Below are 288358 nucleotides of genomic sequence, written 5' to 3'. Positions count from 1 at the left end.
TTGCAATGGAAACTGTACACTATGTTTGAACGGTGTCCCAGAACTGTGCTAAGGCTTTGGTCTTGGTCACCAAGCAGGAGTCAGGGACACAGGTAAAGTTCAGCCCCATCCACTGTAGGATTAAATTATGTTTTGAACATGCGAGTACTGCTGTGCTGGGGCTGGGTCACCCAACACAGCTATTCCTATAATGAAGATACCGCAATAAGGCAATACGTGGCTGAGCGCAGAACTGAGTAAATCCTGCACATATAATATTAATTCAATATTTTTAAATTAATTTACTTCACCTGTGCTGGCAATGTAACTATTTTAGGGAACAAGATTACTAGCAAGTAGGTTTTGTCAAAACAGTGCATTTTAAGTGAATACTGCAGAATATTCGTGGAAAGCTAATTTCAGGCTCAAACTCGTGACTGATCTCACTAGAAACCTGATTCAAAGGCCTTGTCCACACACAATTCCGAACCAGTCTAACTGACTAGATTTAAAAGCAGATGCTTATTTAACTAGTGCAAGTTTGTTTGCAGACAAGGCCTTAGAGTTGCACTCATCCAATCGGGGAACAGAAACATGTCATTCTGAACTGCAAACAACACATCTTTGCAGTTCAAAATGCCATTTTGAATTGCAAATATTGAATACTCATAGCACAGACTATTGACTATATTAAGCAACTCTCCCTGTGAACAGTAGGAGCAATCCATAGGCTTTATGTTGGCATAAAACACTTGAAGGATTTTGAACAAACAAGAACTTGTGGAAAATGTGATCTGTTCACGGACAATTCACAAACCGTAAAAACAGGCAACATTTTTTCACCTATGTTGCCAGAATTGCACTTGTAATGAAATTTAGTGCTCTTGGAAGGCTTGTGGGTATTGTGTATTTTTGGAGCACAGCAAAGAAGAAACAAACCAGAGACAATCGTCCTGTCTCCAGTTAAAGGTGAATAGCAGCACATACATTTTAAACGAGCAGTCTTTGAATAAGCAGGATCAAAACTAGTGAATGGTTCAAAGGTCAAACTCAGATACTCACTGACTGGGCTGCAAGCAGAACTGAAACTAAAACTCCACGCGCAGCAACACCTTCTCTTCTATAGCAGAGGACCCTGCACCCAGGCCTTCCTATTCTCTGGCTTTTGGCTGATAACTCAGGCCTCTGCCAAGTTCCTTCAGCCATACTCCTCCATATTTCTGCCTTTCAGCTACACCAAAGAAGCTTTACAAGTGAAGAACAAATAGAAAGAGATTGAGTTCATGCCTTTTTTACTCCTTTACAATACCTAAAAAGCAGCCTGAAGGGTGTTGCATCTCTCCCCCACCCCACAAAAAAGTGCTTAACAAAAGTTACAAATTCATGTCTTGTCTACCTAGGAAGGCTCTATGGCATTTGGAAAACTAGTAAAATTATGTCTTGTCAAGGGGCAAAGAATTTAAGTTCAGCAATTGGAAGGGGTAGGGAGTTCTAATCAGACTATTTAAAACTTTGGTCTTTTACTAACATTTATTGAACTCCAATGGCCAGTGAATACATGGGAGAAAGGATCTCTTTGTTAAAGTTTAAACATTGCCCACACACATGCCACCATCTCAATTAACAGTGTGTTTTCCTTAAATCTCCAGCTCCTGGAGCCATCTGATTACATAAAAATCTCAGCTTTTATGTTTAAAATATGTTTCTAGCCCTCCTAGTTATAGAGAAAAGCTTGAAAACATGAACCTTAATGGCTACAAATACCAGAAGACAAATTAAGGACCCCCAAAGTTATTGGTGGTTTTAAATGTGATGAGTTAAGCCAATCCCATGATTTTGAGGCCTAATTCATGATTTTTCAACACTTGGGTTTGACAATACCTCAACTCACAAGCTACATCTCCTAAAATCCTCAAGGACTCCTCCAGCAAGCCATGGAACACAAGATTTGACATTCCTGATTATTGATTTCCAAAGCAATTAATAAGTGGGGCGGTGGAGCGGGGGGGAATTTTGGTGCTTTCCTCCTTCCCACAAATCATCATCAAGAAGCAATAAAGGGCACAAACCTAATCTAATCATATCTTTTTCAGGACAAATTTTCAAAAAGTCTTGGACTCCCGACTGACACCGGGGATACTCAAAAGTGTAGCGGGCTCCTGACTCCTCTCCTCAGCCAGTAGCCCCAGGGCCATTTTTAGGCTTATGCAGCATACACAGCTGCGTAGGGCACCTGAAAATTTGAGGAACCATTCCCCTCGCTGGCCACAGCTGGAATCCTCTCTTCTCCAGCCCCTCCCCCGCGCTGGGCCAGCAGGCTTCTCCCCGCCCCCTCCCTCCTCAGCCGGCCAGCTGAGGGCTTCAGCCTCTGGCTCTGCCGCCCCAGGCCCGGGGAGCCCAGAGCGGTGCAGCTGGTCACTGGTGCCATGGCAGCCTGGCCCACCACCGCCTGGAGTGGAGTCACCCCCTGGACCCTGCCTGCCTGCACCGCTCAGGGCCGGGCCAGGGCCAGGACAGGAAGTGTGAAACTTCCAAGTGAGTCAGTGCGGGGGGGAAGCCAAGCCAAGTGGGGGCGGGACTTAAAGTGACAGTCTCTCACACTTCCCTAACACACACACACACACGCACACTATCACACAGTCCCCCAACACACAGTCACACACACATACACTGGCTCTCTCACACACACGTGCACACTCTGTCACGCACGCACACATGTATTATTGTTGTTGTTATTACTACTAGGTACTTCCTGTCAAAATGCTCGTGGTGAGCCAGGAGTGGCCAGGGGCTGCAGGAGGGCCATTGGCTCTGGAAAGATGCAGCCCCCATGTGACAGCACAAAGCCTGCCTTGCACCACTGCCACAGCATCTGCTGTGTACGAAGCTCGGTGTGTGTCAGCAATGGGAGGGGGGTTCTGGAGGTCCGGGGGCGGTGGCTGTGCCCCCTCAACACACTGGGGTCAGCAGCGCTGTCTGGGGACTGCCTTCAGTGGAGTATAGGGGCACCAGTTTAATAATACTGCGTAGGGCCCCATAAATCCTAAGGACGGCTCTGAGTAGCCCAATGTGCTAGGGCAAAATCTAGGGGCACTCACTTCTTTGTGTAATGCTCTTTTTGTAGACAATTAAAAATTTGCCTGAACAAGGACTGAAGAACTAGACACAATGTGATTAACCCATGATACTGGTGGATTGGCAGGCTAAACTCCCATTAAGTTCAATGGTGCCAAGATTCCACTCCCAATGTTTTTGAAGTGTGGGGATAAAGTTTTAAACTTTGTTCATTTTAGTCATAGGAGTAGTTCTTACTCATGTAAACACGATTGGCTCCAGTACCATTAGGAAATGTCTTTTTCCTCCTACATAATTTTATTAATTATGACAGTTAAATTGGAATATAAAATGGGTCTAAAGGTTCACAGTAGTTCTATACACACATCTAACCTATACTTAGAAAGTCAATAGCCTTTTGGAGTTTGGTTGAATAAAACACAGCTGTGCAATTACACTACAACAACTTGTTTATCAGAAGTAATCAGTCACCATATGGTTGAATACCCAATACACTTTGACCCATTCATTATAATCTAAATGGAAGAGTATTACAATGCCATTACCAGTATATATGTGGGTAGAATGGATTCTACACTAAGAGACCTGTTCTTAGGAGTAAGTCTTTTCAGATGAGAAAATTTGAAGACAGTGACATGTCTGGTGGCTACAGAAATTACTCTGCAGTTGACAAATATGGAGTATCATTTGGCTACCCAGATTGAGTGCAATCTGGTTCATCCAACTGCTTTAGAACGTTCCAATGGTCTAAAAATGCAAACTTGGAAACCACAAGCACAAAAATCCACGTTTAGGTAGGACCATACATGCACAAAACTCTTCATAGATTAGCTAATTAGTCATCCCCAATAGCTCTGGGAAGTAGATGGGTAATATTATTAGCACTTTTCACATGGGGAAAGTGAGGCAGAAGGACAAAGTGACTTTCCCAAGGCCACGCAGCAAATCATTAGCAGGGCCAGGATTCAAAAAGCTCATGACTCCCAATCTTGCACTTATTCTTCCAGACCACTCTGCCCACAAATGTCATAAAAACAAACAGAGCATTAATTCAGAAAAGACAGCAACGAGACTTTTCAAACTGGAGAACTTGTTCTTGTTCCAAGTTCTGAATCCATCTCCTCTTCTGGAGTTAGAAAAGCCTTCAAATTCCAAGGTTTAGTTGTCACTGGAAAGTGGTTATACAACAAATTATAAAGGTCATTCCTAATACAGTGGTCCACCAAAATGTTCATCTCAAAAACCACATGGAAGAGAAAGATCATCTCACTGGACCTCCTATGGGCCATGAAGACCTTCTTGGTGCTCACCATAAGTAAATATTTTGAGACCCTAGGAGTAGCAGGTTAGGGTAGGTTAGAGGGAGGCACTGTTGTCCACAGTTTGAGAATCACTATCCTAATATGATAGCTGTAAAACAGGCTATCTGACACATGAAAGGCACTGGTTACTTGTGTGAATGCCCCTTTCTGAATGTTCCCTATATTTCCTGCTGTAGCCCGTTAAACTCTACTGGGAGAAGGTTTAGCTCAACAATTTAAAGAATATTAATTCAGCCTCTGTCACAGGAACCATAGTTGGGGCCAAATTTTCAACAAGCCTCCTTAATTACACAGGTATGTGCAAAATAGGTAATTGTGCCCACAGGTAGCCCATTTACACATGCAGCTAAGGCAAATGCCCATAAAGTTAGTGAGTAATGCAAGGTTTTGCATGTGCACACAGTTAACAATGTCTGTTAATTAACTGTTAATTTAGCCTTTAATTTCCAGTTATATAAACACCATTTCACAATTGCCGTGGCTAACGTAGTTTCAGTTTCTGCTTGTACTTCCAGGCAAAAACAGGCACTTTATGGTCTTATCCTTAAGCTCTTCCACTGTCTGTTCATATATCTATTTTGGACCATGAAAAAGAAAGTTTACTCACCAGTAATCCAGTGTGTCATGTTCTTCCCTTCTCTCCTACACTCCAACAGCCTTGAATATCAGTGTTATGGTACCAATCAGGAAACAGGAATCAAAATTTGCCAATCAGCAGCAGCATTTAGACCCCCATCTTCCCTCTTTCCTTTCTCCAGAGAAAGAGAGTAGAATAAGTAAAAAGAACAGACAACATACTCCAAGCACAACCCACTATGGGATTTAGGTTGGAAGGAGAGCAAGCTGTGACAAACAGGATTACTGTGATTAATCATCCCCTGATGTACAGCTCTTTTCTACCTGGCAACAGCCTTGACTGTCAATGCAAACAGCAGAAACTCCAGGAGGAGGACTGACTTGTAATGGAGCTTAGAGAACTGCTCTTCCAAATTCAGAACCTGCTATAGATGTCAAGTCCAGCTGACACTGGCAGATGAATACAAGAGGAGCACCAGGTGGCTCCCTTACAAATAGAGGCAGACAGTGCATGCCCCCTCAGACTGACATCATGTAGGAAGAGTGACATTTAACACATTTTGGAAACAGCCAGTAGTAGCATTGTGTTATTGTGATATTTGGCATTTTTCTTAAAATCCCAGTTCCTGCTTATCACACACAAGGATCTCAGCTTCCATTTTCTTAGCTCACATTAATTAGCATCTGTTTTATGCCCAGAAGCATGAGGGTTTATATCCCTTTCAAAACTATTTGGTTTTTTAATCCTTACTAGTGCATCTCTGACTATTCTTGTTATCCCTATACAGGTCCAACCTTTTTGAGGGAGATATCTTGCCCCCTCCAGTAGGAGCTGATGTATCTTTATTTCTTTTTTATTTTGAGAGAGTAGACACTTGACAATTTCAATTTTCATGCGCATCATCAAACATAGTAGGAGCTGATGTTTTAAGCCTGCTCTGTATCAACATCATTATCATTTATTGAAAGGGTTTGGGATGTACTCGTCTCTTTAATACATATTAATTGAATGTTACTATGGCATTATGTTGTTTTCTACTTACTGTGAAATAGAAATCATGATAATGAGCATGGATTTCTCTGTCACACTCATGATAAATGACATCTTGCTATTAGTATGATTCTGCTACAAATAATAAACTGCTTTTGAGTAATATTCTATTGAACACGCATTGCAGGTGCTAAATTATCTTCTTGAAACTTGTCTTTTTTTTCATTTGATTGTAGAAGTTAAATTATTTCAGATCTTACAGTATCTGTCTGGTTGCTGTGGGATTGGTTTGTATTACTGTGTCTCTCTATGATGTGTATATTGATTGATGTGTCTGCACTATACACTTGTGGCAATATGTGTGAAAGGAATAACATAATCAGAAATGACTGTTTTTAGGTGGTGGTGGTGATGCTGCTAATTCACTCTCACACGATTAACTTTGAAACCGGAAGTAATTGCTGTGAACTGGGTGAGAACATTAAACACCAATGATTGGATATACCCTCTGTCATTCAAACCAACAGCATATTCAACCAGAAGAAAAACACAGCGACTTAAACTCTGTGGCACAGTAGGTTTCAGCTGAAACTTCAAATTTTAGGCCACGTTTTTTGTGGTTTTTGTTCCTTTCTAAGAATAAACATGTGTGATTTTATTGAGGCTGCATCTTTAAGTATTTTATGCTGTTATTCTTTTTCTAGTTTGGTTTTTTAACTTTTTGAAAAATTAGAGAACACCTTTTACTTTTGCATTTTGCTGCATGTCTGTAAATTGTTTCTTCTTAAGGTGTACGTCACATAATAACCCTCTTTGGAAGCGGCAGAAAACAGAATGCTATTTTTGAGTGTCTGTATGAACCACAGAGCTTAGGAGCAACAGTCCTTGAACTAAACGAGTAAAAGAGCTCATCTTTTTACCACACAATCTGCAATATGTCTTCTTATTGATTATAACTCCCTGTTGAAGCATCTAGTTTAAAAGGAGAAGATGGGCCCAACTGATATGGGGCCTGATGCTCATCTACATTAAGACCTTCCTTTACAGTGCTCCAACAGTCACGACCATGTGAAGGCCCCTTCGCACTGCCAGAGCAGTGAAAAGGGGCCTAAATGTAAATGAGAATCAAGCCCATGATGTACAATAATAGTTTAGTTAGTTGTTCTCTATATCTAGCAGATTTATTCGATTATTTTAATATTCACTCCTGCTACTGTTAAAATTACTTTGTAGCATCTATAAGTATTAAAAGACAATGTCTTTCCTTAATATTTTTTTCCATTGAACTAAGGTCTATGTGACAAGTTACTGTGTGACTTAATTCCCTAAAAAGAAGAAGGTGCTCTTTCTTCAATAGACAGTTCTGACATATATGTATCATAGTTATTTTTAAGGTGCCCATCACTTAAATAGCTGACACCATAAAAATCAAATGTTGAATGGGATACCAAGAGCATGAAAAAGAACAACATGCAATGAAGCAATGGAATTTATATAGAGGTTCTGTTAGATAAAGAACCAATTGAAAAATAATTCCCTAAAGGACCCAGTTTGCCCCTTTATTCACACTGAGTAGTATTTTATCCTGCAAGTTCTCCCACTCAAGTCAATGAGACTACTTGCAAAGTAAAATACTACTCTGTATTTTACTGAGAATTAGCAGAATTAGCCCTATCACATGGTAACTGGCAGAAATTGCTGGGACCATCTATTGGTAATAATGTAGAACTTAAAATGTTTCCTGATAATGTGGATGTTCCTTTATAAAGGGACAGGGAGAAAAAATAATTAAGTTATTATTCCACTGTTTTAGTTATTTCAAGTTAATAGGTGATTTCATGCTGTTTTGGACAAGCATAACCGTACAACATAACAGTCAAAGCACTGAACAAGATAATGGTAGCATTCAAATTCCATGAAAGAATGATCTTAGAAAGGTGTGCATGTCCAAGTGGCCCATGCACAGGTATCAGGGAGTTCTTAAGTTCAATATGTTCCTATATGGGTACACAGCTGAGGGCACAATCTAGCTTTTAAAGTTTATTTCCACTATATGTTTGTACAGCACCTAGCACAATGGGGCCCTAAGGATATAGCAGTAAATCTGTAATACAAATAAATATTTTTTTCTTTTTACTTACTTAAGGTAAAGGCTTAAAGTGTTAGTGAAAACTGGAAGAATGATGAAGCTCTGGGGTAGAGCAATATGTTGTTTTTGTAGGTTCAACAAGGACTTTTGATTTTTTTTTCTCCTCAAAACCTTTAATTCTAAAAGTGAAAAGGAACTGGGGTGAATGCCCAGGGCCATGGAAATTATAGGCCCAAATTGGTATTTTCTCTTTTTTAACATTTTACCACCCATCTGATCTCTTAACCTTCCCATCTGTCAGCATCCCTGCAACCCCACAACATGGTTAGTATGATGACATGATTAAATGTAGCTTTTCCACTGTCACATAAAAGTCTCATTTACTCCTTAGAGTGGAAAGTGAGGTTCACAGAGAGTAATGGACTCATTGAATTTTCTCAAATGACCATGAAAGGGAGAGGACAGACAAGACCAGCTTTAAGAGTGAGGGATCCAGCCACATGGTTTGGGGGCTAAGGCCCCCCAGTTACCTTTTGGTGTCCCACCCGGTAGAGGGATTGGGTTGCAAAACCACATTGAACAGCTGCCAGCAGGAGAGCTGTCCTTGGTGCTAGTGGCTCCCCCAAAGATCCCTGCCGCAGTTCCCACCGAGGAGTGCGTGCCTGGTTGCTAATCCATGTGATGAATGCTCTGGTAGCCAGAGCTAAATTCTAATCTCTTTCTCCCCCAACACTATCACTGTCACTTCCGCCGCCTCCTCTCTCTCCTCTTTCAGTATTTTTCTACAGAAATCAACATGCAAAGATATTTGCTTTCATGGTCGAGCTTTCCAATACCACACTATATATTTTTCTTTAATCTACTAACATTTATATTTTAAAAAATATACAGCAACATTCCCAGCTGCCACATACCAACCCATAATTTGTTTGTATCTCGCTGAACTTTTAAAAATAAAACTCTTGAAGAAAAGAAAATTTCTTTCTGCGACAAGTACTGTGGGATTCCAGAAAAGGGATCACAAGCCTTGTTCAACTTTTTCATGACAACACCCATCTACCTCACCATATTTCATTCTATTTATCTGAATTCACTTTATCTTTATCACCCTCAATTGATAAGCATGCTGGTTTTGCCAAGGTACTATATGTTTTATTGGCAGAGGCAAGGAAAACAAGAATTGTGCAAACATCTTGACACATGAAAGTGAAACCTGCATATTCTCCAACACCCACCTGTAATGTACAAAGTCTTTAAGTCTGGTTTTTAAAAATGGATGATTTGGAAGGGGAGGTGGAGACATTATTTCTATTAGTTGTACCTAGAGGTCCCTTTGCCTTAGGCACGTCATACAAACACATACTAAGAGACAAACTGCCTCAGAAAGCTTGCAAACTAGACAAGTGAGAGGTGAGTAAAGAAAAGAAAGAAACACATATGACTATTAAACAATCATAATACCTTGCTCTTATATAGCAATTTTTAAAATCAGTAAATCTCAGATTGCTTTACAAAGGAGATCAGCTTTATTAACCACATTTTACAGATGGGGAAACTGAGGCACAAAGCGGTGAAGTGACAATTTCTGAAAGAAGCAACAGAGGGTCCTGTGGCACCTTTGAGACTAACAGAAGTATTGGGAGCATAAGCTTTTGTGGGTAAGAACCTCACTTCTTCAGATGCAATTTCTGAAAGGTGACAAGGGGTAGTATAAAAACTTGAGTAGAATAAGCTTATTCTTATTCTACTCAATAAGGGAAGGGAAACTGAGGCACAGTTCGATGTAATGGCTTTCCCAAGGTAACACAACAGGTCGGTGGTAGAGTTGGGAAGAGAACCTAGATCTCCACAGTCCCAATCTAATGCCCTAGCCACGGGACCACCCAGATTATCCTGGCGCCAAGCAGGATTAATATTTTTTGCATATCTGTAGTACCTTTCATCTGAGGCTTTCAAAACACTTTGCAGCCATCAGTGGACTGAGTTTCACGTCCCCTGTGACGCTGCGGAATTACTGGCCCTACTTTATAGATGAGTCAACTGAGGCACAAACCGAGGAGGTGACTTGTTCAAGGTCACGCTGCCCGTCAGCAACAGCCTCGCTCTTCATTGGCTATTCCCCAAGGCTGACTGAAGCCTCTGGAGGAGCTGGGTTTTGTTGGGTTGTTTTTCCACCCCTCCCTCCTGCGCGTGGGGCTGTCAGGCGAGATTAGGCCGCAGCCCAGGAAAGGAGCTGCCTGTGCTGAAGGCGGACAAGATTACTACCGAGCAGGGCCGCCCTACCCCCCATCCCTCGCTCCATGGCACTGGAAGCACCATCCAGCAACGGCCCAAGCCGCAAATCCTCCGCTGACTCTGCAAGAGCGGGGAGAGTGTGCGTGGGGGGAGGAGACGTGAAGGTTCCTTCCCCAGAATCTTTGGCTGCGAACGTTCTATAGAACGCCAGTCGGAAGCCCGGAGCGCATGCGCCCCCGGGACGGGCTCTCACACACCGCGCTCCCCAGCTGTTCCATGGCTGGTCGCTGTTCGCCTGGGTGCGTGACATCAGCGGCTGGGCAAGTCAGAACACGTACCGGGCGGCTGGGCAGGGGAGGGGACAGGCGCGGGGCGGGGAGGTGCACCAGCTGTACGAAGAAAACAAGTCCTGGGCTTCTCCAGCGGAGCCGCAGAGGCGGTGTCCCTGCAGCCGGCACTCACCTCTCGCTCGGCGACGCGGCGGTGCTGAACCTGGGCCGGGGAAGAAAGAGGAGGGCGACGCGGGAGAAAGCCCGGGGAGCTGTTCAGACCCGCCTGCCCGGTGGTGGGCACCGCTGGAGCTGCAGCCACCCCAGGAAGCGCCGTTGCCCCTCGGGGTTCTCGGAGGAGAGGCGACGAGCGGAGCTGCCGGCGGCCGTGCCGCGCTCTGATGGCTTAGGAGACCGGTGCGAGCTGGAGCAGCCCCGGAGAGCCCCAGCCCCGAGACCTTGCCGAAAGGGGGAAGCGCAAGACGGGGGCCCCGGACACTGGTGCTAATTGATGTGAGATCCAGCAGCGAGGAAGAGGCATGGGCCAGTCCGGGGCCAACGACATGGCCAGCGCCGCTGCCTTAGGGAATTTGGAGAAGGTGAGGGAGCTGCTGGACCAGAGGGCGGACCCCAATGCAGTCAATTCCTACGACAGGACGCCGATCCAGGTACAGGGACCAGCGAGAGGGTTCACGGCAAGCCAGGCAGGAGCCTCAGGACCCGGTGGGAGGTGGTGGTACAAAGGGGGGGAACCAAAAAGACTCCAGGACTGCAGGTGCTGAGCACTTAGCACGCCCTGGTTTAAGTGAACGCAGCGCCTCGTAGACTCGGGCTCTCTAAAAGCCTCGCAGGCATTCTACGGCTATCATCACACACAGCAGCTCCAAAGTGCGAGGAGCGTCGGTTGTTACTTTCACCCCGGGCTGACTGCTCATAGCGTGGGGGTGGCAAAACGACACATCAATGTAGAGTCCTTCAGAAAGTCAGCCGATCCCCTTCCATGATTGTTCTTTTCGCTATTTATTCGCCATGCACTCAATCATTCTTGCAGGCGATTAAAAAAAATTAAACCTGTTTTTGTTAGCGTGTGTCGCATTTTGTGACTGCTTTTACGCAGGGAGTGTTGTTTCTCATACATGTGCCAAAAATCACCCCTTCCGCCGAGACCGTAAAGTTGACACTATAAATATCAATGATAGCCCATAAAATCCAAAGGCGAAGCGGAATGGGAAATTCTATCCAGTGCATACAAACGCTAGACATTTTTTCACAAGATTAACAAAATGCTGAAATGGCGATAACACCATCTCGGTGGCCGCAGAAATATCTATAAGAAACAAAGTCATAAAACACTAAATTTGTCTCCTCAGATAAACATCAGACATTATTAAAAGCAACAGAGTTTTCGTGGGAAAGAACCTCACTTCTTCAGATGCAAGTCATCTGAAGAAGTGAGGTTCTTACCCAGGAAAGCTTATGCTCCCAATACTTCTGTTAGTCTTAAAGGCGCCACAGGACACTCTGTTGCTTTTTACAGATTCAGATTAACACGGCTACCCCTCTGATATCAGACATTATTAACATTCTAAAAGGACATGCTTCGGTTGGCTAGTTATAGATAAAGAGATAAATATATGCCCGATTTAATATTTATCCTCTAGTATTTCTTGGTCATTTTCAGGGCCCGATCCTGCACCCCCTACTCAGACAAAGCCCCCATTTAGTTCTTTGGGGGTGCTCTACCTGAGGAAGGACAGTCCCAAGGAGTAGACACCAAAGCCATAGTTATGAAATGATCGACGAAAACTAGTTCATCTCACTTAACGAGAAAACCGAAAGTCTATTAAAAACACGACCTCCTTTGAAAGCAGTTTTAGTTTTAACAACCTATTGTTTTCATCTGTAACTGTAATTGTGACATGATGACTCAAACCCACCAAGTGCTTTAAATTCTCGAATTTCAATAATTGCTATATCTGTGCCTAAATATCATTTTCGGAAAGGTGCCCTTTCATTTTAAATCTACTACAGGAAGTAGTGATATAATATTTTCGTCCGAGACCGAATACATTAACTAAACTATATACGAGTAGAAACACTAGATCATGGAGGGGGGGAAAGGGTATGCATTAGAGTGAGTTATTTATGTAATATATAGCGAAGTACAGACATTAAAAACTTTAATCTCGTGCAGGAGTACTAGAAAGTAAAGTACATTCTAAATCTTGATTTCTACTTAGGTTCAGTTATTTATGTATTTAGCAAACGTTTATGTATATTCTCGCATAAAACAAAATTGGAATTATCTGAAAAGCTATTGTGTAAGACTGGCAATGACAATTTGTATTACAACATCAACATTTGACTGAAAAGGAGTAATTTATGCATTTGATAATATCCCTTCAGTAAAAATTGTGCTGCATCATTTAATTTGCTGCACTTTTGTGAAGTATCTTTCAGTATTTAGATTTCAACATAAAAAAACTAACTTTAAAAGCAGCGAGCTTTCTAGTATGGTTATAAGGTAAATAGAAATTTTAGTGTCTTCATGGCCATTTGACTAAGTTAAAACTGTATTTTAAATCCCTTCAAAAGAAACACAGAAACAGGCGAATCATTGTTTTCGTAAAGTCGTACCGGCAGAAAGCATAACAGCTGTGTAAGTGCTAGTGAATGATCTGCTATTTTAAGCGCAGGGGTGGGGTGGGGGAGTTGGAAGTGCCATAAACTAAAGCAAAGTTAATTATTTTTAAATTGAAATTCAATATTTTTATACAGAGGGAACGATTTAAATCTATATTATACCTGCCATTCAAAAAAGCAGCTTGGAGGTAGTTATTGCTTTTATTGTTGTTATTCTTGTGCGTGTGTTTGTAAATGAATTTCCAGTTTGAATTTTGTATTTTCATAATGAGCAGCTTCTTACTCAGGTAACATTTCTGTTCGCCTTAACGGGAATTCTGCCAGAGTAAGGATTGCGGGATCCCGCCCTTTGGGTCCACCTAAGAACCCTCCGTTTTAGTAAAATGTCAGACTTTCCTAAAACCGAGGTTCACGTTTGTGCAGATAAATGGTCGGTAGCATTTCTCTGTACATGTGCTCACAAGCTGAAAGCGTTTTCCCCAAATGCATTGTGCGTAAGAGGGGATTATTTACAGTATAGCACGAATGTGCGCGCCTGTATGCACACTGATGTTTTAATTCATACATGAAATAATATACACATTTACATACCTGGGGGGGACACCTAAGACTTGATTTTCTGACCATTTCAAACAGCTTACCGTTTCTCTTGGTCTTGCAGCCTTTGTGGTATTCGACGCCTTTGGAGCCTAGAGGCGATTGACTCTGATCAACATTTTATTAACCTATCTTCCAGATGCCCTGTTGTAGGTACAGGCCTGATCCGATTCCCATTGACTGTAATGGTAGTTGGATCAGGCTCAGACTGAAAATCACAATAGTTAACCCTTTGGCATTAGTTAGAGAGAATCCAATCCTGCAGTTCAGTCCCAACCCAGGCTTGGCCACCAGTGGGAGTCTTGCCCGTCTAAAGAGTTGGCCAAACACGGAGTCAGTGACTGACGGCTTCTGCCCCTCTCCTCTAGGTCATGATGATGGGAAACACCCAGGTGGCGGAGCTGCTGCTGCAGAGAGGAGCGGATCCCAACCGTCCGGACCCGCGCACCGGCTCCCTCCCAGTGCACGATGCGGCGCGAGCCGGTTTCCTGGACACCCTTGTGGCGTTGCACCGAGGCGGGGCTCGGTTGGATCTGCGGGACAAATCGGGCCGCCTCCCCATTGACCTAGCTGTAGAAAGCGGGCATCAGCAAGTGGTCAGCTACCTCCGAGCCCAGCCTGCAAGGAATGCCGCTCCGCCCCAGGCATAGGGCCGGGGCGGGTGGCCAGCTCCCTGCGCGGCTCTGCCCTGCTCAGCCACACAAAGCACTGAACTGCAGGCACCAGGTTCGTCTACAGCAGCCGGGTACCATCCCCCAGGACACCTAGGAGCCGCCTTGTTACCCTGACACAGTAGGCTGGAAATCAGAGGATGGCAGCAGGGGAGGCTGTGGCCTCCACTCATTAGGTTGCACCCAATTTTGTTAATCTTTAATCCAATGCTGTACCCTCCCCACGTCTACAGAAGAGTCCACATTAATTGATGTTATAATATTTCCTCCTAGAACATAACTTATTGTCCGGCTTTTTTTCTTAAATGTATGAAGTATAATAAAGAGGAATAATATATTGTAAATATGCCACTTGGAAATGTTCTCAAATACTCTAAAAGCAAACACGATCTTTGTTTTTGTTTTAGATTTTTACTTTGCACAAATATGTATATTAGCTTATACTTGAAAAAAAATAAAAATAAACGTTCAAACACTACCACTGTAAAGGAAACCATGAAGGTAAATACACCACTTAAATTAATAAACTATTACTAGTTTGACAGAAGGCAGATCTTTGTGTATTTCTTGGGTTGCAGTTTTCCTTCCCAGACCTGGAATACGAACAGATGCTTCCCAGTGCCTGGATTTTCCAAAAGATGCGGATAGGAAAGAAGCTAGACATCTTTTCAAACATAGAAACCTGAGAGGGTCTAAGAATTTTATAATCCTAGGGCCAGATCCAACTCCCATTGATGTTAATGGTTGATTTTGAGTTTAATAAAGGCTATCTGAGGCTCATAGTGCTAAAATGATCGTTTTATTTTATTTTATTTAACAGGGTTTTGGATAATTAGGGGTACTCCTATTCGCATTTTAGACTCATATTTTCACTTAACAACTGAAGGTGTAGACTATATCGTCAGGTGAAATTATGTAAGATGTTAAAAATCTCTATAGTAATAAAATATTTGCAATGTGTCCCACAAAGATTAAGAACATAAGAATGGCCACACTGGGTCAGACCAATGGTCCATCTAGCCCAGTATCCTGTTTTCTGACAGTGGCAGGTACCAGATGCTTTAGAGAGAATGAATAGAACAGGGCAACTATCAAGTGATCTATCCCTTCCAGTCCAAACTTCGGGCAATCAGAGGTTTAGGGACACCCAAAAACTGGGATTGCATCCTTGAACATGTTGGCTAATAGCCATTGATGGACCTATCTCCATGAACTTATCTAAGACTTTTTTGAACCCAGTTATACTTTTGACTTTAACATCTCCAGGCAATGAGTTCCACACTTGACTGTGCCTTGCCTGTAGAAGTACTTCCTTATATTTGTTTTAACACTGCTGCCAATTAATTTCATTGCAAGAACCAATAGTTACCCATTATGTGAAAGGGTAAATAATATTTCCCTATTCATTTTCTCCAACCATTCATGATTTTATAGACTTCTATAAGGTCCTCCCTTAGTTATCTCTCTAAACTGAACAGTCCCAGTCTTTTTAATCTCTCCTCATATGGAAGCTGTTCTATATCCCTAATAATTTTTGTTGCCCTGCTCTGTACTTTTTCCAATTCTAATAGATCTCTTTTTTTTTTAAAGATGAGATGGCCACAACTGCATGCAGTAATCAAGGTGTACCATGGATTATAGGATATTTACTGTTTTATTATCTATCCCTTTCCTAATGGTTCCTAACATTCTGTTAGCTTTTTTTGACAGCTGCTGCAAGTTGTTTTCAGAGAACAGATGTTTTCAGAGAACTATCCACAAAACTCCAAGATCTCTCTGAGTGGTAACACCTAATTTAGACCCCATCATTTTGTATGTATAACTGGGATTACGTTTTCCAATATACATTACTTTGCACTTATCAATACTGAATTTCATCTGCCATTTTATTGCCCAGTCGCCTAGTTTTGTGAGATCCCTTTGTAACCCTTCATGATCAGCTTTGGACTTAACTATGCTTTTTGTATGCTTTGCAAATTTTGCCATCTCGCCCCATCCTTTTTCCAGATTGCTTTACAAAGTGCAGTGCCACAAGAAGGAAACTGTGAATGATACAGGTTTTTAGAAATCCTGTGCTGCCTGACACTGAAAATACAAAATAGTTCTATACATTTCAATATCCTGATGTTCCCTGTCTCTTCATTTCTCTTTTAATTCCCTAAAAAACAACCATCACACAATATCCAAGAACAAAATATTCAGGACCAACTGTGTATGTGTGCATATACATTCAAAATCAATTTAGGAAAGTCTCACCCCAAAATGGAAGGAAGTCTCAAATACATATTAGGGAGAAATTACACTGAAAAAGTTGAGCTTCCAACAACAGGAGAGAGAAATGAATACATTAAAAAAGGACTATTCATCTAAGCAATTTCAAGCCGTTGATAATGTATCCAAAGGCATAATTTCTCAGCAAGAAAACAAAAAGCTGTAACCCAGAATTAAAAAAATAGAAAACAGAATCCAGTAAGTCAATACACACTCCAATTTTTTATATTTTTTATTTTGGATCTGCGTGGTCAAAATGTTCTTACTATTATGAGAGAGATACTCTTATCTTTATAGAGTTGAAATTTTGGTGGAAATAGAACAGAGCTGGTAATACACTAAGAGACAAAAACTCACGATAAAAGTAATTTCTTTTTGTTCTCTGACTTTGAATGACCTTGATCATATCAGACATCCTGTGTCAACTGCTCATTACAGAATGAAATTCACCCCATGAAGAGGGCTAGCAAGACTCCTGTGTCTAACGGTAACCCATGACGAATAAGTGTAAGTGAAGGCCTTATGCAGCTCCTCTGCAAGGGGTGAATGTTAAACTATTTTCCATACAGATTTGCTCTCCTCATTTTATTTATGTTTCTAACAAATCTGGAGGAAATCTTGTTCAGTTTACTCACATGCGTAACCCCACTGATCTCTGTGGAATTACCTGGGCAAATTAGAAGGCAGGATTTGGTCCCTTATTGGATTGTTGCTGTTCACATCCCTGCCATTTAAAAAAGAAATCTCTTGTAAACAGTAACCGGCTCTTCACCAACCAAAGGCCTAAAACAGATTATTCTCCTCCCTCTGGGGAAAGATTAATGGAGATTTTTAAAAGGCATTATTTACTTTCATTTGAACTCTGGGGGAAGAGAGGATCCCTCTCCCGACCTTCCTAAAACCGGTATTTGCTCTCTGGACTCTATTCTGGAAATTGTGCCATTGACTTCCATGGGAACAGCAGCAAGAAATGTGTGCAGTGATAATCGTGTCCACCAATTTTAACTTCCCTTAGTTGACATGAAAGTTAAACATCAATAGACCACAATTCAAGCTCTCCTCACTTTTCAGAGTAGGCAGGTGACGGGAGAATGTACTTGTACTTGAGCTCTGGCGACCCATACCTGGACTACTCCGATAGAGCACCGCACCCCCTCCGAGCATTCCCCAAATCAACTCAGGACCACTCAGAAGCGTGCTGGGGACTGTGGGAAAAGCATGATATTCACGCCAAAAAGCAGACACCACGTCTCCAGGTCTGAACCACGGCTCAGCGAGTAGAAGGGTTCATTGAGAGCCTGCAGTGTCAACTCTATAGATTGGGGGGTAATAGGAACTACACTTTGGCTACACATTTCTATAAAGTAAAATTGCCCGAGGTGCCCAGTATCTAAAAATCTTCACGGCTATTGTAACTTCATTGCGAATTCGCCATGTTCATGTTTAGCACCGCGGCGTGTTTATAGAAGTAGCAGAGACATTCGATTAACAGGAGTGTTTTTTTATTAGTGGTAACGAAGGTTATGCATAAGCATCAGTAGGAAAATCTCTCCCACAGACCGCGAGAAAGAGAAGAGCAAAGGTGAGCGGTTCTGGCCCCACAGAGCCCCTGGAGAAAAAAAATTGACCGGCAAAAATGTAAGCACAGGTGTATCATATAGGGCCACATTCTCCGCTGGTGTATGGCAGCATAGTTCCACTGGAGTCAGTCGAGAGTGGCAGATTTACAGGGAGGGTTTGACCCACAGTATCCCAACATTTATTTGACAATGGATTAAACCCTATTTGATAGACAGGTAGGCGTTGCCCATAAATATTATTTTCACACTAGTTATCCTTTGGGGGCCTAATTGTGCTCTCTAGTGCAAGGGGAAGCTTTACTATTAATCTTTTTGGAAAACTATGGGGCTGTTATGAGGCCACTAATGTATTGTACCTTTCTCTATTTCCCCTGCCCCTTCCCCCCCCCCCAGCATTCATGCAGTTTCCCTAACTTTGATCCAGACTCTGCTCACTTTATTCATGTGAGTAAAAGGACCAGACAGATGATTTCCCTCTTTAGCTAAATTAGAGCTGCTGCCCAAGCCTGCAACTGGTTCTCCCACAACCATAAACATACCGGAAGAACCTCCGAAACTGGGAGCTGATCCTGCTATTCTAACTCGTGTGAGTCATTCTTACTTATGCAAGCGGTTCTAAGCGGCCTATTCAGCGGTGACGTTCACCACTGTGCAGAGGGGAAACACAGAACCTATTGCAGCAACTGAGTTCCACTATTTTGAGGGCTGGAATGGCACTTAAGTCACTGCATAGGGCTTGTGCTGGCTCTCAGCGCAGGGGTGAATTTTATCGTGAGGAAGCATGCCCCAAGACATGACCCTTTAACATAAACTTTTGAACCCTCTGAATGTAGAGCCCATATTATCTCAAGGGCAGCATCATTGACTGACTGTTTGCAGCATTGGGCTTTCCAGATATTCTCTTTGCCTCGAATAGAATTATAGGGTTTGGACACTACTGCTTCTCTATTAACAAAATGTGTATAGTTTGTATTAAATAACACCATTGTAATTGATTTGTAATAACTTATCTAACACAATGGCATTATATACTTCCCCGGGACACTCCTACCAGCCTTTTTGAACTGCTATTCGCATTAACTATTGATAACGATCGAAAAGGGGTTTGTTTGTTTTGCTTCCACCTGCACTACAATGGGTCAATTTCTCCTTGCTTTACTCACATCAATAGTCCTAGTGAAATCCGTGGGACTACCAGCTTTGCTAAGGCAAGGCAGGATTTGGCCCATGTTGTTTAATTACTTAATCTACATTTTATTGCTGTAAGAATTTATTAGCAAAAAAAAAAAGCCACCTCTGTTATTAAATTCCTGTTTTCACTCATTCCTTTCCCAGAGGTGTTGGAGGAAGTTTTAAATGCTTGTTTTCAGGCTATTGAATTTTTTTTTGACAGCCCAGAAGAGGCGTCATCTGAAAATATGTAATATTCACTCTCTGTACACATGAGCCATCCCAGCTCCTCCATCCCACGTTTACAGTACTCAAAACCAAAACAAACCAACTCACCCAAGGGCCCTGGAGTCCTCCTCCTCCCTAATAAAAACAATTCAGAAATGTTCAAAAATCATCTTTCGAGACTTCCTGCCCTTGAAGTGTTCCCTGCATTCTTTGCCCACCCAAACGCTCACTACATTTCTCTTGGTGTCTGGCATGTGCAGAGGCTGCACAACACCCAGGGCCTTCTGAAAACCGAACTGTCTACACTAAGGGGGCTATCCTGGCAGAGCTCCATCGCCCTACAACGGCCGGCCTAAGCCAGCCCCCCCTCCCCCCCCCCCCCCCGCCAGGCTGCGGCTGCTACGTAGTGCCCAATTCGCGCACCTGAGCCAGGCCCTTGAACCCATTTTGTGTCTCTGCTGAAATGGCGCTGAGAGGAGAAGGAGTTCTCGTTTCTATCTGCTCAGCGGCATGGGAAGGACGGGAAGAAAGTATCTTCCCCCAAACATCACCGATCTCGCCAGGATTCATTTCGTGCGTGCTGCCCCCAGATCAGAACGTAGTAAACTAGGGCATGATGAGCCGTTTCTGAGCGAACAAACAAAAAGTCCAGGAACTCCCTTCGACATGCTCTTAATACCCACTGGGAAGGAGATGTAAACAAGCCCAGATCAAACATTGTTTTCTAAGGCATCTTCTTAATTTGCTTACCCAACCCGGGGATTAATACATTGACTCAAACCTAACTTCCTTGAGAATTGGAGCATGCAATTTCTTTTGAATAATATCCCCCCCGCGCGCCCCTCACAACTAGCTGCCCCTCACTTGCTAGGCTTGTGTTTGTTTGTTCGTTTGACACATATCTTGCTTTTCTCCAACATGACACATTGGGATCAAACCGAAAATAAAACAAGTCCGGGCATCCGCACAAACACTGGCGGGGCTGAGAGATCATCCTTAAACTCCCCGACCCACCGAAACGGCGTTTGCTTTTTTAACCCCCGCTTCTAAAAAAAGTCACCTATCGGGAGAAGGGGGGGTATGCCGCGCAGTTAGTTACCCCTGGCTGTAAGGAGGGAGTAAAAGCAGGGCCCGATCTGCGGAGCGGCACAGACAGCAACGGAGCCGCGTCTCATTCAAGGGGCCATGTGACAGCCGCGGACAATATTTGTCGTTTGCAAGCGACACGGGCCGCTATTCGGGCTTTTCTCCGCGATGGGCTCTTTCCTCTGCGCCGTTTCCTACCTTCTCCTGGGAGCCGGTTCTGCGGGCTTGCGGAACCTCCCCGCCGGCCCGAGGGGACGCTCCCCGCTCGGCCAGAGGCTGGGGGGAGGTGCTTCCTCCCCCAAAGGGTCCGATTAAAAAAAAATCAAACTAGAGAGGAGAACGAATAATGTCGTAAGAGGCTTTATTTAAAAAAGGGGCTGTGATTGGCTGGCTGGCTTTCCTGCGGCGTTTGTGCACTTGGTGGAGGAGCCGGCGATGCTCGCTGGAGCGATGCACAAGGCTCCCTGCCGCCCGCCAGCGAGGGGGCGGACACCCTCGCTGCCCCCAGCGGAACTGCCCCCCTGCTAGGATCCAGCACCGGGTAGGGGGAGAGGAAGAAGAGCAGAACTGTCTGCAAATGAATGGTGCGCACGGCTGCTCGTGCAATGGCCTGGACCTGCCTATAGGGGTATCTATAGCTAAAGCACTCCGGGGGGGCGGGGGTGGATTTCCCGCTCCTTGTGCCCTGCGTGGACAGTTACTAACCTGAGCCCCGCAGGGTGCTCGCCCCAAACCGCTGCGCGCTGGCAGGAGCGCCCCAGCCAGCATGGGCATTAGAATAAAATGCACCGTCCGATTTAAGCGCCCGAGAAACCTCCCACGCGTCAGGGCTGTTTTGCTCAAGATCATCCAAGGCTTCCTCAAGGCTTATCCAAGATCCAGGCCCCTTCGCCTTTCCCTCGTGGTGATTTTGAGGAAGCGCTGCAGCAGGCGGGCTGAGCCTGGTCACCCCGCTGAGAGCAGGTAGGAACCAACCTCAGAGAGGGGTGGGGATGGAAGGTGCCACTCTTGAGCCTGAAGGTGAAATTCCGGCCCCAGGGAGGTCAATAGCAAAACTGTCATCCACTTCAGTGGAGCCAGGCAAAACCGGACTGGCTTCACTATAGTAACCTGCTAGGTACTGTGTGTGGAGACAGCCAGTCATGCTGATACTCTTGCTGGGGTCATTTCTTATTATTCCGATTGATTTCAGGAACTTCTGCTTACAGACTGATGGCCCGAGGTGGTCCCATATTTAAGGGTGCACTATTTTGGCCCCCCTATAATTTTCTGTAGTGTACAGCAGCAGATGTTGTAAACATTATAATAAATTACAATCAATAAACGTCCACAAACTATTGCTTCATCATTATGGCACTCTGTTTGTTCCAAGTAGATAGAGCAGGAGATTTTTCTAGAGTAATGAAAGTGCATCTATAATCACCATCAAGGATTACAATTGGAGACAAACGTTCTCTTGAGTAGGCATCAAAAATATTATTTTGGAGGGAGAAAATGGCCGATGACACACACACACCACTATTTTGTGAATAGCCAGATAGGAAAGTCAGCATGTTTGCCTTTTCAATGTGATATTTTTAACAGTGAAATCTATTGGGCTGGTTTTATATATTTTTATTGTTATTGTATAAACGTCCAAAACTAAGGTAACTTTGCTTATCAGTTCATAAAGTTAATTATTAAAAGTCATAGCTAAAGGATCCTGAGGGGCTCACTCAGGCAAAATTCAAGCACTTCAAGTGGTAGTTTTGCTTGAATTGGGACTTCAAAACTGGCCCTTGCAGGGTCTGTTTGGCCTGTACAGTGCAGTTTAGGCCTTGTTTATTATGATTTATTGAATACACAATAAACAAAGTATTCTGTGGATTATCTGTGGATTATAAAATGTGCAGCGATGTTAAACTGAGAAAGAACAGGATTTCTGTAGTCTAATAGGAAATGCCAAGACCGGTATTACCGGGCATAAAAACCACACTTTTTAAAACATCCAAACAAGAGAGCCCCCGGTTCGGAGATTTAAAATATATATATCACAGTGTTTGGAGCAGTAAATAATTATATACTGCTGATGGAATACGAAGCACTGGTTAGGCCACTGTACAGGGAAGGTTTTGATCAAGAGCAATTATGGAGTGTACATCATTCTCTTTAAATATCCTTATTTAAACTAGATGAGGGGCCTCCTTGCTTCAACCGCAGTGATAATAAGTGCTAAAAAAATATATCCTCATCAACATCACGTCTGTGATTAACCTGAAAAGCATAAATACCAAAATATGGGACTGATTCTGAAAATAGTTACTGCCTTTAAGTTACTGAAGTCAGGGTCAGAAACCCTGCTCTGGCCAGCATGTTTTGCCCTATATTTCTGAGCCCCCAAAGAACTATTTTTATATAATTGAATTAAAAACAAAAATTAAAAAGCAAATTAGTACTAAAAAGTTCATTAAGGTATTCAAAACACGATTGTTTTTCTCTTGGAAGGCCAAGTTATGTTGTGACTGAGGCTATAAAACTTGGAATTCCCCCTCTGGCCCTATCATGGCTGTTCTATACAATATAATTATATTAAAATAAAGAATAATAAGCCTGGGAAAAGAGTAAAGTGAATCTCGAAAAAAAAAAAAAAAAAAAAGAGAAACAATTAAGGGCCCAGATTGTAGGCAGATGCATTCATAGCCCTTGCTGAGGGTACTGGGAGTTGTGTGTGTGGGGGGGGGGGGGGGGTGCGTGTGTCTGAGGGCAGAACTGGACACATTCATTTGAAAATATAGCAGCCGCTCTGAGCTTTGCCCTTTCCCCATCTGGATTAGAATGAATCTAAAAAGTGACAATATTTATGAGTATCTAATTTAGTTGTTTTATCAGAAAGTGAAAGATCCGGGAGGAAATAAAAAAAGATGAACCGACTGAAAAGAAATAACAGGGCCCAGCCCTTCAGCTCTAACTCCCTGGAGCAGTGCCATGGAACTGCTCCGAAGAGCAGTTACCGAACCAGATAGACCCCGAAGTTTACAAAATGGCTGATTATATTTTACAGCAAATCCTGCGTATATTAATGTAAATGAAAATTAGGCAGAAAGTTACTTATTTTGTATGCACTCGTGTGGGATTTGTGCTGAGACTTGGGACATTTGTTTTAATTTGGCACATAAGTAGTTTGTTGATTTAAAAGCAGTAAAAAATATTCTAAAATGCTATTAGGAAACCCTGCATTCTGATTAATCCGCAGCCAGCCTGAGATTCTTGAATATCGTAATGGGCCAGAACACATCTTTCCCATAACACTACTGTATTGTTACAGTAAACCTAGAAAATACATACCAGTACAGTAAATGAAACTATTAGTAAAACAGAGCATTTTCTGGCATTGGTTAAACCATAGGATCAGGAAACCAGGAGTTTTTTCCTGGTTATGTCACCTACCTTTTATGCGACCCTGGACAAGGCACAATCTCCCTTTGCCTCAGTTTCTCTGCTTCTACATTTACATTCGAGGTTTACCGAATGTGGTGAGGCTTAATTAATTATATGTTTGTAAAGCGCTCTGAGATAGTTACATAGCATCCCTCATCCAACAATTGCCATTCACCTGCTTATACTGTATTCTTATTGTAGCTCTACCAAAGTTCTCCTCTACCGTGGTTCTTTTTAGATGTATTAAAATTAGTCAAGCTATTTCCATACAGGCTAAATCCATCCTTTCAGTTACTTATTCGGAGACTGAGGAAGCCCTTACGTACCACGGTATCAGAAAACCATGACCCATCCATCCAACTGAACACTGACCTAATATATTGCTATATTAGAAAACAGCAGAGAGAAAATATTTCAATTCTCCATTGTTAGTGGGGGGGCCACATTTTTTCCTTATTTGCATGTTCACCTATCAATCACTTTGCTGGTAAGTATTTTAAATATTAAAATAGGTTGTTTTCTGTTTGGGGTATAACCAAAATAGTTTAACTTGGTATAATTGCAGCTTCCAATTAGGTCTGTTTTCATCATTATTCAAAATTATTTTTTTCAGTGCACTTTAGAGAGGCAGAAAAATAAAACCCTTAAACCAATTAATTGGGGTTGCTAAATTGTTTAATGGGAAATTTTCTGCAGAAAGTAAGCTTTCATACAAAAATATAATTCTCTTTTTATCCCTTCCGCTTCAACAAAATATTTTTCCAGCAGTAAACAGCTGCAGTAAGTAGGTTGATCAAATATAATTCTGTGCTCAGCACTTGTTCGGCAATATTGTGGTCATCTCAGATATTATTTTGTGGTACTTGCTGGTGTATGCGAGCTGCTTGACTGAAACAGCACAAGGTATGCTAGGATCTGGATTTCTGAGGGAAGCGTGGATGGATTTAAAGGGGTGCAGAAGGGAAAAAGGGATAGTTTGAGGCCATGGGTAGAAAAGGTTGAAAACTGACGATGTAGAAAAAAAAATATTAGCAGGGTTCTCGAAGCCTTTCTTCTGGTATCTTGTTTGATGCTGATCTGCAGTTTTGTGGCTTGTGTCAGTTCCCAGAAAATAACGCTTTTCTCTTCTGATTGGGCCAAATCTATGCAGGGCACCCGAGTGCCGTATCAATTTCTTGGTTTATAAAGGCTTTTGCGATTATTTACTTTATATTAGCGTGATAGGTCGATGCATTTTCCAGAACTTTAAAATAAACCACCATTTGTGCAGCCCATTCTCACCCCAGTACGGATGAAAAATCCGGACCTGTCACAAAGATGCCAGAAGGATCCAATGGAACTTGCCTTGCATTGGGAACGCGCCAGACTTGGAGCTCTTCCCTCCCTGAGTGAGAAGCTGGGCTCAGATAAGGAAACAGGACACGTTTGTGGACATCCATTTTCAAGATACACTTTTTGCCTGACAGTGACTGGGATCCTCTCTTAGCCGTGTGCGTACATATCAGGGCTGCTATCACAACTCCTACGCCAATTCCCTTTGTCTGAGATGAAATAGCACCGTGCTCTATATACACAAGAGCATCTTCTAAAGCCACCCCCTTGTAAATGTGTGTACTGCTAATTCGGGTAACGGGGTAGCTCTCAAGTTTCTAGGGCGTCCTGGCTTTGCTACCGCAGCAAGCAGACGTTTGTTTTTTGTTTTGTTTTGTTTTTTATTTGCTCGGCTGCTTTTTCTTAGTATTTCTGTAGCCATCGCACCATTTTCTACTATAAACAGAAAAGATTAAGGAACTAAACTTCAGAACTGTACTTCCTTAATCTAATGTCTGTATCTAAACAGGGTTTATCACCGTAGGATCTGGGCACTGATTCCGACCAGCTATAGTTTCATTTTTATTAGTCTCATTTTTTCCTTTATACAAATCAATTGTATAGTTGCCCACTATACTCAGGAAGCTGTAAAATCAGAGATGAGCATCAGATTGTGCACATCCACTGGAATTAGGGCTTGACTAATTTCATTCCCACTAGAGAAAATCCAAGGTAACTTCGTTGCCTTTAGCGGAGTTTTTCACACCGGTAAAAAATTCACAGTAGCTCCACGAGAGTTACTAGCGAAAATTCAAGGTAGGAATGTGATCAGATTTCTGTCCATTGTCCTTGCAGAGTTAGCAGGAGTACAAACTAAGGCCACAACCCTGCAATTTACTTTTTCACCTGAATAATGTGATGCTCGTGTATAGTACCATTCATTCAATGTGGCTACTAGCATTTTTGCAGGCTCCAAGCCTTATTTTTCCCCCAAGTAAACCAAGCAGTTATTTGATTCAGTATCTGACTCAGGAAGCAGATGCTTTGATTAAGGTAGTTTTGTTTTTACAGTCACATTTATGAGCATAACAACATGGTAGGTGGGTAGTTTAACATGTTAAAATCTTAATCTCTGCTACCATTCACCATCTTGTAACTTGTTCCTAAATATCCCTGTTATGGCAAAATATTTTTAAAGTGCTTCAGAGCTGTGTGGTTTGGGTATTTAGTATTATTAATTTAGACCTCGGTGTGGGGGGGGGGGGAGGAAGTGTCATCTTGTAACTTTGAAGCACTGTTTCTGTGGGAGAACAACATGAGGTTCAAGTCCTACTGTGCAGTAGTTCTATCAGAAGGTGAAAAGTAGAGGAACTGCACATAGCCTATGAACCACAAGAAACAAGGCCTAAGCAAGGCTTCTGTTGTGCCTAGGCCTCCTGGTGGCCTTCTCCACAGGAGTGGATTTCTCCCAGGGGGAAAAGAAAACAAAAAGATATTTTACAGTTTCCAGGTACAGTGAAAACACATAGGCCTCTCAAAAACATAGCAGCATTGCTACATCCTCTGGTCCCCTTCCTTGTCAATAACCTGAACTACCTCTTGATTTCCAAACATTTGGCCTATACATCCTGCTGTTTCTTCTCTCTACTACAACCCATATAAGAGCTACTTTTTATCATCATCAATTCTGTCCTCAGCATGTTTCTGGTGGCTTGAGTCACTATTTCTTCTCTCCTTGATGAACAGCCACTAGATCAGTGGTTCCCAAACTTTAACAACCTGTGAACCCCTTTCACTAAAATGTCAAGTATCACAAACCCCCTCTTAAAAAGGAATATTCCCAGGGATTTTCTCCTTTCCCTGAGTACAAATTATAAAAGCAGTGATCTTGGAAATATAAAATTTGTTTTTATGACATGCTTATTACACACTATTTATTATTATTAATCATTACAGTATTGTTATTACATTATGAAAAGGGTAACACTCTTCCAAGAGCTCATTTTCGTAGCTTGTATCACTTTGAATAAACCTGTTATAAGACAAGGCTCCTACGTTTCATCAAGGAGTATCAGATGTGAAACAGCATGAAGACATTGAAGAAGCCAACTTAAAGAGTTCCTCCTACACAAGCATTCAGGTCTTGAGCAGTCCAGGCAAACAACACATGTTACAACAAAGCTTAAACTTGTTCTTCATAATAATTTTAAAAACAATACTAGCTGCCTATTTAATTTTAAAAACAGCAAAAAAAATATCCACCTCCTGTTCCATTTTTTATAAGGCGTCTTGAAGTTTAAATCTCGTCAGTGTGATAGATATGCTTGCTTTGATCTGCTTAGCTCTTGGAAGTCCAAGTCCAGGGGCTCCGGGCTGCTGTGCTGCCCAGGGTGCCTAGGGACAACTCTGTCCACCATTAGGGATTTTTTTCCCTGAGAACCCCCTGCAACATTTCACAAACCCCAGTTTGAGAACTACTGCACTAGATGGAACACAAACTTCTTACAGCACAAAATTCTCTTACCACATGCCATTTGCAGTAATACATTTCTTGTGAACTCACAAAATACACCCTCCTTCGGAACAATTCACAGCAAATGTCACAAGGCTGCAAGTTGTGTATAGGATAGACTGAAGGGGGGTATGCTGAGGTTACCGGGGAGGCTAAAGAGGAACTAGTTCTCGTGATGTGGTGTGGGCTTGACCCGAAGTCCATTGAAGGCAGTGGAAAATTTCTATTGACTTCAGTGAACTTTAGCTCCGGTCCTAAATTATTAAGATGTGGACAAGTATTTCAGGTTTGGGGACAAACAACTTTTATATAAATTTGTGATTTCTTTTTCCACAGGAGATTTTACACTCTCTCTCTCTCTCTCTCTCTCTCTCTTTCTCCTGTGGAAGAAATCACAAGACTTGGTTACAGCCTGGAGGTGAAGGGAGGCGGCATGAGAATAACTAATAGTTAATAAGGATGCATTTCTTTTATCTGACTGAGCCACCAACTCCCATCTGTCCCGTCGAGTGATCTTAAATGTGACACTGGGATTTGCCATGGATGAAATTAAAACCCTCAGAAAGGAGGTTTGCTGGGGTTGCGCGGCGGGGCAGGGGTAAACAATAGAATTTGTTCTGTAATGTTTAAAAAGCTACAGTGTGGGCCGCAAAATTGTCAAATCAAAACGGAATGCTTCCGTGTCTTACAAGGCGGCTTCAGCTGTAGGCTTCTAACGTGCGGGTTACAAGGAGCGGGTAGCTTACCAGAAGGGAGGCATTTCAGAATGTGTGAAGGGACACAGGAAACCATGAGGTTTCAGAGGGGTAGCCGTATTAGTCAGTATCAGCAAAACCACGATAGTGACTAAGTACTTCGTCGTCCCTGACACTGGAACTATTTCCCACTCACATACAAAGCCCAGGCCCCGATCCTGCAATGCCTTGTGCACAGGCCGACCCCTGCGCTCATGGGGAGCCCCGTTGGAGTCAATGAATGAAATCCTGGCCTCAGTTGAAGTCCGTGGCAAAACTCCCATTGTCTGAGGACGTGGGGGTCCAGGATTTCACGGACTGGCGTCTGAAGCTCCATGTAGGCGCAGTGATCAGTCCAGACACGCTAACATCGCAAGATCGGCCCTCAGCAAATAGAAAACAGCCCTTTCTTAAGAATGCCTTCTTTTCCAAGTGGGAGCATGGGTCGTCTCTCGTGGACGGTGCAGAACCCGCCATCTCAGGGGATTTCCTTGAGTCCGGGCCTGTTCACACGGGGCCCTCTACCCCCACCTCTGTTGTAAAGCAGTCTGCCTAGTGCTCTGCCATTACCCCTACAAACCTCCTAAAGGGGCAGTCTACCCCAAGGGGAGGCTAACACGCACTCTGGCGTCTAACCTTCTGCTGGTTTCCTCCATGGGTATGTGAAGGGAGGACACAGAGATTAACCCAACATGCGGATTCTCTCTGCAGCCCACCAGGGAGAGGCTTCTGCAGGGTTGAGGGAGAGGATATTTCTCTCTCTTCTATGCTAGGCCCAGCTCTAGGATGGCTACTTGCTCGTGCGGAAGTGGAAGAGAGCACAAGACCCTAACCTGTCCACGGGCGGAGCCAATTGGGTTCCCCTCGAGGACAACCTTACATTATAAAATGCTGGCAAGGTGGTCAGAATCTCTTTCCTCATTCAGTGGTTCTTCCGTCCGCGTTCTCGTGCTCCGTGTTGAGCAAAATGGGATCGCTGGTGTAAGAAGCAAAGGATTAAGTATGTGGGGGTGGTGCCCATACAGCTCTGTAGCCAGGGCTGTGGTCTGCGGCTACAAAATAAAAGCATTTTGATATTATGTCTCTGGATGGCTCTCGGTATTAGTGATGAGCTGCAATGCTTTCCATCTCCATGACGTTTGTTCAAATGGATCCCAGGATAGAGTATCAACATTCCAACACGCCTTGTGCTCTGCAGTGAAATCTGCCTTCATTTCCTGGGGCATTTCTTCCTCCTCCCCAGTCCCCCCCACTGGCCACACACCACGTTTGTCTGATCATCTAATTCACGTGATCTCAGCTTGACTACGTACTGGTTTTACAGCATGACCTTTTTACCAAACAGAACAATATGAATATAAAACTACAGCCCAGGAAGTGATGCTATTAAACTGCTTTCTGTTGCGTTGTATGCTCATCTGAACCGCAGTCCGGACCGTTAGATTTTCTGGGCTGGAACGGTGATGTTAATGGGAATCTTGGCTGTGTTACAGAGTTGTAACTGAATGTAATGAGTTTACAGAGCTCTACAGGGCAGAATTTGGCACGTACAGCGGAGGTGGATTTCACCTCTAGTGAAAACAGGAAAAATCTTACTAGCTTCAGAAGCTACTATTCATCTTTGCTTTCATGGCGATTACTTGCTGGGATGTTATTCATGGGGATTACTTGCTGCCATTGTTCTTTGTCCGCTAAGTGGCGCGAACAGATACGCTGCTGTGTTCATTTCACTGGGGTGAAATGGAAATATATAGTGAGGTAAATCTAGCTGTTTATTATCTGCTTCTATATTTGACCGTTACCGGGCTCGGATTGCGCAATCATGCTGGGTTATCTGAAATAAAACCGTGTAGACTTCTTCTACCGATGTCTCTGTTCATGGAAACTTCTGCTGTAAAGTTAATAAAATGAGCGTTCCTGCCTCCACTTTGTGAGTATTTCTCCAAACAATGGACATGATCCGAAAATATGGCACTGTAAGGAGAAGTGCTTTGACAGCACTTTCCCGCGCAGGTGCTGTGTCTATTTTGCGCTATCTATGGTACCGGTCGCGGCAGGTGAAGAATCCAGGATTTTCCTGGGAACACGAGCACCTTTACTAGAAATACCCACTCACATAGTGCCATGCATACAACATCACTGGTTAGCATACAAAACAGTCACATGACAGTATCGTGGAACCACAGCTGCCAGCGAAATTTGGGGACGTTCTCTCTTCGTTGATCTACTATAACCGGTGAGACCGAGTGTGCACATGGGAGCCTCCAGAGGGTGAAATGGTTAAAGACCCAGGGGGTGGCCCAGGTGGTAGTTTTAGCCGCAGACAGCGGGTGAAGGGGATCAAGAAGGGGTTGCAGGCAAAGGGCGCGGGGGATTGAAGGAGATGGACATGTGCCTGGGAAGTGGGAGATGCGGATGAGGGGTAATGTAACCGCATGAGCGAGAGAGACTGGGTGGTTGACTGAGTGGGATGGATGGAGGACAGTAGCCAAGTTATTTTAGCTTGCGCCCTCCTAGCCCTCCATAAAACCTGGCTTACCCATCAGAGCGGTGGGGGAGGAGGGAGTCTCTGGGGAGCAGGGCGCTGCCCCTCACCTACCACCCCACCCACTTCTTTTTGGTCCACCTCCCTGATCGCAAGAAGTTTTCTCCTGGGAGCGCGCGTGGGTCGCTCTGGCGAGATCAGGAGAGAGATTTTGACCGTCTGGGACCGCCTTGGGTCCGGATTCGCTGTCAAGCGGAAAAGTAACGGTCAAGGTAGAGGAGACGGCGCTTAGCTGGCTTAGCCGAGCCCCCGGGCGCCCCTCGTTGTAGATCACCCTGAGCAGGAAGAAGGATGAGCACTGGAGGCTCAGTGTGGAGGGGGTGGCGTGTGTGTGTGGGGGGGGGGGGGGAGGGTGACTGAGCGAGGCCGAGGGACACACCGCGGCTAGGAGGAGAGGCGAGCGCGTGTGCAAGGGGCGAAGCATAAGGGTGGAGGAAAGCTCCAGCGGGGGAGGGGACATCTCTCGGCAGGGCGCCTGTGATGGGCAGGGGTGGTTTTCCCAATCCCGGCCGCTGCAGCCGCCTCCCTGCAGACTGGCAGGGCTTTCCGGCGGTCTCGCTGCGTGGGGAGCGCGCGTGCAGCAGTAGCGCAGGGAGACCACAGCTAGGTTATTCCTGGGGTCGTTCCCGGGGGTGGGGGCTGCAGTGTCACCCCTGGCTGGCGGGGGGAGGCGCCCTGCACGCACGTGCCCATGAAGGATGGGGAGGGGCGAGGCTGTAAGGAAAAGGAAGGAGGTGCAAATATATCAGTCTGGGTTGGGCCCGCAGTGCCGCTATTCAATGCGGTGGAGTGGGGGAGCTCGGGGCTAGCTGGCGCCCGGAGGCATGCAGGCGGGGGCTGTAGCTGCAGACGGCGGGAGGGACCTTCTGGCTAACGCCGCGGCTCAGGGGGACGTGCAGGGGGTGCGGCTGCTGCTGGAAGCCGGGATGAACCCCGACACTGTTAATTCCTTCGGCAGGACCCCCCTTCAGGTACAGGGCCACGGAGCCCAGCGGGAAGGGAACACGGGCACCGGGGAGCGCGAGCCATAGGGACTTTGCATTTTAAATCAGCTTTCCATCGCTGCTGGCTCGAAGGGAGATCTCACGGGGCGGGGAAGAGAGCCTGCTTCTAATAAGTAAAAATGGGGATTGTAAAAATCTCTAGTTTCTGTTCACCTATTGAGTCGGCCATTAAGGGAAGCGCATGGGAGTCACTTAAGAGAAAAACGAATTCTGCTTCTGGATTGCTAAATGTTTAAAAATTCATTGCTGCTCGTTTAAAATTATTATTCATCGGTATTATGTAGCTCTTAGGGGTTAAAAAGTAAATATTTTCCACAACACGAATCGAAACGGGGCGCGTGTAATTATGGGGGACATGAACCATCAAGCAAAGGGATAGCTCTGTATGTAGGAATACTGATAAATTACTATTTCTAAGATGATTTCTATAACACGGTCCAATTTGCTTTATCGTTCATAGCCCACAATTATACTCGCCCCTTTTCGATTCTTCACCCCTTAACAAGTTCCAGAGGGAGAAAAAACTGCAGGAGTGTTTTGATAAAAGGTTTACATTAAAAATAGCACTATTTTAGATGTTTTAGCATCAACTTCATTCATTTCTGAACATTAAACATCATTTAAAGTTATATGTAGGAAATGGTAGTTTGTTTCAATTACTATTTCAAACAATACCTGGATCATATAAAATGCCAGATCATATTAGATTTAAATCAAGCATAACTGGACTCTGAATGACTGCCATTTTGTTTGACTGTTTATAGAGAAAGAATTATACTTCCAAGGAGTAAACATGGCAGGGGAGAAAAGGAAGGGTTTTGTGGCTGAAGTTCATTTCCACATATGTAGATAACTTAAAAAACCCCCACAAAGTTATCCACATAGATGGATGTGTTGTTATTGCTTTTTGTGTGTTTTAATTTATATCCACATACATAGAAACTCATCTATATGTGGATAACTTTAGAAAAAACACACTAAAAACCCTTCCCCTTTTTTGCTACCCTTAAAATGGCTGACTCTCAGCCCAACTTGCATAGGTTCTGACTGTGCTCAATTACATTTGATAGAAATGGTGCACACAGATTTCTATGATGAGTTTTTAATTCTTTTTTTTTTTTCTTCTTTTAAAAGGACATCCTTTAACCCACTTTCTATTTATCTTGCCCACAGAGATTATTGGTTAAAAAAAATTGAAATTTTGACATTTAATATAGTGAAACTTCAAATGTATTTTACTACTAATTTAATGTATATTAAAGTAACTCTATATCTTGTTTGATTGTGCATGTGAAGCGGAATACACTTGAACATATTTTAAACACTTCATATTTAAGTAGGCTGCAATATTAATCAAGGTCTATAAAACCCAGATCAAAAGTTTATTTTAAATCATAAAAGGAAATCCAAAACAAGACAAAACCACCCCTCTAGTTCTGTCGCCCTTTCCTTGCGCATTAATTTGCAATGGAAATCTGTCAAATGAAAGACTTTTCTTCTACGCAGTTAATTTTATTATGAATTAGTTTTCTAGTACATTCTCCTAGTTCACTTCACCGAGGAAGTTTTTCAAAGAACTGTTCATCTCTCTCAATCACATGTAAATGAAGGTCATGTCCGCATAAATTAACTTGATAAATGTGATGGCGAGTTTTATTGTTTATCAAATATAAAAATGGGTGCAGTCAAAAAAACATCGCTACCGAGCGAGAGGTCTTACGGATGTGTATTTGGTACATATGCTCTTGAGTTGCACTGGGTAAATGCTTTTTAATTTTTACCGTTTAAAATGTTTAATATGAAGTATTTACAGAAAAATACTATCATACATACTGATTTGAAATATGTATTTGTGCAGTTCAAGAACTAGGCACCGTTTACAAGTAGCTAAATATATAAACCCCTAGAAAGCCTGCCCTGGTGAAGCTACTGGCGGTTCTGTCATGGACATCGAGGGGGCCCGAATATCACCCTGAAGATTCACCTCCTTGGAACATAGGTGTAATTCCAAAGTCAAGCGACCAGATTCTGATTTCCATTACGCCGGTGTAAATCCAGAGCAACTCCTAAAGAGCGTAATGCGGCTCAGATTCTGACCTTAGCTCAGATAAAATCCCCATTAGACCAAACGAGATTCTTGGAAAGAGCAAGACTGAACCCTAAAATCGATCAAGGCTCACTGACGGCTTCTCCCCCCAGGTCATGATGATGGGAAACACCCAGGTGGCGGAGCTGCTGCTGCAGAGAGGAGCGGATCCCAACCGCCCGGACCCGCGCACCGGCTCCCTCCCAGTGCACGATGCGGCGCGAGAAGGTTTCCTGGACACCCTTGTGGCGTTGCACCGAGGCGGGGCTCGGTTGGATCTGCGGGACAAATCGGGCCGCCTCCCCATTGACCTAGCTGTAGAAAGCGGGCATCAGCAAGTGGTCAGCTACCTCCGAGCCCAGCCTGCAAGGAATGCCGCTCCGCCCCAGGCATAGGGCACGGGCGGGCTAACAGCGCTGCCCAGCTCAGCCACAAGGACCAAATGAAATGCTTGCACCACTGAAGTCAATAGAAAATTTGCTGTTAATTTCAGTGGAGCCAGGATTTCACCCCAGGTTTTTCTACGGCAACCGGTGACCCATCCGCCAGGCAGCTGCGTCCGTGTTGGTCTCTTGCGGGGCGAGCAGGGACTGCGCTGGCTGGGATGGAAGGTTCACGGGCTGTGGTAGAAAACCGCTGCTCTGCTTGGTTCTAGTCAAAGTAGAGAGTGTGGAGAGAAAGATAACCCACTTCTGCACGAACAGATTTATACTCCGCTTGGATACGGTCAGATTCCGTTTATATTGAACTGCTAAATAGCTGCAGTGGCGGGCAAGGGCCAGGTTTTCGTTTATGTGTTACAACCCTTTAAAAAAATATACCGAAAAGCCCTTCAGACAAACATCACTTCAAAAATTTTAGAAGGAAGAACTCTTGTTCAAACAAATTAAAACAAAGTTCATAAAGAAAACAGACGATTCTTAAGCATTCTTCCAGTGACATAGTGAAATCTTCTGAAGGGGTTGGTAAGGTAGCACTGTATGTAGGTGGCGTCCTGCCTACCTGCAACCCCCAGCTGGTAGCACTCCAGTGAGTGTGTTGTCTGGGATTTATCCACTTTATAACCGAACGGTATGGGGTACCTTTCCAGAAAGCAGGCAGGACCATGAACCTGATCTCATTCCCTGTGAACATCAATGGAAAGAATCCCATAGTTGTGTAAGCAGCCTGATTCCATTCCTATTAAACCCTTCAAGAAGGCAACATCATTTCCCAGCACAGATACAATATATTTCTTTAAAACGTCACACAAAAAGCATCAGTTGCAAGTGTAGCCATTAGGGCGTGACTCAAAGTGGTGGAAGTAAATGAGCGTCTCCCCCCACCCCAGCCAATGGGTTTTTAATTAAGCCCTTCCTTTACTGTGACATGTATGCGATTCCTCTAAAGATGTTAAATAACCTGCATTACAAGTAGAAGCCCTTGACTCTCCCTGATTATATAATGCATTATATAAGACAAACACATGCATAGCACAATCATAATAAATAGCTTCCTCGGAAGTTTTTATGTAGTATGTACTGTTTAAGGAGCCTATCCTGCAAGCTGTTGAATGCTTTCAATGTTTATTTAAAGGCCATTCAGTAGTGGAGTGGAACTTACATTTTACTCTGATATTGTTTATTGGATGGCAACCTTTCCTTAGCTCTACTCTGTTACAGTCAGAAAACCCTTGCTGGTCCATTTGCTCAGCATTGGTAGCGGGGTTATGGGTCCTTAATCCCACACCTACTGCCATTAATGGGAATCTTTCCATGGATACCAATATACATACATTGGATCAGGACCTCTAGGCGAACCAAATGATTTGAAGAATATTAACTTCTTATGGCGCTAATAGCTTACCTCTGGAGAGCTACTATTTCCCATTAGATCGAAGGGAGGCATATGTACATGAACATTAGAGAGGTGTTTGTGTACAATTATTTAAAAAAAAGGGACTGAACTGGGAGGATTCTGATGTTTAGATTAAAAAAACCCCCAAATTATAAAACCACCACAATATGGCCTAAAGAACCTTTACATTCCTTATTATCCACCAAGAGAATCTCCCTGGACAGATGAAGCAGTAGGCGCGTATGTTGTATAACATCACCACAGTGGGGGGAAATGTTGTATTCCGCATATTAAATTCTTAGATTACACTAGTGTTATTTCTGTGAATGATACTAGACCCCGCTCATAACATGATTCAAAATACGCAAGTTGATGTATTGGTTTCTGTACTGATCTAAGTGATAGAACAATGCTAAATCACAGAGTAATGCTTTTAATCATAACAGTACTAGAATAGGCAGTTTTGCATTCTGTTATTTTATGTAGATTTTAATTAGATCCCTCACACTATGAGGAATGTGAGTAACTTACCCGTCTAATTTTACTTTCGAGGTCTACACCCAAATTATCCCATTCTAATTCCCACTAGTAGGGAAACTCTGAAAACACACAGATTCAGAAACCTTTAAAAATTTACGAATTTTATACTAGCAATGTGAACGTGTATCTCTAGAAAATATTCCTATTATGAAATCAATAGTGCTTGGCCATTAATTTCAATGGAACCAGGATTGGGACCATTATTATGGAGTTTTGTTTTTAAAATTCGCAAATAAGCAATGGACGCAAGCAACAGGGTCATCCAATACGACAGCAGAAGAGCGTGTGAATATTTATTACTGATATCTGCACACCAGCTTCCCCCCAAAAGGAAATTAATGAAAGAACAGTTTATAAATGTGATGGTGTATTGCTTCTGCTTCCCATCCAGTATTGCTTAAGCTGACTAAGTAGCTGTTATTGTTTACGTGCAAAATATTAAAGTGGGTTATCAGATAATCTAAAGTGACGATTACTTTGTGTTTGCATTAGTGTCCTAGGCTGGTCGCAGGATTCTTAGAGAGACGAGGGAATATCTTGTACTGGACCTTCTGATGGTCAAGAGACAAGCTTTGGAGTTTACACAGAAGTTGGTCCAATACAAGGTATTCCCTCACCCACCTTTTCTCTCAGTGTTGTTAAACAGTCTAATACACAATTCAATATATACTAGTTGAGATTATATTAGAGATAGGTTGTCGGAAAGCTAATAAAATGTCAAATTGAACAAAAGGTGTATTTTAATAGTAGAATTTAAAAAAAAATCACTAATATGAATAATTGAGTTCGTCTGGCAATTTGCGTGGATAAACACTTAAGAGAAGCAAGAAAATTCTACCAGACTTGGTATCAGTGCTACTCTGTGGATTTAAAACGTTATGTATAATTCTTAAATATTAAAGATAAGGACGATCTATAACATATACACATGTAATGCTTTATACCTATATCTATTACATTCTCACAGTAATTAAGTGATGCCAAACTAAGAGTTTTCTTGCTTCTGTTTTTTTTTAAATGCAGTTCATTATGCTACCCATGCAAATAACCAAAGTGAAAATACTTCTCCATAACGGCAACTGAGACTGTATTTGAATTCTAGGTTAGGAATAGGTGGCATTACACTGTTTTGGATCAATTTCTAAGAACTTTATTTCAGTTTTCCGACAACTCAAAAGAAAAAACAAACAAACAAAAAAAACCACACACAACAAAATTAGAAAAATCCCCATTAGCAACTAGAGATCTTATTCTGCAGTCGACATGCTACGGAACTCCACCAGACAAGGGAACGCGCGTGCAACTTCCTCAATTCTAACTCCAGCAAGGCTTTCCTGGTCATCCTTTGCTCCAAGTTCTCACACCAAGAAAATCCTGGAAGCATTTTGGATACTCGAGCGCTACTTAACGCATTCAGGTCCTTCCTTCCCCGCTGTCCAGCGGCAGGTTACGGAGAAAACCTCCAGTCCTGTGTTTGTTACTTAAAAAAGAGGCTCTCCTGGAAGGGGCTGATCTCGCAAAGCGCTCGTCCGCTACCATTCCCGTTCCTCGGTATGGGATATGAGAGCACTATTCAGAATCAGGCCACCCAGGCCCCAATCTTGCAAGGTGATGAGCGCCCGCAACTCCTATTAAAGTTAACGGAGTTGAAGGCGCTCAGCACCTCGTAGGATCGGACTACGCTCTCGTTTCCTCCCATGCTGCAAAAACAGCTATTAAGTGTGCAGGTGCAAGGGAATTTCGGGTGCAATCCTGAAACGCCACTGCCCTGAAGTAACATTGTCCCAACCGTCCCTCGGAGGATACAAAAGTCAGCACAAGCATTTGTCTTCATATGAATGTGCCGTAGTGTGAACTCCCCGTCGGTGCAAGAGTCACCAAAGGATGTAAAGCCCTCTAGGGAGGAGGCATTCATATGAATCTCAAAGAGCTGTGGGTTGCGGTGCCCAAGGATGATTACACAGTTTTGACAAAAGGAGAGGTCGCACGCCTGTATTATGGGTGCCTTCATTACCTGGGTGGGGGGAGGGATGAAGGAGACCTCAGTACTTTTCCAGATTGAACACACTAGATTCTATGAATGGCGCAGAATGTAGATCAAATGCGCCTCTACAAGCAGTTATAGGTGAAATCCTGGCCTCATTGGAATCAGTGGGGAAACGCCTATTGACTTCAATGGGGCCAGGACTTCCTACGCGAGCTCCGCGGAAAGTTATACTCGGGTTCTTCTGGGAGCACATCTGTCACACTATAGGTTTCATAACGATCTATATTAAAGTTAAACTATGTAGATATACTTACACAGGACATGGGGCGGGGCGGGGGGGGGGACATGATTTCCTAATTAAACAACTGGGGTAATCTTTGGGCTAGATCTTGCCCCCACTGAAGTGAATGGAATTTTTCCAATTGACTTCAGTGGGACAGGATTATCCCTTTGAAAGTAACATGAAAGTAGCCAAATTTACTCTCGAGGTGGGAAAAATACACAGGAGTGTGTCTAAGGGAGACTAGGGTTCCATTTGATACGACTTTGCCTAGACTGTGTATTTGTAGACACGGGCAGTGAAGAGGGTCAAGGATACTGCTGAATCAGTTAGATTAGTGTGTATATCCATAGAGGTCAACTGGTTCAAGGTTATCCTGGAGGAATTGGGAGGGGAGTTATGCATAGATGTGATTTTGCCCTGTGTGTCTAGATCACACTCTAGTCAAAGTCACACCTGGCAAATCTGAATCCCGTCCCTCTTTTCATCAACCTGTGATGAGCAATAAGGACACGTTTGCTTGTCATAGCAAAGCAATTCTCTTCCTGGAGAATGGACTCAAACATTGCAGCATAACTCCCTCCTCATGTTCCCAATGAAAGCATGAGCGGTAAGCAGCCTGTCTGCATTATGTTTTAGGATATCTTGCAAATATCTTTGTATACATCTGGCATGTCGGGGTGAAATCCTGGCCTTAATTGAAGTCACTGGGAGTTTTGCCACTGGCTTCAAAAGGGCCCGGATTTCACCCGCATGCTCTGGTTGCCTCCACACAGAAACTGGAAAAGCAGGATCTGCATGGCCATTTGTCATCACCTTCAAGAAAGGTGTGTTCCTTCAGTCGGAAAAGTCCCAGAGAAGAGTCAACATGTATTTAAACATTTTCCTCATTTAAAAACAAAAGCCACTGATCACAGCTATTCTAAAGCAAATTCGCTTCTATTTTCCAGGCCCTGCTAACCCCTTTACATGAACGGCAGTGTGCACGCTAATACACATTCAAGCTCCCAAGAGGCTCTTCTTGGGGGTCTTTACTGCTCTCACGGTCTCAGGCTCCCAACTAGTTGACAAAGTGAATCAATGGCGTTTAAGCTGCTTCTTTCAAAACCCTCCCACGTGGCTTGCTTGCCGTTCAGTTTTAGCTTTGGATGTAGAAATCCGCGACGGTCCCTGGGGGGGGGGGGGGGGGGGGAGGCGGAGAAAGACAGCCAGGACCGCCCGAAAGGGGGCGGAGAAGGCAGCCCGGTTGGCTGCCCCCCTATCACGGGACTGTCAGAACATCGCTGGGGCCAGCAAGCTCGGAGGGGCGGGGGGCAGCAGAGGGAGGAGCCGCTGTGCAGTTGAAGGCGGGGGAAGACTCAGGAAAGCGAGCGTGCAATGGGCTGTAGGGGAATAAGAGCGGAGTCAAGGCACTTTCGGGTCCCGGAGAGGAGGGGGAAGGGGCCGATGCTTCAGCCCCCCGTCTGGCAGAGCAGAGCTCTCACTGGACTCCAGGAGCGGTCGGTCCGACTTTGGACTGCAGAATCCAGCCCCGGAGCCGCAGCTCCGCGCCCAGTGGCTGTCGGGTGGAGCCTGGCTAGCTGCTCTGCGCTGCCCGGAGCTTTACTGACCCCCTGCTCTAAAAGGGGGAGACATCCGCCGGGAAACGCAGGAGCGCCGAGCAATGCTGGAGGCGATTGTTCCTCGGCGGGACACCCGTTCTCCCCCCCTCCCCCGCCCACGCCGTCCGCCCGGCTCGGGGCAAGACCGCTGTAGCGTAGGGGGCGGGGCTGTAATATTGAATAAATAAAGTTCCGCCCCCCCCCCATTCCAACGGAATCGTAGTTCAACAGCAGCCCTGCCCTCCTGGCTCCAGGAAAAGCCCCCGAACACGTGGTAACAATGCAGCGCTTTTAAGTCCATTAAAAAACACCCCCCCACACACACAAGTCTTTCTGCATCCGTTTAGCGAGGTCCCCGGCACCGCCTCTGTGGCTGAAATACCGGCTGACATTTCTATATAATAAAAGCGATCCGCGTAACTTGTTCTCCCCCCCCCTTGCCCCAGTTTTCCCCTTGGTGCTTTTTGACATTGCCTGGGTACAGCCCCTCCCCCCAAGAGGCGCAACCGGAATGTCCCTAAGGTCGGGGCCGAGGGACAGGCCAGGCCCCCTCTCCAGTAGGGCGCCTGTCCCGGGGCAGAGGAGACGTGGGAGGCGGGGTGCTCCGGGGGCAGGGCTCGGCTTGGCGCACGGCTGGCAGAGGGCGCTGCTGCCTGGCCTGGGGGGCTCGAAGAGCGCCCCCCCCCAGGGCTGGGACTCCGGCAGGGGCGGCCCCTTTGAGCGGGCATGCGTGAGCCCCAGCCCAATAGCTCCTGTGCCGGGGAGCGGGGGGTCTCCTCTAAGAGCCGGCCAAGGGGGAGGGCCAAGGCTCCCCCCTTGCGCCCTGGTTCCCCCTGGGTAGCTAGCCCGGTTTCCTTGGGGTACAGGTGGGTTTTTCCTACAGAGATTAAAACATCTAACACCTTATGGAGAACAGCTGTCACTCAGAGGTGCCCCGCACAGACTGCAGGGGCTGACGGGGCCAGGACCTGACACGGCTGATCTTTTCTGTAAACACGGAGGGTTCGCATGGGCAGCGTCCCTCCAGGGCAGAGGAGTTCCTGGAGGCGGCGCTCAGGTGGTTTTAGATCTTCTCCTCTCCGGGCAGTCACTTCCCACCGCTTCCAGAAGCAGCCAAACGTGCGCACTCGATGGCACCAGCCCCGCGTTCCGCGGCGAGGTCCGCATCTGGCCCCCCGCAGCAACCTAACCCCGGAGCAGCCTTTAAAGACATGCTCCACTAGAAGAGCGAATCCACGGCGCTGGTGCATTCAATGCAGCCATCTTTGCCGCTGAATAGCGGGTCCCTGCGGACGTGAAGTCTCCAGTGTGCTGCAGCGTGTAGCATCCCACAGGCAATGACGACACAGAAGGTAGGTCCAGTGTGTCACAGGCTGGCTCAGAATTAGGAGCTGTCCAGTTTCTCCGCCAACATACCATAGGATATGACGGAAATAAATGCTAACCGGTGACATACGGTAGGATGGGTGTTAAAAGGTAGAATGAATAGGACTAGCTCTGTTAATAGATTCATCCTCTGTAGATGATTCCCAGTCTCACCTACTCTACACTGAAGAGTTTCAGTGGAAGGGGTGCAAGTGTGTTTAATCTCTCTGTGTGTCACACACGCTCGAGAAAAGGTCCCTTTCTAATAACCGATAGGCGGTGGTTTAAGACAGATCCGCTGCTGTCGGTTTTGGAACGGTGGAGGCCTCAACTATTCCTGGAAAATCACCCATGAACTGAAGGCGGAAGAGGGTTTCGATGTTTTGCGATTAGATTTTTGGGTGGGGTGGGGAGGGGAGAGATGCCAAGGTAATGTAGGAGCCGGTAGAAGTCTCAACACTAAGCCACAATATTGATTGAGCCACATTCTTTCCATTGCTTAGGGCCGCCCAGAGGGGGAAGGCAAGTGGGGCAATTTGCCCCAGGCCCCGCAGGGCCCCCACGAGAGTTTTCGGCGGGTCTTCAGCGGCAGGTCCTTCAGTGCCGCCGAACATACTCGGATCGAGTGAAGGACCCGCTGCCAAAGACCCGGAGCTTCTTCCGCTCCGGGTCTTCGGTGGCATTTCGGCGGCGGGTCCTTCACTGGCTCCGGGACCAGCCGCTGAAGTGCCCCGAAGACCCGGAGCGGAAGGACCCCCGCCGCCGAAGACCCCAGCCCCCCTGCCATTGCTAAACGCCATTTACGAGGATTAGGGATAATGCTTACAGTGAAAGCAATTGCAATGTTTAGAAATGCCCGGGATAAATTCAGTTTACAGTGACGCACTGCCAGACGCATCTTTTAACGGGCCAATCTAGCTGTAGAGTTTATAAAATGGGTTGCGTGACTAGCCGCCCGCCATCCTGAAGATATAACAAAGCACCGACTCTAGCATTTGTCTAGTGCTTTCCATCTTCCGCTGTCTGATCCATCCCCGCCACACCCGATATTGTATGTGGGGAAACTGAGGCCGGGGGGTAACATGACTCGGTCCAAGTTGACAGCCTGTCGGTGTCAAAGACTGGAGAGGAATTCAGGGAGGTTCCTGGCTCCCAGGTCTGTACTCCGAGTGCACAAGTCCGTGCAGCGTCTAGGTAGTAAGTAGCTAGAGTTCAGACATGGGGAGCTGAAGGAAAAGAGTTCCCGCACGCCACTGCTGCTGCTTGCCATATACTAGGTTATAGTGCGTGTGCTTTCACCAGGAATGGCTCTTTAGAGGTGGCTTAGTTGTTGGAAGGAACCAGATAAGGGGAAGTGAAGATCAGGGATGCACCAGGCCAGTTTGCAGAGCACCGGTAACACACCCGCTGCAGTGCGCCGGGGTCTTTGAAGCCCGCTGGCCGCGTTTGTAGCGGCAGTCTAGGATTAATATAGTCGGGCTGGCGGGCAAACAAGAATCCAAAACTGTCGGAGTTGGTTTTCCTTCTGCACTGGGCCCCGCCCCCGGGAGACCCAGGTTCAATTGCCCTAATCCCGCTTGGCTATTGGAGGGGCTGTGGTTGCTCGCTCCCTGGTTTTGACCATAAATGCCATCTTCGGTCTTTCCTGACATCTGTCAGAACAGATCGGCCCTTTTTCATAAGCGGTTTCCACCACTGGGCATTTTCTGATGTAAGTGTTTCGTCAAAAAATCACCAACTGCTTTCTAATGTATCCCAGCAGAGCTGCTGCACAGGTCCTTGTTTTCTGTGCTCTGCCCCTGAGCCCGCTGTCTCCGCTCTCACTCAAACTGCCTGGATGAACCTTCCCCGCCAGTCTGGTGGCACCACAGTGGGCCTGGGGCCAGCAGCAGGAGGCTCACAATGGAGTTACTCCGCACTGCGCAGTGAACATCAAGCCCCAGATACCAGTAGTTGCTGCTAACCTAAAATGGATTCCACGGCACCCACGTGCCCTTATTTCAGTGTGCAGAAGTCGCCCACTGACCTCCGCTCTTGAAAAGAAGGTGCCGAGGGGGAATTCAGTGAGCTAAGCTACTTGGTTGAGCATTCAACTTAATAGAAGCCAGGAAACTCCGCTGCACCAGGCGTCAGCCTCGATGAATGCGTATTGGTGGGATCTGGCTGCTCCCCGCCAAGTGGGTGAAATGCTGGTTTGACTTTGCTCGCTAAAGCGGTGCTGGCAAGCAGCCGAAGTGCCCGGCTTGCTTTACCTAGAATAACGAACCCAGTAAGGCTGCTTAGACAACCAACCACTCTGTCCCAACCTGCAGTAGCCGTGCTCCCCGTGGGAAGCCCGAGTGTCAGCAGCCGCTGGAGAACAAGCGCCTGAACCAACCCTGTTCTACAGCCCGACTGCAGCTCTCCATCGGTCACAACCAAGGTAAGATGCTAAAAGATCTGGGGGGGAGGGGGTGTCATTCAGACGTCCCTTTCCTCATTCTCCTTGGTCAGTCTCCGCGCATGATTCTGTACAGATCATGGCTGAGTCAGAACGCTTCAGTCGAAAGAGGCTCCAGGTATCCTGGCATTGGATTAACTAGAACTGAACAGTCTTGTCAAATAAATTGTTCATGGGTTATTTCTATTTTGCACGGTTTGACTTGAGAGAAGGCCAGGCTTTGACCAAAGTTTACCAATGCTACTTCCTGAGATGCCTCCAAATTTGAATGCCTCAGGCACCAGGACAATGCAGGGCAGCAGTTCCAGACCTCTCCAAACAGATTTAGAGATATACTGATGGGGGGAGGGGAGGGGAAGAGGGACCCTGGTAGGGAGCAGTCACTAAGGGGTGTCAGTCTGTCTCCTTTGGCACACCCTTAACAGCTGATTTTGGCTTTTCCAATATGCACGCTTCTCCGAGGTAATGGACATTTTTGTTGCCCCACGGAGATTAGTAGGACTCTCACAAATGCCTGCCTAAAAGCAGCATGAATTATAAACCCATTTTCTAGAAGGCAGTCACCATTAGGATTGTATAGAGCCATCAAGTTACTAGGCAGTCACTCTTCCTACCTTTAGTAGGCTGAGCTCACTGCATATGCATTCCTCATTTTCTCCCAACTAGGGTGACCAGACAGCAAGTGTGAAAAATCAGGACGGGGGTAGGGGGTAATAGGAACCTATATAAGAGAGACCCAGAAATCGGGACTGTCCCTATAAAATCGGGACATCTGGTCACCCTACTCCCAACAAGCTCCTGGTTTACCACCCCTCCTATCCCCCTCCATTTCAGAAACTCCCCATCTCCCGGTAATCTCCCTCCAACCACAGGTTGTGTGGGTTCCACCATTTTCCCTGAATAGCAGCATTTTTTTGCTCATTCCCACCTCCCCCATGCCCTCCTTGCCCCTTAACCCTCCCCCCCGCACACACAAGCAGCTCTGTGTGCCCCCTTTTGCCATTCTAGGGTCCCCAATCTCCCCACCAGGCGTTTTGTCTGCCTCTCATTCCCACCTTCCTCCATACAAGCGTCCCTCATTCCCCATACCAGGAGAGGTATGCACACCCCCATTCCCCTATTTGCCTGAGAGATAAATCATTAGAGCATCAACATGTTAAAATTATATTGGAGGATGAGCAGGGGTCTTGTTATGATGGAAAGCATTAATGGGTGCCATCAGCCAGTTACTTGAGCGATAGACAATTGCAGAAGTACTTGAGGTTTTGGCTATGCTAAACAATGGTAGGCTCTCTCTACCCCTCCCACCCCCACACTGGATTTGTTTTCCTTCAGATCAGTTGGGCCATTGATGCCTAGAACATTTCCTGAAATGTTGGAATTGATTGGATGTGCAGCCCAAGTTATTGCATTGCATACAGAAGTGCCATCAAGTTAAGTGTAAGGCCTTCAAAAGTTCAGCAAATCAGGGACGTCTACTTGAGAAAATACATTTGCCCCCCTTCCCCCCCCCCCCCATAGCAATGAAGATCAACAGGGCCAGAAATAGCCTCCCTATCACATGACAATCTGGAGAATACTTCTCAGCACACACAAATGTGGAACTCTCTCTCTCTCCTCACTTTGCATCTGCTCCGGCTCTCACTGAAGTCCATGGGATTCTTCCTATTGATTGCAATGGGAGCTGGATTAGATCCTAGAGGCATGGACACTGCTTCAGCAAAGCACTCAACCATGCAATTGGCTGTGTTAGAGGCATAGCGATGTACTGCCCATACATCATTCTGTCTGACTGAGGTACAGAGTTGTGGACCGTGTGGTCCCTGGAAACGGAGCAAGATGAAACTGGAACTTGAGTGATGTGGAAGCCTGTTTGTGGCTGTAGGTACATCTGTTTTGTAGAATAAGTAGCTCATGACTGGTAGCATCCTTCAGGGCAGGACTTTTTGGATTTCTTTGCACAGAGGCTCTTGGGAATGGGCAGCAGTAAGTTAGATTCTTGAATAGTTACTGAACTATTCTGATGCAGAAACAAGGGAGTACCAGAACCTAAGACAGGAAGTGCCAATGTGGTAGGGGTGAAGAGAAAAAACACACCCCATGCAAACAAAGAAGAGGGGAGGAACAAAGTAGAAAAGAGCATGGACCAGAACTGCAGGAAGCATGGGGGAGAAGAGGAAAAAGGACCAGATACAGGATGGTGAGTAAAATCAGTAATCCCATGAGATAAGAAATTTACATTTAAAAACTTGTTCTATTAGGGGTGATGGAAGAGAGCCAATTCAGCCCTTCTCAGACCGACAGACAAAGGAAAAAAAACAAAACAAAAACAAACCTCTTGTTTTTCCTAAAGAGACCAGCAAATTTTATTCTCAGGCAGCCAGCAAAATATGTACTTTCACAACATTTTTAAGTATTAGTCACAGTTCAGAAAGAAACAAACCAAAGGTACATACATTATTGAAATAACTCTCTCACTGCATGCACAGCTGATTTCACAGAACCTGACACTCTCTTACCCCACCCCTTCTTTTCTGGCTGCTTTCTATAAGGCTCTGCTAACAGAGTGCAACTTTTTATCTTGTGAGGGTTCCTCAGGGTCCAACCTTCCCCAAATCCCAGCAGACTTCATTTTGCTAGGGAAATTGTAGCAGGGGGAGACCAAAATCATGGGGATCTTTATGTCCCAAAGCGGCTGTACCGTGCAGCCCAGGTGCCATCCTCAACTATACCTGCCTGTGTAGGTGGGTCAAAGCTTGCAGTCTCTTTTCTATAGCAAGTTAAAGCCAGTATTTTAAAGGTTTTGTTAGTTCATTGTTGCCCCATGTCCCGTGCTCTTTACATTACAAATTCCAATATTTTCCCTATTAAAGTTTTATAATTAGTTTCTCTTTAGAGCTGGAACATTCATAAAAACTGAACAGTCACATTTGTAAATGAAGCACTTCACCTGTATTCCCCCCTTTTTGTATTTGTTTTCTATAATTAATCTAGCAGTCACATGTGCTGGCAGGAAAAGATACTGATGCAACAGATGTCAACAGAAACTGATGATGTGTCATCTGGTCTGTGCATCCAGTCACAACAGCTTGATTTAAAATATTCCTAATAAACGGTCAGAAGATATAGGAATTATTTGCTGATTGGATGCAAATAAACAATACTTTCAAGAAGATTGCAAATTGTTTGGGAATAGATTGCAATCAGAGAAAGGTGTGTGGGGGGGAAATCAAAACCCTTTTTTCCCTCTCATCACCCAGTTTTGCTCTAGTAATTAAAAAATGAAAAGTTCTAAGCAAGTCTAAATTTGGGGACCTTCACTAGAAAAGTCTACTACCCAAAGAATCATTTGAAAGTTTTCTGGGTTAAGATAGATTTTTATAATGTGGGTTGACAGCTTTAGATTTTAAGGGGTTTATTTTGCACTGCCTCATCTCTTGTGCCTCTGTCATTTACATCTGTGCAAAGTGAATGACAATGCTAGTAAATTAATTTTTTTTTAGTGCTTTACATTAATTTTGCACTGGGCCAAAGGTCTACATAAACTGCCAGGCAATGGAGACGAAGGACCAAGGATTCAGACTTTTTGGTTATTTTTTTACCCTTGTGGGGGTCTCAACCTCTTTTTCTTCCCAAGCTGGTTTTCTCTCCTGTACTGACCCCACCTTAGGGAGTCCAAAAAGGCCAAGATCCTCAAAAGGTAGCTAGACTCCTAATTTCCACTGAAATCAACAACAGTAAGGAGCCTAAATACTTTGAGGATCTGGTGTCAAGCGTCTAAATATTTTAGACTAGCTAATTGTAAGTTAAGAATTAAGCCATTGTCCACTGACCTTACTGTACATTGACAAACAAGGTTTGGCAGAGATCAAATAATCTAAGTCATTTACTGATTTTGTTTGAGATACATTGCAAGCTGGAAAAAGGACTCCACCATACATAAGTATGTTTCGATTCCCATGTGTGATAGCATGGGTGCTCACCCCACCCCCATGCCCTCTGGTGTCACCTCATACACACCCTGGTGGCCCAGAGGAGAGCAACAAAAGCATCCCTGCCTCAGTTTCCCCTAGTGGGCTTTCAGTTAATTCAGTGATGCTGTTATGTAATGAACAGTGGGTCTAATTTATTTAACCAGAGACAAAACAAACATGTAAGCAACTCTTCACTTCCCCCCCACGCATGTCCTAGCTGGGAGGGGGTCAAGTCAATATTAGTCTGTCCTACCTGAGTCCGTCCATCTCCATCCAGGCCCATCACCACTAAGACCTTCTCAGACCAGGACCCTCTTCTCCCATCACCTGGATAAGGAGTCCACCTCAGGGCTCCTGCAGAGGTCAAACTGCTGCAGCTCTTCTTTGGAGCAGCATGTCAACAACCTTGACTTCTTGCAGCTGTCTAGTAAGTTCCATTCTTGGGGACCAGGCTGTCACCACTCATAGCCCTCACAGAGCTTAGTCCCCTTTCCGGTAAGCTCTCAAAGCAGCTTCTCTGAGAAGTCCCTCTTTTCAAATGTTCAGAGCTATCTGCCCAAGCCCTTATAATCCTTTATTAGGCCCAAGTGTTCCCTAAGTAATTAACTGTCTCCCAGCTATCTAGGTAATTAATTACTCACAAGCGGATCTGAGTTGGCTTATTCTCCTTAGCAGATCCTATCGCAGGTAGATTGGCCCCTGATTCCCCTGAAAGGGCCAGCCTCTGTGATGAACTACTTTTGGGATTATTACTAAGGGCTCCTTGGTTATGGGAAATAAGTTAGGGAGTCTTAGTTCAGATTCTAATGAGCAAGTGTGTACAGTAAAACCTCAGCGTTAAGAACACCTCTGGAATGGAGGTTGGTTGTAACTCTGAAATGTTTGTAACAAAACATTCTAGTTCTTTCAAAAGTTTACAACTGAACATTGACTTAATACAGGTTTGAAACTTTACTATGCAGAAGAAAAATGCTGCTTTCCCTTAATTTTTTTAGTAGTTTACATTTAACATAGTATTGTATTTGCTGTGTGTGTGTCTGCTGCTGCCTGATTGCCTACTTCCGGTTCCAAATGAGGTGTGTGGTTGACTGGTCAGTTTGTAACTCTAAGGTTCTACTGTATTATAATTGAACCTCCTTGCTGGTAGCTTTAGGGTCTGGAGACTCCAAAGAGGTGGTCCTTCTAGAAGGGAGTTGAGGGCTATTGATGTGATAAAGCCACTGTCAGCTTTTCTGTCCTGTCCTGACTATTAATGCAGCATTGCTCGTGAGTACAAACTCTCTTAAAATTCCTCTGAGAACAGCCCTCCTTAGTTTGCAGTTTGTCTTTGAGAGCAGATGGTGAATTGCATGTTTGAATGAGTCAGGCGTCTTCAAGGCTGCAGCTACAGAGAAAGTGCTGTCCAAAAAGTATGTGCAGAAATTAAAACCACATTTTCAAACTTGCCTAAATACATAGACGGTTTACAATATAAGGCCAATTCCCTGTCCTGAGTAAATCATTACTTTTATAAGAATCAGAATAGGCTGCCACACACCCCTGTGTGTTGCGAAATGTTAGGTTCCATTCACTCATATTGTCCTGCTTCAGTCATTACCATAATGATGGTGGATGAGAGGAAGCAACCGTTAGAACAGTTAGCCCACAGTTTCTGTCTTAAGGGCCTGATCCTGCCAGGTGCTGAGTGCCTCCTGAATGATGCAGATTGCTCCTAATGCTAATAAGCACCTATCTGCTGTGGGTATAAAAAAATCCTTTCCCAAACTAGGACCACCAGAACACCACAGTGTTATCAGAGCTGTTAAATTATCATTAGTATTTATATCAATGCATGAGCTGTAATGTTTTCAGTATGCATATGATATTTATGTCAAGTCTAGGCCACCTTGCAGATGCTAAGAGGCACCTGGGTGTTATGGCAGACAGAAAATTGGATGTGAGTTAGTAATACGTCCAATTTTGGACTTCCCAAGGAAAGGGGACAGGGTAATGATCCCATCGCAATGTGAGTGTAGTGCACCTGTATCTGCTATATTGTATTTGCTTCTGGGCATCACATTCATTACCAGTCGGATCCTGACAAAGGGGAGAGTGCCCAGGGAAGAGCAACAGAAATGATCAGGGCACTGGAGGAAATTGATGTATAAGGAAATATGAAAGGAGCTAAATGTAGCTTGGCTAAGCAGTGGCTGGAAGATGGAGGGGGAAGGGGATGGACACACTACTAGTTTATAAATATCTGAAGGGTGTGAAGGAGTGCGAGGAATCATTTTGAGTGATGCAGAGGGGTATACATAGGAGCACTGGGATGCAACTGAGACAAGGGATGATCTAGGCTGAATGCTGATGAGTGAGATCTATTAGGCTCTGGAAATATCTCCAAAGAGAAGTGGCAGAAGTCCCATCTCCTGAGACATTTAAATCTAGGCTGAACAAAATAATAGAAACTGTGCTGTAGGGGATGATCCCGCAGGAACTTCTGAGGGTGGGAGTATTACTACCATTTTCACTTTATTATCTATTTGCATTTTGATTTCTCTTCCCAGTGACTCTTCTGAACGTAAGAACATTCATGGAGGATAGGTCACTGGCTAGTAGCCAGGATGGGCAGGGATGGTGCCCTGCTGGGAATGGGCGACAGCGGATGGATCACTTGATGATTACCTGTTCTGTTCATTCCTTTTGGGGCACCTGGCATTGGCCACTGTTGGAAGACAGGATAGTGGGCTAGCTGGAGCTTTGGTCTGACCCAGTATGGCCATTTTTATGTTCTTCTTCTTTCTGGTTTGTTTTCTTTAATACTGTGCTCCAAAGGTAATTGCTAATTTCCCTTAATTCACTCCTCAGGATATGTCTACGTGACAGCAACACAGCTACAGAGCTGCAATTGTGCCACTGTAGTGCCGTAGTGTAGACCCCTCCTACATTGATGGAAGGGGTTTTTCCATTGCTGTAGTTAATCCAACTCTGTGAGTGGTGGTAGCTAGGTCAAAGGAAGAATTCTTCCATCGGCCTAGTTGCATCTACACTGGGGGTTAGGTTTACCAAACTATGTTGCATGGGGCCCAAATTTTTCCCCAGGCATGAGCAAAGTAGCTAGGTCTATCTAATTTTTAAGTGTAGACCAGGCCTCAAAGCACGGTGATAGTGAAACAAGTTGGGACGGGAGCAGGAAGCAGAGGAATTCCATATTCAATCTCACACCCCAAAAAGGCTTCCTCCACCACAGTATGGCAGGCCACATCTACACTACCACCACTACAGTGGCACGACTGCGGTGCTGCAGCTGTAACGTTGTAGTGTAGATGTTTCCTGCAGCAGTGGCAGGGGTTTTCCACTGACATAGTTAATCCGCCTCTCAGAGCGGTGGTAGTAGGTTAATGGAAGAATTCTTCCGTCAACATAGCAACATTTACACCAAGGATTATGTTAGCCCAACTATGGTGTTCAGGGTCCAAAATTTGTCATAGTCCAAAGTAACATGGCTAGATCGAGCTAATTTTTAAGTGTAGACCAGGCTTAGGTCTGAGAGGCTGAATTATTCCTGGGAAGCTCCAAAAGTGGACTTTTTCAGGTTGGTCCACCTCCAATACTACACCTCAGGCCATGCAGACTCACAAGTTGGGCTGAGTAATTCCCCTGTGTGGTGAGAAGCTTGTTTGTAAGACATCAGCTTGGTTTATTTGGGATAACCCCCAGAAACTACCACTTTATCTGGATTTCCAGTGCCAAAATAGGCTCTCATGAGCCAGTTGATGGACAAAGCTCCAATGTATGTAATTCACACAGTCTGTCTCTACTTCTCTTACTAGCTACCATCTTCAACTTACACTTCATGGCCTGAGAAGCTAAGGCTTTATTTGCTGGCTGTACAGCACAATAGCCTTTAGCTTATAAAATACACATTATACGCTGTAAAGTTGTACTGTGTACTAACAGTAGGCTAGTTAACAGACTCCTTCCTTCATGCTCCACTGGGGATCCCTGCTAGCTGATTGAGTTGTGGGAGACGGGGGTTTGTGTCACAACTGGCAGATTTCATCTGCCTGTAACATTGTGGGGAGGGGATACAACTCAGAAAGTGAAGTAAGGTAGGTGCTGAATGCCCCCTGTGTCCTGTGCTAGTGGTGGCAATTAGCCTATAAACTTGATATGATCTCATTGTTAAACAAGATCTTTGGAAGTCACTATTAAAGCTTAATAGACAATGTAAAAAACAAAGGTGAGCTCAGAATGGAATCCAAGAACTGGGCACCCCTGAACATTTGAGAAATTTTGGATATGAACTTTGTGACCAGGACCCATCTCTAAAAAATACCTCATTGATCGAGAAGCAAAATTATCACAAGCAAGAGTCCAAAAATTAATGGGTCATTCAGAAATAATTTGAAGGTCTATGTACAAAATCTCATAACACAATGTATGTAAAACTCTGTAGTCTGCAAAGCACATTAGGATCCCTCCAGTGGAAAATATAAATGTGAAATATGATTACACATAACAGTTCTCCTGAATACAAATGTTGTTCATCTTTAACTGCTGTTATGCCCTTGACTGTGGTACCATGCAGTTAAGTAGGCATACATCTGTTCTGTATCAAAAGCTTCCATTCTGAGAGCATGGAACTAGCTGAAGAGTTGCTCTTGTCTATCAGGGCAATGGGAGTTGGAAGGTAAGTGACTAATTAGTGATAATGCTCACAAACCAAGTTCCAGAGCTATATGAAATCTGCTACTTTCAGTTTGCAAAGATTTCCAAACCAAGGCCAGCTGGCTCAGTTTGCCTGGGTTCACACCCCAGGAGACTTGTGAGGCACTCTTTGGCCCAAAGAGCTCACAGTCTAAGTAGGCAAGACCGGTGGACAGGAGAAGTAGCATTCCCATTTTACAGATGGGGAACAGAGGGAGAGAGAGATTAAATTACTTGCCGCAGGGTCACACCGTGAATTCATGATAGTGCTAGGAATTGAACCCATGTCTCCCAAATGCTAATCCAGAGCCTTAATGGCATGACCATCCTTCCTTTCTAATGTCATCAATTAATTTTGGGACAAGCAATTTTCATCCTCACTCTTGCTCCCCACAGGCTGCGTTTCCTACTGAAGGTAGGGGTATGAGGCCTTGCTCAGGGGCGACTCTATGTATTTTGCCGCTCCAAGCACAGCAGTCAGGCGGCTTTCGGCAGCATGCCTGTGGGAGGTCCGCTGGTCACGCAGATTCAGCGGCATGCCTGTGGGAGGGCCATCGGTCCCGCGCCTTCGGCGTCCCCGCCGTTGAATTTCCGCGGGACTGGTGGACCTCCCGCAGGCATGCCGCCGAAGGCAGCCTGACTACTGCCCTCACGGTGACCGGCAGGGTTGTGAAGTGCATGAAATTACTACCACCAGTCATAAGAAGAAACCTATCTCCTGGCTTCTGGCTTAGGGCTGGTCTACACTGGGGGGGGGATCGATCCAAGATATGCAACTTCAGCTACGCAAATAGCGTAGCTGAAGTCGAAGTATCTTGGATCGAATTACTTGGGGTCCAGACGGCGCGGGATCGATGGCTGCGGCTCCCCCGTCGACTGTGCTACCGCCGCTCGCTCTGGTGGAGTTCCGGAGTCGACGGTGAACACGTTCAGGGATCGATATATCGAGTCTTAACGAGACGCGATATATCGATCCCGGATAAATCGATTGCTACCCGCCGATACGGCAGGTAGTGAAGATGTACCCTTAGTGTCCATCTACTTGGCCAAAGGGTCTTTTGTTGGAATAGCAGAAGCAGCACATCTTCTCTTATACCAAAGGGTGCCTGGGAGGATCCATGCTGCCTGTGTCCCACCCAAGTCAGTTGTGTGACTGCTTCAAAACAGTGCAGCAGGCTCCGTGACTCTGGGAAGTATGTGCAATGCAGAAAGAGTGTTCAGAGGCTATAGGCACTAGCCTCTAACATGTTCTTTTGCACATGTGCAAATAGAAATTTTCTGTGGTTTACGGGGACAGCAAAACCTTTTTTGACCACTGGACTATCCCTCTATCAAATTTCAAGTTCTGGATCCAAACTTCTGAGGTGTTAGAGCTCTACAAAACTGCTCAGAAAATATGTAGAACTGGCAAAACCACCTGTTTTTCCTCAAGCTTTTTCTTAAAATGGCAACTCCGTGTTTTTGGATGGGGGGAGAGAGGGCGAGCAGGGACTCCATCTAAGGCAGACATCAAATATGGAAAATTTCAGTCCAAACACTTCGATTTGCAAAGTTGTATTGCTTTTAAAAATGGGGATTTAAAACAAAGTTTTAGGCAACCTTTAGATAGGGTGCACTACCAGTCCCCCCCCCCCCCTTTTTTTTTTTTGCTGAGGGAATAAAAAAAAAACTTCCCAACAGAGGCAAATTATTTTTTTAAATGACAATAAAACTTAGCAAAACCATTTTCAATGTCTGTTTGCTCTGTAGAACTGGACTATTAAATTCACAACTCCAATAGCCATACTCGATCAGACCACTGAAGCATTTAACCCAGCATCATGTCTCTGGCAGCAGCTGTACAGAATGCAGCAGAAGAGGTCTTAGAAACGTCAAGGAATGGATTTAAGTGGTGCAGAAGGCCTAGGGCAGGATCTCCCTTTTTAGGTACATTTCAGCATCTATGATTAAATCCATCTGGAATTCCTTTCTGTTTTGAACAGCTTTTACTAACACAAACGACTTTGCATTATTGGCAAATTTCACTAATAGACCTCCACTTTCTTCTCCAAGGCCCAAGTGTGATTCCACCTGCAGAGTTCTCAAACCAGGAACAGGGTCCAAATAAAAAAACAAACAAAACAGCATTGGGGTCAGTTCTGAACTGAAGATCCACCCCTTACTACAATTATTTTCTGTCGCTTCACCCATTTTAAATTCACGCCAGACCTTTCCCACAACAATCAGGATTTTTTGTCTTAATATTTTATGGAGGACCTTTTAATGATGATCTTTAATTATTCACTTTTTCAAAGAACTCTGGTTGTAGTAATGACGACTGATGCAAAAAAGTAGAACTAAATTATCTTCTGACATCTAAATTTCTCTCCTAATCTTAGTGGTCTGGAAGGCCTACAGTGAGACACACATGTAGCCAGATTGTAAGCCTCTTTGGGTAGCAATGTCTTTTTGTTCTGTGTTTATAAAGTGCCTAAAACAATGGGATCCTGGTCTATGCTTTGGATTCCTAGGTGCTACTGCAATACAATAACAACAACAATTAAAATGTTTTTAAATACTTTATCTTTAGTTTTTCTTCATGTAGGGCTTCATTTTTTTCTTAACAACTGGTGATAATTGGCCCTTTTTCATTTCCAATCTTCTCTTCACCTGGCATGGTTTGTGTTTTCATCTGTATTATTTGGGCAGGATTTCTACTTTCTGAAATATGTCTAAGATCTAAACTCATGTACTCTTCTCCTTAACCATGCAAGGTTTTGCTTAGGTGTACACAAAAGTAGTACAATACTTCCAGATTTTCAACTTCTATTAATACAGCGTTAGTGAATTACTGTATAGACTAATTACATGCTTATCCAGTATCTTTGCCATCCAAATAGCTAAACTCAGTTATCTGAATAATGTCCAGAAATAAAAAAACAAAGCCATTCCCACACAATTTATAGAAGCAGGAGGTTACATTTGGTTTATTTATTAGACAAGCAGCAGCAGATTACTTTCTTGAAGGCAAATTGTATTCATTTTGCGTATGCAGTAGAAGATGTAGAGGTGCATGAATATATACATTGGATACAATCAACAGTAGATACATTCATCACTAACATAGTTGTAAATCAGAATAAAACTAAAGAAAAAGAATTCTGTAGATAAATGTAACAGAAAATGCTACCCTTGGTGCACAGAACAGACAGTGGCATCAGGCCTAAATGGTGTGCTAAATTTGTCACTTCAGTTTTAGTTAATTAGGGCCCGAGCCAACTCCAATGAAGACAATGGAAGTCTTTCCAGTGACTGCAGTGGGCTCTGGATTAGATCCGTAATGCACATTATTCCTTCCCAAACTCAAGCAGCTCAAGGTAAAATTGAGAAACATAATTTCATAAAGTTTCATGAGTCTAATTTTTTAAGAGATTGAAATCCAGACTCAATTTTGCAGGAATATTTATGTACCTGTAAATATCTGTGCCTGCAATCAATTGCAGACACAGATCTAGATGTTTGCCTCCTGACTTGCTCATGCAATCAAGTAAACATTTAAAATGGTGATATTTGTACTCAAAATTATTGCTGCTGCAAAACAGCTGGCACAATTTCTTATGGTGAAACAGTATGGCAGCAAAAGTGGACATGCTTTTAAAATCTGGGCTTAAGATGTCCAAGTTACAAACTCCACAGCAAGCAATTTTTTCCATAAGAGAACAGTGAAAATCAATACAGGTAAAATATATATAAAAAAAATATAAAAATACTGCAGTGTATTTTCTTAAGTAACCTATAGTCCTTCAGTTATATTTTTGTGATAAAAGATAGTTTGCTCTCAGAAAAAGGAGATTGCAAAGCAACTAATAGCTCTGTTGTTTTAACTTTCTGAAGTCTTTATCTTTTTAAACTGATCAATAAGAGTACACAATCTAACCCCTCCTCTTCTCTTACCGTCTTCCAGGCCATGAGCTATTACTGAGCAAAGGATGAACAAAGCACTCTTTCTCATCTGAAGTTTGTAAACAAGAACAGAAGTACTAGGATCTTAAATATGATAATTTGTTATGGAATGCTTATCCCATTGCCCTACCAGTTCATACAATCAATACATTCCAAGGCTATTGGTAAGTTCTTCAACAGTCTTTACCATGATACTTTACTAGCAGACAAGAAATAGACCAGTGCAACATTTACTGTATTCTTTCATGCTAAACATCAAATTCCCAAAATATTGTAACTGTTAGATGTTCAAGACTGATCCTCTCCTTTCTTCTGAGCATTCAAACTTCAGAGCCCATCCATGCTTTTAATGTTTTGGTAACATGACTGAGCACTGCACAGTACACTGAAATACAAAATCAAAACAGTTGAATACACCCTATCCCAATATACACACACAAATAACTTTACATTTTAAAGCATTCTCAACAGCAAACCATGTTGATTGCATGCAGATTAGAAACGGGTATGAATTCTCTTGATGTGTGCAGTAGCCCTAAATAAAACCTGAGGGTGAGACAGGGAGAACAGACCCTTTAACCTCCAGCATTTGTGAACCTAGTATCCTATAATTACAATTTTCCATACGTACTAACTGGTGATTAGTATCAGAGGGGTAGCCGTGTTAGTCTGAATCTGTAAAAAGCAACAGAGGGTCCTGTGGCACCTTTGAGACTAACAGAAGTACTGGGAGCATAAGCTTTCGTGGGTAAGAACCTCACTTCTTCAGATGCAAGGCATCTGAAGAAGTGAGGTTCTTACCCACGAAAGCTTATGCTCCCAGGAAGAAGTGAGGTTCTTACCCACGAAAGCTTATGCTCCCAGTACTTCTGTTAGTCTCAAAGGTGCCACAGGACCCTCTGTTGCTTTTAACTGGTGATTGTTGTTACAAATCAACTCCACAAAGTACTAGATTAAAATGAATACTTAGCTTTAAAAATTAAAGAAAAGTCCCATATTTGGGTACTTTAACTGTTTGAAAAGTAGCATATTGGTCACACCCATTGGATTTATAGAAATCTATAAGTAAACTTAATCCTAAAATTCTTAAAATAACAAAAATGCTAAAAAAGAAAATGAGTTTTGCATGTTCCTTTAACTTATGTAAAAAACCCCGAGCATCAGAAAATTGAAAGTAATGAGAAACAATTGTTTTCCTTAAACTAGAATGCAATGAATATAATGCTCATGAAACTTAGGGACTGGCTTGGGCCAAGCTGAGCATCAGAGTCTGAGAGATGTTGAGCACTCAAAGTTTCCACTGAGTTCAATGGGAGAAGCTCGGCCCTTTTGGACCCAACTCTGTGATCCTGCAGTAAAACCTGTAGGGAATCCCATTTCACACGAGTACTTTTAATCACATAGACTTCATTGAGACTATTCCCATGAATACAGTTACTCATGTTGGCTCGGGGCCTCACGTGTGTAGTGAATACGCATGTCACTTAGGGTATAACTAAACACAGAGAGAAAAAAAAAGTTAGCTAGGAAACACATTTTAAAGCCCTACTGTAGACAGGGGCAAGCTATATTTTAGCATGTGATAACTGGTTAAGGAAATCCCTAAACTCTCACCTACTATCCACCTTGATCAGCCAACATGTTAAAATACAATTTGCCCTGTATACAATAGGCCTTTGAAATGAATTAGTTAAAACATCTAGGCAAATGTGTGTGTGTGTGTGTGTGGTTTTTTTTTTTTTTAAATGTACCCAAAACTCAGTGGAGCTCTGCATGGTGACTGGAGTTTGTCTGTATGGCACTCACTGCAGAATCAAGGCCTTTGTGTGAACAGACTTCCCTACATGTGCTCTAGAAGACAGATCAGTCTTAACATGAAATTTCCTTTCTATCCCAGTATTGAGCCTCTCTCAAGCCAAGACTGCTGGTTGTGTCACATTATGTTAAACTGTATTGTGCTTTTGTGTTGAGTCCAAATGACACCATCATTGATTATCACCTAGCCCATGAGTTGAAACTCTGGTCAGCAAAGAGATTGAGTTTTTCTCTGTCCAATGTTTTCCCTAATCAAATGACTAACAAAAGATAAAATATCATAGTAACAAACTCAGACTACCTCATGGATATGCTAAATAAGGAGCAAGTCTAAACATGTATCAGTCAAAGGGCTATTCATGAGAATCAGTTGAGCTTTCACTTGCTAAATATAACTATGTAGGGCTCTACATAGTTTACTTAGCTTTGTTATTGAAGCATCACAAACACAAGATTTGTTTTCAAATCAAGAGTCTCCCATCATTTATGCAATTGATTCTGTGTTTGGGCTTACAAGTTAGTTAACATTTTTGGTATTTCCTGGCTAGTGGCACAAACACAATGACATCATCATGTCCTGTACTGGAAGCCTACAGGCATTCTATCCCATCTGTTCCTTAAAGGAGAAGCATTAGTACAACTGCTATGCCTTCAGAGAGGAAATTATTATTAATGATAATTATGAAGGCTATTAAATACACTAAGTCTGAAGCAGGGGTGACTCCTAGTTTGACTTCATACAACTTTGATAATATATAAAATTGGCCTGTAGATGAGCTGTATGCAATGTTATTGTAGCCATGTTGGTCCCAGGATATTAGAGAAACAAGGTGGGTGAGGTAATATCTTTCACTGGACCAATTCCTGTGGGTGAGAGAGAGAAGCTTTCAGGCTGAAGAAGAGTTCTGTGTTCGCTTCAAAAGCTTCTCTCTCTCATCAACAGAAGTTGGTCCAATATTTCCTCACCCACCTTGTCTCTCTGTAGATAAGCTGACAGTTAAAAAAAACAACAACAAAACACCCACATGAAACTGTTAAAGCTTATTTTTATATCTTTGAACTCCAACCTAACGTTCACTTTCTTTCTCACTGAGGAGAGGACATGGGAGGGTGCTCAGAGATATATTTGAGAGCAAAAGACAGGAGAACAGGCAAGAGATGACAGGCAGGGTGAAAGATGCTATGCTGAAATCTTGTCACAGGAGTAAGAACATTTCACTCAACATCTCTGTTAAACACTGCAAAAACTTCTAATAGAGGAGGTTGGCCCATGAAAACTTCAGCTGCAAGATGTGGGGGCAGGAGAAGGAGGTAAATGCTTCCCTGAGTAAGTTTCCCCACCCACAGTTATGAGCAGAGGGAAGGACAGAGGGTGAAGGGAGGTGGTGTTACCAGTAGGTGTCGAGGGCAAAGGCTCTGAACTCAATCTCATGCTTCTCAGAATTGCTGTTTACAGAAGCAGGCTTTTTACAGCAGTCGATAAGCACCCAGCTGCTGAAGCATGGAAGGGGTGGTTGTTCTTTCACCTGTGTAGCAGGGCCCCAGAATACCAGCTGGGATCTGGCACGTGCTGCCACTTTGTTTTTAGTTCAAGCAGGAAGAGAGGACAGGGTCAGAAAAACTAATGTAATCACAAAATAAACTGCTGACGTTTAAAGGGGGCAAACAAGAATTTACATGGAAGAAAGCTTTGCCTAGCTCCAACGTGGGAGATGGGATTTTTTTAAATGTATGGTTCCATTATAACATACCCAGTGCATCTCTGTCCCTACTCCATCCCATAATTGCTTCTCACCCTATCTAGAAACAATAAGGCCCAATCCCAAATGTTATTTACCACTATTCAGTGCCTCAAATATCCTCATCCTCCTCAACCTGCAGACTTTCCTACCACTTTCCCCCGGCCTGGCACAACTTCTAATCCTCCTAACTTCCTTCCAGGACTCCAACCCAGCAATTCCTCAATTATTCACATCAAGTAATTCCCTATTCCTGATCCCAGCCCCATTAGTAGCTTCCAGGCCCCTCATCCCAAATTCCGAAAGCTACTCCCAGTATCCTTTTCTCCACTCCTTAAACACTCAGACCTGACCACAATCAACATGGGAAGGACTGGAGCTTCATTGCTCAGGGCACAGGGAACCTCAGCTCTCTCCAGCCAGCAGCACTGCCCCACCCTGATGTACGAACTGGCAGGACAACCCCACATCTGACACTTAAGTACACAAAGGGTACACTGCCATTAGACACCATGGCTGGCCCATGTCAGCTGATTCAGGCTTGCAGGACGCGGGATAAGGGGGCAGCCACCAAAATCAACCTTCTCCCCATCCCAATCCACAAGAATCATCTTTAGAGGAATAGACTCCATGGTTCTGGGACCCCAGACATCTACACTGCAATTAAACGGCCCCTTAGCCCGAGCCAGCTGACATAGGCCAGCCGTGGATGTTTAATTGCAATGTAGACATACCCAAGGTGGTCACATGACATGGAAAGACATGTGACTGTGAACTTGAAAACGTCTGTGGGTCAAACAGGTCACTGGATCATTTTTAATTAAAACAAAACAAACCCAAAAAGCCTACAATTAAAAAAAAAAAAAAAAAAGATGGAGTCCGTTTCCCTGAGGATGATTTCTGTGGATTGGGATGGGGGAAGAAGGTTGACTTTGCTGACTACCCCCTCCTCTACCTGCTTCACAAGGTCCCAAAGGCTGCAGGGGGGTGAAGCGATCCAGCTGGCTGCCTACAGAGGTGTTGGGAGGAGGGGACAGCATTACAGGAAACTAAACTCGCCTCCCAGACGACAGAAAAAGATAAAGCGATATTGGGGCTTATCAAGGCTGGAGCAGGGAAGAGGTGAGCCAGGGACCCATCGCATGGTGTTGGATTGTAGCCATGCTGTCATAACTATAAAGGGAAGGGTAACAGCTCTCCTGTGTACAGTATTATAAAATCCCTCCTGGCCAGAGACTCCAAAATCCTTTTACCTGTAAAGGGTTAAGAAGCTCAGGTAACCTGGCTGATACCTGACCCAAAGGACCAATAAGGGGACAAGATACTTTCAAATCTTGGGGGGGGGGGAAGGCTTTTGTTTGTGCTCTTTGTTTGGGAAGTCGTTCGCTCTTGGGATTGAGAGGGACCAGACATCAATCCAGGTTCTCCAAATCTTTCTGAACAAGTCTCTCATATTTCAAACTTGTAAGTAAATAGCCAGGCAAGGTGTGTTAGTTTATCTTTGTTTTCTCAAGTTGTAAATGTACCTTTTACTAGAGTGTTTATCTCTGTTTGCTGTACTTTGAACCTAAGGCTAGAGGGGGGTCCTCTGAGCTCTTTAAGTTTGATTACCCTGTAAAGTTATCCTGATTTTACAGAGATGATTTTTACCTTTTTCTTTAATTAAAAGCCTTCTTTAAAGGAACCTGATTGATTTTTCCTTGTTTTTAGATCCAAGGGAGTTGGATCTTGATCCACCAGGAGTTGGTGGGAGGAAGGAGGGGGGATGGTTAATTTCGCCTTGTTTTAAGATCCAAGGGGTTTGGATCTGTATTCACCAGGGAATTGGTGAAGAGTTTCTCAAGGCTTCCCAGGAAAGGGAATTAGCTTTGGGAATGGTGGCAGCGGACCAGATCTAAGCTGGTAGTTAAGCTTAGAAGTTTTCATGCAGGCCCCCACATTTGTACCCTAAAGTTCAGAGTGGGGAAGCAGCCTTGACACATGCGAACCTACCTTACGGTCAATTCAAAGCTTAAACTTGTTTAAGGATTCATGCTTGAGTTTTGCCTGAGACAGTGTGGCTTTGAATAGGGCCAAAACATGAGGAGATGTGAGTCTTCACTAACTGGACCATATGAAAACACAGATTTTTAAAATAATATTTTTATTGGAACTTCAAATTTCAAGTGCTAAGGGAGGAGCACAGGGAGAGCCCTTAAAGTGCAGACAGATCAGCACTCAGGGACTGGTCTTGTTTACTGTCCCCAGGCCTCCCTCCCTTACACAGCACCACTCTCCCTAACACAGCCTCCTTCCCCAATACACACCCTTCATTCCTTCAGACCGCCACACATATCTGGCTTGCCTCTGCTGCCTGCCTTCACAGCCCCATTCAGCCCTCTGTCCCCCTCAGCTACTTTGACACCAGAGAGTAAGGGAGTCAGGAGGAGTAGGGAAAGAGATCAACATCTTAACATCCGAGACAAAGATTCTCTCCCCTAGGCAAAGGAATAAAGTGACTGGATGAAACAGATGTGGAATTTGCATAAGCCAACCCTGTATGTTTGTCTGAAATTCTCTCTCCATAACACTTGGGAAAAGATATTTCCTTTTCACCCTAGCAATCCCGCTTTGTGCATCTACTGTCACAGTGCCAGGGTGAATAGAATTCTGAACATCTACACTGTTATCCTCATGTTACCGAATGAACAACTTTCCTTTTGCAAACTCACAAGTGCAATTAATCCTTCCCATTTGGCTCACTATTATTTTGAGCTCTCCACTGAATAGAGATGTAGGTCTGTAATGTGGAGACTCATGCAGATTTGTACTTTTCCTTGCTATAGGAGTACCACAGCTTTCATACATGTACTGCAGATGTCCCTCTACTTTTTGAAATACTTGTTGTAAAATTGAGGCGAGCTGTTTGCAATAAAGCTTGTCAAACTCTGTAATGAACCTTTCTCCCCCATATTGTGACTTTGTTGAATCACAAATTTTTTTAAACAGTGTTTTGAATAGCAGTATCGTGGGCCATTCCTTACACAGCACGTACTTCTTTCCTTCCCCTCTCTTCCCCACCCCCCAAAAAACCTGTTCAAATATTGTGCTTACTTTCATGTTATGCAGAGTTTCTGTCCAGTCCATGGAACCTATTTGAGGTATAGCAGTAAGAAGTATGCTCGTTGCCTTGTTCGCATTTTCTTTCAGAGTCTTTAAAACCTTATCCACTGAAACCTAGAAATACAATAAAAATGAATGATGTTCCGCAAAACTCAATTCCTAATTAAGCAACACCCTACATCCCCCGTACAACTGTTTTAGCTCAGAACAGAACACATGAATAAAAACAAAAAATCCTCTATGCATTTTAAATTGAGATGACAACATGCCACAAAGGAGATCTTTTTAAAGAATCAATAGTTTATTTTTTTGTTATACTCTACAATGGGGGAGTGATTCTACAAAGTCCATACTCAAGATACCTCAATGAAACTGTTCACCAGAGTAAGGATTGAAGGACAGGGGCATTGGTGTGGAAATGGTGACATATGTTTATTCTAGCCATCTTATGCTTCATAACTATAATACTACTCAGTTGACACATCTGAATAGAGTGAGACCTCTTGCCACAGAATGTTTGCAAATGTAAAAAAATGACTCTTTATACAAAGACAACCTGAGAGAGCGGCTATTAAGTTTTAACTGTAGGAAAAATTTCAGTGCTATTCTCAGGATGGCATGAGCAGCTTTAAATAAAATACTGCAGTGTGGTGATTTTCATAGTATCAGTAAAAGCTTCAGTGTTCTTTGTGAGGGTATAACTTAGATTTTAGTGGGTCATCACTGGCTGAAATCTTATTGTATAATAATGGACACTGTAGGCACATAAATATTTTCAGTCTTCAAAAATGCAATTGAAGAATCTACAATATCCTGACTGTGTCTATCCCATAGCATGCATTTTATGGGACTATCAATGCAGAAAGCAAGTGAAGGTATCAGGGACCCATATCCTCGCTGCTGTTTGCCTGCATCTTTGTGAAAACATCTATGCACAGACAGATCAATATTGCAGAAAACTGTTTCAATTTTGCAACAGATTTGTTCTTTCCAGCTCAAAACTATGTTAAGATGGAGATAAGGTTGAGAATGCATATAAGTAATTTAGCATAAAATACACTACAGGGGTGTAGTAAATCTCCCAAACACAAGCAAACCCAGAAAATTCAGAGTTAAGGTTAAACTTGAAAGAAATCCAAATATATTAAAAGGTATGGAAATATACAGTTAAGGAATCAAAACAACCTTCTGTCTAATAATGGCATCCTCCATGGAAAAAAGAACCCAAATCCAGCTTTAAAAATCAGTTGCATTTAATCTGGGACCACATGCACCATTTTGCATTTATCATAATTGTATGGTTATCTCAGCGCATCACTACTGGACAGCAATAAGGCTTTTTAGATACGTTACCTGTGTTGTAATTTTGTTAATGCTACACTGTATTCTTCATATATAGCAAAGATATTGAATCCCAACTTCAAATGCAATAAAACGCCCACCCCCCCGCTTCCCCTCCCCCGCACAAACAAAAACAACTACTGAGCTTTGATCAGCACCTTCATAAATGTAGTAAGAGCAAAGTTCTGCTACGGATGCCCTCCCTGTGACTTAAGTGGCAGCTGTGCACACAGATCCAATAGAAGATCTGGCCCTAAATGTTGATTTTCTTTCATAGATTTGGAATCATCGGGGTAGAAGGGACTACAAGGGTCATCTAGTCTAACCCCCTGCCAAGATGCAGGATTTGTTGTTTCTAAATCATCCAAGACAGATGTTTCAAGGCCAGAAGGAACCACTGTGGTCATCTAGTCTGAATTCCTGCACAACACAGGCCACAGAAGTATTTTTGTATCAAGTCCAATAACTATTGATTGAACAGGATTGTCTCTTTTAAAAGACATTGAATCTCAAATTAAAGGCAAGTGATGGAGAATCTACCATATCTCTTGACAAGAAATTCCAATGTTTAATGACACTTGCTGTTAAAAAAAAAAAAAAAAAGCCACATTTCCAGTTTGGAATTATCTAATTTTCTGTATAAATTATTTTTTAGATACACTTGCTTTCTGGCCAAAACCAAAATACCCCCCAAAAGCTAGGAAATATTTAATATAAACATAAAAAATATAGAACCAGCTATTTTACAGAGTTGCTTTGGCCACGTATTAACTAATATATACAACTGTCTCCATTTCTGCAAGTCCTACAGTTGCGGCTGCCATTTTCGGTGATGACTAAGGTTTAACTGGCAAGCACCGTAAGCATTCTGCTGCTTAGTGGTTGTTCTTGAATATATTACATGAGAAAAGAGGTATAAGAACTAAAAAGGATGTGTTTTTTTGTGAAGAGGTCAAGAGACTAAGGACAAGGTCAGTTACAGGAAAATGATGTCACAACTGGCTTTATACATATACCCTGATTCACACAATAAGAGGTGAACTGTTTTATTCATGATAAGAGAACTTTATGAAAGGAAAAAGCAGGGATGTTGGGCTCAGTCCTGCTCTTACTAACACTGGAGTTATTTCAGAATAACTCCAATGACTTCAATGGAGTGAATTAGGATATAAACTGGTGTAATTAAGAGCAGAATTTGTCTGGTATAAAAGGGCCTACTGTGATTTCTATCAAGAACTGTATAACTTTATGCACTTGCACTACATATCGTTTGCCATAATCTAAAACAACAAGACCAAACAAAGCAGAAGCTTTACTCACGGCTTCTTCATGCTCCTTCCAGCAGTCATAATCTGTTGCCATAGCAATACTTGCATAGCAGATTCCGACTTCTCTTGCAAGAACCACCTCGGGAACTGTGGTCATGTTGATAACATCAGCCCCCCAGTTGCGAAACATTAAGCTTTCTGCCCGAGAACTGAAACGTGGCCCCTCAATGGTGATCATTGTCCCCTTTGAGTGGCACTTGATCCCATGCTTCTTGGCAATCTCCATAAGAACCTTCAAAAATATTATCACAGAAATAGCACATTATTAATCACCCATGTGAAGCCAGTTATTTCCTCATACAAGAGAAGTAAGTAAAGAACAAATATCTCTGTCTAGTGTGACACTCTTGTCTCTCATCTGAATAACTTTCACACAATAAGGCTGTCTTTATACCAGGAGTGGCCAAATTTACTGACCCTTGGAGCTGCATACAATAATCTCTTGGAAGTTCAAGAGCCGCAAGACACTCACAACCTGCCCCGCGAGGTGGCACCTGCCGGGGCTCGGGGCTTCATCCTTTCAGGGCGGTGCCTGGCTGAAGCCCTGAGACCCCCTTCCCTAGCCCCACCACTCTGCTGCAGGGCAGAAGTCCTAAGCTCCCTCCCCCAGTCTGGTAGGTGGAGAATAGGTAGGGTGCGGGGGGAGGAGAAAGGAGTGGACACTCCGCGAACCACACTTTAGCTGTAAAAGAGACGCATGTGGCTCACGAGCCATGGTTTACTATGAATGTGAGCCTAATTTGGCAACAAGTGTCAAACAAGGAAACCCACTCCCCCTTCCTTTCCCAGGGCTGAAAACAAATAGTTCTGCTGATGAGGACAGGATCAACTGTGTTTTAACATCCATTGTTGGAAAGGGGGCTAAATATCTGGATGCCTGCTCTGCAATGCTGCAGTGGGAGTTGAACTCAGCTGATCCAGTTTACACCAGTGGGATTCTGTTTCCAGCATTGGGTGAGAAGGCCAGGAAGCAAGTGTGTTTGATATGCAGGCCTTGCTTATAGTGAGACTTCTGGTCAGAACAAGTCTAAACAAGGTGGTAGTGGAAATGCTGGTGGCCAGTTTACACTACCATTACCACCATTGCTCCCAAAGGTGGAACTGAACTGATGATAGCAAGGATGGGAAATTTTAAGAAAAGTCTAGTGAAGACGAAGCTTAAGCATGTGGGGGAGGGAAGTATGGTGGAAATTTGGTGAGAAATCTATTGATTTGGAGATATGAGGGTTATATCTCTGTCTTAATTCCCACACCAGTGGCTAAACTGTATGTTTTGACGTACACTAGATGTTAGTCATTAGTCTGTGCAATCCTGACCAGGAATGCTTTATCGGTTCACTTTTACTATTTGGAACTCACTGGAAACAATTTACAATCTCTGAACTAGTATCAACTGTCACAGCCTAACTTATTCCAAAATAGTTTCCTTTTATCATAACAGAGAAAAGGATCATTCCTTTCTCATTCTGTATTTCAGGGCAACTTCTCTTCATTTAATTTCTGGATTTACAGTTCATAAAATTCTGGAAAGTTTCTTTTTCTCTGATATTTTTGGTAAATTTAGTGGTTAAAAAAAAAAATCTATGAATTACATATCCCAGTTGTTCCATCCGGCCACAACACATTTATAGTTCTGGATTTTTGTCTGGTTTTAATTATTACAATTGGGTTAGGGGAATTATACTAATATACACCTTTTGAGGGGTTCTGAGGACATGCTAAGCTCCAGGACATAGATCAAGCATATTATGATAAAATCAGAACTTGAAGAAAAATATCTGGATTGCACTAAAATGATCTATCTTTAACTTTATAATCTAGCGATTTAACTGCAAAGAGGCCTAGATTCATGATTTATCTATTTTTTTGTTTTGGAAACAGTGATGTGGTTCCATCAGTGACAACTGTGTGTGTGTAGAACCTCCCTTTTGTTATTGCTGCTCTAAGAAGCAAAGGACTAACTTTAGTCACGTAGAAATACTATTTTTGTTTATTATACAGAAACAATAACTATCCACAATGATGCAAAATGGTAATAAGAGCTAACAGCTCAGCACTGATACGTGAATATATTAAATGCTCTGGACACACACTGAGTCACCTGCTTAGTACTTTATTGTTTTGTCTGCCTTGGAATGGTAACAGATAGCATGATGACTAAGTAGGTTGAAAGATTTTTAGAAGACTAATCTGACCATAACTTCTGTAAGTGATTCTGTGCCCTCTGTGTATTTCATTCCTCAGTGACTCTTAACATGTATCTCTTTCTTCATTTTCCCTCTGCTCAGATGGAAGAATGTTCCGGCCCCACTGAAAAAAGGCACTTTTAATCATAAACAAGGTCTTCCCTAAAACAACAATACTGAAAAGAAAAGCAGCATTTCCTATTACTTGTTAAAATAGCACAACCCTCCTCCAAACAGAAACCCCAAGGTGCATACAATAAGAGCAGCAATATTTAAAAAAGTATAAGAATAGACTAGTCTCCATCCTTAAAAGTATTAAATAAGCCTGTTGTAATAATTGGGCCTACACATTTACCAGGACTGTGAGCTCAACTTTAAAAGTAAGTAAAAGTTCATAATATGTCACAATAACCTATAATAGCAAATGCTGATGGGAAAAGGTACAAAAGGGAGAAAAACTGAATCAGTCTAAACAAAAAGGCCTACTGATGTAACTCAAGGACTGTGTTAAGGTCATGCTTGGTAAAGAGGAGGAGCTGACGCCCAAAAGTTATTTTGTCCACCAATTAGGTCTAGTATCCAACATACTGGGGGATGGGCAATTCCACCTATCACTCCCTTTTGGGATCCTTAAAGGAATAAACTTTGGGAGAGAAAAATGGACTCCTGGATCAATCTTTACCATCATGGCTGCCACGCCCACTGTTTTCTGGACCCCAGACCTTCTTCATCCTAATCCTGAGAAATGTTCTGAGCAGACGGCCTGAGAGAGGCAGATGACATCGCCACCTCCACCAGTTCTGGCTGAATCCTGAACATCATCTCGGATGTGAGACCCCCACAAAATGCATCCTTTTTCCTTCCCTGCCTTATTTCTCTCTGTCCTATCTCTTTCCTTTTTCCTTCTGTCTAATAAAAGTCTGGCTCAGCTAGCCAAGACAGCATATTTTACAACATTACTATAAGCCTGTGACAGAAAGAGGCAGATAAAAGAAACGCTCTAAACAGCCTGATGCTGGTATAAGTTTGCCAGGTCTCAGAGTGGCTAACACGACAATGTGCTGGGACTATTTTTCCAGCAGCGAGGTTGCACGTGAAAGTCAACACCAGAGACAGAAGCTACATTTCTATCTTGGCTGTTTTCTCTCTCTCCTTTGTGTGTTTGTCTTGGTTTGTCTTCTCAGGAACCTGGATTGGACTTTAACATCATCATCAATAACAACAACTCCAGCCCATCTCCTAGCTTCTCTTTTCTTCAAAAAGGACAATTATTGCCATCTTTAATACCATCTAAGAGACTGTCAAACACGATGGCTTTTCCTTTTCCTTTTACATACTCTCCAGTTAAAGGAAAATAAAACAAGAAATGTTAAAATGAAAGCCTTCTTCGGCTACTTTACATTTCAAATGCTTTAACTGTTTTTCCTTCTTATCTTGAATAAAAGGTTAAAAAGGATGTTTAATGGTGTGTTTGCCATACTAAGCAGGCCAACGTCTCTGTATACCAAATGCTGAACCTTGTTTAAAACTGTTTCATGACTGGGTTATGTTAACACTTTTAATTCTTTGGGCCCATATATTCCATCAGATTAATACAACAAGCCTTCATCTTGCTATGCCACATGCTATACATGGGTAAAGCTGCTCAGACATTGTGTAAGGAAACAAGTGCCACATTGGTACCGTCTGTGAATGTTATGTTGTTATTTTTAATTATTTGTATTGCAGTAGCACGTAGGAGCCCGAGACATGGACCAGGACCCTACTGTGCTAGTGCAGAACATACACTGTACAAAGACGGTGCCTGCCTCAATTTTCTCAATTGCCCACAATGTCATTTCAATGGATTGGTACTCAATAACTTACAAGCCTTTCACCCCCATGAAAGTCCCTGGGGAAATCCAGGTTGCCAAACACTTTCTTAAACTAATGACTAAGCAATCGGCATTCTTTTCCCTGGAAGACAGAACTTGGTCTGACTTTTTCATCATTAAAACACAAAATCTTTCATTTTCATGCCTAGCAAATTCTAATTTTATTTTTAATTTGATCAAATGCCTGAGACACAGGACTAGGGAGGCGGAGACTGCATCTGGATTACAGAACCACTTAGTTAGTCTATAGCATTATAAACGACAAGGGATGTCCAAACAACTTTTAAATATTTGATTTTTCTTACGAAATCCACTAACCTCTCTGGTTTTGGTGCAAAATGGCTCAGCCATTGGAATATGACATACTCCTAGAAGATTGGAATAGCACCCATCGTAAAAAGTGTTCTGTCTTTTGACAGTCCTGGAAAAAGAGAAGAGCATATTTAGAGATAGAAGCGGCAGGAAATTCATGGATGCTGAATGATTAAGTTGTCAACTGATGGGGAAAGGGCATGAAAAAATCATGTTAATAAAGATCTCCAACACTATTCTTTACCTGTTTTGCCCTGATATATATCTTTTGAAATTGTGGTGGAAGGGAATAAAGCAGTAGTTCTAGCAGTATATTATCAGTTCATTATAGAACATTAAGTTCAGTCAAATGGAATCTCAGTATGAATTACTTCTATAAAGAGATGACAATCAATTTTCAGTTCCTAACAAATTCCAGTTTGAATTACTCATAAATGTACCAAAAAAAAAAAAAAAAAGCGCCAGTCAGCTTACACTGAATGAATGGCCACTCTGGGGAACAAAACATGCACAAATTCAACCACAGCAATATTGAAATTAAAAGTCATCCTCTCTTCTCAAAAGAATAATATCCATGTCCACAGCTTGAAACTGAAAGAAGACTTTTCCCATTTGAAAAGGTGATTTCCCGTCTCTCCCCCCCCCCCCCCCCCCGCCCCGATGGGAAACTGCTTCCCCGCACGAAAGTAACCAAACATGCAGCTCATCACAATGCAGAATTGTCCATCACTAACAATACATATTCTTTCCATTTTGCCACCTGTCAGAATTGTGACTCGGACATCATTACACCCTCATTGTGCTAAGGCTGCCCATTCAGTTAACTGGGTGGTGCAAATTCTCTGAAAACAAACCCTTAGAGAGTCATTCCTCACTTAGTAAGTGGAAAAAAGTCATTTGTCCTGTCATTTGACTTTAAGCTCAGGAGTTATTTGACCTGAAAGGTTAACTTCACTTTAAGTAACTTTTTGTTCCACCTTAACTTGATTTTTTCCCCAGTTCTAACACTTTAAACAAGTGGTGGCAGTCATGCATACAGGCATGAATATGTTAATATTATGTATACCTAATACTGATTTGTTCCACACTGAAGAATAATTTATGGGTGCACAAGATCAGAATCAGAATACATCAAGCGTACCATTTGCTCTACTTCCACACATTGTATCGGCATGAGTGGTACTGAATCCACCCAAGATTTAACTTGAGCTTTCTGGTTTGGAAACAATTGTGCTACCATCTAAAGTTACTTCAGGGCATTGAGAAGAATGATTCAAATTGACTGAAATGGGACTTGTGCCCATATATATGAAGGCTGAATTGAGCTCTATACAAAAGAACTAAGTCTGTGTGATTGTTTTTCTAACAGTTGTGTCATTACAAAGTGGGAAGTTGCACATGAGAATAAATGACAAGATACCATTAGCATACTAAATATTCTGTATTCCCACAGTACAACATACATAACAATAGGCAACTATTTGCTAATGGACCCTGCTACAGCAATGCACTGTCAAAGGTATGGCACACACATGACTTGTTCCCTACTGGAATTTAATGATACTGCTTTGCAGGTCTATAGTTCCTCCTACCTGAGGATCCCAAGGTGCTTCACAAATGTTAATGAATGTAAGCCTCACAACACTCCTGTGAGGTAGGGATTTATCCCCTCTGAACAGATACAGAAATGGAGGCACAGGGAGCTGAAGTGACTGCCCCATGTTCACACACTGAGTCAATGGCAGAGCGAAGAATGGAACACAGGTGCACCAACTCTCTCTCACATGTCATAAGCACAAGACCATTTTTCTTTAACTTCTTTAATTCTCTCTGCCTTTTGAGTGACATGGTTTAGCTGTACTTGTTCAAAACACATGGGGGAGGGAGAGAGAGAGAGATAAAAGGAAGGGACAAGAGGGAAGGACACTTGCAATAGGATTTGTGTCCAAATCTAGTAAGCTTTGAAAATCCAACTCATAGTTAAGGGTAAGTTTTAGTCATGAAAATCGCAGATTCTGTGACTTTACCGGACTTCTGTGACTTTTTTGGGCTTCAGCTGTCAGCAGCTGTAGCCGGGCCCGGAGCTGGGACTGTGCGCCCCTAACCCATGGCAGCGGCTGGAGCCGGGGCTGTATGTTCCCCCCGCCCCCTGCGGCTGCAGCTGTCGCCGTCCCCGCCCCGTGGCTTTGGCCAGAGCTGTGGCCCCTTCCTCCCCCGTGGCAGTGGGGCTAGGGCTGCCAGTCCCTCTGCATGGGGCTCCAGCTGTCATTCCTCCCCCAGCCCTCCTCCATGGTTATTTTTAGTAAAAGTCAGAGACAGGTCATGGGCTCCCGTGAATTTTGTTTATTGCCCATGACCTGTCCCTGACTTTTACTAAAAGTAACCGAGAGAAAATCTTAACCTTACTCATAGTGCACAAAAGGTGCAATAAATGCTTAACATACATGCAAAATAGGCAGGCCCCTGCCCAAAGAACTCAGATAGGACAAATTACAAATGAAGTCAAATTACAGAGAAAATGTGTGTGTGTGGGTGGGGGAAGGGATATAATACAAAAAGATAGTTTTTAATATTTAAATTTGACCCTCATACCTAACATTTTACAATTTGTTGACTCTATGCTTGCCTAGTATATTTTTAATATTATACATTTTCCCCCAGAAGACAAAACTCTTTTTATAATTCAACCACAATTTTTTTTACTTTTCATGCCTAATAAATTCAAAGTTTCTTTTTTAATTTGGTGAAATGCTTGTGACACAGGAGTAGAGAGGTGGAGATTGTATCTGTATTCTGGAAGCACTTAATCTATTATTGCATTATAAACAACGGGGGCTGTCCAAACAAGTTTGATTTCTGTTATGAAATCCTCTAGCCTACTCTTTTTTAAATAATGATGGCCCTGATCCTGCAAACACTTAAGCCCATGCTGACATCTTTGCAGGATCAAAGCCAAAGTGATCACAAGTAGAAACATTCCTGGAACTTCTGATGAATGGAGATTTGGTATCTCTCCTTGCTGGACCCAGTTCAAATGTAATAAGATGTCTTATTTTGAAGGCAATGGGAGTATTCCACACTGAAAGTTATGCACGTGCACATTTGCATGATTGGGGTCTTTGTGGGTTGGGGGGGGAGAGGGACTATGTTTTGTTTTGCTTTGTTGTTGTGACATTTCTCCACTTTCTGGAAGTAAAAAGAAAATGGGAAGAGAGCAAGAGAAAAAGGACAATATTTTTGATAATGCTATATTTGAAAAAATTAAAGTGTGTAAAGAAGGGAGTTTCCCTAACTGGGTTTTTAAATCAGATGTAGGAAATAATCCCTATTCAGGAAGGGTGCTTGCAACTTTAAACATGTGCTTAAATCCCACTGAAGTGATGGGACTTAAGCATATCCGGAGAGATGAGTGTGTATGTTCCTGAACAGAGGACATATTTAACCACATATTGTAGTGCTTTCCTGAGTCAGAGGAATAATTTTTGACCATATTGTATTGACTCCCCACTGCTTCACCAATCCTATTTAAAAAAAAATAGAATTATGGTTAACATTTTTGAATGAAAGCACAACAAAAGCCATATTTGTGAACAATACGGAAGATTTTCTGCAAACACTTATAAAGCCTAAAGATTTACTTGAGAATGATAGATTCACACAAGATTTCTCCTCCCTCATAAATCCTTCAGTGCCTTGCCACCTCTTTTTCAGTGGCACATCCAGTGTTATGAGTATTTATTTTGTATATGGTCAGTTTTGCATAGTTTGATGGCTAGGCTTTTTGGTTAAAGGGAGGAATTGCTGGTAACTGTGGGAAATCACTCAAACACTGCCACCTGTGCAGCAGATAGAGGGCCAAAGTCTGAAGTCCTTCCTCAATTTTTATTTGGGCAAAACTTCTTTTGCACAATTAAGGTTTAAAAATAAATAAATAAGAGCTTCAAGACTTGGCTCATATTGCTCACAGCTGCAATACAACTGATTCTTATCAGTTTTTCATTTATATTTTAGCACCGGGATTTTACTCAGTGGTGATGTCACTTAAGTTCTGGTTTATGTTAAGACGGGAAGTCAATATTTGAACAGTTAGTTTCTAGTTTTTCTACTTGTCTTTAAACACTTGCGTGAATAACAATGTGTGCAGAAAACTTTGTATTATTAACATTGTTTGTAAAAGTCTCTCCTCCAAGTTACCAGTAAACACTTTTCTAAAAATATTTTAAATATTAAATTTCAGTGGCATGGTTTATACTAAAGTAGGCTTGAAGAAAACATTTTAAAGTTTAAAAAGAAGTACTATTCTCTTCAATATGAAGCTATTCAACAGCAAGACAGGTTAGCAATTCAAATTTATAAGCAAAAACTGTATACACTACATGAAATGTGTCAAAACAGTAACATAATTTTCTCTTTATGGGATAAAGCATGGGGGGCAACCAGAATCCAGCTAATTTAAGGTCACATACTCGTCTGTGATTTCCCTGTGTCAAGTGTCTGCCAATGAATTATTTAGAATGGGAGGAAATGGAGAACTAGATAATCCTCTTCCTGCTTGATACTGGTTTAGACATTATTAGCCAGTCACTTTTACTTGAAATGATCCTGAGCAAATCCCAGACTGCAGTTTCTTGCTTAGCATATATGAACTCTATTTCTGCCCCTAGTTGCGGCTCATATGCCAAAGGTTATAGAGCAACCTTACCACGGAGTTTCAATATAGATTCAAACATGTGGGAGCTGTTACCCCAGGGATAGATCGTGACTGTATCTACTCTGAGCATGTTTTCACACTCAGTATGTCACAATCTCCCTCCCAGTTTCCCCATTGCTTCAAGGAAGGAATAAACTGTGCTGGGTTTAATGTCTGATGTGCCAGGCACAGGGGTGTGTGTGGGGAGGCTGGGGTGGGGGAAGAAGAGCCAAGGTTCTACCCATCTCCTCTCACCTACTTGTGCAGAGGGCAGGAGGTGGAAGGGGGGGAAAGAAATGGAATATCTCTACAGAGCCTCCTTCCCCACCTACCCTACTACCTATGATGATGTGGGTAGCTGGTGAATGGGAATGCCTTACGGCCTCTTACTTACTCCCTTCTGCAGTCCCAATACCCAAGCCACAATTTGGCCTTTTTAGCATTATGGCTCACATACACTTTGATCAGTGGTCCCTTACCTGTAGTACAGCATTTAACTGTGTTCTCTTTAGGTGTCTCTCTCTTTGTGAAATATATATTATTGTTTCTTTTTTTCTGGCTGACTATTCACCTGCTCTGTTTTAAGATTGAGTCCTAAAGGAATAATTGATATTTTTCTTGTTATGTGGATGCAGTTAGTTAGCAGAAGCCGTTTGTTGAATTAAATGAATTATCCGAATAATTGCTAGTCAGCATTACTACCAAAGCACTTGTGATTGTTTCATAACTGTATGCTAATTTGATTTTTGGCATGCTCCTTTCCCCAGCTCAAGTGATTACTACAAGGTGCACAGACAGATTTATAGGCACAACAGGATTTCAAGTTATGACTAGTTGTAACGGCTGCAGATATTGCCAGACAGTCTGCAATTATCTGTAACCAAACAACAAACAGTTACGGGAAAAAAAAGTAGCTATGCAATAGTGGCACCACATTACCCAAGAGAACTGTACCCGGTTTCTCTTTTCTCCAGAATTGTATCTACCAATTAGCTTTCTAATTTTTTGTTCTGTTTCCCTGCAGAGCCAATGTAGCTCTGGCAAGGGTGAACTGGGTTGTATTCTGGTTTCTACCCCATCATAAGACAAATAGTTAATAACCACATTCCTGTTGTGGAAGCTTTGAACTTAGAACAATGTAAGACCCAAGAAAGAACAAGGTTTGACTTTCAGGTCTAGGTCAAGTCTGCATTAAAAGGTTGAAATTAAAAGAGTGAAATTCACTTCACGTGTATATAAGGCCCAAGTAACTGAGCTTTATGGGGGTGAAGCGTTTGGATGTGTACACAACTGGGTGAAATCCATTCTCTCAAACTGTCTCCAGGGAAGGGGACAGCAGTGTAAACCCCTCACCACTGCTACTCCAGCCCTCCACTCCACTTGCACAGAGTAGGAAGGCTGCAGAATTCAGGTAATCATGGATCCTTTCCTGGCTTGCCTTCAAGGGTGTTATGTGGGGCTGGTGCAGAGGCTCCACCCTTCCATGGACTAAGAGGGTGTGCAAACCTGCCCTGTTGGGCCACTCTGCCTGTGTCTCCCTTTACGCAGCCCTATCATTTGATTTAAGCAGAGCAGCAGGCAGTCCACAGGGTTAATGTGCTCTGAGCGAATCTGATATGGAGTCACTGAGGCACAAGAAACATGGAGCCTGACAATATTATTTTTACAGTCACTCTTCAAAGTGAAACTGTAAATATGCAGACTGGCTGAGAGAAGAAGCCTTTGCTAAATGTTTCCATTTTGTATGGAAACTTACATTTTTCTTGTAGAGTTATATTATAATCACTAGGCCCATGCCAGTGGTCAAAATTTGACTAAATCTAAAACCACTTCACTGTGCACCCAGTTCCATTAAGTCCACCCCACTTTCCCCTTTCTTCCTCTACAGAGCATCACTACTAACAAAGTGGCAAAACTAAAATTCATTATGAAAGATAATCGTGGTGCTCAGTTTTTTTCTTTTTTTGTGACATCTCGGTTCTGTCTTTGGGGGCATTAAGGAAACCCCAACCCCAACCCCACCCCAGTCAAGAAGCTCCTGCCTTGTAACAGTCTCAGTAGTTAATTTCAGTGGTACATGTAATACAGAAAGTTCGAGGAACAAAACTGACGAATGTAGAAGCAGACTTTTAATGTGGTAACACCCCCTCTCAAAAGCTTGCTTTGAATACCTTCACCGCTGAGCTTTCCAGTGCAAACAGACTGCAAGTTGCATTCTCATCGCATTATTACTAACAGCTCTCCGCAACAGGTGCAACAGAAACCTGCACAGTGCAGTGACTGAGGCCGTCACAAACAACAGCTTGTATCATCAAAAGAACTCTTCCAGACTTACTTCTGCCAAAGACAACGTCTATTAAAAGGGTGAAGGTGGCAGTCACTGTCTACAAGGTGGTTTATGGCTCAGGTGGGATTTCTGGACGGAAGCAGGGAAAATATCAGGGAGTTATTTCATTACATTTATAAAACAAAAATCATTAGTTTCTACAATTGCACACACACAGAGATAATCAAAGGCAATAAAAACATTTTTAAAAGAACTGGCCCTTAATATATAAAATTACATACAAAAAGGCACTTTAAAAGAATGTTACTTATGTTGCAAAGTCAAGCACTCAAAAGTTAAGAAAATACTAAATTTACAGTTGCCCATGCAACCTTAATTCTGTCCCCCTCTTGCACATGCAGCCTGGGCACTGCATAAAACAGGGGTCCTGTGGGAAATGTAGTGTGTGATCACGCAGTTAAATAAGGGGCCTGAATTAAGGTTGTGCAGGCAACAGCAAATTTAGCATTTCCTAGCTTTCGACTGTTTGACTTTCTTTACAAGCAGTCTTTTTGGATGTAATTTTATTTTTTTTCCTGGAAATGAACAAAGATAAAAACAAAATTAGAATATTTCCAATTATAACAGCCTCCTCCTTGAGCTACAGGATGAACTATATTAACTGGCAGCAGCAGAAGGCTGTTATCCGTGAGTGGGGGGAGGTGGGCTTCTGGCAACATGGTGCTAGGTCCAGAGGATGCTTAGGTAGATGTCAATCTGATGTTCTCTCTTTCCTACTCTTGGAGGGTGGGGGCTCCTGCCTCATGTGGTGCCCCACACAAGATGGGGCAAGGAGGTGGTAGGGACTGCTGCTGCTGGGGCCAAGTTAGGCACGCTTTCTGCTCTTTTGAGATCCAGATCATGATTGTACATGAGTCTCTGCAATTATGGGTCTGAGCAAAAGGTCTTTACCCATGTAGTCATAGTGGGACCCTGTAAAGGGAAGCAATGCAAGAAGCCTAGGAGGAAATGAGAAAATCAGTGTGCTGTTATTTGTATCAATAACTGAAAGCTAATTTATTATTTAAACAGTGCCTGAAGTTTGCTAGCACTTTACAGAACAAGACAGACACAGTGCCTACCCTGAGGAGTTTATATTGTCTCACTTTTAGGCACGACAGAATAAGTGAGAGCAATGAATAATAAGGGGGAGGAAAGGAGAAACAGCACCTGAGTTACAGTTGTAAGATCACATGGTTACTTGGACTCATTAGGTGAATGTTTTGATGGTATTCACTAAGATTAAAAAGACTAGAGAATGAGAGATAGTTAGGGATGCCCGATGGCTTAGGACTAATACCGATGTCCCAGGTAACTAACAGGAGGAAAATGGAGAGGTGACTATGAAATAAAGATGTGTAAGAGTGGGAGAAAAAGGACAAGAAAGAAAGAAAGTGGGAGGACAGGAAAAGGTTGAGTACACAAGAGCAGGAAGGGAGTAGCAGAAAGGGTAAATGACAAAAGGGATAGACAAAATGTGGAGGTGAAGATTGAAGAAGTAGAATCTCCAGGGGAGCTGGGACCAGGGAGGGTTTGGGGCAGTGTGGGGAGTGGGGTGGGTACAAGTTTCCTGCTGGGGCCAGGGAACAGCGAGGGGCGAGCCAGCAGTAGAGAGAAGTGTGCAGCCAGGGAAGCAGGTACTTGCAGAGGCCAGGGGAATGGGAGCTGTTGCAAGTGAGAGTGAGGTGACTGCAGCAACCTGCTCCCAAATCACCTGAAGGAAGGAGCAGGTGATAAAAAAATCACATGACTTGTGATAAATTTGTAAGAGTTGGCAATACTGCATTCTAAGCAAAACGTACATAAATGAGCTACAGCATGACCTGCAAATACAGGAAACAGTTGTTCAAAAAGGGCTCCTATCGGGTTCAGTCACTTAGACACGCGCTATATTTAAAATCACACTGGTTTCAGTTTTCCAAGAAACAGCACATTGTACAGACAAAGGCACTTGGTAAGAGGTTACAATTTAAAAAGAATGGCACTGCAGAAAACAAGCCTCGACATGCAAGCATTCCGCCTTAACAGGCAGTGTAAAACTGCCAGAAGCTAGGCTAAAAGAATGACGAGCTTTCCCACAGACTCCTCTTAAGTTGCTAGAGGATGAAACGCACAAACAAAAAGTTACACATGCAGTACGTTTACAAAATGTTGGCATTAAATACACTGTTTTTTAACCCCCCCATCTGCCAAAACATTCTCAGTTTTTTGTTTTTGTTAGAAACTGGAACGGATAAGCAAGGAAGCAGTCTGCAATGAAGGGGACTCTTTGGGAAGCAAAGCACTGTACACACTACACCTTCATTAGGATTCTTGGGAAACCAGAAATGTTATTAGCAAACACTCCATGGATTTGTTCCACTCTCTTTCTTTGACCTGTGTCTCTATTTCCCTGCCTGTGCTCCTATCACTTGACTGTACTGCTCTCCACTTGGTCCCTCCACTGCACAGTCTCACCACTGTTCTGCTTCTGCATGAGAGTCTTTTCCTACATAGCTCCTATCTACAGCAGTTTTCCTGCATCTCCCCATCTTAATTCAAATCTCTGCTGATTTTTTTCTTTTACAGATGCTCGAGTTTCATGTGTGTAGCGGAATACACTCCTGTATTCACACCTACACACTACTGGAAAGAATATTTGTACAAAATATGCCTTGTAAGATATCATTTGAAAACTCATAAGTCAATGGTCAATAATATCATGGTAAAATGTAAGCAACTACATTATATTCAAAATTATGAACAGAAGCCGAAATCATAACTGAAATGTGTTTGCTGAAAGGCTGCTGGAGTCAGAATTGCTGGACCAGGATTGTGGCTATACACAGACTCTCAGGGTGTGACCTGCATGCTGTTAGACTATTTGTGAGTGGCCCAGGTGGGAGCTACAGTAGCAAAGCATGATAAGGCACCCAATGTTGCAGGGAGAGGGTGACACAGTCCCTCACTGGTCTGGATTGCACCCCAAAATGTCAAACTACTCCTCATTTGCTGTTGAAAAAAATACACAGTAATTTCACAGCCATTATCCACTGATATCAGAGTAAAATCAGCATCTTGCAGCAAACTGAACTTTAGTGGCTCCTAAACACACCATAGACGTGTTTTCGGTCAGCATCAAGAATACAAATCCATCCATCAGCACACCTCTATTGGTGTCTAATTAACCGAACAGAGTCAATGAGACCATGTACTCAGAGACAAAAAATAGATACATGGTGAAAATACACTGCCTTTGACCCCTGAATCACTATAAACAATGGGTCAAGTATCCAACATTTCTTTAAGCAAATGCGCTGCTTGTCAGAAAATTTATTTATATATATATATATATATATATATATATATATATATATATATATATATATATATATATATATATATATATATATATATATATATATATATATATATATATACACATACACACACACACACACACACTAAAAAATAATAATTATGCCCAATTAGAATCAAATGTCAAAAATAGAAATGTCAAAGTTTGTGTGTGTGTGTCTTTCTCTCTCTCTCAAGTCTTTGCTTGAAGAAAAAACCATTAAAGAAACCTCAGTGAACCTTGCACAGGTGGGTCATAGTAATAAAGGCATCTGGCTTAACAGATGGAGGGATACAAAATATCCCTCAAAGATTCAAAAATCTATAAAACAGTCTTAAAATAATTTCCCTGTAGCATAAGTCATATACGGAATACATGACAGTTTGAGAAGAACAAAATGAATCATTCCTGGCCTTACCACTTGTAAGAATTACACAACCCAAAAAAGTCATCACACAGAATCCTAAAGCTGATTACCCCTGAAGGAGGAGCTCACTGTACAACATGCAAAACAACTATTTTGTGTGTATGTTTTTTTTTTTTTGGGGGGGGGGGGGGAAGAATTGGGGGGAAACGTGTTAAATTGAGACAATCATATATTCTTTTGTGTCAACCAACCAAAATTTACAGATCCAGATTGTTCTTGAAGAAGATAACGTTAAAAAATCCCTAGCTTTGTCTCAACAGACCCTTGTTCAATCACAAGGGAAGCAGAATTTTGAGGCCTTATTCTTGAGCACAACCAATGTAGCTGGACAAAACTGGCAGTCTATCTTTTGATAGACTAGCGCTAAAAAAAAAAAAAAAACTTGCAAAAATTCTTTCTACTTTTAAAGCGTTTAGAATTGTATAGACAATTAAAATAGGCCTAGTTTCTGTCCCAATTAATAATTTAACAAAGCTCAGACCTTTGTCAAGTTAAAAAGTTTATAAAGATGAAATTATTATTGCTTTTGTTTTTATTATTTTAGAGATAAGCCAAGTCTGCTACCCCCAAAAATAATTCTAAAGACTTTCTTAAAGTACTAACTCTCTCCTAGAGCAACTAGCACTGCAAGTTCACGTTCATATGCCCAATTACCACGGACTCTTCTGTGTAGGCTTGTGAACGACACCCACAGAAGTCAATAAGAGCTGCGGATGCTCAATGCCTCTGAAAATCAGGCCTCTTTTATTTAGGTGCCTAAATATGATATGGGTGCCAAAATGTAGGCACCTGAATTTGAAAATGATGCCCTTGGTTGCTTACTTTTCTGCCTCAATAAGATCTGCTAACTTGGTTGTCACTGTATGCATGTTTAACAAACATGCACTTAGGTCAGATGTAGATATCCAAAGTAAAACCTTGGATCCATTATTTACCTGTACACTTTGGGTTCAGAACATTGTGATTTGGGCCCATCTCTAATACACAGATAATGCTCTCCAAGATCAGGGCTAGTGTTATAGAGACAGGGATTGGTAACCAGAGATGGGTTAACTTCATCTGTTACGGCCTGTAACATTGCTCCTTTTGCACATGATGGAGCATCCAGCATAAGAAAAAAACCCTACAAATGGGGCCCAGGAAAGAAAAGAAGTTATAAAGAATGGCTGTATTGAAATGCTCTCAAATTATGATGTTTGTTTCAACTTTCAGCACCTTGTAGCAAAGTTGGCTAGTTTTACTGGTGGGGGAGAAAACCCACTCTTTATTTTAGATAAAAAATGACACTATTCCAAACACTTGATTTCCTCGCAGATTAGCGCTATAGCTTATGCTTTGTACTCTTTTGTAGTAGATACATTCAGCATTGGGTAGGCTGGCATTTGAAATGCCAACTGTGTAGTTCTTCCATACATTTATAAAAGCACTTGGCATAAAACTTGACTACATTCACCCACAGTGATCAAAAGCACACCCTCACCATTGTCTTGAAGAACCTCTATTATTCACACAGGGTGTGACTGTAGCTCATGTTGATTGCCTGAGCTAGCTTTCATCTAGCTACTATGGCTAAAAATAGCAGTGAGGGCACAGCAGCACTGGCTGCAGCACATGCTAGACACCCAAGGAATTACCCAGGGTTCTGGGCGGGCCTGTACAGCCCGCTCTGAAGTTTGTGATGCCGCAGCTTCATCAATAGTGGTACTCAAGCTAGCTAGAGCAAAGCTTTCTTGGGTATGTGTACACAAGCTACAATCACACCCTGTGATAGATCCTCAGTCAGGCACCAGACTTTAGTTTTACGTGGTGCAATGGAGCACAAAGTTGGAGGCTTTAAATGAAAATAAAGGTTTCATAACAGTGCCTTTTAAGGAAGCCATAACTCATAACAGAGAACAAGTCACCCTTGCAGCCCACAGTCCTAGTGCAGCCTCACTGTTTATTACTGTAAATGTCATATTTCCTCCCCCCTAAATAAGTTTGTGTTGTCTCTGATTTTTGGGCACATACTTTGAAAGCCAGTGTCACATAGTTGGGCACAGACAGGCCGAGAGCTGAAGGGTAAAGATTTAAAGTCTCCTTTCATACAAACAGACACCTCTCATCTGATCATTCATGAGAAACCAGTAAAATAAACTAATGAAGTTTAAGTCACAGGCTGCTTATATGTTTATTTCTACAAGCTGAGTAGTTAAAAACTAAGAAGAGTCAGAAAAGGAAAAAAAAAAAAAAGGGCTACTGACAAGCTTAATCTACTCATTATTACATTACGTTTGTGTTTATGCTTCTAAAAGTCCAGGAGAGGAAGAAGAATAGAGTTGTGGTTTTATCTGGTAGCAACAAGGGCCAGATTCTCATGTCAGATGTGTGCTTCCCATTCCTATATATCTACTGCTTCTGTGTGCATGAACACAGTAGCTCATGTTTTTAAATGCATGTTGCTGCAACCCACGCATCTGATACAGGAACTGAGCCTTGGCAATGAATTCTAGTTATTTAGATCTTCACTGCTGATCAGTGCAGATTAAGTAAACCTATTTTTTCTTATTCTCAAAGGGGCCTTGTCCATATCTAGACTTACACAGTCAAGAAAGCATTGCTTCAGGATTTCTTCTAGTGCACACAGTATACCACCTAAGACAAAACTTCAACAGTATTTGAAACAAAAATACAGGTTGTTTAATGCCTTTAATAAAACTCTTCTTTTGCAAGGGCTGCTATTTGAATACAATAATCCTGGTTAAGTGCCTAATCCTCACTCAGTCAATTCACTTTGTATTTTTGTGCCTCAGTTCCCCATCTGTAAAATGGGCATAATAATCCTCACTTTCTTCAAACTTTTCTCTCTCGTCTGTTAGACTGTAAGATATTTGAGGCATGGGCTGCCTTTTACTAGGTGCTTATACAGCACCTACCACTGTGGTTTTGTTGGGGGCCTCTCAATGCTACTATAATACAAATAATAAAGTCATCAAGATGACTTCCTCCAGGAAATGAAGTCAAAAGCCTTTCCCCATCTCATAAGAATTTCTCTTTTTGGCTCCAATACTGAAGACTGCGACTTCATGCCAGTGAGCCTTAAATGTTTATTGACTGTTATTATCATAGCATCCAGGAGCTCCAGTCATGGACCAGAACCCCATTGTGCCAGGTGCAGTACAAACACAGAACAAACAGATATTTCCTGCCCTAATGAATTTACAGTCTAAGTTAAAAGCAAATGTGATTGGATGGCTCTACTTCACAAAACACATCATGTTGCTCCTTTACCTGTCAATGAACTGGTCGATCATAACAACATCTCCAGGCTGTATTTCTTCTCTTAATGAACCACAGGCGGTAGTTACTAAGATATGAGTACAACCCTCTTCTTTCAATGCCCAGATGTTGGCACGGAAGTTGACATTTGTTGGCATAATAGTATGATGTCTCCCATGCCTGCAAGGACAGAAGTGGGATGTGAGATGAATAAAATTAAATTAAACAAACAAACAAAACAAACAACAACAAGCCAACCAGGAGTTTAGGAAATTTAATTTGCCTAGCAAAGCTACAAACGGAACTGTATCATAACTTACACTGTTGCCAACTCTGAGGATTTTATCATGAGTCTTGGGATATTTGGTGTTTTTTTTTAAAGTACCAGCTCTTGGAGTCATGTGAATGTGAGAAGTTCAGCTTTCACTTTTTAAAAAAGAGTAAGTTTCTAGCTTTCATGGTTGTAGAGAAAAGCTTGAAAACATGACCTGAGTGCACCCTAATGGTAAGAAACCCCAGAAGGTAAATAAAAAGTACCCAAAATTTATTATTTTTTAAAAATCTTATGATTTCTGAATACCTGGGGTTGACAATACTGAACTTCCCATGTACTGTAATCCATTTATAGGATTTACTTGCACAAGGTCCCACACAAAAATTCTGTTTGTACGTTCCATTCACTTGGCCCCCATTGTTACTTTTAGTATGATGTGCCAGTGCTGTTATCAGAAGAGTGGCTCTGTGACACTGTGGTATTCTCGCTCTCATTCCTCTCCAGCACCGGAGGTGCTTAATTTTATAAATATAAAGGTTATTTTTCTGTCAGCATTATGACCACCATCTGGGATCTGAAAGTCAAGCTGGGTTCTTTCACCTCCTACATCTTCACTATAAATAGAAATAAGTAGTAAAGATAAGATTCTGCACTCAGAATAAAACCAGCAACGTCTGATGATAAAATGGGCAGAAGAGTATCCAGCTCACCCTTCCACATCCACAGCTCTCACAGAGTCTGTAGTAGTAAGATAAAAAAGTTAAAGGGGGGAGAGGAAGTTTTAATAGCCCACCCTTCTCAAAAAACAGCACAAACATGGTATTTTCACCTCCCACCCCCATCTTTTCAAATCATGGTGGGGAAGATGTATGACATTCAATCTTTCCTTTTTTCTTTGGAAGAGGATACAACACTGCCCCTGGGGCTAGGTCTACACTAAAATCTTACATCCGGGTTTGATAAACGAGTGTCTAAAATGGCTTACCCAGCCTCTCCAGAATGGTAATAAACTCCATTTTTTAGACCACCTAGAGCAGTCAAACACACTATGTTAAAAAGGATATTGAACACTGCTGTCCATGTCAGTTCAGACAATCAAATTCCACATTGACTGAGGTATATGGGGCAGTCGTGTTTGACACTCATTGTCTAACGAGGCAAAAGAAAAATAATATGATGTACACCCAATATCAGGATACGGCTACTAAGATTTTGTTGTTGTTGTTTGGTCCTTGGGAATCCTAGTGTATAGTTTTAAAGATATACAGAGAAGCATGATTAGACACACTATAAGTTCCAGTTTGCATGTCTGTATCTCAGACTACAATTTTTTGTTGAGTGGGGGACAGGGAAGGCAGTATACAGTAACACAGTAAGGCATAGATTGCAGGGGAAAAAAGAATAGTTACATAAACGTGAGTGCAAGGAAAGGACCCAAGTCTCCCCAAACTAGTAATACAAACAGGCCATTAGTCTGAGAGTATTATATTTCATGTGGAAGGTAGCTACACGACACCCACTACTATTAATGGGACTTGCATGGCAAAATCCTGGGACATAATGCAAGACTTACCACAGGACAGCATATAACTTATTTTAACCAAAATAACCAAGGCTATCAGTAATCACATGAAGGGCCATGGTAAGTAATATGGCTAACCTCTAAGTCTTCAGCTCTGAAAGAACTACAGTTACTGCCCCACCCAATTAACTGATTTGTGTGTGTGTGTGTGTGTGTGTGTGTGTGTGTGTTAATTCAAGCGTCTCTCAATTTTCTGTGTTTATGTAATAGGACCTTTTTTCTTTTTACTGGAAAATATTCCATGACCTCATCTTTAATAAACTAGATATTGAAGGCCATGAAAAGAATCCAAAGGGAAAAAGGCCAATGGAAACATAGCAGAAGACAAAAAGCACCCAGGGAAACAAATATTGCAGAGATCCAACCAGATGTGATATCCACACTCAGCAGTTGCATCCGGCCGCAATAGAGCTTGGAGAGAAGAAAATAAAGAGGAAAATAAAATCACAAAGTAAGGCAAACACAGAATTTACCCACTATACTGAAATAGTGACATATTAGCAGGTGTGCTAGATCCACTCTCAAAAATTATAAACTCAATTCTGTATATAGAATGGAAGGGAAAAAACAAAAAGATTTTACTTAGCAGAGAGCTAGATACTGTACTATGAAGATGGCAACCACTCCAAAATCCTACATTTTACTATGTAAGCCTCAGGAGAGACGTCAAGACCAGAGTAAGCCAAGTAGGACCCAACCCTATCTACCTCTAAGAGAAACTGTAAAATATATCAATAGAGTGCATAAAAGGGGCATATTATTGCCCACATGACAGTGACTTAACTAGAGGAAAAGACCACAATAGAAAAGAAGATAGCAGCACAAGAAAATATGGGAGATTTCTGGCCCCCCCCCCATTTTTTAAATAAAAAAAAGTTAGGGCTGTAGATTAATCGCAGTTAACTCGCAATTAACTCAAAAAATTAATCACGATTAAAAAAATTAATAGCGCGATTAATCGCACTGTTAAACAATAGAATACCAATTTAAATTTATTAAAAATTTTGTCTGTTTTTCTACATTTTCAGATATATCAATTTCAATTACAACACAGAATATAAAGTGTACACTGATCACTTTATATTATTTTTGTTTACAAATATTTGCACTGTAAAAATGATAAACAAAAGAAATAGTATTTTTCAATTCACCTCATACAAGTACTGTAGTGCAATCTCTTTATCACGAAAGTGAAACTCACAAATGTAGGTTTTGTTGTTATATAACTGCACTCAAAAACAAAACAATGTAAAACTTTAGAGCCTACAAGTCTACTCAATCCTACTTTTTGTTCAGCCAATTGTTAAGACAAACAAGTTTGTTTACATTTACGGAGATAATGCTGTCCACTTCTTAATTACAATGTCACCAAGAAGTGAGAACTGCCATTCACATGGCATTGTTGTAGCTGGCGTTGCAAGATATTTACATGTCAGATGAGCTAAAGATTCATATGCCTCTTCATGCTTTGGGCATTGTTCTAGAGGACATGCTTCCATGCTGATGATGCTCGTTAAAAATATAATGTGTTAATTAAATTTGTGACTGAACTCCTTGGGGGAGAATTGTATGTCTCCGGCTCTGTTTTACCTGCATTCTGCATATATTTCATGTTATAGCTGTCTCGGATATGACCCAGCACATGTTGTTCATTTTAAGAACACTTTCACTGCAAATATGACAAAATGCAAAGAAGATACCAATATGAAATTTCAAAAGATAGCTACAGCACTTGACCCAAGGTTTAAGAATCTGAAGTGCCTTCCAAAATCTGAGCGGGATGAAGTATGGAGCATGCTTTCAGAAGTCTTAAAAGAGCAACACTCTGATGTGGAAACTACAGAACCCGAACCACCAAAAATGAAAATCAACCTTCTGCCGGTGGCATCTAACTCAGCTGATGAAAGTGAACATGTGTCACTCCGCACTGCTCTGGATCATTATCGAGCAGAACCTGTCATCAGCATGGACACATGTCCTCTGGAATGGTGGTTGAAGCATCAAGGGACCTATGAATCTTTAGTGCATCGGGCATATAAATATCTTGCGACGCTGGCTACAACAAAGCCATGCGAATGCCTGTTCTCACTTTTTGGTGACATTGTAAACAAGAAGCAGGCAGCATTATCTTCTACAAATGTAAACAGACGTTTGTCTGAGCGATTGGCTGAACAAGAAGTAGGACTGATTGGACTTGTAGGCTCTAAAGTTTTACAGTTTTATTTTTGAATGCAGTTATTTTTTGTATACAATTCTACATTTGTAAGTTCAACTTTCATGATAAAGTGATTGCATTACAGTACTTGTATTAGATGAATTGAAAAATACTATTTCATTTGTTTTTACAGTGCAAATATTTGTAGTAAAAATAAATACAAAGTAAGCACTGTACACTTTGTATTCTGTGTTATAAATTGAAATAAATATATTTGAAAATGTAAAAAACACCCAAAATATTTAAATAAATGGTAGTCTATTATTAACAATGCATTTAATTCTTTAAAGTGTGCAATTAATCATGATTAATTTTGTTTAATCGCTTGACAGCCCTACAAAAAATTAAACCTTGGCTGTATCCAGAATGCAAAATCCGATTTTATTTAGATTTGCTGGAGGATCTCTTGGAGGTCTCAAAGACGTATATGTGAGCTCTCTCTCTATCACTAAAGTTTCAGCACGTGCATACACATCCCAGCTCTCCCTATCTCTTTAACAAAGTAATCTTTTCAACCAAGCATTCACTGGAGCTAAATAGGCATTAACAACAGAAAAAAAAAAACAGACAAACAAACAAAAAAAAATTCCAATAGTCTGGCTAAAAATCCTTTCCTCTCATACCTGCTCGGCCTTCAGTTCCTTGTGATGGCATAACTGCACTAGTTCTACAGATGCCAGAGTGTCTTTCAGACTTGACAATATCTAGATTTCTAACTTAAAAAGGAAACAGAAAAAAGTCTGACAATTTTTTGGGGAAAAAAGGTAACAAGCCCCTTATTCCTACCCGTCACTTTTGCAAGTAATCTTTAAGGCTGGATTTTCTTTTCTTTTTTTATGCGGACAGGATTAGACGGGATGATTTTGCTGAGGTGTGGGATGAAACCACAGTGATACATTTACATTTTCCTTCAAGCAAATGTCTCTAGCACAGAGATGGGGAAACTACGGCCCGCGGGCCATATCTGGCCTGCGGGACCGTCCTGCCTGGCCCCTGAGCTCCTGGCTGGGGAGGCTAGCCCCCAGCCCCTCCCCTGCTGTCCCGCTGCAGCCTCAGCTTACTGCGCCGCCAGCGCTTTGGGCAGTGTAGTGGCATGGCTGGCTCCGGCCGGGCAGCGTGGCTGCCAGTCCTGCCACTCTGAGCGGCATGGGAAAGGTGCAGGGAGGTTGGATAACCGGCAGGGCAGCATTCAGGGGACAGGGAGCAGGGGACAGTTGGACAGACGTGGGAGTCTCAGGGGGCAGGGGTGTGGATGGGGTCAGGGCAGTCAGGGGATGGGGGGGGTTGAATAGGGGGTGGGAGATTCTGAGGGGGGCCGGTTATGGGCGGGGGTCCCTGGGAGGGGGCAGTCAGGGGACAAGGAACAGGGAGGGTTGGATGGGCAGGGGGTTCTGAGGGAGGCAGTCAGGGGGTGGAAAGTGGGAGGGGTCAGATAGGGAGCGGGGGTCAGGCTGTTTGGGGAGGCACAGCCTTCCCTACCCGGCCCTCCATACAGTTTTGCAACCGCAATGTGGCCCTCAGGCCAAAAAGTTTGCCCACCCCTGCTCTAGCAGCTGCACTCTTTCTTGTCAAGCAGGGCAGAACATGTGCAGTACCCCAAACAGCCTTTGAAAACATCACAAATTACAGGGGGAAATGCTTCATGAAGCTATAGGAACTGTTTAGATGCTCATTAAACATGCACAGGAGTGATTTTTCCCTTCCAACATCAAAAAAATAACCACATGCCCCACAAAAAGTAGCAATGGCACAACTTGTTAAGAACCATTTACATGCAAAGTTTCAACCTTCACCCAGGTTTGTCGTCTCCATGACTAGCTGTAATTAGATTAAAAAATTTCCAAAAAACCTAAACTCAAATGTGGCTGGATAAAATTTCCTCAAATTTCCACCCCCACCACCTCTAGACCACTCTTCAGCCTTACAAAGGACCCCAGAATGATTTGAGTGTCTGAACAGGTGGTTATAAACTTTTTTTGCTACAAGTGAAAGGCACAATACATTTTTGCTGTATTTTCTCTCTATTGGACAACACCACAAAGCAGATTCTTCTACTGCATCTGCTTTCATTTTAAATCTGAAGGAGTACAATGCTCGTATTTGTCACTGAAAGGTGGACTGGATCATTGTAGGATCAATTATGCCTGGAAGGACTAGTTGAATCAGAACAGCTGTACCTCCTACATAAAGTCCTAGTATATAACAGCACTGTGACAAAGTTCTGTTGAACCAGTGGAGGCCGAAATTGAGCTAGGGTTTGTGAATGGATAGTGTTTGACAAGAGTTCCAGATGCCTGAACTGCTCTATAAAAGGACAAAATTATGTCATATAGACCAACTTTAAGCTCCCGATTCTTCTCCCAACTGAAGTCAATGGAAGTTTTGCTATTTGCAGGATCAGACCTAAATTTGTTAGTCATAAGAAGCAGTTAGTCCATCTGACACAGACAGAAAAAGGAAACGTCTAAGACAAACCACTTTATTTAAGACATGAGTAACACAAAAATCCTTTGAAGAGCTCTTTACCTTGCTAGAAGCACACAGTCAACATTTTTTATCTTTCCCAATATCAAAGCATCTGACGGCTGCAAAAATAAACAAAGAAGAAACAGTCACAACATGCCAACGAGATCAGAAACATTTATTGATATTTATGCATGATCAATATCACTATGAAAAGAAATAAAAGTTCAGCGCTGTAGCTTCTCCTTTTCTTCAACTCATAAATAATTGCAATTTAATGCGACAGATTACTAAAACAGATTACTAAAAACTAGAACTGGAAGGACATGTTTTGCAATCACATGGTTTCAGTGTATTAATACCGTCACTAACATCTGAAGTTCAACCATATATTTCACACCACTGTTCAAACATGTTACATAAGAACAGGTTAACAAACATCTATCAGGGATGGTCTAGGTATACTTAACCCTGCGACAGCACAGGGAGTTGGACTAGATGAATCCGTAAGGTCCCTTTCAGCCCTCAATTTCTATGATAAACATTAAAAAAACAAATACACTAAGGTTACCTTTAAAAGTAATTGCATCCATGCTAATTTTGTTTTTTCATAGCATTCTATGTAAAACAGGTGTCACCCCTTAATTGAAAATACTAATTATTTTGTTAATTGATCATTTACATTTTAAAAGATATTAGCAGATGAGTTCACAGGAAACTTGTTAATTTGATACATGATTAAAAATAAACACAGATGTGACAGATTACTAAAAACTAGAACTGGAAGGACATGTTTTGCAATCACATGGTTTCAATTTATTAATACCATCACTAACATTTGAAGTTCAACCACACATTTCACACCGCTGTTCAAACATGTTGCATAAGAACAGGTTAGACAAACATCTATCAGGGATGGTCTAGGTATACTTAACCCTACGACAGCACAGGGAGTTCGACTAGATGAATCCGTAAGCTCCCTTTCATGCAGTGTTGAAATACTGTAGATCAGTGGCTCCCAAATTTTACTGGTTCATATACAACCTTCTTAGAAGAAAAGATGTTTGAAGTATCACATTGACTTTAGGTCTTAATAGTCTTAAGTTAAGTATTTACAAACTCATTGTAAAACAAGTTTTGAATTTGGCTGGTGGAGATCTGCCTGGGAAACATAAGAAGAGAAGGGACCTGCATGGAAGGGCTACAGAACATGAAGTTTAGAGCTAGCCAGGAATTTTTCATTAAAATACTTTATTGTTGGAAAATGTTGATTCATTGAAACCAAAATTCTGTGGGAACCTGTTGGCTTTCTCAGGCCCAGAATGGCACTTCTAGTCAAAAGCAGAGACAGACCGACCTCACCATAGCATGGTGGTCAAGGCACTTATCTAGGATATGGGTGACCCAGGTTCAAGTCTCTGGCCTGCCTGATTTAGGCAAGTGCCCTGACCACCAGGCTATGGTGTATTCTGAGGTCAGGGATCTCTCTCTGTTGTGTTATTTTGGGGGGTTTGTTTTTTGTTAAAAACTGCAAGAGATTTCAGTTTTGTCCTGATGCAGAACATGAAAAAAAAATTAAATCATGAAAATATCATGAGACAGGAAAACAGTTTCCTACCCATGTCTAAGGAGGTTAGACTAAGGGTATGGATTCTGGCTGGAGTGGACGGGGGGGGGCTCTGGTGGGGTGGAGAGAGAAAATAATAGGCAGGGAGGGGTGTGACGTGGTGTGGCATATGTGTAAATAAAGGGAAGCTAACAGAAGCGGCTAACAGGGGAGTTTTGCGAGGGAGTTCTCCAGGTGAAGGAGGAGAGATTACATGACCCTTGGGGTAAGTTTGTTGTTTGTGGTATGTGTGTTTGTGGTGTGCTTGCTGCTTGACTGTGTGGTCTGTTTGTTTGGGGGACCGTGAGCTGAGGCTGAGACCTTCTTAACGAGGCTTTGATCCCTAAGCCCTTTAGCACCCATCAACCCTTAACCAGGGGGCAGGGCTACTCAGGAAGACCAGGGCTTTAAAAAGCCTACTCCTAAGCGACCAAAGGAGCTAGGGAACAGGAGCGGCTAACAGGGGAGTTTTGCGAGGGAGTTTAGAGGTGGAGTGTGAGAGGGGACTAGATACACTTAACATTTTTTAAACTTAAAGCCAAAGACACCCCCCTGATAAAAACAAAACAATGACAAAGGAATGAGCTTTAGGAGTAAAAAGATAATGCAGGCAGAAGTCCAGCAACAGAGTAGGGACTATCCAGTTTATTGCACCCAATGCAGCATGTATGATTACCTGCCCTATGGGCAGGTGGTGTATGTGTGGCATTCAGTACAAGGAGCTCCTGTCCCTTAGAGACCGTGTAGGGGCTTTTGGAGATCAGAGTGGTTGAACTGGAGGAACTAAAGTAGACAGAGAGGTACCTAGATGAAACTTTCCAGGAAACAGTAGTATGGTCCCACCACCGGTCTGACAGACTCTCTACTGCTGAGGAGGATGAAAGTCTCAGGGAAGGAGAACATCCAACTGGAGAGCAGAGGGAAACAATCCCATAGTTGGAACCCTCCTTCCAGATGATGATGTGGTATCATTTCACCCTGAGGATAACTCTCCGGGGCACGGAACTCCAGTTATTAGGAAGAGACAGGCATTAATAATGGCCAATTTGATCATTAGAAACATAGATCGCTGGATTTGCGATGACTGTGAGAACCGCATGGTGACTTGTCTGCCTGGTGCAAAGGTTGCAGATCTCTTGAGACATCTAGATAGATGTATATGTAGTGCTGGGGAGGAGCTGGTGGCTGTGGTACATGTAGGTACCAGTGACATAGGGAAGGATAGGAGAGAGGTCCTGGAGGCCAGATTTAGGCTGCTAGGTAAGAGATTGAAGCTCCATGGTAGCATTCTCTGGAATGCTTCCAGTTCCACATGCAGGTCCAGTTAGACAGGCAGAACTGCAGGGTCTCAATGCATGGATGAGACAATGGTGTAGGCAGGAGGGGGTTTACATTTACAGTATTAGGAACTGGGGAAACTTTTGGGAAAGGAGGAGCCTATACAGGAAGGATGGGCTCCACCTAAACCAAAATGGAACCAGACTGCTTGCTCTTAGTTTAAAAACTGCTCTATGACCTTTTTAATTTTAAGGGTTGGGGGAAAGCCGACAGGTGCGGAGGAGCATGTGGTTTGGACAGCGACATCCCTTAGGGGAGGATCTACTAATGGAGATTCTCTATGTCCTAGAAAGGAGGAGAGGATGGAAGATGATCAAATACAGGTAGGATAGGATGAGAAACAGTCAAATGACAAAAAGTCCCATTCAATTACATCGTGTAATGGCAGACAGCTAAAAAAGTGACAAGTTTTTAAAGTGCTTATATACAAATGCTAAATAATAAGATGGGTGAACTAGAGTCCCTCGTATTAAATGAGGATATTGATATAATAGGCATCACAGAAACTTGGTGGAATGAGGATAATCAATGGGACACAGTAATATCAGGTACAAAATATAGCGGAAGGACAGAACAGGTTGTGCTGGTGGGGGAATGGCATATGTGAAAGACAGCGTAGAATCAAATAAAGTAAAAATATTAAATGAACCAAACTTAAATGAATCTCTATGGATAGTAATTCCATGCCCTAATAAGAATATAGCAGTAGCAGGGATGGACAAACTTTTTGGCCCAAGCGCCATACAATTTCTATACCCAAATGTGGCCGTCCATGAATGCTAACGAAATTGGGGTTGGGTTTCGGGAGGGGGTGAGGGCTCTGGCTGGGGGTGTGGGTTTTGGGGTGGGGCCAGAAATGAGGAGTTCAGGGTGTGTGTGGGGGGGTTCGGGGCAGGGAGGTGAGGGCTCCGGCTGGGGGTGCAGGCTCTGGGATGGGGGGTTTGGAAGCAGAAGGGTGCTCCAGGCTGGGACCAAGGGGTTCGGCGGGCAGGAGGTGGGTTCAGGGCTGGGGCAGGGGGTTGGGGCGGACCAGGGTGGCTCGTGTTCAGGCTCCGGCTGGCACATACCTCAAGCAGCTCCTGGAACCAGTGGCATGTCTCCCCTCCGGCTGGCCAGGCGGCTCTGCTGCGCACTGTCCCATCCGCAGGCACCGCCCCTGCAGCTCCTATTGGCTGCAGTTCCTGGCCAATGGGAGCTGCAGGGACGGCGCTTGGGGCAGGGGCAATGTGCGGAGCAGAGCCCCCTGGCTGCCCCTATGCGTAGGAGCCGAAGGAGGAACATGCCGCTGCTTCCGGTAGCTGTGCAGAGCGGCCCCCAACCCCGCTCCCCAACATGAGCTCGAGGACGGACGCGGCCTGCGGGCATAGTTTGCCGACCTCTGAGCAGTAGGGATATATTACCGACCACCTGACCAGGATGGTGATAGTGACTGTGATATGCTTAGGGAGATTAGAGAGGCTATTAAAATAAAAAAACTCAGTAATAATGGGAGATTTCAACTATCCCCATATTGACTGGGTACATGTCACCTTAGGATGGGATGTAGACAGAAAGTTTCTTGACACCTTAATTGAGCAGCTAGTCCTGGAACCCACCAGAGGAGAGGCAAGTCTTGATTTAGTCCTAAGTGGAGCATGGGATCTGGTCCAAGAGGTGAATATAGCTGGACTGCTTAGTAATAGTGACCATAATATAATTAAATTTAACATCCCTGTGGTGAGGAAAACACCAAAGCAGCCCAACACTGTAGCATTTAATTTCAAGGGGACTACACAAAAATGAGGAAGTTAGTTAAACATAAATTAAAAGGTACAGCGCAAAAAAGTGAAATCCCTGTAAGCTGCCTGGAAACTTTTTAAAAACACCATTATAGAAGCTCAACTTAAACGTATACCCCCAAATTAAAAAACATAGTAAGAGAACCAAAAAAGTTCCACTGTGGCTAAACAACAAAGTAAAAGAAGCAGTGAGAGGCAAAAAGGCATCCTTTAAAAAGTGGAAGTTAAATCCTAGTGAGGAAAATTAAAAGGAGCATAAACTCTTGCAAATGAAGTGTAAAAATATAATTAGGAAGGCCAAAAAAGAATTTGAAGTACAGCTAGTCAAAGACTCAAAAAGTAATAGCAATTTTTTTTTTAAGTACATCAGAAGCAGGAAGCTTGCTAAACAACCAGTGGGGCTACTGGACGATCGAGATGCTAAAGAAGTACTCAAGGAAGATAAGGTCATTGCAGAGAAACTAAATGAAATTTTTGCATCAGTCTTCATGGCTGAGGATGTGAGCGAGATTCCCAAATCTGAGCCATTCTTTTTAGGTGACAAATCTGAGGAACTGTCCCAGATCGAGGTATCAGAGGAGGTTTTGGAACAAATTGATAAACTAAACAGTAATATGTCCCCAGGACCAGATAGTGTTCACCCTAGAGTTCTGAAGGAACTCAAATGTGAAATTGCAGAACTATTAACTGTAGTCTGTAACCTATCATTTAAATCAGCTTCTGTACCAAATGACTGGAGGATAGCTAATGTGATGCCAATTTTTAAAAAGGGCTCCAGAAGTGATCCCAGCAATTATAGGCCAGTAAGCCTCACTTCAGTACTGGGCAAACTTGTTGAAACTATAGTAAAGAACAAAATTGTCAGACACATAGATGAACATAATTTATTGGGGAAGAATCAACATGGTTTTTGTAAAGGGAAATCATGTCTCACCAATCTACTAGAATTCTTTGAAGGGGGTCAACAAGCATGTGGACAAGGGGGTTCCACTGGATCCCTAATTACAATATCCCTAATTGTAATATCAACTGGAAAAAGTATATGAAAGTGTACCTAGATTATCAGAAAGCCTTTGACAAGGTCCCTCACCAAAGGCTCTTAAGCAAAGTAAGCTATCATGGGATCAGAGGGAAGGGTCTCTCATGGATTGGTAACTGGTTAAAAGATAGGAAACAAAGGGTAGGAGTAAATGGTCAGTTTTTAGAATGGAGAGAAGTAAATAGTGGTGTCCCCCAGGGATCTGTACTGGGCCCAGTCCTAATCAATATATTCATAAATGATCTGGAAAAAGGGGTAAACAGTGAGGTGGCAAAATTTGCAGATGATACAAAACTTCTCAAGATAGTTAAGTCCCAGGCAGACTGCGAAGAGCTACAAAAGCATCTCTCAAAACTAGGTGACTGGGCAACAAAATGGCAGATGAAATTCAATGTTGATAAATGCAAAGTAATGCATATAGGAAAACATAATCCCAACTATACGAATAAAATGATAGGGTCTAAATTAGCTGTTACCACTCAAGAAAGAGATCTTGGAATCATTGTGGATAGTTCTTTGAAAACATCCACTCAATGTGCAACGGCAGTCAAAAAAGCGAACGGAATGTTAGGAATCATTAAGGGATAGATAATAAGACAGAAAATATCATATTGCCCATATATAAATCCATGGTACACCCCCATCTAGAACACTGCGTGCAGATGTGGTCGCCCCATCTCAAAAAAGATATACTGAAATTGGAAAAGGTTCAAAAAAGGGCAACAAAAATTATCAGGGGTATGGAACAGCTTCCATATGAGGCGAGATTAATAAGATTGGGACTTTTCATCTTGGAAAAGAGGTGACTAAGGGGGGATATGATAGAGGTCTATAAAATCATGACTGGTGTGGAGAAGGTAAATAAGGAAGTGTTATTTAGTCTTTCTCATAACACAAGAACTAGGGGTCACCAAATGAAATTAATAGACAGTCGGTTTAAAACAAACAAAAGGAAGTATTTTTTCATATAACGCACAGACAACCTGTGGAACTCTTTGCCAGAGGATATTGTGAAGGCCAAGACTATGACAGGGTTCAAAAAAGAACTAGATAAATTCATAGAGAATAGGTCCATCAATGGCTATTAGCCAGGATGGGCAGGGATGGTGTCCCCAGCCTCAGGTCTGACCCAGTATGGCCACTCTGATGAAGGAGTGCTTTGGTGGGGGTGGGAGTATGAAATAAAGGTCAGGGAGAGCTGTTGTAACAATTAGGCCTACAAAATTTATCCTAATTGTAATATCAACTGGAAAAAGTATATGAAAGTGTATTAGATGTTACAATAACCTAAAACAGTGGTTTTCAATCTTTTTCATTTGCAGACCCCCCCAAAATTTTCAAATGTAGGTGCAGAGACCTTTGGAAGTCTTAGACATAGTCTGCGGACCCCAGGTTGAAAACCAGTGACCTATAACAACAAATGTTGATGAAAGCAGGTAAAGTTGTTTTTAATAATAAACGTTATAAACAAGTGCAAGAGAACCAGAGAGACTACATTTAGTCAAAACAAACAAAATGCCATATTAATATAATTTGAGGGCTATGTTAAAATCATGCTTGATACAAACAGAAGAGGTAGACCCAAAAATTAATGAACCAAAATTAGTACATAAGATATTAGGCCTGATTGGAGAACAAAATAATGAAGGGCGGAGCTACTTCACCCATCACTTCCTTTTTGGGTCCTTAAGGAAAGAGATTGAGGGGAAGAATGGATGGAAAGTACAGACGGACGCCACTGAAGCAAACTTCACCATCATGGCTGCCATGCCCACCATTCTCTGTGACCCTGGGCCTTCGTTAACCAGATCCTGAAAGGTGTCCTAACAAGACCAAGCTAAAGAGAGAGAGACCTAGATAACATTGCCACCTCTCCGGCTCCAGCTGAATCCCAATTATCACTTGGGTGAAATGGAGTCAGACTTTAACAGCAGCTGTAACAGCACCAGCCCATCTTAATTAATTTAATTTAGTCTGGAAAAGAGAGGACTGAGAGAGGACATGATAACAGTTTTCAAGTATATAAAAGGTTGTTACAAGGATGAGGAAGAAAAATTGTTATTTTTAACCTCTGAGGATAAAGCAATGGGCTTAAATTGCGGCAAGGGAGGTTTAAGTTGGACATTAGGAAAAACTTCCTAACTGTTAGGTTGGTTAAACACTGGAATAAACTGCCTAGGAAGGTTGTGGAATCTCCATCATTGGAGATTTTTAAGAGCAGGTTGGACAAACACCTGTCAGGGATGGTCTACCTGATACTTAGTCCTGCCATGAGTGCAGGGGACTGGAGTAGATGACCTCTCGAGGTCCCTTCCAGTCCTATGATTTTCTTTCCCAAAAAGGACAATTACCACCATCTTTGATACCATCTAATAACTGTCAAATAAGCTGATTTTTCCTTCTAAAATTCTCTCCCGCTAAAGGAAAAAGGAACAAAAAAATGTTAAAATAAAAGCATTATTTAATACTTTAAATTTCCAATGCTTTAACTGTTTTCCTTCTTTTATAGATCTTTAATAAAAAGTTAAAATAAAATTTAAGTGTGTTTTCCATGGTGTTAAGCAGACTGAAGTGTCTGTATACCAATCTCCAAACCTTGTTTAATGTGAGATAGCGACTGCGTTATGTTAACACCTTTAGCTCGTTTATTCCATCTGCAGTAATACAACAGGGCACTGGGTGGGGGGAAAAAAGAGTGCAGGGGAAGCTTAGAGGGGAGGGCTAGAAAGGTGGGAGAGTCTTGGCTGGAAATATGGGACTTTACCCGGGCATCAGGCAGCTTCTGTACCAATTCATCATTGTTCTAAGGCTTCACATTCCTGGTTTCCCTCCAGCTGCCTCTGAGCCAGGGAGCTCTGCAAGTGCCACTCTGGAGAGTCTTTCCCACAGATCTCCTCTTGCCCTGGACTCACAACTCCTTTCTCTTGGTTAAGGGATTCCACAGCCCTCCTTCATGGGGTTGTGCCATGATTCAAGCAGGCTTCCCTCGCCCTACCAGTATCTGGGTTCCAGCCCTGTTCCACAGAGCCTGCCACGATCCTTGGACTCACACACTCTGTCCTCTTGATTCTGGGGCCCCACAACTATCCTTCTTGGGGCTGCTGTGTGAGTCAGGCAGCCTTCCTCAATCCACCAGTTTCTCTCCCGGTTCTGGTTCCCATACCAGAGAGCGTCTTTCCTAACTCAGTGCTCCCCTGTAATTCAGCTGTCTGCACGCTCCTTCTTAAATCTTCTTAGAAGTCACCTATGAGCTGGGTTTTATGTTAAGGAGGTAGCTACCTGATCAACATCTGGCCTCCATTTCTCAGCTAGTCTGCTGCTCGCTTGAATACCTGTTTGCTTAAAGGGGCGCATGCACTGGGATAGGGGTTGGCGGGCCCCAGGTTGCACTACCCCTTAAAGAGGACAGACCACCCTGTTACAGTGTACCACTGCCAACAAACTCTCCAACCATGGTTGTGGAACCTCTGCTGTTGATAAGTCACCTGCAGCTTCCTTCTCCTCTTCCATCCACTCTGACCATGACATTGGTTACCCTACACCACTACAAAACATAATTTTCATATTTCCTTATGCTATGGTGGATTGCTTTTCACAATGGCGGTCATGAGGTTAAACAGTGAAAAAAGGCAGGGAATCTTGAAGACCATCATTACACAAGAAAAAGTTATTTATATATATAGATCTGACTGCTCTGTTTTTTCACCCCACTTTCATAGCAATCTTCCCCACAACTGAAGTGCAAACCATTAGGGCTGTTGATTAAACACAGTTAACTCATGCAATTAACTAAAAAAAACCTTAATTGCGATTAATCGCACTGTTAAACAATAGAATACCAATTAAAATTTATTAAATATTTTGGATGTTTTTCTACATTTTCAAATATATTGATTTCTATTACAACACAATACGAAGTGTACAGTGCTAACTTTATATTATTTTTTATAACAAATATTTGCATTGTAAAAATGATAAACAAAAGAAATAGTATTTTTCAATTCACCTCATAGAAGTACTGAAGTGCAATCTCTTGATCATGAAAGTGTAACTTACAAATGTAGATTTTTTTTGTTACATAACTGCACTCAAAAGCAAAACAATGTAAAACTTTAGAGCCTACAAGTCCACTGAGTCCTACTTCAGCCAATTGCTCAGACAAACAGGTGTGTTTACATTTATGGGAGATAATGCTGCCTGCTTCTTCTTTACAATATCACCTAAAAGTGAAAACAGGTATTCGCATAGCACCGTTGTAGCTGGCATTGCAAGATATTTATGTGCCAGATGCACTAAAGATTCATATGTCCCTTCATGCTTCAACCAGCATTCCAGAGGACATGCTTCCATGCTGATGATGCTCGTTAAAAAAATAACGCATTAATTAAATTTGTGACTGAACTCCTTGGGGAAGAACTGTATGTCCCCTGTTCTGTTCTACCCACATTCTGCCATACATTTCATGTTAGAGCAGTCTCGGATGATGACCCAGCACATGTTCATTTTAAGAACACTTTCACTGCAGATTTGACAAAATGCAAAGAAGGTACCAATGTGAGATTTCTAAAGATAGCTACAGCACTCGACCCAAGGTTTAAGAATCTGAAGTGCCATCTCTGAGAGGGACGAGGTGTGGAGCATGCTTTCAGAAGTTTTAAAAGAACACTCAGATGCGGAAACTACAGACCCCGAATCACCAAAAAAGAAAATCAACCCTCCGCTGGTGGCATCTGACTTGGATGATGAAAATGAACATGCGTCAGTCTGCTCTGCTTTGGATCGTTATCGAGCAGAACCTGTCATCAGCATGGACGCATGTCCTCTGGAATGCTGGTTGAAGCATGAAGGGACATATGAATCTTTAGTGCATCTGGCACATAAATATCTTGCAATGCCAGCTACAACAGTGCTATGCGAATACCCGTTTTCACTTTTAGGTGATATTGTAAAGAAGAAGCAGGCAGCATTATCTCCCATAAATGTAAACACACCTGTTTGTCTGAGCAATTGGCTGAAGTAGGACTGAGTGGACTTGTAGGCTCTAAAGTTTTACATTGTTTTGTTTTTGAGTGCAGTTATATAACAAAAGAAAAATCTACATTTGTAAGTTTAACTTTCATGATAAAGAGATTGCACTACAGTACTTGTATTACGTGAACTGAAAAATACAATTTTTTAAAATTTTTACAGTGCAAATATTTGTAATAAAAAATAAATATGAAGTGAGCATTGTACACTTTGCATTGTGTTGTGATAGAAATCAATATATTTGAAAATGAAGAAAACAGCCAAAAGTATTTAAATAAATGGTATTCTATTATTAAAAGCGCAATTAATTTTTTAATCGCTTGACACCCCTACAAACCCTCTCCCTTGCTCTATATACCCAGAATCAGTGCCACAAAATGTCAGCCACTAATTTTGAAAATGACATGAAGAGGGGCTCATAGTGCATTACCTTCATTTATGCTTTTAACATGCTTTCTAGATAAAACGTGAAGAGACTACACCTCAGCATCTAACATCCTAAAAGCCTGGGAGGAGGGAGAAGAAAAGGGCCCTAGGCAGCAGCCTACTTGTTAGTGTTCTAGAGGGCCCCCGTTCAACAAAATGGGTTTTCATCAGAAAATGTCCATTTGTTGAAACCGAAACTTTAGAGTGGAAAGGGTCGATTTCAATGAAATTTTAATTGGGAAGGTTTCTCAGGTCCAGGATGGAGTTTCTCAGGTCAAACTAAAGAAAGAGAGAGACTCTGACTTCACAGCCCCATGGGTAGGTCATCCACCCGGGATGAAACTGGGTCCACCATGTCCCAGCTGAGTGCCCTAACCAGCAGGCTATTGTGAGGTGGCAGGGTGCCTGTCTCTCTCACAAGTTTCCATGAAAAACTAGAAAAGTTTTAGGGTTTTATCCTGATACACAACAGTATTTTGTTGTTGTAATCTTGGAAATTTTCATGGGAGGGGAAAGCCATTTCTCACCTAGCTCTAAGCCTCAGTATATCAAATGGAAAAGTCCCTCCCTCCCAGCTACCTATTCCCATCCTTACCCCACAGTGGTATTCTCTCCATCACTGGGAAATACCATTGCTTAGAGCCATATACCCTAATAAGTTTATGGTACTTCTACTAGCTCTGCCATCCTCCAACCTGTTACCTTACCAAAAGGTTTAGGGCCTGGTTTTCAGAAATGTTGAGCGTCTGCAGCTCCTGTTGACAAAAAATTAGAATGGCAACTCCTCAGAGAGCCTGAAAACCAGGCCCTAAATTAGTGGAAATGAAGCTGTGCACCAAAGTTTAAGCCACCTTCTTCAGTGCCAGTCATTCCATTCTTACCCTGGGTCTTAGAACCAAAATACACATTTACAAAATCTTTTAATTTTACTTCTTTCTTGATCATAAGTACTAATTCATTAACTATCTTCCAAGTGTTTAAAAATGTCCATCCATGCAATTTTAGGACTGTTATGATGTCTAATACTTGCCATAGAAACAGTGTTTGGAGTTTAATGCTAAGTACTAAATCTCAGTCGTCATTTGATTTTGTATCTGCTGTTTTATTCTCATTACGTGGTCTCTTCAAGTGCTATTTCATTGGACTCTGTATCATGCTTGAAATTCTGCCAGATATGGAATCACAATGCTTTTAGAACGAGGGAATTGTCCAGAGGATTTATTTTTAGAACAGTATCATATCCTGATTTTTTAAAAAGTCCCTATTTAATTTTAACCTACTGACATTTGAAACATCTCATTAGTCTTGCTATTTCCCTTACCAAATGCTTACTTGCTGTTCTGAGCCAGATGTGGCTTTGGGAGACCAAAATTTCCTTAGGTATCAGGATAGAGAAAACCCTTATTGTCTAGTAACCAAGGGATTTTGTTCTTACAACATTCCATAGCAAACTCACTACACAGCCAGTATTTTTCAATTTATGAAGTATCACATCAAATTTGCTGTGTAACCTAAAATCATCCATAACATAGCTCAGAGCTAACATTGCAGGATAATAAAATAATGTGTGTGTTTAAAGCCACAGTTAATAAGAGCTACTGAAATTGAATACCTCAGATCCGAAGAAAAATTAGAGAACAGAACAGTAGATTGATGCATTAGCTCTTTAACATTGCAAAGTATAGATTCAAGTGTATTTGGAATTATAAATAAAATGATTTTGGCGGTCTCAATCTAGATGCTATTAGACATTTTTCCACACCACCATATTTTGGCATACTTTGCAGTCTGAGGCTTGATGGGGGAAATGCAGGGATCCCTATGATGGCATAGCAGTAGTGCAGCAGGTCAGATTTCAAAGTTGCAAGGCCAATCAATCCAATTCTCAATTTCCTTCAGAATGGCACAATTTCCTTCCATATGCTTGTGAGAAAACATCAAAATGCACATTTAATAATAATAACTGCTGTCACAGTGCTGTACTCTACAGAACACATTTAGGTTTTGCCAGGAGAACACCTGTTTCTCATAACATAAGAAGACTGAGGGGGGACATGATAAGTTTTCAAGTACATAAAAGGTTGTTGGGGGAGGAGGGGACAAGCAGAAAAATTGTTCTCATTAACCTCTGAGGATAGGACAAGAAGCAATAGGCTTAAATTGCAGCATGGGTAGTTTAGGTTGGACGTTAGGAAAAGCTTCCTGTCAGGGTTGTTAAGCACTGGAATAAATTGCCTCAGGAGGTTGTGGAATCTCCATTGTTGGAGATTTTGAAGAGCAGGTTAGACAGACCACTGTCGGGGATGTTCTAGATCAGTGGTCTCCAAACATTTTTTGATCGCGCACCCCATAAGTAAAAAATTTTTGAGCACGCACCCCCTGCTCCTGGCCAAACTGTCAGAGCAAAAATAAAAAAAACGCCGCTCAGACTCCCGGCCGAACTGCCGAGGGAGGGGGAAAAAAAAAAAGCGGCGCTGCTCCGGCGGCACTTCTCCTGCCGCACACCCCAAAGGATCCTCTTGTACACCCCACTTTGGAGACCACTGGTCTAGATAACACTTAGTCCTGCCATGAGTGCCTCTCGAGGTCCCTTCCAGTCCTACAATTCTATAATGGGAACAGTAGTCCTGGGGAACACAAGGCGGAAAAGGGAAATTGAAGAGAAAACTAGAACTATGAACATTTTGTTGCTCCCTGGAGACAAGATTTCAACTTATTTCACAAGACTGGAGCATTGCTAGTATATTACTCACTAAGGACTTGTCTACACTTACAGCGCTGCAGCGGCGCAGCTGCTGTAGCACTTAGAGAAGATACTACCTATGCCGATGAGAGAGCTGCTTCCACTGGCATAGGTACTCCAGGTCCCTGAGAAGCAGTAGCTATGTCGACGGGAGAAGCCTGTTCACACCCGAGTGTTGTAGTTATACCAACGTAAGTTGGTAGTGTAGACCCAGCCTAAGTGTAGACAAGGCCTCAGAAACATTGCTATTTCAGTGTGCAATTATCCCAATGGCAACAGGATATAGTTTTAGTTGTAAAGAGTTAATAACAAAACTTTCTAAAAAACAATCTGTAGTAAAGATCTAATAAAATACTCTTTCAATGAAAGACCTCATTAAAGCTTCTCAAGCATTAGCGTATATAATGACAGAAAAACATTACCTACAGATTCACATTGTGGTTAGATGTTAGGCTGTGTGTGTGTTCTCCCCATGTGCTGCCCCAGCTCTGTGCAGATAGCCAGCACAGCAGACCTCAAGCGAACTGCCCAATGTCCACAAGACCCATAAGGTACGAAAGCGCTAGGTTTACTGTTGACAAAGTACAGTAATAGCACCTGGCAGACTCTACAAGGATGCTAAGACAGGTATGCCCGTGACAATCGACACAGCTCAGTGAATGGCAGGACTTTCCATTCCCCCCTCGGCTGGACAAAGATACTCCCTCTGAGATACATCTTTATACCTTGATACAAACAAGTTAGTACTGCCCCTTTGACATAGTTACTGCCCCCTGACTAGTGACTAGTTATCACCTTATACATGTTGGTTCAAATAAAACATCTCCATTACATACCGTCATCCTGATCTTCTCTTTTAGGAGGGGTCAGTGTGTTCCTGTTACTCTTGGGGAATGTTTTTGTACCATCCTTGATATCGGGATGTGTTTGTATGAGTACTCTGTGCTTAGCACTTCTTAGGAATGTGTCTTTCTGCAATATTAGCCATGTTCTTGCCAGATTCTGTGAGCAGGCCCTGCTTCATACCAGGCCTGTGATACAAGGGCTTATGTCTCAGGCTCTCTTCCTACTACACATATTACCTAATGTTCCAAAGCAGAGAAGGAAACAAGGAATAAAACTGCACATTACGTAATGTGAATCTGTTACTAATGGTTTTCTGTCATTATGTGTATTTTTAAAATTATATTTAAATATAGTATACTCCTGTTCATCCAAACCCTATTATCTGAACCTCTCCACATTATCCAATCTCGTGTATCTCATGGTGGGGGACAAGGAAGGGACTCAGATAATAGAGCAGAGACCACAGCCAGGACTATGAGAAGGAGGACAAGCCCCTGGCTGCAGGGTAAGCCATCCTACTGCTGAAGGGTTCCTGTGACAGTACGGGGAAACCTCCACACCACCACTGTCATGAGAGTGAGTGAGCAGGGCCGTGACAGTGGAGCTGCAGAGGGCTACCTATCCAGGCAAGCACAAAGCGACGATAAGGCTGTCGAGCACAGACCCCCGGCCAGGACTGCGAGGAGGATGAGAATGAGTCCCCAGATGCAGGGGAGGCAACCCTGCTTCTGAATGGCTCCTGCCCTCTTGATTAGCCAAACTCCATGTTATCCAAATAAAATCTATGTCCCCCATACTAATCAGATAATTGAGAGTATACTATATATAAGGGATCGGCAACCTTTCAGAAGCGGTGTGATGAGTCTTCATTTATTCCCTCTAATTTAAGGTTTCGCGTGCCAGTAATACATTTTAACGTTTTTTAGAAGGTCTGTCTCTGTCTATATTATATAACTAAACTATTGTCATATGTAAAGTAAACAAGGTTTTCAAAATATTTAAGAAGCTTCAATTAAATTAAAATGCTGATCTTACGCCGCCAGCCCGCTCAGTCCGCTGCCGACCTGGGGTTCCGTTCACCTAGGCCAGCAGCGGGCGCTGAGTGGGACCGGCGGCCGGGACCCTGGCTGGCAAGGGGCCAGCAGCCAGAACCCCAGACCGGCAGCGGGCTGAGCGGGGCCGGTGGCCGGGACCACAGACCAGCAGTGGGCTGAGCGGCTCCTGTCTGGAGTCCTGGCCCTGCCCACATAGAGTGGGTACCTACCTTCTCCCTGGTTTTAGCCCATTTTCTTCCTCTCTGTCTGCACTGAGCTGAGGGTGGGAGTGCACTGAGCACAGGGCTGGGGGTCAAGGAGCAGGCTGGGGGCTGGGGTGTAGGGTCTGGCCAGGAGCTAGAATGAAGGAGGGGGCTCAGGGTTGGGGCGGAAGGTTTGGGTGTGGAGCGCTTACCTGGGCAGCTCCCATTTGGTGTGAGGGGTGCAGGTGGGAATGTGTGTGTGTGTGGGTGGGGGTGTGTGCAGGAGCTCCCATTTGGTGCTCAGGGTGGGGGTGGGTATGTGGGGGGTGCAAGAGTCAAGGCATGGGGTGTGTGGGGGCTGGGTATGTGGGAGGGTGCAGGAGTCAGGACATGCGGTATGGGGGGCTGGGTATGTGTGCGGGTGCTGGAATCAGGGCTGGGATTGTGGGGAGATGCAGGGGTCAGGGCAGGGGGTTGGGGGTGTGTGAGGGGATGCAGGGGTCAGGACAGAGGGCTGGGGGTGTGTGAGTGGGGGTAGGGCGGGGAGAGGGGTGGGAGTTGGGACTCCTGGGATCCGGGAAGGGGCTGGTGTCTGACGCTTGGGGGAGGAGTGCTGGAAGTGAGGATTCTGGATTCCTAGGTTTCCAGCTGGGCTCTAGTTGTTCGAGGGGGTGGGGGGGAGACGGAGACTAGGACTCCTCGGTTCTGCCCTCAATGCCGAAGGGGAGTGCGGTCCAGTGACCTGGGGTGGCAAAAGAGACGCAGACCCAGCTGTTCCCAGAGTCCAGCAGGCAGCGAGCCGCAGCCCCCGGGCTCGGGTTCGGGCTGTGGGAGACAGCCAACCCCAATACAGAGCCAAGCTCATGCCGGCACCAGGGTTCCAACCCCGGGGCAGCCTGCCTGAGTCCAGGGAGCGGGGCCGGCTGTGCTCGGGGCAGGCAGGCGCACGGTGCAGCTGGGACCAAAGACCCTTTCTGACTTACAGGCCTCGCGGGCGCTGCGACTCCTGTGGGGCCGGGTCCCTCTTCTTGCCCCCTCCCGCCGGTGCAAATGCCGGTGGGAGGGACGGAGAAGAGCGGGTTGGGCCGGGCAGGATAGAATTTTTAATGGCACGTTGCTGCCTGCCGGGGTCCCAGCCGCCGGCCCCGCTCAGCCAGCAGCAGGCTGAGCGGGGCCAGCGGCCGGGACCCCGGCAAGCAGCAGCATGCCATTAAAAATTGGCATGCGTGCCATAGGTTGCCGACCCCTGCTATATATGCTAATGGTTGAGAAGCTCCTTAATCCCGTGAGTATTCTCACTGAAGTCAAAGGGAGTACTCATAAGATTTCATTTTTTTCTTGCATAAATATGCGAGTACTCCCTTTGACTTCAATGAAAATTCTCATATGATTACGGACTACTTCTACACAGGTTTGCAGGATCAGGCTTTCACAATGGAACATCTCCACTGTAAATCCACAGAGAATGCAGCAAGGAGAAGAGAAAGATCAAAAACATGATGTGCACACACACACACACAGAGTGAAAAAACAAGCAGGTAAACACATTAAAAGGACAACGTATGTATATTTTCAACAAATGCCCCAAAATCCTAACTCCACGCTATCCGTAAGATGTAGCACTGCATATAGAAAATGTAAAAATAAGAGCAGAATCCTCTAAAATAGAGCTCTTTGAAAGAACTGGACCATGATACCTTCATTTAGATATTCTCCAAGTTCATTAATCAAACGTTGCGTCATCTTCAGTGGAGGTGGAAGGGGAGGTTAATTCTATCTCATATGACCTAATTTTGCTTTAACAAAAACAAAAAGCTGATCTACAGAACAAAAGATGCCTTGCTTGTGAAGTAGGAACCAATGCCAGCACACTCACGACTGACAAGAATAATTGGAGAGCATTAAAATTTGCTTGCTGTTGAAGATTTGAGATTGCCTTTGCAAAAACAGTTTTAGAATTGAGTCATGTTCTTCAGGAAATGTCCTCTGAACAGAGGTTTTAATGTAATAGTAGTTTTGAAGTCCAGTGGTAAGGAGAAATATTGGCTGCAGCTAACCAAGGGTCAATGCTATGAATCCATAGTGCTCCCAACTCCTTCTGACTTCAGTGGGTGTGCCCAACACCTTTGAGGACTAGGTGCTAATGGGGATAAGGCAGTGCCAATCGCTCACAGAATATTTTCCACCCCCAATTTTAGTCTCAATGAGAGGAAGTGGGAGAGGGGAAACAGATCTGGGATACTGATGGCAAATTCCTTTCTTTAAAACCAAGCACAATTAGTAGATATTTCACGTCATTTGTGGGATCATGCCAGCACAATCAGGGAACTGAAAAACGCTCATGCTGTTTTGTATAGTCACATTTTCCAGGTTCCTTCTGAACCTCACATTACTCTTAGGTATGAAGAAGGGTTTATTAAATGAAGAAAGCAATCTATCCAGTAGGCCAGTGTGGGGAGGTAGGGAAGGGGACGAAGACGGCTCAGGTAACTCATTTTAACACACACCCTACTAAGCTGCTCCTCGTCATGCTCCCTACACTAAACCAACAGCAGTAAAAAGATACTTCTTCTGTTGCAGCCAAAAGGCAGGGCTTGCAAGAAACATCGAAAGTTTCAGAGAGGTCTTCTGTTCTGGCAGCACGTTGTTAAGATGAGTTGCCAAGGAAGCTTTATAACATGGGACTGTGCTCTTTTTGCTTCTTTACGATCTGAAAAGCTGGAACACTTTTTTTTTTTTTTAGTTGTTTCTTTGCTTGTTTTTTACATTAAAAGTACCAGGACTACGGAGTCTGATCTTCCATGGTTTTGCTAGAAGGCCTGTTGGAGGACTCCGGGGTATACTGGGAGCACTCTCACACATTAACTGAATCGTTATGGTGTTAAGTCTTTAACAAATGTATCCTTTCACCCATGTGCTTATTAGGAGATAGAACTAAACGAAAATGTTAACAAACCCACAAAGTGCTGAACAGTCCAATTAGAAATGCCTTTACCTCTCAATTGCTCAGACTGATATTCTACTATTTCACTACAGTAACTCCACACTTAACGTAAGCTGTTTCGTTATTAGGTCGCTGACCTATTAGAGAACATACTTTTAAAGTCCTGCAATGTTCCCTTATAACATTGTTTTGCTCCCTCTGCTCCACCCTCCCGGGACTCCTGCCAGGGAGTGGGCAATCCCCCGCACCCCGATCCTGCTCTCCGGCTGGAATGTAGGGTGGGCGGAGCAGGGCAAGCCCCCATGATCCCACCCCACCCCCCAGCAGGAGCGCCAGGCGGGTGGAACGGGGCAAGTCCCCATGCCCCTATCCCGCTCCTGGGCTGGAACGCCTGGCAGGGCAAGCACCCGCATCCCGCTACGCCCCTGCCTCAACCAAGCTTCACAATCATCAGTGAGTACAGTATTAAATTGTTTGTTTAAAATTATTTAAAAAACTTATACTGTATATGTATATAATGTCTTTCATCAGGCGAAAAAGATTTCCCTGGAATCTAGGCCCCCCTCCCCCATTTACATTAATTCTTAGGGGAAAATGGATTCGTCGTTTTGCTTAAAGTAGCAGTTTTTCAAGAACATAACTAGGACGTTAAGTGAGGAGTTACTGCATTTCTTCACAGCATTCCAGAATAGACAAGCCCTGATTTGCCAATATAAAAAATAAACATAAAAACAAACAAACAAAACCCCCTCACCTTTTACACAAAACTGTAAAATAAACTCAAAATTTCTAGGCCTTCTTTAAACAGCCTCATGAACAAACAAACAAATCTAACAAGTCAAAACAAGGGGGGGGGGGGAAGATGTAGTCACCCACTAATGAAAACTAAGTCATTTAGGGCCCGCTCCTACTTTGTCTGAAGTTAATGGACTTCACCCAATGATTTCATTTTTCACCCTTCCATTTCATGGTCCCAATCCTACAACTGGCTGCATGTGACAGGACTAAGGTCTCAAATCTTAAACTAAGGCGCCAATCCTGCAAACTGTTCCATTTTGGTGGTTTATGGCACTGGCATGGACCTCAACTAATGTCAATGGGGCTCTCTGCAGGTGCAAAGGTCCACCTGCATGGAACACCTTGCAGGATCAGGGCCTATATTAATATGCCACGCTAACACGACTATAGTTATCACTAACTCACTTTTAGATTTATGCTACAGCATGTTAAATTTTAAAAAATAAAATAAAAAACAAAGGGCAAAATGGGCTTTTATAAATTGTCCAATTCTAAGTTTAAAATCCACAAGTTTCTTAGGTATATCAGTTTCGATGCTCAGGATTTTTCTCCCAAGTTTAATTTTGGTTCTAACGTGTTTCCTCCTATATATGTTGCCCTATGTAATAAAAATGAAATGTCAAAGCATTTGTTTTCTCCTTTTAAAACACGACTTTACTGTGTTACAATGCATATACAGTACATATTTCTATTATGACTAAAGAATTCAGAAAAAAAAATGGCTGAATTCTTCCTTATCATTTCCTAATGCTTAAATTTAAAAGTTGATTCATTGCTTGTAAAAGGTGCAAGACTAAGAGTTTTAAAGTCCACCCCATTTACTCACACAGGCCTAATCCTGCCAAGTGACACACCTGCACAGAAGCCCATTGATTTCAGTGAGACTGAGCACAGGTTTTAGGGATCCTGCAGGATCTGAGCCATATGAATACAGCAACAGTATAAGCTTCTCCACATTGTCCTGCCAATGTACCCCAAACTGTGTTCTGATGAGACCTTTCCAAGGTCAAAAGGACAGTTAAATCTTCTATGTGAATAAAGCCCCAGAATTATATGCTGAGACTGCCAATAAAAAGGTGTCAATTGCAATGGTAATTTTCCAATACGTACAATTTCCACTGAGAACGTTACTAAAACCAGCAGCTATCATAAAGAGGAAATGTCAGATAGCAACTGTTCTGTTTTTGCTATTCTAGCCTGGATTCAAGACAGTGTCTTAGAGGTGAAAGGATCTCTGTTCTATATGAGATTCTTGTTTTAGTTTTGGGAGCAGGGTGGGGAAGATGGAGGGGTGCAAGTGAATAAGTCCCCTTCATCCTCTCCCCAGTACTCTTGCAGATTTTACAGGGTGGTTGGAAATTCAAATATCTACCTCTAATTCAGCTTTTCCCTTACCTTATTATCTCCCCACCATGGCCAATCGCCACTGTCCACATATACTCCATTCTCCCAGTGTCCCTTACACTCACAAAGTCTTCCCCAACACCATTTTGGTTGGAGGTGTGCTTCTCCTTCCATATCTTGAAAAACAACAAGGAGTCTGGTGGCACCTTAAAGACTAACAGATTTATTTGGGCATAAGCTTTCGTGAGTAAAAACCTCACTTCTTCGGATGCAAGAAGAAGTGAGGTTTTTACTCACGAAAGCTTATGCCCAAATAAATCTGTTAGTCTTTAAGGTGCCACCAGACTCCTTGTTGTTTTTGTAGATACAGACTAACACGGCTACCCCCTGATACTTGACTTCCATATCTTGGACCCTACAAGGTAGTGCTGAACCCCATTAAAAAGATATACAGGATTTATGTTTCCACAGAAGTTCCTCTCCATAAAATAACTGTTATTGCCACGTATCATATGTCTTATGAACTGTACTGGTATAAGATGGTAAACATACAGGAAAATATCACACGGATGGTTGTTCTGAACAGTGCTCAGTCTCCTCTTCTGCAGATATTATGGAAGATTTAAGTTTAATTTTCAGTTTTGTTATCTCTCTCTCTGCCTCAGTTCCCCACCTGTAAAATAGGAATAACAACATCCCTTTTCTTCCATCCTGGTCTATTCCATCCTATTGCAAGCTCTTTGGGGCAGGCATTGTCTCTTACTATGTGCTGGCACTATAGGTATACACAATTGGCTAAACAAACAGACCTAGGGTGAGATCCTTCACCCCAGCTCCAGCCACTTTTGCTTGGTAAAAGGGCTGGAGTAACATAAAGCCTCTGCTTTATGTAATGCCTGCATCTGTAACTTTCACTCTATGCATCCGAAGAAATGAGGTTTTTACTCACGAAAGCTTATGCCCAAATAAATCTGTTAGTCTTTAAGGTGCCACCAGACTCCTTGTTGTTTTTGTAGATACAGACTAACACGGCTACCCCCTGATACATAAAGCCTCTGAAAGCTCAGAAGCTGGCTGGCAGTGAATTCCTCCCTGCACAGGACCAGCAAAAGACAGCCCTAAAGCTGTCTCCCAAAGATCCCCTTGTAAATCTTGGTGTAGGGGGAGTATCCAGGTGGGGTAATGATAGCAGCATGTAATACTGCAGAGATTCTAAGTAGTGCTGGGGCCCATAGGCTGCCAGGGCTGTCTAACTTATGCCAGAGTCTGTGGAGCAGCCAGAATTGGAAAGGTGCAAAGGTATCTTAAAACCACCATATCCCACCCCGGGGCTATGGATTCTTCATTGTGCTTATCTCATCATGTTTAAAGAACAGTGGGGGAGGATGGGGTGTATTCTCTTCCACACTTGGTTGTCATTAGAACACCTTGCTTCTCGCAGTCACTATAAGCTGACTCTGATACAGTGTACAAACCCCATACTGGGCTCCTGGACAAGGGTGCCGAAGAAGCCTCCCTTGGGGAAGAGGGCTGCATGCTGTGCCCAGTTGGGGCTGAAGGTTTAGCTGCCTTTTCTACTGATAGCTTAGGTTGTACTTGGAGCTGTTGGGAGAGATGGAGGGACCCAGGAAGGGTAACTCCGAAGGGACTCCAAGGTGCTAGACTCTTATAGAGTCTGGGTCAGAGCCCGGTGGAGTGGGAAGGCCCAGGCTGCCCTACCAACTTCTTCTGCTGCAGATGGGGCATAAGCCTCATGGTAAGGAGGGGGCAAGGACACTGAAAACACAAGATGATGCTAAGCCCACACACGGGTGAGGAACTGGACTGAAAAGCTGTCCTGGGTGGGGTGAGGCTGGATGCTGGACCCTCAGAGGACTTTATTACACTGACCAACACTGGGCACTCTATTGTGAGCAGTGTCTCCTTTGTACCTCCATTTACACAAAGGCTGAAAAACTTACCATAAAGCACACAAATAACAGTCTCTTTAAAAAAAATAAAATAAAAAAGCATCTTAGCAAGCCATAAGAAAAATATTATACAGACCTTGCCAAAAGGAGTATCCACATATTTTTCTGTTCTTCCTTCCAAGATGTCAGGATCGTCCAGACCAGTTCCACCAATAATTCCAATCTTACAAACAAACAAAAGTAAGTATTAGAGCTCTAGAGATTACACTGCATTTTAAATCTGACAGTGACACTAACCCTGGATTTCTAGCCAGCTACACAATTTATTTTTTGATTCATCTATGCTTGAGATGGGCCCAGAACCATGGATCCAAAAAGCACCAATCATTATAGCTACAGCTCAAGTTTCTCATGAAGACTTGCAAACATAGTTGTACCATGTCACTTTAGGCCATATTTCATTTAATTTTGCCAAGTACAAAGGCTTGACTACGACTCCCCAGGTCATACAGTCACCAAATTTAAAAGTTATCAAACAGCACAAAGAAAGAATCACTAATTAATCATTTATCCCTAATGTGAAAGTAAATATGGGTGTTAACTGATGCCAAAGAGATCAGCACAACCTATGCTGTAATCAAGGCTGTACCACAGATAGTATTCATATGAAATTGTGGTACACCTTTTCTGCAATGGGAAGAACAAGGACAAAGACTCAGTACCTCTGGTCACTGGAGACATAATGATCCCCAGAAATGCAACACCTGAACTGTCTTATTGATAACCCTGATTGCCATTAAGGTATGGCTCATAAGCTTCTTCCTCTCCCAATAGCAGTTGCTTCTAGCTGCATGGGGAAGAGACAAAAAGGAAAGTGTGTTGGCAACTAGTTAGATTTGCCTGACGTGAAGCTACTAGCTGAGAAGCTACTAACTTTCAGGCCATGTAGCCTCCTTGAAAAAACATATTACTTAGCTGACTAAAGCCCCGGTTCAGCAAAGCATTCAGTTATCCAAACCTGCACAGTGCCCCACACCATTTTATCTGAGGTTAAATTGTGTAAGACATTCACGCTGAGCACACAGACTTTTACCCAGGATGGAAGCTGTCAACCAAAAAAGCCTTCCTTGCTTGCCTGCAATAGGATAGATAGGAAAGTATGGCAAGAGACCACCCTGGCTTAACCAGGAGATCTTCAATGATCTAAAAAATCAAAAAAGAGTCCTACAAAAAGTGGAAACTAGGTCAAATTATGAAGGATGAATATAAACAAATAACACAAGTATGTAGGAATAAAATTAGAAAGCCAAGGCACAAAATGAGATCAAACTAGCTAGAGACATTAAGGGTAACAAGAAAACATTCTACAAATACATTAGAAGCAAGAGGAAGACCAAGGACAGGGTAGGCCCATTACTCAATGAGGGGGAAAAATAATAACAGAAAATGTGGAAATGGCAGAGGTGCTTAATGACTTCTTTATTTTGGTTTTCACCAAGAAGGTTGGTGGTGATTGGACATCTAACATAGTGAATGCCAGTGATAATGAGGTAGGATCAGCAGAGGCTAAAATAGGAAAAGAACAAGTTAAAAATTACTTGGACAAATTAGATGTCTTCAAGTCACCAGGGCCTGATGAAATGCATCCCTAGAATACTTACGGAGCTGACTGAGGAGATATCTGAGCCATTAGCAATTACCTCTGAGAAGTCATGGAAGACAGGAGAGATTCCAGAAGATTGGAAAGGGCAAATATAGTGCCAATCTATAAAAAGGGAAATAAGGACAACCCGGGGAATTACAGACCAGTCAGCTTAACTTCTGTACCCGGAAAGAGAATGGAGCAAATAATTAAGCAATCAATTTGCAAATATCTAGAAGACAATAAGGTGATAAGTAACAGTCAGCATGGATTCGACAAAAACAAATTATGTCAAACCAACCTGATAGCTTTTTTTTTGACAGGGTAACAAGCCTTGTGGATAGGGGGGAAGCCGTAGATGTAGTATATCTTGACTTTAGTAAAGCTTTTGATACTGTCTCGCATGACCGTCTCATAAATAAAGTAGGGAAATGCAACCTAGATGGAACTACTATAAGGTGGGTGCAAAACTGGTTGGAAAATCATTCCCAAAGAATAGTTATCAGTGGTTCACAGTCATGCTGGAAGGGCATAATACGTGGGGTCCTGCAGGGATCAGTTCTGGGTCCGGTTCTGCTCAATATGTTCCTCAATGATTTAGATAATGGCATAGAGAGTACACTTATAAAGTCTGCAGACGATACCAAGCTGGGAGGGGTTGCAAGTGCTTTGGAGGATAGGATTAAGATTCAAAATGATCTGGACAAACTGGAGAAATGGACTGAAGTAAATAGGATGAAATTCAATAAGGACAAATGCAAAGTACTTCATTTAGGAAGGAGCAATCAGTTGCACACATACAAAATGGGAAATGACTGCCTAAGAGGATCTGGGGGTCATAGTGCACTACAAGCTAAATATGAGTCAACAGTGTAACGCTGTTGCAAAAAAAAGCGATCATCATTCTGGGATGTATTAGCAGGAGTGTTGTAAGCAAGACACAAGAAGTAATTCTTCCGCTCTACTCCACTCTGATTAGGCCTAAGCTGGAGCATTGTGTCCAGTTCTGGGCGCCACATTTCAGGAAGGATGTGGACAAATTGGAGAGAGTCCAGAGAAGAGCAACAAAAATGATTAAAGGTCTAGAAAACATGACCTATGAGGGAAGATTGAAAAAAATTGGGTTTGTTTAGTCTGGAAAAGAGAAGACTGAGAGGGGACAGGATAACAGTTTTCAAGTATGTAAAAGGTTGTTACAATTTTTCTTCCTCTTCATTTTTCTTAACCTCTGAGGATAGACAATTTTTTATTCTTGTAAAATGGCATAACAAAATAATTATATTACAAATGACCAGTCAGAATACCAGAAATGAGCAAATCAAATACTAATTTCAAATTACCGAATCACTATTTCATATCATTTTAAATTCTTTAAATCCTAACCAAAAATATAAAAGTATAAAATATTAAAATATATAAAAGCCACAACTGAAACAAACATGACCCAAAACAAAATGTTTTGTGGGAAATTTTCATTCCAATTCAGAATGAATTTTTTTTGAAATGCTGGAATTTCCCACAGAATAGAAATTCTAGTTTTGATCAGCTCAGCTGCCCGAATGAATTATGCATCCTTCTAGATTTAAGGAGCTGTAGTCCAGCTAACACACTGCACCTACACAGACACCCTATTTTACAAGTTACTCAACCTTGCTTACCCAGAAGAATGCTGGAAAGGGGCCTGAGAACACTTCCACTATGCACAGAACCCCCACTGGGACTTTGTAGTTGTGCCACTGGACCTACTTGTGGGTTCAAAGTATTCTTTTTAAACCTTGTAACCTTCAAAGAGTGGTGCTTAATAATACCTGAAATGTAACAATGTGGTTTAGCATAACTCTATATTTGTGTTATAAAAAGCTAATTCCCATATGTGGAGTTTGCTTTCCAACCAAGGCCCACAACAAATCAGAGATTACCCTTACAGTAGTACCAGCTCCCCCTGCTGCTACCAAGCCAACTTAACACACGTACAAAGAAACACCATTTCTGTTTTTGGCTCTACCACCAGCCTGAGAAACCCCAGGCCTCTACACAGAGTGTCTGATAGGGGGACAGTATTCACAGCCAGCTTAGCGGCATCTTCTGTTAGTGAAAGTATGAAGAATGTGAATTCATATTCTGCTGGGGATACGGGGTGTTTTTTTTTTTTTTTTTAAGCTTTGTGTTCTGGTGCAGTCTGCATAGAGTTAACAAGTTCCAGCATAGTACTAGCAACAAAAAGGGAATCTCCATTTAGTTTTTGCAAACACTGACTTCTTCAATAAAGCGACATCCATAGGAATAAAGATTTTGCGCATGGCCTCTTGTGTCAGTCAGAAAAGCAAAACGGTTAAACTGTCGGTGCCACATGTTCACAATGAATACTGAGGACAAACTGATTGATTACTGTGTACTTCAATCCAACCAAGTTGTGCAGCCTTCACAATAAAATTAATAATACAATGAGAAAGAAACATACACTTCCAAGTTATACCTTCCTTTGGCTTCCCAGTGGAACCAGTTGTCTTTGTATCTTTTAGGGTCTGATCCAACTCCCACTTAAGTCAATGGGAGGTTTTCCACTGACTTCAATGGGAATTAGATTAGGCTCTTCAGAGCAGTGGCTGTTTTTAATTGTGTGGTCCCCAAGCACACTGTTGGCACTTAAAGAAATAATTTCACCCTCTGTTACACACAGCAAAAAAATTGCTTTTTTCAATTGGCAGTTACTGTTGCAATGTGTGTCTCAGTTTTAAGTGGAAGAACTCAAATCATGTTGAGCTTTTAAAAACAAACAACCCCCCCACACATACACAACCCCCCCCATTTTTGTCTCCCCCCCCAATACCTTGTCAGTAATAAAAGCATGTTATCTAAACTCTCAGAATGTTTTCTAGCTGTACAGCTAAGGGTCTGTATCTCTTAAAAAAATAATAATAATAAAAAAGCACCAACTGGAAATCCCAGTGACTTAAATCTAAACCAAAAATCTGTCTCTTGCTCTCAATTTCTACAGCCCTATGTTTATAGAAACCCTACAGATGCCCTGTCATTATACTGCAATTAGCTCATCAGGCATCTCTTTTCAATAAGCAAAGACTGTGGTCCTTGTTATGTGCCAAATACTTTTCCATGTGAAAGCCTGGTGCGTGTCATCTGCTGTGCGATAGTATTTAAACAGATTTTTTTCCTTTTGGCGCCACCTTGTGCTGTATGTGTGTTATTGCAGGCAAACAACTAAATATATATCTCCTCAATATATGTTCCACTCTATATGCATCCGAAGTAGGGTGACCAGACGTCCCGATTTTATCAGGACTGTCCCGATATTTCCTTGTTTGTCCCGCGTCCCGACCGACGTGCGGTTGGGACACTGAACAAACAAGGAAATGCCCCGGAGCCTAGAGCCCGGAAGTGCTCGCACCCCCCCCCCCCGCCCCGACTCCGCCCCCTCCTCCCCCGATTGGCTCCCTCCCCGAATCCCCGTCTCTTCCCCGGGCTCACCATTCCCCCTCCCTCCACAAGCGCTGGAGGGAGGCCCGGGAGACTCAGGGGAAGCGCGGGGCCGGGGTGAGTAACAGTCCGGCCTGGCCCCGAGCAGGCAGGACTCAGTTGGGTGGTTGGGAGAGGAGGGGGGCGACCCGCGGGGCCAAGCGGCGACTGTTGTTGTCCCCCCGGGCAGCGGGACTCGGGAGCAGCCGCTGCTGCAGCTCCCACTGCCGCGGGGGAGGAAGCGGCCATGGCGCTCCGCGGCTGCGGCGCCTCCGAACCCCCTGAGCCGGGGCCTGCTGCGGGGACCCAGCAGCGCGTACGCTGGGCCCAGCCCCTGGCCAGTCGCGTCTGGGCTGCTGCCCAGCTGGTGCTATCCCGCGGCGGCCCGGGGCGGAGGCATCGGCAGCCCACCCCCTTCGTTCCCCTGCGGGACGGGGGGGCTGGGGCCTGCTGCCCCCACTCCGGGGCTGCCGCGGGATAGCACCAGCTGGGCAGCAGCCCAGACGCGCCTGGCCAGGGGCTGGGCCCAGCGTGCGCGCTGCTGGGTCCCCGCAGCAGGCCCCGGCTCGGGAGCGCCAGAGCTGCAGCCGCGGAGCGCCATGGCCGCTTCCTGCCCCCGCGGCAGTGGGAGCTGCAGCAGGGGCTGCTCCCGAGTCCCGCTGGCCGGGGGTGAGAACAGCCACCGCCTGGCCCCGCGGGCTGCCCCCCTCCTCACCCTACCACCCAACTGAGTCCTGCCTGCAAGGGACCAGGCCGGACTGTGACTCACCCCGGCCCCGCGCTTCCCCTGAGTCTCCCGGGCCTCCCTCCAGCGCTTGCGGAGGAAGGGTTTTTTTTTTTTGCCCCCCCCCCCCCCGCGTCACGCCCCCTCCCCCCGCGTCCCGATATTTGTCTTGGGTGATCTGGTCACCCTAATCCGAAGAAGTGGGCAGTAGCCCACGAAAGCTTATGCTCTAATAAATTTGTTAGTCTCTAAGGTGCCATAAGTACTCCTGTTCTTTTAACTAAATCCTTAATATAATCCAAATAGGCAGACTAGGGAAGAAAAATAAATCACAATAATATTTGCTTATAATTTTTGTAATAAGAATGGAGATTTTTCCTTTAGTCTTGTTCACAGATCTTGAGTATTTGGACAAATGCTGGTTTGTTCATGAAAATATTCAAGAGTCCTGAATGCTATGATTATTTGCCTGAAAACTGTACCTGAAGTATTACAAGCTATTTATTACTCAAGATTCTCCCGTTCCAAAGTTTCAGTCATCCTCATATGGAGTAGAAACAACATCAACAAGGCAATCAAAGGTGGGACTTGCAGGTCACGTAGACATACCCACACTAGCATTAATCTAACTAGTACACTAAAAATAGCAGAGATGACACCAGCATGGACTTCTGCAGGGGAGCAGGAACAATTTGTATTGTGGGGGTGCTGAGAGACATTGAACCCCACTGTAAATCCTGAATATAATGGAAACCATTTCAAGCAGGATGGATAAAAATCAATGATTTTTTAATTTAAATCAGATTTTTTTGATAAAATGCTTTTTGAGGAAAAAACCTATCTAAAGATAGTTTTAATGAAGATCCATGATGAGATATATTTGAGCTATAATGTAATAGGGATTATAAATTCTAATTCTGTAGTATGAGACAATATATTCATGTAATGTTTAAGAAAAGTGTTGTAAATGAATTCCAATAGTTCATGGATTAGGGTCCTAATCTTATGGGGTTCCACAGGCTTCTGTATAGATTATTTAGGTTAATCTTTCTATCTCCCCTATGAGACTCAGTGCTCAGTCTAGAAGATACCATCAGAGATGCTTTGTTTTGCAGTTCTCAAACTGTGCATTTGTGTCTCCAGAGGTAACCTGCTTGTTAACAGCAAAAATGTTTTAAATAAATAAATAATATATAGAGGTGAGAAATAACAGACCTCAACTCTACTGTCCCTCTGCAAATTTGTGTACACAGAGTCAATCCCTTACCTCTCTCTAAAAGTGCAAAGTTTCAAAAAGTTCAATGAATAGAAGATTGTTGGGGGCGTAATAGATCTGGACAAGAAGAAGAAGAAGTCTGGAAATAAATGTGAGAAGGGAGGGATATATGCTTTTTTGTTAAAATATTATGTTTGCTGTTGAAGAAAAAAATCCAGAATACTTAACGTCGTTGTTTTAGTTAAATAAATAATTTAAACGTCTGTCTGGTGATGTTCTCCTCCTAATACAGCGTGGCAAGAAAATCCTCCAAATATTAATGATTAACCTGCTGAATTGGAGCTGGTTCACCTCCCAATGACTTCATAAATATCTGCTTCAATTACCTTTGGTAAATGAAATAACCAAACAATCATTAATTTTCTGATATAGCTGTAAAACTAATCTAAAAAGTTTTCAAAATAAATCACTGTTTAAGTATAGTGTGTACCTTCTAAAAATGAAACCTACATCTATCTCTGAGTTATGAAGAATATGTATTAAGGTTATAACAACCAACAAGAATGCACTTTTATGTAGAAAACCATGATTAAATCGAGCCTTCCTGACTAGTGATTGAAATCATGATTTAAATCCACCCTGACTTCAAGCCAGGAGATGCTGCAGCACACCCCCCTTCACCTCTAGTTTCAGCACCTATGGCCTTCTGCACAGACTAGCAACGTGAAAATGTACTCGTGTCCCTGCATGGGTTTACAGAGCCTGCACTGAAGCCAGCGCTGCTGCATCTTCAGTGCTATTTTTAGCTGTACGAGCTGTTATGCCTGGGGGAATTCTTCGCCACTGCGAAATGCAGAATTTGATGTTTCCCCTGCAGAATTGGGGCTGCAGAGCTGCTGGTGGCCATTAGGGGCATTGCAGCTCACAGAGCACCAGCCCGGTGGGGATGGAGGCTCTGCATGCTCTGCAGCCTTGTTTGATCCTCATCCGCCCGTGGACGGGAGAAGGCCTAGGAGTCCTGGCTCTGGCAAAGGGTGAGGAAGGGCACTGTGTCCCCCTGGGAGATAGTAAAGAAGCTCGGGGGAGTACAGGTCCTGGGAGAGGGGGGTGCAGGTGTCTGTGCCAGGGGGTGCCTCGTAGCTGGGCTCTGGGGGGAGCGGAATGCAGTTGTCGGTGGCTGGGCTCTGAGGAGAGGGAGGTGCAGGTGCCTGGGCTTTTGCAGTGCCCTGCAGCTGGGCTGTGGAAGGAGGGAGGTGTGGGCATCTGGGCTCTGGGGGGGCCCTGCAGCTGGGCTCTGGGGGTGGGGGGGAAGAGGGTTCTGGAGCTGGGATATGCTTCATAGCTGGACTCGGGGGGGAGGGAGTTCAGGTGTTTGGGCTCGGGGGGGGGGGCACACAGCCCCCTCCAGTATGCCCCTAATTGGGTTTCTTTAACTCTCTACTCCTGGGGGAATCTTTTTTCATTGTCATCTATATTGTTGATATACTTGCTGACAGGTATTTTGAAAAAAGTTACCAAAATAATTGAAACTGGAGTGATTATATTGTGCTATTGACAAATAAAATATGCAGAATTTGGCAGAATTTCAAAATATTGTGCGCAGAATTTTGAATTTTTTTTGGCACAGAATTTGCCCAGGAAGTATGTCTAGTGGTAGTATGTCTACACAAGCTGCGATTGGACCTTTGACTGCAGCATAGACATATCCTTATGGGACCAATCACAAACCACAATCCTAACACAGGCTGGAAATTGTTCACATACTCATCAGTGTTTGCTGAATTTTGTAACTCATACAAGTCAGAACAGAAATTGTGAAATGTTTTTATTATTCGTTGAAATTCTAAAAAAAATTAATAAAGAGGGTTAATAATCAAGTTTTTTTTAGTTGGGAACCACATATATGCCAACATAACTGCAGCCTAGAATTTAAGATTGAGGATAATTTCCACAGAGTGTGCTTTTCAACCTGAATTATTCTATCCAGTAATTAAAGAGAACAATGAAAACTGGAGATATGGGGTTCTTCACCATATTATCAATTGGCTGATGAAACTGGCCCATGTCTGTGATTGTGACTCCCTAGTTGAGAATCCACAATACAGCCAAACTGTTCTTTTTCCTAACTGACCTTACTCTTACGCCTTCCCTCCTCCCAAAACACAATCAATGTGACACCATTTTTTATTTTCTGCTTTAAAAATCACAGCAAAACTTAGTTCCACTAATAGAAAATAGATTCTATTTCTAAATTTCTAGTAACAAAAATCACAGATGCAATGGGATTTGAACATACTCCCTTTGTAATATAAAGCTGACAATTTAAACTCACATGTAGTGTCAGAGGCAGCGGCGGCTCCAGGCACCAGCGCTCCAAGCGCGTGCCTGGGGCAGCAAGCCACAGGGGGCGCCCTGCCGGTCCCTGCGAGGGCAGCAGTCAGGCTGCCTTCAGCGGCTCGCCTGCGGGAGGTCCCCGGTCCCGCGGATTTGGCGGCATGCCTGCCGGAGGTCCGCCGGTCCCGGGGATTCGGCGGCGGGTACGCCGAAGCCGCAGGACTGGTGGACCTCCCACAGGCGTGCCACCGAATCCGCGGGACCAGGGACCTCCCGCAGACAAGCCGCCGAAGGTGGCCTGCCTGCCGTGCTTGGGCGGCAAAAAAGCTAGAGCCGCCCCTGGTCAGAAGGGTGCTTTCCTATGATGCTGTTTGAGGAGCTACCATCACAGCCCCCAGACAGCTTTCATCTCTGGGAATGCCACCAATCCAGGGAAGGTCTTATGTCAGGCTGCAGGAATGAGGAGCAGGCTGTCATCATTACAGGGATGGGGAGGTGGGGGAAGGGGTATGTCCCCCAACCTACCCAGGGTGTTGGGGGAATATGAGGGTGGGTAGGTATTTTGGGGGTGGTTGCAGATGGAACAATGGAGATTGGGAAATAGGAGAATAACCTAGTGCAATATGGGAGGGAATGAATCTTAGAGGCATGGGCCAGCACACTTATCTACCCTTTGGCAACAACTGGAAGCCACTGCAGAGAGCTAGGGAGGAAGGGAGGAGTGCTTCACAGTGGGGAGGGCCAATACAGAGTCAGAGTAAGTTTGCTGCAAAGAGAAGATACACTAACTAGGAGCTGGGGGAAATCACCATCCCTCTTTCCTTGTACCACAGCTGTGCTAACCATGCTTGGGGACAGGGGACAGCCTCCCAGGCAGGTAGTTCTCTCTAAAAGAGCCAGCAAAGGCTCATTAGAGCAGCTGAACCTTTGACATGAGGAACTGACAGATAAAAGCCAGTTGTTTACCTGTAACCACTGTTTTTTGAGAGGTGGGTGCAGATACATATTCCACTCAGGTGTGCATGCACCCAAGGAGAATACACGGCTGTGACCACTCGAAGAAGAGAAACCACATCAGCTCCAGCACTGGACTTCATGCTTCCCTTCCACAAGCCAGTCCGGCTGCTCCTATTCCTCTTCCTGTTTCCCAGGCCCCGGGGTTGGTCAGAAGAGGCTGGAGTTAGGCAACACAGCAGTGGGGCCTAGTGGCAGCATGGAACCATAGAATTTACTGCTGCAGCAAGTCCTGCTTTCCTAGACCTTCCTGTGGGTTGTCAGGGACACAGCTGCTCAGATAGTACCTCAATGGACAGATATCCCTGTGAGGGAGACTACCCCAACCACAGAAAAGACAGATGGGGCAAGGCAAACACCAACTGGGATACCCCCAGATTAGCTTCCCTTTTCTCTCAAGACAGGGAAAATTGCTTGTCTACACATTGACCTCAAGAACTGTGGGAGCTTCTTCCAGTCCTCCTTATTTCCCAGGTCCAAAAAGCTTGTCTTACAGAGTGGGGCAAAGTGCTAAGCATAACAGCTTTAACTACGGTGCCTGTGTCATTGGCGTGTATTATAGAGCCTAGAGACCCCATTGTACAGGCTATAGTACAAACATAAAACAGAAGGGAGTCCCTGCCCCCAAAGAGTTTACAATCTTAACACCTAAATTAATGCTCAATCAGTATTAACAGAGTCAATTATCACACGAGCTGGAGGATAGTGGACCCTTGCAGCGGAGCTCCCAGGGAGGGGGCACAGAGCCTCAGTGTGGATGAACCTGGCCTCTCCTAGCTCTTATTCCACAAGATGCATATGCAGGATCATTTGCAATTTTCAGAAAGTGGGGTAAGTGAAGATAGGATTATAACAGGATTCTGCAGGGCCCATAGCCTTAACTATAGCACTCGGTACTATACATGGAGTTGGGGAGGAAGCAAATCCCCAAACCAGCAGGCAGTTAACAAATCAATACCTGGCAAACCTGCAGTAAACAAGACACCAATACATTTAATAATGATGCTTTTACCCACTGTTTGACCAGAGCCCAGAAATAGCTTTAGGTAGAGCACAGGATTCTGAGTGCAACAGCAGTGTCTAACTTTTCCTTTTAACGGTTGGATTCTTAGACACCCAGAGTTGTTGCGTTGTCATGCTCTGCTGCTGATTTGGCTGAAGCAGCACCCTGTGAGTCTTTATGGCAACTGTAAATGAACGCAGCTCCCGGCCTCCCCTCCATATCCGAAAAGAAAACCCTATGAAGTGACTTTTATTAGCCAAGGACACATGTTGGAGGCCTCAACATGTCCGCACTGTGCCCACTGGGGGGTGCCGTGTCACACGAGCAGCAGGGCCCTGCCGGACGGGTGGGGGCGCCGTGCCCCCCTGCAGGGAGGGCGCTGTGCTGAAGCGGGCGCAGAAGGGTGGGCAGGGCAGACGCTGCTCACCCCGTGCCCATGTGCCCCGCACCCCGGCGGGGCGGCGCAGGCAGGAGCCTGCCACATGCACCCAGCAGCAGAGGCGCCTCCCTCGGAGCCCACGTGCGCCAGCCGGACTAGTCCGCGCCCCGCGGCGGCCGCCAGGGGCTCCCGGGGGGCAGAGGCTGAGCGGGGGGACTCTCCCCTCCGCCGGGGCCCGGGCGGGAGCCCGCAGCGCCTCTTACCTTCACGGCCGGGGCGGCCGCGGCTGCAGCCATGTTTGCTAGAGGAAGGACGAGGAGGCGGTCCCGGCTCGGCTCGGCCCTGCCCTCCCAGGCTAGCGCCGGCCGGGGGCTGCAGTCGGCGGAACGAGCCCCGCCCCCTGCTGCGAGGAGGCAGCCGCAGCCTCTGAGCAGCGCCGCCTCCCTGCTCCCTTAGCGGCTCCGCACTGCGCCGCCCCTCCACCCCAGTCTGCGCAGGGTGCGGGGCTAGCCCGGTGGGGTGGCTGCATCCTGGTAGGAGTGGGCGCAACGCCGCCACGCAGGGTAGTGGGTGCTACCACCTCTCAGGGCTCCCCCACTCTGGCCACGTGCTTCCCCCGAGGGCCACAGGAGCCCGCCGGCTGCTCCCCAATGGGGCGCTGTGAAAACCTGCCCCTGGCACTCTATCTGCATCCCCAGAGCGAGCAGACGCAGGCTGGCCTCGGCCAGGGCAGGAGTACCAAGCCCTAGTGTACAAAAATGAGCCAGGCCTCCCCCCAGTCAGATTAGTTTACACATTACATTTTAAGGGTGTTTTTAAAAATCGCCTTCCGGTGTTGGGGTGATGGGGGTTTGTGTTTTCAAGCTTTTCTTCACAAGCATGAAGGCTACAAACTTACCGTTAAAAAGAAAAAGAAAAAGAAAGCAACAAGCTGAAATTCTCAGAGAACAACCCAATTTCTGTACTTTCACAAAAGCACTAAATATCACAAGACTAGTGACTGAGCGTTGGCAACACTGTTGATATTTTCCAGGAGAGAAACAACACTGTCCTGAAAAAAATGTGTCAGTCATCTTGTTCTTATTCAAAGGGAAAAAGCATGAAACAGTTATGTTATTATTCAGGACTGGACTGTTCCTCGCCTGGAAAATGTGTAAGGAAAGGGTGCCCTGTTCCATTTGAGGACACAGATTCTGGAGGATAGATGTTTCACAGAATTACTATAAACATTGCAGTGTGCAGAACAAGCCAAGAAGATGCCGTGACATTATTGACATGAACTGGGACCGTATAGATCATTGTTGCAACCAAGGTCCTGTAGTGGCACCAAATCTTGTATAAAGGGGTCAAATAAGGTGTCTAAGACAAGGTTCTGGTCCTGGTTTGCTGGTTATAATTATGCTATCTGTGTGCATGTATCATTTTTGTATTTAAAGTTATAAGTATTGGCTCTATACTGTCTGTATTTCAAATTTATGCTATGCTTCTGGGTGACACCCCAGACAAGTTGGTGTCAGCTCTGCCTAGCCTGCTTGATGGCCCATTAAGGATCATCAGCTATACAACTGACCCACTGAGAGAAGGTAGACACACCTTGTGACTCAGTAAGGTATGCAGGGACCTGCCTATGGGCAGAACTCTAAGGTTTTTCTATGCCATGTGCTGGATAGCGTGTTCTTGGGACAAAGAAAGCAGAGACCACATGGCAAGAGATTATAAAAGGCGGATGCCTCATCTCCATCTGGTCTTCAATCCTGCTTCTTACCTCTGGAGGGACTTTGCTACAAACGGAAGCTCTACACAAAGGACTGATGACCTATCCCAGCTGTGGATGTACTCCAGAGACTTGATTTGAACCTGCAGTTTTTCTATCGCTGCTACAAGCCTGAACCAAGAACTTTGCCGTTACTATATGTAATTGATTCCATCTAACCAATTCTAGCTCTCATCTATATATTTTTTCCTTGTATGAATAAACCTTTAGATTTTAGATTCTAAAGGATTGGCAACAGCGTGATTTGTGGGCAAGATCTGATTTGTATATTGACCTGGGTCTGGGGCTTGGTCCTTTGGGATTGAGAGAACCTCTTTTCTTTTACTGGGGTATTAGTTTTCATAACTGTTTGTCCCCATAACGAGTGATACTGAGAAACTGGAGTGTCTAAGGGAATTGCTTGTGTGACTTGCGGTTAGCCAGTGGGGTAAAACCAAAGTCCTCTCTGTCTGGCTGGTTTGGTTTGCCTTAGAGGTGGAAAAACACCAGCCTTGGGCTGTAACTACCCTGCTTTAAGCAATTTGTCCTGAATTGGCACTTTCAGTTGGGTCCCGCCAGAACCAGCATTGTTACAGATGTACAATGTGTTCACAAGAGAAAGTGGAGCAGATAAATATTTTGATCAAAATGTTTGAGGATTATTGGCCCTGGTACGTGATGTGAAACAAAATAGCAGTGTTGTGTACTGACCAAACTTCCAGGCCTGGAATGCTACATTTCATAAATGTGCAAATCAGACTGTTTTAGGTAGAATCCACAACAATGTCATTTCAAACTCACACATAAGAACGGCCATACTGGGTCAGACCAAAGATCCATCTAGCCCAGTATCCTGTCTTCTGACAGTGGCAAATGCCAGGTGCCCCAGAGGGAATTAACAGAACAGGTAATCATCAAGCGATCCATTCCGTCGCCCATTCCAGCTTCTGGCAAACAGAGACCAGGGACACCATCCCTGCCCATCCTGGCTAATAGCCATTGATGGACCTATCCTCCATGAACTTATCTAGTTCTTTTTTGAACCCTGTTACAGTGTTGGCCTTCACAACATCCTCTGGTAAAGAGTTCACACAACGCACAGTCAACCTGTGGAACTCCTGTCTGACCCAGTATGGCTGTTTGTACATTCTTATGTGTAGGTTTGAAATTACATTGTTGCGGATTCTATCTAAAACAGTCTGATTTGCACACAGCTCTCCTTTTTGCTCAAGCACAGTAAGAGATTTTCTTCTTAACCTAGCAGACCACAGTAACCATTACCCAAGACAGTCATATTTTAAAAGTTTGAGGAGTTGGAACCAAGATAACTAGCCTTGGAAGACACCTGGGAGATCAAAGAAGTTAGCCAGGTGAAACCTGAACTCAGCTGAACTGTCCACAAGGGGACTGAAGATCTTCAATTTGCATCTAGTGGCAGTGCTTACCTGATGTGAGCCAGAAGAGAAAAACATGTGCTACACATTATTAATAAATCAGCTGGCAGCCTACCCCAGAATGGAAGTAACTGGTGATGCTCTGCCCATCTCTTCTTCCCTCTCCCTCCCACTATTTGCTGCCCCAAGAACACGTCATTGTTAGGTGGTATGCTCATGGCATCAGGCTAGAACCTCAGCTGTAGATGAGGACCCTTCTGCACAGCAGAGAAGAATGCATGAAAACATGCCCTTTTCATTACCCCAATCCTGGGGCCATTTTATGCCAGGCCTGTCCCCTGTTGTTGGTAAAAGCAGCCTGCACCATCTGCCAAGGAGCCATTGTGACAAACAAGGTACACCTCTATCCCGATATAATGCAACCCGATATAACCCGAATTCGGATATAACGCGGTAAAGCAGCGCTCCGGAGGGGCAGAGCTGCGCACTCTGGTGGATCAAACCAAGTTCGATATAACACGGTTTCACCTATAACACAGTAAGATTTTTTGGCTCCCGAGGACAGCGTTATATCGAGGTAGAGGTGTAATTCAACCAATGCCAACTAGGACCGGCTCCAGGGTTTTTGCTGCCCCAAGCGGCGGGAAAAAAAAAAAAGCCGCAATTGCGATCGGTGGCACTCCGGCGGCAGCTCCACCGCGCCACTTTCTTCTTCGAGAGGAACCCGCCGCCGAATTGCCACCGAACAGCCTGACGTGCCGCCCCTTCCCCTTGGCTGCTCCAAACACCTGCTTGCTGGGCTGGTGCCTGGAGCCGGCCCTGATGCCAACTCTGGGACATTCATCTGGTTACAGTGGGTGGCATATACTACAATGGTTCTTCCCTCCTCTTCTCTTTTACAGTGGGATCAGGACATCAAATGTAAATAAATCAATCATCTTTCTTCTCCCCCTTCTTCTTAACCCTCTTCCACCTTAAATTAGCTGTATGTCCTAAAACTTAAGCAGATTATAATGTTTTAGAATTCTGATTTTCATTTATTAAAAAGAAATGTTGTTGACACTGGATGCATAGCTACAGAAAATGTGATCTGAATGAACTTAGAAGTGATCTGATGCATATATACATTTGTGTAGTCAAAACAGATTTTTCTGTAGCTATGTATCCAGTGTCATCTAAAATTAAGAAGAAAGAGGAGGGAAATTGATAAATGATTGATTAAGTATTATTTACAGGATCCAAATAGCAGAAACAGCACACTAAACACAATGTTTATTAGGTAGGAAGATCTGTTCATAGAAGTTCATATCACATATAAAAAAGTCAAAGGGCACCATCTAAAAGTGCAGGTACTAAACTGCATCAAAAACAGGACTGTCCTGTAAGCAAAAATAAAATAAATTCTGTCTCTCTCATCCTCAACTCTAAGGATGAAATTCTGACTCCATTGAAGTCAGTGGGAAAACTGCCATTTCACCTTTAGAATGTAGTGGAGAAAAACATTTTCACAAGGAAACATCTCCATTTCAAGATAACACGTGTTTATGATAAATAGGGAGAAAAATATTTTCAAAGTTAACTATTGCCAAACTGCAAATAGATAGTAATCACTATCCTGCAGGTGGCAGTATATTTGCATGCTATTGATATTAAAACACTGTATGAGTGACTGAAAGAAAGAGACAGAAAGTAGTTTCCTATTTTAGTAGTTGGAAAGAGCTAACCATAGAAGTATACTTCAGTAATCAGTATAAAAGTCAATAGCTTCACATTAACTGTAGACAGTTCCTTGCGGCAGTGACTGTACCTTTCTCTGTGGTTGTACAGCACCATGCATTACTATGGGACTCAGAAAATGAGGGTGCACCAACACAATGTGGTTTACAGGAGATGAATGGCTTCAGAAAAAGGAATCCCATTTTTGACTCCCAAGTGCCATTTTCTTTTCTGAATAGAATGATCTCAGACGTCGTGGGACAAATTTTGTCCTCAGATATGCTTATGGATGACATTCACCCCTGGTGCGGTGGCCAGGGCAAATCCTTCTGCACTACTTAAGCCCCCGGTAGGAGCAGCACAGTGGATAAGAGTACTAGTGCCTATATAACCCTATGTATGGCAGAAAGGCTCTCCATGCTGGGCCTCCATAGGCCAGGATAGAATTCCATAAAGCAGTTTGACCCAAAGAAATGGTACCCACAGAATCCATGTTTAGGCCCAGTGGCCCCAGCACCCACCGAGGAGCTGTTTGCTATTCTTGTCAATAAATTGGAATAGTAGATGTACAACAGGCCCAGTCCCAGTCTATGGTTTGCAAGGTCAGCCTCACCTCCCTAACACTTCTGTGCACCATCAGCCTAGATCTTGATTGTTTGGGATTTATAAGGGTAGAATGGATTTCATCCGTGCAGTGGAGCAACTCCTACTGAAATCAATAGGAGGTAAACATGAGTATCTAAATGCAAAATTTGGTCCCAGGAGTGCAAATTTTTGTCTAAGTTGCATCTGTAAAATACAGTACCAGATAGAGAACATGCCCTAACCATTTGGGCCTCACCCAGACCACATATAATGTGACATACTTGCAATGTTTTCCCCAGAAATTGAAATCAGGGTGGGTGTTGACTGATGAGGGGTGAGACTGTTAGGGCGAAGGTGGGCTGTATGGCACCATAGTAAACACTGAAAAATGTTTCACAACCATTTTATTAGATTTAACTCATGTTTTTAAATTATCACACAAATTAAAGTTGGCTACACAAGCCTCCTATGAAGCACTAGATCTATATCCTCCTTGGTTTCTTCTTGTCATTTTGTACAACTCTTTTAAGGAACTTCTCAAATGCACTGCATTCATTTTTGGTGGCTTCTCATGTGTCCGGTACTTCCAGTCCTTCATGATATGCTCATGCAGCACTTAGACCTGATTATTAGTGATTTCAGCTCTAGTGGTCACTTAACAAAACAAAAGACTCTCTATGGAGCCTAATAAGCTCTCTCTTTAAATAGTGGAGAGGAGTAAGTCAAACAGAGCCTGTGACTCTTAGGCACAGCACACACCACCAAGCAATACGCCTGTTATCCCTCCACCCCCATCACTGGGATCTGCCATCCAAACCCCTTGCTTAGTGAGAGCAGTTCAGCTGAGGGTGACCAGCGCTTAATTTGTAATGAAAGAGGCGCCAGGGCTCAAGCAAGATTTTTACTTTCATAACTGATGCAGGAAGCCCAGGGGTCCTGGGGCTATGAACTGCCAAGCCTAGAGGTGCCGGGGCTCAGCCCTGGCAAAAATTAAGCACTGAGGATGACCCCCTCAGTCAGGACAGGCTAAGTACAGTTCTGCTGCCCTTTACTCATACAATAAGGATAACAACATTTCATGACCCCAACAATCAATACTAAAATTATTTGTAACCCAACACCAGCCAAAATTGGTCACTTGGGCAACACAGCTCTGTCTATACCTAGGCAAAATAGGTGAGCATGAAAATACAGTCTGGTCTTGAAGCCTTCCCTCTCCCCCTCCCCCCCCCCCCACTCATCCCTAGCTGTTAGGGGAGAGCTCATTCAGACCTTGCTTACAAATCATAATTTGAAATTATAATGTGCCAACATTGTCAGAAAAAACAACAGCTGTATGAAGAAGCTAGATCTGCCGCTGAGAATTGGACCCAGGACCTTACAGCGTTATGTAAGAACCCTTCCAAAAAAAGGCAAAAAGGAACTTCCTTCTGACCAAGACAGTAGATTCGCCTCAGCTGGAAGTTGATCATCTACCTTCCAGCACTGTACTTCCTTGTGCCTTCAATCTGTGTTAGAGGTCTTTATATGGAGCTAGTAAGTGCAAAATAGATATTGCTAAACCTTTCATTTTAGTAAAAACTGGATTGTATTTATGTCATCTGAATTTTAGGTCACCTGAAATGAGTTAAAATGAAAAGTAGCTGAGTCTAGTAAAGCTAAACTCTAGTTCTTGTTTCAATGCAGCAGTCATAATACTGCATTTGGTAAATGAAAGCAATGGGATTTTTCTCATTCTCCAGTGACAGCTAAATTCAAAGTGTGAGTTATCAAGGATAGTATTCAGATTTACCTTTATCCTTCATTGAATGGAATCTAGTTATGAATCATCTGGCAAAAATGCTTGGGGTAGAATTACTAGTGTTTAATTATTCACAGAAAAAAATACCACAGTTGTATTGCAGTATTCATTTTTTAGGATATGCACACACACAATCTTTCTTCTGTAAATGTGAAGACTTACCTTTTACTGTAATCTATCTATTTTAGATATTTTCAACACACCTGTCACTGTGACGTCTAAGCACTGAATATACAAATTAAAGATCTCATCCTGCTCCCATTTCAAGTCAGTGGCAAAATTCCCACTGAGTTCATCTGAACAGGATTAGTTCCTAGAGTAACATTAATATTGTCCAAAGGGATATCCACTTTCCTTCAGAGTACAACTCTGCGTGTTTCTTGTGTAAATCTGAGCATGTCACGATGATCGGAAAACTCTACTTACAATGTTTCTGTAGTAAGTGACATTGTCTGCACTTGAGAAGGATTATAGGTAAAAAATACACAAGTGGAGAAGCTGAGTTGTGCACACCTAAAACATCTAATTCAGTGGTTCTCAACCAGGGGTCCAGGGCCCCCTGAGGGGCCTCAAGCAGGTTTCAGGGGGTTCGCCAAGCAGGGCCAGTGTTAGACTCATTGGGGCCCAGGGCAGAAAGCTGAAGCCCCACTGCATGGGGCTGAAGCCCGGGGCCCTGAACCTCACCACCGGGGGCTGAAACCAAAGCCTGAGCAACTTAGCTTCGTGGGGGTCCCTGTGGCATGGGGCCCTGGGCAGTTGTCCTGCTTTCTACCCCCTAATGCTGGCCCTGGCTTTCATAAGCAGAAAACCAGTTGTTGTGGCACAGGTGGGCCGTGGAGTTTTTATAGCATGTTTGGGGGTGGGCGGGGGGTGCTCAAAAAGAAAAAGGTTGAGAACCCCTGCTCTAATTAATGCATCCATATGACAAAGTATCCCATCATTGCTGAGCTACTGTTTTGACACATTCCAGAGAGTGGATGGATACTCACAGTCAGAACTACAAAAACCAGCTGAAATATTGATCTTCATGAAAACTAATACCAAGTACCTTTAAATTTAAAACTGTGACTATATGTTGTTAGCAGTTTTATTTAATAAAAGTAAAAGAAACTGTAATAATACCAAAATTGACATTTCTTTTTTGGTTCATCTTTCAGATCAACAAATCTCTAATACAATTACAGTACTTTTATAAGACTGAGTTAGAAATACTGCTTTTGTTTCTTGCTCAGTTGCACAGCTGCTGATGTGGTGTTAAATCATGAAAATAATCCCATGAGTGTGGCAGGAAACTTCATGAATTTCAATTTGTGGTGTTTCCTTCATAGCAGCTGGTTGAGGCAGGGCATGCCTCCTCTCATTTTTGGATGCAGGGCCGGCTCCAGGCACCAGCTTACCAAGCAGGTGCTTGGGGCGCCACTCCAGAGAGGGGCGGCAGGTCCAGCTATTCGGCGGCAATTCGGCGGACGGTCCCTCACTCCCGCTTGGAGCGAAGGACCTCCCGCCGAATTGCCGCCGCAGATCGCGATCACGGTTGGGTTTTTTTTTTTTTTTTTGCGCTGCTTGGGGCGGCAAAAACCTTGGAGCCGGCCCTGTTTGGATGACCCCAAATTTGTGGGGAAACTACCTGAGTTTCTTTCACATAGGAAGTACATTCCCTAGACCTATGTCAGATTCTGTGTTCGATAGTGCAGTCTACACACAGACATAGGATCAACCTTAATGTGTGATTTGCTTGATTGATGTATGGGACAAAACATATACACTGACACTTACATGATATACGTATGATGCATGCATCACATTAGGAGAAATATATATATTTCATTTGCTTTGACTGAGAGACAAGTATATTTTGCAAAATGAATGAAAAATAGGTACTCCATCTGTTCCACAGATTTCAGTTATATCAGTAAAAATTCAACAATGGAGCTACTCTGGACTGAGACCAAATGATTTCAGTGGAATTACTGCAGATTTATACCAATATAACTGAGACCAGGATCTGACTCATATATTAGAAATCTCTCAGAAAGCGATGGAGTTGAGATCCTGTTGTTTTGTATGGACCTTTCATTATCTTCCCCCCCCCACTAATTTAACTCTATTAATACATATATTCAGATTCTCAACTAGCATAAATCAACCTCAATTTACACCAGCTAAGAATCTGGCTCATAATATACAAATTTCTGAGATTTCAGAGGGATCTTTTATTTACTCATTCATGGGTAACAAGATTGGTTTGTGAATTAAATATTTTAAAATGTGCATCTACTGCATCTGTTCCTGGTAGGAAAATGTTTTTGGTAACTCTGGTTTAAATAGGTAAAAATTAAAATGTCGTCAGGAGTGGAAAATGGAATCTCATTCGATGACAGTTCATCAGTAGGTTGTAATCTTGAAGTTCTAAACCTAACATTTATCATTGTGGGCTGCTTCACCTGTCACACAGCTGTGTTTTGAAGATGTAGTCAGCTCTCCGCAGCAGCCACGTTCAATTAGGAGCGGGCACTTCAAAAAATATGAAAGCAACATGTTTCAGGACGACCATATATTATCAAAAAAAGCACCATTTATGGGATTACTAAAGAGGTTATAATTTTTGTTCAGTCTTTATTTATGACATCACAGAACCCCTTGAAACAAAATTATAGCCTTGCATTTTCCCCAGAGGGAGCTCTTTGTTCTTCAGATTGTAAACGATGGGATGTAAATCAATTTATCTGAATAATAATAAGCAAGAGTTTTTCAATGAAATCTCATGTCAGTTTTACAAAAGTAGAAGAAATACACAATGCTTTTTTTTCTCTACTTCTCCCCAATATGTAAGGGTTGGGGGATGGGTAGGAATGGTTTGGCAAATGACTAACATTTTCATTATTTAAATTATAATTTTATGATGCATAAAAGCTTGATTTTCACTTACACTAGGCTACTTTACGCCTCTCTAGCAATGCAAAAGGGCATTAAAGTAGGAGTAAACTCTATTTACACCAGTTTTAAAGCCCTTTACACTGTTAAATGTAAAGGGTAAAGAGGCCTAGGGTAAGTGAGACGCAAGAGCTGAGCTACTTTTACAGTGAGAGTGTGTGTGTGTACAGTATATACCCAAATATGTCACTTGGAACTCTGAAAATCAGGCCTTGTAAGGCAGGGGTGAGGAATCTTCTTTGTATCAGGGGCCATTGAACCACCGAAAAAAACAATGGTGGGCCACGCACATTCAACTCACCTGCCCAGGGGGGCGCAGGGGCTTCCATCCCGCGAAGGGGTGAGCCAACACTTGTGGGGGAAAGCCCCAAGACTCGGAGCCGCGAGTGCCGGCTCGCTCCGCTGCGGGGGGGAGCCCCGAGTCTCAGCGCACCCCCCTCTGCAGGTGAGTTGAATGTGTGTGGCTCGTGGGCTGGATGAAAATGAGTAAGGGCCTGGACCCAGTCCATGGGCCGTTAGTTCCCCACCCCTGTTGTAAGGGGTCTGAAATTGGGGGTCTCCAGTACTGAGCCCTCCAAAATCACTAATCACTTTTGAAATCTTGGCCATGCACTTCTGTGCGGGTGTGCAGCACTGTACAGCTATACTGTATATGTAAATGTCTGTGGGAACAAAGATTAACCTCTGTTCTCAAAGAGGCTAATCCACTACACTGCAAAACTGGTTTAGAGGTGTGGTCTAATGGTCTGAGTGCAGCCTAGGAGGCAGGAACTCCTGAGTTCTAATCTCATTTTTGACTGACTTACTTTGTGGCCTTGGGCCACAAACTCTCTCCCTCAGTTTCTCCACGTGTCAAATGATGAGGAGGATAATAACATTTACCTGTTTCAGTGGGGTGGGCAGATTAGTTAGCAAACTTTTGTAAAATGCTTTGAAGATGAAAAGCACTAAGTATTATTACATCTTTACCAAAAGATGCTGAAGAGATGTAATTGTCCTGATTACACACATCAGGACTTTGCATTGCTTATGCTAAAGCTAGTTCAAAGCAAGAAGATTCATATTACAAAAATATTTAAGAAAAAGACACAGTCAAGTCAAACTGACAACTTTAGCATTGACTCATGTACATCTTGACATTAGCAGACTCCTACCTTGGACTGTTTAAAAACTTTCAATGTTTATTCTCCCCTTCATGCAGAATTTATGTTGAGACTGATGAGACTTAGGTACACATGCCAAAGGGAGAACCGACTCCACATTCTTGTAGCACTGAGAACAGGGGAGAAAAAAAGAAAATACACATGATTTATTGTGTATTCTACTATGTACAAACCTGTGTGCGTAAAGTACTTATTAACTCCTTGTCTTCAGCTGTGTGCTAAAAACAACGGCTATTGCTCAATCCTGAAAGATGCTGAGCATTCTCAACCTCCACTGACTTCAAACTCTCAGAACATGGAGCTGAAGTCCCAATGTTTTCTTGCATCTGAAGAAGTGAGGTTCTTACCCACGAAAGCTTATGCTCCCAATACTTCTGTTAGTCTCAAAGGTGCCACAGGACCCTCTTTTGCTTTTTACAATGTTTTCTTGGACTATTTGATTGACTCAAATGGGAAGTCAGGACACTCAGCATTGCACAGAATCAGGCACCTGGGTCAGGCTTAAATTCAGATTTGAAATATCTTTTCAGAAATGCTACTATCATGGCAAATTTTCAAGGGGCTGAGATAAGAAGCACACTCAAGAGTTTCATATGTCAAGATGTAAAGTTGAGGAAAACTCACCCTCCCACTTAAGACAGAGCTACTAATGTTGAAGATCGCTAAATGTTACGAATAGTTTAATAGCACTGTAGCCTGGAAGCCAGAAAGGAAATATATTGGAAATGATCCTGTATGCCACCAGTCCCCGATGGGTAGAGGGCAAAACTAAACACAACTAGAGAATTATGTTTTCTTGTGTTGGCCAAAATAGTAACCATGTTTGATTAAGAACAAGTAATAATATAGCACCTTTCACACTGAAGCGCTGTGACATTGCCCCGGGTACAATCTGGACTGTTAAACAGCTGAGTCACCTCAGTTCTCCAGCCTGGGGTGCCTTTTACACTGCTTCGCTGTGAGAGCAACTACTCCTGGTCTGCTCACACACAAGCCTCCCGCATGTAAATTACTCCCAGCTATGCTGGCTGAGTGCTATGGCCAGCCACTCTTGAATTACACTGCAGAGCAACACCAGAAAACTCCTGGTGCCAGACTTTCCTTAGAAATGTGCATCTTGTACTGCCCAGCCCTCTCGTGGACAACACAAGCTCATATAAAGTCTGTCATTTTATTAATAGAAAATGATATGCATAAACCATGTTATCTCAAATGGAGTTTCTCAAACACTTCAATCCAAGCACACTGATTTAGATAAATCAATAAAACAAGGTTATTAACTACAGAAAGAAAGATTTTAAGTCATTACAAGTAATGAGTCATAAAAGTCAGAATTGATTACAAGAAAACAAAAGTAAAACACAACTAATGCCTAACTTAACAAGCTAAGTGGATTCAAAGCAAAAGTCTCTCTCACCACATGCTTCAGCAGTCTGAGGGTGTCGACACTGCCCATGTTACAGCACAGCTGTGGCAGCACTGTGCCGTGGGCAGTGTACACATGCTTTATCGCCAGGGGAGAGCTATCTTGGGAATAAAAAAACCCACCCTGAACTCATCTCCCTCTATCCAACCCCCCCGCCCCCTTACCACTCTGCCTGGAGCACCAGTGGCTGGCAGCTGGAGCTGGGCCACGCCACCGCCACCACCACACAGCACAGAGCACTGTCAGGCCGGGCTCTGCAGCTGCGCTGCCCCAGGAGCTCATAGCCCCGCCGCCCAGAGCATTGCGCCGGCGGCGGAGCGAGCGAGCTGAGGCTGCAGGGGACGGGGGACAGCAGAGGAGGGGCCGGGGGCAAGCCTCCTGGGGCAGGAGCTCGGGGGCTGGGCAGGACGGTCCTGCGGGCCGGATGTGGCCCACAGGCCGTAATTTGCACACCTCTGCCCTACATAGATCATTGGGGTTGGAAAGGACCTACAGTGAACCCAAATAGTCTCATTCCCCAAAACTTTCCTAAATCATCCATACTATTACGGACTTCTTATGTATTAATTATCATAATTTCCTGCACTACTTATTTCTCAGGCAGATTTAAGCAACAACTTAGGAAGCATCAAATCTCAGTTGTGGGTCAGATCCTCAAGACTGGCCTTATTACGCTTGAGTCGCTCAGGGAGGGAGGGCTCCTTGATCCTAGGGTTGCTGGTCCCGAGGCATAATTTAGGGTTATTCTCAGTTAAAACAGCCCCTTAGAGGCAGTTACGACAACTAAGGGTTGCTGATGTGTACAAACAATCCAATCACCCCCTTCCCCTTCGTCCAAGGTATACCAGGGGAATCCTCAGAAAGCCAGTCAAACTGGTGTTATGGCTGCTTTGTGCCATCTGAGCACAAGCCCAAGCAGCCACAGTGGGACTGAGAACCTGGAGCCCACACCCAGGGGTGATTCTGTCCATCAGCTTCTTAGGAGAAGGTTTGCTGAAAAGATAAGTTTTGCAGTTGTTCCAATGTTCTACTCTAGTTGTTAAAGCTTTTCTCAATATTTAGAAGAATGACTGCATCATGGTTATTTGAGACTAGGCACAGCACATAAGAATATAGTGTTTGCTATACTGGATTAGACCAGCAGGTCCAGAATCCTGTCCCTCAAAGATGCCAATACGTGATGCTTCAGACAAAAAATCCGCAATGTAACTAGCTAATTGTACAACCTTCAACATTCCTTTCCCTGTGTAATGTACTGGCTCAGTGTGTTCAAGTCTCCCTCTCTCTCAAGTGGCTTCTCAAGAGACGGGACTTTCTTCTAGTGGCATCAGCTGAGAGAGATCTCAGCTCAAGTAGTAGAGTTCTGTGTTTCTAAAGCCAGAGCTCCTGGGGTCTATCCCTGATGCTGCATGTGTATGGGTTAGCTACCAACTAATGAATCTGTGTGCACGCAGCATGTGGATTCATCACACCACCTGTTCATGAAAGTTCTGATAATATGTGCTGGAGCCAGATATAGTGTGAGCACCCTCCCTACACAGCGCTTGCTCAGTCCTGACCTGCAACATGCCTGTGCTTCCAATGGCTCGTTGTAACTTGTGTGGCAGATTTAGTGTTACACGCATTACGCAAAAATGAAAAGCAGACGAGCTAGAGCAGTTCACGTTGCTTTGCCATTGATTTGGTTTTAGTTATTCTTGTGATGGGGTTAGTTGGACTCTGATAGAAGTTACTCCGGTAGAACTTTAGAGTTACGAACACCAGCATTACAAACTGACTGATCAACCACACACCTCATTTGGAACCAGAAGTTCGCAATCAGGCAACAGCAGAGATTAAAAAAAAAAAAAGGCAAATAGAGTACAGACTGTGTTAAACGTAAACTACCAAAACAAATAAAGGGAAAGTTAAAAAAAAATTTGACAAGGTAAGGAAACTTTTTCTGTGCTTGTTTCATTTAAATTAAGATGGTTAAAAGCAGCATTTTTCTTCTGTAAAGTTTCAAAGCTGTCAACATTAAGTCAATGTTCAGCTGTAAACTTTTGAAAGAACAATCATAAGGTTTTGTTCAGAGTTAGAACATTTCAGAGTTACAACCTCCATTCCCGAGGTGTTTGTAACTCTGAGATTCTACTGTAGATTAGTAACATGTAGCAGTAATTTTACTATATTCAGAATCCATTAGTCTTCTCCGTCCCTACTCAGGCAGAACTCCCATAGGAGTTCAGTGATTTAGGGCTAGATTGGGACTTCAGGCATAGCCCTGGGAAAGAGGTGATACATAAGCTGAACCACCCCAGGAGTAGCCCTGAGCAGCACAGTGACTCAGAAACACCTCTGAGTCACCTTGCCTCTCCTGCTTCCTTTTTGCTCCAGGGGGTAGTAACTGACTGCTGGCCTATAGCAGCCAACAATTACTACACCCCCATGCCACCCCACCCCTCCCCCTGTTGCATGCTGACGCAGCTCTGCTGGCCAGCAACTAGCGAGACTGGGGCCAACTCTCCACCTATTCCCTGTCCCTGCCTGCTCCCTCCCAGCCTGCTTGCTCCAGAGCGGGCACACAGCCCTACTTTCTCCATTGTGCCTAGAACCCTCTAGAGACTCTAACTCCCTTCTGTGGGGATGTAGTGCAAGTCACAGTTTAGCTCTTAATAAGGATTTCAGAACGGGGTCCATATACTTTATCTGAACATTATTGCCGTCTTTATGCTGACCTCTTCCAATATGAGAAACCAGACGTCTAGGACAGAAAGGTAAAAGCATGATAAGCAGCTTAATGACCATTTAGTTGTTATTGCAATATATTTTAAATGAGCTAAAGAGGTATTTAAAGGCATTTAGAACTTTAGCTAATGTCTTAGCTCCTTTACAGTATTGACACACGCTGGTTAACTAACTAGTGGAGAGCAAATTTGTTTCTACCTTCATGGAAACAAAAAATGAACACTACCTCCCCAGTTTAGTAACAATCTATGAGAAGGTTTGGGGGAAAATGCTTGTAACAAATAATGTAAGTTCCTGCTAGTATAACAAATCTATCTACCTAAGATACTTACCATAGCATCTGAGAGTCACTCAGTATTTTAATGTATTTTTCCTCAAAACAGCCTTGTGTTGTCAGGAAGTGCTATATTCTCATTTAATAAACGAGTAACTGAGGCATAGAAAGACTGAGTGATTTGCCAAACATGACATAAGCAGTCTATGGCAGAACAGGGTACTTAATTCAGGTCTTCGAAATCCCAGGTTAGTCCTAACCACTGGTCTATCCTTCCTCTATACAAAAAATGAGTAAAAAATATATCTGCAAAGCTAAAAAGACTTATAAAATATAGAGGGCCTGACTCCAGTGGTATGTAGAGGACTTAAAGGTGGCTTCTGAGGGAATGTTAGGTAGGGATGTACAGACGAATTTATTTTACTATCAGAGGGGTAGCCGTATTCGTCTGAATCTGTAAAAGCAACAAAGAGTCCTGTGGCACCTTATAGACTAACAGACGTATTGGAGTATGAGCTTTCGTGGGTGAATCCGACGAAGTGGGTATTCACCCACGAAAGCTCATGCTCCAATCCGTCTGTTAGTCTATAAGGTGCCACAGGACTCTTTGCTTATTTTACTATGTAACTATTTGTAATAGTTGTGAGAGAAGATTACTGTTATTTTGCTACCTTGCTAATTTTGACTTTGGTGCCTGTTGTCAGACTATTGGCTATTTCCACTTTATTGACTAGTCTGTTTTTAGTCTATGACAGGCAATTCTGTATATTATTTAGCATGTATTGAAAGTAATAAAATCTAAATAAAAAATAAAAAAGCCGTCTCAAGTCTCTTGTACTTCTGACTTTTATGCAGACAGGTTGCACAGGTGAGCATCTTTTCCTGATCCTCAATGTTTTTTTTAGACTAGATGAAAATAGCAGCAACTCACACTTTTTGTTCTAAATAATGCGGAAAAGTGTGTTGCTAGGGCCAAAATTAGAAATGTGCTAAATAACACAGAGGAATTCTGACAGTCGCAATCAGGAGCACTGTTAAAATACCTCGTACATTGTCTCTGGTACAGATTGCCTCCTTCCACAAAAAGAAACAAGTGGATTTTGGTAGCAGTTGGTCAAAGATTCTGTCATGTCTGCATAGACAAGGAAGGAAAGTTTACATATCCTTTCCCAGGAGTTTCTTTGGGCATAGTCTGCACTGTTTCCAGGGATGGAAAAGAGTGAGGTGGGTCCCACTGCTCTCTGCCACACAGGCTCCAGAAACTAATCCTAGAAGATAATCCTTATTCAATGTTCAAGCAAAAGACCAACCTTCAACCTCATGAAAGTCACTAGCGCTATTATTCCTGGGGGAAATTCCTTTCTAATCCCCAATCTGGAGATGAATGTAATCATTTCTATTTGAGAAGGAAACACAATAATTAGAGAGACACTTTCAATTTAATAACTAAACTTCTCTCTGAAAATATTTGAGGCCAATTTACACCAAGAGTTATGGTTTGGCCCTTCATCTGTTACTATTACAACCCCCTAGCATAGATAGGCAAAGCTGCTATTTTTATAATGGCTACAGGCTCAAGATCAGGGCCCCCTTGTGCTAGGTATGGTATACACAATTAAGGCCCCAAAGAGTTTATAATCTAAACAAAGCAAGCCTGGGAGGGGACACTAAGGCACAGAGCAAAGCAATTCGCCTAAAGTCACTCAGCAGCTTAGTAAAAGATATAAGAATAGAGCCCACATCTCCTGACTTCCAGTCCAATGCCCAATCTACTGGACCACATTGCAATTTATACCTATGTAGTTTACTCTGGTTTCAAGCAGAGATAAATTGTACAGGGGCAAATTACAATTCACAGTGCTTTTACATGGGCTTATCCTGATGCAACTAAACTAACAGCTGAAACCCCCGGTGTAGAGCTCTGTTAATGAATTTTGTTATAAAGTTTGTTAACTTTGACCCAGGAAAGCACTTAATTCATGCATGACATTATCCAGTGCACAATCTGGACTGCTGAACAGCGGTGTCCCCTCAACTCTGTAACATGGGGTGCTTTTTACACTGCTTCACTGTGAGAATAACCACTCCTGGTCTGCTCATACACCGCCTCTAGCATATAAATTACTCTCAGCTGAGTTATAAAAGTGCTCTCAGCCAGCCACTCCTGAATTATAGTACAGAGTATACAGCAAATTCCCAGTGTCAGAAATGTGCACCTTGTACTGCCCACTACCCTCCTGGACAATACAAGCATAGAAAGTCCCTCATTTCATTAATAGAATATGATATTCACAAATCCTGTTATCTCAAATGAAGTTTCCCAAACACTTCAATCCAAACTCACACTTGTTAAGATAAAATAATAAAACAAGTTTATTAACTACAGAAAGATAGATTTTAAGTGATTAAAATAATGAGGCATAAAAGTCAGAATTGGTTACAAAGAAATAAAAGGTAAAACACAAACTTATACCTAACTTAACAAGCTAAGTGAATTTAAAGCAAAAAAGTTTCTCTCACCATATGATTACAGCAGTCTGGTTGGATTCCTCTGAGTCAGACACCTCTGCGAGCTCAATGATGCTTCCTTTGTCTTGGCGTGAGTAGAGCTGAGGGGAGAAAGGTGATTTGTGTTCTCTGTTCTTCATTTTGATACCTTTTCTTCCTCTTTGAGAATCATTTCCAGTTGGGGTTCAGGAGCAGGGCTGGTGCAAGGAAGTTTTGCGCCCTAGGCAAAACTTCCACTTTGCGCCCCCCCACACACAGCTAACCCCACTCCCCGCGGCAGCTAACCCCCCCCCCCATGCAGCAGCTACTCCCCCTCGGCAGCTAACCCCACCCGGGGAGACCCCCCCCTCCACGGCAGCTAACCCAGCCTGGGGAGACTCCCCCCCACGGAAGCTAACCCCATCCAGGGAGCCCCCCCCCCCCATGGCAGCTAACCCCACCTGGGGAGACTCTCCCCCCCCCGCAGAAGCTAACCCCGCCCAGGAAGCCCCCCCCACGGCAGCTAACCCCGCCTGGGGAGCCCGCCCCAGCTCACCTCGGCTCCGCCTCCTCCGCTGAGCATGCCAGTGCCGCTCTAATTCTCCTCCCCTCGCAGGCTTGCGGCGCCGATTGGAGAAGACTTAGAGCGGGGGCTGTGTGCTCAGCGGAGGAGGCAGAGTGGAGGTGATCTGGGGCGGGGAGCAGTTCCCCTGTGCGCGCCCCCCCCCCCCGTTACTGTGGGCGGCCCTCCCCGTGCCCCCCCCCACCCCACCCCCACGCACCTCCACTCCACCTCCTCGCCTGAGTGGGCTTTTAGGTGCCCCCAACCACTAGGCGCCCTAGGCGGCCGCCTAGTTTGCCTAAATGGTTACACCGGCCCTGTTCAGGAGACAGCAGGTCTGGGAGATGGGAACTTCCAGCTATTTCTTTGCCAACATGTAAATTTCTCGCTCAGACCCTTTTTCCTGCCACAGAATGACCACTTAATCGGGTGATAGTCCATTTTGATTATGCTGACATCTGGCTGAGGTGCTGGCTAGTCTTCTGTTTCTGGGAAACTGGTGTGAAGCTGTTTCTCTAGACTTGGAACAACTCTTATACAGCAGAATTTTATAACATTACATACAACGTTGCCACACATTTTACCAGGACAAAAATATTCAGCAGATTTCATGATTCAGTGATCTTTCAAATGGTACCTCATAAGGTATACTTTGTACAAAATTTATTATAGTCTTGTAAAAAGGGTGAACATAAGAGTACAGACTGTCACAACATGTTTAAGTCTTATAGATTTAAGAGAATTTTCAGACAATAGCTGGAACTAGAGAGAAAGTAACACATATCCCTGACCTTCTTCAGGTTTAATCAGTGGCTCTGTGACTGGAATGGGGCTAGTGTATAAAAACACATTTAAAGTGAAGTGTTTAGCAGGTTCTACAGGTTAACACTGAGCAACAGCAGTTTCTCTTAAAAATTATCACTTTCTGTTCTCTAGTTTAATGAGACTAAATTTGTTCAGGAACATTCTTGATTGCAGTATGATCTGCTTAATTTTTTTCTCTATAGACTACTTTGCAGGGCAGGGAATTCTGTACAACTGGTTTGTCTTGTTACTAACATGCATAATCAAAATCATTTGGGTTTAACAAGCTGTAACTTTCTGTCAAAAGCTATTATATGTGTAAAAAGCCTGCAGCCAGAAAGGAGCTTTATATATCTTGTAGTCCCTGTCATAAAGAAAACCACAGAACTAAAGGAAACACTGTATTGCGCATGCATGTTCTGAGTCTACTCGGGGTCTCTGCACCAGGTCTGTGGTTTGATTTTGTGGCACAGAAAGAGAAGTACAGTCTGTGAGATTGTGGCATTTTTTGGCATGGCTAGAACAGGATACATCATAATTCATGGATTTAGCCAAGAACTGAAAGGCAAAATCACTGGGTGAAGAGATTATGACAGTCTTAAGGGGAAAAAATCTATTCTTTGCTGAAAGGAAAAAGACCTAGGTTTTTTCTTTCAAGAGTTCTCTCCACCTCATTTAGAAAGTACAGTACTTACAAATCTTCCCTTTAGTGGGTTTTCTAAAAGGCCATTTTTCTGCAGGTACATAGGTGAGGTGCTCACATTGGGATAGACTGCATGCCCAATGACTCATCAGGATTTTTGGAAGGAAATTTGAGTGGGTGGAAAAAAAAAAAAAAAAAAAAAAAAGGTGGCCAACTAACATAAGAATTAAAAGTTGATGTGTGGGCAGATTTGTAGGGCAAAATCCTGCCCTGTGGTGCACAAGATAATGACCTGGCTCTTTGTCTACTTTTGTTACAAAGTGGGTGGCAAAAGGGGATGGGATGATGACACACAGATCTCTCTAAAAAAATTCTAGAGAGGAATTTCAAAAGCACTCAGCAAACACCTATTGACTTCAATGGGAGCAGAGCAAGGCCAACCCGAAGCATTTCTGCAAATCTGACCACAATTTAATGTTGTCATTTCCTCACTTTAAGTGTTTGCATCTTTAATGTACTTTTAATGTTTTTATACATATATATGAAACATAGCAAGATGAGAACTACTAAAAAAAAATAGAACGTCCAGCTACCACATACAGATTTATACTTATTTATGCCTATAGTGTGTCTTTAGTTGCTATTCTTCTATTGGAGAAATTGTATTGCCTTGCTGAAATTCAATAACAGGAAAATAAAAATGCAAAATAGCCCCAAACACCATCACAAAATGCTTTTCTGCTGTAGTATTTCCAGTAATCCATAGCATATCTGCTCTACTGCCTTGGGATGAAATAAGAAAATTAGGAGACAAAACAAAAATCGAGATGTCTTGTGACCTGTATGGTCATGTATGATCACCCAGTATTCTATTATCCTTAAAAAAATTCCCTAGGAAGTACCTAAGAAGAAGTGGGATGTGTGTGTGTGTGTATAAATAACATCATTTATACTTAATGCTTCTACAGGGTCTTGTAATTGGAGGATTATAAAGATGGACTTGCTTATTCTCTACTGCCTTGCACTTTAATTACTTAGGCTCTGATCAGCAAAGCACTTAAGCACGTGTTTAACTTTAACCATGTGAGTAGTCCCCTGGCAGTCAAAGGAACTATTCATGCGCTTGAAGTTAAACCTGTGCTTAAGTGTTTTGCTGGATCGGATCCTCTTGCGTCAAGTCAATGTAAAACACTCCCAATCAGAATTCTCCACTCGTTTCCCCCAGTGGAAGCATTTGACATCTGCTTTGCACAGGTGCAAATAGCTAAACAAGGTTCAAGGCACCAATCACAGTTTCAACCTTAATTCTCATTTCTTACTTTTAGTTGTTTTAAACCACTGTTCAAAGATGCACCTCTAACCTTTGTACAGGAAAAAAAATTAGTGACTTGAAAAAGCACATGTATCTCTAGGCTTCAGAAGGGCAGCCTCTCTCTCATTATTCTCTCTCTACACATCTTATGCCTTTTCTTCCTCACTCCTTTGCTCTTTTTTCTCCTATGTTCCTCTTCTCACCCTCTCTTCTATTGTTTCTGTATTGTTCCCTAGCTTGTGAGTGTCTTCTCCTCCCCTCAATCCCTGCCTAAGTCTCTTTTCCTAATCCACCAGACTCACCTTTCATAAGGCTTTTATTTGGTAAGTTCATTTATTTCTGAAATGAACATAGAAAAGCCAGGAAATTCAGATTTAAAGCTGTCTTTCATCTAGTATGTAATTTATGTCACTGTGCCTTTTCATGCTCACAACATGGTGAGTTATGGACGTACAGCCTAATACAAGACATCAGGGGACCCACACCAGTTGGGCTTGGAGCGTTAAGTTGAACTACATATTTCCTGTCTTTTGTCACTTTGTGTCACAAGCTTCACATTATTTAATTGGACATTTTGGTAAGTTACTTCTCTATAAAACCGTGCAGACCAATGTGATGAATGATCCAGGTGTACTCTGTCTTTTACAAAAAACAGGTATCTATCTGGCAGCGTTTCAGCAAAGGAGCTTACCCAACAAGATTTGACCGGCCCTTCCGCACCTGGGGAGCTGCTTTTTGTTATACATACACTGAGCTGTCTTTTCTCTGACTGGGCTTAAGAAATCAGTCTGATACCCCATTTAAAAATACTGTCCTGGTAGTCATTTAAAAGCAACATTATACCAAATGGAACAAGTGGCTCTATTTAGATTGTTGGGTGGCTGATCAATATCCACTGATAAAAATTTGTACAATTAACCATGTGGGAAATTATTTTATGCTTAATCTATTTAAAAAAGTACAAGAAAATAGTAAGTTTTTGCTTGCTTCTAATTGCCAAGAGCATGGGAAAGAAAAATTCCAGTATTTCCTTAAAAGAACAGTTGGATCAATTTGGCTCATAATTTACTTTTTGTATTAACAAACTTTTATTTAAGCCAAGCCCAACAGAAATGCTTCCCTGATATTTTAAAAAATAATTCCAATGGAAACAGATCCTTGTTCAACATTAAGAAACAGCAACCTGTTTGGAGGCTCTCTCTAGTCACATATTCACGTCTGTCTAAGGAGTGTGAAGATATAGCAAAGCACCAAAAGTGTTCAACTCTCTAGCTGATTATTACATGATCAGTAAAGACAAACAGGTTATTATTGCTATTTTAGAACAATTGTTCAACGAAAAGGATCATCTTAGACATGCAACTTTTTTTGCCAGTCAAGTTTTAAGATGCTTGTGTGGGCAAAACAGCTGGTTATAGACTAGCATGAACCTAATCATTCTAGGTATCTATTTATAATGCAGGATCTGAGAGCCTAACAACTTTTTAATGGCAGCTGCAGTTTTAGGAAGTGAAACAATTATTTTGCACTAAATTTTCTACATCCTGTGTCGTGTGTATTTTTTTTTATGAATGTGAAAAAATTCCTTTATTTTCTAGGGATAGTGATAGTCACACAATGGATTTTTTCCACATTGGATTATAAATGTATACATGTGTATTCCAGTAGATAACTCATTGACCTACTACAAGCTCTTTGTTTAAATTGTGATTTTCAAAGGCTTTGTATGTGCATTCTGGGATATGGGACACATATTCCTTAACTGGAAGTTATGAACCTGTGTAAACACTTCCTTTCCGAGATGTCTAAGGCCTGATCTACACAACAGACTATTTTTTCCACAGGACCTTATTCAGTGCATAGGATGGACATTCTCTGGGGATAAATCAGATTTCTGCAATGAAGGAGACTGTCTGTAGCTGCATCTGTTGGAAGGGGTGTAGTGAGTGAGGATGGTCTTCATGGTCTGAATGCTGTCCTGGGAAACTGCATTCTAATCCTGCCTATGCCACAGAGTTGCTATGCAATGTGGGGTGAGTCACTTAAACCAAAAACTTTTCACAGATGGTTACTAAGGGTGAGATCCACTAAGGGACTTAGATGTTGCAACACTGAGCATCATGGCACCTAACATTAGGTTTCCAGAAAATCACAGAAGCAACACTGTGATCCATAAAGGCACCTAATTCAGCTTTGTGGATTGCAGTGTTGTTCCTGGGAAGACTCGGGGTCCAGATTCCCTGCTCTAGTCACTCTTTATTTTATCCACAGTGGAACAGCTTAAATAGGAGAAGTGGAGAGAGCTCCCCCAACAGAATGTCTCATAGCTCAGTGGTTCAAGCACTCTTCTGAGAGGTGGGAGACCTCTGCTCAAATCTGGCAAAGAGGGGGTAATTGTATCCAGCTCTTCCACATCTCAGGCAAGTGCTGTAGCCATGGGACTAAAAGCTATAAGGGAGGCACCTCTTCTTCTGCCTGCCAGATTTTGAATGGAACCCAATCCAGTAGGCAGCTTCTGAGCATGTCTCCTGGATCAGGCCCCACATGCAATTTAGGCAGCCGTAAACCTGTATTTCCCAGTTCGTGAATTGCTGTGGGACTTAGGTAGGAGATAGGTGGTCGGCTGCCTAGAGGGAGGCAGTAGTGTGCATGCTTAGAGGCTGAAAGTTAGGTGCCAAGAGAACTTTTACCCTGCCAAGTGAGCGTATGTGCCTACTGGGCTTGGTGATAGTTTTGTGGATCACAGTGAAACCAAAACTGGGATTTAAGCACCTAAGTGAGACTTAAGTGCCTAAGGAGGGGGACATGGATCAGTGTTCATGTTACGCTCTGCATCAGCCCGGGCCAGGGAAACTAATGATCAACCAGCGGGCCAAATTGGGTGATGAATCCTGGTCATGTGCCACCTGAGGCATGTTACACATACGCTAAGAAGAAGTGCCTACGGCTGGGGTTTAGGCACTTAAGTACCTATGAGGATCTAGGCCTCACTTCCTCATTTTCTGGGTGCCTGACTGGAGACCCTGGGGTCTGATTTGCTGAGCACTCAACTGCAACTGAAGCCTGTGGGAACTCTGCTCTAACATATAAAATGCTATCTAATGCTAAATACTCTAAAAAATCAGGGTGCCTGACTGAAGAACTCTGGTGTCTAAACTTAGGCACTCAAAATTAGTGGATACTTTTGACCTTAGTCTCTCTATGCAGGAGTTCCCCCTCTATAAAATGGGGGGTAATAATACCCCCTCATTTCACAGGGGTATTGTGAAAATGAATTAATGTTTGTGAAACACTCAGATACTATAGTGATGAGTGTTGTAGAAAAGCTCATGAGTAAATTAATAATTTTGTCTTCAGAGTAGAGTTGAATAGTGTGTAGTAAATAAGGCCTAGGTCAATAGATAGAACAATGAGGAGAAAAGAAAACACTGAATAGCTGCTCATTACATGAGCACTACCCATCCTGTGGCATGTAATTTAAGACTATCAATGCACACACACAAAGGGGCTGAATTAAGCTTGCACAGGTGACCTTAATTCTGGCACTTCCTACCTTCTGCGTGCCTGATTTTAGAACCTTAACCATGTTCTTTTTAATATAGTTTTGTTTTGTTATAATTTCATAGGTTTTAAAAAAAGGAAACTAAACACCCAACTTCCATCAGGTGGGATCATATTGACAACCACATGGTTCATCAGCGAAATCTTTAGATATAAAATATAAAATAAATTAATGGAGATGTCCTATCTCCTAGAACTGGAAGGGACCTTGAAAGGTCATCGAGTCCAGCCCCCTGCCTTCACTAGTAGGACCAAGTACTGATTTGGTCCTAAGTGGCCCCCTTAAGGATTGAACTCACAACCTTGGGTCTAGCAGACCAGTGCTCAAATCATTGAGCTATCCCTAGATCCATTGCAAAGACCTCTGCCACCTGAACTAACAGAGTAACTGATAGCAGTAGTAGGTTGTCATCCTCTATGTGGTCCAGTACTAGAAGTGGACGAGACACATTTTGCTGACAGCTGAGGAATGGTTTGACTCAGGAATTATGGTTTCCATTCCAGGCTCTGTAAGGGAGTGTTCTCTAATGGTCATGGACCCTTCTGTCAGTTCCCCCAAGACTTTACCTTTTTCTCAATCCCCTTCAACCTCTCCCTGCCCCAATTGTGTGTCTATCTCCTGGCTCCTCATCCTAGTCCCAGTCTCCCTGCCCAGCCAGTTCTCCCCACATATCCTGGCTCATCAGCTCAGTCTCCCCTCCCACAACTCCAGTGGTTTCCCCATCTCCCCTTGGCTTCTCATTCTATCTCGATTCTATCAGATTAAAATGAGTACAAAGAAATCTGGGAAGTATAAAACAAAGCAGCATACTGCCTGCGAAAAATCAAGTTCTAAGCCATCTGGAGCTGGCAATTATGTCTATCCCTGCCAGATAGATTTTTTTAAAATACATTTTGGTTATAATTACTGTTTCATTTTGGAGATATGGGACAACTCCTTACTCACACTTTCATTAGTCTAACATCCTTTATAAAGACCCCTCAGCTGCTGAGAAAAGTCCTCGTCCTGAACTGTGTCCAAGCTGTGCTTGATACAGCTCAGGAACGGAGAATACAAGCTTGGCATTAAGCCATTTTTACACCCCCAGTTTGAGGGCTGTCCAGCAACGGAGCCAGTGCCAAATGTAAAGCAGAGCAATTACAGGACTGCTTTACTTTATGTTGGCTGCCCAGGTTTCCCAAGGGGCTGTTCCAATAGCCAGGCATTGTCAGAACACAGAGCTACCATGGCCATACTCCGTTTCCTTCAAGGAATCCTTAATTTGCCAGATTCACCAGGTTTCTGAATGTTTAGCACTGCCAGAGCAGCACAATGCGGCTGAAGAGTACTCCATCTGAGCATCTGGTCCAAAGGATTGAAAACAACAAACAAGACTTTATTGGTTTGCATAAAAGACACTTTTAGCATAAAACAACTGATGGCTTGCAAATAAGTTGTGACAAGTTTCCAAAATTCAAATAGTTCAGTCTCTCCAAAATGCTGACAGTATTGTTAAAATTTCATGCTATAATCTCATTTTAGCAGTGGCATGTTGTCTGTATATGCAAGGCATGCATTGTATGTCCTGCATGCCTGACTAGCTGTGTGTTATTCAACTGGCCTACCATGGGACAATTCTGTCCAGCCCCCTTGGGAGACACCATTTTGTGCACAGCATGACCTCACATGTACTGTATATGTGAGGTCAGACAGCATGAAGGATGTCACTTTGGACCTAAGGCATGCAAGTGAGTTGTTCCATGTCTTACTAGAATTGTCACAGCACGCCCCGGGCCTCAGTTAAATTCAAATATATGTATTGCCTCTTTGCCAATATTTGCAAGCATCTTACTTACTGATGATTTCTTTGATACTTATTGAAGCTGCAGCTCATATATAATATAAAAGCATCAGTAATTGCATTTATCAGTCAAATCAAATTTAATAACCTGGAACTACCTAAATCCTATTCCATGTTTATAGTAGATTTACATGTCTATTGCTATAGAGATAGATATATACATATCACTCAAAGTACAGGACATGTAACAGCTGGAACACATAGTAATAATTATAGCGAAGGTACCTGAGCATTTCCATTATAAAAATAACATTTTTCAATGGGGGGTTGATTGTGACTTTCTCAAACTTTTACCTTTCTAGCTGACGTTTTCCAGATGGGATCTTTAGCCAAGGGTGAAGGTTTTAGGAAAGTTTGATCAAAAGTAGTTCAGCAATTACTGAGAACAACAAAAAATCTTGCAAATCTTTTTGGATAACTCTCGGGCCTCCATGTCTGGGAAAGAAAGATGAAAATTGGCAAAGAGATAAGCTCCCCACTGTAACCCTGTGAAAATCCAGTTTAGATTGTACCTGGCACACGGATGGTCATTTTTTAAAATAATAATAACTCTTCTTTTATTAATGATCTCGCCAACTATAACAATAGCCATATGGCTTGAGCTATAAAACAAAGTCTAGATCCTTACCAGCCCTCCTCCTGTGTCAGAGACCTGTATTACACCAGCAATCTAGAAGAAGAGGGCTGTAGCATGCATCAGAAATTACACATTCTACTAAAAATGTAAGTGGAGTTTGGAATTCCAATGTACCTTCCATTGCAAGCTCCACTTCTCAGGCTCCTGCCTCCCCCCTTCCCCTTTACGCGACTCATTCACATTTACTGCTTCTTTTAAAGAAGCTACTATCTTAGCAGAGAACACCACTGGCTATGATTTTAAGCTCTTTGCTTTGATGTGCAAACGATATGCTTTACATCTTCATTACAATTAGCACATATGCATGATCAGATTACACAGGTAAACAGAGACGTAAGCAGTTTCCTAGCTGTTGTTGTTGTTGTTACTGTGTTTTGTTTTGTTTTATCACGAAGCATACAGATTACATGCATCTGCTGCAAATCTTTATTGGAAAACAAATACCAGTAATTACAATTAGAGATGGCTTTGATCTGAAAGACTACAGCCAGCTCCTCCCTCCCCAGACTTTGGGGATGCTTGATCTAAATTTTGGGCTTTATCTTGCCCTGATCTTAAATAAGGGGAGAAAGGGAGAGCAAGCCCATGTGTGGCTGCATAGGAACCTTCCGTGGCTCTGAGTGTAGGGGCTGGGAATCTGATACCCACACCAAGAGCAAATGGGTGGAGGGTAGAGAGTGGGAAGAAACTTTGTTTTGCCCCCTGAGTGCATAGTCTTAATCTTTAGACACAGATTACTGACATCAGAGACCATAATGTTTTGTTTGAATAAGGGCTTTAATGCTCATAGCCTGTCTTCACCTTGATCAAGAAGAAGTTGTGATGTGAGGACTGGGACTCAGGAGGTTTGGGCTATCTTCCACCATGTGTGACCTTAGGCAAAGCATTTCATTTCTGTGCCTTCTGCAAAATGAGGATAATATTAATGCTTACCCCCCTTTGCAAAACACTGAGCTCTAGGGATGAAAAGCATTACATGAACACCAATAATTGCTATTATTATGAATCTCCCATTGAGTCAGCAGTTCTAGGACCAGGGCCCATTGTCCTGTGTGTAATATATCACAGTGTATTGCAATGGAAACAACTGTGACATCATAAATAGGATTATGACTCCACTGCAGGATAACGCAGGAAGAAAAGAAGGGCTATGGGGAAGCAAATCCTTATTAAAACAAATATTTTTGATAACTGGCAAGGGGTATACAGAAAACAAGTGAAATCATAGCAGCTGAACAGCTAGATGTGCATGTGTTATATATAAGCTATTTCCATATGGAACTGCTCCTTCAGAACTGAAGTACTCCGTAGCAAACAGCGACCAGTCTTTTGAATAATTGTGTCAGCCTTTCTACTTTCCCCTTCCACTCCTCCACATGCTCCTATAATGCCAATGCAATGGCTCCCATCATTACTAACAATTACATTAAATCCATTCAAGTGGATGCAGAAGCTGAAGTCAGCACAAAAAATTCAAATGATGACAGAAACAGCATGATATGCAGAAAGGGGTTGGTTATTATATCACATGTTTAGACGTATAGGTCAGTTCATCTTTAGCTAAATATCTAGTTATTTAACAGCTGTTATGAGTCAGCCGGATAGAGGATTAGGTTTTTTTTTAAAGTGTGGTGATGAAAAAATGCTTTAATCTTGAGTTACAATAGAAGAACAAGTTAGGTCAGGTCACATCTAATAATTGGTTCTCCAATACTACTTAAAAGTGTATCATTGTTCATATAGAAGGTGAAATGGTTTGACGTAGTTCTTCATACAGTAATCAGAAAATAGCTGAGAGGCTTTTCAGTGACTACTATGATTAAGCATTATGGGATAAAATCTCAGTGAACTGATACCAATCAAAATGCTTTTTATACACCTCTACTCCGATATAACGCCGTCCTCTGGAGCCAAAAAATCTTACCGCGTTATAGGTGAAACTGCGTTATATTGAACTTGCTTTGATCCACCGGAGTGCACAGCCCTGCCCCCCCACCCCGAGCGCTGCTTTACCATGTTATATCCAAATTCATGTTATATCGGGTCGTGTTATATCGGGGTAGAGGTGTAGTATGTAATCCTTCACTCATCATTCTCTCTTTTATCTACCTAAGCTATTATGCGTTCCCCATCATGATACTATCTAAGGACCTCACAACAATCAATTAATTTATCTTCACATCACCACTGTGATAAGGGGACTTGAGACACAGAGATTATGGGCCCAAATATTGGTTTTAATGTCCCCTTGTGTGACTTCAAAAGCATAAAGGGGCTGAAAAGCTGGTAGATCTGGCCACAAGGTACTATCCCCAATGTCATTGGTTTCCCTGGGGATCATATAATCAACATCACACACCCCTTCACAACTTTAGCATAGGAGGTCTCTCCGGGGTGTGACTGTTGGTAGAGGGTGTGGCTGAGGTGCAACTGTACACCTCTTCTCAGTTGCCAAAACAGCTCCTTGGGTTTTCGGCAGCCAAGTATATGTTAGAGCTGTTCTATACATCCTGACGCTGTTCTATACATCCAAGTTTAAAAATTTTGATCTTAAACTCTGTCCACATTAATGAAATGAGGTGAATAATATTGACCTACCCCACAGAGAGACTGTGACAAGTAAATAGTTAATATCTGCAAACTGCTACAAGGCCTAAAACTCACCAGAACCACACAGAATCCTCCAAGGATGGGGACCTAGCAACTCTCAGACCTTCACCTTATCAACATTTTGAAAAGTTTTGCGGGAGATGATATTTGAATAAACATGCACAAGCTTCAGCATAAGTAGTTGAGCCCAATACCCCAGTAGGAGGCTGGGGCAGGGCTGAAATTAGTAATAGTTAGTTGGGAAGGAGAAGCAGGGGGTTTGGGTGGCAAATTATTTTGCAAGCATGGCAAAAGTTTAAGGCCAGTCCTGGAATTTACTTATAGGCTAACCTCGACACTTGGAGCTGGGGGTGTGCTTCCCAGCTTGTGTAGACAGATCCATGCTAGCGCTTAATCAAGCTAGCAGGTTAAAAATAGTAGGATAGCCAGGGTAGCATGGGCACCGGTGAACGGTAGCTCAGCCACCACATACCCATGGGGTCCAGGCAGGTTTTCAGGGCAGCAAGCCTGTGCTGCTCCTCACTGCTTCCTGTGCTACCGTGGCTACACTACTATTTCTAGCACGCTAGCTTGATGAGAGCCTGCATGAGTATGTCTACTAGAGCTGGGAACCACATTGCCACCTCCAAGTCTAGACGTAGCCACAGTGAGCTCAGACATAGTTAAAGATATTCTAGTTAATGAGAGTGCCAAAATGGTTTCAATGCAGTGCAAATTGCAATCCCAGTTACAATACATGTTTGCTGAAAGCTAAGTTTTCTGGAGAAAAAAATGGCTTCATTCTATGAAGGCTCCACTACATATTCTGTTGGAACAGTGGACTGGGACTCAGGAGACCTGTGTTCTATTTGTGGCTCAACCACTGGCTTGCTGGGGGGCCTTTGGCAAGTCACTTCACCTCCAGTTGCCCCTTCTGTAAAGCGGGAATAAAAATACTGACTTCCTTTGTAAAGTGCTTTGACATCTACTGATGAAAAGCACTAAATAAAAGAGCTAGGTATCATTATTATATTCCATTAATTCCAAATTGCCTCACCTACTAGCGGTAAATATGCCCAATGGCTTGTGACGGGATGTTAGATGGAGTGGAATCTGAGTTACTACAGAGAATTCTTTCCTGAGTGTCTGGCTGGTGAGTTTTGCCCACATGCTCAGGGTTTAGCTGATCGCCATATTTGGGGTTGGGAAGGAATTTTCCTCCAGGGCAGATTGGCAGAAGCCCTGAGGGTTTTTCGCCTTCCTCTGCAGCGTGGGGCCTGGGTCACTTGCTGGAAGATTCTCTGCACCTTGAAGTCTTTAAACCATGATTTGAGAACTTCAATGGCTCAGACACAGGTTTGATACAGAAGTGGGTGGGTGAGATCAGACTAGATGATCATAATGGTCCCTTCTGACCTTAAAGTCTATGATTCTATGATTCTACAAGGTAGTCCCATTTAAATCAGTGGGATTATCTAGCTGCCTAAGGCTTTCTTGGGATATAAAGTTCTCTTGCCATTCTCTGAAACTATGCCATGTCCCAGTCCAGTGGAGTCTCAAGGAAGAGACTTTGCTGAAACATAGTTTCCAGGTGTGTCACACTCAAGCCTTACAGGAAAGGGATCCTTCCCTACAGTAGGGAACTTTTTGAAAAATATTTATACTGTTTCTAAGAACACTTCAGCTAAAATGCTGTTAGCAATGGTGGGGAATTTAAAAAAAAATCTTAATGTGGACAAGGCTACCACAGAGAGACAGACAAGTGGGCTGGGCTGATGAGACACCAAGGCAAGGAGCCCTGGGGAAACACAGGAGCTGTACCGGGTACTTTGTATTTTTTGTTTTTATTTTTTTGCATTTATTTTTTTGGAAAACTGCTTGGTAGGAAAGCAGCTACAGACAAGCACCAAACTGATGTCCATTTGGATTAACCAAACCCTCCTATAATAAACCACCACTGTGAGATGGAGATTTTGATGTTCAAACCTGATGTGCCAATGAACTTCTCTTTCCTGTCATTCAGCTCCTGGTCCTGTGACAAACGGCAAATAGGATTTGTCAGAATTAATTATTTTATATAATGTTACTAATGCAAAAAAAATTGGAAAATGTGCTAAATTGTACACAGTGATACAGACTCATGGTGAATTAAAAACTGGAAATTAATACTGTTTTAAGAAAGGAATGTGGTTCTGTTTTAACTAATTTGGGCAGTTTGAGGAAATGTTATAAAGACTATTCTAAAAACAGGATTGTGTACAATGTAAAAAGATTGATTTTATGAGAATGTATATTTATCTCATTTATCATATTCTTTTATTATTCATAATTATACATTGCACTCAGAAGACTTCAGCTGGAGTTTTGCCATAGACCACCATCCTACAAGCTGCTGTCCATGAGCATGGAGTTACATCCCATGAAAAATCAAGATGTTAGTGGGAAATGCAGGATTGTGCCCATGTAGAGCTTTTCATCTGAGGATCTCAAATGGCTTTAATAACATTACTGCACAATAGACATAGTTTAACATTTCTCCATAAATTACTCCTAATTCTGCAGCTAGAAAGGTATATTTAATATTTTCAATTTTTTAAAAGAACTGCTAAATTATGTGAATTATAGCCAATAAGTGAGAGCAAGGGTTCTCAAATTCTTTTCATAGTGTGGGGCACGTCTTAATTTAAATTGTCTTTTGGTGGCCTCCCTTCCATTGACCAACTGATGGTCACCTCTCCCCAACTGCAGTCACATCTCATTGCTGTGGCAATTGTAGAAATTGTTTACACTGAAAAGTATAATTAAGAAAGTATGGGCTATACTTTATCTGTCTTTTAATGAAATTTAACAGCTGGAAATAAGTAGAGCCAAAACTAAGGATCCAAATTTAGCAAAGGGTAGAAGCATATACTTAACTTTAAGCATGTGCTTAAGTGCTTTGCTGAATTGGAGCCTAAACAACCAGCCAGCTTCCCAGAGCACAGTTTCAGACCATTCCTAGTTTTGATGCATCATCTTCTGGTTTATTCTAGTCTTTTTTAAGACTCAAAAAATTAAAAAAACAAAGTTGGAGGTGCTCTCTGTAATGGTACTAACTAAAAAAAAGTAAAAAGTAGTGAGAACACCTCCAGTTCTCCTGGAAATATTTATGGTTTATTGGAAAAGAGAGTGAGGTCGAGCAATAGATAAGCAGGGAGATGTTGATTCAGATCTCCTGATTTAATTAACAGATGAACACCACCTTTTCACAGAACAACTTTTCACAGAATCATTAAAAAATAATCAGGTCTTTACTTAATTATTCTGAGTTCACACTGTATCAGATCTGTATTTCAATGTACCCTTTGATTTAATTTAATTATGAGATCTGAGTCATTTTATCAGATCAAAGCCCATTAAAAACTCTTAATCTGTGTTAGCAGGATCCACACGGACAGGTAGGCCATGACAGGCTAATGTGCAGTAGATTCATACCCCTGCTTGCCACAAACGAATTGTTCATGCAGACAAGCCGCTAGGAAGAATGAAATTAGCCCAATTTATGTCATGTAACTTGACCATTTAAAATTGTTAATCTCTTCTAACCTTTTTTTATTTTTAATCATTATGTGGCTGGACTGCTGTCTTTTTCTAACTTGGCTTTTGGCTCAGAAATAGTGCCCAAATCTGTAAACCTTTATCACACAAGTCGTCACACTGGCTACCCTCATGACTAAGGATTTGTCCCGGGAGTAAGGGTTTGCAGGATTTGCTTCTGCACACAGTTTTTGTACTGGTATAACTATTTTGGTGAAGGATGTGATTTGTTTTTTTAAACCAAAATAGTTATAGTGGAACAATCCTTAGTGTGGACACAATTATACCAGTATAAAGGCACTCTATGCCAACATAGCTTATTCCCCTTCCCATATGAGAATAGCAGCAAAGAGTCCTGTGGCACCTTATAGACTAACAGATGTACTGGAGCATGAGCTTCCGTGGGTGAATACCCACTTCGTTGGATGCATCGAAGTGGGTATTCATTCACAAAAGCTCATGCTCCAATACATCTGTTAGTCTATAAGGTGCCACAGGACTCTTTGCTGCTTTTACAGATCCAGACTAACACGGCTACCCCTCTGACATATGAGAATAGTTATACCAGTATAAGGCACCTTTATACAGATATAAATGGGTCCACACTAGGAGGTTTATACTACTTTAACAATATTGGTATAGTTAAAGTGGAAGAAATTGTGTGTGTGTACACAAGGCCTTACTTGGAAAACTCCCACTGATGTCAATGAGAATTTTGACTGCAGAAAATGCAGGATCAGTTTCAGAGTGTTAAAAACACAGTGATCACAGAGAGAATCAAAGATCTGACATATTCACAATAAAGATAAAACCCCTAAAGGATCTGATTACTTTTGCAATATAAAACTGGCACTCAATTCACTGTAGTCCTGATTTCCACCTTACTCATGCTGAATAATACCTTACTTCATGACCAGTCACACTGCTTTCAATGGACTTGACTACATGGATGGCGCCACAGTGCAGTCTACGGGGGTGTGAATTGTAGAGCACTCTAAGATGTTGCTCTCTGATTGGGACTACTTGTGTAGTAAAGTACCTACTCAATATGAGTTACGGTAAAAGAAGGAGGCCATAGCGACAGTTATTGGAAATATATATAATTATTACTTACCTTTCTTGGGAAGATTGTTAATCTAATTGCACGCCGGCTCCTTCCTTATTATTCCTGAATGCAACAGACGTTTTATTCAGTTAGATTCTGAAGTCAGTTATATCAGTGTAAATGACATGAATATGTCCCATTGAGAATTACAAGGCTACAGAGTGCAAAAAACATGATCCTTAGTTCATACCAAGATCTATATGGAAGCAATATGTTATGTAAACTAGAATAATTTACTTTAATGTTGTTTCTTTAATTTTAAAAAATATGCCTGCACTTAAAAAAATCTCTCTATAAAGAGGGCGTATTAAAATCATTTTTTAATGAAAATAGGTTGTGGTACATAACACTATAAATTGAATAGGTTTGTTCATAATGGGGGGGAAATGGTCAGTGCCAGCTTCTCCCAGAACAATACCCCAAATTCTCAATCAAGTTTGGTCCTGTAAGGATAATTAGGGTTGTACTCTTTTTCTAACTTGGCTTTGAGTCACTATGCCATGACTCTCATGCAACATATTTAAAGGCACATACAACTAAGCACATTCACAATAGAATTTCTAATATGTTATGAACTACAGGTATATTAACATTCATGCTCCCTGCTCACATGCTACTCCCAGTGAAATGGTTTTGCTCTCCTCCACACTATACAGTGTATGGGAGCATCTCACCAGATATTTTTAGCATACCAAAATAACTATAATTAATATACAGCACATATTTTCTATGTGAAGTCCATGTGAACACCTCATTTGAATACACTTAGTTTAATGTGCTTTAAGGGACCTGTAGTTACTAAATTTTCTGCTCTGACAACTTTCAAAGGTCTTAGCATGTAATGGCTTAGAGGCAGAATTTTGACAGATATCTATAGTTTCAGAGTTTTGGGGATTGGTTCAGAAAAGCATCCAAAAATTTGGATACTTATCTGAACCTCTTCAGTCTTGAAATTGGGGTAGAATTCTGACAAAAACAGGATTTTTAATAAAGTTTCTGGAGTTTCTGATCATGGCCAAATATATCCTGAAAACAGTACTTTTTTGTTGCAGTCAGCATTATCTGTTGTGGTCCAAAGTACAGAGTTTCCATGAAAAAATTCTAATTAAAAAAAGTCTATCTGAACATTTCAGATAAAAAAAATTGGTTTTAATGTACATTCAGTTCTAACAGAGTTAAATGAAAATTTCATAATGAATAATTTATTCATTGAGTTTGGTCTCTTTTTCTGTTTTGTGACTTGTCCATAAACAGATTGGAATATTCTTACATTTGTTATTTGAAATGGTGTAAATTTCTTCACAATACTTTCCCCCCAATAGCTTGCCACAGTTCATTGTGAGTATCTGATAGGTAAGTGTTGAAATTTAGTGTTAGTTAGCTACCTAGCTCCAGTGCCATTGTTTTGTGCCCTGTCTAGACGACTTAGTAATTATGATATGTATTACAGTAGGGTCTAGAGGCTCCAACGGAGATCAGGCGCTCATTGTTCTAGACGGTGTCTGAATACATAGCAAGAGAGAGTCACTGCCTTGACAATCTAAATAGACAAAACTGGTTCCTATTTTACAGCTGGGAAACTAAGGCACACAGAAACTCAGTGAATTGTCCAAGGTCACACAGTGAGCCTGTGGCACAGTAAGGAACTAAACCCAGATCTCCTGGGTGCTAGTACAGTGTCTTAACCACAAGATCACCCTTCCTTTCCTTGTGCAACTAAACAAAGGCAACTAACTTTTCTCATGTGTGTACTTGTTTGATGCATTGAACCCCAAACACAGTCCAAACTTCAAATGGGAACTATTACAGTTCAGCTTACAGTCTGAAACTCTTTCTATTGAACAGAGGTTTCAAACTTACCGGTAATTACTCCAAAATTTTCAGCTCAGGCTTATAATGGAAACTGTCTTACACCCTTAACTAGAGAGTCATTAGTATGGCTCCATAATACATAAGTGACCTAGAAGCATGTTAGTGCTGCCCTAGGACAAGTCTAAGTCATACAATGGCATTTTCCCTGAGTAGGTGTATTTAGCTCATTTAATCAAGGCTTTGATTGATTGCACCTCTCTTTTTGGCTAGCATGCTTCTCAGGAATATAAAGGTTTGACAGTGTATTAGTCATTTGCCCAGAGAGAAAGCTTTCGTAATGAACTGAAAACCTGAAAATTGTGTTTGTGTTTTTTTTAAAAACTTTCCTTGTCTTGTACTAATGAAATTTATGCAAACACCACATAAATTGATGAAACTGATAGATGCTGTAGGATGCAATAGGACGAGGTGTTAAATAATTTATTACATGTCAACTTTAAAAAAAACCAACAACACCCTTTTTGCTTGCATGTTATTCTGAAATTATCCATGCCAGGTAAATTAATAGCACATGGGAGAAAGAAAGCAGTACTAACTTGTCTCTTCTATATTATTTTGTGTGTCCTCCAAGTAATGGCAAATCTGAATATGATAGCCTGAGAGGTCTGTACACAATAAACATTGATTTCTTCATCTTAATAAAAATAATCATGCAAGCTGGGGGTGAGGGGAGAGGACATGATGACTCAGAGGATTGGCAATGGAATAAAGAATACATTTTAAATGGGTTTGACACAGAGGCTTAAGAATGAGTGATCTTGGAATCTGAACTTCCCTCCTTTCACCTTTAAAATAGTGGTCTTAATCCAAAATCCATGGAAATCAATAGAATACTCCCACTGACTTCAATGGGTTTTGGATTAGACCATGAATGAGGCATACAGGTTATTCTGTATCTTTCTGTGGATAAATGAAGAACTTCAGCTTCCAGAGATGTCAAAGCAACATATTTTGTGAGCACTAGAATCCTGATTTTCTACTGCCTTGTATAGTCTTTACACCAGTATGCAATAGGCCCAATTTTCCTCTCATGCTTGTGTAAACCGGAAGTAACTCCATTGACTTCAATGTCAACTGGCGTAAAACTGGCCTCAGTGAGCCCAAGGAGTATAAAGTGGGAGTAAAATGGTACCAGAATTTGAATTCTCCATTCTTTCACACCAATGGCAGAATTTAACCCTCCTTTGTACAGGTATCAGTTACTATACAAAGTGAAAGGCATTTGTGGAGAATCAGGCCTTAAAGGATGAATCCTGCATTACAGTTCTAAGTATAATTGATTTTTTAGTTGACTGGGCCAATGAAAAAAACCCAACAACATCTACATTTTTTTTTTTTAATTTTAGAGGAGTCAACCCAAAATGAGACATGTTCAGTTCTCTCGGTGAAATAAAAAATAAACAAAAAAAATTGGTTTGGATTGACTGAAATGATTAGTTTGACCTGAAACAAAACATTTAATTTCATTTTCAGGTTTTTAAAAACTTTTTATTAAATTCAGGCAAATTTCAAAACAAATTATAATCTTGAAACAAAAAAATGAAATATTTCATTTTCAAAATGTAATGAAACATTTGAATTTTTTCTAAAGTTTTTTTCCCCATATGAAACTATTCACCAAATTTGCAAATAATTTCAGTTGACTCGAAACTGCATTTTTGGGGGTGAATAGAAAACTCATCTGAAAAGTTTCACCCCCCTTTACTCAGGAATAATTCACATTTGCCTGCCACTGGTGGCAGTCACCTTGCTGGCTGGCAGTATGCTGCCTTGTGGGTCTAGTGCTCCTGCTGCACGTACAGATTTGTGGGATCTGGCAGGCTGTCTGCCTCTGTGAATAGGCATCACAAGGCTGGGATGGGGAACAGGCTGGAACCTGAAGATGTCCACTAATTTGCCTGGCCTCTAGTTAAAGGTGTATGGTTCACACTTAAGAAATCGGCTCCCATAATGCCTCTTATGGATTTGAGTCCTCAGTGGGCAGAAAAAATAGTCTTGCACTCTTGGCTAAAAACTTTTAAAAGCTTATTGCACAAAGCTTTGGGCACCAGACACCAAATTGTTGTCTTTAAATTTTATTTGTCTGAATTTATATTGATTAGTTTTTAATAGGATTTTTACCAGTAGGTTTATTGTTGCCTAGATCTCAGTGAATGAGGGACGATCTTATAAACTAAAATAATAATTGTTTCCCTTTTAACCATATCTCAACTGAATCTTGTCAGGCTGGCTATGTACAGATTTGAATACACCAGGGATTTGAATCAACATGGACAAGTATCCCCTCAATATGTTAACACATATAGGGTTACATTGCAAATTATTATGAAAAAGCAGCCGTTAATCCCTGACTCAGAAAAACACTTACGCACTTGCTCGACTTCAACAGGACTCCTGACATGTTTAAGATTAAGCACTTGTTTAAATGCTTTGCTGGACTGGGGGATCTAAATTAGCCATCAAATAACAACTCTATTCATATACTGATGTCTTAAAAACAGGACAATCCTACCTTCTGAAAATATATAATATGTAAACAATAAATAGCCTTTGTAAGTAATTCTGGACCTCCTTCTCAGACTAAAAAAGAATAACATAAAAATAAATAGCAGCCTAGAATACATACTTCGCCAGAACCAATTTTTTTTTTTCAAATCTAGAAACCACAATTTTTGATTTGTTCTGAATCTGGCAAATCAGCATTTCCCATCTCTAGTAAAAATCCCTATGAATTATTTTTATTATTGCACATGTGCAACATGCACTTTTCAGAGTTAAATACCTTGGCCAGTTCACATGCCCCTATTTCCTTTCCAACACACACACAAAATATCCAGTGTTACTAATGTTCAATGTGGACATTTTGATCTACTCTTCCTCTCACTGAGGTTAATGGGAGTTTTGCCAATAACCTTAATGTGAATAAAATGGAGTACACAGATTACAAAATATAATATGGTTTACATCAAAACCTGACATTAAAAACCATATGAAGTCTCCAGTTTCTATTTTGTTCCACTCTGATCACTTAAAAACATTCTAATGGACTGCTTCAAATTATATTAAAAACATCTATTGGTCCTCTGCTGATTTCTTGCATGCCAATGTTTATGGAGAAGTTTAAACTCCTTCCAAAACAAATTGTTGCCACGATTTAAGTGCTGGAATCAAGAGTGACTGCACATATAGCATCAATTCTTGCATAGTTCATAAATATTATAAATGCTAACATTTACTGTGCAATCACATACAGCAACTACACAGGTTAATATTTGCAAAATATACAGAGAGAGGTCAGCAACTCTTGTTTATTTATCATATTTTATTTTCTATGAGTTAGGCAGACAAATAGCTTAGAAGAGGTAAAGGAAAAGGAGAGACATGGGACACTAGGATCCAATGATCTTTAAAGAATTAAAACAAACTAGTATTTTATTGCAATAAATCATTTCTCCCCCTCTGCCCTGACCATTTTCTTTCTTATTAATATTTGCGTGGACTTTATTCCTTGGAAAGATGAGAGAATGATGGCCCTGGAGACTGAAATCCTCTGGCCACAGAACATGTCAGTCACAGGCAACAGCATAAACCTTCCCATACTGTATTACCCTACCAATGTAGCTAAACCTTGATGTGGACAAAGGGCGTATAGGAGTGGTAGGATATTCGGTCTCTTTGTCCATTCAGTCCTGGCCATCCACTGAGACTGCCAACAAGGGTATCAATTGATTTTTAATTTTACACAGTTCTGGAGTGTTTGGTTAGTATTTTTTTATAAAATAAGTACTTTTTTGGGGTGGAGGGGTAAATAGCGATTTTTAATGTTAACTACTGTGGCGTCCCAACTGTATGAGAAACTATGTACATGTATAAAAAACTTGCTGCTGAGGGGGTGGTATACAAGTGTTTGTTTGCTGTGAATTTTGGTTCTGGGCAGACAATTTGTGAAATGTTATTCCTGTATGTGCTGTAAGTGTAAAGAAGCAAATCTTGTTACTATTTATATTTCCAAAGTCTGCAAAGCAACAGTTAGCACACAGTTTTGCTGAACTTGCCTTGAGAGAGAAAATGCAGGCTAGAAAGACCATTTATCCCCTTCAATGTGCCTTATGCAGCATTTTGCTGGAGTGCTGGAACAATTTGTGTGGTGGGGGTGCTGAGAGCCATTGGACCAAACTGTAAACCCTGTATATAATGGAAACCACTTCAAGCCAGGGGGTACTGCCACACCCCCAGCACCCTAGTTCTAGCACCTCTGGTGTTTCATGGTGATTTTCTTCACAAGAGCGCAAAGGGGAGGTTGGGGTTGTGGGAAGACATACGCAATAGACCTACAACTTCATGGTTTCATGAGCCAAAAGCGGCAGCGACACTGATCGCTACTAAAGCCAATGCATTGAGTAGCAATTAAGCCTTGACCACACTGGTGCCACTCATCTTGGGGTGACGAATTCCATTCCCCTGATTCTCATAGAGATTTACTATGTAAAGAGCTCTTGCTTGGACTTTGCACAATGGTCAATCAAGAGCTACTACACATACATGCACAGAGGGCCAGTGCAGCTACAGCAGGCACAAATTTGGCTTCCTATGCATAATTTACTGTACTTCATCAAATGCAAGTCCATCCTTGTCTTCAATGGCCTGATCCTAAGCCCACTGAAGTCAATGGGAATCTTTTCATTGTCTTCAATGAGTTTTGGATCAGGCTCTAAATTCATTGAAATGGCATGTCTATGTATTCGCTTACAATAGAGAAAGTCTTGTCTCTTACGTAGAGAAAGTTTTCATATTCTCCAGCTCAGTTTCAGGAGTATTAAAAAAAACGATTCAGTCCAAGGAAAAGAGATAAAAACATATTACATTCTTCTTTTACTCTAGATTAAAGAAATTAAAAATAAATGTTGTTCTGGATCCAATCCAAACAGAACAATATGATCATTTCTTAATAAAGATGCATAAGCACTTAAGGATAAATATAAATCTGATCTTCCAGTCCTTAGGTAACCCTCTGAATGAAGCAATGAGCATTTTACCCAACTAAGAACTGCAAGATCAGACCTTTCATTTTGTTAACAGGGAATCTTTCACGTAACTCTTTTAATCAAATAGTACAATGAACTACAATGGAACAGGTGTTAGCAATTAGTGGCCCAGTCCCACAGCCCCTTATACTGGTGAGTTGTCCTTTGTCACCCAAGGAGTCACTGATTTCAGTGGGACTTGGTGTGAGTAAGGATTCCCCCAAGTAAAGATTTGCAGGATCAGGTCCTCAAACAATAATAAACACACCGTGGAATAGAATGTAAAGGCAGAGTGATGAATTCTAACCTGGTTTACACCTCAGACAGTTTTGCAGCAGTGAGAGTTCTTATTCAGAATTTGTAAAGGCAAAATTTGGATCAATATATTGACATGTATAGGAAGTTTATTTTTTGATAAATTTGTTTATATAATATATATAATTATATAATCATCAATTTAAACAGTAACAATAATTAGTAATATCTATTTTTCATATATATAGATATATAAATAAATGATGAAACATAACTATATGTGTGTATATAGTGCTTTAATTTATTATCTGGTAAAAAGAAAATGCCAAGGTAGGTTCCACATTATTTGCACATTTCATCTAATGGTTCATCCCTAAATAACATATTCTTTTCTTGCCCTTACCATATCCATTCTGACAAGAAATTTTAGCTGGAATTAGCAATTATCAGCAATGAAAAAAATCATTCGAAACAATGATACAAGATGAGCTGAAATTGCTTGATTTTTCATAATATCTATGGGCAGAAGGGGATACATGCACTTGATAAAATAGCAAAGGAAGACATCTGTGTGATATCTTTCTATCTGTGCTATAAATATGTACATACAGTAAATATTTCATTTAATACATATTACAAATTTTAGTTAATAATGGATATTTAAAGTGACTTGAACGAGCAGTTAAAAGATACCCACTGAGATTTTCAAAGCAGTCTAGGGAATTTAGACATGTGTCTACATTAATTTTTAAACTTTTCCATTAATTTTAATAGAAGTATGTCTAAATCCCTGAGAGTGTTCTGAAAATGTCCAACAGCTATAATCCATGTTACCAGGTGGGTTTTAAAATGTTCTGACTGACAGTGTTATTAGCTATTTTCTCAGTTACGATTCAGGCCCCAGTGCATCCAAGCACTTAAGCACATGCACAGTCCACTGAAATAAATGGAATAACTCAAGTGCTTAAAGTTACACATGTGCTTAGGTGTTTTGCTGGATCAGGATCTAATGGGCATATACGAGAGAAGATGAAAAGAGTGGGAATTCAAATATTTTCAGAAGGGTAGAGAAGCCAAAGCGGCAGTAGCTCCCCTCTGTACTGTCCTGCTCCTGCCCCATTAAAGTCAATGGCAGCTTTGCCCCTGACTTCAGTGGGCATAAGATCAAGTCCTACGCCTGCAGAAATCCCTCCATGGAAACACTTCACAATTGGAGCTCCAAGAGAAATCACCCCTTCCTTCCCTTTGTCACCACCACTACCACCACTCTCTCTCCCCACCAGTCTAGTTCATTATAGTCTGGCATTTAAAATACCATTTTAAATCAGCAAAATTTCTTTATTGGCTAAAAATGCCAACATTATAAGCCACGCATTTGACTAGAAGCAAAGAAGCATTTCAAATTAATCACACATTTGAACAAGTCCAGGCAGGAAACGCACAGATCAGTTGCCTATTATGATGAGAAGTCTATGGTTCTCTCTCTTTAGGCACTTCATAGAGTTTAGAATCGAAGGCCAGAAGCAACCTGTCTGACCTTCTTCATCCTCACTTCAAACACTGCACAAGCCCTGGCAAACATAAACTACACACCCAGTCTCACATGTTGGGCTCAACCCTGCTTTACTCTGGTAAAAACCCATCAATATCAATGGGAGTTTTACCCGAATAAGTGCACAACTCGGCGCTTTGACTAACTGTAGGGCATAGAGGGAAAATTGCAATTGTAAATCCTAATCCTACTCTCTACTCTGTATCTGAAAACAGCTACATGATGCACTATCTGGCCATGGGGGCAGGAGAGATATATAGTCCCTACTGCGTCTGGTGCCTTGTGTATCAGTCACCAGCCCCACACCTGAGGATGGGGCACACCTACAGAGGTTTTGCCTACATTTCATGTTTGTTAGGCCTCAGGGCCAAAGCTGTTAAATGTATTATATTTTGTTTCTTTTTTCTAAATGCTAGACAGGTAATCTGCCAAATTCAACAGTTAACTCAAAACTTTCAGAAATTATTTAGATGCTCTGCTGCAGGGATGATTGGGCAGGCTGCCAATTCTAAAGAGACCCTGATTTGATGAAGAGGGCTGGTTTCTGACTCAAGCATGGAACCTCCATTGCTATAATCAGCAGTTCAGAGGGCCCTTTGAAAGTACCAAATCACAGACTGATGACTCAGTCCCACCCGTTTCTCTAGGGAGTCGTTTTCCTCCACTACATTCTAATGGAGGTCCCATGAAAATGAAAGCTTGACAGCCTGTACTGCACCTTCAGACTCCCATGAGGCGTAGCAAGCCTAAAAGTGGTCAAGGTGGGCTGAGGAGAGGAAGTTTATTTGTGTTGGGTTTTTACATAGTGCCCCTTACCTAACATCCGAGTGCTCATTCAGCACCTCTTGCACAGCCTCCACCTGTGCGACTCCTACAAAGTTCCAGCCAGAACTAAAAAGTTACCTTTCCCTGTGCAGCTCCATGGAGAGGCCAGCCCAGCCAGGTGTTTAATTTCCCATTCTGATACCCTTGTGGGTGTAGGGCTATGTGGTACCAGTTGCAAACCCCTTGTACTTGTTGGGGTAAATCAAGCCCTGCATGTGTGATAAACTATTAATATTTATCTTAAACTGAACACACACACACAGATTGTTTATATTTAACTCCGCTCAAACTTCACTATGTGGCCAAGTGCCTTGGCTATTGTTTCCAGCTATCATTAAATAAAGGGTCATTTAATTGGTCCTTCCAGTTAGCCTGACAGAAGGATGCCTAGCACACCCATCAGCTTTAACCAGGTCTACAGGCGATTGTCTACAGAGCAAAGACCTGTTTGATGGCAGCCATTAACATCTTTCAGCATAGTAATACCATATCTACAACTGGCCTTTCTTCCTTGAAGCTGGTAAATCACCACTTAGGTCTAAATCCTGAAAACACAGACCTTCCAAACAGGTTCAGGCAGCTACTTTTTATAGAATGTCATGAAAAGAAAAACAAACATAGATATGATATAATTACAGGGTAATAAAACTATAAACACTACCAATATATTAATTTTATGTTTATTTTTTTCATGCTTGGTATACCAGCCTACAAATCTCCTCTGGTTTTGTAGTGAACAAAAAAGATGTGTTGACTATTAAAAGTCTGTGTGTCTAACTTTTTCATCCATAAAACTAACAGGCTGGTATACAAGAAAAATCATCATGCAGAGAAACTCATCCATAAGAAGAATAAGTGAAGTATATCACCATAGATAAAAGTGCGTGCATGATCTATAAAGACTTCATCAACCTAACTGTGAAAAAGTGCTGCAGGAAGAGAAATGTTGATTTTAAATTATGGATGGCCAAACTGATACCAGTAACATCAGAGCCATCTCCCAATTCCTAACCCATTGCCTGTTTTTTAAAACGGTGCTTTGCTGAAATGTTCAGATAAATGTTATTTTCAATGTACAGTTTTTCTGGTCAGGACCAGAGAGGTCAAAATATCAAGAAAGAGACTCTTCTCACAGTATATCCAGACATGGTGACAAGCCATTTGCTCCAGAATCAGGGTGACCTAGCAGGTTAGGGGATGTGATCATACACATCATTCCTCTGAAGGTTTCGAAGGGGGAGGCAGGTCAGTTAGGCACACCACAAAGTGCATTTGAGTAGTGATTTGCCATCTGACTGCTTAAAGAGAGGATCACATTTAGGCATGGTTAGTAGGCTGTAGATCCTTCCTGAAGACCTGCAATCAGGTAGGTAGGAGCTGAGGCCCACTAGCAGAAAGTTGTGGATTGGGAAGGGTGGGACCTAAGGAGTCTGTTGCAGGAGGCAGCTCCACGGGGGAGCAAGGACAGACTGTTTCACAGCTTGAGGGGGGAGAGGGAGGAGATAACTTGAACAAGCTTCAGATAAGCCTCCAACTGCTTGTCCAAACCTATCATAAATCCTGAACCTCTGGAGATTGATTTGAAGTTTGGCCAATGTCATCCCTCACAAAACTCCACTCAAGTCAGTAGATTCACAACAGGGATGAATCTGTCCCACTTATTTTGATATGCTTAATTTATAATACTTGCCTCCAGAAAGGGTGCATAGGACTCCTCCATAGCTGGACATATAGCAATATCAAATAGAAAATTCATGCATCGTTTTCTTGTTATAACAAATGCAAAGCTGCCACAAGCCACTCTATTCTTTATTTAAAATGATAGCTCCTGAATATGAAAATCAGCAACCCCAAAACGACTCATGCCAATATAGAAGAGCTACAAGTAGATTACACATCACTGAGCTGTAATAGTAAGCCTGCAATTAACTCATTGCCACACTGAATTCTGTGCATTAAAAGTGCATTGCAATTTTGCAGAAGACATCTCTCATGCCAGTTTGAGAAAACATATTACAAATGATTAAATGGATTCAGAATAATGTAGAGATTTACATATCTGCCAAATTAGAAATGATTTTTGAATAACTGACAGCTAGGAGAGAAGCTTTTGAACGATAGCAAAAGGCAAAAATCCCTAAATAAAATAACCAATTTTCAGAGCACAAAATGTTAAGGATAGCATTGTCAGACATTCAATGTCATTCCATCTGGGATAGCAGACCAGTAGAGCAGCAGATCTGCCAATGTATGTTGCTCTTCCACCTAATTGCTAGATCTATACAAATCCAGAGCAAAGCACCACATTCTGTATATGAATAAAACTTCCAGTTGCTTAAATTACCTGTTTCTTTAAGACATCTCCCAGAAAACCAACCGTCTGTGAAAATGTCAGCTCAGAGAGCAGATCATCAGGTAGAGCCAAGGCAATCTATAACAGCTGGGGATCTGCTCCCAGATATCTTTGATACTCATTCTGCTTTGAGTTGCATTCAGCATGGTCTTCTTTTTCTTATACTGCATCCTGACAGTATTATGTCACTTTGTGGCAATATATGAAAAAATGTAGGTAAAGTGGTGGAAAATGTGCTGTTAAGCTATAAATTTCTCTCTCCCTTTCCCCCTCTCTCTCACACACACCTCCTAAACTAAAAATATCCCAAAATGTCACCAAGAGCAGAACTGCAATATTCTTATTTAAAATTATCCTATTTGATCACGAATTCTACAAAAGAATTGTAGAAATTACAGTTCTCTTCTATCATCCACATTCAGAGCAATTATACTCCACTAGCCTTAAAACAAAACCTAGAGCATAATGAGAATTATTGTCCATTTTCATAAGAGATCAGTGGGAAAAAAATCCCCAACCTTACCTTCAGTGAAAATCCTGGAGCCACATAAGATTGGGAATGAGAAGCTTTTACTCATTTGAGAATTCTTCTCATAAGAAAAGGCCTAGAAGCTAGTTCCTACTTGAAAAACCAGCACGGTGAGGAAAGTTGTAGCTTACTGAATGAATCAGCCAAACATCTGATCTCTAAGGGTAGTAACTGTTTGAATCTGGAATCTCCTCTGTGAAATAGGAAGTAGAAAAATAATGCTCAGGACCACTTAAGTAGTAGATATAGAAATGATTGGTTAAAAGCAGCAACTAATGAACACTAGGCAAATAAAATACATTTTTTAAATAAGAACAGAATGAAGTGCTAGAAACAGCAAACACCACCACTTTTTGGTATGGAAGGAAAGGACAAGGAAATTGCAGGATTATGTGTTCATCAGATCCTTGAAAATAATAGTTGCACAAAAACAATTGTGTATTGTACCTTCTTTAACAGGACATTTCTGGTCAAATAGAATGTTCATCTCATATTACATTTGAATGGTGTTAATGCTTAAAAACAGACTGACAAGCACCAGGAAATCAAGGATAAAACTCCATGACTCATTCACATTACTGCAGCAAAATAAAAGCCCAGTTGAGCTCCTCCACTCACAGACTTATTCTCAATGTAATACACCTTGCACAACTATGGCACTATATGCAAATTGTAAATGACAACTGACAGCTATCTTATAAGCAAAGGACAGAATGCCAATCTGAACTTGAGGCTCCCTACCTTGTAACACTGGCATCAAATAGATTGAAATATGTTTTTATGCATTGTAGATTTAAAATAATCTGCAGAGTTTATGAAAGCTGCATAAATTAACGCAAGTTACCAGGAAGTCTGGTATTTGAGAGCCTGATACATTGGGTAGGCAGATGTTAAAAACCTGTGTAGCAGAAACCGCACACCCTCCCCACTCTAGGAAATCCAAGCTCAATGCTCAATGACGCAAGCACTCCATTCATGCATCTCCTATTGAAATCAAGTGTCTGCAGGATCGCACTATTTGGTTATCACTTGCACATGAAAAAAACCCCTCAAATTCCATGGTCCCCCCTCTATTTGGATAAATAGGTCTGTACTGTATTTTATACCCATTCCAAACTATCACTTAGTTACCCAACCCAGTCTATTATAGAATCACAGAAATGTAGGGCTGGAAGGGACCTCCCGAAGTCATCAAGTCCAGCCCTCACTCTGAGGAAGGACCAAGTAAACCTAAACCATCCCTGGCAGGTGTTTGCCCAACCTGTTCTTAAAAACTTCCAGTGATGAGGATTCCACAACCTCCCTTGGAAGCCTACTCCAGAGCTTAATTACCCTTATAGTTAGAAAGTTTTTTCCTATATCTAACCTATATCTCCCTTGCTGCAGATTAAACTCATTACTACTTGTCCTACCTTCAGTGGACATGCAGAATTACTGATTGCTGTCCTCTTTATAACCAGCCCTCACCATATGTAACACTGAGGAAGGGAAGGTTAAATAATCAGCCAGCTGGATGCAACCCTTAAGGATATATCAAAAGGGTATTGAAATGGTAAACAGGAACATTCCTTGTAGATAGTTATCAAAGCCAGGGCAAGTAGACTTGAATCTTTAACATGTTTGCCTGTATTGTTAGAGGAATCAACAAGAGATGCTAAGTGTGTCTGTCTGTGTATACACACCAGCTTGTTCGATTTCACTCAGGATCAGCTCCTGTATCATATCACAGCACTGAGATATATTTACAGTGAAAACAATTATGAGTTTATACCAAAGATCAAGATTTATGATATAGTGAGCAAGGATAATGGAAATAGAAAGGTTTCATACTAGAATTCCTAGAGACTAAGCTTAACTTTAATAAGCTAACCATATATCTAAAGAAACTTATCTCATACCAATGTCCTTTGCAGTGTTTCCAGCGAAGGCATGGCAGCTTACCCCCTGCACCCTATGGCTTGTTTTTAACTCTTTACTTCTTTCCTGTTGAGTCCATATGTAAATGCGGCTTCCATTATGTTGGCTTCCAATGCTTAATCTACATGGCTGACAGAGAAACAGGTGTATCAGCATCCTTTGTCTTTCAAAACCTGTGTGTCAGCTCTGCCTTGGACACTGACTTTAAAACATATTCTCAGTACATATACTCAACTCCTTAAATATCATCCATACATATATCTCACAATGATTATGAGGACCAGTATGACAAACTTTTATTAGATATCTCACATGATCTCATTTATGGATGAATGCCACGAAAGCTGTGTAGTGAGTTTGTCAGGCCTGCTAGCAGTTGCTGTTATAGAACAATGAGCTCCCTTTTGCCAGCTGGCACCAATGGGTCTCTGCGTCACACTCATGAAGTTTCCTTCAAATTGTACTATAGTGGGTCAGATTTGCCCCTCACCTCCATCCCTTTGGAACTGGCATTGGGTTCAACCACAGTATGACCTTAGGTCCAGGCAACACACCTTTCTCAGGAGCCATGTGGTCCTTGCCTGCAGCTGTAAGAAGCCACACATCAGAGTGTGGGGAAGATGCAACTGCAGAAGAGGTGTTACTGCTCGTTCAACAGGCACTAACTTCTGGGAAGATTTCAGTCAGAAACAGTGTTTTCCCCAGAAATTGAAATCAGGGGGGGTGTTCAAAAATACAGAGATGTGGGGGCTGAGGACAGATGAGGGGGTGAGACTGTTACGGCGAAGGTGGGCTGTATGGCATCATAGTAAACACTGAAAAATGTGTCACAACCATTTTATTAGATTTAACTCATGTTTTTAAATCATCATCACACAAATTAAAGTTGGCTACACAAGCCTCCTATGAAGCACTATATCTACATCCTTCTTGGTTTCTTCTTGTCATTTTGCACAAATCTGTTAAAGAACTTCTGGAACGCAGTCCATTCATTTTTGGTGACGTCTCATGCGTCCGATACTTCCAGTCCTTCATGATATGCTCATGATCATGCAGAAGGCGACTTCTTTCAATTCTATTCAATGAGGAAAAAGAATGCTCAACTGTAGCTGTTGTGATTGGGACTAGAAAGAGATGAATTCCTACTTCTTTCATCCCAGGAAACATAGCACAAAATTTGGGTTGAACCACTAGTGATGATAAAGAAGTAGTTGAAGTCAAATCTACATTCATTCATCGTATGATATTCCACTCTGTGTTCAAAGTCTCTATTCCATCCTGATCACATGGCAGCCCAACTGCAGGTGGGGCCTCACTTCACTCAACTGTCAGTGTTTTATAAAACAGGCATCTGTAAAAGCTACATAGAGGTTGATAGAATCCAGAAGTTGTTGTTGTAGAGATGTAAGAATCAAGTCAGTGTACTTTACTTTTTCAGCTGGCTTAACAAACACTTTTTGTCCTCTTCGTTTAAGGAGTTAATATAAGTACCCTAATTAGTCAACTTCTGAACTGAAGTCTTTGCTTCTTCCAGTACGTTTTCAATGGATATCTCTCTGATTGATCCAAGTGTAGCTTCCATTGCGGGACAGAGTTCTACTACTGTTGAAGCAACTGCTTGGATGGCATTGTTTAATGACCCAAGTGGTTTCAACAGCAGACTTATAAGAGAGAATGGTGATTGTCTTCTCTGAACTTAGTAGCAAAAGTAGTCCACCAGCCTCACTACTTAGATCTGTCCCATCTCGGTAAATATTTTCCAAAGCCAATAATAATGGTTTGCAGTAATTTTAAGACAACTGCCATAAATCGCTCATGAGAAAGCCAGCAGGTTTTGAACTTCAGTCCCAGTGTATCTTCTATATTTTCCAAGACATTCAGTTCTTTTGGACTCTTGCTAAAAAAAAGCGTATAATGAAGACATTTAATGTATAGCTTTTTAAATGCCTTTTGAGGATTTTGCAGCTCGTACTAGTGCTAGTTGGAGTATATGGCCTCTTCAGTGTGTATTGGAGAGTTTAGAGTTACACTTTTCTCTGAGAAAAGCTTGTATTCCACCATGTCTTCCAGAGAAGTTTGCAGCTCCATCAAATGCACAAGCAGCCATCTCTTTGGGGTTCAATTTGCAAGCATTTAACTCTTCTAAGATGTGGATTGTCAGAGATGCAGCCAATGTGTCTTCTATAACCTGAACATCTAGAAATTCATCTACCGGCCTACCATGGATAACATATGCAGTGACTTAATACTTGACACTCATTTGCATCGGTGCATTCATCAGCCATGTATGCACATTTTCTGAATGCAGTGAGAGAGTTCTTCACTTTTTCAACTGTTGAGCCTTTCATTGTTGCACTGCATGCTTCTAATTAGTCAGTTGAGTTTCTTGCAGGAAGATAGTGAGCATTTGCTGGTCTTGTACGGAACCAGTGTCCAATTTCAGAATTAACAAATAACAATGCCCTTAACATTGGCCTCCAGTTTGTAGTGTGTGCTATCTCTTGCTTAAAGAGAAAGTATGATGTGACAGCCATGTTTGTTCGCATAAACTGTGTCCAGCATTCTTAACAGTGTCATTAAGTTCTTCTAAAATTGACTTTGACAATGACTGGCTTATAAGGCTTTCTGCATGTCGATGTAGTCCAGAGGACTGGTGTTTTGCAGCGTTTGCACACAGTTTGTCAACATTGGCTTTGCTGATCTGTCTGGCAAACCAAGCTCCTCCACTTTTACTATATAAATCCATGGTATGCTCACACCTTGAATACCGCATGCAGTTCTGGTCACCCCATCTCAAAAAAGATATATTGGAGTTGGAAAAGGTACAAAGAAGGGAAACTAAAATGATTAGCGGTATGGAACAGCTTCCACATGAGGAGAGATTTAAAAGACTGGGACTTTCCAGCTTGGAAAAGAGACTACTAAAGGGGGATATGATAAAGGTCTATAAAATCTTGACTGGTGTGGAGAAAGTGAATAAGGTCCTTCACATAACACAAGAACTAGGGGTCACCCAATGACATTAATAGGCAGACCATTTAAAACAATCAAAAGGAAGTACTTCTTCACAAAACGCACAGTCAACCTGTGGAACTTTTTGCCAGGAGATGTTGTGAAGGCCAAAACTAGAACAGGGTTCAAAAAAAAAAAAAAAACTAGGTAAGTTCATGGAGAATATATCCATCACTGGATATAAAGAACAAAATTGTCAGACACATAGATGAACATAATTTGTTGGGAAATAGTCAACATGGTTTTTGTAAAGGGAAATCATGGCTCAACAATCTACTAGAATTCTTTGAGGGGGGTCAACAAGCATGTGGACAAAGGAGATCCAGTGGATATAGTGTATTTAGATTTTCAGAAAGCCTTTGACAAAGTCCCTCACCAAAGGCTCTTAAGCTAAATAAGCAGTCATGGGATAAGAGGGAAGGTTCTCTCATGGATTGGTAACTGGTTAAAAGATAGGAAACAAAGGGTAGGAATAAATGGTCAGTTCTCAGAACAGAGAGAGGTAAATAGTGGTGTCCCCCAGGGATCTGTACTGGGCCCAGTCCTAATCAATATATTCATAAATTATCTGGAAAAATGGGTAAACAGTGAGGGGCAAAATTTGCAGATGATACAAAACTACTCAAGATAGTTAAGTCCCAGACAGACTGCAAAAAGCTACAAAAGGATCTCACAAAACTGGGTGACTGGGCAACAAAATGGCAGATGAAATTTAATGTTGATAAATGCAAAGTAATTCACATTGGAAAACATAATCCTAACTATACGTATACAATGATGGGGTCTAAATTAGCTGTTACTACTCAAGAAAGAGATCTTGGAATCATTGTGGATAGTTCTCTGAAATCATCCACTCAATGTTCAGCGGCAGTCAAAAAAGCGAACAGAATGTTGGGAATCATCAAGAAAGGGATAGATAATAAGACAGAAAATATCATATTGCCTCTATATAAATCCATGGTACGCCCACACCTTGAATACTGCGTGCAGATGTGGTCGTCCCATCTCAAAAAAGATATATTGGAATTGGAAAAGGTTCAGAAAAGGGCAACAAAAATGATTAGGGGTACGGAACGGCTTCCGTATGAAGAGAGATTAATAAGACTGGGACTTTTCAGCTTGGAAAAGAGATGACTAAGGGGGGATATGATAGAGGTCTATAAAATCATGTGTGGTATAGAGAAAGTAAATAAGGAAGTGTTATTTACTCCTTCTCATAATACAAGAACAAGGGGCCACCAAATGAAATTAATAGGTAGCAGGTTTAAAACAAACAAGAAATGCACCGCACTGTCAACCTCTGGAACTCCTTGCCAGAGGGTGTTGTGAAGGCCAATACTATAATAGGGTTCAAAAGGGAGCTAGACAGATTCATGGAAGATGGGCCCATCAATGGCTATTAGCCAGGATGTGCAAGAATGGTGTCCCTAGCCTCTGTTTGCCAGAAGCTGGGATTGGGTGACAGGGCATGGATCATTTGATGATAACCTGTCTGTTCATTCCCTTTGGGGCACTTGCCATTGGCCTCTGTCAGAGGACAGAATAGTGGGCTTGATGGACCTTTAGTTTGACACAGTGTGGCCGTTCTTATGTTCTTATGGCTATTAGCCAGGATGGGCAGGGATGCAACACCGTGCTCTGAGAGTCTCTGTTTGCCAGAAACTGGGAGTGGACAACAGGGTATGGATCACTCAATAATTGCCCTGTTCTGTTAATTCCCTTTGAAGAACCTGGCATTGGCCACTGTCGGAAGACAGGGTACTGGGTTAGATGGACCACTGGTCTGACCCAATATGGCCATTTTTATGTTCTTATGTAAAAATTAATTATAATGTAATAAAAATATTTAGCACAGAAACTCCCAACACTAGCCAAAATTGATCACTTGGGCAACACAGCTCTGTCTGCGGGATACCTAGGCAGAGTAGGTGAGTTCATGTAAATACAGTCTGGTCCAGAAGCCTACCCTCCACCCCTGGCTCACCACTAGCTGTCAGGAGAGAGCTCATTCAGACCTGGCTTACAAATCATAATTTTAAATTATAAGGATGGCCAACATTGCCAAAACAAGAGTGCCAACATTGTCAGAAAAAACAACAGGTGTGTGAAGAAGCTAGTCTTTGTTCATACTTTTTAAACCTATTATATTTTTTCAGGTACAAGTATTTTATCATCTGCTGTATATGCTTTTAAAGTGTGTATTAATGTTTCAATTTAAATTCAAATTTCCAACCAATGACTAAATTGGCAACACTCATGTAACTAGTTGAGCACTGGCGGGGGGGGGGGGGAGTGTGTGAAGGGAAATCCATGGTCAGAAATCTTCCTGGAGCCAAGGAAAGTATGTCACACAGAGCAGTTGCTCCTCAGCTTTGCTCGCTCACCAAGCTAGACCCTGGCACTCCACAGCCCTTATCAGGAGGAGACGGGGCTGCCATTGTGTCTGGGGTACAGGGATAGCTTGAACAGAAGCTGCTATTCTGCCTCTCTCCCTCCACTGGGCTGGATTTTGCCAATCTGCTGAGTTTTGCCACCCTCTGCATCATATAGGAGAGGGTAGCACGGTACTGAATGATGAGAAAGGAGAAGAGATTTTAACAGGAATTGAAAAGCATTATGCATCAAAAATAAACTTTCTAGCTCAAAGTTACAAGTTCCACCCAAGAAAGTGACTATAAAGAGAAAATGTCTGTGTTCCCAGCCAATATAAAAATGGTTTTCAGTCCTTGTGGGGCTGTTCCTTCCTCCCCTGCACAAGTGGGTGGGGTCTGACTCCACCCTACATAAGCATCAGCCAATGATACTGAGCTGGCCCATTGCAGGGAGTAGGCTGCTTCTGGTAAGAGGTGTGACAGTGTACCCCATAAGGGTATTTATGGGGGGGGTGCTCATAAATGTATGTATGATATAACTGGAATAGAGTTTTGCTACATATGCCATGTAACATATCTATGTAAAGGTTATGATCTACTGGTTATGTTCATCCTAGTTGTATACAGGCACCATTTGTGTGTTCAAAGTTATGAACATTGGCTGTATAATTGCTTGATTTCTAAGTAGCCTTAATGACAGGTTTCAGAGTAGCAGCCGTGTTAGTCTGTATCCGCAAAAAGAAGAACAGGAGTACTTGTGGCACCTTAGAGACTAACAAATTTATTAGAGCATAAGCTTATATGCATCCAAAGAAGTGGGCTGTAGTCCACGAAAGCTTATGCTCTAATAAATTTATTAGTCTCTAAGGTGCCACAAGTACTCCTGTTCTTCTTTAAGTAGCCTTAGTTAGAACATTTGGTCACTTCTTGGGAAAGGAATGCGCAAATTAAGTGCTCAATCAGGAAGCACTTAGCAGACAAAAGAGCTTGGAAGACTCCAATCCACATAAAAAATCTACCTGAGAACGTTCAAGGTAGCATGTGGGTAATAGCTGCTACCTGCAAGTCCTGAGTCATGCACGGGCATGTGACTTGCCCATGTGATTCCAAATCTCCATTTTGTGACTGGATTCTACACAGGGTGAGGAGGGGGACTCCACCCACAAGAGAAAGTCTATTTAAACCCCTGGGAGACCCCTCCATTTGGTCTTCAGCTGGCTAAAGAAGGAGCCTCTCCACCCCCCAGGATACTTGAAGAAAACTGGAACAAAGGACAGTAACTACAGGGGGTGTGAGTGATTGCTGGACCCAGGCTAAAAGGAGATTAGTCTGTAAAAGGGAGCATTCTGGAACTGGTGAGAATCTTATCTGTATTCAGTTTGATTAGACATAGATTTGCGCATTTTATTTTATTTTGCTTGGTGACTTACTTTGTTCTGTCTGTTACTACTTGGAACCACTTAAATCCTACTTTCTGTATTTAATAAAATCACTTTTTACTCATTAATTAACTCAGAGTATGTATTAATACCTGGGGGGAGCAAACAATTGTGCATCTCTCTCTTTCAGTGTTATAGAGGGTGAACAATTTATGAGTTTACCCTGTATAAGCTTTATACAGGGTAAAACAGATTTATTTGGGTTTAGACCCCACTGGGAGTTGGGCATCTGAGTGCTAAAGACAAGCACATTTCTGTGAGCTGTTTTCAGGTAAACCTGCAGCTTTGGGGCAAGTAATTCAGACCCTGGGTCTGTGTTGGAGCAGACGGGAGTGTCTGACTCAGCAAGACAGGGTGCTGGAGTCCTGAGCTGGCAGGAAAAACAGGGATAGAAGTAGTCTTGGCACATCAGGGGGCAGCTCCTAAGGGGGTTTCTGTGATCCAACCCGTCACAAGGGGCATCTGCTGGGGGGAAATAAAGGGGAATCACATTTCCTTTCTTAGGTACTTCCTGGGGTTGTGCCCTTGCACAAGGCACAATCTAGCCCTTGAAAAGTGCATTTTTCAAAATTAAAGAGGGAATTTCTTTACTTTAGAGACAATCTGTCTTTTCTCCTCCTCTAATTCAGACATTTCAGTTTAACACTGAGGCTCAGTTATCTATTAACGACTATGACAAGATGATTACTAATCTGTTGGTGAGATCTAGCCCAAGGCAGTTGAAGGTTAAGCTGTGGACAAAAAACCTTTTTGAACAAGGTTCTCCAGTTGAAGACCATCACTCTGAACAAACAGAGACCCACATTCACCAAGAAGCAAATGAACACTAAGCATAATATAAATTTTAACACTGAGATTCTCCAGTGAGACTCTTCCATCAAGTAGAATTAATTCATAAGAGATGGGAGAGTAGTCAGAAAGAAATATGTTTCCCCACATCTAATGGCTAAAGTCAGGTGGACAGTTATCAGATGTTAAGTGAGCGCTCAAATACCTACCAGCCAGTATATAGATTTATTTTCCACTGAGTCATTTCCACTCCCTTCCCCAGGCTAGAGTCCAAAAATTTATCATTTTTAAAAAGCCATAGCACATTGCCAAGTAAAGAATTAAAGCAGTCCACTCCCCAAAACTCAGCCATCAGCAAAGTGAATAGTCCAAAGTCTAGCAACTGCACTAATTTGGTCACTTGACAGCTGGAGAGTTTCCAGGCACTATTAAGGGATAGTCACATCCACACTGAAATCTATAAAGGCAAAAACTCTGGCTACTATGAAATAGTCCATCAATATATTTAACCTCTCAAAATCCAGAATACTAGCACTGGTTCCCTGGGACTCGTAAAATTATGTTGATTCTCTGCACCTGAAAGAGTCATTCCATTCACTTTTTCCTCCAGTTCAAAAGAGATATATTTAAGCCAAGCGGTGTCTTTTCTTAACCATGATCAAGAGATTATACTGCAAAACACTCGGCAGAGTCTTACTTTTTTTTTCTGCTTTAGTTTAAGTTTTTCACAGATCATAATGCACTCACCAGCAAACTGACTGTCACTAGTTAGCATTGAGGATTCCTTCGAGGTGGCTGAAATCCTGGTCCTGCATTGCCAGACGGATATCATCTGCATAGACAAAATGCCTGGCAGTTGTGATAAGTGGTAGGAAGTAAACAGTGTGTTTGTTTCATGAAAGTGAGCTGTCAACCCGGCTTGGTTGAAAACACTGGAGAGAACTTTGGGTGAGATAAGCTTCTTCTTTAGACAGGAGTTCTTCTTGAGACAGTTAGTTAAGTTTAGCCTCTAAAAAGTGTGTTATGGTTTTGTTTTCTATATAACCATTTGTTTCCAGTATTCTTACTATCACTTGAATCTCTGTTCTTTGATAAGAAGCTTATTCTTGTTTTCACTATAGCACTGAGACACCCTGGCCTCAATTTTAGTGGCTTCTCAATCTGTCAGCTGATCGGGATATATATATATCAGGGGTTCTCAAACTGGGGGTAGGGACCCCTCGGGGGGGGGGGGGGTCACGAGGTTATTACATGGGGGGGGTCATGAGCTGTCAGCCTCCATCCCGAGCCCTGCTTCACCGCCAGCATTTATAATGGTCTTAAATATATAAAAAAGTATTAAATGATTAAGGCACTTAAACTAACGCACTTGATTCAGTCATCTATGTAGATACAATTGTAATATACATAGCACCCTACCAATAGCCCTCAGCTTCTCCTTACCTATGATGATGGTCTTTTCTTACTGGAAAGTTCCCTTTAGAGGGGAAGGCCTTGCAGAATTCTACTGCACTTCTGCTGGCAGTAGAACCAAGAAACTTGTCAAGAATCAGGGCCTGCAGCAGAGCTAGTTTCCAGGCATCCTCATCAGTACAACTGGTCTGCAGCTGGCTGCATAATTAGCCACACCACCAGATTAGCTGCAGCGGCAGCAGGCTGGCTCTTAAAGCAGCAGCAGCTGCTTGCAGGCTTCTCAACTCTCATACCCCCCACTGTGCCTGCTCTTGCATTACTTTGTTCCTGCTGCTCCTGCCTTTCCTCCGCCTTAAGCCCCTCCTCGCTCAATACCCTGCTCACTCAGTTCCTGCCCTCCAGTGTGACCCTTGGTTTGGCTCCTCATTCTGATTCAACCCTCACCTCTGGTACCCAGTTCCTGCCCTCCAGTTTGACCCTCGGCTCTAGCTTCTGACTACAGACTCCAGCTTTGACTCTAGTCATGAGGCCTGACACCTGCTCCAACCACCAGGCTAGACCGCCTTCATCCCGGTGATCTGGCAGATTGAGAAGCCACTAAAATTGAGGCCATGGCCCCTCAGTGCTAGCAGGGACCCTACTGAGGCCCCAGCGGAACTGGTGGGTGCCATCCAGAACATGCAGGTACAATTAACCGCCCTGCAATGACAGAATGCAGCCCCCTGCAGGCGCAGTTTGCTCTGCTGGCTCCTCCTACTCCACCCCTTTTGGAGCCAAAGGTTCTACTGTGCCACAAATTTGATGGAGATCGGGACACGTTTCGGGAGTTCCTGAGCCAATGTCAGCGCCTGTTCTTTTTACACCCCTGATCATTCTCCACAGACCAGGCTTGTGTGGGGCTCATCTTACGTTTGTTGACAGGAGAGGCCTTGCCTGTGCTTTCCCACTCCTGAAACAGTCCAACTTGGACTTGACCATCTTGCCTTGATGTGTCCAACTTTGACTCAGTGGAACTGGGGCTGGGGAATGGCAGGGCCCCAGCCCATAGGAGGGGGCGGTTCAGGCTGAGCTGGTCTGTTTCTCTCTCTGGTGATTCCCAGCACTCACGGGCCATAGTTGGCATCACAGGGTCCCAAAGTCAATTTCCAATGCAATTCTGAATACCATTAGTAATTCAACTACTAGAGGCCCTAGTTAACTCAGGGGCCTCAGATAACTTTAGGCCCCTGTGTGGTTCCCACCATACACAAGGCAGCCCTCTTACAGCCTTGCCATGAAAGGGAGCCCAGTTTTCATGGTCCCCACAAGCACAGGCTGCTTTTGATAATTTGAAACAAATTCATCATAGCTCTCATCTTGATCCACCCAGATCCAACCACACTGTTTATGGACATCACCAGGTAGAAGCCAATGATACCAGCATGATTATTGGACCATCACCAGTGACACTGTCAAGTACAAGACCTGTCAAAAGATAAGAGATCTGCCCAATTCATTTTAATGAGCTAACTCAGTTTCTTCAAACACTATGTTTCTGAATCAGAAACAGCAGAACTAAATAACGAAAGGGGTTAAGCAGAGGTCAAACTAGTCCCAGTTCTGGGCAGTTATGAACTAATTTATTTTAAAACGCATCATTTTTTCCCAGAGGATGTAGAAAAAGCTGTATGATATTATATTGCAATTACCTAAGTGACAGTGCGTGATCACGTAGTTAAAGATTGCGGGCAAATCCTATGGTCTGTTCCACCTGCTTTGCACCTGATCTGGTGGTACTAGTTTTTTAAAGACTGGTGTAAGGGCATGACCAGAGAAAAGGGATGTGGTTGGGACATCCATATTGTCCAGGAATCCCTGGCTTCCATGACAGTCATTTGAGGCACCTGATGTAAGCCGAGTTGCCCAGAGGCTACTTTAATTTATGAGGGAGGCTGGTCTGGAAATCGGACAAACCAACAATCAGGGGAATAACCATTTGCACCTCCAATATTTCAAGCCCTAGACAGATCAAAGAAAGTAAAGACAACTATACTACTCATGTAGGTAAAACAAGTTCAGTGCTCTTAACTCACAGACTAATTTATTCCTTAGAGTGCAAGAAAACACACAAAAGAAACTGCGTTTGAACTAAATGTATTTAATTGTTGCTGAGTTACATCTGCACCAAATTCTGAGTGGACGATATGAGCCAACTGTATATTATTTTCAAACACACCCAGAACACAAAAATGACTGGACCAATTTACTGAACTTTTCTTTAAAAAACTGCCTTTAAAAAAAAAGAGTGGGGGTGAGGATCTGGTGCCTGTAAAAAGGTTAGAGCAGCATTAAATAGGGTCTAAGCATGGAGGATTCCCCGGCACAGGAACGGAGGAAGACAGCTGTTGTCTGTCCTCTGAGAACTACATTGCAAGCTCTGCAGTAGGGGGGCATGTTGAGGACAGAGCTGGGGCTGGAAGGCATGTGAGTGGCAGGACCAAAGCATGCAGCACTACAGAGATTCCAGACAGCACTTCAGCTCACGGGACAGCCTAGATAGGCTGCCATAACTTGGACAAGGCCCCGAGGACTAAGTTATTCCAGGGCTGTCCTGGTCCCCTGAGCAGGTCAGAATCAGGAGGGCACAAGGTGTCTCAAAGCCAGCGTGGCTTCATTCTCCCTGGGCTGTGAGTTCTGTACTGTGCCTCTTAAAAGGTGCAGCACTGAATTTCATCTGAGATATGAAAAATTGCATCCAAAAATTTTGTTTGAGAAAGTTATGAGTAACGGAAAAAGAGGAAGACTCCAATAAAAGCTGCATTCCAATCTTAACCCCCTTATCTTTTGCTGTTAGTATACTGGTACACCAAATACTACTCAATATTACGTTATTTAGTGAATTTTGTCTTTTTTCATTTAATAATTAAGTCAATGACTAATTTTAGTTTTGCAATACTATTGATCTGATACATTCTTTAACACATATTGGCAATGGTCATTGACCTATTTATGCAACACTGTTTTTGTGGTATTTGACCAGCTCTGATAATGAGATGAGCATCAACATCAATGCAGTTTAAACAGAGAAATATGAAAAAAATTATGTTCTTGAAATATGATGCTGAAGGCACACTAGGTTTGAAAAGTTGGCACAACTGATAGCTTCGTATAGAGTAGCTGAAAGCTGGTTGTCAAATAATACAAACCAAGGCAAAGAATGCTGAATACTGTCTTAAATGTTTTGAGTTGCTTGTTTGGACTTGCAAGAGAAATTTGAAAACTGGGATGCATAGTCAGTATGAACTAACACCCAGTCTAGGTGCTTTACCTCCTCCTCCAGCACATTTCATCATTTTCTGTTAATTGTAATTTTTAACAACCTAATGACAAGCAATCTTCAAAGAGACACAGAAGAGCTTTGAGAAATAGATTGGGTACAAAGAATAGATTGCATATAGTCATGGATGCAGGGGTGGATTACAGCAGGATCATTGAATCTGTGGGATCAGGGCCTGGCCATGTGAGGAGGCTGAACACAGCAGTGAGTCAGTGAGGAACAAAAAAGATTTTATGCTGGGAGGCTGGGAGGGGAAGATCAAGGACTCCAATGTGGGGAGGCAGACTGGAAGGAAGAGTTCATTTCAGTGGCCAGGAGAGGAAGATTAAGGAACTCTGGGGATGCAATGTTATTGGTCTGGGGGCTGAAGTTTTGGTTATCTGGATCCTATTTAGCTTTAAGCAATGGAACACAGTTTATTTGAAAAGAAATGGGTGAGATTTAAAAAGTTAAAAGGTGTAAGATAAATGCAAGCGCTATTGAGTAAATACTCTCTAAACGGATGGACGGAATCATCTGAAATACAGTAAAAGGAAAAAAGATCCTGAACAGTGAACATATTGACTATCACTTTGACAAAAGCCATTAAAGTAACATCCTAGAAATAGAAATATTTTGCACTTCTATAAGACTTTCACCTGAGTGTCTCAGAGCAAATTACAAACATTAACAGCAGCTCTCATTCCATAGTACGTGCAGGGGAATGTTTACACCCAAGTAAAATCTATTTGCAGTGGAATTTTTTTTAAATCACGGAAATATTGCTTTTTCCAAACCTAAATTCGGTCCCTAAATTGATCCAACTATGGCCTTTTAATCAAAGATTGCTGGAGGCTCTTTGCATATCAGAGATTTGTTTGGGTATGTGTGACAGGGTAGGAGATGGAGGCAAAAAAGCTGTGCTAAAAGATAGTCTGCTTGCTTCCTAAAAACACACGTGTACATAAATTTTTGCCTCTCAAGTGAACTGAGGAGTTTTTGCTGGCTGCAAGTCTACAGTGAAATTCACTCCTGTGCCAACATAAGGCAAAGGGGTGAAAATCACCCATGCCCTAGATCATTAACAAAACCAGATAGTTTGCAGTGGATCAACATGTAAAATATATGTGGGGAATAATGGAAAAATTCTCCTGAACTCTATCATTAAAAGGTAGCCTAAGCCTGCCCACTTCTGAATAAAAAAGCAAATGTGCTAACATTGTTCCCTTTAGAAAGGAAAAGCCTTTATATTTTACAGGCTCATAGAGTTCATCAGTGGTGACTGGCTTATTCTGTCCCAGCTTCCAATGAATAGATGAGGAAGAGGTGAAGAATTATTAATTCTGGAGATTATTAATTCAAAATCAATGGAGAACAATGTAAAAACACAAGAGCTAACAAACGATAGGCTGTGTACATCTATCCATTATTTGGAAAGGCAACACAGTAACATTGGGCTTTATTGTGCTCAGCCCTACACAGGTGCACAAGGTTAGGTGAGGGGCCAAGGAACCTCTTCAACGTGTACTGATGATCTGCAATTGCCACTGTGCACAAGAACTGACAATACCAATGTTGGCGCCAGAAAGGGGTATGGCCAAAGTCCTGACCCTCCAGTGCATCAACCAATGAAGTTGGCTTGTGATAGGGAGGCATGTTTGCCATGCCTCCCCACCTCCACTCCTGGCACAGTGACCTGATGAGGCACAATGCCTATGGGAGCTCTTACTTTGCACTGCCTCCTGCCATGGCCTCTCTTAAAGCCACAACTGAGTGCTAAACTCATATGGATACTGAGAAAGGAAGATGAACCAAAACCAGAACTATTTTTCCAATCCCTTCCCACAACTTGAGACACGCATCTAATGGGACCATCCCTGGTCTTGGTTTAGATCAGGGGTGCCCCACCTATGGCCTACCAGAGTATTTCATAAGGCCTGCTGCCTGCTTCAACACAATATACTAACAGCAGATTCATCAGCATTTTGTCATCATGCATACATCATTTTAGTTTAAATGTGTGTAAACAGAGAATAGTGTACATAGAAACAACCTGTCTAAATACATATGAAACAAGCTGAACTTAAAATATAAATCAACACAGGTGACTTTAAATCTTATTAAAATATGCAGAATCTGTTGGCCCACACAAGGTTGTGCTTAGGTGTATGTGGCCCTCCTGTGTAATAAGAATGGGCACCACTGATTTAGATGACCCAAAATTAAAAATTAAAAACCCGAGCAATGAAGTTTTGTGGTTGAACTCCACTGGTTGAATACTATTCATCTACTACATTGATGAATATCACAGTTATTAATTAATTTATTAAAATATTATGTGATGAATAACTGGTGGTGATTAACGACAATCTTCATCAAATCATTATTCAGTGTGGATCTCTTCTGCTTTGGACTCAGGCTCTTGTTTTGTCCTCTCTACTCAGAAAGCCTGCTGTGGTGTGGAAGGCGTAATGTACGTTCAGGGAATTACAGATTTGGTCTTCAAGGGTAGGAGATGGAGAATACTTTTAGTGGTTCTGTCTCATTTTATTTCAGGTAATTCAGGGTCTGATCTTGCAAGTTCTCCAAAACCAAAACTCTTCTTGACTTCCATGGGAGCGCTATACATGTCCTCATCTCTTTTCCTGCAGTGTTCTCATCCCTTTTCCCCACAGCAGAATACAGGACAATTATTGTCCCTGCTTTGGTCTGAGAAAGAACTGCAAGATTGGGTCCCCAATGTTTACTAAGGCAGTTAGAATTAATTTATGATAATCTGAGGTATCGAGAGGGCAATCGGAAAAATCAAAGCTCCTTAATTGGCACATCCCAGTGGACTCAGAAACACACCATTTAAGGAATGATCCTGATGATCAGAGGCTCATAAAAATACATTGGACTTAGAGATAATCACCTGTTTCATGAATTACTGTAAAAAAATAAGCATAATACAATCCATTTGACTCCTTGAGTAATAGATACCTGACAAAGAAATTGTAGTTTAACAACTCTGGGTGATTTTTCACATTCTGATTTAAAATTGGTTTAGGTTTATGAAATTAAAATAGACTAAGCCCTTTAAAGGGTAATAAAATAACTAAGATAGAGTTGAGGAAGTTGAAATCACACACATTATTTTTCTTGAGCAGAGTCGCAGGCATTGAGAACATGGATCTTAACCACAATTATGCATATTATTGATACACATTAACAGAGCAGAAGAACATGCCATAACAGCTCTGAAGAACCTTTTATCAGTTCACAAGAAATCAGTTTTATACAAAGAAAAAAAATAAAGGAAGGAACTGAGACTAAAGCCGAGTGAAAAGTGAACATTTTTCATTGAGTATTCATTTGAATTCAAAAAATGAATTTCTATCTGATTGTTTTCACTACCCTTTTCATATTTGCGTTCTATGAACATTTGAGCAGTCATATTTTACTGGCACTAATACTCAAGAAAAATATATATATTAAGCTCCAGTGTTTGAATATGCACCATGGGTAAAATTCAATCCTGTGCAGACCTCCAGCAAAAGGCTCATCTTTTACTTATGCCCCATGTAAGCCCTCAAAATAGGGCTAAGGCGATACATACACCTGTGCTGCACAGGGATGAATTTTACCCCGACAGAACATTTTCAATCATATATTCTATTTCAATATTCAAAATTTGCCATTTGTGCATAGTGGTTAGTCACTTAAGTCATTAAGTAGAATTAATGTCATGAGACCTGTGTTGCTGACCAAGCGTGCCAGTTTTGACGCTCAGCTACCACAGTCCCAATGACTGGCTTGCAAGCTATTCACGTAGCAGAACAGTTGTTTGCACAGAAATTTGTGACTCATTTTATTAAATTAATAAACTGAAGCAGTCTATCAATAGAACAATACCAAAGTCAACTAGTACATTCATTCAAAGTCCCAGATCTAACTGAGCTGAGTGGTCCTTATTTTTGTAAGCCTTATAGTAGTATCGTCAACATAACAGAACTGAAAGTAAATTACTTTCATGACAGTCTACATGATTATGGTTCCTGTCTTGACAAATGACTTTTTTATGGGGACAGAGTGGACCACAAGATGGCTTTATTGTCATTCAACTAATCTCAGTATTAGTCTGGGTTGGGTAATATTAAAAAGCTAAAGGAACTTGGAAAGCTGCCTGTTTAGTTATAGATTTAGGCTCCAGTCCTGTAAAGAATTACAACCATGTTTAAAGCATGTGAGTAGGTTCCACTCGTTTTACTCTACTACATCAGTCCCAATGGAACTAGGTGCTTGAAGTTAAGGGCATGCATTAGTCCTTAGTCCCCTATCCAGCAACCCCTGGCTCTAGTGAGTGATTCTTTTCCATGCAAGCAGCCGTACTGACTTCAGTTAAAGCAGAGGCAAATGGTTGGCATTCTATTTATGATAGGTGAAATTCTGGCCCAGCTGAAGTCATTGGGAGTTTTGCCATCAACTTTAATGAAGCCAGGATTTCACCCTACAAATTTCAATTCTAGGATACAACTCTCCAAGCCTCTACTTTGAAAATACCTGTATATTGTATCAACCACTTTGTAAAGTTCAACTGACTCACCCTTTTAATACATACATTTGATTAATTTCAGAGACTGGGATTTCCCCTTTCTAGTCCCCATTTCATTACTTTATGCTTACATTCTTCTTTTCTCAGGTGCTTTGTAGGTTGGTTTTTTTTTTTTGTTTTTTTTTTTTGAGGGCTGCAAAGACAATTTAATGTGCTTATTTTCTGTACTCTTTTGAAGCGGCACAGCTGAGTGAAATTTGCCCCAAACTGACAAGTTGTAAAAATCACGGATTTTGTAAAAACAAGTTAATAGAAATCTTCCCAGGACTGTTTTAAAACTGAATTCCAGTGGAGATGGTAAAGCAAGGATTCTCTTGCAGAATTTACAATCCAAACATTGCAGCCTTGTGCTAGTCAAATGTGTGAAAACATAAAAGCAAAAAATATTAAACTAACTAAAAGCTACCTATAAAAGTGAAACTAACCAGTTTCACTGATCAAGCTGAGATATGCAAAAAGCAAAGAAACAGCCTAAATGATTAAAAGTACTTCATTTAAAAAAACCTCTGTTTTAGTAATCTAAAGGGGTATTTTTAAAACACAGATAAAGAAGTTATATGATTTTTAAGGTGACAATGTTCATTTAATATGTAGCATAGTGAAGTTATGCACACCTGAAGACTGAACATCATAAAAAAGGGCAATGACTCTTAAAACCTTTTCACTGTTACAGCACACATATGTACTTAGGGATTAAGAACAGATTTCTGTATTAATTTTAAATTCTAAAATATAGTGGATAACTTGAATGGGAATATTTCCCCAATATGAAATAATATTGATCAGAAATAGGGAAATACACAAACTACCGTCTAGAAGAGAGCTGCAACTTATATAGTAATATCTAAGGTACAAAATTCATGCCTACAGTGTGCCTTATTTAATCTAATCAAAGCATAGCTATTTGTTGTACACAGCCTAATCAGCACTGGTAAGTAAAGATCTGAAAATTAGTCCAGAAGCAGGCCCTGATCCAGTAAAGCACTTAAACACGTGCATAACTTTCAAGATGTGAGCATTCTGATTGACTTCAGTGGGATTACTCACATGCCTAAAGTTACAAGAGTGCTTAAATGGTTTGCTGGGTTGGGGTTGTATGGAGGATTTATCTGAGCCAAGCATGACTGCTGAATTGGGGAATGGTCTGCAATTTTCATGCATTCAGAACTCTCACTGACGTTCCATGTTTAAGATCAGGTCCTCAACAAGGAATGCACATATCCCTGAAGAAAGAAACCAAAGCTTTGGAATGAAATCAGCAAATCAGCATATAAGAGAGAGAATGGAGGATATAGCTTAATCCTTCAGTTGTTATCTTTGTCATGCCAGGGGAAGGGACCAGGAGTTCTAAAAGTGTCCATCTTCCTGAGTCCTTCTTTAGGAGGTATGCCATATATATAGTATATCCATAGGGACTTTCAAATAGCCGTGTACTGAGGGTCCAGAGCCTGCAACACTGAAATCAGTGACAGTTTTGTCAATAGCATCAATGGGGAAAAGATTGGACCCTGAGCATATCATCCAGGTTTCTCTAGGCAACAAGTGTTTTGCCCTAATCTTTTAAAGATTTTTGTTTTAAGTTTTACTGTAAACAGGCCTTCATTAATTTACCTTGATTTGCAAAATCTGCTTTGGTGTCTGGAGACTCATTTTAGTTATTTACTGTAAAATGGGTATCTAAACATATGCAGCATGTACTATATTTTTTTAACTGATTTAATATGCACAGGCACTTTTAAAATATAAGTCAGAGACTGATTATTCAGGTTTAACAAAAACTATGATTTAAAGAGGACCTGCGGACTGCAAAGATTTCTTCTAAAAAAGCTAATTCATCATGCCTCACAGGGCGTTAGAGCAAGAGCTTTTTCCTTTCTCCAAAACAAAGATTTAGCTAAGGCCTGACCCTGAAAATCCTTAATTATGTGAGTGGTCTTCAACGAGGCCCTGATCCTGCACTACTGTAACCAGTGGGGGCAGGAGAAAGGCCCTGCTCTGAAGGGACTACCTTCCAGAGAGATTGTAATTGAGTCTTTATGCTCATTCAGTCCTGCCAACAAAGATACCAATTAGTGCCAATTATGATGTTGCTCTTGTCCACTAGGCACTCAGGAGGGTCCATCAGCTTTTTCATACAGAACAGAATTCAGCTGTTAACTACTTTCAGTCACTATCAACCTGTGTAAAATTCAAACCAATGACCTATATCTGACAGGTTCTATGTCCCATTAAGAGTCCCCAAGCCATCATGATCCTGCCTCCTTCCCAAAATATTTAGACAGGTCACAAGGACAAATGAAAGTAAAATGTGGGATTACGTTTTTTAAAAAATGTCATTAAGTAACGGAGTATTTTTCATCTCTCAAGGTCAACAAATAGATGCAACTAAAATTTTTAATGGAACTTTGTCAGGATAAAAATCATGCATATTAAAAAAATTATTCAGCTGTGTTACCAATATTAATATCTTAGTTATGAAAAATTAATGTTAGAAATCTAATTGACTTTTTATTCATTTAATATATTTGTATATTTTTTGCACTTCATTTGCCTTACAGAATGAAAACATACTAGTCAGTTTCACTTTGGTGCATGATGTTTAACTTTCTAAAACTCATGCCTTATACCAATGCCTCAGTGCTTGGCTTTCAAATACTAAACAGGAATTTTTAAATCCAAACCAAAATCTATTTTCATTTACTTCATCTTAAAAAAACCCATTTCACTGAATACAGTGTTTCGTAAAACCTCCTTTTCTCCAAACAAAGGATCTTAATTTTGCTTACCTCATCTATGTGAATAATTCTTGGTTAGACAAATGGCTCCAATGCAGTCAATGAAACTGCTTGCATCAGTAGAGATTGCAAGTCCCAGATAAGGAAGACAGAAGATAAGAAAAAATCTCCTACTTCATTTTTTTCTCTCTCTACAAAACTGAAATGCAGCATCTCTGTAAACTTTAAAGATTAGAGGTTTAGTGACAGATTTTGCATTATATAAAACTGTAATAAAACATAATGAAGCAAAACATAATGTAAGCGTAACGAATTCCAGAGTTTTTATATTTTAGGGCCTGATCCTGCAAACCCTTTCTTTTTGGAGTGATTCTGCAGCCCTTGTTCATATACATGCTGTTTACTCATGCAAGCAGTTCCATTAAATCCATGGGACTACTCACAGCAGAGCTACTCATTGTGAGTATGGATTACAGGATCTGGTCTATACCTAAGGATGTACAGGATCAGACTGCAAGATAAAAAAGTATAAACTTCATCCTGATTACATTATATTTTGCTTCATTATGCTTTTATATAAGATATCAAAATCAGTCACCAAACCTGTAACCTCTACAGATTATACAGAGACAATATTTCACTTTAGGAGAGAAATTACAACAACAACAACAAAAAAAAGAAGAAGTAGGAGGCAGTTTTTCTTACCTGCTGTCTTCTTCATCTTCTACTTCATTGTAATGGCCCAGTGCCAGCACTTAACAGATCAGAGACCAGGACAAAGAAAAGTTAATTACTGTATGTAAACCTAGTTTTTTCTATGACTCATTTGTTCTCGATGAGGTCTCCTGCATGCCAAATGTTAAACAGTACAGTCATTACATTTTTTGACAATTAATGCAAATTCTACAGCTTTGCTGTCTTCATAAATGACAACACCCATCAGTGTTAAAACTTGCATTTTTTCCAATTATCAAAAGATATGTTGATATTAGATTTGGGACTCCATCTTGCACTCTCTACTAGGATGAAGTTCTGTTTGACTCCATTGAATCTTTTGTCTGAATTAGGTCTTTTGGAGTCAAAATTGTTGCAAAGTAATCTCTTTTTTCATTATGATATATATGTGTATACACATACACTCTCTCTCTCTCTAATATGAGGACATTTCTAACTTCATAAACTTTATACACCGAATTTACAGCTCACAAAACCACTCAGTTAAGCTAGAGACAATGCCCCTGGCCTCATGTGTAAAACAGAGGAAGTAACTATGCTCCCATTGCAGTCAATGACAAAATTCCTATTGGCTACTCTGGTGCCCTATAAATTCCTTTGACTATTTAGAAACACAACTTCTAATCCCTGCAGATATAGTTTATCATTTCTTCCTCCTGAGCTGCATAATCTATGTTCATAGAATCATAGAATATCAGGGTTGGAAGGGACCTCAAGAGGTCATCTAGTCCAACCCCCTGCTCAAAGCAGGACCAATTCCCAACTAAATCAGGGCTTTGTCAAGCCGGGCCTTAAAAACCTCCAAGGAAGGAGACTCCACCACCTTGTGTGTGTGTCTTTCACTTTATCCATTTTGTGGTATGTGGGTCCTTGAGGGGAGACCTCAAAAACAACAAGATCCTTTCTGCTTTGGATAGATGCTAAAGATTCCATGGTACTTTTTGTAAGAGAAGGGGTTCACTCTAGTGACTATGGCTAAATTTCTATGGTACTACTAAAAAATCTTGTGCTACCAAGAGCTTAGCTTGTGCCTATATGAGAGTCACTTCAAACACCTATTTATAACCAACACTACCATCCTAGCAATCATTTTGTCTTTTATATTTTTGCAATGTAACTTGTTTTCTCTCTAGTTTATATATTATACTAGAGTTTGTTTAATGGAGCTGAGTTTTCTTTCTTTTTACTCTATTAGCATTGAAAATATTTTGGGGAAAAAGTCAGACTTATACACACACACACACACACACACACACACTTGAAGGAATCTTAAAAGTAGCTGAAAGTCACTTGCTTCTCATGTTTATTTATTCAGTCTGAGATGATCACCACATACTGAACACTCACCATACAACATTACATTGCTCCAGTCCTTGCGATATTACTACACATTTCAAAGAGTATAATTTACACAATTGTCATCTTGAGGCTGCATTTTGTCTAGGGCTGACAAAAGATCACAAGGTAGGGAGCAAAGACAATGACTATTTCATGGGATCCCATATTTATGCAATTTTCTTCCACCACAGATTGACAAAACAATCTAAACAGTAGCTTGTAAAGCCTTCTTTGATGTCACCAACATGCTTATATTATATATTTAGTATAAAACAAGAAGAAATATTACTGAAAATATCACACAAATAATTAATATTTCACTAGAGATGGGCATGAACAAAAATATTCATGATCTGAATTCCTCAAAATAAGGAGGTATCTGAAATCCAAATGCAGAACAAGATTTGAATCTGAACAAGAGCAAGGATGGTACAGTGATTAGGGCATTAGCCAGGGACTCAGGAGACCTGCATTCAGTTCCCTTCTCTGCCACAGACTGCCTGTGCGATGTTGGGCAAAACACTTATTTTCACTCTGTCTCAGTTCTCCAATTGTAAAAAATGGGACAATGGCATTTCCATACTTCACAGGGGTATTGTGAAGCTGAACGCATTGAAGACAGAAAGGCACTCAGTAACTCCAGCAAGGAAGGCCATGTATGTACCATAGCTAGAGTTTTACCAATAATACTTTACAATACTTTTCACTTACAAAGCTTTTTTATCCACCTGCTGATCTCAAAACATTTCATGATGGGCGAGTATTGTCATCTCCATTTTACAAATAGAAAGTAACAGAGTCAAAGAGAGGTGAAGTCACTTGCCCAATGTCACAGAGTGAATCTGAGCAGGACCTCACATTGGTAGCCACATTATTTAAAAACCTTCAAAGACATTAAATATCTAAATAGGACTGAGGGTCGAGTCCTGCTTGCCTGCATTCACTTTCAAGTGGCTACTGAAGACTGGATCGAAGGATTTGGCACAAAGTAAATAAATAGTAGTACATTGACCACATTAAGTATTTCTACAGATCTGAACTTTCTACCAGTTCCAGAGAGGTTCCCTCTACGTACAATGGAGAATTATGCTGGAACCAAAATAATTCAACCTGAGAAATGTTTTAAATACAACCATTGGAAATACAATCCTAAACTTGGCACTTTGATACTGATCAGCAACATTGCCATACCTGCACCAATAAAACAGAATGGAAAATGTTTGCCATTATCCATCTTCCATTTTTAAAAAAGGGACTCGATGCTGCATTCTCTGTGCTACCAAAACTCCCACTGAGTTCACTAGAAGTTTTGGGTGTGCAAGGAATGCAGAACTAAGTCCAACAATGATCAAGAAACACTTCATTTATTCAAGGCTTCCTGGAAGTTCTGTTGCTCAGACATGGCCTCCCACTTCTTTCACCATCCAAGTCTTTTCCTTAATTACTTACATGCTCCTTGATTAGCACTTTGCTGATTATAAGTGATTTCTTTTTCTTGCATGGTCAGTACATATCCAGGCTGACAAAGGTTTTTCTCTGTTACATCAGTGTACTCCCATCTCAGTATTACAGAATTACAGTCTGAAGATTCTTATATTTTAAAAACACGGATCCTGTGGTAAAACCTGTGAGACAGGATTTCAGAGTGAGAGATCTTCCCACATCATTCCACTGAGGGGGTTGGAAGTGGGGTTTCCCCCTCCATGGAAGAGGCTGCAAAGCTGATCCTTAAAGCCAGCAAATCTTTGGTGTGTGGGACACCAGGGTAAACCTTACAAAGGCCTTGTTCCTCCAGAGTGGTGCTGAATCTCAACATGCCTCTGCCCAATTACAGTCATATTGTCAGGGCTTCCATCTTGCTATGGCTGCCTGTAGGAAGCAGGACAGACTCAGAACAAAAGGTAATGAAGTCCCAAACTATTATCTTTCTAAACTAATTTCTATGGGATTGAAGAGGGGATGATGCAGGTGTAAAATTAGTTGAGATGGTTGAATACTGCCAAAAAGAATTTTCAAATTATTTTTTTTAATGAAAGACAGTAAAATTCCCCGGATAATGTACAGAAACAATAATTAAAATTAACTAATTAATATTGGAAACCATGCAAAAAACAAACAAACACAATTCACCCCCGTATGTATGTGGTTTCCAATGTGAGTTCCAGTAGATCAGGTAAGATTTGAACTGAAATCCCAAAACTTATGAAGATCACATTCTCTAGTCATTTCCAAAACATCATGATTTGTACTTAGAGTCAATGACCATCAGCGTTTTGACAGGTGTGTGCGTGCACTATTTCATAGCTTAATGCCTACATTTTCAAGGGCTGGACTCCTTTTTTACACTTGCACATGCAATATAAAAATATCTAACACCCGCACAAGCACTTTAAATAGTCTAAAACCTGAAGGTGCACAAGCTGTAACATTTGTACATGCAAAGTCGAGGGTCTATGGTTTCAAATTCTAACATCTGTATACCTGTCGGGGTCAGACAATTTAAAGTGTTTGGGCAGGTAGAAATTCTCTTAGCACACAGGTGTCCAGACCTGCAAAGTATGTGTCTAAGTATCTGTGCATACACACAGTGGGTGGGTAAAAGCCTAAATGAAAGCTTACTCATAAATAATGTGATGGTAATTACCATTAGAAATCATTTTATTTTCAAATAAGTGCTAATGTCTATACCTTGACACAATATCAAATATAGCTGGAACACATTTATCTAATTGTTGTTTTAAATTTTTCATGTGAATTTAGTGCTAATGAAAGGTGGCAGATTGCTAGCCTTGGAGACTGAAGTCCTATGTACATCCAAGGAACAGATACAACATGTCCAGTGGCACTGCAAGCTTTCCCACACTCACAGGCACCGACTTTCCAAAGTGCCAGGGGGAGCTCAACCTCCGGTTCTGCCTGAGGCCTCGCCCCCACTCCACCCAAGTCCCTACCCCGCCCCACCTCTTCCCACCCCTCCTCCTCCCGCCTAGTTCTGCCCCCTCCCCCGAGCGCACCATATCCTCGCTTCTCCCCCCCAGAGCCTCCTGCATGCCACAAAACAGCTGATTGCGGTGGGCGGGAGGCACAAGGAGGGAGGGGGAGGCGCTGATCCGCAGGGCCCACCAGCAGGTGGGAGGCACTGGGGTGTGTGTGGGGGAGCTGATGGGGGGTTGCTGGTGGGTTCTCACCACTCACCTTTTTTCCCCGTGGGTGCTCCAGCCCCGGAGCACCCACCGAGTCGGCAGCTATGCCCACACTTTTTCAACAAGATGCCTTAACTCTGATTAGAAAGGACAGAACCTGGTCTCTCTCCTGGAACTGTCAAAAAGGGGACCAAATAGGTGTAATTATGGTGGTACTTTTCATGGTGGTGATAACTATCAAGTGCAAACTGGACTCAGACCAACAACTCATTTCACCTAGGCCACTGAACAGACATTAGAGAGTAAAAACTTTTGTTGAATACAGAGCTGAGCCTTGTATTTTAATCAGTGAGCATGTATGGCACATCTGTGTGTGTGTGTGTGTGTGTGTGTGTGTGTGTGTGTGTGTGTGTGTGTGTGTGTGTGTATATATATATATAAAAATAAAACACATGCAAAAACTAAGTTAAAAAATACTATTAAGATTACAAAGCATAGGCAGTATGTTGCATAGGCTGGGGAAGGCCATGCCTCCCCAAACAGCCCAGCATGGCCCCCTGAAGCCCCCTCATGATTGCCCTGGGCCCCAGCCAGGCAGGCTGCTTCTCTTCAGGGAAGCCCTGCTGGGACTGGGGCTAGGGCGGTGGGGACTTGGGGTGGCTGGGACCACCCAGCACTGAGGGGCCCCCGGGAGTTAGGGCTATGCCACCTGGCACTGCAGAGGGGTGGAGGGGGGGGGGCTGGAGATATTGGGGTTGTCCCCACATGTTAGGCATTCAGCATGGGAAATTTTAGCTAAATGGTTAAATTTTGCCAAAGTTATAAGCAACTTAAAACAAAATCCTATAATAGGAAATGGCAAGAAAACTAAATAATAGGCAGGGCGATTAGCCTTGCTTATAATATGATACATACACTTCATCATGGTCATTAATTATAATATATGTAATTGATAAAAAAGATATTTCTTAATCAAAACTAAATATTTTCCCCTAAGTTAGCATATTACATTACCAACAAACACTTCACTAATTTACCTTCTTTAAAAAATCTCATTTATAGCTTGCAAAGTGAGAACCTTAAGAGGTTATAAAAATATGAAATGACATAAAACTCTGCAGAATGGAAGAGAGTGTCTTGTATTTACTGAAATAAATCTGTAGAGTGCTCAGATCCTATGGACATGGCCTTAGTGAAAGAACCTAGATAGACTGAAGAGCAGTCTCTTGAAAAACTCTTGAAAACTGTATGTTCTCTCTTTGAAAAAGGCAGAAGCAATGGTTTTATTTAAGCCATTTGAATTGAGAGCGGAGCTTGCAAGAATTCCCAAGTTTTATTTTTTTTAACTTGACCCATTTACACATTAACATGAAACATCTCTGTTTTCTCAGACATCTACTGTTTGGGAACCTGTCATATAATTTGTCATTCTTAATGAGACTGCATTTAACTGTGGGTGTAAAAAATACAAAGATGAGGTGTGCCCGGCGAACCCAGGATATGAGTCACTTCAGCCGACATTTTGCATTATATCCTTCCTACGTAGTAATTAAATGAAACAGGAAAGGAAAACAGAGAAGGGGTAACAGAAAAGGGAGGAAATGGATTCCCTTAGGGTTAGGTTTTCCCACCTGTCCATAACAATGATGTTTTCCTCATCATTTAATTTAAAAGAATCATGAAAGGGATTAGTAAGAAAGATAACAGTAAATTAATCACCAGGAAGGAGCGTGATGACAATGTCATAGGTTGAATAAAAGCTGCGTGTCTCAAAGGGACTTGCCTTAAAGGTTTTCCTTTAAGGTTGGGAGAACTCAGTTTGCTAAATTTCAACCTATTTGAACAACACAGTATTTGAATGGAATTATCTGAGGTGTGTGTTTTGTTTAAATATCTGGAGCATGGGGTGAGAGAGGAGCACAACGTACGAATGTGTGTGTGTGTATGTGTGTGTCTGTGTAATTACTATCATCCAAAAGCTAGTCACCTGGAAAGATACTCAGAATCCAGACAATTAAAAGGTAAGGGCAGTTTAAATGAATTTTTGAAATGTTCAGATTGGTGTGGAGCATACTCTAAAGTGCACTTTTGATATCTTGCTACCAACTGTCAATGTGCTTATATGTATTTTTGAAATGTTAGTGTTTTTTGTGCATGTTTAAGCTAGTGGAAAGGTCCTTGGAGGTACCATTGTTCAGTCAGAGACTGTACCAAGGTTAGGGCAAAGTACTTTTTACTGGTGTCAAATTTATAACATGCATCAGTGTAAAAGATAAATGTTCTTTAAAAGCTGATATTTCCTTGAGACGTTCTTATAGTTAGAACATCATACAGGAAGACAACACAAAGGGCAGGATTATTTGGTAGGTAATAAAACTTCCATCTAGCTAGCCATCTGTCCACCCACCCAGTCAAGTTCACACGCCACAGAATCCAAGCACGTTCTGATTTCCCTCTGGTGTGAATGTATTGGGCTATTAGGACCTTATAGACTTCAAATAGATCAAGTGAAATGGAGAGATTCCTAAAAACAGATTAAAGATACCACTTGAGTAGTTAACAAATATTCCTGTTCCTGCATAGTTTAAAAAATCATCAACAAAACCCCTCCGCTGTACGATAATCCCTGCCATCAGATCAGCTCTCCGATATTTCTTAAACCAAATTTGCCAATACTCACAGACCAACCAACCATCTCCTGAGTTATAAAGTCATTCAAAATTAATAGAGTTTACTGTACTCTGAACCACGTAATTATTTGCCTACTGATTGTGCTATAAAATCTACATTAGAAAAATACCTTGTGAGGAGGACAAATAGCAACAACATACTACATTTGATGATATAGTCCAAGGAATCTTATTCATGAATCCTTCTATAATTTTAGACAAGTCACAGGAGAAAGTATTTTAGTCTTTTGGGGCCCAACGGAATGTTAATAATGCCACAAGTGGCATGTGAGTAGTCCCACTAGTGCATGTGAGTAGTCCCACTGACTTCAGTGGGAGAGCTATTCATGTGCATAAAGTTAAGCATTTGCTAAGTCTTAGCATGGCCAGGGTCTTGATTTGCATAGCACAAGCTTCCATTTAATCAAAACAAAAAGGTGTAGTTTTAAAATTAAATTTCCCCTGAAAAATACCAGGGTTAATACGACGGGATTTTTTTTTTTTTTTTTTTTTTTTTTTTACACAAAACTTAAAAAAAAATTGTGAACCCAGAACTTCATCAGGTTTTCTCATCCCTAGTTTCTTTATGTATCTGTTCATCTGACTTCTTCTGGCAGTGTATTAGACTTTGAGATGTTTAATCTGGCAGGTAATTCTGTTCATTCTGAAAAAAAATACGTAGGGGTAAAATGCATTCAAATGTTATTCTACTCTATTCATGCTCTGTTGTGTTGGCTTTCATATTTAAACTTAGCAGCACTGTTTTACAATAATTAGTTTCCATTTCATATTAATCTGTTTTGTCAGCAGTAAAGAGCAGCAAACAACAAACTGTACCATCCTCCAGGACTCCAGGGAGATTAATTACATCCTAGTTATTAATCAAAAATAATAACTCTCCTAGAAAAGTGGGTGCTTATAAATATATCTGGAGGAAATGTTTGCCTTTACTATAAAGGGGTAAAGTTTGCTATGTAAACTCTAGTGCTCTGCTATTTTTCCTTCTCTGCAGTTGTAGTTCTAGACAAACATTTCACTTGAGCTAAGTTACAACTTCATCCATCAAATACTATATGTGATTGCTGAAAAGCAGTCTCATTCACCATTTTAGTTGTAAGTAACCTAATTATAGTGTGTTGAGCTACAGTAGATCTGTGTTTTCCTTGAATTTCAGGATACTATCACATTTCTCTCTTAAGCCTGAGCTCATACAATTGCTCATACAGTGTCTGCATAAAAGACTTTGCAGTACAATACAAGCTTGTCTCTACTTTTTGTGGTGGACCCATAAAAGATAGAAACACGATCTCTTCTTTCAGCTTTTACCGGTGAAATGGTAGATTGACAGAGTCACTATCATGCTGCTCTGGTAGAAATAGAGAGTCAGAAAACCCATAAAGATAAAAGAAGGTGTCAGTTTTGCTAAACCTGTGTGTCCTCATTGCACCTAAAAATGTAAAGGGAAGATTTTTCAAAGGCACAAATGGCAGGTAGGTGCCTAATTTCCATTGGAAGTCAATGTAATACATTTAAAGTCAATGGAAGTTGGGTGCCTAGTTGTGTCTTTGAAAATACCACCCAAATATTTTGGTTTGCAGGAGATCTTGGTGCAATGATTAATCCAACAATGGATGGAGAAACTGCTACAAGTATTCGTACTTGAAAGCTGCTACAAGCTGCTAGTTAAAATATAGCTGGAAAAGGGAACTGTGTGGTACGTAGTAGCTTTAGGATAGAGATATTTATTATTATTATTATTTAAAATCACATGGTTTGCTTCTATCAGCAAAAACTATTCTAGGACGCATCATTTCCTAGCAATGCCAGGGCTCATCCTCACGGGTATTTACTATAAGAATTGCTGCACCATCAGCATGTGTGTCAATCACTTTGCAGTTGGAATTGGGAGTAAAAGATCCTCCTTTCTTCCAATACCATACAGAATATGGTGCTTTTCCGAGTTTCCTTCTGTCAGGGGTAGAATTTTAAAAATATTATTTACAAGAAAACTTTACCTCGAGGACAGTTTCCCCTAATGTGCTACTGTGGCAATGGGGACACTGGAGAAGCAGCAATGCAGCAAAGACTTGCTCATCTAGCATAAAAAAAATGCATCAAAGATAAATTCATAAACTAGAAAATAAAATAAAGCAAGAGAAGTGACATCTGGCTTGCTGTAATACAGCTAAAACAGATGGGACTTTTATCAAAAGGTACTGAGTAGAGATGGAGCTTTTAGTAAACAAGCAAAGAGGGCATGCTACACTACTTTAAAACAAAACTTTAATGCTCAGCTAATAAAGCAGGGAAAAGTTGGCTAGATTACTTGTAGGCAAGAAAGACCCTAATCCAATCTCAACTATTAAAGAAGTGGAAACTGGGGACATTTCAAATAATACAGTAGATCTAGCTAGCGGGTTTTATAAAATACATTTTATTAGCACCTGCATCCATCAGAAGCAGCAGGCTCCGGCAGCAGAATGCTTGAGTTTCTTGATTACCGTAATTAAATCTCCCCATTATTCAGCCAAATCAGGAACAGGCTCTGGGTCAACTGATGACCAGGGTGGAATTGTTAGACGGAATCAGGCCCTGATTCTGAAAAGCACTTAAGCATGTACTTAACATTCAGAATGTGCTGATGTGCTTTGCTGAATAAAGAGAAAATTACTCAAGTTTTACAAATTTTTCAATGATTAATTTTAGCAGTGATTGACCAGGGTTACCAGCTGCTAAAATGCTATTTGTTAAATTGTTGTGACATAATGACAACAAATATTTTGTCTAGTATTCATTCAGCTCGAGGATTAAATTTAGACCTCAAAAGAGTAACAAGTTATGGCCAATAGCAATTAAAAAAAAAGATTCTAAACATGTGAACCACAAAGGCCAGACAAGCTTTATACTGGACTCATGTTTTAGTTAATATAGGACAACTTCTAGATGGGCTTGCAGACATAGGCCCAATAAACCAGGATGTTTGGATAGTCTTCCTGCAAAATGCCTTTGACAATGTGGAATGGGCCTACGTAAAGGAGGTGCTTAAAAAACATAGTTATTTTTGGGTGCCCAATTCAGGACACATTAAAGGGGAGTGATTTTCAGGAAGTGCTGAATACCCACCCTCTGAAAAATCAGTCCCTTTTAAAGGTGTCCCACACACAACTTGAGACACTCATAATTACGAGTGACTTTGGAAAATCTTGGCTGATTAGAAGCCCTTGCTATGAGATTGAAGTTGGCATACACATAAATAAAATTTGCCTAACTGTGAGCAAAGCAATTTTAGATTGGTATCACTCGAATCCCCAGCAACATTAGATAGAAATTAAACAAGCCCAGGCATTTCAGCTTCAACCAAAATACAGACCCTTTCTAAATAGTCAGATCTACCCAACCATTTACTAGGCAACCAGTTCACAAAACATCCTCAAAATATTTGGAAAAGGTTATCTAAGATACTAAAATGTAATCATCTGCCCTCAATAATATCTTTAGTCACAGGAACTCTCAATTATAACCATCAAAAACTTTACGGGCCTTATTCTCATTTATACTAAGGTCGCTATGCATCATTCTGGCATTGCAAAGGTGCTTTAAAGCAAGTGTAAATTACATTTACACTCACTTTAAGGCCCCTTTACACTTTCAGAGTGGTGCAAAGCAGCGTTAGTGTAAATAAGAATCGAGTCCTAGTTGAATCAAATAAATAGAGCTCTATTCGAAGCGATTAATCAAAAGTCAAAAAGAAACTATCAGGTTGAGATTTTCAAAGCTGTGTAGAGGATTAGAACATATCTTCCATTAAGAATGAATTTTTTGATTTACTGTTATATAGCTTATACCATCTCACTTGGGAATACTGGCAAAGTGGTGGATTTTCCAGTCTGTATTAATTTCTAGACTCAGACTGCTTTGAAAATCTCAACCTAATTAATACATTTAATAAATTCTAATGAAAGATGTATCTAACCTCTCTAGACTGCTTATAAAATATTCAGTTGAGATTTTGAAAACAGTCTTGAAATTAACATAAAAATTAATATAGACTTGAAAGCCCAGTATATTGCCAGTATTGCCAAATAAGATGGTACAAGATATATCACAGGATGTTGCTAATGGAAATGGAGAGAATATTTCAAAACTTCAAAGTAAAGGCAGTACAACTATACATTAACCTCCAATTCCAAGTATGCTGCAGGTAAAAACATATAAAAAGGCACAGCATTGACAGTGTATAATTAATAGCCAAGAAAAAAGTCCTGCCAAATGTCTGTCAGCATGTAAGCAAATACTGTGCTACCTTACAAAGCAATGCCACAATCTATGGGGAACCTACCTTGCACAACCTCCCTAGGTCTCTCCTATCCCAGGTGAGTGCCCTACCCACTGGGCTATTGGTTATGCTGGGCACTTGTTCCCTCTCATTTTGACTAGCAGTTCCATCCCGGATCTGAGAAACCGCCAGATGAAATTTTTGTTGAAACTGATACATTGCCGCAAAGTTTCCATTTTGATGAATCAGCGTTTTTCAATTTTAAAAAAATGTCAAAAATTCCCACCTAGCTCTATCTCTAACCTGGGACACTACTCCCCCCCCTCCCCTCCCCTGTGCTGTGGGGATTATGGAGCCTTTTACTGCCTGCATGTTGTACTGGAGGGTGAACATAGTGCCCCGTAAGGAACCAGGAGGTAGTTATAATACTGTATATTCAGAGACTCTTGGCTGCCAGTGGAAATAGAGAAAGTGGGAGAGATCATATCTTTTATTGGATCAACTTTTGTTGGTGAAAGAGAGGGGCTTTTGAGCTTCCACAGTGGAAACATTGGTTGGGTAAGCACAGTTACTAGTAAATTGAAACATATTTACAATAACGAGAGGTAATCAATTATTTTGTTTTAAAGCAGACAGTGAAACTATTTTTGAAAAGTCTTCTAGACAGAAGTAGGATTTTGGTTTGTGGCCTCTGTGTGGCAAGCATTTGCTTCCAGTAATGTACAAAAACCTCACCAGGAGACACTGGCATTCATACAGTGTCGGGTGTTTACATTTCAAAACAAGATCTCTCTTTGTCTCTCCCAGACCCATAAACTAAGCACTGCATTTTGTACAAGAATATCTTCAGATACTGTAACTCCAGCTCCACTTTTTGTCAGCCTCTAAAGGAACTGAAATGGATCTGCTGGAGACCTCATTAATAGATGGTTTGTTTTTAAAGCTTAGATTTTCTTTTAACTACGTATCAGAAACATGTGAAATCAGGAGGAGTTAGGCACCTACATACCTTTGAGGATCTGGGCCCGAGAGGGTTGTCTAAGCAACATGGAGCCAAAATCAGACACTCATCCTTAGAAGCAGTCGCTCCAGGTTAGGGTTGGGGCAGATTACTAAGGCAGCATGGGGAAGCTCATTCCATAATAGTTCTGGGGATAGTTAGCGAATGTCATAGTCCAGGGTTGTCAGTATGACACTGTTCACTCAATTAATTTTTAAAAATATAACTCTAATCATTTTTTAATAAAAGTGTTGCTGGGGTTTAGGGCTATGCTCACATTTTTACTTTCTACAAAAGGTAAAAGATTCCTCTTTTAGCACAGGATGTGATGATTGACCAACTAAAGACCAGGGCTTTGAGAACTTTTTCAAGCTTCAGCTGATGCAATGCACAAAGGTTAATGACGCTGAACAGAGAACAAAATTGGCTGGGTGAGGAGCACCCACACACACCACCTCCAAACCCAGACAACGTAAAATGAAAATACCCTACTACAAAGAATAACTTGTCTCAATACACCCCCCTTGTAACAGTACTGGAGAGTTACTTTAGTTTGAGTGCTGAACTTAATCTTGGTTACTAAGTGGCTGCAGGACAGAACAGAGGTCCCGACTAAAATAAATATTGCAGTGCAGGGGACATTCCTTCAACATGGTATATTACAACAGATGCCATCTCTATCACTGCCAAATCTGCCCTCCACATCTAGTGTCACTTTTTGTCAATGAAAGACTCTTGGGAGACAACAAAGGTGCTCCCACTGTAGCACTTCCCATGCCAAAATTAAAATAACTATTCACTGCTCTGAAAGTTACCCAAATCCACCATTAAGAAAAATAGTTACTGCTAGGAAAGAACACGAAATACACTATGCTTTATGAATTTTTAAAAATGAGAATGTTGAAAAATATCCTGTACTCTTCACAGCAACCTTAATACAATACAGGAGGGAAACAGGAGAACCCAAATTTTAACGGAGGGTGAGATTTTTCTAGAAATTGCCACCAGATTTTATGGAAGTGGGAAAATCAAATAGAAAGAGAAATCTCGCATGAGTGATTTTTAAGGATTTTTTTATTAATACACCTGAAAATTGCACAAGTTCTATATAGAAACTTTGAAGATATTGGTTAGCTGTGTTTGGCACATCTGTATTAATAGAAGTGAAAACAATTAGACCATTTTTGTTAGTAATCAGACATGGCTACATTGTAGGCAGTGTTGTTTTAGATGTGTTGGTCCCAGGATATTAGAGAGAGAAGGTAGCTGAGGTAATATCTGTTATTGGATCAACTTTGGTGAGAGAGACATTGGGGGGAGGGGGAAGAAGAAGCTTGGGGAACGGGGGTTGGTGGGTTATAGATTGTTGTAATAAGATATAAATGCAATAACTCTATTCAGTCCATGATTTTTAGGATCTAGCAAAGTTATACATTTATGGCTTATTAAAAGAATCTATAACCCACTTAATCACCCTCTCCCAAGTTTCCCCCCAGAACTGGAGACGTGTTAACCAGCCACTTCACCTGGAATGGTTCCTTGAAATATGTGTTAACTACTTATGCTAAACGCTCTGTTCCACCTTGGATTTAGCTGCCACACTCTGAAGACCTGAAAAACAGCTCTGTGTGAGCTCGGAAGCTTGTTTCTCTCACCAACAGAAGTTGGTCCAATAAAAGCTATTACCTCACCCATCATGACTAACTATGCACAGAAAAGCAGTTCTGAAGGTAAAAGTTGCTGTTTTTATGTGTCAGAGAACCACCACACTTTAAGAGCATGAATTACATACATCACCACCCTAGAGGGTATGGCCAGGCATGCTGTTTTGAAATGCTGCTAATGCTGCAACTTTTTAGGGAAGGAGAACAATGATGAATATCCAGGTAATCACCCTCTAATATGCAAATATGCCAACAGCTAACTCCTACACTCTTATTCTATTCAAGTACTTCCTTTCTTGGCTCAGGTTTTTTAGAACGTCTTCAAACCTTGTTTTTGTGTATTTGTTAACATGCAGATAGCAGGAAATTCCTTTTGTCTTGGGGAAGCTGGCTTTTCTTCTCACATCTGTCTGTTTGGAGAGGTGGGGACAGGTGGAAGGTCTAGTGCAGAAAACAGGCTGAGAGAAATAAGACATTCAAGTTGTGGATATAGAGGACCATACTTATTGAACAAGGTTGGTGTGTAAATATATTAGTTACACTTTTCTGAGATTATTATTTATTATTTGTATTGTGGTACTGCCTAGGAACTCTTAGGGCATGTCTACACTTACCTCCAGAGCAATCGATCCAGAAGAGGTCGATTTATTGCGTCTAGTGAAGACGTGATAAATCGACCGCCGAGCGCTCTCCCGTCAACTCCAGTACTCCACCGGAGCGAGAGGCGCACATAGGGTCGACGGGGGAGTGTCAGCAGTCGACTTACTGCAGTGAAGACACCGCGGTAAGAAGATCTAAGTACGTATTATTCACGTAGCTGAAGTTGCGTAACTTAGATTGATCTCTCCCCCAGTATAGACCAGGCCTTAGTCATGGACCAGCACGCCATAGTGCTACACACTGTACAACCACACAACAAAGACTGTTTCTGCCTCAAAGCGCTTAGAACCTAGATAATCTCATTTTACTTGTAAGACTTTGCTGCCTATAAGACATTTCAAGAGAGGAAATTCATACAATTTTTTCAAATCAGCAAAATTCAATCTGATGAATTATAATAATCTCTGATTGCATTATCAAGGGTCAGTTGTCAGTTAACAACTGCTGCTTGTTTCTTCTTCTACTACTAATACTGGACCCAATCCTACAAACAGTTATTGGAATTTACAGGTGCATTGTTTTAATTTCCTACCCAACTCCCTCACCCTTCAGTCTATTCTATTGGTATTATAACCATATTTGTTTCATGGGTTGTTAATGCTATTTAACATTCATATATTCCATATATTTTACACATAGCCCACCAACCCTGACAAACTCTCACTGTCTTATTCAAGCATTTTTTTTTCTCAGGGACAATTACCGCCTTGACCACTGTACCCATGTTACACTTCTTCCTTTTGCTTCTGTGTCACATAGGCCCTGATCTTGCAACCACGTACTCATGTGTATAATTTCACTCACATGAATAGTCCCATTGGAGCTTGACTTCAGTGGGAGCAGGATTGGGGCCAAGGGCCTATTATCCACCTCTTTACTTGATATACTGCAACGTCTCTAGGGTCCAATCCTGCTCCTACTGAAATCACTGGGAGTTTTGTCATTGAGTTCAATGGAAGCTCAAGCAGGCCCTACATAGACAAACAAAACAGGGTGTCACATGGTGAGGCAGAGTGGTGCTTCTCTTTTAATAAGAGTAACACCAGTTTGAAGAACTAGAATAGAAAGTAACAACTCAAACTGAAAAAAAAAAAAACTGAACAAGGAAGAAATGAATCTCCCTCATTCCCCTTGATTGCTGCTCTAGAAGTTTCAGGGGCCGTTCCTCTTCTTTTTCTAGTAGGCACATGAAGAAATGCTGCTTGAGCAACTTTGAAAACAGACTGAAAATTTTATTGCTGACTCTGCCCACAATCAAATAGCACACTTTTAATGTTGATTTTACAACAGACACAGAGTTTTACTGAATAATATGGACACTTTCACCCAGAACGGTAACATCTACTCCAAAGGCTATTACAATGGACAGTGCAGCAGATCACAAAATATTAGATTTACCTGCTCTACAAAATAAAATAAATAAAAAAATAAATACAAATTTTAAAAAATCATCACTGTCCAAAAGCCAAATGGTATTCTAGAATACTTTAAAGTATACATGATCCTTAAAATGGTGGTGTGATGGAATGAAGCTCTGTAGCCCAGGGACAGACAAAAAGATGAAATTGTGGACATGTCAAGGTACCCTAGCAGCATTTAGTTTGGAGGTAGAGCTAGAGTTCAAATTAACAAGGAGAGGTCAGTTGGAGGAAGACATAGCTGGAAATAGTTATTTGCTCACAACTCAAGTGAGGTCATGGAAGTATTTGGAGACTGGCCTCTGAAAGTGAATTCCTGGAAAGAGGAATGAAGGTCTACTATCAGAAGATGTTCTCCTGATATGTAAGAAGGACAAAAGATAGATGAATCAGATTACCTGGGGACACTCTTAACATAGTGCATGTATAGCTGAAGTGAAGAATGAATTACTAGGACCATTTTTGGTGTCGGGAAGTAACCCCCCTCCCCAGGTAAGATTGGCAAAGACCCTGGGGATTTTTCATCTTCCTCTGCAGCATGGGTCACAGGTCACTTGCAGATTTAAACTAATGTAAATGGTGGATTCTCTGTAACTTGAGCTCTTTAAATCATGATTTGAGGGCCAGAGGTTAGGGGTCTATTACAGGACTGAGTGGGTGAGGTTCTGTGGCCTGCAATGTGGAGGAGTTCAGACTAGATGATCATGATGGTTCCTCCCTTTAGGGTCTGTGAGACCATGTTAACTGCATCTTTCATATTTAATATTAGCTTTCATGTTATATTGTGTATATGTTACTGCCTGTTCTGTTGTGCGCGTAGCTTTTCTTCAAAATCTTTCCCCAGGTTCTTTAAGCTTTTGTTATAAAATAAAATGTATCTGTTCTTTTACCCTGTCTATGTGACTGGTTATATTTCTTTACTAGGAAATGTAGAAGGGACCTTAAAACTTTCATCTGCCTTCAAAAATACGCTATGATTAAACAATGCATATGGAGGATCACCATGTTTCCACCGTGCCATGACTAGCTACCAAAGTGGAGAATGGCAGCCTAAACTATTACAATAATCTCTGAAGAAAAGCCTTGTTACTGATGGTTTCTGTTAGCCAGGAGACATCTGAGACAGGCGTTAGGGCTGAGGAGAACTACGGCGACCTGATTAATCTGTACTATTGGCTAAAGCCCTTGCAAGTTAAAGCTGCTGAAAAGCAACTGAAACATACTGGGTAAAATCCTGGCCCCCACTGAAGTTGATGGGAGCTTTGCCCCACTTCTTGAACTGTGCCCCAGTGAGTGGGCTAGACTGTGCAATCTTTACTCACTTCAGCAAGTACTTACACAAGGGGCCCCTCTGGAGTCTAATCTCATATGGAGGAGAAGGTGACCTAGAAGATTCCACAATGGAGACTTTGTCTCTCATTTCCATGCTACAGTTGGGCATGTCTACACTATAGTTCTAAGTCGGCCTATGTAATTACTGCGGTGGCTGATGTCCACACTGCCCTCCTTCAGTTGGTGGTGCGCATCCTCACCAGGAGCTCTTCCACTGACTGAACAAGGGCAGTGTGGGGGGTTGAGAGCCAGAGCTCTCTGCTGGGAGCCCAGCTGCGCCCCCAGCTATCAGCTCCCCACTCCCAGCCAGGAGTGGGGGTATGGGGCAGCTGCCCAGACTTCTCAGCTCCCTGAGTGGGGAGCCTCTGGGCACCAGTCCAGCTGAGAGTGGGGAGCTGAGGGCAGCCGGGCTTTAGCTGTCTGGCTTTCTTGTCAAAAGAAATTGACAAGACAGCCAACAGCCAATGTAAGTAAGGCAGCGTCTACACAGACACTGCGTTGCCCTAACTACACTGACCTAAGCCCTACGCCTCTTGTGGAGATGGAGTTATTGTCAGAGTAGTAGGGCGCTTACATCAGCGGGACAAGGCTGTAGTGTGTACACTGACATAATTAGGTTGATTTAAGCTGCCTTATGTCGACTTAACTGTGTAGTGTAGACCAGGCCTAAGTTACACATGGTGCATAGAACAAAGTCCAAATAAATTAGCAGTTAGAAATGTTTTTGAGAATTAAATTACAGCTATAATGTAAAATGTAAATAGGTTTATTTTTTCCTTCAAGTTTTCTACAGAGTTTGGATACATTTTACGTCATGCAGCAATGATTGTGTGGCACTCCGACATTAACTAATTGTGCTGTATTTATACATGTACATTGCCTAAAAATCCTGCATATAGGGGAAGTTATCAACTGCCTCTTACTCCAGTCTTGGAAGTGGCTACAGTCCTAAAGGTATGATCACTGAATACAGTAATATAAGTTCTCCAAGTATTTATTTTGGCTTTTACCAGTGGAAACTGCATTAACAGTGAAAACAAAATGACATGTTCATATGATGGGTGTGGACATCACGAGATCGGTAGATGCCTGGTGTAAGAAGTTGGGAAATAGTAGTGTCTGCTTCTCCTCTCTCCCTCTCCCGGAGTGCTTAGAGACATGTCCAGAAACAACAGGAACGTGTAAGAATTTTGGCAAATTTTGCTTTAAACTGTGCAAAATTTCTCTGAATTTTTTCTTTTGTATTATTGTATTCAAACAGCAGATATTACTGGTAAGGCACAAGGAGAGTCCCTTACAAATATTTATTAAAGGGAAGAGTCTCAAAAGTGCCTAAGAGACTTAAGAGCACAAGTGCCACTTGCTTTTGATGGGACTTGTGCTCTGAACTTATTTAGCCAGCTTTGCAAATCCCGCCCTAACTTATTAAACTAATTGGCAGCTAAGTGGAACAATATCACAGTTTATGAAAGCAAAATTCTGGAAAATGCTATTGACAATTCTGCAAACATCTGCTTACTTCAGCAGGGTACAGAATACTCTCTAAGTAAACATGACACATATTGCTTTATAAACTGCCAAAAAACCCTCCAAAAGTTACAATGCTGTGGAAATCAGAATATCCTCCTTCGTATACAACAGTGAAAGATCTCCCATTATAAAATAAAAACATTTTATTCTTTTACTTGCCTTTCAAAGTATTTTCACAAAGACTCTTTCATAAACACTTCAATATGTGAATTCAGAGAACCCAGTTTTTAAATACAAGCTACTTAGCAGGATGTCCTTGGATCCTCTGAGCTGACACGTAAATGCTTCTTTTATTTGTCGACCATCTAGCTGGAGGAAATTAAGAAATCCATGTTTAAAAATTAACCCTAGAGATATATAAAATATGTAGCTCCTTTCCATTGTATTCTATTCATTGATGTATATTACACCACATTTGCCTTCTGTTCTGTGATCATATAATTAAGGATCTTATCATAACATATACACAGAAGGAGATGGAGATGAGGTTATTGAGAAAAGCTTAATTCTGAACAGCCTGACTTTTGTGCACTAAAAATCTCACATATAAAACGCTACATTTCAAATTTAAACAATACAGAGGACAAAATCCTGTAGTCTTAGTAAGGTCCTAATAGTAAAGACAACCCTTACGTATGCAAGAGATCCTCTCTGATGGGGGAAGTCTACTCATCTATGGTTTACTTGCACGAGTACAGGTCTGCTAGGTCACGTACTGAGAGAAGATTTCAGGATGTGTCCCATGTGTTGATGGGAGAAGGAGGGAGGTTGTACTTCATGTCAGAAAATAAGAAATTTTATAAAAACAAGGAGGAAGTCTTTTTTAAAAAGCCATTAGACTTTTAAAAAACATTTGAAATGAAGACAAGCACAAATTAAAAATAACAGGAAAAAATGAGAGAGAGGGAGGCCCCCCATCTTTACTATAGAAGCCTCAGAGTTTAAAGTTTACTTGTCTTGAAGCCAGTTCTCAGCATCTGGGTCTAGCAACAGCAGCTCTTATAGAAGTTCTTTGTGCCACCCACACAAGTTTTCAATATGTTATGAATCAGTTACAAATAAATATAAGCAGCTAATGAATTAGGACCAAATTCATCTCCACGGAAGACAGGAGTTATACTGGGATGAAGGCGGCCCAATCCTGCAATTCATTGTGTGTCTGCGGCGCCCATGCAACACATTGCAGAATCAGAATCATAGTGCAGCCTGGGCAAAAATACCCCCCAATTACAGAGTCTAATGTGGCTAGCAAGCGAGGCTCACTGCACCAATCTCTGCCCTGTGGGGTTTTCCAGTTAGTTGTGCTTCAGAGACTGGATCACTCTGTCTCTGACAGAAGACCTACGAGCTAGATACCTAACATGATGTTTAGCTTCCAGTCTACGGCTCAAGTCAGCCAAGAAATAGTAAAGAACAGTCTCTAGGCCCAAATAAGAAAAGATCCTCACCCCTTTTGAATTCCCATCCTAAGGTGGGGAGAGGAAGCAACAGCTGAAATGAACTTAAGCATTGCAGCAAGTGGGGGAATAAGTGAGCTGTGTGAATGGTTCAGGTTTAGTTCATGGGATGGCTCTAACCTATCCTTACCCATGAACATCTCCTTTTATATCAAAGAGAAAACCATTTTAATTCTACTCAGAAGTCAATGGTCCAAAGTCAAGTCTAGTATAAAAGGGTGCAAGCTTCATTTAAGCCAATGGCATTCAAACCTGCTTACCCAAAGACTGAATTGAACCCAATGTTGCTATGGTCCATAAATGATAAAAACAATGAATGAGAAGGTTAAGACAGAAAATCAGGGAAAGAGAAACATACAAAAAGGGTGGGGGAGAAAAGGAAGTGAAATACTAGCTAAAACATGCTATCTTAATCATGTTATATTTTCCTTTTAGTATCAGTTGGCTGGCCTCCCAGAGCAACTAAAACTAAAAAAAAAAAAAACACAATAAGCCAAAGACATTTTAAATTAGAGGAGTCTGAGTTCTCAATCAACATTACCTGCCTGGAGAGACGTTTCTGCATTATTTTTCAAGTTTTGCTTTTATGAGCCGTTGTAATTTTGCTAAGTTTAAAAGCATGTCCATTCTAAAATGAATATCATGGAAAATAATCAAGTTCATTCCAGGAACTGTAAGACTTGTGGACTTAATGACTCAAAAAGCATGTGCTTTAAGAGTTAATGCATGTGTCTTGCTCTCTCATCTATATTTTAGTCATCTTTACACCAAAGATGTTTGATCAGCTTGAAATTAATGGTATGCTCTTAACCAAACGAGCTTTTCATCCGTTGTGTGTTTGTTCATCAGTCAAAAAGTCTTAAAACAACAAGCTTCCTTTTTTAAACAGAAATTACTCTGGTTTTCAAGAAGAAGTGTCCATGGGAATCCCATATAAATGACAATACTTCCAAGAAATGTCTGCTTAAAAATTTACATCCAGGGATTGAATAATTAAATTACTGTTTATAAAATGCCGGGAACCCCGCCTAGGTGCTATGCTTTTTTCAGTTGGAACCTAAAGAAGAAGCTACACTCCGAAATTTGGTTCTGAATCATTCCCTTCTTTTGAAAAATCCACAGGAAGGGATAAGATTGAAATGCTGAGATTGTCTGGTGAGCAGCTGGGTATTGCATTTGAAGGGCCTGATCCAAAGCCCACTGAAGCCAATAGTAGGCTTTCCACTGACTTCACTTGACACTGGATCAAGCTGAAAAAAACCAGTGCCAAGCAGAAGGACCCTCTTTCTTCTGCATTGCCTACCTGCCTGCAGATATTATGTTTTAATAGTCCCTGTAGCATGTCAACTTTCTTCCCAGTTAGTTTTGGGTAGAAAATGTATACATTAGTCTGCTCTAAGATTTGAGAACAGCATCAAACAAAGTTACCCCCGCGTACTGAATTTTCAGAAGCAGGTACATTAATTCCATGTCTATATCCCATATGTATGTACATACAACCAAGTATATGACCTTGTAAGAGGGACTAGTTATCTTAGTTCCCACTGGCATACAAATAGGGAATTTGTTTATACGGTTTCAGTAGACAGCTTTTTAAAATGTTGCTCTATACATAAATTAGGTTCAGTTTCTAAATCCATTTCTAAATCCATTTTCATTGAATGCATGCTCCTTTTCATGGCTTATCCTTGACACTATGAAACACCTCCACTTGACTCCAGTAATGGCTTGTTTCTGATCACAGCAAGAAAATTCTCATCAAAAGGTGAAAGTTAACTCAAAGCCTCGTGTCCGGAAAATAGTCCCCAGGAAATAGATTAAGCAGAAAATCTATTTGGTAGCAAGGTACAAGACATTCAAGGCGAAGGCTCAGGTGTATAAAATTCAGCACTCTGCATCACCAGAAATAACTAAAGGGGAAAATCCACCTATACCTCATTAGCTTTTATACCCTTCATTTAAGCTGGCCATATTTCCCATTGCAGACTAGAAAATGAGAAGTGTCAAAACACCCAGCTGTTCAGAGTCATGGGAGGAGGTAAAGCAAAAATACCTTCCTATCATCTGGCTATCCAGCAATCCTGGGCAGATGTCTCCTTGAGTCAGTGAAGCCCATAGAATGGGCAGTAAAGGGGCAGGAAAACGCTCAAAGACATCTCATGGACAGGGCTGCCCAGAGGATTCAGGGGGCCTGGGGCAAAACAATTTCGGGGACCCCTTCCATTAAAAAAAAGTTGCAATACTACAGAATACTATATTCTCGTGGGGGCCCCTGCAGGGCCCAAGGCAAATTGCCCCACTTGCCCCCCTCCCCCACCCCCGGGCGGCCCTGCTCATGGAGTTTCCTGTCCATTGTTCCCTCAGGGAGAATAGTCAGTGGTTTCACAGATTGGAGGGGTGAGACCTCCCAACTCTACAAATCCTGGGGATCCACAGAGAAGGGCACCCCCAGATCTGTGGAGTAAGGAGCCATCCATGTGGACAGTATGACTCCAAGCTGCCATTCTGGCCCATGCTTCCTGCACCAGCATTGCTTCAATATGAATCATACTGCCATTGGCTGGGCCCATCTGTAGCTGCTCAGTACTGACCGGGGAGGAAACTCAGAGGTAACTAAGACATAGCTATATTAATTCCCTTCTGTATTTCTTCAAAGTCCCCTTCCTCTCCTCACCCCAAAAGTGCATGCAGTGCCTTCTGCATAAAGCCCCTGTAGAGCGCCATCCACAGAATGCGAGGAAAGGAAGATAGGTTTTGGTCTATCATGTATCCATTTGATGGACCAGGAGGGAAAAAGACAGCAGTCCCTGAAATATTCTGATAGAGTAGAGAGAGCACTGATACTACACTCAGATATTTTGGATTTGACAAAGATTAACACAAGTGAAGGTGGTAATTTTGCTCTGTGATTCAGTTTTGGTTGATGAACCAGGAGAACTTGCTAAGCCTGTGACAGTGGAATCAACAGGAGTGGCCACGGACAAATTTACCTCTTCTGGATGTATGTTCTGTTTTCATTAGTTTTGACATTTTAGAGACCAATCTACATTACGGATGGTATTTGCCAGTGGCTAGATTAAAGTTTACTAAAATAACAAATCAAATAGAAAAATGGTAATTTCTACAGTTGTATGGGCTGCTTTTTTGTGATTAGTTTTGATTAAAGCGGAACAAAACTTCAGATATATTTTGGCTTTGATTAAATCTACTTAGTTGAACTTATCACTTTAGCAAAACTCAGCACTGAGTTTTGCCCACTTTGGTGGAATTTCAAAAATATATTCCATATTAACCAGTTTACCCATCTGGATAAGAAAACCATGCTACCAGGACTCTCTCAAGTCTATGCCTAATTCACTTGACCATACTGCCCCCCATGCAATCCACATCTTCTCTGAATCTCAGTTTCCCAGCTTCACAGGATAGTACTAATACCACTCAGTTACCTACAGGCCAAATCCTGCTTGACTGACTTAGTTTTCATTGACTTCAACTGGAGTTGTGAATACTCATCAACTATAAAAATCAGGCCATTCATTCGGATACCTAACTTTAAACATCCAAGTTTGAAACTTTTGTCCTAAACTGACTTCTTTGGGAAGCACTGTGACCTAATAAATTTGGCATAGGATTGGGAGTCAGAAGACCTGGGTTCTAAACTTGTTTCCAAAACTGATTTGCTGTGTGACTTGTGCAGGTCAGTTACAGCCTCAAAATTGCAGTTTCCTCATCTATAAAAATAAGATAATGATACCTACCTTCTATAGAACATTTGTGAAATGCTACCTAAGTACAAAGCATTAAGGTCAATTAGTGGTAGATGTGGGAATGGAACTCAGGAACTCCTGCCTCCTAATCCTATATTCAAGGCGCAGTCGGTGCAGCAGATTCTTTTTCAAAAAATTCACAACTGTGTATTTTTGTGGGAAATTGATATTTTTTGTAAGCTCCTAGATAAAATTATGTGCAAATTATTTTTAATTATCTAAATTTCAAGTCCTTCCATTTATTTCAATGGGTATTGGTTCAGACCCTATATGTATATAAATGTACATACATACAAACAAAATCTTTCACTACATGTTCTTAAGTGAGTTAGAGTTTGTTTTATATACAGTACGTCAAGAAAAATGTTTTGGTCAAACTGTGCTCTGGGAAATAACTGAGCAGGGCCCCGAGGTTCCTGTGATTAAGTTAACTTGTGGGAACGGGTAACCCACAAGTTCCTCACTGAAGTCAGTTAGGAAACTAATGGATTTCCCATTCCTGCGTTGTGGGACTGTTTCCTTTTTTAAAGCTGTCAACCTTACACACAATGTTCTGTTTACATTACATCTTACACTGGCTAGGTATGTTTTGAAGCTTTTCAAATAGTACCATAAAAGAACAAATGTAAGAGATTAAATTTAAAAAGAGTATTGACAAAGAACTGATAGCTCTGTCGGAGATGCACACATATGGCAGTACTAATACAATACAAGAAGATCCAAGTAATAGTGGAACTAGTTTGACGTTACTGAATTCCTAGTCCTTTTTATTTATAACATGGCAAATATCGGTGAACGTCAAATCCTGCAGCCCTTACTCAGGCAAACACCCAGTGAAATCAATGGGCATACCTAAGTAAGGTCTGCAGGATCAAAGGGACCATAGAGTGATCTGGATCTGTCCTATAATATTTTAAGAGACCGCTTGTTCAGTGCAAGAATAACATCCCTCATCATTTCTGAAAAGGACATTAAATTCTAAACTCCACAGGTTGCTCATTAAATTTTATAGTGATTTTTGGATGTCCCTGGGATTTTGCCTCAGTGAGGAATATATGGCCCATACTGAGATTTATTACATAGGAACTGTTTTCATTTTAACAGCTCTACTCTTTTATCCATTCAGTTTTCTATTTCTTGAAACCTTTTGGCCCACCTGAAATTTATTCCATTAGGGCTATCCATCTAAAGAAGGCTTCACTGCATTTTTGTAAGTTTCCTTTGCCATACAGAATTTAGCAGTCGGAAACAGATTTTTGACAGAGCAAAGATCTCTTGACAGAGAACTGTTTTAATCACATTTAGAAAGAGGGAAAAAATGAAATGATCTTCTCTAAGTTTAAATAAAATTGGCTCAACTTTAGCTGTGTTTTGCATCAAAGCAGCATGAATTCTGACCTCACAGCAAACAATAAAAGTGCTATTCTATCATCAGCCTGTTGAAATGATATGCACAACATAATGAACTGCTTGCATATTAAAGGCATGCTTTCTAAGAAGCTTGACCATTGTTCAGTTATTTGTTCCTCAAATACCTACTGGACACACTCCTGCTTCAGTTTCATTGTTTATTATTTTTTTTAAATCACCTGCCACTCTGCAAGTTGACAGCAGATTAATTCCACACCAAAATGTCTGGGTTTTAAAATTCTTTTTATAGTAGTTAACAAATGGGAGTATCAGCCATTCAGCCATGGTTGGTGTGTGGTCTTTATAGCCTTATTTTATAGACAATTTATTAAATTAGCTTGCGTAAACTACATTTCACCAAAAATGTGTCCATTTGTCCATTGTTCAGCACAATGGGTCATTCTGGCAATGTACTAAGATTAATGCATGTAAAAAAAGATAAAACGGACTCCCACAACTCCCCCCATAGATCTCTATATGGAAAGGAATCTTTTGATAAAGAAGGGGGAGCTTAGCTACCTCTGGGGTACTGTATTTCTACTTTTATCCCTCTCCCTTTTTGAGCACATGGACATCTATGCAGAGTCTGTGGTCCGTTGGATAAAGGCAGGGGAGACTGGGTGGGCACGGGGAACAGGAGGGGTGGGTTGGCTGTGGGGATGTACCCGGTCTCTCTCCCCTCTGGGAGAATCTCTGAAGATGATAATGCAGTATCCGACTGTATTATTTCTACAGAGCTTGGGGTTTCTGGGTCGAGAAGCAGCAGCTCCAGACAATCCCTGTAGCAAGCCTGCAATCAGAGCTAGCACTGGTATGTCTCCTGGAGTTGGGAATCACACCAACAGCTTGATGTGCAGACATGCCCAGAGTCATGGAGATCAGAATAATTATGCACGTCATTATATGCATGTGGTATGAAACTGTTGGGGGTTGGCTATTAAATATATTTTTAAAAATAATGCAACCATGAAACTGGGAACCAGGAATTCTGAGTGAGATCCTCACCTCCAATCCAGCAACTTTATGCTGGGCAGAAGGGACTATAAAATCCCCAGTTCTGGCTAGAGTATTCTCCCAACACAGCCACTAACACAGACAGCTACCTTCCGAGGATCCCCTCACAAGTCTTGGTGTAGGGGGCATACTGGGTGTGTAGTTGGGAGCCAGAGGAATGTGCTAGGGGGCTGGATATGTTGCAGAGATTCTGGGTAGCCCTAAGGCCCATACATCAGGCAAGTGAGACTGTTGTGACTTAGGCCCCAGGAATGTCTAAATTAAGCTGGGGGCCTCTCCAGCCCCTGGAGCAACTCAGCATTCAAAAGGCATTAAGGTGCTTGAAGCCACTTTAGTTTCTCCCCTCCAGCTAAAGTTCTGTGCTGCTCCTGTTAGAGGGATAGCAGAGAATTTCACCTTCTGAGTTCATTTTCCAGCTGTCTCACTGTGCGACCTTGGTCAAATCACTTAGGCTACGTCTACACTAGAAACTTCAAAGCGCTGCCGCGGGAGTGCTCCCGCGGCAGCACTTTGAAGTGTGAGTGTGGTCACACATGAGCGCTGGGAGAGAGCTCTCCAAGCGCTCCTGGTAATCCACCTCCACGAGGGGAATAGCTCTGAGTGCTGGGAGCATGGCTCCCAGTGCTCAGAGCCTGTCCACACTCGTGTTTTAAAGTGCTCCAACTTGCTGATTTTTCACCCCCCTGAGCCAGCAAGTTGGAGCGCTATAAAATGTAAGTATAGACACTATCTACGCCGATGGGAAGGATTCTCCTGTTGGTGTAGGTAATCCACCCCCACTCCCCCCCCCCCCCCAGAGGCAGTAGCTTGACCAACAAAAGAATTCTTCCATTAACCTAGTGCTGTATACGCTGGGAGATAGGTGAGCTTAACTATGCCACTCAGAGGTGTGGACTTTTTACAACCCTGAGTGACATAGTTAAGCTAACTTAATTTTCTAGTGTAGACCAGGCCTTAACCATTGTTCACCCATCTGTAAAATGGGGGTAATAGTTATCTAGACCACAGAAGAGCCAGGAGATTTAATTAATTTATGTCTTTAAAGTACTTTGAAATCTTTGGATGAAGAATGCTATAGGAAGTGCAAAGCAGTACTATTAATATGTACTCATTAGAAAGTCTCATCTTTATAGGGGAAATATTGATCACAACAGTAAGGCTATTCCCTAGGTCTTTTAAAAAAGTCTCCCTAAGTCTTTAACTTTCAGCAGAAATAGGCAGAGGAGACCTCAGTTTAATGTCTCATCTAAACAATCGCTTATGTATCAAAATAAAGTTCCAGTCATAAGATTTTTTTAAGATAGTTACTAATATAATGCTCTAGATGACCAAAATGCTGAACAAACATTACTTGGTTAATCATGAAATACTAAAACAAATGCCACGTAACAGGTATGGCATAATTGTTGCAATCGCATGAATCAACTGCCGAGTTCAGGCAAGAAAATTAAAGTATCTTTTAACATATTCATTTTCCCTTTGGGAATTTTTCATACAATTTTAAGAAGTCTTTAAATTTGAATTGGTTGCTACATCAGGAAGAAAAGTGAATGTAACTTTATCTTATTTTCAAATTTCATGTATCTAAAATGTTTCTTTCAAATACACCATTTTAAAAATATTCATGTTCAGTGCAGTTAGCAATAAACTCAAAGGCAGAAATATAAAACTATTTAGAAGCACCAATAGAAAAAATACCTATTTTTTAAAAATACTTTGAAAAAATATTTAGCATTTATCTTCAAAGCATTTTGTAATCATCACAGTACCACATGCAGGAGTAGGCAAGTATTATCCCAATTTTACACAAACTATGAGATATGCAAATAATATTTTGGTGTGTTAAAAGGGCTAAAGAATCTGCAGTCCTAGACTTATATTACTAATAAATCCTAATATCACTGACCAAAAATGAAAACGCGATAGATAAAATCACTTTGATATATTCCAGTTTCTGATCATATGTTGCGGTCATTGTTTGTCATCTAAATAACCCTATTGATAGTTAAAAGGTAGGTTAGCAGCTTGATCCTGCAATTAGCTGAGCAGAATCAACACCTTTTCTAAGGATTTCCCTTAAGGTGTTAAGACTGCAGTACCTGTGGTCAATGGAACAAATGGGCCCAGAGCACTTATTAGTAGTCCCTGGAAAGCGGATAGGTCACAGTTACCAGCTGTCCTTGCTTTCAGATGTTTCTCCAGATGTCCAGGATCCTAATTACAAAGAAGCTGGAAAAAGGCAGACAGTATGATTAACTATTTTTCAAAAATGACAACAGACATAGCCTGAAAGATGCTAAAATACATACTCCCCTAGTATTACTTTTCCATTGTTGCGGTTACCACAGGGATGTGTAAGGCGATCATGAAAAGGAGGGGAGGAAGCCCACAAAACGCGTATTAAGAAATGACCCACACTATGGAAACATTTTGAGAACCCCTGTATTATAACCGATGGAGCTTGGATTATGGAAAGTTGTTAGTACTGCTTTAGGCACAGATCGTGCCTGGCCCTAATGCAGCTAGACAGGTGATTAAGAACCCCACCTGCTGGGGGACCTCCCCATTTCTTCATTTGAGCGTGCAGGTGGGGGAGAAGAGACTGCACGCTCAGTATTACTTCTGCCACCAGAGTGAAAGTATGCTACAGACAGGAAGAAAAGCTATAGCCACTTTCTCTCCACTAGGAACCCAGGGGGAAACAGGGGAGGCATTGTGACTCTGAGTTACAGTTCTTCCCTGGGACGGTGCAGCTATGTCATATTTAGGGCACCGAGCAAAGATTCAGTGTATAGCACCACTGAAATTCCTCTCACAGAAACAGAAGAAGATTTTTACCTAATTTTCTTACCTAGTCTATATGTCGTGGCTATCGACTGCTCCTCTGAAAGCATAGATTTAATACATGCCATCTTTCCGGGAAGTAACAGACAACATTCTCTGTATTACGCTACCAGTCTTTTAAGTTAGAATGCCAAAGAATTTTACGAAAGGCAAAACTATGTAGGTCTCAAACTAAAGTCTTCTACTAATATGCAAGCCACACGCAAGGTAAAGCGAGTGAATGGGACACACAGAGAGGGAGAGATGTGAAGGAGAGTTACTGGTTAAAGAGATTTCTCAAGCTAAAACTGTACCCTTTTCTTTATTATAATAATTGGGTTAGAGAGAATGAAAATATTTTGAAAAGTAAATTACCAAAACCACATCTAAATGTTGTATTTTGAAAGGGGCATTGTCAGCTTTATGTCTAGTGAATTTACAAAATTAAGCTAAAAGTTGTATTAGTGCAATATCTACTAGTTTTGTGGGTTTAGTTACATTTTCTTAATTTATATAACATTTCTCCATTGTTGCTGTGCAAAAAACACAGGCAAACAACAGAGGAAGCTAAGGAAACAGTGAAAATGCCTATATGAAGTGCTAATAATTGCACAGTGTAAACAAACTGATTTCTCTATTTTTCTTAGTCTCTCATTTAATAATAGCATATGTTGTAATAATAGTAGGTAAAATGTTTTCTTCAGAAATTAGTGTTCTTTCATTTTACAGTGTTCCTTTAATTTTTTTTATTTTGTTTTGAACGTTTGACTAATGCTTACAGAGCTGACTGTCACAAATGAAAGTACTACTCTCTTGAAAGGTCAGACTTTACTTTTAAAATAAGCTTCTGAACACTTTACAATTTCAAACCCGAACTCCAAAAAGATCAGACTATGATTAAAATGCCAGCTGAAAATAAATCATAATGGCTCCACATTTATAGTTACCAGAAAACAAAAAGAAACATCATTTGAATTAAAAAATAATTTCTTAGGTAGACAGTTGAAAAAAAAATGTGCTTGCCATTACTATTACAAAACTACTGGAAAGGAACGGAGATGTAGATATGATACCTGTCCTATAGTATTCCACAAGCCTATCCCAAAACACAAGCTATTGAAAACTAGCATATTGCTTTCTAGTCATTACATATGACAGGCTACTATGCCATATACATACATGCACATTTTTTTTGTTTTTCCCTGTCCCCTAAATGCCAACTGCTGTTACTACATCATCTAATTTATAATTCCGATTAAAATAAAATGTACATTTATATAGCACTGTCATCCCAAAGTGCTTTACAAACCAGGGGTATGGAGCACGTCTCCCAAATGTGGAATATACAGCGCCTATTCAACAGAGCATAGCAACATCACACTACAGTCTAGGAAAGGAAGAATATTGGATCCAATTGAAATTGAGGGAAAGAGAAGGTGTGCGTACCTAAGTTAGCATTAGCCAACATATTGTAGAAACCTTAATTCTTTCAAAAGCAGCCTCCATACTAATTTCCTCCCCCTTAAACTTTTCCACTATTGGAGCTTCAGTGTCGGTGGTAACACCTACTTGTCTACACATGGAGTTATTCCTGATTAACTCCAACTATGGACACCCTTATTCCAGTGTCCACACCTGGGGCTGGAGCTCATGAGGAATAACTCCCCGTGTAGACAAGTCCTAACATTAATAGAGAGTGACCTCTGGTGTTTCAAACACTCTCTTATACAACCCCGAGCGAGCAAAGTAAAGTCTCGATAATTAGTGATGGCCAAGAACTTAGCTATGGCTAGCTGCTACCATCCTTGCTATGTCAGAGCAGCACCAGTGGGAAATATTAGGAAAATAATCAGTGTAGCCAGACCCAGCGGATCTCTACAAATCCCAAGCAACCGAAGCTGTGTGCAAAATATTTGTAACCAAGTGCAAAACGATCTGAAACACATGGTGACCCACCCAGCCGCCCACCACCACCTTGTGGGGGGAAACTTTTGTTCCAAACGTGTGAGGTTTCTGGAACAAACACAAGGGATGGATTAGAGGAAAGATGCCTGGTGCTTCAAACAGATGGGACAGCTGGCCTCGCTGTCGCCAGTGCAAAACAGAAAAGGCCCCTAGATTATTTCCCTCTTCAACGCCAAGGCGCCTGCCCGAAAAGGGGCAGCGGATTATTTTTGCTGATTTGGAGGGAAAAGCGCTACCAACCCTGCAGCACCCAGACTTTCCTCGGAGGGCCCCCACACCGCAGAACTAGCCCGGCCCAGCCCTGCTTGGAAGGAACCACAGGACAAGACACCCCAGAGACACAAACCCCTCCAAGCAGCTAGCACAGGGCTTCCCCTCCTCCCCCCGCTCACTGCCAGCAAAACCTTCCCTGGGCAAAGTCCCCTGGCTTGCAGCGTTAGCGCGCTGCAAGCTCCCTCTCCCCTGGGCTTCCCTGGTTATTATTGGGTGCGTAGCTGCCGCCCGCATAAATTTAGGCGTGTCGGGCCCTGGGGGTGGTAGGATCGGTGCGAAGCGCTTTGTCTGGCTCCTCATCCCCCTCCCCGCGCAGCAGAGCTGCAGCAGCAGGTGAGGAGGATGGAGGGAGCTGCTGGATCCCGGCTGAATGGCTGCAGTGTGTCTCCGGCAGGTTTACCTGAGCCAGGTTTTCCCTTGTGCGCTGCAACAGCTGCACCAGATCGCTCTCCCCGGCGGCGCCTGCAGCAGCCTCGCGCGCTCTCCCGCCGCTGCACCCTGCAGCCGCTGCACATGACAGGCACCTAGCAAGTCATGAGCGGAGTGCGGCGCAACCCGGGGGCCGGCTGACCCGCTGCGGAGCCCTCGGACCGGGGAGAGGTGGAGCAGGAGGAAGGGGAGCAGCGCCTGATTCCTCCTGCCGCAGCTGCAGAGCGAGCTAAGCTGCGCTCGTCTTACTTTCCCTTCCACCATTGGACTCTTGCAGGAGCCGACCTCGCCGTGCCAGAGGCGATGCAGCGGCTACAGCAGGTAAGGGCAGGGCGCAGAGCCTGTAATAACCCCCCAGGGACCGGGACCGGTGCCCCCCATGTACAGCCGCCCGGGAAGAGGGCAGACAAGTCTGCATGTGGCTGGCACATCTGTTGTCTCGGAAGTGTTAAATATGCCTAGAGTTCTAGCCTCTCCTTCGGTCAGGGCGAGCGCAGCACTACGCTTACTGCAGCTTGGGCTCGGCGATCCTGCTGACGCGGGCAGGAGTTTCGCTCTCGGCTGGAATCAGTCTGGGGCCCAAAACAACCCGCCTCAGTTTACCCAGTTGTCTGGCCTCGGGTTAAGGAGATCGGAATAGTGCGCGCGCGTACGAGTTGGCTGTGCGGTTGTTCTCTGGTGGTTAGTTTCCCATCGATGGGGGGAGGGAGGACCCTGCTGTGCGTGTTGCTTTGTGTCACTAAATACAGGGAAGGGAAAGGAAAGGACTGCTATTTGTTTACTAGCTTATTTTTATTCCCAAAGGGATATTCTCTGTTCTGTCCCCAGTTAGGATTTCATGAGTATCTTTAGTGAGATAAAGGCAGGGAAATCTAATCTCGCAGGAGGGATAAAAAGCAATACCGATTTACTAGAAGAAACAGGGCTTTTGGCTATTTGTGTATCAGGAGCGCATTCACGGAGTTGCACGCAACCTATAACTTCCTTAAAGCTGGTACTCCTCTGTGGCCATTACGTTACTTTCACGATAAATGCCCGGTGTATATAAAGAGAATGATAATTGCACCAGGTGCTGCTTGCTTGTGTGCTTCAGGTGTTCCCCACGTAAACTCTCTTCTAGGGTTTGTAACTTTCAGAAATAAAAAAAAAAAAAATCTTCCTAGACAAATATGATACAAGTTCTCAGCGAAGGAACCCTTTTGTTTAAAGTAAACTTAAACTAAATTCATTAAGCTGGGGCTAGGGGGTCTTTAAAATGTTGCATCAAAAAAGTTTAGATGCATTCTCTGCAATTGGTGATTCCAAATTGGTTTTGGATTCAAAGAACTCAGCTTTGCAGGCTGCTCTTTGTTGTTCAAAGGAGCTCAGGTTATACTCTGAACTATCACCGCTCATCAGTGTAAAATCTTGGGATTCTAGCTATGAGGCCCTCCACAAAGCCCTTAGTTATGTGGCAGTGGCCCACAAATACAGGTAGGGGAGGACTGGGAGATTAGGACACAGACTAAATTTGTTTTTTAGTGTTTTCTTAAAGAATTGAGTTATGCCAAGATTTAGTGCATATATCTGGAAACACCTAGGGCAGTTTGTGAATGGAAGACTGGTAATGTTTCCACTGAAGGGGCATTGCATCTCAAAGGCAAACAACTTCATTTTTTAGAAAACTGGGACATTAAATTTGCATAACTAATCATTGAAGATTGGGCTTATTCTGGAGAGCAAGAATTTTAGATGCTGAAAGGGGCTTATTTTTTAAGCCTCCTGGCTCTTGTGAATTTAAAATCAACCCCTTATTGCTATTTTAATAATGTTTTTTTAATATCTATATTCTTAATCCTTATTTAATTGGATTGCAGGTGACAGGGCAAATTGCAGCTTTTTCTGAAGCTCTCTGAACCATGTGTGTGCCCAGTTCTGCTCCCATTGAAGTCAGCGACAGAACGGTTAAACTTTAAGGGGAGCAAATTAGAGTGCTTTATAGCCCTGGTTAACTTTTGAATAGAAATGTATTAGTTAAAAAAAATAATTCAAATTATAGCTTCAAGTGTCAAACTGTTTAACTTGAGTCAATGTTAAGGCTTTTTTTAAAAACTTACTTTAATTCAATTTTATAAACACCTAATTGAAGTAAACTGATTAGTTGCGATGCAGCCTTATAGTTTCTCTACTCTGAAGTTAAACATGTGGGCCTTGTGAGCTCTTGCTGGCACAGTCAAATCATAAATTGTATTTTAATTTGATAAGCAAAGTTATGCCTGTGGATAGCTGACTTATCAAATTATGCAGAAAATGTTTAATAAAAGTAATATTCCAAACTTAATGTATCTGGTTGAAACATGCACAGGCTTTAAGGATCCTTAATGTTTAATTTTTTGATCCAATAATGATAAAGTACATTAACACACAGAGCTTGATCCTGCAGTTTCTCTTTAATTTTAAAAGGATCTGTATGTGGTTAAGGATTTGCATTATCAGGTTTACACAGATGTTTACCAATTAGCTGTATAGAGTGTTTTATATTAAACATTTCAGAGACATAACTAGCTCAAGTTATGGACCTGATTCTGTGAACACTTGCTACTGAACATAGTACTCCTTACTACCATGAGACATTCCACTGACTTCAGTGCAATCCTCAAATTCAATTGAATCTCATGTTTATAACCAGTATGGGGGTTATTTCTCAGATGTGCTTAGAAAGCAAAAAATCTAAAACTTGTTAATGTTCCAAAGGTCTTGGGCTTCACTGCAATAAAATAGTTTTCTAATTTAGGAATACATTTTTCAAAAAGTGTATTTTCAAATTAAATTATTCCTTTGTACAAACATGTTAGTTTGAGATGCTAGCTTCAGAATACTAATTGTTCACTACATCTTCCATCAGACCATTTCTAATTCACATGAAAAATGATGAAGACTAGGTGTCTGCAATCGATAGTATTGAGATCTTCAGTTTATATTAAAGGAGGACTGTCAGGCTGCTGGTATCACCCTAACTTGACCTACTTTCTCTGTGGCTGTATATGTTTGCTGTGCAGTGGTGTTGTAGCTGTGTTGGTACCCCTAATATCTCAGGACAAGGTGGGAGAGGTAATCTCTTATTGGATCCACTTCTCTTGGCTAGAGAGAAGCTGTTGAGCTTACACAGAGCTCTTCTTCAGGTCACATAAGCTCAACTGCTTGTCTCTCATCAACAGAAATTGATCTAATACAAAATATTACCTCAACCACCTTGTCTCCCTACATTTGCTAAGGCTAGGTGTCTTGTACTTTTTGGACACTTCTTACAATTAAAACAACAACAACCACCACCCTATTTATGTGCTACCCTCAAATATGTACCTAATGTGCATGTACACTAAAGGAAACATACTTGTAAGAGGACTTAACTTCAAAAAGGTCATAAGTATGCTAAAGTTATGAAATAGCTTGACTGTTTTCTGAAGAGAGCAAGCCAAATTCTGAAACCCATTATACTGACTAGCCCCTTACTCCATAAATAGTCCTATTGACTTTCATTGTCACTGCTTGCAGAGTAAGGAAATCCCCTTAAGCATCTTCAATATCGGAGTCTGCCCCAAAGCATGTACTAAATGAGGAAAAGGCCTAACTCTTCAATAATTTGACACTGAATCAAATGTAGGACTGGAAGGGCCCTTAATAAGGCATCTAGTATAGTCCCCTACACTGAAGCAGGACTAAGCATTAGCCCTGGACTAATTGTTGTAACTAATATTGGTCATATGAATAACATGGACACTCAATTTTGAGTAAGAAGTTTCAATTTTCTTCAGTGATTTTTTTTAAATTGGGGTCACCAATGTTAAACTATACTAATTGCTTATTTAAAATTAATCTACTGTTAAACAGAATTATGCTCTGCAGTTGTACCCAGGCAATTGAACAGAATTTGGCAACTGTACAGTTGGTTGATCCATTAGATACTGGATTACTGTTTTAGGAATAACACTATCTTGGCTGCCTAGAACATAGCTTAATACTCTAAGAATTCACAAAAAACTTTAAGGCATCTATCAGTATGCACATCTCTCATCAATGAATACCCTTTAATCATAATGAGTTATTAGACTTAATAGATTTGGGACCCTTATGCACAGTAACTATTTTTACCTGAGAATTACATGCAGTTTGCTTACCTATTCTCAGAACTCTGCAATTTTTATACAGAAGATGCTGGTTTGAGAACAGATTCATAATTTCTCTCAGGTGGTATGAATTGTGGTGAAACACTTGCTGGCAAGGACAATGAAAGAGCCATCCCACTCGTGGATTAAACCCAGCAGTACCATCACTGTTTAGTTTTCAACCCTAGTCACTCCCTTCCTTGAAAGCCTCCGATTGTTAACAGTCAGAATTAGTGGTTCTCAACCTTTTCAGACTACTGTACCCCTTTCAGGAGTACAATCTGTCTTGTATACCCCCATGTTTCACCTCACGTAAACTACTTGTTGACAAAATCAGACATAAAAATAAAAGTGTCACAGCACATAGTGAAAAATTGTTTACTCTCATTTTACCATGTCATTATAAAATAAATCAATTGGAATATAAATATTGTACTTGTATTTCAGTGTATAGTATACAGAACAGCATAAACAAGTCATTGTCTGAATGAAATTTGTTTTTACTGACTTCGCTCGTATTTTATCTAGCCTATTGTAAAACTAGGCAAATATCTAGATGAGTTGATGTACCCTTGGTTGAGAACCACTGGCCTAAAGTAATTCCAAGAAGTAAACTAAATTCTCTTAGATTTATTTTGGACCTTAAAAATCATTTGTGGATAATGATCTCTACCAGTCTTGGTTTTTGGGGGGAGCCCAGCTGTCAACACTCATGTTAGCTGTTCCATAGGTAGCTTATTCACCAATATCACAGAACCTAGCTAGCAAGGAAAGAAAGTTGTTTAAGGGTGGAGGAAGAGAAGAGAGCAGAACTACATTTAAGAACAAGACTTTTCTTCTTTTGTAGTAAATTAAGCCAAACAATGCCCCTTCCTCTTAATCAAAGTCACTGAGTTGGATATTCTTCCTCTCATTGCATTAAATTATACGGTCTTACTTTAGAAATCCATTTGGCTCTCATAAAATCTCATATGTAAATAGTACTACCTGCTATTTAAACAGTAGGAAAAAGACTGACTAGTCAAGCTAGTGCCCACCGTTTCACGTGCATAATTTTGGGGATGCAAACAATACAGCTGGAGGGTAGAACTAAAGTAATCAAACACTTGATTCTTGGCAACTTACACCTCACAAATAGAAATTTTCACAAGTAAAAATTTGTTTTCTTCAGAAAGCTGCCTACAAATTTTCCATGAATGAATGAGGGATGTTTGCAGGTGAAAGCTGTTGACTTTTGTCAGTGGCACATATGAATTAGTTTGTGGGGGTTTAAAAAAAAAAAAAAAAACCAAAACCACCACCACAAGAGCTGCACAATAGGAGGAGATGGATTGCCCCACAGCACAATCAATAAATCTTCATCACTTGGGACTGTGGACTTCAGCCTAAATGTGTTTTGCTGTCCATTCCCCATATTAGCAGATGAAACAATTAAATCAAAATGTTGTTCTCCATTATTGTAAATATCAAAAAGCAAATATCTTTAAAAAAAAAGGACCAGAAAACTACTGTAGCAGAGCACTGCCTCACAGGTGCAGTGCCTCCCACTGGCTGTCTCAGGGAATCAGTTCTCATTGCCTTAGAGCACCCTCTATGGGCCAGTGTCTCACCCTCTGTTACCTGCCCTGTTGTCTCCACCACCTCTGGATCCACATCCCTCACAGACCCCAGTGCCCCTTACCTTGGGGTGCTGCCTCACAGCTGTGCCTCCACAGTCTAGGTCTCCCCTCCCAGGGGAACCCCAACACCCACCTTGCCTCAGTGGCTACTGCCAGTCATCATCATCTAGCCCCTTCTCTCAGGTGTGAACTGCAGTCTGAAATGGTCACTCGTCACTGGCAAGGGTTGGACCTGCTGCCTTTCTAGCCACAGCTAGAAAGCAAGGCCTCAGCCTGGGGACTCACCAGGCCAGAGCACCTTAGCTCTGCCTGCTCTTCCCCTGCCCTGTTCTGTCTCAGGTACCCTGCTTGTTCTCTCAGGCAGCCTGGTCCACTCTGCTCCCCAGCTAGAGCGAGAGTCCCGCTCTCAGCCTGCCCTTTTATCAGGGCCAGCTGTGCCCTAATTGGGTCCAATCACACCTGTGGCTGACTACCCAAGCAGCCTCCCTTGGCTGCTTTTAACCCCTTTCTAACCAGAGCGGGGTGACTGCCCTGCTACAGTACATTCAAAGAACATTAAGAGTGCAAAATCAAACATTCAAATTAAGAAACACCAAAACTAAAGTTGCTCGGGCAACCTTAACTTGGGCCCCTTATGCATATGCAGTCTGATGCAATCTAATTCTGATTACACGATTACATACTGTACTATGTTCTTCCACAGGACCTCTTCCTCATTCAATGAATGGGTAGCTAGTGAATATTTCTTTTCACCCTTATTTAATGCACACCATCCAAACCCTGCATTGAACATAACATTACTAATTTCTTTCTGTGCATTTCTATGCTTCTTTCACCATAGTATAAGTGCTTCACGGAGGAGTTTGTTTTCACAATACTCCTGTGAGATTAAGCAGTATTATCCCCATTTACAGACCAAGAACTGAGGCACAGACCGAGGCCAAGTTTTGTTCCAAGTGTCCACTACCTTTAGGTACCTAAGTTGAGACACCTTGGGCCTGGTTATTTCAGATTACTTAGCATTTATATGGCACTTCATAAGTTCAAAGCACAGCTCCCACTGACACCAGTTGAAGTTAAGTACTTCTGAAAATCTGGTTCCAGATGTGTCTCACTGGGATCCAGGAAACCAGGCATGCACAATTCATTGCCACCTGTGAAAACTTTGGGTTAAGTGACATGCCCAGCATCCAATAGTGATGCTGTGGCAGAGGCAAGATTAGGAGTCCAGTTCTCCAGGCTAGGATTTGCATATGCCTAAACCATAAGACCTTCCTTTCTCTTTGTACAGTTTCCTGCCTTGTTCATGTACACCTTCTAATGTTTGCAACAGATGCAGCAGGGGTCCTCCAGACAGTCTGCTTTACTGCACAACCCTGATTTATTCTGAGAAGACCGCCTGTGCATTCAGTGCACCGAACGGGGTGCAGGTCCTATGGAAAACATAGTATGTGATGTAATTAAAGACTGTTGCACTTGTTTGTTGCTGCAAACTCAAAAGTTCCGATGAAAGTGAGACAATTTTTTTTAAAAGGGGTCATTTTGTAGTGAATAAATAATTTACTGGGACCTGATCCAGCAAGAGTCTGAGCACCAGTGACTCCCATTGATATTAATATAAAATGAAGGCTCTCAACAGCTTGTGGAATTGAGCCAATCATATTAAAATACAAGAAGCAGTTCCTATTTTAAATATAGTACACTTTTAAATAAAGTTTCAAAGGTAACTACACTTTTCAGGGGGAAATGTATATAATTAAATATCAAATATTTTAAATGGTGCAAGTCACAAACAATGCATTTTTTAGAAGTATAGACATTCATTTCATAGTTTCATTATAGAAAGTGATATTTAAAATATCTTTTTACTAAATTGTAGCCTCACTTGATCTTTTAATTGGGGGAAGGGCTGCAGCAGGCCTTGTGGAAATATTGTGAGGGCTGATCTGTTTCCACCCTGTGAATTGTCCCAGCATTCTGGGAACCAGTGTTCTCTGTAAACTCCATGCACGTGTGGGGCGTGGAGGTGGCAGAAGTGAGCGGCTGCCATAGCACCCGGGTTTGAATCAGGGAGCAGATTGGATTGGGGCCAGGAGCTGCTATTCCCAATGGCCCGGTGGCCAGTGAGACAGACAAACTGCTGCGACCCCTCTTCCCATCCTTGAGCTGGTTCGCTCCTTCTCTTCCCCTCCTCCCCAGAGCCACAGTTCTCCCCTCACCCCACCAACTTCCCATGCAGAGTACTCTACCCGCTTCCCTCCTATCCCTCCATCCCATTCAAAGCAAGCTGCCATCGCCACTGCTTTTAATGAATTAATGTTTTAAGGCCTGATTCCGATACACCATACTGACTTCAAAGGATGCAGGATTAGACACTTCATTTTAATACCCTAACTTGCATCTTTTTGTTTTTGAAAGATGTAAATGCATGATCGCAATACGCATGGAAAGGCTAAAGGTAACTTGAAGATGTGGCTACCACATAATTTTAGCTACTCCAATTTAAAAAAATAGGTTGTTTCACTATGCGTATATGTAAATTTCCCAGCTCACTGCATTGTAACCCTCAAGTCCAGTTTCTCTTAAATGAAATAGCTGCCTGAAATTACCTTGTTTCATAGGCTTCACCCCTTACCTGAATTACACTTCAGTGCATATTTTTAAAATCCAAAGGAATGCCTTAAAGAAAAGCCTATGGAACCATTTCTATAGCAGTTACTCTTAAAAAAATCTCTTTAGCTGGAATGTAATTCTCTATTACAGAGTTCTATAGGTGGGCCTTAACATTTGATGCAAAGGCTATTCTTTACTAACTCTGCTATAGGACTTCTCCAGAACGGTATTTTTTGTTGTGAATATTCTTCTGCTAGTGCATTTACGGTTTGATCATATAATGCGTCGTTAAGTAAATCACCATTTACTAACTTCACACCTTGTAAACTAAAACACTATTTCAGAAGTGAGCATGGCATGATTAGCACTGCTCAAATATCTGGAAAAGGGTCACTAAGGCAAATAGTTAAGTACATCTTCACACATAAGAGGCAGAACTTTTCTTCTGTAATTCTCTTCAGGCCACTGCATTGACTTTGACATCCCACTGCCTGCCTGGAAGCACAGCTCCATTGGGGCTGCCATGGAACGCTCTGAAGAAGAGGCAGCAGAAAAAACAGTGCTGCCTGGGGCCGTATTTATCATCATCTTCTCCAGGAAGAGAGGAAGGGACTATCAACGTATTCCCCAACCTCAGTCCTGGCCGGCCCACTATGCTACTTGGGTATTTCCAAGTCACTAGACCAATTCTGGTTCCTTTCGTAATTCCAGATTCAAGAAACTGTAAAGGAAAAGAACTGCTTCTACACCAGTCACCCTGTGTATGTCCCCAATACATTACTGATTTACAATCAGAATAGTCACTGACCTGTCTTATCTTCACCCCCTCCTTCAGCATGGATCCCTGACCCTTACAGAGAGGAGGTAGAGAAAAAGAAGCAGGAGACGGGGCGGGGGGGTGGCAGCAGTGCTGTAGTAGTGATTGAGCCCTCTTCAATGCAGTAAGGGAGAGACCTGAGCCAAAGACTGAAGTAATGGAAACTCCCATGGACTTGACTAGAGCAAGATCAAGCCACGTGTCCTTGTTGAAAATCCAGATTTAATCCAAGTTAATTTCTTCAAATCAAGTGTTCCTGACAGACTAGCTAATAGGGCATATTTGTTTTTGTTTTTTTTTTTAAACACAGAAAATGCCACAAAGGTTTAAATGTGCAAGAACTCATTTGTAAGGCACCTAGCCCTATGAAAAGCTATATAGAATTAATTTATCAACACCTTTCTTTAATATATATAATACATATATATAAAATGGAGAACTTCAGATATGGGGGGGGAGTCAGGTGCACTAAAAACAGCAGGGAACACAGATTAATTTAAGAAAGAATTAGAAAAGTTCAGATAACAAACATTAATAGGACCAGGTAATCAGACATCACTGACACCTGACCATGAGAACTCAAGATCACAAACCTCTCACCTTACATAATGCACAACGCTGTGAAGCCAATGCTCTACATGCACATTTTCTGGTAATGGTGTATGAATTCCAGAGGTCACCAATTTATGAAGTAAAAAATGTTGCCAACTAGCTTACCATACATAGCTACCATTTGTGTAGCAAGTAACCTGTTACACTGTAAAACTGGGTGAAACAGTTACTAGTTTCAGAAATACAGTATGAACAGTAGTTCATACTGCAAATGTAAATCCTGATACATATTAAGGAGTAGAGCTGGCTAAATTCACTGCGGATATGTTTTCTGACAACTTCAGGGCTTTTTTCTTGTTTGAATCAGTCCTCAGTTCTGCGAACATTTGCAGTATCAAACGTTCACAGAATAGTTTGTATGAAAAATTATCAGCCTATGGTGTGTTTGTGAACTGGTTGCTATTCCTTCCAGATCGGGTGACTGAAATTTTAAACATGTGATTATTAGCCAGTATTCCTGTTCATGTTTGAATCTTTTGTATGGTGCTTCTAAAAGATCAGCAATTATGGGCAAGCAAAGCTCCATCCAGCAATAGTGAATACAAAAGGTAGGAGAATGTCCCTTCACCATTGGTTTGATTTTTATAAGTCTCTTGCTGAATATTAATGCTGGGATACAAGTTCTACACCTAGATTTGTTTTGGGGCTATAATTATGCAGGAAGATTTAAAAAAAAATCTTGATGTTCAGAAACAGTCTATCCCTCTGGTTGAAACTGTTGTCAGAAGTGTCATGTGACAATTCGGGAAAACATGCACCCCTCATTTCCCTACATGGCAAGCATAGTGTAAACAACTCCTTTTAGAGCAGCAGAAATGGCAGTTCAGACTTTTTCCAAGTTGACTCTGACGGAGTTAGGAGAAATGTGCTACACCAGGGATGAATTTTTCCCATGGTCTCTGGGCAATTACTTCACTTAAGCAAAATTAAGTGAGAGCCCTTCTCCACTAGCAAAGGCTGTTTCTAGGCTAATAATGTGTAAGGGTTGTGGGACAGTATACATACTACAGAATAGAATGCATCCTTATCCCCTCACTTTAAAATGTCTATCCCAGTTCATGATAGAGCAGCACCTCCCCTCCCCTCCCCCGCCCGCCTTTGCAAGCAAGTAATAAAGATGTTGAATAGGCAGACAATCCATTCACCTGGTCTCTTGCATTGGTAAAACTTCCCAGAAACAATATAGCTATGGAATTTACATTGCATTTTCTGTTGGATTTCACAGATTAAAATTAATTCAGGTCCAAATAAATGTCACTACAACAAAAAACAGGACTGTAGAATTTCACATTTAGTTATCTTAATGATCTTGTTTTTGCATCTGCGTATGCATAACTGAATTGACTGACTTATCTTGTCCTCAAGAGGGAAGGGAAAAAAAAAGTGTGTCAGGTTCCTTTTGCTTGATAATTCAAACCCTCCCCCCCCCCCCCATCTCTAAACAACCTCTCTTGTCCATGTTATGCACTGGCTCCATACAGACTGTGCTGTAGGCAGAGGGTCCACACTGAAGATAAGTATTATCTGATTTAGCTTCATACTGAATCCAGTTTCCAAACATAGGCATCAATGGCCTCTTTAAGGTGTCTCGAGTTGGGCACCTCAAAAATTGACACCCAAAATTACATTGCTGAAAACCTTGATTTAAGTGGCTTGATTTCTCTTTCCCACTCCCACCCTCCCCCAGCACCCAAAAAACCCCATCTCACAGCACTGATAAAGATTCACACACCTTGTCTGCACCAGAGCTCTCATTTTTACTCCAACTGATGGAACTGAACCTGTGATAGTGAAGTTGGAAATTTTAGAGGAAAAAAAGCTAACCTTGTGGGGGAAGAAACCTTATAGGGCTTTCATGCAGTCCTATCTGGAATAGTGTCCAGTTGTGGGCACCACAATACTAGAAAGATTGGCTAACTGGAGAGAGTTCAACATAAGGGAACAACAGAGATGGATATTGATTTATGAGGAAAAATGTTTAAGTTGAGTATGTACAGTTTGGCTAAGGAATGAGTAAGTGGGGAACGACTTAGCCCACAAATATTTGCAGGATATAAATGTCAAGGAGTGAGGAAAATTTTGTTAATCCCTGGAGACGTAACTAGGAGTGAGAGGATGAAACTAAGAAATGAATGTTTAGACTGAATGGGCCTGAACCAAAGCCTGTTGAACTTAAGGGGGATCTTTTCATTGACAGTGTGCTTTGGAGCTGGCATAACATCAGAAAAAACACTGACCATGATACATACTGGACTCTAGAATGTTTTGTTAGGGAAAGTGGAAGCCCCATCTGTTGAGACTTTAAAAAAACTAGACTGGAGAATTTATCCCCCTCCCCCCAAGGGTACTCGCAAGAAAATGGCTAATGGTCTCTTGTAGGGCTGATGAAATCAAATTATTTCTCAGGAATTTTTTTTTTTGCTTGATTAGGGAAAAACTACTCCTGGAACACACACTGCCCATCTCTGTAGATGGGGAAGTTTCTGAATAACTTATCAAAAGAAATTGAGAATAACTTTTCTGAATTTTGGCAATGAATATTTCAACCAGTTCTAGACTTTTCTATTTTGAGCCGTAAGACTTTAATATTTTTTGTGGGTTACTAGTTGGGAAAACCACCTTGCACATGAAGTCTGGTTATATTTAGGATCTCCTAGAAAGCAGCCCCCCCCCCTTTTTTTTTAAAGCTGTCTTGGTTTCCCCTTTGGATGAAAGGCTCATCTATCCAATGGCTTCACAAATCTCCAACAAACATGGTTCTACTGCACATATTCCATAACAGGGTGGCAATAAAGCCTGCTTAGAGTGCTTCCCAATAATGCCCCAACCCTCTAGGAATAAACTCAGCATGTATATGCACATATTATACTTATATTATTACTCTTTTTCAAAGGAAGGAAGGAGAATTTTTTTTAAATGTACTGCATTTAGTAAAATACCAAATGCTGTAAATGGAACCTAAAAGTAATGAACTGATACACTTAGTAAGTTAATTAGTGACGGAGTCTTATCTTTAGAAACTTCAGGCAGTTAGTCCTAGAAAATTAGGCACAGTTTTTCTATAATTAGAGGGAAACACATTGAAATGGATAATGCCTGTCACAAGCTGCCAAAATAGTTGTTTTTAAAATCGGAGTCCTCCAGACAGTGTCCCAACCTCAGTTAGTGTGGCGTGCCAAATTTGCAGTCAGACCTATAAGTTAGTGGGGCTGTATAATTAATTACAGGTATATAACCATCTCCTAAGGCTGTGTTTGCATCATGCATTTTTTCTGACTTCCCCTCCCCGCATTGCTAATGTCAGTTCAGCTCCACTACTGGTACCGATGGTGGGAGCCTAGCATGAATGAGGCTCCAGGCAGCCACCAGCACTTAAAGCCTTGGGCCATCTAGACCTGCTCAAAGCAGGTCTACGCAATGTATTGAAAAAAATGTCAGCCTCACCTTCTCTACAGTAGGGTTCCCAGTTGAGCTGAATTGGTATTAAGCAGGGGGAATTTTTTTCCAAAAAAAGCCAAGGCTTAAGTGATTTGTTTTGTGAGGTAATCCACCTAAAGCTGTGCTCCTGAAATTCCCTTCAGTTCAGGATGCCCCTGTATTCAGGTTTCACTTCCTGAGAAGTCTAAGGGAAAAATGGTTGCTAACCTGTTCTGTAACATTGTTTGAGGTGTGTTGTACATGTCCATTCCATTCTTGGTGTCGGCGCACCCAGCACATGGCCATTGGAAACTTTTTCCCTCAGAGGTACTCATTGGGCAGCTAGAGCTCCGCCTGTTGTCACATGCCACTGCATGCAGGTATGAAGGATAGAGCCGGCCCAAGCCACCCTCAGTTACTTCTTGCCATAATTCTGATGAAGAAGGGTCGGAGGGTGGGTCATGGAATGGACACGTGCACCACATCTCAGCCTGAACAGGTTAGTAACCATTCTTTCTTTGAGTGATTGTATATGAGCATTCCACCCTTGGTGACTCTCAATCTGTAAGACAGGAGGCAGGATTGGAGTTTATTTCAATAAAGATAGGAGAACTCATCCCACTTCAACAGTCTCTCTGGTGTCTTGAGCCACAGCATAGCAGGAGACCAATGTGTGGACTGAGAATCAGGTTGCTGCTGTACAAGTGTCTGCAATTGGAACTTGTGCCAACAAGGCTGCTGAGGTGGTGGCCACCAAAAATGCCACCTTCTTTGATGGATGGTGCAACAAGCAGATAGCCAGTGGTTCAAAAGGAGGACCCATAAGTCTTGACAATATTGCACTAAGTTTAGATCCCATAGTGGAACAGGGTCTTGCACGTGAGGGTATAAATTTCACTAAGCCCTTTTAAAAACCCTTATGGAAATGTCATTGGAGAAAAGAGAGCCATTGTCCACTTCAGGATGGAGTGCTGAAATAGCAGCCAGACGTACTTGATGGCACTAACTGCCTAACCTTGGTGTTTTAGGTATAATTAGTAGTCTGGAATATGATGAACTGAAGAACTGGTTGGGGATACCCCATGCTGGCAAGACCAGATGGAGAAATGCCTCCATTTAGCAAGATTAGTAGCTCTTGTAGAAGGCATTTTACTATTTAGCAGAACGCCTTGAATGTCCTTCAAGCAAGTTTGCTCTTGTGTGTTGAGCCATGGAGAACCAGTACTGATGGGGCCCATGCTGGACCTACAATATGGCTCTGGCTTGTTCCTGTCTTATCAGTAGCAATATCTTGTGAATGAGTGGGATTGGTGGAAAAGCGTAGAGGAGCCTCCCAGACCATGTAGATAAAAAGGCTTCTTATGGAATCTGGGCTGGGACTCTGTAGGGAGCAGAACTGCTGATGTTTTTTGTTGGATTTAGTTGCAAATAGGTTGATTGGGGAAACCCCAGCTGCTGGAAGATGTATCTGGGCAAAGAGACCCCTCATGACGACTCGGATATTCTGCTCAGCTAGTCTGCTAGGTTGTTCTTGTATGCCCAATAGGTAAGATGCATCTATATCTATTAAGCTGGCAATACAGAGTTCCCAGAGTAGTTGCTTCTTGACAGAGGGGAGAAGAGTGAGATTCCCACTGCTTGTTGAGGTAACGTTGTTGCTGTATTATCTGTGAGGACTAACAGGCTGCTTCTCCTGATCTGCAGTAGAAATACTTGGCACGTCAGCCTGACACCTTTGTTCTCTGATGTGATGGGTAAAGATAAGTCCTCTGAGGAGCATAGATCCTATGTTTGTAGAGAATCCAGATGGGCTCCCCATCCCAGAGCCAAAGCATCTGTCATGAATGAGAATAGTTTGTGGGCAGGCAAACTGAATGTTTGCATGTACATTGGCTGGCTATGGCCACCAATCTAGGCAGGTAAGGATGTGGGAGGGCACTTTTACCACCAAGTCTAACTAATGGTGGCTTGGCTAGTAGACGGATACCAGCCAGCCCTGCAGAGTGCTGATTTGCAGTCTGGCATATTGAACCATGTAGGTGCAAGAGGCCATGTGACGTAGATGCCTCAAATGGTTTTGTTCTGTTGTGACCTGGCGATCCTTCAAATATATAAAAATTGATCCAATTGTCTGGAAACTAGAATGTGGAGGAAAGGCCCTGGCCTCATACGAGTCCAGTACAGCCCCTATAAACTCTATACTTTGGACTAGGGAGAGGAGATTTCCCCCCCCCCCTTTTTTTTTTCTGTATTTAACAGTACCAGAGCACTGAACTGTAGCAGAGAAACAATGTTCTGCACTTGCAGCATGAACAGGCCTTTGACAAGCCAGTCATGGAGGTAGGGGTAAGCCCAGCGGCGGCTCTGTTTTTTGCCGCCCCAAGCACGGCAGTCAGGCGCCTTTGGTGGCGCGCCTGCGGGTGGTCCGCGGTCACGCAGATTCGGTGGCGTTTCTGCAGGTGATCTCCCAGTCCCGCGGCTTCAGTGTACCCACCGCCAAATTACCGCCAAAACCGAGGGACCAGCGGACGTCCCGAAGGCCACCTGACTGCTGCCCTCACAGCAACCGGCAGGCCACCCCCTGCGTCTTGCCACCCCAGGCACACGCTTGCTGCGCTGGTGCCTGGAGCTGCCCCTGGGTAAGCCTGAACTCCCAATCTTCAGAGGAATGAAGCTACTATTGCCATGACCTTAGTAAAGATCCTGGGCACTGCTGACATGCCTCAGGGTAGTACAGTGAACTGATAATGATTTTGATTTACCAGAAATAGGAGGTACTTCCTGTGAGCTTGATTGATTGCCACATGGAAGTAAGCATCTTTTAAGTCAAGGGCAGCATACCAATCCCCAGGACAGTCAGGTTTAAATGTAGTAGTCAAGTTAGATTATGCTCGGTTTGGTTTCATTTATTTATTTATTGCTTTTCCATGCTTGTTTTCTCCACAATCCAAAGTAGCTGGATGTTACTGCTAATCATATTCGGGAAATAGCTAACAAAGAGAGTCAATTGTAAGTCAAACAACCTGCAGTTTTTCCCCCTACTATTTTGTATTTATTAAAATAATAGGAAAACCATTCTGTGTTTTCACTTTGCTTGGTCTGTGTATTTGACAACACTGTTTATCGTTGGAGTGGACTCTTCCAAAGAGCAACAGAGGAGAAGGAAAACCATTAAGAATGTGACATTTCTCAGCCTTTTGGCTAAGATCAAGTGTAAAAATGTGATGGTCACATTTCTAGCAGTTTGCTTTATACACACACACACACACACAGGAATTATCATCAGTCTGGAATGAGCTATGGCAGCTGTGGTAGTTTATCTATAGAAAAATCAGTACTGTTCTATCCTGCAGTCTGAGATCACTTGTAGTTCCTGAAATCCCAATGCTGTGCTTTCAGTTATATGATGGACTCAAATGGCATGTTAACTTCAAGAGGCAGTCTTTGCTGCTCAGAAGTACTTGCCAATAGTTTGAACTGATTCATAGATGCTGTGCTGCTAGCCTTCAAAGTAGGGGCACAGATAAGTTTACATTAATGCTGAAAATCATATGGGGGTCACGTGAAGATCTAGCTGCAGTTCTGTGCACTGACCCTCAGCACAGACATGTTCTGCTAGGGAAAGAGTAATTGTATAAGATATTAAGATGGTCAGGTCTGGGAGCATCAGTGTCAGTGCTCTCTGGTTATGGCTACAGCTTCAGCCACACAAAAAACCCTGTAGGTTATGAGGTGTGTGATATTTGGAAGAACTCGTATGCAAACAACAATTATGCCCTGCTTAGAAACCTTTTTTGTGTTTGTTCCTATGTATGCATATAGAGACTAAATGGCTTGAATTTGGGCAAGTGCCTGTTGTTGTTGTTTGCAGGCATTTAAGCTATCCAGTGATGAGCTCCCAAAATCTTAAGAACTGGTTCCCTATCAGGTCCTCTCGGTGGCGGGGTTCTTCACCACCGAAGTGCTGCCGAAGACCTGGTATGGAACCGGGCGGTGAGTATGGGCCTAGAGCCGTGAGGGTAGCAGGGGGCTCCAGGGGCTATTTAAAGGGTGGGGCTCTAGGTGCCTCTGCCGCCCCGCTCCTTTAAATAGCAGCCAGAACCCTGGGGAAGCTATTTAAATAACTTATCAGCTATTCAATATTGCCGGCATGTATTGCTTTGGATTATTGCTAAAAGTCAATGTACCCTGTATAATTTTAACCAAACATTTGCTTAAATTTCTTTTGCTTGAATGGCTGCTCCTCCCTAATGTGATATAACTTGTTTTGTTTTAATTATTGCTGTCTTATCTCCTGTACAGAACCCAGATACTTGGTGATAGATGCTATAATCTAATTTTTTTTTAAAGCAGGAAAAAGTGTTGCCCCAGTTCCTGCTCAGATAACTCGAGCAGTTGAGAGAATGTTGCTTGAGTTTTTACAAACACCCCCAATTTCCCCAAATGCTCTGCCTTTTGGTTGAGACAAAAAGTTTTTGCCTAAAGAGACAGTCTCACCACCCTTCCTGCCCCCCCCCCCCCAAAAACAACCCAAAACAAATAGCGACTAAAATGGATTGAGAAGGTTGCAATGCAACATCTAACTATAACGTTTGCTGCCATGGTATAACTTTATAGTGGTGTGTGTTTATTTTAAATCTAATCCTATTTTAGCATTACTCTTTGTTTAGGTGAAACAAACAATGAGGCAGACCAAATCCAAAAGTCTGAGTACTTAAAAGGTACAGGCAAACATGTTTATAGATAATAGAAATGTGATATAGCTCAGGACTCATTTACCATCAGCTTCTGTTGGACTTTTTACACAATTGTCAGTGATTTTACATTATTTCACTTTGTAAAAATTGGTGAACCAGTATTGAGCCTAATCTGCATCTGTTCCATGCACAGAACTACCACTGAAGTCAGAATTTGGCCCACTGTCAGGGCCTATTTACATTTCACAGCCAGATTAGAACTGCCATATACTGTGTACTACAGGTTTGTCACGATGTTTTACCACCCCCCACAAAAGGTTCAATTTATATATTTTTTTCCTCTTTCAGGTCAAACAAGTTACAGGAGGATACCAATACTGCTGAAGTCTTTGCAAGAAGTTATTAATCAGACTTTGAGGGGAGGCAAGATGTTGGCATAGCTGTTGACCTAATAACCTGCTATGCCAACATATTGTCATCTTTCTCGTCTATTTGCAGCAACAGCCAACTTTCTCCATTGATGTGGACATTCAGAAGTTTTAGCCTTCTCTCTTGAAATACCACCTACTCCCTACTATTAACGAAGTATGGTACTTTGACAATATACAGCGCTCTGTATAAGCACTTAATTTCCCAGGCAACTGTTTAATGTGGTCTACAGAAGTCTGTGAGATAAGTAGTGGGGTAGTAGAACTTGGGGGATGGAAGGGGGTGGAAAGCTTGCACTGCCTGAGTGGTGCCTGTTGGAGGAGAGAATTTTTGTTGTAAATTGTCAATCTGGCAGCCTTCATAAGCACCTAAATTCCTTTTACATAGACTTTTGCTTGAATTCCTGTATTGTGTGAAACTGATACAATTTTAATGTTGAATATTTATGCTTTCTGCCAATACCCCACCAGATAAAGGACTGTTTGTCACTCTTAACTCAATATATTAGTCTAACTGTACACTCATTAAAGAAATGCTGCAGTTGCATGTTAAATCTGTTTCCAGTCATAACAGAACATGAAACAATGACATTGGCTGCATACATATTGTATATAAACATCTTAATGCATAATTATAATAATTCTTGGAGAATGAGTCTTTCAACAATATACTAGAAATGTAAGTGCTTGTATTTCTCCAGAAGGATTAAATAGCACCATGAGAGTCCTCTTGTACCTACAACTCCTTAGATCTTCAATCCATAATAATCCTTCCACTTTTTTAAAGTGATTGTTGGACATATTTCCAAAAGTAGTCACTGTTAAGACTGGCTTGTATTGTTGCCAATGCCATCTGCCTGCCAAATATGATCCTGTATTTAATCCATTAATGTGAAGAAAACTGTCAAATTAGCATCCAGGTTTTTAATCTGGGAATTACATTGCATTCAGTAAAATAGACTACAAGTCATGGTCCCCCCTCCCCACCCCAGCAACCTCAATTGCACTGTATTGCATTTTATTCAAAACATACACAAGAGTGGCCTCTAGGATACTCAATACAAGAATGCTGGGCCTTAGTCATGCAGATTCACCAGTTGCCCTTCATTTTAACAGTTGGAAGCATTCATGATCACAAACATGTTAGACATGCACCCTCTGACTACATTACGGTGGAGAGTCATGTTTGGTGGTTCTAGAAGACATGCAGAATTTTTCATCCCTGATTTTGTCTGAAGTTAGTTTGGGATATAAATGGGCCTGTTTTTAATTGTATGGAGTTTAGTTTTAGCAAGATGTGCTCATATCTACATCTCTTTTTAGAAGCCTCTAGTATCCTTGAAGAGCAAGTGGGGGAGGGGGTGCACAGGGTTCTGGCAAGGTAGCTTCTAGCCCTAGCAATATGCCCTCATTTGGGTGCTAGCCATTTAACATTTATCACACTTTGAGTATGGAATGTGAAAAGATAGCAGTGGGTAAACTTTTTATATTGGCATAAGTTAAAACGGGAGAGGGGATGTTTTTGATGTAGAACATCATTTCATGCTCAGGTGACTGAAACACACTTTCATTAACAGACTATACTGTACATCAGCAGTAAGAGGCAAAATCCTTCAGAGGCAAAAGCTTCAAAATCAGACCCTTTCAAAATTTGGTGAAACAGCGGGCAGCTGAATGTTCTGTATCATTACTTTGTGTATAAATTTTAAACTTAAATCAGTGGATTGCTTGGTTTAATATTGTATAAATAGTATTTTATGCATAAAGCAAGGCAATAAATACTGCTTTTCTGATACAAAAAAACCACATTTGTGGTGGTGTGGTATAGAAACTCTAGTATGTGCAAACAGCACTTGCATAGCTGTTTACATCTTGACAACGTTTTGCAAACATTAATTTTCTCACCTCCCCCATTTCCCAAGCTATACTATAAATCAGGGGTCGGCAACGTTCGGCACGCGGCTCGCCAGGGTAAGCACCGTGGCGGGCCGGGCCAGTTTTATTTACCTGCTGACGCGGCAGGTTCGGCCAATCGCAGCCCCCACTGGCCGTGGTTCGCCATCCCGGTCCAATGGGGGCGGCGAGAAGCGGCGCGGGTGAGCGATGTGCTTCTCGCCTCTATATAAATTGATTTTATACTGCAGTTCAGTATTGCACTTAATAAGGTCCATCTACAGTACCAATGTTCATAGTTTCCATGGTAACTAATGTACTTCAAAGAGAAAAAAGTGCTTAACGCTTAAAAAAAAAAACTGAACCAGAGAGTATGTGGAATTAAAGCAAATTGTAGTAGTGTTCTGTAACTTCTTGTACAGTTCATCCCATACTTCTGCCTCCTTCACTCACATGCAATATGGTTGTCTCAAAACTCTGCCAATAAAGATTGAGAGAATTCCATACTTACTGGTATGTCTATCAGCTACCCCAGTACTATAGGACTGTTGATAGTTCACTTCTGTCTGAAAAAAGCATTTTAAGTACCTCTACCCCACATCTGAAAAGGGCCAGTAAGCATACAATACACCAAAGTATTGTGCAATAATCACACTTCTGTTTTCATATGTGCTTCACTTTTCTGCAAATGCCAAGACCAGAGCTCGACTCCAAGTTATTACTCGTACTCAGATGCAGCACCCCTTATCTTCTATGGATTTTTTTAAATAGTGTCAGAGCTTCAGATTTTTAAATCAAGCATAAATTTTATTGGCAAGTACTTGCAAGAAATGTTTCACATTGGCAACACGTACTCTGCCCTTCACACTGCATGGGGTGACAGCAGAGAGGCAGCTAATTAAACAGACTCGCTGACTCAGCTTACCTTCTTATGATGGCCTCAAAGCCAAGGTACATCTATCTTCTAGACGTCATGATTGTGGGAAACATATGTTGTGTGTCTTCTCTGCAAACCTATAAAGGGATACTAATGTTTCACAGCCTGCATAGTGGAACTAGGTTGATCCAAGTGTTAGATTTTTATGAGGAAGGCCTGCTCCACACCTAATCTTTCCAAGCCTAATTGTAATCCAATAAAAACAAATTTTCAACATTAAATAAATAATTGACTCATTTTAGAATTCTTTGCTGTCACATTTCATCAAAATCAGAATGTTCCCATGAAATGTTTTGATTCTGACAACAGCATTTTTTTAAATGGAAAATAGTTCTAGTAAAATGTTTTCCCCTAAATATAAATGGCTCATGAACAGTATGTTGTGAATATTGAAATTTATGCTCTGTTGGGCTCCTATGTATTATGAGACTGTAAAGTCAAAGTATTTCATGTCTTACATAATCGCAACAATGTAGCTTGAATTTAGAGTATTAGTCAAACAAACCACTTTCAATGAATATTTGAGGATAATTCAGATGGGGAAACAGATCCATAAAGAAGCTGAATCTTCCCCAAAGTTACGCAACAGGTCAATAGCAGATCCAGGATTTGAGGCTAACTCTCCTGACTCCGCTCCATCCAGCAAGCCACAGATGACCCTTGAACTGGTTTGACAGAGGAGAGGCCTAAAAGATTAATTTTTGAATTTCAACTTATTTGTGAAAACATTTCCCCTTAAAACAGCTCTTTAAACTAATATCCCATCCCAAAAATCAGTTACTCACATGCTTTTTCCTGTAGAATAGGCCACTTCCGTTTGAGGCTATGTCTACACTCAAAGTTTTGCCAACAAGTTACATCAGCATACAGCCATCACAGTTAGTATATCGCTTGTCCGTATGCATATTTGGCTCCTGGCATCTACAGTGTGTGCTCACCAGGAGTGCTCATCTCAATGCACTGTGCAGTTCATTATGGGTAGGTATCCCAGCATGCAATCTGCTATCATTCAGCACATTGTGTTTTGGGTAGTTTTGTCAACGCATGGTGGGGCAGAAACTACTCATGCAGGGGTGACTGGGAGCAAGGTCAGCTTCCTGGAATGCAATGTTCTCTATCCACAATATCATCTCAAGCCATAGTTTTCATGCCTATTTTCAATTTCCTACAAACCCTCCACAGGCTTTGTTGCTGTCCACCATCTCCGAGAGAATCATGGAGCCTGCAGAGCTCTGCATTGCATTGAGAAGTATTGCAAGCGTGGTTACACAAATTGAATATAGGGCAATGGTACTGAATACAGACACCATTTTCTACAGGTGGTGGTAGCTGATCTCACTCCTGAGCGTAACAAAGGCAGAGAGCATGGCTGCTGCTGGCATCCCAAAGTTGCCCAGGCCTGCATTTTGCTAGCTTGTTTACGGCAACGGTGCTGCCAAAGTTATCGGTGCCTGGAGTGAGAAAGCATCCTACGACGGAGGACAAAATAAGGCTGCCATGCCTAGAAACCTTTGGGAGAAGATTGCAGTGTACCTGCACAGAAGTTTCATCAAGATCTTTCAGGAGGATTCAAGGGACATCCCTGTGTATGTAAATGAATTGCTCTGCATGTCCCTGCCCTAACTCTAGAGGTGAATGAAAAAGCAGATAGCAAGTCTACCTCTGTTGTACTGCATCCTCTTCTAGTAAGAGTAAATTAATGGAAAAACTCAAAAGCTGTGTCCTGCTAATTTGTGGGGGGCCATCCCTGTAATGGAAAATTTATTTCCATGCTTACCTGAGGTTCCTTCCTCTACAGAGTTCAAAAACAGCTCATAGCTCGCTGCACATCTGGATCCCCCAGTCACCTATCCCCCATTCTCCTCCTTGCTGTTTACAGGAGGGGCCTGTGACTTGAGCTTCTCAGTAGGTATCCATGCTGGTGGTGGGGGTCTCCGCGAAGTACAGTGTGCAGCTATTTGTAAAAGCCGCACATCTGTGGCTCAGCACCAGATCAATTGTTGGCCTTTTGGTATGCCTGCCACAGCTCCTTGGCTTTACTTTGTCATGCCACTTGTGCCTGTCCTGAGCAATCTGCTCATAGATGTTGACGTTTCTATGGCTGGTTTGGAGCTGTGCCTGCACAGCCTCTTCTCTGCAAAGTCCCAGGAGATGCAATATCTTCTGTCTACTCCAGGCAGGAGTGCATCTGGAGTCTGTAGCCAGTATGGTTAGCTGGGCAGTTGCGCACAACAACAGAAAGCAGATGGAGGTAAACTCACCAAGCTGGACAACCAGGAAAGGGCATTTTAAAAATTCACAGGGGTTTTAAAACGAGTGGGGAGGCTTCTGGTCTACAAGAGCGGTCAGTGTCGGGTATTGTGGGACATCTGCTAGAGAACTGTTAGAGCTGACACAAGCTGCATTGACCTCTGTCTGTTGGCCATGGTTCTATGCTCCTCAGGGAGGAGGTGTTACTACATCAGTGTAATGGAGCACTTATAGCGGTGACAAATGTAGATGTACACACATACATAACTAGGCCAAAGCAAAGTGACTTATGTCAACCTAACTTTGTAGTGTAGACTAGGCCTTAGGCTAAAGACTAACAGACAGGAGTTTGGGGTGCTAGTAGTTTGGGGTGCTAGTAGTCATTCCTCCAAGAATAACTTCCCTTCCTTTCTATGGGCTTGTCTATACTTACAGCAGTGCAGCTGCACTACTGTAGCGCTTAGTGATGACGCTACCTCTGCCGACAGGAAAGCTTCTCCCATTAGTGTAGGTACTCCGCCTCCTGGAGAGGCGGTAGCGATGTTGACAGGAGAAGCCTTGTAGCGTCGACCAGGGCTATATCAAATGCTGGGAAGTGGCTACATGAACTATGGCTTGATGCTGTGATTTCCAATCAGCTTGGAACTACATGGAATGAAACAGCACTCTCTGCACTGAGAATTTCTGCTGCTCCTCACTTATCTATGGGGAGAACATCTCACTTCAGTCTCACATATATTACGCAAAATGCAACAGGAGGATATTGCTACATTAGTCAAATCATCATTGTACATCAACAGGCTTTTCCAACTTGCTTTCACTCTCCCAAAAAAAGCACTCTACTGCCCTCTTGCTCCTGCTGAGTGGATAGTCAAATGTGAGACTTCACCTATGCACTCAGCAACTATATTTGGATTAGTGTAATCAGGGAATGGCTTCAGCTGTCATGGCAAAAGTGAATATGCAGGCTCGTCCACAATAACTATGGGGAGTGAAATGCCACTGATGTCAATGCTGTGTCGTTGGGACAGTGCTGCTCTTCAGAAGTCTAGAGGTTCTAAAAGTTCTGGCCTCATGGACATTGCATGACCACCCTATCTGAATGTCTAGGATCCTGCCACAATGATCCAATAGGGCTTGTATTTCCTCCAAGTAGTACTCCTTCTATTAAGACATTCCTGGGCTAGTCTTTAGAGTTGGCTGGGGAAAGATGCAAAGCACACAGAATGGGCACATGGTTTCCATCTTGTAGCTTTGACACAGTTAAAGAATCCCATTTGAACTCCCTCAGATCTCTTGCACATTGAGTATTGAAGGGATATGTGATCAAAGCAACCAATGTATAACTATGCATGGCTTCGTTACCCTCTGTGCATGCCCCAAACTCAGACTGGGGTTCAAGTTGTCAGTTACTGACCAGATTAAGGAGTTTCCATAGGGCAACCTCCACCCTCATTTTCATGGTGAGCAGAGGTATCCTCCTTGAGTGCTACTGCTGGATCATCAACACTAGTCCATAGCAGTAAAGAAAAATCTCTTTCTTCCTTCTAGAATTATGTAGCCACTACTTCTCATCCTAGGTCTTGAGACTATTTGGACCCATCAATCTGTGGTGGCAGTAGGGACCCAAAAGTTCTGATTGATTGCTCAGAGCTGGCTAACCCAGAGTTGGGGAGCTTTGTGACAAATGCAGTAGTAAATCCATGAACTGCTGGTCTCATTCCCTCCTCTTCAAAGAGACCGCCAAAACATCCTCTTGCACCTTAGACAGATTACTCTTGAAAAAGCTCCAAGCAAGGAGTAGGAGATGAGTTTTTACTCTAGTCTCTATTTTGAGAAAGAATTAGCACCAGCTCATGGGGACTCAGGGAAGTTTTCTAGAGAATTATGGGAATTTAACATATTCTCATGCAATCGATTTGAGCTTCCAGCTGTTATGTTCATGGTATACACACAGAGAAGTTAGTTAAAAACATCAATGTTCTTGCTGGAAAGTTACAAGAAACACTATTTTATTTCTTAGAATTCAGAACAACAAGTAACCCAAACCACAGAGAGACAATGCAAGCTGCTACCTGAAATAGAGCCACCTAACTCTTGGCCGTCTCTGCTGACCGACTCTGATTGCACTCTTTGCATGCTTTCCTACAGAGCCCCCTAGCCTGCCAGCAGGACCAGAAAGCCCTTTACAAATTTAAATGATGGCCTACAGTTTTCAAATACGCCACAATAGAAGCCTCCTGAAATCTCCTGCAAGCCACTGTTTCAAGTAGCCATGCCAGGAGCTGTCAGATAGGTAACCAGAGGATAATATAACTTCAATGATATAGTACAGTACAAATGTGGACTCAGGGTAAAACTAATGTACAGTATGGCAAATATGCACTGTTGCTACTTGCACTAATGGTTCAATTACCAAGAGATCAATTGATGTGGACAACAACAGCAAAATAAGGACAGACAGATGCATAGACTTAAGCAGCAGGCTGCAACTTTTATTAAACTTTAACAGGGGAAGGGCACTACCTGCCCATCACCCATACGCTCCTATACCAGGCATTTAATTGGTTCCAGGGCTCCTTACCATATAACCCATATATGGTGCCAGGTTTACCAGGCTCCATACCATATAATCCATAATGTGGGGTAGGCTCTGCTCAGCCTGCCCTCCACGACTCAGCTCTCTGAAACCTAGCACCCTCCTTCCTGCAAGGGGGATAGCGGGTGCACTAGGATGAGGATCTTGGCCTGCAAGGGCTAGTATGTATGACCTCAGCCTGCGAAGGCCACAGGCTCTCACCTTATCACATGAGCCAAAGGCCCAACACCAAAACCCCAGGTCTTTTACCTCAGAGAGCCATTCATTTTATTCTCTCTCTACTGCGCTGGAAACAAGCCGCAAGTTGCGACAAATAAACAACTGACTCCACCCCAGTACCTCAGTTAGGTACTAAGTGCATTCCTGCTTGACGCACTGTGGCTTGAAGGTCTGTGAGGAAGGAAAAAACCTCCCTGGTCCTCTGCCAATTGGCCCATGGGGGGAAAATTCCTTCCTGATCCCCGAAACAGGCGATCAGCTAGACCTTCAGCATATGTCAGGCCAGGTTTCAATTCCTAGTTCAGGTGGTACAGTGGGCTGCTGGAATGGAGGCTCCACATGGCCACGGCACTGGGCTAAATCCTGGGAGCTGGGGAATGCTGGCCAATCAGCACCCCTCTCCCCAAGCTGGCCAATCAGACTCCCAGAAGGAGGCGCCACCTATTGTCCCTTGGCAGGTGTCTCTCTTCTTTGCTACTGGAACTGTTCCCTTTTCACTGCTGGCCACATTGAATTCTCCCACCCACTGATGCAGGGGGGTGGCATTTCTCTAATTAGGACAAAAATCACAATCAGGGAGTCTGTAGGTCCCCAGACATGGTCCCTGAATACAAGGAAATTATCACCAGCCAGATTCTGAAGTGATCTTAGTATGAAAAATAAAGACAAGATAGATGAATAAAACTACCTTTTGGGGTCCACTGAGAAATTTCTGTAGAAATTTATCTGAAAATCTACATAATTTAATAATAAAATACTTTTCTTGTTGCTTTTTAAAAAAAAATCTTACAGAATTCTATAGCAAAACCATACTTTTCCGCTATATTTAATTTATATTATATAAAATTGTTCAAAAAACCCTATAGTAAAGTTAACATTTTCTATTACATTCTATAGGCCTTCCCTATAAAGGGAGAAGTGGTTGGCCCAAGTACCTTGAGCGTAGATCAATAACGACATTTTTATCATCAAGTTTGTATTAATGTTTTCATATATACATTTTATAACTCCTCTAATCTTCCCTTCACTTTTTATGAAGCAAACAAGTTAATAGAATGATGTGAGTTGGTGTGAAAGTTAAATTCAGAAGGTACCAGCGATTTTAAAGGAGTACACAATGTGTGAATTTGATTTGACACAACTGTAAATATATGGAAAAGAATGAGAGAAGCAACAATAAGACGCATTAGTGAAAACAGCTGTGAAAATCAAATATTTAGAGAAAAAATTGTTGGCTACAATTATTCATTCAGCACCAAGGAATAGACTGTGCTGGAACATCTGAGCCTTACGTTCTCCCATGATCACCACCAGAGGAAAAAAAGCATCTATTAAATACAATGCTTTTCTCCTGTACTTTATAGAAAATGTTATATATTTTGAGTGTGAGTTATTGACTTTAAAATTTAACTCAATTAGACACAAAGAAATACACTTTAAATGGTGGTAATTTGTGTTATACTGTAACATGAGTACTGCAATCTAAGTAAAAGTTCAAAATATATGGTCAAGCTATTGACAAGTGTCGGGAGAAATTGCTACTATAGTTTTCCAGCATGTGAATGCTATTAAACTACCATCTACTGATACAAGTAATAGGGCCAATTTTTCAGTCAGAGCCTTAATCAGACCTTTGATTTTGCACGTGCAAAACAGATCACTTTATGGAAGTTTAGACTGCAATGCCTTGGCTTTAGTTTAGAAAAAATGGCTTGGATAAAGATACACCTGAATGATGGTGACCAATATATTTATAGCACAGTCAGTGTATTTGCTATTATTACTTTATTTCTATGTTGACTTGCAAAAAAAATACCCCCCCCCCCGCCTCCTAATTGAAATTTACAAGGACTACAATATTGTTTAGTATAACCAATATAAAGATAGCAAACTGGAGATGCAGCTGTAATAGCAAAACTGAAGCTTGTATAGCCTCTTTTCCCCTGATCTGGGTCAGTATAACAAATAACATTCTCACTAGCTTTTTATGCTTCCCACTGTACTTCTAACCTATAGTATTCTGCTTGGTTTTGGTATCTGAGCCTCATATTAACTCTACTGTAGCAAACTCCATTTGCTAAGGTTTCAGATTTCGGTAAGAGACACCCTTCTGAAATGTTATTTGGTCTTATGCAAGAAGACATGTATGATTAGAGTTATTAAATGCTAATAAGATGTAATTTGGGGAATCTTATCATATATGTAGAAAAGAGTGGTCATATCTTAAACCTGAGAATGTCCCCTAGATTAGCAATAAGGGTTAATGGGTTTGATAAAAGACCTTATTGTCATGATATTTTTTTTTTAGAGGGTCTTAATTATTTTCAGAAAAAACAAACCAGAAAAAAAAAAAGGGGTGGAAAAAAAAAGTCAGAATCCTTAGTCTAGAGATTTCATGAAGTAATGAGACAAAAAACAAATGAAGAAGGAAAACCTAAAGGAGGATGGAAGACATACTGGTTCCATGCTAACAGAAAAACATATCCACGTAAGAAGGTGAAATTATAATTAAAAAATACTGCTACATCTATCCAGTCATTGGGACAATTTTGTGGAGTTATTTTGTTCAGATTCTAAAAAATGGAAGTCGAACTCAAAAGTTATTAGGTCCCTTTCTCTTATCAGTGATCTTTCCCTGGTTAGCATCCCACCCCCTTTTGAATCAAGCAATCCTATCTGTAGGATTTTTATTTTTACAGTATTTGGCTAAGGTGTGCCTTGATGCAAAAGGTGGAAAAATCAGACTTGTGTTTTTCAGGAGGTGCAACACTGACCTTTAAAATTTACCAGTTGCCTTAGATATCTGAATATGTATTTGCAGTTAGGTAATCACAATATTTTCCAGCATTACCTATCGTATGTATAGAGAAGTGCAAAGGAATACTGCAGATACTGAGGTAAACATTATCTACCGATTTATTTTATATTAGATAAAAGTGGACAAAATGTAAGGGTTGCCACTACAGATAACCTCCAAGTGGAGGTTTAAAAATACCACTGAAAATCAAGTAATAATGTGGTCCCAGTGATCTCATAGATTAAGTCCATGGGGACAGATCCTCAGTAAACTGTGTGGAAATTTGTCATTTTACATCAGCTGAGGGTCTGGCCCAAGGTCCACAACCGGACTTCAGGCCCATTGGCTGTTTGCCTCAGATATGGAGGAAGATACCTCTTCCTCACACTTCCTACAGTAAGTACCTGAACTTTCCTTGGAAAACATTTTTAAGATGAGGAAAAACCCACTAGGGAATCAATCTCACACTCACACAAAGTGGTGTGTCTTTGTCTTGGTCACTCTTAGGGTAACCACTACTCAAATGATTGCCTCTAGCAGATTTAAATCATGAAGTTACAATGGTTAAAACCACATCTGAGGACTCGGTCAAAATCTGTTCTGGGTTAAAACATGCAACCCCACTGACGTAACCAGGCTTAAACAGGGTTAATCTAGAGAAAAAGTTATTCTTCTGTTCTGCTTCCAGGTTTGTAAACTCTCCATTACCAGACTTCTGGTAAACCTGCTACTTGATGATACATCTTGCACTGACACATCAGGATTGAATCCTTAAGTCAACTGTTATCTGAATCTTTTTTAGTATGCAGAAATAACTAGAAATAACAGAAATAACAGAAATAAACTAGAAGGAAACGATGATAGTTGTATACCTGTATGCTAATGGGAATTTTCTATTGACTTCAACAGGCATAGAATCAGGCCTTTTATGCTTATTTATTGTGTTTCTTAATTAACTATTATCTTTCAATAGAAATAAAAAGTATTAAAAAGAAAAGAAAGCCAAACAGAAGTGTTTAAGAACTAATGACATGTCCAAATACTATGCTATGTGTAATAAATATGAAAGTATGTAGTCATGCAAACTGGTACTTTGTTCTTTTTTTCATAACCCCCAAAAATAAATGAATGAATGAATGGATCGTTATTCTAGTGATTTTTTGGGGAAGATGTGGCAGTTCTGGATAAATTATTTTAACCACTGAAGTAATAGTGTAAAAGTAGAGTATTTCAAAACTATGGAGCATTATATATTCTGAATATGTTGAAGATTTTACTAAAGGAAAAAATAATAAAAATGTCAGGTTAAATCAAGTTATGGTATGAACCCAATTCCAGGGGGGAAAAAAGTCAACTATTCAAATTCTTAGCAGGACCTCTTCAAACTCAAATACCATTCTTTTTTGCAAGCTGTGAAGTTATGTATTGCACCATATCCTACCAGAGATTAATATTTACATACTGTCTGCCAAGATATTATAAAAGAATTGATAAAAAAAGTGTTAAGATTAATTGCAAAACTAACAAAGCACTTAATGTCACTACAGACACTCCCCAACTTACGCAAACATTCCGTTCCGGAATGTCTTGCATAATTCAAATTTTGCATAAGTCGGAAACGTATCTCCCACCATTATGCAACCCCCCCCCCAAAAAAAACGCATCTGACGAAGTGGGTATTCACCCACGAAAGCTTATGCTCCAATACTTCTGTTAGTCTATAAGGTGCTACAGGACTCTTTGTTGGGGTTTTACAGATCCAGACTAACATGGCTACCCCTCTGATAAAAAAAAACAACAACCCCAAAACACTCCTATTTCTAGCTTACAGAACTTTTTCCGTAAGCTTGGATTTACGCACATTGGGTTTACGTTATGTATGTATGTATGTATGTATGTAGGCACAGGTAATAAAGTCTTTCCAGAAATCTGCCTAGTGACATCCCTACATATACTTACGTTTTAGCATAAGTGGTGGAGTAAGACTGAGTCCTGGATTCAATACAACTATAGGGCAGCTCTACAAACCAAAGGACCATGACCAACAAATATTATTTGCCCTATCTACACTCGGTCTAAAGTTCTGTTTAAAATCAAATTAGTAAACCTGTTTTAAAACACAAGCTATTTTCCCAATTTAGACAAGGCTTTGTGAGACTGAGAAGTTCCATGAAAGTTGAAGGAAAATATTTGCTGAAGCTGCTAAAATGCCACTTCTGCCATTCAACCAGCTCCAATACACATCACAACATCTTTTTCTAGCCACAAAGTAAATGCTTCATCGTGACAGTCTCACATTTATAATATCAGAGCTCTTTCCACAGGCATTGCTAACTATGACTGTTGCACATGGGGCCAAATTCGGATATGTTTCACCTATGCAACAACATTCTCCCCTGAGTTTAAGGATAACTGAGAAATGTTTTTATACTCCACAAATGCTAGTACAAAAACCATGACCAGTTTTATTTAATGCCCCCCGCACCAACATTGAGAAACACCTTAATTTTTTCAGCCTAGCCCGTAACACCAAGATGATTCCCTGTACACTTTCATTTCTATGCCAACCCTCCATTACATTGTCCACAACAAAGCTTGCTTTCAGACATGAACCATAATTTAGAAAAAATTAAGTCCTATTCATCTGAACTAAAGCAGTTTTTATAGTGCCGTGTACTCTGCACAATATAGTCTAAAAACAAAACAAACAAGTAGTAGTTATCACACAGCAACACACAAGTGTGTCCTACTTGACACATTTTCAAAAAGGAAAACAAGACCATCAGTTCTGGAAAGTCACAAAGCACTTTACAAAGATTTATATAGCTTCTTAACATTCCTGTGGGACAAGTAAATATTATCAGCCTCATTTTACACAGAGGTGGAAGGAAGTGACTGAGTTACCTAATATCATGCTCAGGCAAAACCAGGCTTAGAATTTGGGATTCCTGATTTTAGACCTAGGCCTTACCCTCTAAACACGTCACAGAGCAGACAGCTTATTTAACTCACCAACAATATCAACCGTATCAGTAGCTAAGGTTCACATAATAATGGAAAAAGGATTTCTGAACTTTCATTTGGATTTAAAAATCCGCTAGAAATTCACTTCAATGGTATTTACAACCCCTTTTTGTTCACTGTCTATCTACCTGCTTGTTTTTAAAGTCACAAGAACATTCACTAAATAAGAAAAAGTGTTCCAAATATTCCTTCAGTTAAATATTCATGCCCCTGGTATACATGTCCACAAATATTTGTACAGGTGTTTGTTAGACAAGAATATTTACATAAAGAGAAAGTATCCAGACAAACATTTGAAAATACATATTATAAAGAGAATTCTCTCCAGAAAACTTCATGCAGCCATCTTGAAAGTAGTTTTTAATTTGAAGTCAACCAGCCAGACAAGAGAAATAAATTATTCTCCTTAACCACTGAAGACACGAAAAGAAGCAATGGGCTAAAATTGCAGCACGGGAGTTTTAGTTTAGACATTAGGAAAAATGGTAAGCACTGGAACAAGTTACTGAGGGAGGTAGTGAAATCTCTGTCAGTGGAGGTTTTTAAGACCAGGTTAGACATACACCTGCTGGGGATGGTCTAGATAAAACTTAGTCCTGCCTCACTAAAGAGGGCTGGACTAGATGACTGTAACGGGGTCAGGACTCACCACCGCTGGCGCCTCCTGCTGGTTGCTCCGGGAATTAGCTCATCAGCTGTGGAGTGCCCTCTGCGCATGGTGTCTCACCCATTGTCTGCCCTGGGAACTGCCTTGCTCCCCGCTTGGAGGTGTCTGCTTCAGGACACTGCCCTCTGGCAGCACCCACTACTACATTCTCACCCCCTTTGGGAGGGGAGGGCGTTAACGGCAGTCGTTCAGCTTGCATCTGCCTCAGTGGCCAACCATAACCCTAAAGTCTAGCCCCTCACCTCAGGGGCAAGTTGCAGTCTGTCTCTGCCACACTCCTGCATGGCCAGGTGCAGTGCAAGGGGGAGGAATGGGGGACCCAGGCCCACCTGCTACTCTGGGTCCCAACGCAGGGACCCTCTAGCAGCAGCCTCTCTCTGCCCTCCTTCTCTCACCTCTTGTCCACCTATCTTCCCTGGGCCACTTCCCCTTTGGCCCCATGCACCTTCTTGACCCTTTTTAGCAGGGGCCACAGCCTGGCAGGTAACTGGGCCGGAGCTCTCGTCTGCTCCCCCGAGCCTGCCCAGCGCTGCTCTGTCCAAGGTGCTACCACCTTACCTCAGGAGCCAGTCCTCCTCCCTTGCTAGTCAGGGAGAGACTACCCTCTCCTTTGCTAGGCAGCCTTTATATAGGGCCCAGCCTGGCCCTGATTGGCTCTCCACAGGCCTTTGCTAGTTGGCTGCTGGTCTGCACAGCCTCTCTGGCCAGTTCCAGCCCTTTTTCTCATGGAGTGGGGCAGCCACCCCACTACAATGACCTATCAAAGTCCTTTCCAGACCCACATTTCCATGATAACCATTTGTCAAGTCATTTTGAAAAAACACATTAGCAAAATCTGAATTTGTTTGTGGATTATTTGCAAATAGGAAAAGGAGCTAAGTTACTCTCTAATTGAGTGTTCAAATAAAGCTGGTTGACATGTAGAGGGGAAAACATCACAAGTAGATTTTCTGTCTTTTTAAATTGAAATTTAAACATATTTCATCCATTTGAAGCAAATATTTCAGCCTGTTCAGATCAAACTTTTCCCAGTAAACTGGCCATTGCTGTGCAAATTGCTAATGCATATTTGCCGATAGACTTACTTCCATTACTTTGCATTTTAACCTTTCCTGTTAAGATTCAGATTTTTAATTTGTTTCTCAAATATATTCTCTCTTGAAGCTTCCACTTGCCAGGAAACACCCCCACAAAATTCCTGCTGAAGATAATAGGAGATCAGGGTGTATAATCCATGGTAAGATTGAATACCCTATACCGAATACAGTATTAGACATACAATAAACTGCTTTTGTTTAAACAGACACTTCAACACACTTTAGGGACAAACTCTAGAATATGATTAAATAAAGAACTTGAGATGATGGGGGAGGGAGATTTAACAGAACTAATATGAATAAAAATATTTCTGTTTTGTTCCTCTTCATATTGAAAATGAAAATGAAAATAATTTTCTATTTTTAGGTTAAAAATCATCCCCCTGCACTGAAGGAAATTCCAGCGTGACAGCCTATTGCTATGTTATGAAAAACATAAAGTGAAACTGCCCGCAGGAAGCAGAGCTCATTCAACGGACCACTTGAGGTTCCGTTTCCAAGCCCAGTGAAACAAATATTGAAAAAAGCAAAAAGCTTGAATGGCGAAAAGTAAATCAGATTTGAAAAACTGTCTTAATGTAAATCACCTTGGGATACCTAGCAGCACAAGAAAGAGATGATAGAAATTAAATTTTGTCTAATTTAACTTCTATCTTTACCACATTCTTTTAACTGTAAACTTAATTCATTTATGTGGATCCTTCTAGCATATTTATTATCAGCTGCACAATCTGTTTTGAGAACACTCCTCCATATCACTGCATTACATCATGTGAATACTCAAAAGCGATGGAGACAATACCATGTTCACACCGTTCACATGTACCTATTCCTGAGATACCGTATGTTTTTCACAGCTGGCATCAGGTTAATGAGTAAAACTCCCAGTTTCTGTCCATCACTTGGAAAAGATACATTTGTAGGGAATACTATCACGTGTTTTTCACATTTGCAGAAAATTGTATGAGACTAATAGACAATTTTCTGGCCCCCATCTCCAATAGGAATTCTTTGCATGAATTACCAAATTTTAAGATGTACAGTTGGAAGGAAGGAATGAGAAGGCTAGAGAATAGCAGAGTTTTATGATTTTCAGTCCCATACCAGATAGGTAAAGGTTTCCTTCTACTGGCGAAGTTGAGGAACAGCTGTTATCTGAAAGGCATTTCATGACCAGGGTCTAGCAAAAAGAAGCTCTGCAGTACTCTAATACCCACCCCCCTCCCCGAATATCTCCCAAAATTTATTGATAGCATTTAACTGCATGTAGGGTCTTACTATGGTAACAGACCTGCCTAAAAGTGATGGCTTCAGATACTTGAGAGTAGACAGATCGGCCCCTACTCTAAACACTGTAACTGGAGCATAATGTTAATCATACTCTTCTTTACCCTTTACATCTTCTTTATCTAATGGGGGAAACTACAAGTAATTAAGGGGTTATTTTTAATACTGAAAAATGTAATGACTGTGGTTTTGTTCTTCTGATGGTTTGCTAGTTTAATTAAATAAAAAGAAGGAATGTGAAAAGGAAAACTTTCAGAAGCAGAAAGTGATGAAAGAAAAAAAAACCTTATCCTACAAAATATTTAAATTCAGAGACATGGGTCAAAAACACAGCAGTGTGCAAAGGGCTTTGAACAAACACCAGTTGCTCAAGTTCTACACTCAGACAGGGACTTTAAGACATCATCATGATCCGCAGGTGGTTGTTGCAATTTTGCCTTGTGCTTCTCTTCTCCAGTGAAATCTCATGTCTGGACTGTAACAGAATTTATGTTCTACAAACCAGAATGAACAGCGACAGTTTAGAGCATCTGGACAAAATGGGTGGCAACTTTCCCTTCCAATGTTTAAATGAAAGGATAGCTTTCAAGCCCAGAAATATCCTCAAGATCCCACTGTCCCAGCAAGAGAATGCCAAAGTAACCATCCAGCAGATCCTCCAAGAGCTCTTCCATATCTTTAACAACAATCTCACCCAAGCTGCCTGGAATTGGACTTCCATAAAGGAATTCCAGAATGGACTTCACCAGCAGATTGAGAAGCTGGAGACGTGTTTGAGTGCTGAGATGGAAAAGGAGGTAACCTACCCAGGAAATGAAAACCTCCTTCTCAGCAGCCTGAAACTGAAGAGATACTTCCAGACAATAGACAATTTCCTGAAAGAAAAGCAATACAGCTGGTGTGCCTGGGAGATCATCCGTGTGGAAATATCCAGATGTTTTATCATTCTCAACATTCTCACAAAGAGACTTGAAAATGAAGGTACCATATTTTCTTTTTTCCTAGAAAAAGTCAAATATTATTTGCATAAAACAGCTGGAGAGAGATGGTTGATAGGTTTATAACTCCTAATACGTAGGGCCCAATCTTTCTCCCATAGTAATATTATGCATACAGTTATTTCAAACACATGTTCGAATCTTTTTAGAGTAGCATATAACTTAGTGCTTCTCTACCACACACAGTATTCTATATGAAAAATATACAAATATATCATAACTGCTAACCAATGAAAAAAATATTGTTAAGTGATAACTAACCATACAAATATAACTTTGCCCAGTAAGTGACTAAGTTGGGGAAAAGAACAGTGAGAAGCCCCCTTTCAACAACTGCCTCGTTAGACAACTTTCCAGTTAGGACACCAGAAAATGGAGGGTCTGTGCTCACACACTTCTATCCCATCATCTAATTCTGTACATGGGGATTGCCGAGGGTTCTTATTCTGCTTTTCTTTGTTTTATTTACCCCTAAATTCAACAGCTTTAGTAACATCTGGTTAGAAAAAGCTGGCCCATATTTGGCATTTGAAACTCTGCGTGTTTGACCCATTCCCCTTTTTCATTCCAGCACATGATGCTTTGAGTAATGATGTTATGAAAACCGCTGAGTGACACCGCACCTCCACTGGAGTCCTTCGTCTCTAAGTGGATTCTACAAGATGCACCTTTCGAGACTCTTTTCAGTCCATCTTGAATTAAGCAAACTGTTAAACTTCAACTGCACTATTTATATACTACTTGCCATTACTGGACTGATTTATTCACATGAGAAAATGTAAAACAGAAGATTTTGCTGAAAATATTGCAGAAGACAACGTAGTATTTGAACTGAAGGAGACAAACATTACTATTTCTTAATCACTGATATGTGTTTGCTCCGAATTTGCCTTGGATTTCCTACATCTCATGCTAAATACCCTCACAAGCTGCCTGGAACGATAGTCGCATGGAAAGATCCTGACATGGACTCATAAGCAAGGGAAACTTCTGGAGGTGTATTTCACTGCAAGGATAACAAACAAACAAGAATATCCCAGTTTTTAGGTCATTTATAATTAGGCACTTTTGAATTTTAAACTAGTGCAAATATATATTCTTTTCCTCCACTGTGAAAATATTTTCAGATCATTTTACTGGATTTGTAAAAGTGTTTTTATATTGGTCCATTTATATTTATTCACAATATTAATGTATTGCTTTTAAATATTTTTTCAGAGGTTTTATAATATTTATAAATAATTTATTTATACAAAATAGCAACCTACAGCAGTAGTGATTTGTATTAAGTAGATTTTTTTTTTTTTTTTAAACAGAGACCCAATAAAAATCTTCTCTTGTTTTACCTTAAGACTCCAGTTCAGCAAAGGACTTGTAAACATTTGCCTAACTTTAAGTCCACGAGCTTCCCTTTGACATAAGTGGTGAAACTTGGGAATATGCTAAAGTACATTGTGAACATAACCCTGATTCAGCAGTGACTCCATAAGAAAAATAGTTATGGTAATTAGTTTCACCACTCCAACAGATCACACACCACAACCTGAACTCTGCAGCTTTTGTGTTTCTGCCTGTTACCAGATTATTCCCCCCCACAATAGTTAAATATTACCTGAAAGCAAAACAAAACAAAAACAAAAACTAGCCATTGGACCAAATCTTGTAAGGATCTCTCTCCGCCAAGTTTGGGTATGTAGATAGTATTTTTGAAGAGCTATTTGTCAGTCATAGCACTGTCTAGGATTAATTTAAACCAGACCCGAAATCTGGAGATTTCTTATTTAAAGGTTTTTAAAAGAAGTCAACCAACCACTACATTAAATGTTCAAATAGTAAAAAAAAAACAAATTGTGTGTGAATTTTTACACTGATTGGCAGCCTGCCTTTGGGAAAACAACAGGAATGCATGTCCCATTTTAAATCCCTTTTGTAACACAATCCAAACTATGCAGTTTCTAATAGGAGACTGTAAATTCTTCACAGTCAACAGATGGCAGCATTGCAGAAGCTTTTGCCCTCTGTTCTCTTTATTTGAGGCAGGGGTCCCGGCTGCCGGACCCGCTCAGCCCGCTGCCAGTCTGGGGTCCCGGCCCTGCCCACATACAGTGGGTACCTACCTTCTCTCTGGTTCTGGCCCATTCTCTTCCTCTCTCTGCACTGAGCTGAGGGTGGGAGTGCACTGAGCACAGGGCTGGGGGTGAAGGGTCTGGCCAGGAACTAGAGTGAGGGAGGGGGCTAAGAGTTGGGGAAGGAGGTTTGGGTGTGGGAAACTTACCTGGGCAGCTCCCATTTGGTGTAAGGGGTGCAGGTGGGAATGTGTGTGTGGGGGAATGTGTGGGGGTGCCAGAGTCAGGGCTGGGGTCATGTGGGGGTGGTGAAGGAGTCAAGCAGAGGGCTGAGTGTGTATGAGGGGGGTACAGGGCTCAGGGCCTGAGGGGTCTGCGGGACTCAGGGCAGAGGGCTGGAGGGGATATGCCCCTATTCCAGCCCCCTTCCCCTTCCCCAGCCCCGCCCCCGCCATACCCTAGCCCTGCCCTATCCACTCCCTCCTACTTCCTGCCCCCTGACTGCCCCCCTCAGAACTCCCAACCCCCCTGCTCCTTGTCCCCTGACTACCCCCTCCTGGGACCCCTGCCCATAACTGCCCCCCAGGACCCCACCCCCTATCTAAGCCTTCCTGCTCCTTGTTCCCTGACTGCCTCCCTACGACCCTACCCCCTACCTGTCCCCTGACTGCCCCGACCCTTATCCACACCCCTGCCCCCAGACAGAGCCCCAGGACTCCCATACCTATCCAACCGCTCCCCGCCCCCTGACAAGACACCCAGAACTCCCGACACACATAACCCCCCCTGCTCCCTGCCTGCCCACCCCAACCCCTCTCCACACCCCTGCCTCCTGACAGGCACCCCAGAACTACTCAGTCATCCAACCCCTCCCCCAGCGCCTTGTTCCCTGACCACCCCCTCCAGAGACCCCCCCACCCTAATTGCCCCCGCAGAACCCTCCTTGCTCCCTGTCCCTGACTGCCCTGACTCCCATGCCCCATCCAACCCCCCCTGCTCCCTGACTGCCCCCTACAGAGACCCTCCGGCCCTAACCACCCAGCCTGGGATCCCACCCCCTATCCAAACCCACCCTGCTCCCTGTCCCCTGTCTGCCCCCACCCCTTATCCAACCCCCCCGGCCCTGGACCCCTCACCGTGAGGCTCCTAGCAGCATGTTTGGCTCCGCACAGAGCCAGACACGCTGCCCCACGGGAGTGGGCAGTCACACCCCTCAGAGTGCTGCGCGGGCAGAGGCATGGCTCCAGGGGCGGGGGGAAGATGGGGGAGGGGCCGGCGGCTTGCCGCGCCAGAAGAGTGGGGCCATTTGCCCACTCCTGCATTAGGGTGTGCCTGGGCACACCTGGCACACCCCGTGCGAACGCCTATGCCTCCTGCCCCCGCTGGAGGGGGAGCGGAGAGCGCAGAAGAGCGGGCCGGGCTGGGCAGAATTTTTAATGGCACGCGTGCCATAGGTTGCCGACCTCTGATCTGAGGAGTTCTCAAACATTTCATGATGTGGGCCTAATCTTACAAAAATTGTTCTAATGATCATTTCCCCTCCCATTCAAGATCAGGTAACATTTTTGTGGCAGGTACACCAAATCTTACAGAGAAAAGTAGTACTAGAAATGCATTAAATAATTTTAGCGGTCTTTAAAGGAACGTGCAATCTGCCAGTTCTCTGAAGACCACGACTCAGTACTCTGTGTACTACTACTGATTCATGACCCTTTGTTTGGGACCTGCTGGTTTAGAGGCATGTACAAGGAGTTAACTATTAAAACAAATGCCTATCCTTTCTTATGGTGCAGTTTTTTCCAATAGCTGTAGCCATCAGCTGTCGAAGTTCTTTCCTGCCCAAATCTTTCTCCCTTCATTCATTCCTTCATGTAGTTGGAGCCTACCGGTTATATTGACAAAACACAATTATATGAAAATAATGAGAGCAAAATAGACTGAAATGAAAAAGTCAAGGATGACAAAATCACCACCTCCAAAATGTATCCCCCCCTCTATGGTGGAACATGGCAGTCCTGGTGGAACCTGGGAGCCATACAAACTCTTCAAAGTCTTATTACTTCATTACCTGTATAATGCAGAGAGGAATCTCCTGACATTCATCTCATCATATTGTTTTTAAGCTGTGCTACGTGGAAGAATCCATTCATCTATTGAAGAAGCCATTTGAGGATACGTAAAAAGGGAGAAAATGGTACCAATGCATCCTCACTTAAGCTCACCTTTATCCTTCCACTGGCAGGCAGGAGGGGATACTTGCAGGTTTGTCTCCAGGCTTCATCATAGAAACAGATGAGCCTCTGGCTTCTACACAGAACACAAGGTCTTGTCACACAGAGCTACAGTCTGCATCAGTTGTCAGGACAAGTCAGAGCCCCGTTCCAGTCCCTGTCAACGTGGTTTCATTACAGCCATGCAACCAGGGCTTCCTTCAGGCTGCAGTTGCCTCAAACACTCCCTGTAAGTGTCATTTCTGGGCAGTTGACATGGCGAGATGCACCCACCAGACCTGTACTAGCACTGCCCCAGCCCAATGCACATCTACTCACTCCAGGCCCCACACATGAATCATAACAATATGGAGAACAACCCAAGAGGGAACTATGTGCTAAAGCATCTGACTCCATAGCACCTCATCTCACCCGACACACACTTCCATGTGGCACAGGTAGGAGTCACAAGCAGAGGGCTCTATCCCTGAATTGAGCCCCTGCAGCAGGCTCTGAGGCCCTTATAGACAACTTTTCTCAAATAATAGACTAGTCGGTAGCCTACTTGCTGCAGGGGAGATGAAAGTAGGGGTGCTAGAGTTGAGCAGCTTCAAATAATATTAGCAAGTGAATGCATGGGCTCCATTATATACAGCGTTTACAGTTTTGTTCAATGGCTTTCAGCAGCCACACTAATAATTATTCCAGCGCCCCCAAATTGCTGTTACCATACAAATTTACTGAAAAAGATGATTTGGCTCCCCCAACTCCCAACACCCTGTGATTATTCTGTTACCTTATCCTCTCCTAGTATTCATACTATTCATTCCCCTCTCTCCTCAACATCTTCCTCTGGACTTTACCCTGGTGTGGAATAAACATCCCCAACACCCATGGAAAGTAATGTGAAAATGTGGAGCATAGCCCATGGCAATCTGGGGCCTCTGGTAAGTCTGCTTTTCCTGCTTTACAGAAACTTTCATGTAGCGGATACAAAAATCTGAAAGTTCTTAGAAAAGTGCAGGAAGACGTGGGAGACTCTAACCAAATTAATATGTACAAAAATGTTTTCATGGTTTCGTCATGTGATTTTTTACTTTCTAATGTCAGTGAAAAGAGTTTTCTTTTTGGATGAAAACAGATTTTCCTGCCATGATGGAAAAATCCAGCACAACAGTCTGTGCTAGGGGAAGAGAACCAGAAAATGAAATGTGACCACAGGACTAGAAAGCAGTGAATTAAACAGAAAGAAAAAGATTGAAGCCTCCAGAAGGGAAAAATTTAAAAAAAAACAGAAAATGATGAAACAAAAATTCAGCTACCAAATATTTATATTCGGAGACATGAAGGAAAGACACAGCAGTCTACGTAGGACCCTCAACAAACTCCAGGCTCACGGTTCCACACAAAGAAAAGGACGGTATAGACATCATCATGACCTCCAGGTGTTTGCTGCATGTTTGCCTCGTACTGCTCTTCTCCACTGAAATCTCATCTCGGCTCTGTACCATGCTTCACTTCCAGCAGAACAAAGTGAACAAAGAGAGCTTGGAGCTTCTGCAGAAAATGAGCGGAAATTTCCCCTCACAATGCATAAATGAAAGGACGGCTTTCAAACCCACCCAGGATGTTGTCCAACTCCCAGTGTCCCAGAAGGAGAATGCCAAGGTGGCAATCCAAGAAATCCTCCAACAGATCTTCAACATCTTTAGCAAAAACCTCACCCAAAGTGCCTGGGATGGGACTTCCATAGTCAGGTTCCAAAATGGACTTTACCAGCAAATTCAGCGGCTGGAGGCATGTTTGAGAGCACAGATGGAGAAGGAATTAACCAACCCAGAAAGCGAGGACCTCCAGCTCACCAGCCGGAGAGTGAAAAAATACTTTCAGGGGATAGATGCTTTCCTGAAAGAAAAGCAATACAGCCTGTGTGCCTGGGAGATCATTCGCATGGAAATATCCAGATCTTTTGTACTGATTGACAAACTCACTAGAAGCCTTAGTAACTAAGGTACAGTACAAAGCTTTTCCCTGGAGTAAATGAACTAACATTAGTGTAATTTTTACAGCTGAACAGAGATAGTGGATATTTTATAACTCTGCTTATATAGGGCCTGATCGTTCTTCTACAGGGTCTATGGCCAAATAGCAATTGATTTCCATGGCAGCAGCTTTAGGCTCTTCCTGTCCTGTACTGGAAATGGATTTGCAATTACAAGGATTTATTTTTGGGGGTTTCTACTATTATTTATTTTTGCACATCTTCATAATCTCTCACGTATCAGTACTGTTGGGCAGTAGATAATTGGCAGACCACGCAACAAAGTACACATATGTGGAATCTTTAGGCACCTCACCAGCACTTTGGTCATCAGATAACGATACTTTCCTCCCTCCCACACCACAAAGTACTGTAACTTTGACATATGTAGTGTGTTTCTACGATTATCATCATTGCTATTAATCTGTCCCCATGAGAACTATTTCTAGTATTCCAAGGTTTGAGAAGCTTCCTAGAGACTTTAAAAAAATTTACATTCTAAATGACTTGCGAGCTTATGTGTGGAAAAGACGTTTTCATTTAATTTATTGAGATCAATTCAATGAAAATTATATTTTTTCCCTTTGTGTTTCAACTATTTCCTATTTCATTTCAGCTCTGGACACTGCAACTACTGAAATTAAAACAGAAGGATGCAGTGGAATCCCTCCTCTCTGCTGATTCTTCCCACGGTGACGTCTAACACTCCATAACGCTTGACGTATTATGCAATACATTCGCTCTATTATGGAATTCCAATTGCACAAATTACATTTTATGTGATAATATTCTGTTCATTTACTCATTGTTTAAAATGCAAAATGAAGGATATTGATGCAAAAAAAGTTACAAGACAATTAAGAATTTTAAAAGAAAGGGTTGGACCTTAAACATTGTTGACATTATGTGTTTGCTATATATTTCTATGGTTCAACTCTTCTCTGATCAAATCTCACCTCTGAACTGTAACATGCAGTATAACCACAGTACAATAGCACAACATGTGTGAACTGGAACAGCTTCCAAACAAAGAGGTCTGGATAATTTTCCTATAATGTCAGAACGAAGAGAGAGATTTCAGGTGACACCAAGAGGTTCTCAAGTTCTGAGTGTCTCTGAAGGAAAATGCCCAGGTGACAATCCAGGAAATCTTCCAACATATTTCCTGCTGTTTTTGCAAAAATCTCTCCCAAGCTACCTGAGGCAGGAGTTTCGTTCAGAGAGTCCAACAGACTCATCAGCCAGCTGGGCATCTGGAGACATGTTTGGTTGCAGTGCTGGAAGGTGGGACTCTCTCACCAGGATGGAAGAAAGGACTTTCAGCTCACCAGGATGAAAGTGAAGAGATACCAAGAGAATCTGAGTGGAATTAGAAAGATTTCAACTATAGGACAAACTCAAAGAAGTTTACATATTAAAATACCAACCTTTAAAAAAATACTAACTGAAATCAATGAATATTTTATACATGATGTAAAAGGAGATGCAGTGGAATTTTAAAAGTTGTTGCTACTATTTGTTCTATTTGTGCATTGTGGAAATATTTTCAGATCGTTTTATTTGTAACAGGATATTTATGTCAGTCTACTATTTATTGCTCTTATTTATATTTTATCATAGATTAATTTAATAAATTATTATTTTATACAAAATGGCACCATACAGTGGTACTGATTTCTATTAAAGACCCATTTTAAAAAAATCCAGCAAAAAACTCTATTATTGTTCAACCTTAAAACCCCAAGTCCAGAAAGTTCTTTTACATGTGACTTATAGTATGTGACCCATCTCACTGATGTTCGTGCTTCCAGTTGGGAACATACTTAGATACATTGATGAATCAGTGTGCAAGTTCACTGTACTTCCATATTAAAAGAGTAGCAATGGGGTGATAATTAGTCTTTCCACTGTAATAATCCATGCAGCAGACCTGACCTCTGCCTTTTTCCTCTGCTACTTTTTCCTTGGTAATTTTCCCCTACCAAATAACTTCTTGTTGTGGATGTTTGGTGTAGTAGATAGTTGTGTTGGCGGTGGAGGGAAGAGGGCACTAATCAAGACAGTATGCACCCTCAGAAACATACCAGTAAAGTTAGCATTTAATTAGCTTGCTCATACCTCCATCAATCAGGTTTGTGTGCATTCACATACCACCTCTCCACAATACATTTACAAGCACCGCCCCCAACCATTAAGTATGGGCTTCCATTAATGCTTCTCATTTCTCTGTCTCACACACATATTTGATTCCATTATTTTTGTGTTAGCAGAATACAGACTAAATTCATTATTGAGTACAACCACAAACAAAATTACATGTGAGTAATGAGAGCAGGAAGAGGCCATCTGTATTAGGATTATCAAAGTTTCTCTTTGTCACCTGTAAAATGCAGCCCCCAGTTTGGGGGAATACGTCAGTCAGCTACTACCCAGGAACAATACTGAATTCTTCGGAAAAAGTAGAACTACCCAAAACCTATTCTGTGCTAGAGAGAAACTATTCCCATTCATGCCAACAGACTTTTAATAAAAAAAGGGCCGTGCTGAGTGGACAACTCAGTTGAGCTCTTTGACAGTATCGCCCGTATCATAAGGAGTAGCCATGCCTATGGGGAATGCCAGCTCACATTTCTTAAAAGAGAGGAAAACTCTGTAAATATCCCCCAGTGAGGTTCTCCCACATGCTTCCAATGGTGGGCGGAAAGGAGGAGGAGCAGGTTGGACCCTGCCTTCCTCATGGAAGTGGCTGTCATTCCATCTCCAGACTCAGCAGATTCTATGGTTTCTGCACAGATGACAAAGGTCTCACCATTTTACATTACCACCCATTACACTCCCTGCCCCCCATCTTTTCAGTGTCAAGGAGTATTTTCCACGGCTGCTACAAGCAGTCTTACGTAACCTTTTTACATGCAAGTTTTGGGCAGCTGGCATGATGACATGCAACCCACCAGATCTGCAATAGGACTGCCCCTACCCAAGGGAGGTCCGCTCAGTCCAGGCCCCGGCACAGTTTATAACCCCATGGAAAAAAAATCCGTGGGGTCCCAGGAAAGAGGGAATGATGGCTGAAGGCAGCAGACTCTACTCCACCTCAGCCCACATTGCACATGCTTCCATGTGAAGCAGCTGACATGCTCACACAGAGAACTCTATTGCTGCATGAAGCCTCTGGGGCAGGTTCTGTGGCCTTTGTAACTAACTTTCCTCAAACTATACTCTACTTCTGTGCCTATGTGCTGTTGATATACAGATTCACTGAAACAAATTCTGTTCTTTCATTACCCTGTATTTACTTTGTTGCCTTGGCTTTTCCTGTTAGTATTAATAGTATTCATAAGGGCGGTTTAGGTTGGACATTAGGAAAAACTTCCTAACTGCAGGGTGGAGGGAGGTTGTGGAATCTCCATCATTGGAGATTTTAAAGAGCAAGTCAGACAAACACCTGTCTGGGATGGTCTAGGTAATTGGTTCTGTCAATGCGGGAAGCTGGACTTGATGACCTCTTGAGGTCCCTTCTAGCCTTATATTTCTATGATCCTTTAAAGAGTCCCTGTCAAATCATTGAAGCAAAAATGTTGAATTTCTTACAAGAAAGTGCATGTGGGGTCCGGGGGCTCTACCCAAATTAATATGAACAGAAACGTTTTCATATTTTCTGTAAGCGGATCTTCGTTTCTAATTTTGGTGAAAATAGTTTTCTTTTTTAATTAAAACACACTTCCCTGCCATGATGGAAACTCCAACACAGCAGTCTGCGCTAGGGCATGAGAACCAGAAAGTGAAATCTGACCACAGGAAGATATGAGGATTAAACAAACTAGAAGAATTTTCCTGTTCAAGCCAAGAGAAACAAACACAAAAATTAAAAAAGACAAGGGACCAGCAGTAATGGTGAACACTGAATTGGATTTTTAAAAAAACAACCAAACTTTGAATTATTACATCCCAGTGACACACACGTGATAAGAATACATGGTATGACTTCTCTTCAAAAGTGCTTTTTAACCACACTGTAAACCACACCCATCTGTGTGGGTACCTCTGTCGAACATGGATTACTAACTGCATTGTATTTTCAGATTCGTTGACAGTAAGCAAAGGTTCCTTTTTTCCAGTGTCCAAGACACCAGTTTCCCTGGCATCAACATTTTAAGTGTTCTTTTTAGATTACATGAAATCTGAAAAGTGCACATGAACCAATATTTTCTGAGGGCCATAGTTACTCCTGCATTAACCAACTTTAAAAATATACCTACACTATTTCCCTCTCTCAAATGAGCAGGGTATGAAGGAGAATTATCGGTTTACAGGAGATTTATGTTTTGCAGTGACCATCCAGAAAAAGAACAGTTTTCTTCTGCTAATTAAGAGGATGAAATGTAGATTTACAAATAAAAGTATAGTTTAAAATGCGGCTGTACTTTTAAAAGGAGATTGCTAAAAAAAAAATCATACTGTGGGAGCACCATATTTAGTGTTTCTAATTGCCTTTTGATGACATATGATGAGGTAACTGGCTCTGTGGATATGGGGAAAGCGGTGGATGTGATATATCTTGACTTTAGCAAAGTTTTTGATAGGGTCTCCCACAGTATTATTGCCAGCAAGTTAAAAAAGTATAGATTGGATGGACGGACTATAAGGTGGATAGAAAGATGGCTAGATTGTTGGGCTCAACGGGTAGTGATCAATGGCTCCATGTCTAGTTGGCAGCCGGTATCAAGCGGAGTGCCCCAAGGGTCGGTCTTAGGGCTGCTTTTGTTCAATATCTTCATTAATGATCTGGAGGATGGCGTGGATTGCACCCTCAGCAAGTGTGCAGATGACACTAAACTGGGAGGAGTGGTAGATACGCTAGAGGGTAGGGATAGGATACAGAGGGACCTAGACAAATTAGAGGATTTGGCCAAAAGAAATCTGATGAGGTTCAACAAGGACAAATGCAGAGTCCTGCACTTAGGATGGAAGAATCCCATGCACTGTTACAGACTAGGGACCGAGTGACTAGGCAGCAGTTCTGCAGAAAAGGACCTAGGGAATTACAGTGGATGAGAAGCGGGATATGAGTCAACAGTGTGTCCTTCTTGCCAAGAAGGCTTATGGCATTTTGGGCTCTATAAGAAGGGGCATTGCCAGCAGATCGAGGGCCTCTATTCGGCATTGGTGAGGCCTCGTCTGGAATACTGTGTTCAGTTTTGGGCCCCATACTACAAGGAGGATGTGGAAAAATTGGAAAGAGTCCAGTGGAGGTCAACCAAAATGATTAGGGAGCTGTAGCATATGATTTATGAGGAGAGGCTGAGGGAACTGGGATTGTTTAGTCTGCAGAAGGGAAGAATGAGGGGGGATTTGATCGCTACTTTCAAGTACCTGAAAGGAGGTTCCAAAGAGGATGGATCTAGACTGTTCTCAGTGGTACCAGATGACAAAACAAGGCGCAATGTTCTCAAGTTGAAGTGGGGGAGGTTTAGGTTGGATATTAGGAAAAACTTTTTCACTAGGAGGGTGGTGAAGCACTGGAATGGGTTACCTAGGGAGGTGGTGGAATCTCCTTCCTTAGAGGTTTTTAAGGTCAGGCTTGACAAAGCCCTGGCTGGGATGATTTAGTTTGGGATTGGTCCTGCTTTGAGCTGGGGGTTGGACTAGATGACCTCCTGAGGTCTCTTCCAACCCTGCCACATTTCCTAGGCCCTGACTCTCACTCGATTACCTCTCCCTGGAAATAGAATCCTGCAGCCGATCAGCCTTAGGCCCTCAGGACAAACATGACCCCCCAAAATATTTTCATAGCTTAACATGCCTTCTACCAGACATACACCTATAGGTGTGAGCCTTCTTGTTTACCTCTTCAAAGGACCATATGTAGGTGTAGCCTATAACACCCAGGCATTTTGCACAGGATTCTAACACTCTATTGCTCTTTTCTGAAGGACAAGAAATGCACAGATTTATACAAAACTAGTAAACCCGACATGAAACTCCCTGCCTCAGTTTCCTCCACACTTCAGGCCATTTTATGGGCCTGGATCATGGTCACTTGGGGCCACCGTGCATCCTTCTGTTGCAGTGCATCACTTATATTGACTAAACACAAGTATTGACTAAAAATTACCCTAACTCCAACATTTAAAAATATGGTACTAAAACCGCCTCTTGGTTCAGATCTACTGAGGATCCACCCTTCTACCACATTTTGAGTATAAAGATAGCGCTCCAGAACACTATCAGTCAACAATTGCACTACAAACAACAAATGTCAGCCATAGCCTAAACAGCTAAGACTCATTAAACATTTATAAAAAATGTTTGGCCCTTGGTAAACATTTTCAGAAATATTTGTACATGTGAGTTGTTAGAAAAGAACATTTGGGTAAAGACAAAGTTTAACAAGCACTTCTGTAAATACACATTTTAAAGAGGATTCTCTCCAGAAAAGTTCATGCAGCCATCTTGAAAGCAGTTTTGAAACCGAAGGCAACCAATCAGGGAAGAGACATAATTACGTTAACTGAGGTGAACCATCATAATTACGTTAACTGAGGTGAACCATCATACAGAACAAGTAGTAAATTATGAATAGGGAATAGTCAAAGCAAAAGATGTGGTGAGAAGGTTCTGAGCAACCAGAAAGTAGAATGTAAACCATTTGTCAAATTATATTAAATAAACACATTAACAAAATCTGAATTTATTTGTAGATTTGCAAATGGGAAAAGGAGCCAAATTAATCTAATTACACATTCAAATAAAGATGGTTGAAATATAGAGTAAAAATAATCCCAAAAAAGTTCTGCTCTTTTTAATTGAAATTTATATACACAGTATTTCATCAAATTCTAGCAAATATTTCACCCAGCTGAGTCTGCATCTAATCTTTCCCAGAAAACAGGCTAATTGCGTTGGGTCCTGTATTGTACATAAATATACTGTGTAAACTTCATTCTTCAAAGTGACACTTCCAAGTAGTTTGGGCACAAACTCTGTCTGATTGTAAGCGGGGGATGGTCCCGCTATTGTGGGGAACTTTCCTGGCTTCTGCACTACCCCGGTGAAGTGGGCTAGCGACAGGATCTGAGTCCTCGCTCCCACGTCCTTTACCCAGAGGCCTCCCTGCCCTTGAGGACTCCCCTTCCACTCTCCTGTCTGGCAGAGTCCTCGTAAACCCCGACAAGGCTGGGCCCAGGATTCCTGGGGGGCTCGAACCCCAACCCTGCTGTGGTCACCCACTCCGGGGTCCTCTCTCTGCACTGGGCACCTCCCTGACCCACTGATCATTTCATACAATTTAAAGCAAATACAAGTTGTTTAATTAACAATTAATTTAAAAAAAAATGGGAAAGGTTAAAGGAAAACACATCACCCCGCTCTGTGGCAGGGAACATCACAAACAGTGTCTCTGGAATGTCAGGGCAGTTCAGTCTGTTCCTTGTAGGTCCCAGGCTCCTTCTCAGGCTCTGGCTGTGCTGCAGGGATGCTGCGGGTCGGACACTTGCTCTGGCGGTGACCACACGCTCTCAGGCTCTAGGTGGCAGGACCCTTCTTCCCAGCGTCGCCCCTGCCTGATCAGGGTTATGATCCCCTCCAAGTCTGGCCTGCAGAGCCTCTTGGCTGAGGCGTCTCCCTGTGCCGGGCCCACTGCCCAGGGTCACCCTCCTCTCCCCAGCTGCTCACCGCACCCGGCTCCGGACTGCTCCAGCCCCAGCCCCAGCTCCAGCTCCACTCGGCCTCAGCACGGCTGCTGCTGCTGCTCTGCCTCCAGCTCCCTGGGCTGCTTCTCTGGCCCTGGTTACTACAGCTCTGCCCCCAGGACAGCTCTGCTCTGCAAGCTGCTTCTGTGACTCTGCTCCCAGCTCTGACCTGCTTCCTGGCTGCTTGTCTGGCCCCTCTGGCTCTGGTTGCTGCAGCTCTCCTCCCAGGGCAGCTCTGCTCTCTCTGGGCTGTGCTCTGGCTTTGGGGCTGTAGCCCCGCTCCCAGCAGCTTAGCTCGGGACCCTGCTCTCTCCTTAGCTCGGCCCCACTCTGTCTGACCCAGGCAATTCCAGCTCACACGGAGGAAGGGACCCCCCTGGCCTCCTGACTCTATGATTAGCTGCCCGCCCTGTCAATCAGGCTGATCTGGAGCATTGGCCTCTCCCCATTGCCCCTGGGGACTGTCAGTCTCAGGCTCCTGATTTGCCATCGACTTTTCCCCTTTTAGTGCTGGGAGCGAGCCACCAAAACACCGCCACTGAATATTAGTAAGGGGGCAACAGTCCCCTTACATGATAATAACAGAAAACATGTGAGGAGATGGGGGAGTGAGATGTGACAGAACTAATAAACAAATATTCTTATGTTTTCTTCCTTTCCTTTTTTAAATTAAGATAAAAATTATTTTCTATTTTTGGATTGAAAACCATTCTCCTTTGCTGATGAAAACTCCAACATGACAGCCTAGTGCTATGGCATGAAGAACAGAAAGTGAAACTTGCTACAGAATGTGTAGCTCATTCAAAAGACCACTTCGGTTTCAGTGTTTAAGCCCAGAAAAAACACACATTGAAATAAGAAAAAAAAGCACAAATGGTGAAATTGCATGAGATTAATAGTTGTCTGGCCCCAGTCTCCCACGGGAATTCTTTCCATGCCTTATCAAATGTTCAGAGGTCCCTATGGCATTACTCCCTCCCAAAGCTTGGAAGGAAGGAGACAGCTAGAGCATAGCAGGTTTTTAGGATTTTCAGTGTCACACCAGCTAGGGAAAAAGAACGAGGAGTACTTGTGGCACCTTAGAGACTAACACATTTATTTGAGCATAAACTTTCGTGGGCTAAAACCCACTTCAACAGATGTATGCAGTGGAAAATACAGTAGGAAGATACATATATACACACACAGAGAGAGAGAGAGAGAGAGAGAACATGAAAATATGGGTCTTGCCATACCAACTATAACGAGACTAATTAAGGTGGGCTATTAGTCTCGTTATAATTGGTATAGCAAGACCCATTTTTTCATGTCCTCTATCTCTGTGTGTGTGTGTATGTACGGTGCCTCCCTCCCCCCACGTTTCTTACACGTCTGGGTAAGGAGACTATGGAACATGGCGAGGGAGGAGGGTGGTTATACAAGGGCTGTAGCAGCACTCTGATCCTGCTGCCTTTCCTGAAGCTCCACCAGATGCTGGAGCATGTCTGTTTGCTCATACAGCAGCCCCACCTTTGCAGATTTTCCTGCCATGATGGAAAAATCCAGCACAACAGTCTGTGCTAGGGGAAGAGAACCAGAAAATGAAATGTGACCACAGGACTAGAAAGCAGTGAATTAAACAGAAAGAAAAATATTGAAGCCTCCAGAAGGGAAAAATTAAAAAAAAAAAACAGAAAATGATGAAACAAAAATTCGGCTACCAAATATTTATATTCGGAGACATGAAGGAAAGACACAGCAGTCTACGTAGGACCCTCAACAAACTCCAGGCTCACGGTTCCACACAAAGAAAAGGACGGTATAGACATCATCATGATCTCCAGGTGTTTGCTGCATGTTTGCCTCGTACTGCTCTTCTCCACTGAAATCTCATCTCGGCTCTGTACCATGCTTCACTTCCAGCAGAACAAAGTGAACAAAGAGAGCTTGGAGCTTCTGCAGAAAATGAGCGGAAATTTCCCCTCACAATGCATAAATGAAAGGACGGCTTTCAAACCCACCCAGGATGTTGTCCAACTCCCAGTGTCCCAGAAGGAGAATGCCAAGGTGGCAATCCAAGAAATCCTCCAACAGATCTTCAACATCTTTAGCAAAAACCTCACCCAAAGTGCCTGGGATGGGACTTCCATAGTCAGGTTCCAAAATGGACTTTACCAGCAAATTCAGCGGCTGGAGGCATGTTTGAGAGCACAGATGGAGAAGGAATTAACCAACCCAGAAAGCGAGGACCACCAGCTCACCAGCCGGAGAGTGAAAAAATACTTTCAGGGGATAGATGCTTTCCTGAAAGAAAAGCAATACAGCCTGTGTGCCTGGGAGATCATTCGCATGGAAATATCCAGATCTTTTGTACTGATTGACAAACTCACTAGAAGCCTTAGTAACTAAGGTACAGTACAAAGCTTTTCCCTGGAGTAAATGAACTAACATTAGTGTAATTTTTACAGCTGAACAGAGATAGTGGATATTTTATAACTCTGCTTATATAGGGCCTGATCGTTCTTCTACAGGGTCTATGGCCAAATAGCAATTGATTTCCATGGCAGCAGCTTTAGGCTGTTCCTGTCCTGTGCTGGAAATGGATTTGCAATTACATGGATTTATTTTTGGGGGTTTCTACTATTATTTATTTTTGCACATCTTCATAATCTCTCACATATCAGTACTGTTGGGCAGTAGGTAATTGGCAGACCACGCAACAAAGTACACATATGTAGAAACTTTAGGCACCTCACCAGCACTTTGGTCATTAGATAATGATACTTTCCTCCCTCCCACACCACAAAGTACTGTAACTTTGACATATGTAGTGTGTTTCTACGATTATCATCATTGCTATTAATTAATCTGATCCCATGAGAACTATTTCTAGTATTCCAAGGTTTGAGAAGCTTCCAAGAGACTTTAAAAAAAATATTTACATACTAAATGACTTGCGAGCTTGTGTGAGGAAAAGATGTTTTCATTTAATTTATGGAGATCAATTCAATGAAAATTATATTTTTTCCCTTTGTGTTTCAACTATTTCCTATTTCAGTTCAGCTCTGGACGCTGCAACTACTGAGATTAAAACAGAAGGATGCAGTGGAATCCCTCCTCTCTGCTGATTCTTCCCACGGTGACGTCTAACACTCCATAACGCTTGACGTATTATGCAATACATTCGCTCTATTATGGAATTCCAGTTGCACAAATTACATTTTATGTGATAATATTCTGTTCCTTTACTCATTGTTTAAAATGCAAAATGAAGGATATTGATGCAAAAAAGTTACAAGACAATTAAGAATGTCAAAAGAAAGGGTTGGACCTTAAACATTGTTGACATTATGTGTTTGCTATATATTTCTATGGTTCAACTCTTCTCTGATCAAATCTCACCTCTGAACTGTAACATGCAGTATAACCACACTATAACATGTGTGAACTGGAACAGTTTCCAAACAAAGACATGTGGATAATTTTCCTATAATGTCAGAACTAAGAGAGATTTCAGGTGGCACCAAGAGGTTCTCAAGTTCCGAGTGTCTCTGAAGGAAAATGCCCAGGTGACAATCCAGGAAATCTTCCAACATATTTCCTGCTGTTTTTGCAAAAATCTCTCCCAAGCTACCTGAGGCAGGAGTTTCGTTCAGAGAGTCCAACAGACTCATCAGCCAGCTGGGCATCTGGAGACATGTTTGGTTGCAGTGCTGGAAGGTGGGACTCTCTCACCAGGATGGAAGAAAGGACTTTCAGCTCACCAGGATGAAAGTGAAGAGATACCAAGAGAATCTGAGTGGAATTAGAAAGTTTTCAACTATAGGACAAACTCAAAGAAGTTTAGATATTAAAATACCAACCTTTAAAAAAATACTAACTGAAATCAATGAATATTTTATACATGATGTAAAAAGAGATGCAGTGGAATTTTAAAAGTTGTTGCTACTATTTGTTCTATTTGTGCATTGTGGAAATATTTTCAGATCATTTTATGATATTTGTAACAGGATATTTATGTCAGTCTACTATTTATTGCTCTTATTTATATTTTATCATAGATTAATTTAATAAATTATTATTTTATACAAAATGGCACCATACAGTGGTACTGATTTCTATTAAAGACCCATTTTTTAAAAATCCAGCAAAAAACTCTATTATTGCTCAGCCTTAAAACCCCAAGTCCAGAAAGTTCTTATGCACGTGACTTATAGTATGTGACCCATCCCACTGATGTTCGTGCTTCCAGTTGGGAACATACTTAGATACATTGATGAATCAGTGTGCAAGTTCACTGTACTTCCATATTAAAAGAGTAGCAATGGGGTGATAATTAGTCTTTCCACTGTAACAATCCACGCACCCGGGGCCGGCTCTAGGTTTTTCGCTGCCCCAAGCAAAAAAATTTTTGGCTGCCCCCCGCCCAGCCCACCAGTGGCCCCCCCCACCCGCACCCCCTGCCGCCCCAGCACTGGGCTCTCTCTTCCCCCCCTGCACCCACTGCCACCCCAGCACTGGGCTCCCCCCCAAACGTGGGATCCGCTACCCGCACAGGGCGGCCAAGCCCTGTCCCAGCCGTGACTCTGTCCCCATGTGGGTGGAGCTGCTGGGTGGTGCGGAGTGGGAGTACTTCCAGGTGGCAGTGCGGCTGCGGGGCGGCGCGGAGAACACGGCCCCTTCCTGGGCTTTGCGGCGCTGCTGGTGGCCAAGGTGGATCAGTTTGTGCTCACCGCCCTCACCCCTGACATGCTGGCAGCCGAGGACCTGGAGAGCCCCCCGGACCCGCTGCTCTTCAGCCTCACCGCGCCCTGGCCCAGCCCTGGCGGGTGAGAAGGTGAGGATCTCCGGCTGCGGGGCTACCTGCTCAGTACCGACGAGCCCTGCCTGCCGCTCACCTCTTCACACACTCCGGGAGCCCCTCTCGCCGCCGCCGCAGCCCGGGCTTGGCTCCAGGGGACCCCACTTCCCTCCCTCCCCGGCTCCTCACATACTCTGGGCAGGGCTTCCCAGAGAATTCAGGGGGCCTGGGGCAAAGCAATTTCGGGGGCCCCTTCCATAAAAAAAAGTTGCAATACTATAGTAACATGTATTTGGAAATGTAAAAAATAACTAGTGAAATAGATTCAAAAATTAATTTGTAATAATTTGAAAATACATTAAATACATTATTTAAAAACATTAAATGCTTTAATGGTATGTATACATTTGCAATTACATAATGGGCTGTCGCTGCCTGGGAGTGGTGCTGCTGTTGCCCAGGGCTGGGTGGGGAGCTGGGCTCTGGGTTGGGGGGGTACGCGGCTCACAGGGGCTGGGCTCAGGACTGTGGGGAGATGGGATCGGGGGGTGTCCGGCTCAGAGGGGCTGGGCTCGGCGCTGGGGGTCAGGGCTATGGGGGGGATGGGGTCGGGGGGTATCTGGCTCAGAGGGGCTGGGCTAGGAGCTGGGGGTCAGGGTTGTGGGAGATGGGGTCAGGGGTGCCCCAGCCCCTTACCATGCCGCTTACCCCTCTCCCAAACATCGCTGAAGCCGCCTGGTGTCTCCAGTGGGGCCTGAGTTCCCACCGCTCGGCTGCAGCTTGCAGCCCCGCCCCCTTACCGTCTGAGATGCCGGGGGATGGGGGAAGACGGAGGCGGGGGGAGCCTTGGACATACCCGGGGCCGGGGCAAATTGCCCCACTTGCACGCCCCCCGGGCGGCCCTGACTCTGGGAGCCCCTCTCACCTCCACCGCAGTCCAGGCTCGGCTCTAGGGGGCGCCGCTTCTCTCCCTCCGCGCTCCTCACACACTCCGGGAGCCCCTCTAGCCACTGCCACAGCCCGGGCTGCAGCGCCCGCGAGAGGGGCTACCGGAGTGTGTGTGGCGGGGGAAGGGAAGTGGCGCCCGGGATGCAGGGAGGGAGATGGGGTTCTGCTGCCGCTGCCGCGCCTCCCCAGGGCAGCGCTGTACAGGGCGCCACCGGACTGGGCACGGGGCGCGGATCCCAGCTCCCGCTGGCAGGGCGAGTGGCTGGGCCAGGGCCGGCTCCCGGCAATGCCGCCCCAAGCAAAAAAATAAAAAATAAAAATAAAAAAGGGAGGCCGGAATGCCGCCTCTTAGAAAGTGCCGCCCCAAGCACGTGCTTGGAGGGCTGGTGCCTAGAGCCGGCCCTGCATGCACCAGACCTGACCTCTGCCTCTTTTTCCTCTGCTACTTTTTCCTTAGTTATTTTCCCCTACCAAATAACTTCTTGTTGTGGATGTTTGGTGTAGTAAATAGTTGTGTTGGCGGTGGAGGGAAGAGGGCACTAATCAAGACAGTATGCACCCTCAGAAACACACCAGTTAAGTTAGCATTTAATTAGCTTGCTCATAACTCCATCAGTCAGGTTTGTGTGCATTCACATACCACCTCTCCACAATACATTTACAAGCACTGCCCCCGACCACTAAGTTTGGGCTTCCATGAATGATTCTCATTGGTGTGTCCCACACACACATTCGGTTCCATTTTTGTGTGTGTGTGTGTGTGTGTGTGTGTGTGTGTGAGCACAGTACAGACTAAATTCATTCTTGAGTACAACCACAAACAAAATTACATGTGAGTAATGAGAGCAGGAAGAGGCCATTTGTATTAGGATTATGATAGATTTCTTTGATAGGATAACGAGTCTTGTGGATAAGGGTGAAGCGGTGGATGTGGTATACCTAGACTTTAGTAAGGCATTTGATACGGTCTCGCATGATATTCTTATCGATAAATTAGGCAAATACAATTTAGATGGGGCTACTATAAGGTGGGTGCATAACTGGCTGGATAACCGTACTCAGAGAGTTGTTATTAATGGTTCCCAATCCTGCTGGAAAGGCATAATGAGTGGGGTTCCACAAGGGTCTGTTTTGGGACCGGCTCTGTTCAATATCTTCATTAACGACTTACATATTGGCATAGAAAGTACGCTTATTAAGTTTGTGGATGATACCAAACTGGGAGGGATTGCAACTGCTTTGGAGGACAGGGTCATAATTCAAAATGATCTGGACAAATTGGAGAAATGGTCTGAGTTAAACAGGATGAAGTTTAACAAAGACAAATGCAAAGTGCTCCACTTAGGAAGAAAAAATCAGTTTCACACATACAGAATGGGAAGAGACTGTCTAGGAAGGAGTACGGCAGAAAGGGATCTAGGGGTTATAGTGGACCACAAGCTAAATATGAGTCAACAGTGTGATGCTGTTGCAAAAAAAGCAAACATGATTCTGGGATGTATTAACAGGTGTGTTGTGAGCAAGACACGAGAAGTCATTCTTCTGCTCTACTTTGCTCTGGTTAGGCCTCAGCTGGAGTATTGTGTCCAGTTCTGGGCACCGCATTTCAAGAAAGATGTGGAGAAATTGGAAAGGGTCCAGAGAAGAGCAACAAGAATGATTAAAGGTCTTGAGAATATGACCTATGAAGGAAGGCTGAAGGAATTGTGTTTGTTTAGTTTGGAAAAGAGAAGACTGAGAGGGGACATGATAGCAGTTTTCAGGTGTCTAAAAGGGTGTCATAAGGAGGAGGGAGAAAACTTGTTCACCTTAGCCTCTAAGGATAGAACAAGAAGCAATGGGCTTTAACTGCAGCAAGGGAGGTCTAGGTTGGACATTAGGAAAAAGTTCCTAACTGTCAGGGTGGTTAAACACTGGAATAAATTGCCTAGGGAGGTTGTGAAATCTCCATCTCTGGAGATATTTAAGAGTAGGTTAGATAAATGTCTATCAGGGATGGTCTAGACAGTATTTGGTCCTGCCATGAGGGCAGGGGACTGGACTCCATGACCTCGAGGTCCCTTCCAGTCCTAGAATCTATGAATCAAAGTTTCTCTTTGTCACATTGTAAACGTCCGGTGCGGGGGTCGGGCCCTCTCAGGGGCCGTCGGGGGCCAGGCCGCCTCACTACACGGCCTGGATCGGTCTCAGGGTTCCGCCCCTCTGGCAGGGACTAGGCCAAAGGTACACGGCCTCTGCAATGAGCTCCTGCTCTCCGTCAGGGTCCGGCAGTAACTCAGGCCCGGGCTCCGGTCCTCACTGCCGGAGCTGGGGATTACAAAGTCAGTCAAGCCCCCGCGCTAGCTCAGGGCGGGGCAATAAACAATAGTTCGGGTGCTCAGCTCCGTGGATCAGGAGCTGAGCCCTGACAAACTCAGGACGTCCTAGGCCCTTATTCAGGGGAGGGCAACCCCCAATAGTCCAGGGCGCTCAGAACCTTCCTTCAGGCTGAGCAGTAAAGTCAGGGGTTCAGGCCCAGCCCTCAATCAGGGCGGGGCAGCACACAATAGTCCAGGGGGCTCAGAACCTTCCTTCAGGCTGAGCAGTAAAGTCAGGGGTTCAGGCCCGGCCCTCAATCAGGGCGGGGCAGCACACAATGGTCCAGGGGGCTCAGAACCTTCCTTCAGGTTGAGCAGTAAAGTCAGGAGTTAAGGCCCGGCCCTCAGTCAGGGCGGGGCAACAAACAATAGTCCAGGGGCTTAGGACCTTCCTGCAGGCTGAGCCCAGGCAGAGTTAGTAGGCCCAGGCCCTCAGTCAGGGCGGGGCAACAAACAATAGTCCAGGGGCTCAGGACCTTCCTGCAGGCTGAGCCCAGGCAGAGTTAGTAGGCCCAGGCCCTCAGTCAGGGCGGGGCAACCACCAATAGTTCAGGGGCTCAGGACCTTCCTGCAGGCTGAGCCCCAAACAGAGTTAGTAGGCCCTAGCCCTCAGTCAGGGCGGGGCAACAAATAATAGTTCAGGGGTTCGGGCTCAGGTCTGGGTATCAGGAACTGAGCACGGACAAACTCGGGACGCCCCAGACCCTCAGTCAGGGTGGGGCAACAAGCACTCCTTCAGGGCAGCAAACAATAGCTCAGTTGCGGTGCCAGAGCGCTGGCTGGAGGGGGAGGCTGCCACCCGTTAAGTGGGGTGGCAGGGGGGACACAGGCCCACCCACTCCACTGTGTCCCAGCCCGGGGCCCTAAGAGCGGCAGTTAGTCTGCCGCTGTGTCGGTGGGGTCCTGACCGCAACACACCGACATTGGCTCCTCTGCTGTAGCCAGACTGGGGTCAGCTACCCCCGGGCTGCTTTCCATTTCCCCCTCCATTGGTACCTGCTCCTCGCCGGGCTCGACAGCGGGGTCCCACACCATGGGTTCCTCAGCTCGCAGAGGGTCGTCTGGGTCGGGTCGCTCCTCCGGTCTCCGGTCAGGGGGGCGCTCGGGCTCCCCCTCGAGGTACCGTGCCCGGGGCAGGCTCGGCCACTCCACTTTGGGGTACCTTGCTCGGGGAAGGCTCGGCCAATCCGCATCGGGGTACCTGGCTCTGGGGAGGTCCGGTCGGCCGGCGTCCGGGTATCTGGCTCTGGGGAGGCTCGGTCCGTCCGCGTCCGGGTACCTGGCTCTGGGAAGGCTCAGTCTAGCCGGAGCTCGCACCGGCACGTCTGGCCTCTCCGGCCGCTGGGCTCCAACTGAGTGCTGGGGCCCGGCTTTTATACTTCCTGTCCCGCCCCTTGACTTCCGGGGGGCGGGAACAGGTGGCGGTGGCTCCGCCCACTTGGGTGCCAATTCAGGCTCCTCTCCCTCAGGGGCCGTCGGGGCCCAGGCCGCCTCACTACACACATGTAAAATGCAGCCCCCAGTTTGGGGAAATACGTCAGTCAGCTACTACCCAGGAACAATACTTGAATTCTTTGGAAAAAGTCGAACTACCCAAAACCTATTCTGTGCTAGAGAGAAACTATTCCCATTCATGCCATCAGACCTTTAATAAAAAAAGGGCCATGCTGAGTGGACAACTCAGCTGAGATCTTTGACAGTATCACCCGTAACATAAGGAGTAGCCATGCCTATGGGAATGCCAGCTCACATTTCTTAAAAGAGAGGAAAACTCTGTAAATATCCCCCAGTGAGGTTCTCCCACATCCTTCCAATGGTGGGCGGAAAGGAGGAGGAGCATGTTGGACCCTGCCTTCCTCATGGAAGTGGTTGTCATTCCATCTCCAGACTCAGCAGATTCTATGGTTTCTGCACAGATGACAAAGGTCTCACCTCTTTACATTACCACCCTGCCCCCCATCTTTTCAGTGTCAAGGAGTATTTTTCAGGGCTGCTACAAGCAGTCTTACGTAACCTTTTTACATGCAAGTTTTGGGCAGCTGGCATGACGACATGCAGCCCACCAGATCTGCAATAGGACTGCCCCCACCCAAGGGAGGTCTGCTCTGTCCAGTCCCCGGCACGGTTTATAACCCTATGGAAAACAATCCGTGGGGTCCCAGGAAAGAGGGAATGATGGCTGAAGGCAGCAGACTCTACTCCACCTCAGCCCACATCACACATGCTTCCATGTGAAGCAGCTG

General features: G+C 42.3%; 6 protein-coding genes and 2 long non-coding RNA genes across 19 annotated transcripts; 6 read left to right on the top strand and 2 right to left on the bottom strand.

The window, feature by feature from the left end:
- Positions 1-10653: 10653 nt before the first annotated feature.
- LOC101947021 (cyclin-dependent kinase 4 inhibitor B-like) lies at positions 10654-14994 on the top strand. Its single transcript, XM_005294737.4, has 2 exons — positions 10654-11204; positions 14145-14994. The coding sequence occupies exons 1-2, from the start codon at positions 11076-11078 to the stop codon at positions 14424-14426; spliced, it is 411 nt and encodes a 136-aa protein (XP_005294794.2). The 5' UTR covers positions 10654-11075; the 3' UTR covers positions 14427-14994.
- A 17002-nt stretch (positions 14995-31996) lies between these two features.
- On the top strand, positions 31997-37232 carry LOC101946764 (cyclin-dependent kinase 4 inhibitor B-like). The gene is made up of 2 exons (XM_005294736.5): positions 31997-32272; positions 34505-37232. Exons 1-2 carry the CDS (start codon positions 32126-32128, stop codon positions 34784-34786), a joined length of 429 nt encoding a protein of 142 aa, XP_005294793.1. The 5' UTR covers positions 31997-32125; the 3' UTR covers positions 34787-37232.
- Positions 37233-41353: 4121 nt separating this feature from the next.
- LOC101946120 (uncharacterized) lies at positions 41354-46640 on the top strand. The gene is made up of 3 exons (XR_006174512.2): positions 41354-41987; positions 44313-44422; positions 46470-46640. It is a non-coding gene; the product is annotated as an uncharacterized LOC101946120 (long non-coding RNA).
- Positions 46641-56041: 9401 nt separating this feature from the next.
- On the bottom strand, positions 56042-126813 carry MTAP (methylthioadenosine phosphorylase). The gene is made up of 8 exons (XM_005294735.5): positions 126401-126813; positions 114488-114574; positions 91378-91436; positions 84793-84960; positions 70749-70851; positions 66363-66602; positions 63693-63815; positions 56042-57430 (listed from the first exon to the last, which is right to left on the bottom strand). The coding sequence occupies exons 1-8, from the start codon at positions 126431-126433 to the stop codon at positions 57392-57394; spliced, it is 852 nt and encodes a 283-aa protein (XP_005294792.1). The 5' UTR covers positions 126434-126813; the 3' UTR covers positions 56042-57391.
- Positions 126814-134457: 7644 nt separating this feature from the next.
- Positions 134458-235351, bottom strand: LOC101945653 (uncharacterized). Of its 12 annotated transcripts, XR_010588689.1 has the most exons (10): positions 200272-200500; positions 198853-198945; positions 198526-198701; positions 161037-161090; positions 158333-158378; positions 154559-154660; positions 153415-153555; positions 144431-144519; positions 137475-137592; positions 134458-135900 (listed from the first exon to the last, which is right to left on the bottom strand). It is a non-coding gene; the product is annotated as an uncharacterized LOC101945653 (long non-coding RNA). The 12 variants fall into 12 exon arrangements; XR_010588686.1 differs by lacking the exons at positions 198526-198701; positions 198853-198945; positions 200272-200500 and adding exons at positions 224516-224645; positions 233956-235336; XR_010588682.1 differs by lacking the exons at positions 198526-198701; positions 198853-198945; positions 200272-200500 and adding exons at positions 224516-224645; positions 233804-235331.
- A 28080-nt stretch (positions 235352-263431) lies between these two features.
- LOC101937920 (interferon beta) lies at positions 263432-264637 on the top strand. The gene is made up of 2 exons (XM_005294795.2): positions 263432-264005; positions 264594-264637. The coding sequence occupies exons 1-2, from the start codon at positions 263432-263434 to the stop codon at positions 264635-264637; spliced, it is 618 nt and encodes a 205-aa protein (XP_005294852.2).
- A 5095-nt stretch (positions 264638-269732) lies between these two features.
- LOC135972264 (interferon beta-like) lies at positions 269733-270362 on the top strand. Its single transcript, XM_065549625.1, has one exon. The coding sequence runs from the start codon at positions 269733-269735 to the stop codon at positions 270306-270308; it is 576 nt and encodes a 191-aa protein (XP_065405697.1). The 3' UTR covers positions 270309-270362.
- A 9355-nt stretch (positions 270363-279717) lies between these two features.
- LOC135972501 (interferon beta-like) lies at positions 279718-280418 on the top strand. The gene has a single exon (XM_065550587.1). It carries the CDS (start codon positions 279843-279845, stop codon positions 280416-280418), a length of 576 nt encoding a protein of 191 aa, XP_065406659.1. The 5' UTR covers positions 279718-279842.
- The last annotated feature ends 7940 nt before the right edge of the window (positions 280419-288358 follow it).

The sequence above is a fragment of the Chrysemys picta genome, chromosome 6 (assembly GCF_011386835.1).
Source record: "Chrysemys picta bellii isolate R12L10 chromosome 6, ASM1138683v2, whole genome shotgun sequence".
Lineage (NCBI taxonomy): Eukaryota > Metazoa > Chordata > Testudines > Emydidae > Chrysemys > Chrysemys picta.
Note: the sequence above shows the minus strand (reverse complement) of the source record. Positions and strands in the feature narration are given on the sequence as shown.

Coding starts and splice junctions, on each gene's coding strand:
- LOC101947021 (XM_005294737.4), top strand. CDS start 11,076: ATGGGCCAGTCCGGGGCCAACGACATGGCCAGCGCCGCTGCCTTAGGG. Junction 11,205..14,144: donor ACGACAGGACGCCGATCCAG/GTACAGGGACCA, acceptor CCTCTCCTCTAG/GTCATGATGATGGGAAACAC.
- LOC101946764 (XM_005294736.5), top strand. CDS start 32,126: ATGCAGGCGGGGGCTGTAGCTGCAGACGGCGGGAGGGACCTTCTGGCT. Junction 32,273..34,504: donor TCGGCAGGACCCCCCTTCAG/GTACAGGGCCAC, acceptor TTCTCCCCCCAG/GTCATGATGATGGGAAACAC.
- MTAP (XM_005294735.5), bottom strand. CDS start 126,433: ATGGCTGCAGCCGCGGCCGCCCCGGCCGTGAAG. Junction 70,852..84,792: donor ATCGACCAGTTCATTGACAG/GTAAAGGAGCAA, acceptor CTCTTTTTCCAG/GACTGTCAAAAGACAGAACA. Junction 66,603..70,748: donor TTTGCACCAAAACCAGAGAG/GTTAGTGGATTT, acceptor ATATTTTTGAAG/GTTCTTATGGAGATTGCCAA.
- LOC101937920 (XM_005294795.2), top strand. CDS start 263,432: ATGATCCGCAGGTGGTTGTTGCAATTTTGCCTTGTGCTTCTCTTCTCC. Junction 264,006..264,593: donor AAAGAGACTTGAAAATGAAG/GTACCATATTTT, acceptor TTTTCATTCCAG/CACATGATGCTTTGAGTAAT.
- LOC135972264 (XM_065549625.1), top strand. CDS start 269,733: ATGACCTCCAGGTGTTTGCTGCATGTTTGCCTCGTACTGCTCTTCTCC.
- LOC135972501 (XM_065550587.1), top strand. CDS start 279,843: ATGATCTCCAGGTGTTTGCTGCATGTTTGCCTCGTACTGCTCTTCTCC.